At 39.8% G+C, this 288,358-nt stretch overlaps 2 protein-coding genes across 8 annotated transcripts; one reads left to right on the top strand and one right to left on the bottom strand.

The window, feature by feature from the left end:
* Positions 1-61,132: 61,132 nt before the first annotated feature.
* On the bottom strand, positions 61,133-72,892 carry PTHLH (parathyroid hormone like hormone). 4 transcript variants are annotated; one of them, XM_040062678.2, is made up of 4 exons: positions 72,860-72,892; positions 70,702-70,824; positions 64,711-65,133; positions 61,133-61,270 (listed from the first exon to the last, which is right to left on the bottom strand). In XM_040062678.2, the coding sequence occupies exons 2-4, from the start codon at positions 70,800-70,802 to the stop codon at positions 61,261-61,263; spliced, it is 534 nt and encodes a 177-aa protein (XP_039918612.1). In that variant the 5' UTR covers positions 70,803-70,824; positions 72,860-72,892; the 3' UTR covers positions 61,133-61,260. The 4 variants fall into 4 exon arrangements, with proteins under 4 accessions (XP_039918612.1, XP_039918611.1, XP_039918613.1 ...); XM_040062677.1 differs by lacking the exon at positions 72,860-72,892 and adding an exon at positions 71,983-72,029 and having other exon boundaries at positions 70,702-70,914; XM_040062679.1 differs by lacking the exon at positions 72,860-72,892 and adding an exon at positions 71,840-71,968.
* An 87,527-nt stretch (positions 72,893-160,419) lies between these two features.
* On the top strand, positions 160,420-274,982 carry CCDC91 (coiled-coil domain containing 91). Of its 4 annotated transcripts, XR_009207801.1 has the most exons (14): positions 160,420-160,535; positions 180,192-180,234; positions 180,324-180,402; positions 185,439-185,596; positions 188,658-188,825; positions 190,888-190,992; positions 209,741-209,818; positions 219,689-219,796; positions 232,970-233,062; positions 233,615-233,683; positions 235,418-235,594; positions 246,854-246,967; positions 270,577-272,823; positions 273,278-274,982. XR_009207801.1 is itself a non-coding variant. In XM_040063198.2 (13 exons), exons 2-13 carry the CDS (start codon positions 180,205-180,207, stop codon positions 270,694-270,696), a joined length of 1,299 nt encoding a protein of 432 aa, XP_039919132.1. In that variant the 5' UTR covers positions 160,420-160,535; positions 180,192-180,204; the 3' UTR covers positions 270,697-274,982. The 4 variants fall into 4 exon arrangements, 3 of the variants coding, with proteins under 3 accessions (XP_039919132.1, XP_058276394.1, XP_039919133.1); XM_040063198.2 differs by having other exon boundaries at positions 270,577-274,982; XM_040063199.2 differs by lacking the exon at positions 273,278-274,982 and having other exon boundaries at positions 160,489-160,584; positions 270,577-271,868.
* Positions 274,983-288,358: the final 13,376 nt, after the last annotated feature.

The following is a 288,358-nucleotide window of genomic DNA, read 5'->3' as shown; positions in this document are numbered from 1 at the left end:
CCTGATAAAAAATGCACAATAGCCTTGTAGAAAAACTTCTCTCTCTTTTTTTTTTTTTTTTTTTTTTTTTTTTTTTTTTTTTTTTTTTTTTTTTTTTTTTTTTTTTTTTTTTTAATAGAGAGCCTGATCCAAAGCCTTTTGATGTTAATAAAATGAACCAGCTTGGAATTAGGCACATGATTGAGCGAATTAGATAATTCTGAAAGAATCCAAAGGGATGTTAACTGTACAACTGGCTGATGAAAGAAGAGGCATAGGCTTGGAGAGCCTTGTTACATTGTGATCTCTGATATGCCTCATCTGTGGTTTTTGAACTTCACTGTGAAGTTGTCCATTGTGTTAACACAAGTTTATCAAATATACTGTCTCTGAAAAAATCAGGAGAATGATGATTTCCTAGGAGAAGGAAATCTCTCCTCTCTGGGGAGAAGGTGAACATCTCTACCATTCGCTGATGGGGATCACTGAGGAAACATTGCTCAACATTGCTTCTGATTCTGACCAGCAAAGCACTTTTATGTTTCCTTGTACCAAGAAATGTGGTGCAAGGTAGGGTTGAAAAGTTTTACTTTAAATCCTGTTGCTGTGAGATTTTTATTTGTTTGCTTGTTTGTTTGTTTTCTTGCAGAATAGGATCTCAAAAAGAAAAGGAAAGGAAAGAAAAGAAAAAAATAAGTCTTGTATCCAGGCATTGGATCCTTGTCTCACGGGCTGTGATAATGCCATAGCCAACAAAATTACCTGAGTATGGTCATGTGGGACTGACAGGCATCATCCCTGTTTTACTGTCAATATATACAATTACAGAAGATTTATTTGTACAGGGATTAGAACTTTGGCTGATATTCCATGCAAGGTGAAACAGCTCCAGGAACTTTTTGAGAACAAAACACCTCAAGGTGGTTTCCCTCTGTAGGAAACATAAGGGTGTGTCCCACATGGGGATTTGAAATCCTTGAGGAAGAGGAGAGACTTAAACCTAAATTGCCTGTGCCTTGGCAAATCTCCCAGTAAACATAGTCCCTTCTTTCTTCAGTTTGTGTGGGTAACTAGTTTTTGTTACTTGCTTAAAACTAAACAAAACAAAACAATAAAAACCAACCAAAACCCAAAACCATAAAACCCCAAAAATAAAACCAAAAGAAACAAAAAAAAAACCCAAACCAAAACCAACCAAACAAAACCATCGCAATTGTGAGGCTTTATGTGGGATAATTAAGTCATCTGTTTTTCAGAAAATGAAATATTTACCCCAAGCTCTCCAGACATCAAACATCTGTACAAAGCACCAAAATCAGGGTGTTCAGGCTTTCTTTTCCTGTATATTAATTCCCTTGCTTTAGCTTTAAGTCTGTTTAAGCTGCTGGAGTATTGAAATGAACATTGCTCCTGGTGCGTTTTCTGAGTATTGGTAAAGCAGCCCGTGAAACAGGAGTGTCTGTCTGTCCGTCAGCCTGCAATAATTGTACCTGTCTGAGGGGAACTGGGATGTCTGTCCATCAGCCTGCAGTAATGGTACCTGTCTGAGAAGAACTGGAGTGTCTGTCTGTCCGTCAGCCTGCAATAATTGTACCTGTCTGAGAAGAACTGGAGTGTCTGTCTGTCCATCGGCCTGCAGTAATGGTACCTGTCTGAGAAGAACTGGAGTGTCTGTCTGTCCATCAGCCTGCAGTAACTGTACCTGTCTGAGAAGAACTGGAGTGTCTGTCTGTCCATCAGCCTGCAGTAGCTGTACCTGTGTGAGGGGCACTGGAGTGTCTGTCTGTCCGTCAGCCTGCAGTAACTGTACCTGTGTGAGGGGAACTGGAGTGTCTGTCTGTCCATCGGCCTGCAGTAATGGTACCTGTCTGAGAAGAACTGGAGTGTCTGTCTGTCCATCGGCCTGCAGTAACTGTACCTGTCTGAGAAGAACTGGAGTGTCTGTCTGTCCATCAGCCTGCAGTAACTGTACCTGTGTGAGGGGAACTGGAGTGTCTGTCTGTCCATCAGCCTGCAGTAACTGTACCTGTGTGAGGGGAACTGGAGTGTCTGTCTGTCCATCAGCCTGCAGTAACTGTACCTGTCTGAGAAGAACTGGAGTGTCTGTCTGTCCATCAGCCTGCAGAAACTGTACCTGTGTGAGGGGAACTGGAGTGTCTGTCTGTCCATCAGCCTGCAGTAACTGTACCTGTGTGAGGGGAACTGGAGTGTCTGTCTGTCCATCAGCCTGCAGTAATGGTGCCTGTCTGAGAAGAACTGGAGTGTCTGTCTGTCCATCAGCCTGCAGTAACTGTACCTGTGTGAGGGGAACTGGAGTGTCTGTCTGTCCGTCAGCCTGCAGTAACTGTACCTGTGTGAGGGGCACTGGAGTGTCTGTCTGTCCATCAGCCTGCAGTAACTGTACCTGTGTGAAGGGAACTGGAGTGTCTGTCTGTCCATCAGCCTGCAGTAGCTGTACCTGTGTGAGGGGCACTGGAGTGTCTGTCTGTCCATCAGCCTGCAGTAACTGTACCTGTCTGAGAAGAACTGGAGTGTCTGTCTGTCCATCAGCCTGCAGTAACTGTACCTGTGTGAGGGGAACTGGAGTGTCTGTCTGTCCATCAGCCTGCAGTAATGGTGCCTGTCTGAGAAGAACTGGAGTGTCTGTCTGTCCATCGGCCTGCAGTAGCTGTACCTGTGTGAGGGGCACTGGAGTGTCTGTCTGTCCGTCAGCCTGCAGTAACTGTACCTGTGTGAGGGGAACTGGAGTGTCTGTCTGTCCATCAGCCTGCAGTAACTGTACCTGTCTGAGGGGAACTGGAGTGTCTGTCTGTCCATCAGCCTGCAGTAACTGTACCTGTCTGAGAAGAACTGGAGTGTCTGTCTGTCCATCAGCCTGCAGTAACTGTACCTGTCTGAGAAGAACTGGAGTGTCTGTCTGTCCATCAGCCTGCAGTAACTGTACCTGTCTGAGAAGAACTGGAGTGTCTGTCTGTCCATCGGCCTGCAGTAACTGTACCTGTGTGAGGGGAACTGGAGTGTCTGTCTGTCCATCAGCCTGCAGTAATGGTGCCTGTCTGAGAAGAACTGGAGTGTCTGTCTGTCCATCAGCCTGCAGTAATGGTACCTGTCTGAGAAGAACTGGAGTGTCTGTCTGTCCATCGGCCTGCAGTGACTGTACCTGTGTGAGGGGCACTGGAGTGTCTGTCTGTCCATCAGCCTGCAGTAGCTGTACCTGTGTGAGGGGAACTGGAGTGTCTGTCTGTCCATCGGCCTGCAGTAGCTGTACCTGTCTGAGAAGAACTGGAGTGTCTGTCTGTCCATCGGCCTGCAGTAGCTGTACCTGTGTGAGGGGAACTGGAGTGTCTGTCTGTCCATCGGCCTGCAGTAGCTGTACCTGTGTGAGGGGAACTGGGCTGGGCTCTCCTGGCAGGGTGGTTTCACTGGGAGCTTGGTCACGGTGGGCTGAGCCAGCTGTTCAAGACTGGCTGTGGAGGCTGACTGTCACTTTGAGGAGTGAGAATTGATCAGTGTGGCTCTAATGCCCAGAGAACATCCCCTTTCCCAGCAGCATAATTTAATAGTAACTCTGAAATTGTTTCCTTCTGAATTTTTGTTGATCCATCCACCCTCCAACGCCCTCAAATCAGAGAGATTTTCTTCTGCCAGCTGCGTTGCATAAAAAGTTCCACTCTCTCTATGGCCCCTCAAGTCCAAAGTAAACACACGGGAGCATAAACCCGTTCACCCCTTCTGGGCCCAGCACTCAGCAGCCTCCTCACCCCTCCAGTGGTCAATAAAAGTCAGAAAGGAAAAAAACAACGGCAAATCCTTCCACCCCACTTGGTATCAGAGACCCCCAAGTCACTGGCAGCAAGAAAAATCACCGCTTTTCTGCCAGGCTTTCTTTGCCAAAAGGCAGGCTTTGCTTGGGAACGGTCGTCCTTGGCTCCAGGCCCCTCAGTCAGTCTCCATAAATAGCTGGAAATTCAACCTGTCAAGCTGTTCCCTGCCAGTCTAACACCTACTTCCTTCAGGTGCCACAGGGTGGGATGTATTAGGAACTCAGCAGCCCATTAATTCTTTCCTGGTTTCTGTGGGAGGTCTTCACAGAAGTTCAAGATTTTCTTCAGAGGCAGAAAATTAGGGATTTGAATTCCACCCTCTGTAGCAAGCATGGATCATGTATATTAATGCTGAAATCTGACAGTCTTTTTGTCAGGATTCGAATGCACTTGTGCTTTAACAGTGAGTGAAGCAATGGTCAGGAAAATGTTGTGGTGCAATGAAAAAGTGAATTGAGGTGCAGAGTACCCTGTAATTTTAGTGTTCACAGAGAACTACAGCAATGGCAACATAGGAAAAAGGGGAAATTTTTTTTTGTCGTGGTCTCTAATGCCTTAAACATGGAGGCATTACATTTCAGGCTCTCCAGAATGGACCTAATTTGAAAGTTCATTGCTTAAGTGCCTTCTGAAGCGTTTCTAACTGGGCGTCTAGAAGGTCTAGTCAATCATTCTGAGCATTTTCTGTAAATTTTTCTAAGCAGCTTTCTGTATCTTCCTCTTTTGAAAGCTTTGCAACTTCGAAAGCACTGTTTGCTAGATGGAACAAATTAAATTGGGTTGGCTTCCCTCGAGCCGTGTTATCTGGACAGAAACAGTGCCTCACTTCCAGTGTGGAAGTGCAGCTCTTCCAGTTCCAATCTCCACAGTTTTTTGTGCAATGCATTCCAGATAAGAAATTGCAAATATATTTTATTTGCCCTGTCCGTTGAAAGCTGTTGAGCAGTGATCAGCAAACAGGAACCGAGTGACGCAGGAGAACCATGCAGTGGGGTTTGTTTAAGCATGAAGTGTAGCAACAGGGAAAGTGCATGTTCAAAGGAAGAGAGACAGAAACAAAAGTACTTGGAAATAAAGGGTCTATATCTGTACAACAAAGTGATAACCTGGGTTTGGATGCACAGCACTTTTGTGCAGGTGCCTGTCCACCACTTTTGTACTTCCTTTAAGCAGGGTTTGTTTTATCCACTGCTGAGAGACATCTTCTCACTTTGCACCTTTTCATTTCCTCTCCCATCTCCTGTGCTTCCCATGACTGGGGAATCCCTTGCATGTTGTAGATAATTTTGGGAATAGGGAGCAGCCGTGCACATCTCTCTGCCCCTTGTTCTCTGACAGCAGTAGCTGTTCAGGAATATTTAGGAGCCAGAGTTCTTTACTGCACCTTTTACATTATTCACTTAAAATTGTTTTCCTGTTGGAAGTAATGATCTATCAATTTGTGGCTCAAATCTGCAGAACAAATATCAGGTTTTTTGTCGTGTTGTGCTGCTGATGGAATCCTACAAGGGCCAACAACTGTGAAAATTATTTGGTGGATTGTTTCCTGCAAAGACCTGGGAGAATATTGCATAGTACTTTTTTAGTGATCTCAAAAAAAACCACTTCCCAGGCTTTGCCATCACAGGTCTCCATGGTTTGCAGGTGATCTCTATGAAAAAGGAGCCAGTGGGGAATACTCAGAGCAGAAGTCCTAGGCTAACTCCTACAGATTTGCACCAGAGAGTGGATTTTTTACAGAGGTAAGAGGGGGCTAGATAGGAGAGGGAAAGATGTGTAGCGCTTCCTAGAACCCTGCCAGTGTTTCACAGTGAACTTGTTCCAGGTGGTTGTTGGTTTAATCTGTTCTGGGTCAGGTGGGCTGTGTTGCATGCAGAGGTTTTTAGCATGAAGAAGTGTTCCTCAGCATCTCAGATCAGAATGAATCTGCCTTGGTGGAACTTCACAGCCCAGTGAAATCAGGAGTGAAGTCCCTTTTCTGTGTGTGTTTGAACCAGAACAACACAGAACCTGGTGCCTGTTTGGCCATGGCAGCAGGGTATCAGGGTACCTTTTGTGCTAGTCTGTGACACCTTCAGCTGCTCCTCTGGTGAGAACCTGCAGGCACCTTGTGGTTCCATGGCTTTTGGTCTGGGTATGTGTATAAAAGAGTCTGTGCACACATGTGTCTGATCATCCAGGTCCCTGCTCCAAAAATCTTCCTGTCACTGTTACCTCTGCAAAGCTTTCCTTCAACTTTAGGGGAAGCATTATCTAAAAGAAATTCATTTCCAGATGGTCCCTCTCACTTGAGATGATTTTGAGTGCCCAATTAAAAATTTTACACTTCCAGCACAAAAAAAAAAAAGCACAGAGTTAAAATAATCTTATAATTTGAAACATAAAAACTTATTAATTCTCAAGTTTTATATGGATCTACATCCTAGGTAAAACAGATTTAATAACTTCTTAATGATCTACACACTCTGTCCTAAACTTACAATTCCAGATATAATTTTAACATAAACTCCCATTTGTCACATGCTATAAAAGTGTCACACTTTGCACTGTTCAAGAACATTTCCAAAAGTAAACTCATATGCCCAAGATAAACCCAATGCACTTATTCCACAGCTATAGCTCACTGCTTTTGTGAAGTATACCATGCATTCTATAAATATTTAGCATATAATATAGTTCCCTTAGTAAATATTTAAGTAGCTGTCTAACCTATTCCAGCACAGATGCAGACTTCCCCACGATGAGGGGAAGAAAATGTTGCCAGGCGTTGCTGTACTAAATGCTATCCCAAGTGTACAGCCTGCTTTTCCAAGAGCAGTGCATCTGTTATCTAGAATAAATATATGGGTTTGACTCTGAAAGGATTATTTGTATGAAGTAAAAAAGCTTCCACGAGTGGAGGGTTATTATAATTGTATCTTTTTGCAGCCCTTGATCATGATGGAAATCTCTTTTCTTAGGCTTTTCGGTACCAGTGATGATTCCCTGTTTGAGGAGAGAGAGCTGACTAGAACACACCAGTGGCGTTGGAAAGGGTATGATCTCTCAAATCCATGTTCCCAGATTACTGGCATTTTTAGCATTTGTGTTAGGCATGTTTGGTTTAACTGGATGTCTCTTTTCCCTGTCCTATCCCTCCATTTCACCTTATGCATACAAATCTAAAACTCTTCCTCAACTCAGGATTCAAGTATTGCATGAAACGGGTTTATTGCTGCACTGTACAACCTTCAAAGGAAATTCAGAGAAGGTCAGCTCTTGTTAGCTGTGGAAGATGGGAGATCGACTTTGCTTTCTTCTTTAGTCAAAATATTCCAAAGCCTTGAGATCTCTTACAAAAATATGATGGGTTTGCCTGCAATTTTATCATGATGTCATCATGGGCTTGCAATAACAGCGCTCCAGCAAGACACAATAACACACACACACACACACACACACACACACACGATCACACTGTTCAACTTTCAGTTTATTCTGCTTTTTGCCTCCAGCACTACTCCTGTCTGATGCTCTGTGATTTGAAAGCATTCCCAACAGGCCAGGAGCAAAGCTGCGGGCTCTGGCATCTCTGACGTGCTCTGTTCCCTTGCTGGCAGAGCCTCTTTAATGTGAAGCTAATCACTTTCTTTTGAACTGTTTTATGGAAACAAATTGGATGTGAAATAATAAACACTGGCAGCTCTTCAATATTAAAGGTATCCCAGAGCTGGCATGTGGTCCTATCAGTTTCTTGAAGACAGACTTTTCTGTGTAACCTTTTAAAGCATTTTGTGTGGCAGTGAATACGCTGAGAAATTCTCCTGGCACCTTCCAGGACACCCAGGCTCTTTTTTTGCATTAGGGGCCATGAGAAGCTTTACTTTATTTTTTTTCAAATTTAGAAAGATTTTAAAAAACCTGATACCACCACTTTGACTAATTATTTGATGTCTAGTTAACTGGGGCAACACAGGAAAAGCATCTTCATTTTCTTGTTTCAAATTTGGAAGTGATTATTTCTCTCCGTTTCCTTTCCCAATGGTTACAGAAATTTGCTCTTCACCTACCCCCACACAAGCCCACTCTGATACAGTATGAGAGCAATATCAATGCCTAATGAATATACTTAAAACAAAGTTGGTGCTATTATTTTAAAGTAAAAAAATTGGACTTTTAAACAGCTCAAAGTTCTTGCCTACCCTAGAAAGCTCTGTGGTGGTTAAACAGCTGGAGAATGTGGTTGATTCCAGGCTGTTTCTTCTTTTCATCTCCTAACTCACATTTTCACAGTTTCCTCTTGAAAATGATAATTAAATTAAGTTGTAGTGAAGCTGTGACGTTGTTTGGCACAATTTTACTTTTGGTGTGCAAGTAAACGTTTTAAAGCATGCAAATACTGTCTCACACGGGGTTTGGGTTGGCTGAAGGTTATGTGAAATATCAGTTTGGGTATGTGCCCCAAATTCTGATCTCGTCCTTACTGCTTGGGAGATTTTTCTTTTCTTCACTATCATTTTTAACACATTTCAAGTCATTCCCAAATCCAGGTAATACAAGAGCATTTTTGTTAACTGCACGAACTGTACATCTAGCAATGACTGATTTAAGATTTTGACCTTGAGATATGAAGTGCTTGAGTGAGATTCTGTTTGGATGTGGATGGAAGGATAGGACTTCATTTTCATGGAAGCACAGGCTCCTCTCCATTTTGCTTGTGTCACACACAGAAGAAGATTGATGAGCAGATGAAAACAACGAGGAGCAGTGAATCCAAAAGTGAAAGGTGTCCCCAGCCAGCCAGTGCTGACTGGCAGGGTGTTCTGTTCCAGCTGTGCCATGGATTTGCAGTGATTAGCTGCAGACCAAACCACAGCAGCACTGTGACTCATGCCCTGAGTGGCCTTTTTGGGAGCCCTGTAGCTTTCGCAATGACTCTGGCTGTCCTGTCTAGCAACAGGGGTGATGTATGGCAAGAGGAGCAATGTGGAGAGGCAGAATGATCCGATCCTAGATCTCTGAGGATTTGCAATGATAACTGGGGTTGTGAGGAGTGGCATGACTTGTGCTACGTGATCCTGCCACAGAGAGGGAGAGCAGGAGGAGGCAAAAGCAGCTTCATGGGCTGAGATTACTCTTTCTGTGCTGTGGGAAGCAATAGCTGTAAACATGTAAACAATTACATGGCTGCTTCCAAGTCCTCCCTGAGCACAGCCTGTGGTCCAGCAGGGGTCAAGATGCTGGTGGCAATCCTGGGCTGTGGCACTCAGCAGTGCTCTGTGCCACTCAGTCGTGCCCAAAAATCTCTTATGTAGCCAGGCTATAAACCTAGCCAGAGAACCTGAAGAGTGACTGCCAAGAACAAGCACCATGTGAAGGGGCTGCTGATTGGAAAGGTGACTAGTTTTGTGTGAGACTGTAGCTCTCTGAGATAAAGTCTGTAAGCAAAACTGGCTCAAAGATTTTCCCTTGTCTCTCTTTTCACTTCACTCCCCTTCTACACCCATTCTCTGGTGTCCTGACCCCCTCAGTTGTGTGTCACTCATGAAGCCACGCCTGGCAGCCGGAGTGCAGGCTTTCTCAATGCTCTGCAGGTACAAAACCCCCCAAAAATGAAGTATGATAGGTGGCACTTGCTCATGGCTTCTCATTCAGTACCTAATGGGAGCCTGCAACAAAACTGAAGAGGAGCTTTTTGTAAGGACTGTAGTGATGGGAGAAAGAAGAATTCCTTTAAACCAAAAGAGATTTAGAAGTTTAGATTAGATATTGGAAGGAAATTCTTCATTGTGAGAGTGGTGAGGCCCTGGCACAGGTTGCCCAGAGAAGCTGTGGCTGCCCCATTCCTGGAAATGTTCCAGGCCAGGCTGGACAGGACTTGGAGGAACCTGGGATAGTGGAAGGTGTCCCTGCCCAAGGCAAGGGGTGGGAGCTGGATAATCTGTAATGGTCCCTTCCAACCCCAGCCATTCTCTGATACCCACACAGCTGGACATCTTGGCCCTACCTTGCATCTGCTCCTGTCCCACATCTCAGGATCCCTCCAGTCTCCTGGCAAGCCTTCTGCTGGCAAACCCCTCCTGTTTCTCACCCCACGCAGCAGAAGCAGGACGTGTTCCTGCTGTCTGGTACTGAGGGCTGGCATCCAGATTCCCAAACTGCCGTGTGGGCTCCAGCCCCAGCAGAGCCGGTGTGAGGGATGAGGAGGGATGGGTTGTGAATCAGGTACTGAGAGTACCATGGACTTTCCCAGGTAAAACTTCACTATTTACACAGTGAATGTCCTGCCTTGTCCCACCGGCTCGAGTGGGGCAGCTCCTGTGGGCTGCACTGGGGCAGGTGAGGGTCCTGCTCCATGTACCACCCACTGCTCGATTCACTTGCCTGGTTCACAGAATCCTGTTTTTCTCCCTCCAGCTTTCCACCTCCAGTTTTATGCTTTCTCTGAAGGCAGGACCGCAGTCTGCCCCACACATGTCCAGGTTTATTCCTGGTTGCAGTCGGTCTCACCAAGTAGGAAAGTATGAATTTGCAACCTTGTGGTTATTTTTATATAAGAATGTCTTAATACATGGTGGATGTTTGAGTCTAGCTTTCGATGTTTTTCAAACCGTGTCTGTATTTTGATTTTTAATTTGCCTCTGAGCAAGACTGTCTACAAACACTGGCCAAATCTGCCTATCTTGGACCTGGAAGGGGTCCCTGGAGAAAGTATTTCAAGTCATTTATTCAGCACTGGCTGCTTTTACATTTGGCTTGAAGTCTGACAACTTTCCACCAGACCTGCAGCATAGTAAAGCACATCCTCTCTGTGACAGCAGGAGAGCCAAGGAACTAGCAGGTTGCAGGAGTGAATGCTATAAAACAGATGCTATTAGTGGGCTTCACCAAGGGTGGGAGGCTGAGTACAGTAGCCCTATTACAGCCTCCAAGGTGGGCCACGAATTTGCTGTCTTATGAGCAAGCTGTGCCTGCAGTATTTGGCTCAGCATCGCATCCTGAAAATTCCAGTGCTGAGAAGCACTTTTGCGCTGTGAGTAAACTGTAAGCTAGATTTGAAAGGAAAGTTTTTTGATCAAAATCAGCATTTCAGAGCCTTGGGCTGGCAGCTGGTGTGGTGTTAAGGATGGACATCGTTGGAGGCTCCTGTGGTAAAGAGGCCCCATGTCTGAGTGTTTAAAACCGGGTTCCATCCAGTTGTGATGGTGGTTTTTAACAGTCAGAGGAAAAAAAATATTGCTGTATATTTACACATAGGGACAGATTCTGCTCCCCTTAAAACCCGTGGCAGAGTTCCCATTGATTTCCATGGGTGCCTGCCTCAAACTGTTTGAACAGTAAATATATTCTTCTGGGTGGGAAACCAGGATAGAAATCCCTCTCACAGCCTGCTCCCAGCACTGCAAATGTCAGGGTTTTTCAGCGCTAGGCTCAGAAATGCTACCTCTAATTTAAAAATCCTTTTAAACTTTAACAACCAGATGTGGCCATACTTCACAGCTGTCAATCAGAATCAACAGCCAGCATTATATGAGTCTATATTTCTTCTGCTCCCCATGTATGTAGAATTATTTCATTGATATGAATATCAAATATATCAGAGTAACTGAGAAATGTAATGTCAGGTACAAGCATTTGCTCTCTGAGTGCTTTTAATAATAAATGTTTTTAATAATAAACCTTGAATTCCATTCCATTCTAGATGAGCTGATCTGCTATGGTATGGATTTTTTAGTGCTATTGCTTATGCTATCTCTGCATTTCCCAAAGAGTGTGCATGGCTGTGAGCATGGGGTTTTTTGCCTTTCTCTCCATTTCTCTCCTTATTGAAAGTTTTAGAAGTTCAAAGTCATTGGAGATTTTTAGGGATATGGCATACAAAATTTATAAAAACCACTTATATAAAAAAATCCCTATCTTCTTCCCAGAAATCTGAGACAAAAAACCTTTCCTGAACGTCTCTGAAAGCTTATTTAATCCAGAGCATTCCCTCATAAACAGCTGGCTTTGTTTTAAACCTGTAAGCTGTATATAGATATCTGTTTCCAATAGTTTTCAGAGTCAAATCAAATTATGCAGAGCCAAAACTTCTGGCAAGTTGCTGTCAACCTGTATCAACATTTGCATCAATAACACTTGGTATCAGTGGATGCAGGATCTACATCCATGCTTTGGAAATCGTGGTTCAATGGGCTGTTCACTGTCCTCACCACTGAAGGCTGCTCCACTCCGGCACTCAGTTCTTCCCAAGGGCCCAACTGCATGATGGAGAACCTGCATATCCTAAAATTCTGGGTCTGAATAAGCTGTAATTCCATCTGTGTTCTGAAATAGGCAGGAAGAGGCCACAGCAACTGTCCAGAAAGGAAGGAGGAATAGATGAGCAACAACTCTTGATTACCACAATATCCAGAGGGGAAGGGAAAAAAAAAAAGAAGAAAAAAAAAAAAGAAGAAGAAAAAAAAAAAGGCAAAGAGAGAGAAGACTAAAAAAGACATTAAAAGAGACTTAAATAGCAGAGAGATAAAAGTAAAATATAAAAGGCAAGTAACCAGCTCAGCTGACGTATCTATGATTTTAATACCACTCAGATACCACTCAGGTGTCTTAAGCCACACACAGCTGGTGGTAAATGGCAGCGCCCTGGAATAGTTAACCTTGGAAATAGTTTTGAAAATGCTCCTCACTCCTTTTTCTTTTGTGTTAATGGAATATATATATAAAAAAAGTTTAATGCCTATGCAGGCATGCCTAAGTAGCCTATGACTATTACTTAGAGATTAAAAAAAAACCCCTCATCATCAGTTTCTCTGCAGTTCTTGTGTTTTTACAGTGGAATGGTGATGTAAAGAAAGAACTCACCTACTTTGCAGTGTATAAGGAATGACCTGCTATATATGCACTTGGTGTCAGAGAGGCTCTTGTCCCAATCCGGCTGTGAGAGCAGCATCCTCAAATGTTTCTCAATCATTTGCAGGGTCACACTCAAACTTTCTTCCATCAGTAACTGCATGCAGTCAGTAAAAATAACAAGATAACCTAGGAGCAAGAAAATCTCACATTTCTTTCCTTACTTTGGCACAAATTACTCACTAGTCAGAATTTTTGAATCTCTTCACCTTTCGGAGGTAAATAAATGGAGTGCCACGCATCTTAATATGTACGGGGCTTTCATATAAGATATTAAAAACTGCATTGTGTAGATAATAGATCCATTGATGAGGGACCAGGCTGGGAATTGGCTGAGCTGGGTTCTCTCTGTGAGTGGCTGAGTGGGGTTAAGGAAATCGCTGAGCTCGGAGCCCCCATTTGTGACAGTCCCTCTCCCAGGAAACACTTGAGGGTGGAGGATTGAAATCACCACGCAGGGAGGGTGCCCATGGCTGGGAGACCTCCTGTATCCCTGTACACGGAAAGGCAGGACTCTGAGGGGTTGTTTGGTTGCTTGTTTTTAACCTCAACCCTCCTTTCCTCTGCTGTGCAGTGTCTGGGCGTGTTGAACCTTCACCGTTTTCTAGTGATGTCTCACCAATGTGCTGGGCCAGTGTCCTTGTGTCCTTTTTACTCTGGGTGGTGGCAGCTTGGTGTGAAAACCCTGAGGTGGCAATAAGAATACCAGTATGGAACAGTCTGTTGCTGTTTTGTTACTGGTTGGCAATTTGATAGCTAAAAAGAAAAAAAGGTTTGTGTTAAGCTACACAAACCTGGGGGCTTGGGTTAGTTGTGATACTGAAAATTTGGCCCTGTTTTAAGTCTGCGTGAAATGTTTTACCTTTAACTTTTTTTTTCCTTTTCCTCCTCAAGCCCTGCTCTAAAAAAAACAAAACAAAAACAAAAACAAAACAAAAACAAAACAAAAAAAAAAAACCAAAACAAAACAAAAAAACCCAACAATTTTGAAGTGTTTCAACCAGCATCAGTGCAACACATTTCAACATTCCTACATTTTAATCTCTTTTGGTCAAAAGTGATTGCGAAATTCAGGAGAACTTGGTGAATGGTTTCAGCTTCCCAGGACCACATAGTTCTGTGGATAAACTACTTGACAAACAGGCAAAGAAATCAATTACTCGGTTCTATTTATAAACAAAAACTTTAGGAATTCAGCATTGTTTCACAAAGCTGATTTTGAGGACCTGTCTCTTACGGAATAAATTGGATTAATTTTCTGTCTTGCAGTGTGTCTGTCCAAAATAACAGCCTGGGGAATGGTGGCTGTTTCCCATAGTTTGGTGCTTGTTTTCAGCTGTGGTTGTGACACGTTGTGCTGTTTGTTGTCTGTGTTGACAGGGGCATTTTCCACGCTTCTGGATGGTCCTTCCTGAGTGAGAGTGAGGCTTCAGGCTTATATAACGTAGGTGGAGGCTTTTCTTCCTTGTGTTTCTTTCTCAAACATTTTGACTTCCCTGGCTGTGCCCACAAAATGGCCACAATGCTGCAAGGTCCCCAGAGAACACTAAATGAAACTCTCCTAAGGAAAGGCAATTGGATTAATACTATGGATTAGAATATATTTGTGCTTGAATGGTTTTCCAATATCTTCATTAACACTGTTGTTGATAACATGTCTTTTAATAGCTTTTATAACCACAAATGCAGCGAGGAATGAAGCAAATAGGTCATTAATCCCTTAAAAGTACAATTTAATGCAATGCTTCATGACAGGAAGTTAACAGGATAATAAAACCTTTACTGTTTTAAGCCACACTTAATATTTTTATGGCACAGTTGGCTTGACAAAATACTCTTTGTGAGTCATCGCTTCAAAGCAAGGTCCTGGGGACCAATTAAAGTTGTGTCTGCAAACCCCCATGCATAACTGCATGTAAGCGTGAGGTATTTCAAAATATCTCTTTCAAGTAACAGGAGTTGTACCAAGAAGAAGTAAAAGGGACCTTTTGCTTCAGACTTTTTGATTCAATACACCCGTGTGTGCAGACGCCCTTGGGGAACGAGAAATCGATTTTCATTCTTTGCACGGATCCTACAGTAATTTGCACTGTCAAAATAGTTCATGGAATTTGTATCCCAAAAATTATATCCTTGACAGACAAACAATAACAAGATAGATTGTCCTTTATTTCAAGCTTTTTTTTTTTTTGAAAGAGACCAAAATTCCCCTACTATGGCTGATTAAAAAGGAAAAAAAACCAACATAAAAGTAATTGCCTTGCATGCAGTTTGGAATTCCTGGGCCAGTGGAACTGAGTGGATTAAGGACAAAGAGAGGATCCTAGAATTTTCTGTTCTAGTTCAGTCCATGCCAATGTCTTGCTGTTTGACCAGGCAAGGTGTTTAACCTCCCACTGGCTGATTTACACTGGAATGAAAAATAGATGTTCTGGTGTTGCTGATACTGTCACATGCCTGTGGATGTTCCCATCTGAATGGCAAAGTGAGCATTTTTGTGTGAATTGTACAGATTTCTGGAAGCTCTTTCTAAGGAACATGATGGCTTTCATACTGAAGAAAGTGACATCCACTTTTTCTGTTGCTGTTGTTCAGGGATCATCTGGATAGAATCTCTTTAATTACTCTGCAAATAATGAGTCTACAGTGCTAATTTGTTGATGGAGGAATGGGAAAGTAAATCTATTATTTTCATGTAAGTAGAGAATAAATATGAGATGAGCTGTGTTTTATGACAGAGACCATGTGTTCTGTTTGTGAAAAAATTGCTCCCTGCTATAGTTGGATTAAATGTCTTCATTGTACTTATTCTGCAAGATGTAATTCATGCTTCAACAAGCTTACAATAAAATAATGATTGTTATTATAACAAATATTGCTGGCAGAAAAAATGGGGGGTCACCAGGCAGAAAGTGATGTAATGAATCATAAGTGAGAACTAGATCTGTGCTTCCTGGGTTGTAGCTTGCAGCTGTGTTTGCAGGACTGTAATATCTCAAGTCCTGTGGTTTCTTTTAAGGAAATGCTACACTACCAGAAAAAAATCCCCAAGCAAAAAAATGCTGAATTGTTTCAAGATCCATCCGCTTCTTCCCATCAGATAATAATTTCTTAGGCACTGACATCTCTTCCTTTTTCTTTCAGAATTTGCTTGGATTTTGATTGTGCAATTTGTTTGTGGGCTGGATTGGTGGGTGAATCAGGACTGACTTACTGCTGTAACAGATCATCACATTTTTATGTGTTAGGATCCTGACAAGTTCAGAAGAAGTGTTCTGTGGAGAAGGAATAGAGGTGCAAAGAAAAGGTACTGGCATGAGTGGTATAAATTTGGGATGTAGATGCACATGACAGAGATCGCATGAGAATATTTAGATTTTGTTTTCTGTGGGAAGCATTTTTGCAAGAGTGTTTCTGTGAACAACCAATAGCTTTTTTTCATCACCTTCTCCTTCTCACATTTCCTAATTATCTGTCACTTCCATCTCTTGTCCTGCATCTCCATTTAGTGCCCTAGGAACATCCTGGGAGCTGAAGAGTAGACAGCTTTGGTAAATGTTTAGCAATGGCTCATGCAGATTTCTGAATCCAGGGAGGCTCAAACTGTGGGAAAGTTTCAAGTCCCATCTTAGGACTAAGTTCCAAGTATTGTTAAATGGCTGAGGTTAGAAATAGCAGGGAAAGAGTAAACAGAAGCAGAGCAGCGAGTCAAACCTTTACACCCTTTCTTTCCCCCCTCTCCACAGCCTCATGCACGGGTGCTGTGAGTCAGCCTGTTCCTCCTCCCCCTGCAGCCCCCCTGCGAGCGGGCAAGTGGATCTATAAAAACTAATAGAAATGAGAGAGAGAGAAAAAAAACAACAACAACAACAACAAAAAAACCCCCCAACCAACCCAACCAACTCCTGATCTTGAGTCTCCGAGGCTTTGACTGAGAGCCAAGTGTTCCAGACAGCAGCCCTTTCATAGCGGGGGAGCCCGCGCTGGATCTGCTGGGCGCGCGGTGTGACCGCAGAGCGCCCGGCACATGTCAGCACAACTGATAACACCACCGTGCCCCCCACCCCACAGCCAGCACAGCCCTGGCAGGCTCTCAGCCCTAATTAACACGCTGCGACTGGGAGGTTAAAGCCACAGCTTTATTTACGGCACAATTAACGGGTAAACATGACTTAATCATAACATAAACATTCAGCATTTATGAGAACATTTCAAAATCCTTTTAGGAGCTCTTTTAACCTCGAGCCTCCAGGCAGACCTCTTGTGATGCTGAATTAACCCCCCATTCCAGCAAGGGACGTCGGGGCTCTCTGTGACACTGTAACTTTCCATCCCTGGACCAATTAAAACCAACATCAGCTTAACAGACATTCTTGTGTGCGGGTCCCGTCCCAGTGTCAGGGCTCTTCTGGGCTAAATCAGCATCTGATGGCACCTGGGCACTGGCTTTGATGAGAATCCCCGAGCAGCAGGATATCTCTCTATTGTTCTTGGATATCAGTAGCTCTGTTGTGGCCCACAGGGACCCCTCAGCTTTGGCTGCGGTGCAGCAGCTTGATCCTGGTCCTGCAGACACCTAGAAATGGGCTTCACACCTTGTGCACTTGTTAACTTTAACAAACTATCCACTCACACAGTTTAGCATCCACATGCTGCGTGTTCATCATGTTTGGAGCTGCAGATGATAACTGGCTTGCTAGTTTTAGTTTCAAAGGGCTGTAGGAAACCCACCCATGGAAACAGACTTTAGCAGATTTCTTTTTGCTGAAGAGAACTGGTGCTTCCATACTCAGTTTGTGGCTTGCCTCACATCCAAACAGATGTAATCCTTTCAGATAGACTGGATTTTATACGAAGGATGGGGACTCTCTCTGGAACCACCACAAGTACAAGGGGATTGTGTTGTAGCATAGAATCAGTGTATCATGGAATTATTTAGGTTGGAGAAGACCTTTAGTATCATCCACCCACTAAACCATGTTCAGTGCTAAGCCATGTCCCCAGGTGCCACATCTGGTGTTTTGAAGTCTTCCGGCCAGGGTGATTCCACCATTTCCCTGGGCAGCGTATTCACAATGTGACTACCTGTTGCGTGAAAAAACATTTCCCAAGATCCAAACTAAACCTCCCCTGGCACAGCTTGAGGCCGTTTCCTCTCATCCTGTCCCTTGTTCCCTGGGAGCAGAGCCCGACTCCCCGGCTGTCCCCTCATGTCAGGGAGTTGTGCAGAGCCAGAAGGTCCCTCCTAAGCCTTCCTTTCTCCAGGCTGAGCCCTCACAGCTCCCTCAGCTGCTCCTCATCAGATCTGTGCTCCAGCCCCTTGTCCAGCTCCATTCTATTCTCTGGACACATTCCAGCCCCTCAATGTCCATCTTGTAGTGACAGATCCAGAGCTGGACATGGGATCCGAGGTCTAACCCCAGCAACAGGCCCACCAGCTGCACCTGCTCCAGGATGGGTCACCCCTGTGCTTAGAGTTTGGCACCCATTCCTCATCTTCAGAATAAAGTGATTTGCACATAACCAGCTGCAGAGGCATTTTGATAACACCTCACAACAGCCACCTCGCTGGGACATGTGTTCCTGGATAGGATGGGAGGGGAAAAAGGCTTTCCCCTGCCAAAATCAGAGTGACTTCTTGCAGCTAAGTGCTACCTACTGAAATGAAATGATTTTCAATATCATGCAGATTAACACAAGGCAATTGTCCACTCTGAAAAACGGAGTCCCTCTTCCAGCTGAGCTCCTGCTCCTCCAGTGCATTCATGGCTCCCAGCACACCCTTCTTGCCTCAGCACTGAGTGCTGTGCTGGCAGTTTCCCCTCTCCCACCTGTGGTTCAGGCTGCAATGTGGAGAATCTTTGGCAGGAAAGGAGGTGAAGTAAAGAAGTAGCTGATATCAACTGAAGTGGATCAAGGAAGGACTTTAAACGCTCATTTAGATGTATTGCTGTGTTTTACAACCTGTAAACTGTAATACAGCATAAAACTGATCAAGAGGGAAAGAATTGTTCATAATTTGTTGGAGGAAGATGGCATTTTATAAGTGTCTTGGTGCAGCTGCTAATATCCAACTTTTTCTTAGTTTTACGTATTTCTCTGAGATACCAAAAATGCCACATCTTCTGCCAAGTAAGACTTATCTGAGGATGTGAGAAAAGAAAGATTAATGAATAGGAGCTGGTGCTTCCAGTGCTGGCTGAGGGAAGACAGCAGAGTACAGTGATTGTGAGCTGTCAGGAGGCTGAGCAGCTGAGATGGGCAGAATTGAGCCCTGTGCTTCTTCCCCTGCATTCCTTCCCCTCCCTGATCCCACGAGTGTCTCCCAACCCTTTGAGAGGCGTTTCCTTTTCCAATTCTAGCCCATGCTGGAAGCTGGTATAGAGTGGGAGGAACTGTGGGATAAAGGAAGCTTTGTGGATCTGGAACTGGCCAGGACATTGGCAAAATTCTTGTGCCCTCCTACTCACTGCTCCGGCAGCTGCCTGTGGCATTTGCCACCTGTTGGGGTGTGCTGTGACTCTGGGGTAACCACGGTGCTCTGCACTGCTCCAGATCTGCTTTCAGATTGTGCTGGGAGGTTGCCTTGCAGGGCTGAGAACCAATGAGTGAAGAATTAGGGGGTCTAAATCTTCTATCCCAGCTCTGCCATTGGCTTGCCTGAACTCAGAGGGAAACTAGTTCCTCTGACTTCCATGCTCCTCAGAGTTCCTGCCTGTACAATCGTGCTTATCAAGAAAACACTAATGGCATGAAATACTCCTTTTCAAGTTTCCTGGATTTTCTGTCCTGTTGGAAGGGTCAAGTAGTACTAATACAGGAGAGTATGGTGGTTTTTTTTGCTTCCTCTGAGTGTGTTATTCCCGTCTTGGCGTCGGGAGTCATGTGCACATCCTCCTGTGTGTCTGTGCCAGCGCTGAGTGCCGTGTGTGCCAAGACAGGCTATAGTGTCTGTACTCACTATGCACAGCCTACATACCACCCTTGTGAGTAAGGATGGCAGCAAAGGAAGAGGGGAAGGGGGGGAGTATCTGTGTGTCTGTGGATAAGATCATATATTTGTACAAAGTGTGTGTCTGTGGGCTTCAGAGACTGAAGGGAGTCTGTGGTTCAGACAGTCTGCCTGGTTTTTTCTCTCTCGCCTTTTTTTTTTTTTTTAATTCTCTCTGAAGGCAGCAAAATATGTTGATATGGATTATTTTTTTTTTTTTTTAATAGGGGCTTTTTGTGTTTTGAGTTAACACATTTGCCTCACATCAGACCTTGCCAAACATAATTTGCTTACTTGTTCTTGTGAATGCAAGTTACCCGAAGGCAGCACCATTCCCCGTTGTTTGCTTCCAAACTGCTCAGAGACAAACTGTAATAAGACTTCTGGTTAAAAACAACAGCATATCAGCGTGAGCAGAAAAGTGGAGAAAAAAATGCCTGTGCTTGTGCTTCATCTGTGCTTAAATATTTAGCTGAACCAGTGCCAAGGTTGTGAGTTTGACAGCAGAAATACTGCCACTGATGTGCTCTGTGGAACTGTGACCCAGTAACTTCAGCCGTGAATTATGTCCAGGGTGGTATTTTTGTTCAGTAGTCTCACTGGTGAAATGAGGCTTTAATCAGATGAGAGAAAAAGAGGAGCTTCAGACAAACTAATCTACAAGGGAGTATGGGATTTTCATTCATGAGAATAATGTTTGTGATTTTTTTTCTCCCAGAAATGAAAGGCCTGCAGAAGGAAAGTGCAATACAAAGGAAGTGAACTCTTCCTGACTGCTGGAGTCTGCAAGTAATGACCTGTTTTCTCTTTCTTTCTCATTCTTTTGTCTTTTTTTGTTGCTACCAACTAGCAAGATTTCTCAGTGGAAATAAGCTATTTTGTCTATGGAGAGATTGTTCATCAGAGGGATTGAAATACATTTTTCATAAGCATGCTGAACATACCCAGCCATTAATAACATTTTTAGTGGTGAATAAAACAAAGGATATTACAGATTGCCAGCGGGGAAATTGATTTATCTTGCTTTGGCTGGTTGTCTGTGTTAAGAAACGTCACACATATTCAAAATGTTTTGCATAGTTAGTGTCCTGGTTTTTTACCATATCAAAATCTCTGCTGAAGTCTGTTTTGGCACCTTTTTCTTGAACTCATGTCAGCAAGGAAACACTACTGTCCATGAGGCATGTTTAGCCAATTAACATATATACTTTTTATATGTATAGATGCGTACATTCCTGGAAGTATATATATAGTTATGCATATGTTTAGGTATTTTGATTAATTGGACCAAAAAAAATTTACTTACTTCCCCCCAAAGGACCACACTGCAATGTGCACACACTCATTTTGTGTGCAATCTTCAAGGATGAATTACTGACGCGGGGGAAGATTTGCTGCTGCTGGGCATGGCCCTCCAAAGAACTCGCACTGCTGAAATTTATCTTTTCCCCTCGGAATCACTGGCAATTAAAGTCGGCTTTATGGGCCTACAAGACAACGGGTGCAGCCAAGGCACGGCTGTGACAAGTGGAATTCAGCTTCTCTGTGTCCACAAGGCTGGTTGGCACCACCTCAGGTGGAATTAACTCAAAGTGGTCAAACCCAATGTGCAGCCCACGATATACCCACAAAGGCTATGATGATGCCACTCCAACTACTTATGAATCTTCCTATATTTCTTGAAAGACAGAAAGTGCCTGCATAACATTCTAAAATTGAAATTTGAAAGACTTTGAAGACTCAATTTGTCAATGTCCAGATTTGGCTTGAGGCTTTTGTGTTTGTTTGTTGTTGGGTTTTACCCTAAACTTCTTGTGGAAAAATGCAAGCAGAATTTGGAAAATCCTTACTGTGGCTGATTTTGAGTTCATTGAGCAGAAAATATCTGATCAGAATGTACATGGAAATATTTTTATGTGGCTTTTTTTTGTTTTCAGTGCTAACATAAATAAAATGTTTAACTGATTTTGTATAAACTTTCCAAAAAGAATCTCAAGCACGGAAAATTTCAGCCCAAAACGGAGTTTATTTGAGAAAATTACAAGCAACAGAAAAAGAGGGTTAGAATGGAAATCTGAACTCCTCATTAACTAGAGTTAAGCGCCAACTTAAATGCCAGGGGTCTTTTTCTGTTAATATTTAGTTTAAGGTTACATACAGGTTTGGAAGAGCTTAGCTCTTTTTAACCCCTTTTCTGTTGGTGTCACTGACTTGGTCTTGTTCCAAATCAGTGGCTTGGGTTCAGGACTCTGTAGCTGCAGGACTCCACCACAGCAGCAGACGTGGGGTTGAACTTTTTCTTTTCAGATCACTGCTCCTCACAGAGCCTTGAATTCCACACAAACCCCTCTCCCCAACCTTGTCTAGCCCGAAATACTCAGTGGCACAGGACAGTGGGGAGCACTGGGCAGAGGTGAGCCTGAGGATGTCAGGTTGTGGTTTCCAGGACAGGTGTGGGGCAGGGGGTCTGGCTCACACAGCAATAAGGGGTGCACAACCCTCAGTGGAACACCAGGCAGCTGAAACACCCGTGTGCTGTGTTCCCAGTCCTCGGCTGGGGCAGAAACTCTGCCCGGCTCCGTCCCCAAAAGCCAAGGCAAGCAGGGCTTTGAGCACGTCACGCTTTTCATCTGGAAGTCTCATCACCTTTAGGAGACTGAGGAGATGGATGCTGTTTGACTGGCTTTTCTCCTGGTCTAGCTAAATATGGAGATTGCTGTGGTCTAAGGATAGGACCTGCATCTTACTCCTTAGCAAGCAGCTAACTCCATTCCTGGCTCTGCAGCAAATTCCCTATGTAACCTCTGGCAAACTTTCTCTTCCTTTGCTCCTTCCTTTGGAAAATTCCTCTGAATTCAGGGGGGCATTTTGTTGAGGGAAGGCAGGATGAGGAGTTGCTTTACCAGATTTGGAGTCTTTTTTTTGCCTTTTGAAGTTAAGCCAGTTCAGTTCTGAGACCAACAGTGAATGTCTCCACTGCACTTCTTAAGAAAATTGTCTCTTTTCCCAGAGATGTAAATTTTGTTTACATTTTGTGCTTCCTACTTTTAAAAACCTCCCTGGTCTGTCTTTGTTCCCATTTTTTTTCGGTCCAAAGATCTGTATTAGATATACAAAAGAAGGGATCCAATTATGTATGAAAAGCAATTATAAGAACTCTTAATTTAAAAATTGCCTATTGCAAACATTCAGGAAGCATTTGAATTGTCAGTGATATTACATTGAGGGTGGGAGTACCCAAGTCTCTTAAGTTATGAAAATTATTAAGTTTTCTATAATTGTGAGGAAGCCACTGACAATCCACGCACCTGGAAGGGCAGGTCTACAACTCTGGAACTGCAGCTCCAAAACAAAGATCCCTGACACTTGAAAAAAGACACCTGAAAGAAAACTTCTGTTGAAAGTGTTTCTTTCAGTCAAACACTGGCAGTCTGCAAACCCTGCAGGCAAAACCAACCAGGCAAGGAGCCTGACACCGAGGCCATGGTCAGGCAGCCTGATTCCCACAATGCCAGCACCCAGTTTTTCCTATCAGCTGTTTTCCAGAATCTCCATTATTGGTGTTCTTCAGCCTTCTAAGCCGTCCTCTGAGCCTTCAGAGGTGCTTGGCTTTCTCCACTGAGTAAGCACGGGGACTGATTGAAGTGTTCAATTTTGGGCTCCTCTCTGTCAGAAAGACATTGAGGTGCTAGGGCGTGTCCAGAGAAGGGAACAGAGCTGGGGAAGGAGCACGGGTCTTACAGTCTGAGGGAGCTGGGGTTTTTTAGCCTGGAGAAAAGGAGGCTCAGGGGGACCTTCTGAAGGGGCAGCTGAGGGGCTTGGGCTCAGCTCCCAGGGAGCAAGGGACAGGACAAGAGGGAACGTACTCAAGTTGCGTTAGAGGTTGCTCAGGGTGGATATTAGGAAAAATTTCCTCACAGAAAAGGTTGTCAAGCATCGGAACAGGCCACCCAAGGAAAATGTGGGTCACCATCCCTGGAGGGATTTAAATGATGTATAGATGTAGCAGCTGGGGGCATGGTTTAGTGGTGACAGTGGTGTTAGGTTAATGGCCGGACTTGGTGGTCTTATGGGTCTTCTCTAATGTAAATAATTCTTTATTTCTATAACCTCCTGAATGTGGTCCTCGGGGTCTAGTGTTGTTCCCACTAAATTATATGAAATCTTACACTGTGGTCACTGAAAATTGAAGTAGACTTTGCTCTGTCCTTCGCAAGTTATTTATTAGTAAAAATTTACAAAATCTTAAGCTATTGATTCAGATTCAATAATAAATTCAGATTCTTTAGCCAGACAACTTCAAGACTGGTTAAACATAATTCTGGATTTCTGAAAATGCCCTGAAACTCTCAGCCATTTCTTCACTAACAAAATTCTCCTGCAAGAGAGTAATTATGCAGAAATCTTGAAAAGGTAACAAACTGAATTTTGCTATTTCCATTTTTCAGTATCATGGACAAAAACACGGTCTAATGAGCAAAACACTTATTTTGGTACTGTATTCTTCCTACTGCTTAATGCTCTTTCCTTCTGCTGTTTTTTCCTAGAGTGCATGGTTTTTCACGATGGCAGGATGTACGTTGACACGAGCTGAATATATGTTTAAGCTTAAATTTGGGAGCAAGCATTAAATTATTGAACAACAATGTCTCCATGAAGGCAAAATTACATCAACCCAGCTGTTTATTATGATAAGGGAGACCAGGCCCTGCTCTCAAACAAGCAGAGTGCAGCAACTTATGAAGTGGAAATACTGATAGAAACACTGAGTTTGTACAGGATCAACAATGCAGCCTGTAGCCTTTCTTGGGAAGCACGTGCATAACCCCCACAATTAAAATACTTTTTGGATGTATTTTCTTGCAAGTAATAGTAGCATCTTGAGCACGCTCGAGGCTGTCACGGTGTTTTGTGATCATCAAGGTAACCTGTGTTAGGAAATGAAGTGGCAACTCGGTGCTGCAAGACTTGTGCTTGGCAGATCTGGAATAAAAATAAAGCTACAAGCTCAGGCACTTGCATGGACAACAGCAGTTCTCTTCTGGATGCAGATACAAACCTTGTTCCTATTTTTTTTCCTCTTCAGGAAGCCCTCAGGTTAATATTTATTAGGAGAAAGCTGTTTGCAAGAGGGAGAAATTCTGTGTGTGTGGCTCTCCCAGAAATCCCCACAAATTCCAGCCAGCACAGCTTTGCTCTGTGATTGGCACTATGTAACGCCTGAATTTGAGATATTTCCGTACTTCGACCAGAAAACTCCCAAAGGAATCCAAGTCTTGATCTTCATGGAAGGGCCCCTTGCAAAGATAATCATCCACTTTGAGGCCCAGCTGGACCTGGTGGTGCTGATCACCCTGACGTGTCTACTCTGCTGCAGATATTTCCTCCTGGGGTTGAAAATCCCTTCTCAAAATTTCTGCCTTTTTGCCCTCTGGGAGATACAAATGTTGTCAGTCAGCTGGGAGCTCCATCCGCCCATCCGCTTGTTACCAATCCTGGCACTACTTGAATCCTGAGGGAACAGTGAGTCCTTGTGTCACAGGGACTGAAAGGGAGAAAAGAAGGAGGTGATCTTACAGAAGCTCAAGAATGAGGTGGGACCTGGCAGTGGAATTCTGCGGGTGGTTTCATGTTTGTAAGCTGGAGCTGGGCTCAAGGTCCCTGCTGTAGTCAAGGAGTGAGGAATGTCCAATTTTCTCTTATTTTTCCATCATTCCCACCCCTCTACCCCAAAGCTTTCCTGTTCTGAGAGGCTGAGAAATTGGTTCTGCTTTTGCAAATAGTGCTGTTCTCCACAACGAACACTCTTGGGTTTTGGTTTGGGAGGGTGGGGAGCTGTGGTCAAAGTGCTTTGACCTTCACAATGTTTTAGCAACCCCCTTTTTACTCCTTTCTTGGTTGCCCTTTCCCAAATGAATGCACATGCCCCAAATCACAATTACAGATGGATTTCAGAAGAGGATCTCAGTCAAACAGAAAACATAAAGTAACCAAGCCCTTAGGTTTATTTAGTGAGATCTTCCATTGCTCAAAGGGAATTAGATTTTTTTTTTTTTAACATTTAGATTATTGAAAATCTAGTGATTTAAAATCCTGCTTGGTCTCTGCCTGCTCATTCAAGTGCTTAATTACCATTCAAAATCTTGTTGTCAGACCTCTCTTTCCTTACAGATATTGGGGCAATTCTTCCTCTTTTGGAACTGTCACTATCCATCATTTTGCTGTCACCTGTAAGAGAAGGATATATCTGCTGCTCATAAATGCCAGATAACTTTTCAAAACCACGAGGAAAAATAATTATATATGGTCAAAACCTGGTTGCAGGGTTTCCGTGAATGTGGGTGACCAAATGCCTGAAACCAAGATGTAAGATGCCTGTGAGGCTCTGAAGCTGATACTCCATCCGTGTAGGAAGGAGGCCAAGTAAGATGACAAGTGAAATGTTGTGGTTCTGGGAATTTCTAGCAGGCTTGTGGTTCACATGTGTATTTCATGTGAAAGCATGTCATGTGCCTGTCCTGGCTGATCTTGTATACAGCTGTTGAACAAAAGAATGTGCAGGAAATCTTGCATGCAAATCTCCTCTATGGGTGCCAAACAGAGGTGTTTCAGTCCATGAGATGGTTATTACTGGGGCTGGGCAAGGAAGTACTTTCAGCAAAGGACTTTTGCTCTGAGGAATAGCAGGTTTTCCCACTTCAGTAAACTAATTTTTAATATGTCTTTTGTTTCTAGAGTTAATAGGGCAATTTGTAATGTAGGGCATTGCTAGCTAGTACAGAAAGGTAGGTGCCAACAAAGCAAACAGCAAACAGAAAAGGAAGGCTAAAAGGCTTCTAAGGTGCACTGGAGTTTTGCTTGCATATATCACTTTAGTAGGGTAGAAAGAAGTAATTACAGGATTGTCGCCAGAGTAAAAACAATTCCGCCTTTAATTCACAGAATCACAGAATCTCTGAGGTTGGAAAACACCTCCGAGGTCATCAAGCCCAACCTGTCCCCAGCTCCCAACTTGTCACTCAGCCCAGAGCACTGAGTGCCACACCCAGTCTTTCTTTGGACACCTCCAGGGATGGGGACTCCAAACCTCCCTGGGCAGCCCATTCCAATGCCTGACCATCCTTTCCAGGAAGAAATTCCTGCTGATGTCCAGCCTAAACCTCTCCTGGCACGGCTTGAGGCTGTTTCCTCTTGTCCTGTCCCTTGTTGCTTGGGAGAAGAGCCTGACCCCCACCTGGCTGCACCCTCCTGTCAGGTAGATGTGAATGTTCTTTTAATTGTTGCAGTGTGCTTTACTACCTGAAATTTAGCACACTTCTTATGATAATACACATTCTACTCCCTACCTGTAAACTTGTTATTTTGTCCGTCGTTAACGTTTCTCAGAAGTGAGTCACTGAAAACTGCAAAGACACTTTCAGACACTACAATTTGCTGCTTACTTTGCTTACAAGGAGTCTTTGATCCTTGATGTGTTATAGATTATATATAGAATTGTAAACGTAATATTCAAGAGACTGCCAGGATTCCTGTGTCTTCAGACCACCAGTGTGGTCTGAACCCTTGAACTCTAAATAGTGGAAGCATAAACCCTCTCAGATGGAAATAAAGTGCTAGACTTGTAACAAAGTGGATAATTTTTTAAGCTTCTGTGCTGATTGTTAAAAAATGATCTGAAATAATGGGAATAAAACACTCTCAAAATGGGGACCATGCTTTTTCTTTGAGTTTCTGCAAAAAACAGCTAGTACGTGGAGATGGGAACTGTTGCTCACCAATGGGAAGTTGATTTTAGAACTGCAGGTTTCACAAACATCTGTGTTTACACTGGCTTCACATGGTGACAAAAGAGTTGAGAAGCTGCTTTATGGGAAGTCTGAGGAGGGAAGCCAGGAATAACAGAAAGGAAAGAACAATAGCAGGAGATCTGGTAGTTTGGTGACCTTCCTTAACCAATACATGATCCATGTTGAGCTGTTATCTTAGTTAAAAACCAAAAGAACACTGCCTTGACAAGCTGGAAAGCTTGGTTCCTTATGTTAAACTATCCTATGACTTCTCAGCCGCAAAGTTTTCCCGTTTTCTGAAGTCAACAGACAAACACCATTCCCGAGTGGCTCAGCTGCACGGATCAGGGAGATGGATTAAGATGATGTTTCTCTCAGCTGCCAGATGTGACAACCTGTTTCTATATGGAGTCAGTTTTAAGAAGTCTTACTTGGGAAAGCAGAAAGAAGAACAGAAGGGGAGTTTCTTCCGTGACGCTTCCTTCCTCATCCCCCTGCATATGTGCTTGATAAATACTCCCTGAAATCCTTGCTTAGAGTGACCCTGAAGTGGTTCTCAACCTTTGATGAATTGCTTTCAGGTTTTATTTCTGGGGAATTTGCACAGTTAGAGAAAAAAGAATATCCCAGGGGGATTCCCTAGGAAGATCTGTATGTCTTGTTACGGGATACATTTCTTGTACTGTCACAAGATGAAATGAGGGACTCCCCTGACAAATATAAAAGTTATATGACAACCCATCTATTTTTAGATGATTTAAATCAGTCAAGAGGGAAAAACATTTGTTTCCAAGACTGTAATTTTCCAGATGACACCATTTTATTGCACGGTGCCATACCATGAGAAAGAGCATTCTTGTGGCTTTTGAACTGGAAATCCTGTAGGAATGCTATTTCTGGCATTTATTTGCTGTGAAGCCAGGCACACATGGAGAGCAGACAGACTGACCAGATACAGTTTGTGGTATTAAGGCATTCAGAAAAGTCCCTGCTTCACAGCCCTTTCCCAGTATCCAGAGTGTTGAGTGAAGTTGAAAAATGATCAATGAAGATAAAATCTGAACGCCATGATCTGATCAGACAGCCAGACTTCCACGCTATTAATGTGTTCCTTCCTCTTGCAAAAATGCTATTTTGAGAATTCAGCTCTTCTGTCTTCATACACCGATGATTCTAAAATAATTCTTGGTAATGAGCAAGGTTTTCATTGCAAAGTGGGAATGAGGGCTGAATTCACACGTTGAAAAAAAACCAAATGCTGTCACTCCATTTTAACTGGGAAGATATTTTTTTTTATTTCCCCAAGTACCACATGTGAACATGCAAAAAAGATGTTGATTGAGGATTGGAACAAGAGCTTAAACCCGTCCTTTGGTCACCTTCTGAAGCTGGCAGGGATAGTGAATTCAGTGTGACTACCCATGCAAGGAAAGTTTTTGCATGGGTAAGTGCTTATGCTTAAGACTTTGTAACATCAGATACTTCCTGTAGTCAGTTAAATAGGGTAGGTTGTTTTTTTTCCTTTTCATATTAAAAAAATTAAAAAAAAATAAAAAAAATTAAAAAATAAAAAATCACTCACTGGGCTCTGAAATTTTTTTTGAATATAGTTGTGTCTCTCCACAGCCTCTCTCATAGGAACTGCTCTGAAATGATAGTCTGCCTGAATGGAGCAAAAACTCTAATAAATATGGTGCATTCCTCTTTAAAAAGTGTATTTATTTAGTAAATTTAGAAACCACTCTGAGGTTAGGTTACAGCTATTGGGATTAGAGGGCGTCTCGTGGGCAGTTCAGACATCAAGCTATAGGTCCATGGAGTGAAGCTGAGCTGTTTCTAGCCTGATGTCTGAATTATGAATTAGGTTCATTCTAATTCCAATGGGGTAAACCTCAGAGCAGTTTATATACTTATGGCTAAGTGCTCCTAAAATACGGGCTATTTATTTAAAACATACATGTAAAATGTAATATCTAAAAAAGATGTCTGGCCTACTGATGCTGGAGCACAGCAACCCAGCCAAATAAATTCTGAATTCTGACTTTGGAGCCCTCGGAAAGGGATGGTACAGCTGGCTTTATGCCACCTTCTGATATTCCCAGCTAGGTCAGATCCCTGCTTGGCTCGGGATGAACTGGAACAGCCACAAGACTAAATTAATTTTCCTCAGCCCAAGGCATTTGCCTCTTCCTCAGTCATGCCTGCTGTGCCAAAGCTGGGAGAGCCTTGGGTCACGATGCCCTCCCTTGACCACTCAGGAAAGTTCTGGAGGCCAGGAACACCCTGCAGGGTTGGCTCCTTTCTCTTGGTCACTGGAGTTGTGCAAAGAAGCCCAAATCTACTTTTTAGTCTGGCGGGGTATTTGGGAAGTAGGATGGAAGCTGCAGGGTTGGACAGAAAGTCCGGGATTTATTAATAGCATTAATAGCATCAGCAACTGCTTCTATGTGGAGCCACCCTGGTCTCTGAGCTCATTCCAGCAGCAGTGCCAGCTGTGAACCTTCACCAGCACAGGCCTTTGACCCTGCTGCTGGTCATCAGTGACTATGCCAAGCTGCCTTTTCCACAGGGACTGCTCTCCTTGTGGGGCAGAGCACTCAGAGAGGTTCCTGCAGGAGCCTGAGCCATCCCTCCCTCTACTCCTTTTGCTCAGGCTACCCGAGAACCTAAAGGAGAGACAGCATCCAATGTTATTTTCCTGGGATGGGAGTGGAACAGAAACTACCTGCTATTTTAGGACATCTGAACTGGCTGCACCACCAGGAAAAAAAAAAAAAAAAATTAGTCAGTTTACACTCTGGTTCTCTCTTTCTCTCTTCCCTTCTCACCATGCTGCTTTAATTTCCATTCCAGGAAATAATTGGGACAAAATACCTCTCAAGTAATTAATTCTGCCTTGGCATTGAGTAAGATGTAGAGAAGTCTTCTGGAAACAACCATTCCCTGGTTTGGTCAGAAGGTTAAGATCTCTTGCAGACACAGGAGCAGCAAATGTGTAGTAGACACAGAGGGCAGATTTCCTTGGACACTGAAGGGTTGTCATAGGGCTGAAGGAGTGCATAATTAATTCATGTGGGGATACTGAGGCCAAGGATCCCTTCATACAAATTTCTAGGAGTTGGCAAAACTAAATGTCACAAGCAAGCTAGTGGGAGTTAAAAACTGGACATGGACAAAACCCACTGTTATTCTTTTCTGCTTCCAAAGGAGCTAGATCTCAACATTTATGGACAAAACCCACTGTTATTGTTTTCTGCTTTCAAAGGAGCTAAATCTCAACATTTTGTGTGGCAGCAGAGTACTTACTCATAGCTCTCGGATGCCTGAGGCTGACCATGCGGCACTAAATATGGGTGAGAGTAATGAGAATATTTAACTAATCCCTCTCCCCCAGCTGCCCAAATCCATTCAGAGGTGCTTGGGAGGCAATACTTCATCTAGCATCACTGAATTTTGGGTTGGGATCCACTTAGTACAGGAACAAGGAGTTGAGTGCTTTCTGGACTGTTGGGATAGCAGCAAACTTCCCATGACCTTAGGTAAGTAAGGAAGGATTTTGGACAGTGAGATAAAAGCAGTGACAAACCTGAATAGCAGATCCCTCTGTTTCACTCTGCTTTGATAGGCTGCTCATGTGTCCTCAGAGCCCTCTGGATTAGCATCCCGAGGTGGGACAGCAGGTCCTTGAGGTGCAATGGCCCCGCAGAGCAGACACGATGGCTGGGGAAGGGCTCAGATCGCCTGAAATATGTTAGAACCAGCTGCATGCCTGGAATGGCATTTTTTGGTGGTTTGTTGTTTTTGTTTTTTTTTTCCTTTTCCGTTGATGGCCAATACATATGGCCAGAGGAAAAATTCTCCAGGAAGGTGTCATAGGAGAATATGCATCAGTCAGAAAAAGGTGGAATTACAGTGAAAAAAAGAAATCCTGTTGTAACAGATGAAGTACCTATCAAGTGGCAACAGCAGTTTATTTTCCTTGAGCAGAAGTAATGGGTATACTTAGACATAATCCTACCCTCAAGTGTTTTAATTCTGATGGAACTTCTTATTAAGGAGAGACATCAAAATGGAAAAGTGCACACCCTAATGGAAACAATGTCATAAAGCTGACAGCATTTCTACAAGGTAGGTTGACACCTAAGTTAGCTAAGAAGGCTTGAAACGTGATGGGAAAAAAAATAAAATGGAAAGGAAAGAAAAAGGTTTGGTATAAGTCAGTATTTTTGTTATTTGTTGAGTGTTTTCAAGTCTGTGTTTTAACAGCTAATTAAGACACAAAGGGTAAGAGAATTAAGTTTGTTTTGTTCCACCTTCCCTGTGTGTTGACTGGGTAATCAAGAAATCTCCAGGCCCGGACGGGAGTTCATACCCACTTATGATTTCTCTTTGCCCCCATGTTTTACTGGAAAATGTATTTTCTAAACCTTGCAACTCATCCTGTACACTTGAAAATGAAAAAACAAATGCAGTGTGTTCAAGGTTCCATGTCTCTTGACCTCTTGATGTTGTTACTGCAGATACTGCTTATCTGCACAGAATACACCAATACACTTATTTATTCCATGCAATGACCAAAGTCACACTGTAGGTTGATCTATACACAATGCTGATATGACCAGACTTGCTTATATAACACCATAATTTCATTTGTAAGAAGGCAGTGTTTTTCCTCCTCAAATATTTGTGGGTTATTAAAATCACCCAGCAGGCTAATGAGCCCCACAGTGTGTGTCTATGTGATTCCCAGTAAATTTTCTCAACTTAAGTAAAGCCAAAATTGTGTAACTCCAGGAGCACCTGAGGGAAGGAGGGAAAAAAAAAAAAAAAAAAAAAAAAAAAAAAAAAAAAAAAAAAAAAAAAAAAAGCAAGCAGCATGATTTAATAAGGCACAGTTCCTTTTTTTGTTGCCTTTGTGCTCCTTCTGGAGACAGTCTCACATTTCTACTAGCTTACAGAATACATAGAAAATATAGAATATAGAATATATTGAGTTGTAGTATCACAGATGGTTTGGGTTGGAAAGGACCTTAAAGATCATTTAGTTCCACCCCCCTGCCCTGGGCAGGGACACCTTCCACTAGACCAGGTTACTCCAAAGCCTGTCCATCCTGGCTTTGGATACTTCCAGAGATGTGGCAAATAACTTTGCAATACTGCATGAGGAATATGGCATGCTGGGAAGAAAGCTGCTTATGTGCAAACTGAATTTCTGGTTCATGATAAGTCAGGCTGTGCTGTATTTCAAGCCTAGGGATTTTGGTTAAACAAGAGGCTTCAAGATGGGAGATGATTCTGGAGAGCTCAGCTTAAGTTTCTAGAATGTAGGTTTCCTTCTCTGTTCATACAAGAATTTCTTTGCCTGGTGCAGGGAGAATGATTTGATTCCCTCACTTCTAGGAAGGGGGAGGAAGAAATATAAAAGAGCTAGAGAAGAACATTCCTATATAGACACACACACACAAAAAAACACCAAAAAAAGGCATAACCGTGAGCATGTTGGTTGGAAGGACGTTCTTTCAGATTCACTCAGGACATTCAGACTTTCAGTCTCCTCCACTCAAAAACTCAACTTGACAGGTAAGCCAAGCTGTATAGTTTTGGGATGATGAATCTAGGATTGAAACCACCTCTCCGTAAGAAATAGTAGAAAACCTCTCTGGTGTCTCTGTCAGCATGTCTGATGGTTTGAGACAGTCCGGAAGACATTTCATAAAACAAGCTTCCATGGCTCATTGCTTTAGGTTGATTACTCATATTTTCCCTTTGTAATAATGTTTTCCTAAATGCATTTCATTCAACACAGTGTTTCTCTGGCAACAAATGGCAGCTCATTGTTGAATAGCAAGCATTTCTTTGATGATTTGAGTACTTCAGTGCCCCTTCACATAGCAGAATCCTCGGCAGATCTAACACAGCCAGTTCCTTGTGTCAAATTTTTTGGGAGGCTGAGCTTTAAAAGTGGACAGCTTTCAACAGCAGAAAGATGAGTGCTTCATCCCACAGAAGTGTTTGAGGTTCAAGAAAGGTTCTTGTGTCGTGACAAGGCCAATGAAAACTTAAAGGCCTTTTAAAATATCTTCACACGCATGTGCAAAGACACCTTGGGAGAGCTGAGAGCTGTCTGCTTAGGGCGCTTGTGTGGGTTGGCAGAGAATGCCTCAGCAGTGGTTTAAACCCAGCTTTTATATCCCAGCTGACAGCCCCAATCAGTAGGCTATCATCCACGCTGAGGTTATTTGGTCAGCCTCTCCTGTCTCATATCCTTGTGGTCCATGGGTTTCCTCCTTCCCTGGCAGTCTAATCTCTGATATGTGGTAAGAGGGCTTCCATGTTATTTTTGCATGAAAAAAAAGTTCTACCAAGATTTAAAACAGAGTAATCTTAACCTGTTTCATGGTCCCCCCAGATACTGAATATTCCTGCCTTTTTAAATATATGTATTTGGCTGGACCTAACACCCCACTGCATTTCTTTGTGCCGAGTCTTATCTACAGTTTATTTTGATGAAGGCTGGCTGTGAGTCTATTGGCAGATCTGGTAGCTTAGTCTTTTTGTCATTACAGAGGAGTCCCAATTATCAAAATGAATAAATACTTTTTTCAATGAAACAAGGGTTCCAGGTGAATGTCAAATCACCAAAACCAAATTTCACAGAAAAAATTCCATCCAAAATTTAGAAGCAATTTTGAGAATCAAGATTATGCTAAATTAAGATGCCCACATTAAGAACTCTGGTTTTATGGAACTGATAATTTTGAAATTAAATATATGGCCAGAAGGCAAGTCATGGGTGTTTGTGTTTTTCTGCAGACACATGTGGGGTGAACATCCCAACCTGAGCAAAGAAGGATTATTGTTTTGCCTCTGAGAGAAAATACATTGATGAGCCTAACTCGATTTGATAGAATAAACTTCAGGATTTCTGGTGTTGATTAAAATGAGGATTCTTCCAACAGATCACTGCTCTCTCACTAAACTATGTAATAAAATTTCTGTGGGAACAAAGACATGCCACTTCAGAAAAGCTGGCCACGCTGTCCTCGTTTCTAACATCCACCCAGGATGCTTGGATCCCAACCCTTACCTCCTTAGTTTAGCAACATCCTTGCCATTAGGAGCTCTTGGCTACCTGGCCGGCTCTTATCCCACCAGGACCAGAGCTGACGGGAGAGTAATTAACTGGACACTTCCATTTATCTCTTCATGCTGGATCAACATGGTAAAATGAAGGATGTGTGCTCAAAGCACTTGAAAGGCAGTAAACCTTAAAGTGGCACCTAATCAACCTGTGGAATTTTTTGCTGTGGGACATGGAGACAAACAGTTTGAGAGCCAGGGTAGGATTAAGCCCTTGAACAGGTATAATACCTGTAGGTAACTTGTGAGGTTAAAGTATTATGAGGTTTAGCAGTTCTTTTGCTTCTGGGCATAAACTGCCATCTCAGCTTGTGAAAGAACTCGTCTCTGCTCCTGCCTGTTGCTCGGGGCCGTTTGTGGGATGCTTTCCCAGGGTGTGGGGCACCTGGGTAAGTTGGTGCCTGAGGGCAGGACAGCAAACCCATGGTCAGTGAAACCTACAGTGGAGCATTGTGTCTGATCCCCCTGCTTCTGAGGGATTCCACAGCCCGTGTGGGAGGAAGGCACCACGGCCAGTGGGCTGCCTCATATTAAATCACGTTCTCAGAAAATTGTCAAGGCTGGGATGTGATTTATCATCCAGTTACTGCGCAGCCACTTTTCCATGCAGGATAGAAGCCCTCCATTATGTATATGTGTCTTCTTAAAAGGAAGACTCCATTTGTTATGAGATCACTCTTGTCTGCACATTCTCTCTGTCTTTTTGGTAAAGAGAATCTAGAAGAAAATGGCTTGAACATTCCTGCCTTTTTAAAACTTTCCGTACTGTCTCTTCACAGACAGATTATACGTATGCATGTTATGGCTAGAAGTAAATGCACAGGCATTAGCTACAGCAGCAGGTGTTTTGGGGATTTTTCACCTCTAGAATATTTGCACAACACCATTAAACAATTAGCTGTTTGCCCTCAAGGACTAGGGTTTATAAAATGGAACACTTTACAGCAAGGGTGGTTCTGACTCAAAACAGCACCACTTAGATGAGGGGTTTTGTTCTCAGACTTGTAGATTAAGATTAAAGTTTTAAGGTCCTGGTTGTATCAAAGTGAAACTTTGGATTTAGACTGCAAAACTGTGTTTAGGCTGCAGGAGAGCAGAGACAGTACTGTTGGTAAGGGTGTTACACTTGAAAACGGGGTAAAGGGTGGCTCACTCCAGGCAGACATACAGTGCCTTCAGATAGGCTTGCAGGAGCATCTGATGGTTTTATCTCACAGAGATAAAAAAAAGGGGAGAATGTTCTGGCTGCTTTGAGTGATTAATGTAATCACAGTGCTGCTGAGCAGTCTGGCTGAACCCAAACAAAAGCGAGTGATGCTTTTCCTCCAGCTGGCCTCAGGGAGCTGGTCAAGGTGTTAGATATGCTGATGTCGAAAACTATTATAAAGGGATGAGGAACCCGATCTAAATGCTTCTTTTATTCCTGTACTCCATTCACAGCTTTTATTCCTAAAAAGGGTTCTATCCACGGAGCCCCTGCCCGTCAGTCTGTCCATGAGCTCCACTGAGCTCAGTCCTGGGCTCCCAGGGTGCCTGAGGAGTGTTGCTTGTCTCTTGCTGTCCTGAGTTGCTGACTGGATTCCCAGGCTGTTCTCCAGCCCTGTTTGTGATCCTGTCTCTGGTCTGAGCTGCAATGCTGCTAGTCTTGTCTTTGACTCTGTCTCCCGTCTTGACCAGCTGCCTTGAGCTCCTGGATGGACCCCAGACAGTGTGGGTAGCCTTGTCTCCAGCTGTCTCCAGCCCTGTCTCCAAGGGCTGCTGTGTTATGCAGTAAACATGGAATAATCCAAGGTGCATTTGGCATTGTGCTGTAGCTGTGAGGATATTGCCTGGCAAAGGCAGAGGCAGAGGAAGGCAGGGAGAGCTGCAGCTGGGGCGATGTCCTGGTTAATACTCTGAGGGCTCATTTACTCCCTGTGAGCCACCCAATGGCATCCAATTGTGCCTGTTCCTCTAGTTCAGACACGTAGCTGAACAATGTCCTGATTCTAGCTCTGAGCCAGAAGGGCAGCTTATAAACCCTTCTCAGACAATGTACAACCTCCTTCTTCCTTCCCCTGACACCTCCCGGGACTTGACATGTGCAGTGGTGGTGGAAAAACGGAGGGAAAAGAGGAAGAAGGGTGAGAGGAGCAAATATCCATCACCAGCCGTTCCCCATGGAGAAAAAGGTTGTGATAGTAAATGATGCATTTTATGGCAGAGAGGAAATGCCTTCATCCCATGAGCTGTGGCCGCTTCCGAGCGCTCTGGCCGGGGGCTCTGGCTACCTGAGGAGGAGGGGGTGGGTCCCTGGCTGTACTGGCCAGCTGAGAAGCCTGCAAGCTGGGAGGTGTTGTCCCTGGTGGATGTAAAACTCTTACAGGTGCTTCCTGCCGCTGGCTCCACACCGGGAGGCGGGAGGGCGTGAGCAGATGATGTAGTCGTGTCTGGAAGTTCTCAGGTGGCAGATCACCCCTCAGAGACCACCACAGCGAGCATGGATCAGCATGGCGGGATGGGTCCGGAGCTGGGGGAGGCTGGGAACTGTAACAGCCTGTACTTTTCTGGCCTGGAAAAAGGACACAGGCAAGGAATGGCTGGTGGTTTTAATTTGTGGAATTTCTAGCCGTAGTTGTTTCATTTTATCTGAAATGCACTTTGACCTTTGCCTTGACATGAACTTTATTGACACTCATCTGCAGCACACCTAAGGGATGGGCAAAAAGTTCCACAGGAGAGGTCTGTGTCATGATATCTCTTATGAAGTCCAAAGAAAAAGAGGCTTATACCAGGTCTGACAAAGTTTGTAAGCAGAGCTTTAACCCTTTTGCCGGGAGGAGCCTTTTCTCTCAGTCACTAGAGAATTTTTTTTCCCCTCTGTTTTCTTCTTCATTCTATTTATAGCCTGCTCTGCTTTAATTTTCCTTGGCCATCAGACAAGTGAGAGAGTCTTTTCTCTGCTGATCTTACAGCAGAGTTTGTTTATACATATACACGATCTCTAATTACAGAGCAGTGTGATTCCCCACGAAACATCCCCTGGCCTCCACTCCCCAAATTCATATAGGACTTCTTTTCTGCAAGGCCAAACATACTTTTAGAGTTTATAGACAGAGCTGTTTTGGGTATATATGATTTTCTCTCCTGTTTCAACCCTTTCATTGCAAAAAGAAAAAGGAATGAGGGGAAAAAAAAAAAAAAAAAAAAAAAAAAGGAGACAGGGCAGCTGGGAAATCTTAGACTAAAGAGCAGATCATATTTCAAAACGTGATCTAAAAATAATAATTCTTTCCCCTTCTCTCTCTTTCTCTCCTCCTTGACTTTCTGTAAAATGTGATTCATTTTTTCTGAAGAAAAATTCCCATCCCGGGAATTTCTGAACCATATAACACTTCAGTGAGACCGATTTTACTTGCAAGACACAGTTCCGGTTCTGTGAATTGGATCTGGGCTGAGAGCAAGCCCGAGATCACTATTGTGATTACGTAACACTGCCCATGCATGCACAAACATCTCTGTGGGGCAACAGGGGAAATGAGGCCAGAAATCATGGCCATTTATGTTGGGAATCAGCTGATTTCATGGATTTCACATTAATTAATAAATGTCTGGGCTTTGTGGACCAACTTCTACCTCTCAAAGGACCCTTCCTGCTGATGTTTGTGGGTCTACCCTTCTTAAATGAAGATCAGAGGTTTTCAGCTGTGTGAATTGGACTGGGGAGGGGGGCTGGCTTGTCGGTTTGGTTTTGGTGTGTGGTTGGTTTTTTTGGTTTTTTTGGTTTTTTTTTTTTTTTTTTCACTTTCATTGGTGTTTTCAAAAGCAAAGAAGAATTTTGCACCTTTTCGAGCTCCACTCCGCTGCAGGTAAAGAATGTAACAGCTTGTGAGAGTGCTGCTAGAGCCAATAATAATTTGACTGACATGTCCTGGCATTGAAATGCCTATTAAACCTCACTCTGTCCTTTCAAGGTGGAGGTTTTAATGCTGGGCACTTGTTTGAGCTGAAAATTCCCTCTTTTTATAGACCCAAAGAGCCTCCATCCATGAAAGATTCTCAGAAGGATCTAATATTTCTATGGATGATAGAATAAATCCTTCAGTGCCGCAAATTTTCCAAGCCATGTAAGTTTCCAAGCCCAGTACATGTTTCCATATGTAGCACACACTTTTCCACACAGGATCTCAAAAGTTTCTTGGAAAACCGCGGTGGTTGATAACGTGGGAACAGTTTTAGGAAAATACGTATTTGCTTTTAAGAATTCATAGGAAATACAGCAAATTTCCCATTAGGGGTTAACTGTGGATTCTAGGAATTTCAAAGTTCATTACAGGAACAAATAAATTCAGATACTTGATGGGCATGATTTCAATGATGAATGAGCCATCTCTATTTAGAAAAGTTTGACAAGATATATACTCTTGTGTTGTAGAAAGGCAGCATCCTGATTTTATGTAAGATATGCACACTTTTAAAGCCAGCTCCAAAGTAAAATCACTGATATTCTTTCCAAGGATTTGAGAGAGTTCCAGTAGGTGGGAGGTTAGCTCTCCTACCTACACTGCCAGTAACCAAAAGAGGTTTTTTAAAGAGCTGTTTATTACATGGTATGGTAGGACAAAATTTTTCAATACCACCCCCTGTCTCCTGCAGCTTGCAGTGCTAGCACAGGTTTGTGGTGCCTGCTGGAAGCTGCCCGGGTTCTTAAGGCAGGATTTTAAAGAGAGCATCTGCTTGTTTCCTTCTTTACACACAATGCAATAAAAACTTGCATTAGCATCTAGAATATCCTGCAGGGTGAGAGACCGTGGCGTTGGTTTGACAGAGATTCCTGTGTTGATTTCACCAACATTAAGGATGCCCTGTTACAGAAGACACTGTACTTGTGTAGGTGTGTAGGCACAGAGATTATAGAGGTTGATAGCCCAAGTACACCTGATAGCCCAAGTACACCTTCTGCTTCCTTTCTGCTTTGTGGCTGAAGCTTTTTACCTCTGATCGAGTATCATCATCAGCTTAGTGGTGATTCATAAGGTTCCTACAAGTGCTTTCCAATCCAATATCAGCAGGGATTAATAAATAAATTAATCCTTGTATTTGCACCAATCCTGTGTTGGGTTTTGGTTTTTGTTTCGTTGTTTTTTGTTTGTTTGTTTGTTTTGTTTTTTTCCAAATCCAGAGATGAGTAAAAATTTGAGGTGAGATCTTACATTGATGGATCACTCTCTGCCACAAACCCACTGGAACAGGGATGAAACACCATAAGGATGAAACAACAAGGATCTGAACTATCAGACCCTTGTAGACTACAGGAAATTGGCACCTCGCAGGTGTGCAACAGCTTTTCTTCCCCTTTTTGCTGAGAAGTCAAATGGAATTATTTAGGAGGGTCCAGCTCTAGGAAATGAGCCAAGCCAGGCTGTGTCCCTGGATTCCTGTCATGGGCAGGAGTGACAGGATTCTCCTGAGGCTGGCACAAAGGAGGCATAATTACTCCAGCAGCACCTGCAGAAGCCCCTCAGGGGTACTGAGTTCCTGGAATTGGGCAGGACGACGACTGCCACAGGTATCAAACATTTATTTATGTAATCCCTTCTCACTGATCCTCTGTATGTGGACCCCACTGAGGACTTTGCATCTTGCAACAGGAGGTGTTGCTGGGTGTTTGTGACTCTGAATCATAAATGATCAGGCAGAAAGACAGCACAGACAAACCTCAGAGAACTTGGCTTTTCTACAGTCCCCCAGTTTGCAAAACCCTACATTTATGGAGCAGAGACGGGCAATTGTTCTCCCACAGCAGCAGCAGCAGTTCCACCTGAGGTACCTCACTGCTCTGCAATTTGCAGTGCTGTGGAGTATCAGCAGGAAGAACACTGAAATAGTCTTTCTGATGGCCATGAATTTGATTAATCGTTCACACAGTTGTAGTTCTAGTTGCATTCTGGCATTTCTATCTGTTTGTGCCACAAGCAAAATCATTCTTTCCTAAGGCAACAATAACTTTTGAAACTCACTGCACTTAAGCAAGCCTTTCTTGAGTAAAATATTATCTTACTTTTCCTTTCCAGTACACAGTTCAACAAGTATTTACAAAATAGTATGTAAACTGTAAACTGTAAAGATTTATTTGAGTTAAAAACATTTCTACTTTGGCTTGTAGTTTTAAAAATCCTTTTAATGAGCAAAAAGTGCATTTATATAAGAAAAGGAGGGAAATGCAATATAATAAAAACTAGGCTGAATTAGGGAAAAAAAAAAAAAAAAGTTTTAGGATGCCACAGGTAATACAAAGCTTATGATTTCTTCCAAAGAAGTCAGGCCAGATTGCTCCTACACCAACTTGAGGCTGTTTAGTCCTGGTGGAGGTCTGGGTGGTCTCAGATGTCCCAGTCCAGTCACCCCTTTCTGTTTATGGCTGCCCTTCTGACACCCCTTTGGCAGCTCCACAGGGCAGGTGAGAATATATCCTGATGGATGTTTTCAGGAAAGGTTCTGGATACCTCTCAGTATAATGTTCTCCTACTGCATGACACCTTTTTTTCCATTGGTGGTTGATCCATGGTTGTGCTGGGATCACAGCCAGTCTCTGAGGTTCAGCTGGTGGGAATGGGGTGCAAAACTTGAGCTTCATCACACGTGAAAACTCTTAATCAAGGGAACCCAGAGCTCATGCAGCTCTAGAATGAAATCTACTCTGTAAAGATGGAAAGTGAGGGGAGATGAGCCCCATCTGAGCTCTGCTCCCTCTGTGAATGTGAATCACAAAATTCAGCTTCTATGTCTCTCCCCAGTATAGAGCAGATGTGGGCAAAAATAGAGTTGATGGCATTTATTGTGACAGCTGATGCTGGTGATTTGACTCCTTTCATTAAAGAGATGACTAATCTGCAATTTGTTTTTAGATTGTCTAGATTATTTGTACTGAAAGTCCTTTGGGGATTTTAATTCTGCATTTCATCTGGGACGAGGAAAAGGGCGAGCATGTGGAAAATATGAATATAGGAACCTGCCGATTCCCTAGGCTCTGCGAAACAGAGTCAGACACCCTAAGTAATCCGGTGATACAGAAACTCCTCTTTGGCTTCAGGGACATGCTTCCTCAAGCAGCAGTAGGAATATGCAGGTGTGGTAGTGCTGTGCCAGGAGAAGCAGCTACATTCTGCCTTCCTGGGAAGAGAAAGAGCAGGTATGCTTTCACATAGGATTAGGTGGTAGAGGAAGACTTCCTCAAGACATCTCATTTCCAGCCTCAGAAGTCTGTAGTGAGACTCCAGCAAATGGCAGCCAGCAAGCAAACCTGCACCTTTGTTTAAACACCTGTTGGTTATTCACACATGAACTATATCCTGGGTGCAGAGCTCTCCCCAGTATTCTTTCTGTGGTTTCAAAAATTCCACCTTTCCTACAGCAGCGTGTACAAGCGATTGGAGCACATCTCTCCACTGTCTCTCCAGAGACGTACCTCTCTTCAGGGAAAATTAAAAAAAAAAAAAAAAGGAAGAAAAACACTGAACCTTCTTTCTTCCACACTAAAAGACCTTTGTCCCAAACCACACATGTAGATTTTAAACAGAAAATAATATGAAAGCACAGTGCTTCCTTTATAGCAGACCTTATGTGCCTTATGCAGCTTTCTGAGTTCCTGTGTCCATGGATTTATGATGTGCTCTACACTTTCCACATTCTCAGTGTTGTTTTCCCACATTTGAAGGAGAAATGATCAAGAGATTTGTGCTGGAGTGAAATTTATTCTGTCTTAAGCTGTGTAGAGGTTCCAAATTCACCACAGCATGGAAAATAGAAATGCTGTAAGCATCTTGGGCCCTTCCCAGGCATGCAGACACCGTGCCTTCTGTAGAAATGAACATTACATTCTTGTAATTACTGCTCTTGTCAGAACTGCTTTTGCCTCTAATAGATCAGGTAAATATGAACTGCGAATATGCTTTAATTCCCAAGGGGTCATTTCTGCATGGGAAAATAACCCCCAACCCAAGGAAAAATTGCACAGCTCTGCAGAGGATGGAGCTTGTGTGGCCTTTCCGGTTATTTAGAGTGACTTACAGGGACAAATCTCCAAGGGGATCTTTTGTTTAGGGGTAGGAAGCTGTAATTTATTGTTTTAAAAAAACACCTTGAAGCCCATTTTAGGGCTGTGGTAAACAGCATCGCACTGTCCAGTTTCCTCTGTGCGTGCTGGACGCTGAGTGACCATCGAGGCTCAGGTGCTGAAACCACTGCTCTGCCGTGAGGACGAGCTGGCCATGTCCCACTTCCACAGCAGTTCCTGAAGGGAGCACTGCCAGACTGGCCTCCAGGCTGGCCTCCATGCTGCCCAACAAGGAACCAGCTGGGTGACCTCGAGTATTCCTTGGAAATGTTGGTCATTACAGCCATGGTCCAGATCCCCATTGAGGAATACTCTAATTCTGCTGAAATTCTTCAGTGGTTTGCCAGCTGCCCTTTCCACGGAACAAAAAAAAGATCAATCATCAAACCAAGTGAGAGTAATGACTGAATTTCTTCTTCCTCCAAGATTAACAAAACAGACGCACCAAAATAAAATAAAACCACACTCACAATTACTCTTTCCTTAGATCACCTATTAACCAGCTAAGCAGCTCCCAAGGCACTTACGTAGTTGGGATCAGCCCTTACTCAGGATTCCTGGGCATTACTTACACAGAAAGGAATTGAGACTTGATGAGGAACCTCTCCTTATATATCTATCTGGTCCTTGAGCAAGTAGTTTCAACCTGACAAGCCTTTTGCAATTCATAACTTAATTAGGCTGCCAATTTTTAACGGTGCTATTAAAAGATTACTGACCTCCCCTGGCTAATTTTAGAAATATCGATGTCGTTTTGGCATGGCAAGGTAGAACTATTTTCTGATCAGAGAATACACATAACTCCTTAATGACTGTGCTAGTGCTTAACAGACTGCAGATCTATTTTTAGTAATGAAGGAAATCTTTCTGCCTGGAATTGTCGAACATGCAGTAATGTTCAAACTGTTGTATATGACCAGTGTACAGAAAAGTCTATGATTTAAGTAACCATATAGGCAGATAACCATATCTCATGCTCTTTTCTGTGTATCCATAATTCACTGTTAGCTCTCTAATCTGCTCAGAACACAGCAGCAATCAATCAAATCTGAGGTGAGAACCTCTGGGGGATAAAGATGCCTTGCTTTGGCTTGGAGGAATATTGTGATTTGCAGCCTAATATTTTCCCCATTCCATTCCATTGCTTTTCCTTTTAGTTATTCTATGGGGATTTGTAGACTCCAGTTGCTGGCAGCTGCAGTGAAATGTGTTTAGTTTAATTCAGTTTAGTCAGATTCTAGGCAAGCTCTAGGTTGTGCCTCGGTGGCTGCACACTCCATGGCCAAAGATGAAGTTCCCTTCTGCTTACCTATCAGGAATTCGTAGGATGGAATAATGGCCTTAGTGGAGTCTCATTATATCAAACACTCATATTTTTAAGATTGTTTTAATTCTAGAAGATATTAAAGCTAATAATCTGTGGAGACACTGAAGAAGCTTTTGTTCAAAACGTTGTTTTACATTGTCAGCTGGTGACGGTGTAACTGATGAACATTTCTCACTGTGTCTCACTGTGCACCGGAGTTTCACTAAAACAAAAAGCCTGAAAATTAGGGCTAAAAACCACAGTGTTAACCTTACAACCCCCTTACCTGCCACTCAAGCAATGGGCTTCCTAATTTTACCTTAGTGGAACAACTCAGGGCATCAAAGGGAAAAAAATGGCTCCTGTGAACCTTTGTTACTTGCTAAGCAATGGGCTGTGCTCAGCTGGTCAGTCAACACAAGCACTGCTCTTTTGCTCTCAGACCCGGCAGTGGTGGATTCCTCTCTCCCCATCTCCTGCTTCCAAGGTCAGCAGAAGCTGCAGAGGCAGCACATTCAGCTGCCTCCGGAAGGATGTCAGTGCTTTGCTTGGTTTGAAAGTCTCACCTCGCCCTATGGCCAACGATCTCTCAGCATGGGCAGGCTCCCAAGGGAATTTTCTCGAGCTCTTCGTGAAGGAAAGATGATGCTGGAGATCTGGCAAGGGGAGAGAGTCATACCTCGGAAACCAGCACGGCTTTACCACACCCACAAAAAAAATAATAACACGGATGGTAAAATTAGGGTTGGAAATAAGGAGCGCGGTGCTGTTACCACAAGCACAGCACAAAAGAGAGACAGAGAAACTGGCATGGGAACAAACTGTGCTGGGATCTGTGCAGAGGCAAAAGAGGCCTTGGAACTAGTGAGGAAGGTGAGATCCAGTGGAAAAGCCCTGCTGCACTCTCAGTTGTTCTGGTGCCTCGCAGTAGATGGCACTGCAGAATCCCCACGGGCCGCTGTGTTCTTGGGCTGACTCAGGAATAATGGAAAACTCTTCCTTTTCTTCTCCAAGGGTTGTGATCAAGGAGATTAGAACTAAAAATTAACCTAAAAAGAATTGGTAGCAAATAAGACAGAAAATGGGTACTTTTAATAAAACTCCATACAACCATATGGAAAACCATTAATGGGAAATTGCCTTAAAAGCAGAAAATTAGTGAGCAGGTTTTTTATTTATCACATCAGCACTAAAGATTCCATGTGAGTCTTAACTACTTGTAGAGGGAACAGAAAACTAATGCTGGTATCAAAAGGTAAATAATATATTCAGGAAGCAGCATAAAAAAAAAACAAACCAAAACCCATCCCAACCTTTCTTTACATTGACTAATGATTTTGTACTGGCAAAGGCAGGCAAAGCTGGGTAAAACCATTCCATGATGGGTTTCCAGCTGGACCACAGCTGCAGCCTCGGGCTCATGGAACTCTGGAGCCCAAGAAAACATCCTTTGGAGGGCAGTAGGACTTCCCAAAGCCTAGTATGAAAAGTGCAGTTTGGACAAGTAAGATGGAGCTGGCAGCATTACCTGTGGCTGTAAGACCACATCTGCAGAGGACTTTGAATATTGAATTGAAAAACCTAATTGACATCTTCCCCAAGGTCTGGCTCAATGCACATAATTATTTCTGAGTTGTACTGTGTCCACAGTGACTGTAGATAGATGGAATAAGGAGCTTGTGTTAGGTTGGGTTTTCATGACACCCAAAGCCCTTAAAGTGCCTTATACTTCTATCTCACTGCAATAATTCCTCTGACAAATATTCCTTTCAATGCATGAATGCTATCTATGACTGTACATGAAAATCAAGAAGACAGAATTGCCCTGACATTTTCAAGAACTGGATTGCAATGCAGAATTTTAATTTGCTCAGTTTAATCAGGCTGGTTTAAAAGTTTATGCAACAGATTTCCCTGCAGTCTTGGTACTGTAGCTTGTTGGTATGGTTGCTTTTGGTTGTCGCTTCTTGTTACCTGTGTTTATGAAAAGAAGATGTCAGCTTGAAAGGAAAAATTAAAAGAGCAATTTTATTTTGTTTCTAACTGGTTTGACACAAGGACTGATCTCTTTGCTAGTGGAGAACATAATGCATGAGCACAAGATTACACTTCTGATGGAAAGGGAGAGCTTGGCAAGGAGGATACGAGACCTCTTTAACCAGTCTGATGACAAATTCATGAGCTATTGTGGTAAGACTTTTCAGAGTGGGAGTTTTCAAAAGTCTCCAGCTCCTGCTATTCTGTTTAGAGCACAGAAGGTAAAGCAGGAACAGCAGGACTTTTGGCTGGATCGATTTAGCCTTGGGTGCCCCGGCTGAAGAAATCTCAGTGACCCTTTGCAAAACTCATCTTCTGTTTGAACAAGTGCAGTTGGAAAAGGATGAATAGCCTGATCATTGCTTTTTCAGGAAACCATCATCTGTCTGTCTGAAATGTCTCTCCATGCTGTCATAGCTATTAACAGCCTTTCTTACTGTAAACACTATTTTCCTATCTTTATTTCTCGTTCGTATATTTTGTATATATAGAAATTCTGGTGTATAATTAGCTTGAGTGTATCCTGAGACACTTGACCACTTTTTCGTCCTGGTTATGTGACCAGGCAATTGATGGAGCAACAGAAATGTTTCTTTCTCCCTGTTTTTTTTTTTTTTTTTTTTTTTTTTTTTTTTTTTTTTTTTTAAATAAGGAATGTTCACCACAGGACCAAGGGCAATTCCTTTGGCACATTTCCTGTGTTTTCTGAATATTTATTTAGTATCATTGTTTATTACTGAATTCTCTGATTAATCTTCAATGACAGTAACTCCAAGAAAAAAAATTACACAGCTTCAAAAAGTGTGTGGGCAAATTCATGGCAGAAAAATCTACTAAGGCTATTAAATACAAAACCAGAAAGTCCCTAAACTGCAAATTGCTGGAAGTTGGAAGAGTGTTCCAAGGAAGTATCACTGTATCTTTTGCTTATAATTTTCCCTGGGCATCTGCTTTTGGCCAGATTTGGAGACAGGGTCCTGAGCCAGACAGATTTTTGGGCTGACTCACTGCTTTTACAATTTTACGAAAGTGTCATGAGAGAGTTGTGACAGATGCAGGGATGCAGGTGAAGAAGTCTTGTGGGTTTGGCGTTTTTTGTTATAAATAACACATCTTTTTTTTCCCTTTTATTTCCTTTTTTCCTTTTCCCCCCACCTCCTTCCCTCAAGTAATTAATTTGCTGTGTTTTGCTGTGAGAAGCCATTTAGCTTCAGTCATTGTTTTGCCAGAGCTGGCCTTTGCAAATCCAACCTAACAGCAAATGTTGTGGGGAAAGAGAAATCTCTCTATCCCTGGAGGAATTAAAGCTCTCAGTGCGAATTCACTGCTCTGATCCTTTGTGTAACCACAGTGTTGTTGCTGAGCTCCTGCTCTCTATTAGCCTCCCGTGCAGTCTAGGGTTTGACTTGGCAGAACTCAAGGTTTTCAGAGAAATTGGTTCAGCTCTTTAACCATCACGTTTACCAGCCCACATGCAAAATCCCTAAATATCAAAAGTCACGGATACTTTGAAAGCACGTGAAAATCCATGACTCACATGACAGCTGTGACAAAAATGCAGTCCTTCTTATTACCTTTTTGTTTATGGTCTTTCAGCCACTTTCCAGTCTAGAAGCTCAAGTCAATTTTCAAATAAATGTATGAAGTTTAATAGCAATATCTTGAAATCTTTGCAAAAACTCAAATAGAGTTTTGTCTGTGTTCATCTATGGCTCTTTTGAACCACAGGATAATAATTAATAATAATAATAATAATAATAATAATAATAATAATAATAATTTGTTTTCTTCAGAAGTCTTTATTTTTATGTTTATTTCATTTATTCAGTTTTTAAGGAGGTTTTTTTTGCATGTCTGGTATGCAAAAATTTGAGTTTATATATTTTATCGCTCTTTCTTTTAATTAAACTAATATGAATGTCAGCCACTGCTAAAAGTGTAAAGTCTTCAATCAGTTGTGTGTCTTCAAGCATGTGTGATGGTGGATCAAAAGAAAATTGTGAGGTGCTGTCGACACAGATGTCAGTTCCGGAACAAATTCCACCATCACAGCTTTTGAGACCTCACTCATACAGTGATCACCTCACTCTGTACTAATGCCACCACCTAATGCTGACACCAGCAGACATTTAAGAACTTAAATGGCTGCCAAGAAGAATCATCTGGGCAATAATCTGAGCCTGACAAGGCCCATTGCAGCCCTTATCTGGGAAGGGAGCCTCCCAGTACATGCTGTTCTGGGATGTGTGAGCTGCGCCCTTCCCTTCCCTTCCCTTCCCTTCCCTTCCCTTCCCTTCCCTTCCCTTCCCTTCCCTTCCCTTCCCTTCCCTTCCCTTCCCTTCCCTTCCCTTCCCTTCCCTTCCCTTCCCTTCCCTTCCCTTCCCTTCCCTTCCCTTCCCTTCCCTTCCCTTCCCTTCCCTTCCCTTCCCTTCCCTTCCCTTCCCTTCCCTTCCCTTCCCTTCCCTTCCCTTCCCTTCCCTTCCCTTCCCTTCCCTTCCCTTCCCTTCCCTTCCCTTCCCTTCCCTCAGGAAAGCAAGCACTGTGAGGAAGAGGAGGCCCTTCCAGCCCCCCGTGCTGGCTCAGGATCCAGCAGGAGAAGAGCAGGACTGCTGCTTCTTTTGGGTCTTTGAACCAAAACCAAGCACTGTCTCTCCCAAAGGAAGGGCACATGGCTCCTGGTGGCAGCTCCTCATCGTTCCACCTGTGTCATGTCCAGGTTGGTCTGACAGCTTTTGTTTCACACTCCTCCTGTGGAAGCAGTGGCAGGATGAGATCTTACCCAGGAATGGCAGCTGGATGTGCTGGGCATTCCAATGCAGCCCAAGGCACCCCAAAAGCCACCCCAAGCTCAGACAAACACTTAAATTAAAAAAATTAAGAAATGGGTAGTCAGATGGAAGCCTACATGCTCCTGTTAAATAGACCTGCTGTAGGGGGAAGGAATCATCCAAGGATACAGAGGATCAAATTACTCTATGGAGCTCAGTCTTAAAAACAATAGTGGTGATCATGGCCTGGCCCTGAAAACAGGCCAGTCTGTCCTTCCTTCCTTCCTTCCTTCCTTCCTTCCTTCCTTCCTTCCTTCCTTCCTTCCTTCCTTCCTTCCTTCCTTCCTTCCTTCCTTCCTTCCTTCCTTCCTTCCTTCCTTCCTTCCTTCCTTCCTTCCTTCCTTCCTTCCTTCCTTCCTTCCTTTTCCTTCCTTCCCCTAATTACTTCAAAATATAGATGTTAGCAATTCAGCCTGTTCACTGCTGTGTGGTGCCTTCCAGGAATGCGTGCTGGGGGAGTTTTCTTGTCATTTCTATAGTTACACTTGCTTTTTGCCATGGTTTCCAACTTTGCTGTTTACTCGGTATATTCTTATTAAAAAGCTTGAAATGTCATTTTGGTTGCTTTACCTCCAACAGTAATGATTCTTAACTTTGAAGAATTTATTTACTTACTTTCTTAAAAAATTGATATCGTTTTCTTTCTCTCACAACTTCTTTTCCCCTCATTTTGTGCCTTGGTAAAACGTTCTTATCTGCAAGAGAAACAAGAAAATTTTCCTGTTTCTACTACTATATATTTTAGAATCACATCTTTGAGCAATTCCTTCTGAAGACCTGTTGGCTGCTTCCTGGCTTTGACTTCTTTTGGAGAAATTGTAACCTGTTGGGCCTTAATTATAATGACTCCAAGATTCTCCAGCTGCCTTGGACTTTACTGTTTCCTTTTGCTATATTTCTTCCACTACTCCACCTCTCCTTTGCCTCCAACTCTTCTGCTCTTCTTCTGATGACCGGAATTAAAACTTTCACTAGCAGAAATTATGGCGTGCAGCTGTGCACACCATTTGCTGATTCCAGATTCTTTCCCTCTGTTTATGCTTTCTGCACAGATTGTTGCTGCCACTGGAAAAACAAATTAAATGAAACTGGCACCCGGCTCACTGGTGAGACTGGCCGTAAACAAGCTGGGGAATGTTGGAGCGGGGAGATGGCCCTGAGAAACTGAAATCAAATAAAAAGCCCAGCTGCAAAGAGCCATTTAGCACAAATGCCTAGAAAGTATCCTGAAGGTGAGGCGTCCCAAAGGGGGATGACTGTGGGTTGGCTTTTATTGAGTTTAATAAGCTTTGGTGTCTTTCTCCAGGTTGGGGAGGTAGAAGGTTGACTTGGAGGCCTTGAGAAGGATTTTTAGTGAAGGACTAATTTCCATCCTCCTATTCTCTGCAAACTGTTTTGCTTGCTGATTAGTTAATGAGTTTGTAGAATAAGGGGAAACATTCCCTGCTTTGTGCTAACATCCACATGCGGGTCTGCTGAGATATTTCAAGTCTGGAACCTGACTGGCAAAACGTTGGGTCCCTTCCAACGTGTGTCGCCAGCTGCATGTGAATATGCATCCCTGAAACGCTAGCACTTGGCAGCCATCAGGATCTGCAAATATTAAAGTATTCATTCTTGGACCTACCTATATGTTTATAACTTGCCTTCCCCAACTGTGTGTGAGAGGCCAAAACCAAAGAATCCCCAAATACCCTTTATGTGCTCCCTGGCTCTCACTCCCACACATACTCGTACGTGCATGTGCATGTATGCATAGTTATTAGTCAAAAATACATGCAGACAGACCCAAAAAACAAGGCAGAAAGGAAAGCTGCCCTTGAAGGGACATCACCCACAAGATGCAGCATTTGCAGATTAAATTTTGCTCTTTTATTTGACAGCAGGTATTTCACTTTTCTTCTACTTTTGTAAGGTATTCTTAGCTGAATAAGAAGTCACCAGAAACTTGTGGAAGGCAACAGGGTGGATTAAGGGCACATCAAAAACTGAGAGAGAGTGTCTATGGGATGGGAAGGAAGATACAGGATAAAGAAGGGGGGACTTCTAAAGGGAAGAAAAAAGCAAACTTGTATCAGTTCTTGGGCTCTTATTCCAAATGAACTTGCAAACCTCTTCTCCTGTGGGTCCTGCCAAATGATTTCAGCCATTGCAAGTGATGATTGCTGCGCATTCCTCTGTCGCAGAGGCAGCAGGCACGGCTGGAGAAACGTGGGATTTAACAGCTGGCCAGGGGAAGGGTGGAAAAAGCAGAAAATGACCCCCTACATTTGAAAGGTGTGATGTTTCTTGCTTGCCCCCCTTGCCCCCACAGCGCTTCCTTTCCTCCCTCCTACACACACATTAATAAAGCGAACGAGGATTTCAAGCTATGCAGTTCTTGGAAATAGGCTGGAGCGCCGACGGCGCTGTAACCAGTGTGTGATTCTCCTTTTAGGAACGAGTCCCATGTGCTGTGTACAGTGTTGGGACGTCTCTGCCAGCTGGGGAAGAGGCAAAGTCTTAGCTAAAAGTTCCCTCAGTGCTGAGAATAACTATTTCTGAAGGCAGATTATTGTTGTATATGTAAGATATAAAGTGACTTTGTCTTTTGCAGAAGTTCCTATTCAGCAGGGCACGGAGCTGGGAGACCCTGAGCAGGGCAGGACACTTCACAGTCAGACTGAAGATGGTAAACGCTTACAGAAGATAAAAGTTTGATACTCTTTGGAGGAAAACCTGGTCAGAAGTCAAGCTTTTGATGTGGACACAAGCCTCATCTCCTGCCTTGCTTCTGCAGCCAGTGGCTCCAAATTCCCGTAAAGTCAGGCTGAAGATACAGTCCCTTCTCTCACCCTCCCAGTCCCACAGCCACCACCACCACCTCAAACTGGCTGGTGCATTGGAGGTCCTGCTTTCGTCTGACTCATTCTCCTTTTCTGTCACAGTGACCTCCAGTGGTTCTCTTCATTTATGTCCTTCATGCTGTGTCCCTCTAAAAAAACTGGGCTAACTTTTCCCCTCCTTTCTTTGCTTTTATTTTTGAACATCCACAGAGCAAAATGTGTTGAAGGGAAGAAATCAGAACGCATCAGTCTTTTAATCAGATTGTTATTGTTGCTTGCATGGGCACTGGAGTCCTCCCCACTGAACATGAAGGAAAGGCATGCATCTGTGAGACTGGTGAAATAATTAACTGGTGAAACAGAACCATTATTTGTGACTATTAAATGAATGAGTAAAACTGTTCTCAGATCTGCCAAAATGTTCACATAGAAAAATCAGACTACTGAAGGGGAGGGAGGGGGTGAGAGGCTTGGAAAAACTGATTTGCTGAAGTTTGAAGCAGGTCAAGGAAGACTGGGGGAGGGGAAGGCTCTAACTTCATCTCTGAGGTGGTCCCACTTTCAAGAACTTTGTGAGCCCTCTTTCTGGAAGTGGTTCTCTTTATACATTCAGACTTGGCTGGCAGCAGTCACCTTGCTTGGCCTTCCCTTATTTAAAGAAACAGCTGCATATGTCAGTGTTTTTGTTGCTCTTACTTTGTACCTTGTGCCAGGAGCTCTGAAGTTATAAGCCTGCTCACCTTATATGTACAGCTTATAAATCTGTACTCTACAGAGGGCTGATGGGACAGCCCTGGAGGACAGGGATGAAAGGGGAGGGCATCAAAGGCTAAGACTGAGACACTTCTGTAGGCAAAGAAAAGACAGATCACCGTAGACTGGAAGAGAAATTGTGCTGAAAATTAGTGAAATGCTGTCGAACTCAGAGGGGTCCTTGGGGGTATTTTTTATGGAGGCAATACTACCAGTGAACCCAAGAGAAGGTTTGCATGATAATTGCCCTAGAGCCTCCCTTGCCCTGCCTGTCCATGCCCCACAATACTATCAAAAATACAGAAGAAGTCTTGGTGTTTAAACAAGATCCTTACAAACAAATGTATTGTTTACTGTATCAGGGGAAATTTACACACAAATTTCCCAGCTTGGAAATGCCTGCAGTGTGCAATTTTGCTTGGACACAGCTTATGTGTCTCATCTGTTGTGACCTTCCTCATTCTTGATAGCCCTGTCTAGTGGCAGAAGGGTGAATATTGGTGAAATGAGGGATGAGTCCCAAGAATCCACTGTAAGATCTGGTTTCTGGGCTAACTACTGATATTTTTTTTATATTTTATGGGTGAAGAGCCTGCCCTGAGATGAGCTTCCCCAGAAAAATAGTCACAGCACCAAGCCTCACAGAGCTCAAGGAGCATTTGGACAACCCTCTTAGGTACAGGGTGTGACTCTTGGGGATGGTGCTCTGCAGGGCCAGGAGCTGGCTCAGTGATCCTTATGGCTCCACCCTTCCAGCTCAGGATATTCTGTCATTCTCTGATTCTGAGGTTCTGTGATTCTGTGATGGATTCTGTGGTTCTGTGACTCTGTGATTCTCTTGATGATCCTGCAGTACTGGGATTCTGACATTCCATGAATCTGCAGTGCTGTGATTCTGTAACTCTGGGATTCTGTGGTTCCGGGATTCTGTGGTTCCATTAATCTGTGATTCTGTGACTATGGTTCTGTGACTCTGTGATTCTGTGGTTCTGGGATTTTGTGATGATTTTGGGATTCTGTGTTTCTGTGACTCTGTTATTCTGTGACTCTGTGACTCAGTGACTGTGGTTCTGTGAGCCTCTTCGGCTCAGGAGGCAGCCAGTGTGCAGTGAGCACATCCAGCAGTGCCCGGGGATAGCTCCTGCTAACATCAACAAAAGCTCTGCAGGGTGTTTATAGTGCACCCAGAGCAGCATTCCTTTCTCGGTACCTAACAGACGCTCTGTGTTCCGCTGCAGATTGTTCCGTGTAATCCCACCTAGGCTCCCACAAATCAGACCACTGCTCCTTCAGGCAACTTGCCATTGTGCTCCCTTTCCTCTTCATCTGCTGAAATCACCTAGGATGAGCCAGGCATTCTCCTGAGCTCTTTTGTTCCCAGTATTTTCATTAGATCCTTGGGCATGGTTTTGATTATGCATGCATATGCTCTTACTACAATGCTGTTTAAATAATAACAAGCACAGCAAAATGTTCATGTGAGTGTGTTCTAAATTTACTGGCGATTTTCAACCGTAAGACTGCTACGTCTGTCTCTGTTGGTCTCTGGCTGCTGGCTTTTTTTATAAGTGTAACTATTAATGGTCCCAGTGGGTTGATCTTTGTCTGATAAAAATGTCTCTTAAATGGATTAAATATAAGTGACGAATCAACTGTTGTTAGAGCTGCTCTTAACTCCAAGTATTTACCCCATGTCATCTTATCATTATCTGAGCAACTCCAATGCAGTCATAGTGATTGTGATATATTTATTTAAAGTTTTCATTCTTGTGCCAATAATGAGCCTCTAAAACTGAAAAGCTGAGAGTTCTGGATCTGCTTACTTTATGGAGTCCTGATGTAAGAGCAAGTACAATACAAAAATAAAATTCAAAATCAGTGGATGTCAGCTGCATTTCATTAATGTGGATATCATTTTTCTGTATCTTATTTCATGATCTGATGTTTCAGATATAAACAAATCTACTCTGCCCTGTAAGGAACTTCCTGTAGCCATTGCACAACATCCAGGCTGTTTGAGAAGAGGCCTTTTGAGGAACAGCTTCTCTGTATCTTTCACACTCAAAAATCCCAAACTTTTGTCAAGTTTTCATACTGATGCCAATTCCTCCCAACAATCACTTGGAACTGAGTATCCTTCATGTGGCTGTCACTAACTCTGTCTTAGTTGTCCCAGGGGAAGAGCCCACACATCCTCCAGCCTCCAGCAGCAGCTCTGCCCCAGCTCTTGCCTTTTTCTTCCCCCCTTCTCTGCAGAGCCTGTGCATTGTCATGGTTTTGCTGTGCGTGACCGGCAGGTCCTGTATCAAACAAACACCAGAGCCTCCCTGTGATCAGGGCTTTGGAGACTGAGCATTTGTGCAGGTGAGAAACCCTTCTGTGGTCCAGGAGATCATGCAATCCTTGCTTATTTATGGGTAAGGAATGGTGTGGGATTCATATTGGTACATTAAACTCAAACTGCTTGAGGCTGTGCAGCAAGCCTGCCAACCCAAGGTGAATTTCTCAGGATATTTGAGGAGTCACAAGTAACCCTAACCCTAACCCTTGTCCTTCATCTCTGGTGATTTCATGTGTGTGAGTGGAATGTCATCACTACACAGGAAGAAGAAGATTCATCATTATCCCCAAAAGCATGATAAACCCATTTTATCTTATGAAAAATGCATTAAGTCTATGTGCTTTCCTGGTAAATCTCTCCTGGTTGTTATTGGAACAGGAACTGGAGCGATGCAAAAGGTAGAAAGGAAAAGAATCTATTTACAGACACTTCTTGCCTGCTGGCATTGGAAACTGTAGACATTTTAAAGTGGGTACAGCAAAGCCCTAAATCTTCCCTGTTTGGTCTCAGAATTCCAAAAGGAGACTGGCCTAAAAGCCTGACTAAGGAATTGTCTACTAAAGCCCCAGCTGTCACATGGATGGGCCACCACCCCTGTGCTCCCTGGCCTGGATGAGAGGAGCCACGGGGAAGTTCTCATTTCACACCAGGGGTTGATCAGATTGCTGGCCTGAACCTTTGACAGAACATTACACAGACACTTTTACTGGGAAAAAGTTTGGTCTTGTTTGGATCAGAGTTTAGCTGCACCCAGAGCTCGTGTGCTTCCATGGCCTTTCAGCTAGACAAGGCTGAGTGAGGGCAAGAACAGGTTTATGAAAACAGGCAAAGTGTCTAACAGTGTGACAACCTGAGCTCGATCAGAGCAGATCTTCACTCCTCCAGTGCAGTGACAAAATGGGAAAAACAGATACACACCACAAATCTCAGGTGACAAGGTGAGATTCTTTTGCCTTTTGTTGTGCCCTAGTTTTCTGCTTTAGAGGCCCAGACCTTGTAAAATGTGTCTCTAACAAACAGCAATCCACACAAATTCCTCCTGCCTCTAACATGCTTGTGCATGCACGGCCATGGCAAGAAAGCTGGTTCCAACACATAAGGAAGGATTTTCCTTAGTGAATATGTAGGGATTTCCTGGAAGTTCCACTGGAGGGGGAAAAAAAAAAAAAAAAAATCCCTTCAAATTTTCAGATGTTTTTCTTAAGGGAACTTGGTCCACAGAAAGCAGAGTGGCCTCAGACATGCTGCCTGAAGTCCAAGCCTGTACTTTAGCACAGCAGTGAGCCCATGAATGTGCAGAGGATGCTCACCTGCCCTGTCAGAGATCAGAATCCAGCTTGGAAAAGGAGAGGCCATGGCATATGCATTGCAAACCACTCTTTTGGATCACTCACACATCTGGAAAGAAAGGCATGGAGAAGGTTAGATCATAGACATTTTCCACAGCAAATTAGTTAACATTAACTGCAGGAAAAAATTATTTGTGATGAGAACAGTCCAGGAAAGCAATTAAAAAAGTGGACTCGAGGGGGTATGTATTGAGAGAAGTGTGTGGGAAGCTGTGTGCATAGCTTCCACTGAAGTCAGTGTCCAGAGGGGTGTCCTGGGGGATGGATGGACCATGAGAAAATATCTTTAAGCATTTTCACCTTTATCTGGGTGAATATGAAACCTATCACTTATTACCTGATGACTGTACTCATAGCCTGGTTAAAAAACTGGGATAAGCAACCAAGGGAAAAAATCAAATAAAACAAAATAAAACTAAACTAAACCAAACCCAACCCAACCAAACCAAAACTACCACCACCAAAATCAACCAACCAATCCAGTGAGGGGGAGAAATGCAAGCTTCAAATCAATACTTTATATTTCTGCCCCAAGCTTTCCACAGAGCTTACAAACCTTCAGAAAAGCAGGCAAATCTGACTCCACTTTGAATAATTACTAGGACAAAGCAACGAAATTACTTTGCCAAGAAGTTCCAGTGCTGTCCCCATTAAAACTGGGGATGAATGCATGTGCCTCTTTCCTTGCTTTGTTCTTGAATCTGTTAGCAGAAACCAGTGGTTGTTTCAGTAGGGGACAAAATGTACTTTTTAATGTGACCCAACTCCTCATGCTGATGGTTCCCATTTTGTTTTGGGAGGTATTGTGTTGTGGTGCTCAAAAGGTAGCTTGTGCTTCCTCTAGTAGTATCTCTTTTGTAAATAAATAAAGCCCCTCTGACTCCACAGAAACTACCATGGCACTTTTTCTCTGCAGTAAATTATGACCAAATAACAAAATGTTTCAAACTCTCAAAGACTCTAACTAAATACAGACAGCATTCCTCTACTTTCTGAATTCTGCAAGAAAGCCAAGTTCTCTGCGGTGGCTCAGCAGATCAAGGCACTTACCCATGAGTGAGCACGCATGATCACTGCGTGTGGCTGCATTGTGTTGGGATAGTGCTGTCCACAGGTTGGGGTGGGGAATGTTTTAAAGCAAGCCAAGCAGTTCCTGTGCCTGAAACGCTTTCCTTGAGAGCATAGAGCTGTTCCAGGGGACAGGCATAAAACACACTGGTTGTTTTTCATGTCTTGAAGGCCAGATAAACGCCTGTGTTTACAAAGGACCACGAAACCAACCCTGTGAGAGGAACTCTAGTGTTGGATGAGCTCCCTGTGCCAAGTGCACGGAGCCTGGAAAGGTCTGTGATGGAGGTCCAGCACAGGGGAGCTGCTGGGAAGAGCTGTCATCATTTGATGCCTCCTTAACCACTTTTAAGATCTGTAGTAAACACGGTGACTGCTGCAAAACCAGAGCAGCGGTGGGGTGCCAAATCTGTGCTCCCCTCGGAGGTCTTGGGCAGGAACAAAGTTTCTGACTGTGCTGGTTGGATCTGGGAGGCAGGACTGCTGCTCAGGGCACTCCTGAGGGAGGCCAGCATCTCCTGGTGGGACACTCTGGCCTCATTTCTTTGTAATTCTGGCTCGCATTTGACCTCTCAAGCTGAAACCTTGTAAACTGCCCCTCAGAAGATTTCAGCCAAAGTAGTTGTACCATGTTTAAATGTAAACCAATTGCACTGCCCACAGTAAAAGTCTTCTGGAATTTCTTCTGAGAAGCCCTAGCCCCTCTCTGGCTCACAGAGGAAAAGGCGGAAATTTGGAAGGGCATGCTCTGCATTGTGAATGTTCCTTTACCACCTCGAGGAACAGCTGGGCGTGTTGTAATGCTCTGAAAAATCACACTAATTTAATGGAATCTCCTTTCTCAGCAAAAGCCTTCCTTATGGTCCAGCTCCTGTGCATGAGTGGGCTTTCTGTGCACATCCTAGGAGTGCAGACCCTGCCATCTGAGCAGGCTCACGCTCAGAGACAATGAAAGCAAAGGACGATTTCCCCCCAGCTCCTGCTTATCCAGGGAAGGGGCACTGGATAGGGTGGTGTAAATCAAAGCGAGAAGGAAGCTGCCCCACTCTGTTCTGGCTGCTCTTCCTTCTGGGAAGTGGGCAGAGAGCAGGAGGAAGCTGGTGGGGATGCTGAGGGGAGAGCACAACCCACCAGTGCAAAACTTGGGATGAAGGGCTTGGAGAAGCAAGAGGTCAATGTCTGTGAGGCAGGATGTGGAGAAAGGGAAACACACCCTTGCTGAGACAGGAGACTGGTGAGGGAAGGTGCTGTGGGCGAGGTGAGGTCTGGGATTAGCTGGGAGAGCAACTAATAGGGAGAGCAAGAGAAACAGAGCTGAAAGGACATGAGTGCAAGAGTGCAGCCTTCCCAGAGGTCATACAGTAAAACATGAAATACTGAAGTTGGAGCATCATTTCTTTTCTCCTTCAGCACTTGGTGTCATGGACATCAGAAAATACCAGGATAAGTCCTGATTCTTAAGTCCTGACCCCCGCAGGGGTCTTTGAGACTAGTTAAGCTTTTAGGGTTGCACTGTCTGAGAAACTGACATCTCCGGGAGATTTTGCCCCCCACCACAAGCAAGGCAAAGCTGCTCTAGTTTGTCTCGGAAATGGGGATCTTCAGGATTCATCTTCCTGCAAAGCTGAGATCTTAAAAAAAATCTTGCATTCAGTTTTGTGAAGTCTGCAGCAGCGACTTTCAAACCAGAGTCTGTGAAGCACAAGATCCACAGACAGATTTTGTAAGCCCTGTGCAAAGGTCTTTCAGAAAAAAAGGACTTTTGCTTAAACTCTCTACAATTGAAGACTTTACCTACAGGAAACTAGGAAAAAAATTGCAAGTCCTTAATGGAGAGGAGAAGGCTACAGGGAGACCAGAGACACTCCAAAATCAGTTTTCCTCTTATGAGGAGGCCAGTTCTGCAGAGCCAAGGTTAAGCACTTGGGTTTTTGGTTTGGTTTTGTGCTCTTTGGGCCCCTGTCTGCCAAGGCTCATCCTTTCTGATGAATTGCCTCTGCCCAGAAGAGCCTGCAGTTTTAGTTCCAGCTGAGATATGCTGGTAGTCTTGAGATACAAAATTGTCTTTTGAATACATTGCAGTTAACTTTAGTTGTATGAATCCCAGCCTTAGCTGGATTCTATAAATAGGCAGGATGTGCAAGGAGGCCAAGTAGAAAATGTGCAGAAACGCTGCCTTTTTTCCTTAGTGCTATGCTTCATCATGTATAATATTTTTCATCTGAAAAGGAAGCAGCATGCACATGCTTTGTGGCTGTTGTAATTAACTGGACACAATGAAGCATTGAATTTCACACTTCAGAGAAGTAGATTGGGAAGGATGGGTCATTTTTTCTCAAGTTTTCCTGCTTTTAGTATTTTCTTGGAGGTAGTTTTCTGCAAGATTGGGCAGGGAGCAGAAATACATCTGGTTTGTATTACATGATGGCTGTACTTTGGCAATGGAAAAAGATGGCACTTAAAAAAAAGGAAAGAAGAATAAAAATGAAAAGTTTGGCAACTACAGAACAGAGCAACAATTACAAGAACTATCTTAAAATTCCCAGGATTTATAATTTATTTTTCCATGCTTGCATTTTTCTGATGTTGCTGGTGTTAAAGGATTGGGACACAGGAAATTCAGTTGGACTTTGCAAAGTTCAGATACCTCTGTGAAGCAATCCCCTTTATTCAGGTTGCCCCAACAGCAGCTGCTGGGATTTGCAAGCGAAAGGGATAAAAAGCAAGAAAAAGTGATAGACCATGATTTTTTTTGTTGTTGTTTTTCCCATGAGTTTTCTTCAGTCAGTGGACATGAATTCTTGAAGGGGGTCTCTCTCTTAGCTGGTCTCATCTATGGAAACAAGGCAGAAGCAGCATTAAGGTAGATGATTTTTGAAACAGATCAGTGTGAGGCATCTTTCTGGTGGGAGAGAGGAAAATTTATTTCAGCAACACAGGAGCACCTCGTGATGTGTCCCCCAGTGCAGTTTGCAGTTCTTCTACCCTTCATACATTCACCCTGGAAACAGGTTTTGCCCCCCTCACAGCAAAGCACGAAGAACTGAGGCTCTGCTGGTGTTGTGGCCATTGGGGTCTCGGGGCAGAGGCATCACTGACCGTCTTCCTGGGTTTGAGCAGGGCTATGGGTTCAACCTGCCAGCATCTTCCGAGAGCAGAGGAACTGATTCCTCCCCTGGGGCTGCTTTTCACACTCTCCAGTCTGCAGAGTGAAGGGTTTCAGCCCCTGGTTCAGCCCCTGCAGGGCTGGGGCCTGGGGAGGTTGGAAATCTCCTTCCCCTGCAGTGGGGTCTGAGCTCCAGGACATTTTTTACCCCCAGGTTGTTCAGCAACTGAACTAACTTGAAATAGAATGCTGGAACCAAAATACATTCTGAGTGATTTTTAAGTGAAAGCTAATGTGAAAATGCGGGAGTTTAGACCAATGTAAACACATTATATTTAAAACAATTTTCAATTGTAGTAAATAAAAAAAAAAATTGCTCCTGCTCTTGAAATTCCTAAAGAACACATTTTTCCTTCTGAGTCATTATTTAATTAGATTATATTTTATTAAACATTCTTTACAAAATTTAAAATACTGCTATTATACATGCTCAAAGGAAAATCAGTTTGAACAACTGTATGTAGGCATTTATTGAAATCAACCACAAAACAGGAACATTTTATGTCAGTTATCAATGTACTCAATATGTATATCTAAAGTGCATTATGTTACAAAAAATATAGAAAGTCAGCAGCACCAAGATACGTTCACAAAATAAATACACCAGTCAACAAAATAAATTATGGTAAATGTGACAATAATAATTGTCATAGCCTTAGCCAAAAAAAAAAAAAAAAAAAAAAAAAAAAAAAAAAAAAAAAAAAAAAGAAGAGGGAAATTTCACAATAACCAAATGTGCAGTTTCAGAGAGCAATGAGGGGAGGGAAGGTTTTATTCTGAGCATTTACAATATTTACAGGTAATAAATATTTTAATACTTCCCATATGTTCACTATTACAGAATACTGCAATATGTCTTCCAAATATCTCTTGCTGAAAATGTCAGCGCCTCCTGCAGAGAAAAGAAAGGACAGGAAAAACAGAAAAATTAATTAATTTTCACTTCAAATATGTGGACATAGAATCAATGGCAAGAGTGTCACAGACTGTAACAGGTGTGCCTCGCTAACAACCTTTTGAGATAACAGGGCCTGTTTGACTGTGTCACAGTTTTAGACATTTATTCAAGATCTCTGTTACGTTTTTCTCAGTGCAACCCCTCTAGAATTGTGATGACCTGCAGTTTGTCTCACACTGAGGCCATTGTACCCTCAGAGGAATGGAAAGGGGCTTTTTAAATTTATTATTATCATTATTATTATTATTATTATTTATTTATTTATTTATTTATTTATTTAGAGCTTTATGTGAGAAGATTCCTGAGTGCTACAGGCAGAAGAATTGCGTCACCCTATGATAAAAGTGTCAAGTGCTGGAAAAGAAAAAAATATAGTTGGAGAAAACCAAAAATTGTTTTGAAGATATGGAAAAGGAAGTCCTTGCTAACGCTGTGGCAATGCTGTGTTAACTGCTGGGGTGTGATACCATGTTCTGAATAAAACAGTGCCACGGGGCTCATTTGGTCTCTTTTCCCCACTGACAGGACACCCCTTAGGCAAGGGGCTGTGGTGTGTGTGAGTGAAGGCTGCTCAGGGCTTGCAGTGAGCAGACCCCTGGCAGCAACTCTTCGAGTGCTTGACTGAGTGAAAAGGCTCTAATCATGAAAACTTCCCTCTGGAAGCCAGAGAGCCTGGTCCTGAAAGAAAGCAACCATCCCATCCTCTTATCCTCCAGCTCCTGCTGCATTCAGCCCAGCTGAAACAATCCCAGTCCTGAGATCTGGGAGTTTTCTAAGGGTTGCTGCAGTCTGGTGTGAGTTCTCTCCCCATGAGAACAAAGCAGAACCTGCTCCCACCCTGTCAGTGTATTCCTTGTACTGCTACATGAAGCTGCCCAGAGGTGCTGCAGGAAATGCTGGAGGGTTGGGCTTCTTTTCCCTTCTGTCCCTGTGAATAGCCCTTTTTTTTTTTTTTTTTAAGTGGTTCCCTGGGAAACACCTAAAGGTGGAATGTGGAAATATAGGATAGAGTGGGATACTCTGCTGCAGGACTAATCACCAGAGCTGGGGATAGCATCCCAAGTAGCAGAAGTGTGTGGGTGTGAGGCACAACAAAACTCAGATCCTGGAGAGTTTAAAAGGGCTTTCTTAATGTGCACATTGAAAGGGAGGCTACATCTATCATTAGGGAGTTCGCACATTCAAAGGTTTTCTTAGGAAATTAAGAGCACCCTAACTGAGTTGAAATAGAATATAGCTGGAATGTCCATGAGAAATAACTTTTAAAGTGCCTGGAATGGAAATGCTAACATGAAGCACCTTAATAACTAGTTGGCAACAGTATTAGGGTCCATTCCTGGATATATTCCAACAGATATAACAATGGCAAATAATTCATACAGCATGGCTGTGTATGTGTGTTTGTCTGCACTCCTCAGGCCTGTTTCTAAGAGGCTGACATTTTCAATTTAGCCTGGATTTTAGGCTTGGTTTTAAAGTATAAGCTAACCCACATCTTGATGGTGGGCTCTGTACTAATGATAATTTGCAAGCTGAGTTCTGTGATTTGGACCTAGGTTTTGCAAGATTGGCTTCTTCCATGAGATACTCCTTGTAGTAAGCCAAGAGATCTAGAGATGATACTATTGTTGTCCATTTTTTTCTGACCTAAACCCAAAATTTTGTTTTCAAGACTGATCAGAGAGAATTGGTATGAAGATTTTAATCTGTGGTGTTCAACAGAAAAGAAGCACAGAGATACAGTGAAAATCACGCTTAAAGTTTACATCTTTTGCCAGCCTACCGAGACAACAAGAAACTCATGTATTAGAAGATTGTTCTGGTGTAAACCAACACGTTCTCTGTACTTGTGAAGGAGGAATTCCCTTTTCTTTTTTTTAACCGATTTTCCTTGTTTAATCATCTCTAATTAATTATCTGATATATAGGTTCTTTTTAAGAATCTGTGAGAAATGCTGCATTTGGATGCTGGACTCCACAGTAAAGCTGAGAGTGTTCGGCCCTCCAGACGCACTTCAAACAAAAAAAAGGCTGAACTGGGAAAATCAACAGGGTTGTACCTGTAGTTATTTTATACATCCCATTAGATGGCAAAAAAAGACAACACAGAAAAAAAAAAAAAAACAACCAAAAAAAAAACCACCCACAAAGAAATTCCCTAGGTTGTTTTTTTCCCTACATTTTAGATTTCTTTGTGCTTAGACAGGTGTCATTTACTGGCCAACACAGTCCCTTGACATCTGTTGAAACTGGTTTATGGTCTGGGACACCCTGGTCCATGGTCTGAGTGCCCAGCCCGAGGTGTTGGTACCTCCTGTAGATGCCAGCACCAGCTGAGGTGATGGAGCACATTGCAAACTCTGGCCTGTAAAGCTTAACTCCAGGCTGGGTTTTAGTAAATTCCACAGCTGGTGTCTCTTTCTGAGGGATTTACTGCAAGCAGGCGGCACTTCTCTTATGCCCCTGGTCTGCCAAGGTGAAGGGGAGGAGGAGAGAAAAGGGTGGGGTTTAGCTGCTGAAGTGCCAACATTCAAGGAGAATTGAAGAGTGGAATCCTTGGCTTTGCCTGCAAGTGTACAGATTTCCACTCAAGCTGAGATGACTACAAGGGGATGAGTCCCTTGGGACACCCAGGCTGATGTCTGCCCTAAAAACCCTTCTCTGTCATGCATGAGGGAAGCATGTTCCTCTCCAAGAGCAATGCTAAACATTGTTAAGCAGCAACGTAATTGTTTCACAAGCTGGCAAAGGGATGGAGCTGAATTAAAAAGCCCTTATGGCAGGGAAAATTTTATGGTGAAAGGCTGGTTTGCGTTGTTTGTAGATATTACTGAGAATTTTTCCGTGTTCTCCCCTAAGGTTAAACCGTAAAATGAAAAACTGTAAAGCAAGGGTAGGAAAGTTGCCAAAAAGGGGAGGTGTTGAGAGGAAGGAAAGAAAACTTGGCCATTTTATAGATACAAAGCCTTAAATAAAAGTCAAAACTTTCAATCTGCTGAGGCCCAAGTGTGGGACCAAGATATGATGTGATGCACTAAGGTTAAAGGAGGAAACAAAATTTTAGTGGCTGTGATGTGCTTCCTTTTTACAGAAATACCTTCACTTACTACTCAGCTTCAAAAGCAGATTTGGGCAATGGGTTGTTTAGGTGAATTGTCTCTCATGGGAAAGAAAGGATTTGTCCCCAGTGCAAAGGGAGGTACACTTACCTGCAGAGAGCACCTTGAGACCGGGCTTGCAAAGCCACTGCCTAGTCATGAGTACAAAAATCTGCCTTTACTCCCAGTTTGAGCAAGGCCTTGGCCTCTCACACCAAGGGATAACAATTTCAGTAAATACATGGGACACTCCCCAAGAGAATATAGCAGAATTACCTTAAAGTGTGATTATGTGTAGTCACAGAGATGTCCAAGGCTGGGCTCTCGGTCACGACGTCTCCGTACACACCAGAATTTAGCCAAGCTGAGCGGGTTCGCCTCTTCTTCTTCTCTTGTTCCTTACGTTTTCCAGGCTTCGCTTTCTTTTTCTTCCCTGGCGCCTTCAGGGGCTGCTCCTTGTAGGTCTGTGATTTGTTTGTCTCCTGAGTTAGGTATCTGCCCTCATCGTCGCTGCCAAACCGGATGGGGTAGTTCTTGGTGTTGGTGGAAGGTTTAGGGTTGGGTGACACCTCTGATGTTGCACGGATCTCTGCAGTGTTGACGCCTTCGATTAAATTTTGAAGGAATATTCTTCTTCGTAGGTCTTGGATTGACTTGCCCTTGTCATGCAATAGCTGGTGCTCCGAAACAGCCCGTTTGCTAAAGGAAGAGAAGAGAGTAGAGGGGAAAAAACGTTTAGGGTTTGGTTACTGCCCAGTGCTTGGCAGAGCTCCGCTCTTCTCTGGCTGTGGTGGCCACAGTGACCATGTACCAGGCTTGGAGACATCTAGTGAAGTCAGACTGCTGGAGCAAGTCCTGCTTCTTCCTCAGAGTAGCTGCTCTCAGCAGAGAAGGGAAAGACCTAAGCGGGTAATAATTCTCAGCTGACTGATCACATACCACTGGACCCGGAGCTGGATTAGTCACTGCTCTGTTCTAGGAAAGCATCATGACTCTTAATATATCACACTTGAGGCAGTAAAAGCAGGAAGGCAGTTGTCAGAGATAGGAAAACTAAAGAGTCAGATAATGCAGCAAGAGTGGGAAAACCCAGCACTTGTACTGGAGCCGGAAGTAGTGTGTGTATACAGCATCATGCTAGTGATCTTCTGCTCAGTCATTACTTCAGAAAACACAAACAAGCACATAAAAGTGCATTTAAATATGTGCAACTGCAGGAGCATAAAGGAAAAATATTTGTATCTGGGTGTCTGAAACACAGGCACTTCAGTCCATAATGAGCTATCCAAGGAGGCAGCCTGAGCATCAGCAGAGATGAGCCTCAGCCACGCCTGTGGATTTATTGCTTGGTCACTTGTGTCTAATTATGGTTTTAGCTGCCTTCCTAGTATTGTTTTAAGTGTGAACTTTTGGGGCCAAATTTCTTCTCTGCTGTGCTGTTTGAATTTTATGCTAACCCCCTTCACTGGATCTTCTTCAAGAGCATCCTGGTTTCTCAGAGTGGTTTTTCCAGAGTTCATGCTGACCTTTTGGTACAATGAGCTCTGTCTTGTTTTCGAGGCATGGTGGGATGAGTAGCTATCTGTCTTTTAGAGATGTTTTACTGGCAAGGAATGTATTAAACATCTGAGGAAAGAAGATATAAATGGCACCTGGATAATAAATAACCAGAGAAAATTGGAGAAAACACATGCCTTTTTCTTGAAGTGGAATAGATGCACAGCTGCACTGTGAACCACGGACAGAGCACAAGCAGGGATTTTAGCTGAGTTCCCATGAATGCAATAATACAGTTTATCCTTCCAATTGCTCTACTCCAGCATGCAGAGTTTGGCTATGGAATCTCTCCTCTTGCATCAGGGTATGGCATGTGACTGGATTCTCACTGGCCAAAGAAATTCCATTCACTGCCTTGCCTGTCCTATAATCATTTGGTCAATTAGCTGGGGAAGAAGTGGTTTCTGCACGTGGGTGAACTGAAAGAAGACACACCACTGTGAGTGAGTATTCCTTCCTTTCATCCCATCCCTCTTTTTCCTGCTACTTTACCAGATTTGAAAATGCAAAATATTTGCGAGTGTTCTGCAGGTTCTCTTTCTCAGTCCCCTCAGCCAAACTCTTTAGATTTATGACTTGATCAACAGTAGAGCTGTTGGAAGTTGAAAATTCCAAGTAACTCTGTTTTAAGAGCATGCCCTCTAATTTCTGTCATTTAGGGCCGCACTTTCTGAGTATTGGGTTCAAGTGACGGATTTAAGTGATATTACATCTCTATTGCTCAGTGCAAAATTCAAACAGCAAATTTCCCCTGTTCCACAATGAGACTGGAAGATGGCTGTCAAAATCTGCTCAAAATCAGCTCTGCATATACTGGGGTTTGTGAGTACACATGTCGTCAAATATTGTCTGTGTTTTAAATGTCCTCAAATCAGTTTTCGCTTACTTCAGCCTTTAGGGCAGGTATCTTATGCCCCTCTACTAAATGTCTCAAAGCAAAAATGCAATGTGATGATACTGAGCTGATCCCACATCATGTCTTTCTCTTCAGTGCAGCTGTGACCATCAACACAAGCTCATGATCTCCCCCAGAAGAATTTTTTTGACCAAGAGCCATCTCCAACACCCTTCTCATTAGGGTCAGTCTGATTGGCAAGTAGGCCAATAAAACCAGCACCCTGGGCTCCTCTGTGTGACTGTGCTGACTGACAGGCTGTCCAGTGTGACTTGGGTTACATTCCAAACTTCAGTAGTCTATTTTCTCAGGAGACCTGCATGTGAAATGCAGTTCTGCTTTCACTCTTCTAGTTCATAGAAAGTGTATGAAATCTCTGTGCTTTAGGGAGTCTAAACCAGCGTCTCATGTGATGAGCAAAGCTTTCCTACTGCCTCTTGTGAACTACCAAGGATAATTCCTTCTATCACAGACGACCGAAAGCTGCCTTAATCCTCTAATGTGTATTTGGTCAGCTTCCCCACTGTGACAAAATCTCGACTCCTCAAAGCCTGTCATTAAAGGCCTCTTGATTGAAAACCTATTCCATTTTACAGAACTGAAACCTAAACATTTAGTTCCAGTACACACAAGGCAGTCAAAGAGCATTACAGGATCTGCATCTTGAGTGAGTATGCATTTCCAAAATAATGCAGGGATTGACGTGTGAGGGGTTGGTGTGCCAAAGAGGGTGGGTTTCCCTTTAAATGTCTGTATGATATTTAGCATCAAGTCTGGCCCCAAATAACATTCTGCTATTCCAGATGATTGTATAACATTATGTAGTGTTACATTTCACATGACTTTTATTACTCAGCCAGACTTAAGGATTACATTTTGTCTACCAGCTTCCTTTGTGCGCTCTAAATCAAACAATCTCCTTGAAACAAAGATGTGGCAGATACACATCCCTTTGACCTTCTGCCTCCTTCTGCTTCAATTATTCAAACAGCTCCTGTGTTTGTAAATCATGGAGAAAGGCTTGCCCAAGAAGACTGATGTAAGTAAGAAGTGCTTCATAATGGAGATATCAACAATATCTCACCCACACACTTGGAGTAGGAAGGCAATGGAGGCTGGAATGATTGCATTCACATATTGCCTATGATATGGAAAAGAAATATTAGGCTGTTAGGGTTAAGATGACCCACTAGAGGTCCCTTCCATCCTTCTGTAAAATACACCTCTCATCCAAGGAAAAGGATCCTGTACCCAAAGCGAGAGCAGTAAATGCTGAGATTCCATGTGGCAGGCACTTTTGAGACAAGGATGTTGATGGTTTATATTTGACCAGAGCATCCAAACTAATTACTGGATCCAAGTACACTGTGTACATATGAGACTGAGTGTCTCATCATGGGGAGAGCAGAAGAAATCCATGACTTGTGACTATCCTGACTTCACGAACTTCCAGACAAGCCACCCTTCCCAGGCACATTTCTCCTCTTTCTTTTTTTTTTTTTTTTTTCCCCTTGAGATAGCTAGCATTTCTAAAAGGCAACATTCTTCAAGCTACCACTTTCTATCTCAGAGTGCTGCTCTTATTTAGCTGTCATTATCCTTGACTGTCCATGTTGGGTCTGATCCTAAATTCAGCAAAATAACTGAGAAGGATTCAGTCAGCTCTCTGGATTTTGCAAGACTGAGTGCCCTTGCCACTGACTCCAAAGGGAGGGAAATCTGCTCAAACTATCTCAGGCTTAGGAAAAATATTTTGAACATATCTAGGGACATGATGCTGCGATGTCTGGACATGATGATAAAAATATGTAATTTCATTTTGAGGCATTACAGGGTTTCTCAGAAGTTCTTTAGCAGCTAAAGCACTCCTATAACAAATAACATGTCTGGAAATCTTTTCTAGGGACAATTTGCTATTGCTTTCCATGGGAGATTTGCTTCAGCAAAGTCTGTAGAACCAGGCCTATGTAATTTTGATTATTTTTGCATGTCTATAATAATGTGCTTCAGTATTTTCATCTATTACTGGTTTAAGTTTCTGACTGTGAAAAAAAAAAAATCTCGAAGCCTAAGTGAGTTATTAACCATTAACTCGAGGAATGGTTTGTGGTGATATTAAAACAGGACACATGTTTGAGTGTGGTGTCTGTGTTTGTGCTGTGCCCACAAACAAAACTACGTGAATGCCACTAACTGACAGCTGACTGGTTTCTTGTGTGTGCTTTACATGCCAGAGCAAAGAGGGAGATGAGAAATGCGTTTTCACTGGTTAGCTTACACGTCTCCTCCCCGCTGTCAGGACAGAATGGGGATGTTGGGAGGATGTTGGGAAGACCTCTAATCCTGACCTTTAAAAACAAGTGTTAGAACTACACTAACTGCAAAAGAGAAAGAGTATTTCTCTGCAAATCTTTTTTTTTTTTTTTTTTTTTTTTTTTTTTTTTTTTTTTTTTTTTTTTAAGCAACCAAATTTGGCTTAGATCCAGTGCAGAGTTTCCTAGCCAAGAAAATAACAGCATCTAACTGCACTTCAGTTATTTTCTTTTTTTATTTATTTTTGAAACTGAAGTTTGATTCCGCTATATAATATGGTCCCAAAAGAAAGAAATAACCCAAGAACAGCTTTCAGGAGTACAAAACAGTTAAACGTTAATGGACTGAGAATAATAGACTGTAACATTATCAGCAATAACATGTTCTACACAATTTGCTGTAGGAGATTTGTAATAGCTCTCTGCCTGGTGCCAAACTTCAGGTGTGTCTGAAGTCACTTCACCTGGGGTATATGTATTTTTTTCTTTTGGGTGTTTAGTTTGTTGGGGGTTTTTTTTGTTGTTGTTGTTATTATTATTATTCTGTGTGTTGTTTAAATGGCAGAGGAAGTGCTATTTGGAGATCTTGTCCTTATGCATGTAATAAAACATTTAAAAGGAAACCCATCTGAAATTTTTTGCTGTGTCATGTTTCCCTGTAAGTTGTGATTGGATTTTCCAGCACTCTTTCGCCAGCTTGGCTTCCCTTGGAACTGAATAACAATACAGCCCTCCCCAGTACGACTGAGGTGTTTCTTCCTTAGAAAATCTGATGCAAGTCCAGGGAAAGCCAGCGAGTTAGATGTGTGAGACATCTGCTCCTGCACCAGTGCAGAGGCTTCTCCTGCACTTTGTGTACGGCTATTAGTATAAACCAGGCTGATTATTTTGGAAGAAGCAAAAAGGTCATTTCCTGAACAGACTGTCTTAAGTTACACTATCATTTATCAAAAAATATGCCTCTGCCTCTAAGTAAGATACTGGACTCAATTTGGATTTTTTTTCCCCCTGAAGTGGCAGAAGTCCAAAGAAATTGCTCAGTACTTCAGTGTCATGATGGCCCTCTCACTTCTGCTGTTTCCCCTACCCTTATCAATACTGGGTCCGCGCCAGAGCCCAGGAAGTGTCTGTTAGTGTAACACGCAGCGCTTGGATAAACCGGGATGCTCCCGCGAGGGTCTCGGGAAAGCCGCACAAAAATCACCCAATTGCGTCGGAAGGGAAGCCCCTCCGCTTTCACATCGCCTCCCCCAAAGCTTTGTAAGCTCACGCAACTGCAAAGCGCCCTGTCCCTGCCCCAAATGCCCCTTCCTGGCTCTCAGGCAGCGCCGATGAGCACCTGGGGCAGGTAACACGGAGCGGCCCCTGCAGAGCCGGCAGCGCTGCGGAGCCTCCCGGGCTCCTTCCCTCCCTCCTTCCCTCCTTCCCTCCCTCCCCACCGGCTCCGCCACCGCGGCGAGGGACAATAAAGAAAAAGGAAAAAAAAGAAAAAGAGAAACTCACAGTCTGCGGCTGATCCCCTCGACTGATCTCCCGTAGGAGGGCACGGAGTAACTCAGCAGGAACACTGCGAAACTCCACTGCTGGAAGAGTTTAGCGAACATTGTATCCTCCGGGGCTTAAAACCTGCAAGGAAAGGGAGGTCAGTCCCGAGGGACAGATGCGCCAGCGCCGTCCTCAAGGAGTCCCCGCTTCGGCTCTACCAGCTCCGAGGCTCTGAAGGAAAAACAAACTTTCTGAGATCTCGGCTCACTTCTTCCAAACTTCGCTCTGTCTCTCTCCCTTCCTTGCTGTCTGCCTCTCCCTCCCTCCCTCTTTCCCTCCCTCCCTCCTTCCTCCCTCCCTCCCTGTCTCTCGCTGCCCGCAGGCAAGATCTCTCTCGATATTAGTTCAAAAAGCATCTAGCTCTCGTTTGAACAGGGTTAGAGCGGGGTCCAGGGAGTTCCCTGAGCCCGGTTTAGTTCTAGTGCGCTCAGGGCTTTCTGTTACAGCAGAAGCCCTCTCTGCAGATAAGGAAAGATTCCCAAAAGTCAGCTCAGCTGCTCACTTCTCTGTAAACACGCACACACACACACAGAGGCTGAGGCGGAGGGGGGATGCCTCTCCACATCTGTCTTTCAGTGTACCTCTGCGAAAAAAAAACAAAAACCAAACAACCAAAACGGGTCAGGTTCACGCCTCCAGCTGCCGGAAAGTTTTGGTCCCCAGCAGGACAAGGAGAGAGACAAGCGGTGACAAGGAGAGACAAGCAAAGGTCGTTGCCTATCTGGAGAGCCCGAGAGGTCTGGGAGGAGCGGTAGCCCCGGGAGGCTCAGGGGCTGGGAAGCATGCTTGGCTCGGCAGGTTGGACTGGGCTGCAGCCTGCGATGTTCACACGCCCCGGAGCAGCCTCCGGGAGACCTGTGGGAGGACGGAGGGTTTTGCAAAGAGATGGCGCCCTAGGAACATGTGCGGAGAGAGCGAGAGCCCGAGCGGGATACCCGCAGCCAAAACGGAGACTGGGAATCAGCGCTTCCCGGGCCCGCAATCAAAAAGGAGCAAAGGAAGGGAAACACCCGGCAGCACACGCACTCAGCGGACCCCGAGGACTCCAGCCAAGCTCTCCGCATCTCCTGCATCCGCACTCCTCTCTCTCCCTCACCTTGCAGCTCTCCCTTTTTGCGTTTACCCCCGGGTCAGCGCCTCCCCTGCCGCGGGGATTCCTCCCATCGGTGGGAGCACTTTGGAGCTCAAGCCCCAGAGCGCTGCCCGGGACCGCCGCAGCCTTCTCTCGCACGCACCTACCGTAGCTGTTGGCCGCTCCCCTATTAGCCGGAGGGTCGGTTCCTAATGATGCTAATTGTACGCTAGTGAAGGGAGGGGGGAGCTAAGGAGGAGGGCTGGGGGAAGGACTCGCGGTCTATGAACACAAGCGCTCCTGGCCAAAAAAGTAAACTAGTGGAAAGTTTTCTCCTCCTCTCCCTTTTTCGCCTTCCACTTCGCCCTCCTTCAGCCTGGCCGGGGCTCTGCAAACCGCTGCGTCAAGTTGCGAGGCGAGCAGTGCCGCGGGGACAGCGGTGGCCGGAGAGGCGGGAGGTGGCCGGTCACCCCCGGTCACCCCCGGTCACACCCGGTCACCCCCGAATCCCGGCGGGCACCGACGGCCGGCAGCCCCGCACCCCCCGACGGAGGCACTGAACTTTTCCATGCCGGGACAGCACTCGTGTGGAACCCGAAGGTAACGCGGCCCGCCCGTCTCTCCAGCCTGGTGGCTCTACAAGGGGACAGCGGGACAGAGCCGGGGGGGGCAGCGCTCCCCTCGTCCCCACCGCCTCTCCCAGAGGGGATGCCCTGCACGCTGATCTCAGGTCACACGGCCTGCACACACCTGGGCACGCCGGCTCCTTCCCGGCAGCATCCCGCGAGCATCCCTGCAGCATCCCTCGCCCCTCCGCAGGGCTCCGCCGAGCCCCCCACCCCACCCCAGAGAGGGCGGCGGGGCGCCGGGGTTGCTGGTTGCGCCGCTGACAGCCTGATTTACAGGGAATGCTCTCCCAACACCCTCACAAGCCGCAACAAAGCACCGAGGCGTGCCGGCTGATTGCTCCTTCTCATCCTCAGCCCCCAAATTAAAGCAGGCTCTCTGGAGAAGGTTTAGGTGCAAAGCAAAGCGTTTTTCTACCTGCAGGTTATTTTGAGTTAAACGGCGCTTGCTGCCACAGTTTAAAAGCCCAGACTCCACACCACACAGGTAAATAAAACCGACAGCAGAAGAGCTGAAATAGAAATCGTGCTGAAGACATTAAATCGTTTACACTGTAAATAAATGCCCTGGACACCTGGTAGGCTATAAATTAAATCATATAGCCAATAGGCGCCTTTGATTTACATTGCCCTTTCGACTAATTAAAAATAATTGTGAGATCCCCTGAAAATAACCCCCACACAGGTGTATTGGTCATGTTAAAAGTAAAACGTCCATCAAATATTTTTAGAATTTCCTCTCCCACAGAAATTAATTAAAAAAAAAAAAAAAAAGAAAAAGGAGTAAAAAACCAACACACACCATCCCTTCCAGACTCAGGAAAAATAAATAGCCTCTATAAACTCAGAATCCTGAAGTTTCTTCACAATTTATCACTTCACCTTTTCCTTGAGTTACAGCTGTCTGTGCCTCTCAGAGATCACCCTGGCCAACAGTGGTTGCTCTTCTCAGCAGTCGCTTCCAAAACTATGTTCTGAGCTTAAGAAGAAGAAGAAGAGGGGAAAAAAGAAAAAAAAAAAAAAAAAAAAAAAGAAAAAAAAAAAAAGTGAGAAAAAAGAAAAAAAGGAAGTTAATTTAAAAAAAAATTAAAAGTCAATACTCTTCAAAAATCCAGCCTACAGAGCTTTGATTCTGCCTGTAACAGATTAGAGCTAAATAAAGGGGGTTAAAAGCAGGTGCTTTTCTCCCTTGCTGCTCTTTTTATTATGAAGAACATTAGCTTCCCCTGATATATATAGTGAGGGAGACCCTTCTCCATGGCTTTTATTGAAAAGACCAAACTTGTGACATCACTAACCACCTTCCTATGGCTGAGTTTGCCTCTTCTCTGCCTCAGTGGGCTTGGGAAAAAAAAAAAAAAAAAAAAACAAAAAAAAAACAAAAAAAAACCACCTAGCTATGGCTGTGCTAATACGGCAGGAACTGAGCAATGCCAAAGGCTTTTAGGAGACTCACTATCACCCCATGCCCCCCCTGCCCCCCTCGCCCCCGAGGGCTGTCATCTGCAACCACCGGCGCAGCGCTTTGTCACCTGCCACGTAACACAAATGAGCGAACTCGCGTACCCGTGAGCAAACTCCTGGTCCTAAGCCCCACCGTAAGCCTGAGCCTTCCTCCGTGGCAGGATGGGGAGAAAAAGGCCCCTCACTTGGGGGTTCAACCTTCCCTTTCCCGCAGGATGCCGCGGGAGATGCTCTCCCGGGAGGGACCCGCCGCCACCTGCAGCATCTCCCCGCTAGGCCCGGCCAGCTCCCGGTGTCCCCTGGCCCCGGAGGGGTGAGAAGGGATGAGGCTGGACTAGAGAACGGACCGGCGGAGCTTTAGGCGCGATTCCACCCCCCGCACCTGCGCCGGACACCGCTCCGCTCACGGAGCGCCCACGGGCACGGCTGGCCCGGAGTCTGGGAGAGGGGAAAACCCCACACCTTTGTGGGAGACGGGAAAACCCCACACCTCTGTGGGTCTTTCACCTGCCGGGGCTCGGTGAGGACGGGGCTCCCCGCCAAGGCAAGCAGCTTGCCGTCGGTATTTCCTCCTGCCGGGATGCGCGGAGGGAACCGGTGGGTTTGTGTGACCTGGGAAAGGCTTCGGCCGCCGGGAGGTGAGGCAAAACCCCGTGTTTGCCCTTCTGGCCGAGCCCTCCCTGCCGCGACAAGGCAGAACTTATAATTTTAGGTTTTCTGACTCCACTTTCTCCCGTCTTCCCGCCTCAAAGACAATGAGATTTTGGAGGGATGCCGCGCTTGGCTTCTGCCTCCTTTTTCCATACGTATAAACACGCATAAATCAGCTTTCCTACGAGGAAATTGACCTGGGAGCTTGGCTAGAAAGATAAGTCCCCTTTCCAGGTTTGGCACGTAATTCCCGAACGGGGAATAGGGCCAGGGGCTGCGGGCGGGTGTGTGACCGGGCTCCCCCCAGAAGCTTCTCAGGAGCGAAACAATAGCGAGCGAGCGGGACAGGTTCAGCTCTGTGGCGAGGAGATGCCCTGGCAGCCTCAGGGAGGCAGAGGGAAATAATGACTAAAGCCCGGCCCGGCGCTCGGAGACGGACTAAATCCGCAGCTCCGCAAGCTTCCCATCCTTCATCTCCGTGAAGTTCCGCCTCTCCCTCCTCCCTCTTGTTTTATTCACAATAAAGCATTTTCGTCATTTCCCCTCCCAGATTTCTATAACCTCAGTTGCACTCGTCCAGGGCTTCGGTTCAGACGGGGTGTTTAACCTCCCCACTCTTCCCAGGGTGGAAAAAAATGGTGTTCAGAAAAAAAAAAAAAAAACAAAACCAAAAACACAGGCGTGCTGAGTGCTGGAGAGTCTGGAGGGGAAGGGAAGGGAAAGGAAGGGAGCGGCACCACAGCGATTGCTGGACTCATCCTGCGAGGTCCAGAAATCCCCTGACTTGCTCAAACTCGCTGATCCAGCCAGGTTAAAAGCCAGCGAGGGCTGCTCTCTGCAGGCGAGGTGCGAAGCCCCAGAATATTTTTTCCAAAGCTCTCAGGGTGGGCTTGAGGACAAGGCTGCCATGTAATTGGCAGCAGACAGAGGCAGGCTTCCTAGCTCACACTCGTTCTTGCCCGGGACCTAGCCCTGCTGTGCTCTGCAGTGCCCCGCTCTCATGAAGGGTGCTTTCCTCTCTGGCTGCCCGCAGGCCGTCGGGGATGAGAAACTCCTTCTTCCACGGTGTCAGCATTGGGTGAAAGGATAGCTCGGGGAGAAAGAAAAACCCGCTTTTCCCCTCCCCATCAGCCAGCCCCAGACGTTCCGAGGCGCTCCACGTGAGCACGCTGATCTCCTTTATTAAACAGCGATAGAGCAGCTCAGCAGAGCCGCCTCTCGCCCCCGAGGGGCGGCCGGAGTCGCCCCAGCTCAGCTATTGACACGACCCGCCGTTCATTTAGACAATATGCATTTAATTCAATATGCATTTACTTTAACGCACTCGAGAAAGGGCGGGCGGGGCGGGGAGGCGGGGAGGGGGGTGAAGCAAAAATACAAAGAGCAGCGTGGAACTGAGGAGAGCTTTGCCAAATCTTATGTCTGGTTCCTAGAATCCAGCAGACAGCGGAAGGAGTAATTTTCAGATTTGAGGAGGCAGTGATGAATCCCCGGGGCTGCCGAGGCCCCGCAGCGCCCGGCGGTGCCGGTGCCGCGGCCGGCGGAGCGTGGCCGGGCTCCAGCCCCAGGGCGCTGTCCATGGTGGTGCGGCCATGGCCTTGAGCTCCTACATCGCCTCTCTGGCTCCGTCTGGTCTTGACTTCAGCTTGAAATATAGCTTAACATAGATGGAACTCTTTTTTTTTTTTTTTTTTTTTTTTTTTTTTTTTTTTTTTTTTTTTTTTTCCTTTTTTTTATTTTTCTTTCTTTTTTTTTTCTTTTCTTTTTTTTTTCTTTTCTTTTTTTTTCTTTTTTTTTTTTTTCCTTTTCTTTTTTTTTCCCCTTTTACTGAATATCTATCAAACACCAACAGAAAGAAACGTGTCTGGTCTGTTTAACTCACAAAAAACTAATACCAATCTGGGCTGGCTGGAGAACAAGAATTCAATTTAAAGAAGGGGGGGTGGTGAAGATTTGCAATTTGTTTTTGTGCTATGTTGGAACAAAATCCATCCCTTTAGACACTTTCCTGAGATGAGACAGACTCACCTCCTGCCTTGGAATAGTTTAGCGGTTAATGCACTCATCCGGGATGTGGGACACCAGAGGTCAAGTCCTCCCTTTCTCTGATTCAGAGTTCTAATCCCTGGACTCTCAGTTTCTCTTGGTTCCCTCCCATCCCAGACGTAAAGCCCTTTCTGATTACGTTTGTGATGAATTGATATTTTCCAATGGGTAAAAATTGAATGCTTAGTAAAGGAAAGATTCCCACCTAACAGTTATTCTGAGCAATTATTCCAGGATTTTTCAGTTAAACAAGGAGAAGTCCAGCCAGCCATCATACAACAATGGAAGGGGATTGAAAGCTCAGAAAAGGAGGGGGTGAGCTAGGAAAAAGAAACAAGTCTCCTTCTCTGCTGGCACACAGGACTGGTGTGATTAAGACATTCTTTATCTTTGCAGATTATTTGGGCAAGAAAGGAGGACTCTGTCCTTCCCCATAGCCACACAGGGTTGTGCTTTCCTTGAATATGATTTTACTTGATGATTTCTATTCCTTTAGCTTATGGAACACAAGAGAAAGTTGTAGTTTGGATCATCCAGTCTTGTTTGACTTCCCAGCTAAGAAGACAGGCTCCCTTTCCACACTGATGGAAAAAAATGGTTTGTGTGAAGCCTGAAGTCATACCTGTGATTCTGAGCAACAAGGAGCCATAAAAAGCTCCTTGAGCATAGCCTTTATCAGCTAACATTCCTGAAGTACATATCTGTTTTATGCATTTTGGTTTTGTTAATCTAATTATTTTTGTTAATCTCGAGTCTGCTTTCCAGGATTTTTTCTGCTTCTTGCTGTTTGTTTTAAAAAGTAGAGATGACTGCAACTGTTACGTGCATCCTCTGCTTTGACTCAGATGTGCTTTCTTCCTTCCTTTGCTCTTATGCAAGTAAAATGATCCCATATTCTCTTCTTTCACACCACATTAATTATCTGCTTTCATATCCCTAACTCCCACTGGACAAAATGCATCTTTAAACTCTCCCCAGAAGTCACAGGATCCGGTCCAGCTCTCACTGAAGCCAGACTGCTTCTCTTCGTTCACTTCATTCAGCATCTTATATGGCCATCCCTTCCCTAAATATGGAAGGTCCTTTAATCTCAGCGTGGTTTCTTTTCCAGACATGATGTCCCATAGGTTGTGAACCCAAGGCTGCAATAAGCAAAGCGGAATGACCACCTCACTTGCTCTAATCAGGCCTTGCATAGTGAAATGCAGGCTGGAGGGTTGCCCATGACACAATGCATAATAAGCAGGAGATGTGAGCAAGCATATTTTTTAGGAGTTTCAATTACCCCCTGCAGGTTAGGGTTCTAAATTTACTAGATTATCAAACTTGAAATTCAATTAACCTGAAGAAATAAATAAGGATAAACTATAAAACTTACTTGCTATTATTTGTTCATCTCAGGTAAGGAAAATGTTTCTTACAACAACTTGCCTTACACTGAGGTTAACTTAATTGCTCCTTCACCTCCAGATTTCATCTCTCTTAAAACCAGAAATATTACTCTGTGTGTTTGGTCTGACCTAGAAACAGTGCTCTCTAGAAGCTGTTTTCTGTTTGTTAGGAATTTAGACTACTTTATTTTTGCCAGATGCTCAAAGAAATTTCAGTGTCTGTGAGAGGTAGAAGTGTAAAGGTGACCAAAATATTTCTGGCTCTGGGCAGGACTGGGTGTTTACAGGCAGACTTCCTGGGTTCTGCTGTTCTTATTGATTTCCCAAGCCCTTGAGACACCTTGAGTCTAACCTGGGTTCTGGAGCTGGCAGGTGAGGGAGTGAGAGCTGGGAGTTTTTCCCGGATGACTCAGGATCGGCCCCACACAACGCGTGTGGAAACAAAGCAAGCTATACTTAGTGCAGCCCGAGGACAGCTCCAGCGGGGAGCTGTGCTGCCAGGAACTGAGATCCAACCTTGTAACACACACCTTGACATAAGCACGACGTACTCATCGCTTCAACCTGCAGATCAGATTGAGAGCAAAGGCTGGGACTCTGTTGCATTGGAAATAGTTGGGTTTCTCAACTGCTTTGTAGGTTACCAGGTTAGAAACGCCATCTTTAAGTGCCTTTCCTACCTCTGTCCTGTGGCAGTGTTGCTCTTGCTGTCTGACTAACTGGAATTGCCCTTTTGAATAAGCCTGGTCTCTGCAGCAGGGCAAGTAGGCCTAAAGGATCCAGAAGTCTCTTCTCCACGTTGGTTTTGGCAAAGGGCTGTAGCTGGGCATGGAAACGTGAGGAGCTCCTTGCTTCAGGTCTGGGTGATGTATCAGTTTTCAAATGATGTGTACACACGGGCACATCTTGGGCTTTCCACAGAGAGTTAATTCATTCAGGGTGTGTGGCTATTCCAGCCCTTTTCAGAGAATCTTTCAGACCCAAGGCATTTCAGAAATTCCTCACGTGAGCTCAGACCTAGCAGAGCTCCCCCTCACTTTTTTGTGTTCCATCTCTGAAAGCACGACACTGAAACTCCCACAAGAACCTTGTGCCGAGACCAGCAGACCAGAAAAAAATATCATTGAAGTGGAGGGATCCCATTTGTATAAAGAGCTTGCAGGGCTCAGGGAGAGGGATGTCAGATCTCATCGCATCTGTGTGTTTTTTCATTAACCATCCATGGAGTCATAGGAATGAATAGGGAAAAAATGTTCAACAGGTGATGAAGCTTCTCAAAGCATTGCTTATCACTGATTATCTCTGGGTTGCTTTTGTTCTCTTTTCACCAAATATCACTATTTTAGCAGTATCAGGCCAAAAGGTAATCAGTGATAAGAAAGGCCTGTCCTGCCACAAAGGCAGGGCTTGTTCGACTCATCCCTTCTGTCATTGCAGTCAGGTTGTGTCAGGCTCTTTGAGGGCACACTCATAAACTCCTTTCAGGAGGCCAACCAGCACAAAGGGCTGCGTGTGTGTGTGGGAGGAAGGGAAGCAAACTTTATTTCAGTGACTCCAGCTATCAGAAACATCAGAAAGCTGCACTGTGGAGGCCACCTGCACTCTGTGCAATCTGTCTTCCCAAGAGCTTCAGAGCAGGTGGTTTTTAATCAAGGTCTCCAGGTGCTTGTTTGTGAAATACTTTGTTTCGAGGGACGCGTGCGCAGTCTGAGGCGGAGGGTGATATCTGTGCAGACCTCTGGAATCCTGTACTCATTAGTAACTAGCGATGATGTACTTGTCAACACCCATAGGAAAGCCAATTTGTACTAAATTATTTAAACCTTACTCAAACAATGATGATCTTATTTGAGGTGCAGGTGCTCAGCTTCAGGCTCAGGCTTGTGTAAGTTGTTTACTTGTTATGTCTCAAAATACGTTTACTGACAAAAAAAAAAAAAAGAAAAAAAGAAAAAAAATGTGAGTGTAAGAATGCACAAAACAACACCCTTGTTAAACTTAAGGGCTTTTCCCCATAAACTCACAAAAACCAAACTAAGACAGTCTTGTTAGGTTTTGCCAAGCCTCTGAGATCCCCTGTGTATTCCATGGAGTTTTGCACAACAGAAAACATCTCCAGGCTGCCTGTGAGCCAAAGGACTCGGCTGCACTCAGTGCTGTGCGGAGTCCTGTGCTACAAAAATACATTCTGCTCAACAACCCGCTTTAAGGACAAGTTGCAACAGGGGAACAGAACAAGCAAAAAGGGATAACAATAATGCCAAATCCATTTCAGCTAGCTTTGTATCAGTCTAGCCTGCTGTCTGTAAATCAAGGCAGGTAAAGCTTCAGGTGAAATTTAAAGGTGTGCAAGGAAATGGTTCAATGGTATAAGGGATACAAGGATTGATGTGGATGACCAGACAGGGAAAGTGGGAAGTGCTATTAGTGTGAACGCATGAATATAGAAAAAACTGAACAGCCAGGTAGGGCCAAGTTCAGTTGTGAAAGGACCTGAAAGGGCATATTAAATGTAGATTGTTTTTTATTTGGATTTATTTGTTGCTTATTGGGGGTAGTTTATTTGTTTGTTTGTCATTTTAGAAAAAAAGGGGCAAGAAGCAGAAGGCCATGAATTATATAAATTGCAGGTCTGAAATATCTAGGAAAAAGGATGATTTGGACAATTCCTTTAACAGACCAGTTCATAAATAATTTGCAGTGGCTGAGGGTTAAGATTCAGGGGTGAAGCAACCTGGTGAAAGCTTTTGCATTCAAGGTATCTTCTGAAGAAGTCGAAAGAGGAAAATATGTGAGTATAGAGCAAGTGCTGGAAGAAAAAATATGCCTCAAACCCCCTTTCCCCACCACCAAAATGAAAGTCCAGAACCATCACCCAAGAGACTGCATGTTTGATAAAAGAAATGGGAAGAAAGAATAAAAGTAGCGTGTGGATTTGGAGCTCAGCTGAGATTTTAACAGTGTTAAGCTTAAGTTCAAGACCTTAAAAGTGAGAGCTGGAATGAAGGATGGAACTGGATGGAGGCAGTTTCATGTATCATCATTCTAAAGGCAGTTTGAGAGTGAATAAAGGTTCTGTGTTCTGTGCCTCGTACTCTGGGTCTCAGTCCATAGTAAAGTTTTATCTCTTATAGCAATGCAAACACGCAGCAATCACAAAGGAAGGGTTATCGACAGCACAGGGAAAAGAAAAGCCGAAGGAGAGGAAAGTGGGAAAGGAGGAAAGATCATCTGGATATGGTTCTAATTGGCCAGGTATAGGAATGCAATGAAACTCAGTGCAAAGTGAAATTTAAACAGGGTGTTGCTGAACAGAAGAAATGAGCAGTTTATGAGGATGTGGATCGAGGAGGAGATTTGGGACTTAGCCAAGAGAAAGAGGTTGGAAACTTATCTGAGAGCTGTATTAGCCAGAAGAAGAGGCTAGAAGTCAAACTAGAGACAGATGTGAATAGTATTAGTGAGAAGAACTTTAGGGCTTGTTCTCTTTTTTTCTTTGGTGTTGCAGAAGTCACACAACCTCCTTTGTGGGAGGAAAGAAATGGGAATGTTGTCAAGTATGGGTTACTTAAAGACAGGAAGAACTACAGCATGTTTAAAACAATATTGTGACTTTCTCTGTCTTGCTTTGTCCCATTGGTATAGGACAGAAATATTTCACCACGTGAAAAGTTCACAGGTAAGTTATTCTGCTGGAACCGTAACCCTTATATGAACCTCAATCAACTTCAGCTGGGTTACAACACAGCATATTTGAGTCTTCCTGTTCCTGAACTTTCACCTTAGTATGAAAAGTAGGTATTTTCTCTGCTTTATATTTATTTTTTTTTTAATCTTCAAGTCTGTCATTTCCCTTTGTGGATATCTCTCTTTTGTAACAAGTTTACCTCCTACAGTTGGTTTATACCCCAATTCCCAAGCTTTTCCATGCTGACTTTTTTTATTTTTGTGTACAGTTTGATCACACCCCTCTTGTTATCAGAGCTATTATAGAAACATCTCAAGTTTTACATTACCTGATGAAGTATTTCACACAGAAGGTACAAAGTCTTTCAGGTTTCTTCAAAGAACCTCATCAGCCAGTTCACTGACCTGAAACCACCCTCTCAAATCCCAGTTAAAGGTGATTGCTTAACCCACCCTCAGTTCTGGAAGGCTCCCCAATAATATTGGCATGGGGATATAGATGAAGTTTTTCTGAATTTCTCTCATTGTTTCCAGAGTCTTGCTGAAAGCACATTACAAATAATGTAATCACGCCTTTAAGTCCCAAAATTTCCATATACAAAGTTCTATGATACCAGTGCTGTGTGAAGGAATACTGGGATTTTTTCCCAGCTTCTTTCCCAGAAGTTTCACCATAGGTTTTTTGATCTTCTGATGAGTCGTGTAAATACAATGCTTGGTCATAAAGAAAATATGAATGCAATGTATTTATATTATGTTGTTAATATTGCTATCTTTTCCATGCTACTTTGTTTTTTATTCTACTTATACCACCACAGAACAGATAAGCTCCATCTTCAATGTTGTGAGAAAGACAATGAATGACTGTTTACTGAAATGAGCAGCAACAGTGGAGCTGGCTTTATTGGAACAAAAAATTAAATTATGTACTTTACATGGAAGATTAACAAAAGGAATCCAAATGTCAGTTTTTGCTTTACTTCAAAAGTTCTCAGTCTCCCCAAGTGTACTACAGCACAGACAGCATTATTGTAGCTCTGTGATTGGAAACAGTTTTCCCCAAGACTGGTTTTGACTTCAGCAGTTGAAATCTGGTTTTATTTATCATCTATAAAAGCTCATTTCTGTAACGGAGGCTGTTTTAAAGCATGAAGCTGTGTCTACTTAAGTCCTGAAAGATAAATAATTTAATTATTATTTATAGCATTGTCAACAAGTTGATTATTTAATCAAAACAGCTATTTAGTAATGATAGGAAATATAGCAAGGGTCACAGTAAGGTACAGCAAATTCTTAGCTATAAAGAAAGAAGTCTATTGAGATAGTTTCTTTGCTAATCAGAAACATGCCAAATTTTCAGGCTCAGGAAGTTCATTTAGGTTGCAACAACGCAACAGTATATGGATATATTGTTCAGTTTCATTTTTTTTTTCCACAAACAGTAAGAGAATCCTCAGTCACAGTATGACAGAATAAGAGGGAAGATGAGAGAAAAAGACTGTACAAATGCTTGGAACCAGAAATCTATTTATTATTAGAATTTATGAATTTAGAAGTTAAGAATATGTGTTTTTTCCTACGATTTCTATGTGACTACCCTTTTGCAAAGTAATGTAAAGTGTTTGGAGATGTATCGTTTGAGCTGCTGACATAATTAATGATTTCATTAAGAGCATGAAAGGAGGCTCTTGTATTTCCCTGGCATTAGCAAGCCAAGTTCGTGTCCGAACTCTAATAACCAAAGTTGCTTTTGCCGATCGAGACTGTTGGTCCTCTTGTTGCAAAATAAAAGTTTGAAAGCCAAATATTATACTGGGCTGAGATACTTCCCAACATGTCAGGAGTGTGACATGTTTTAAATATGAGCAGCTACTATGGATTACAGGCTGGCAGAAAACTTCCCAGCATTTCAAATAACAATGCAAATGGGAAGATCATAAACAAGGTCCGCTTCCAGGAATTCAAAGGAAACCAATTTAAAACCTACCACTTATCACTCCCAGTTTTCATATAGAAACCTTGCTTAGGTAGTCTGCACTCCAGAAATAATGTTGATCCTCGGAAATCTCTGGCAATCCTAAGAAAACTGCAGTAGGATTTGCTAGGAACGGGCCATGGGTTTGGGATGTTGGCATGCCCTTTCAGTTGTGCCCTGACTGGCTTCTCATCTCACGAGAGTCAGGCTAACGTCCTGTGCAAGATTACAGGAATTCCCTTTCTTCACCTTGATACACAATGAACAGCAAAGATACAGGTGCTACAAAATCCATACTTTGAAGGAAAGGGGAGAAGAGGAACAAAAACCGTGCTGGAAGCCAGATTTGTGCACTGGACCCATCGGAAGACAAAGCACCTTGGGAGTACAAACATCCCAGGAGACGGAGAGCCAGGTGCTCAAGGTAAGGGCAGGCTGATGACCGGTTCTGGTTCAGAACCAAGCACAGCGGGGTCTAAAGTACTAAAAGGGCTGGAACCTGCCTAAGGCTTGAAAGGCATTGCAGGACTACATGGAAAACTTTTGATGCTTGCCTGGTCTCAGACAGTGTTAGCTTCTTCAATTAACATGGAAATCACTGAGTCAGACTTCACCATATATTCTTCAATTTTACAAAAAATCCAATTCTTTCATGATGTTATGACTATGAAATCAATTCTAGAGATCATGCTGAGCATATGCCTGCAAGAACTCCTTTTAAAATGAGTATTCACACACTAAAACAGGAGCACAGGTCAAAAGCAAGCCAATTGTGAGACTGGGCAGAGATTAGGGGAAGAATGACCCTCTCTCATATTTTGCTGTTTTCATGTTAACATGTATGCTTCCTTCATCTCTGCACCAATGTGTGGGTATTACATGTCCATGAAAACAAAAGGCAAAATGTGGTAGTTCTCTGTGTTTGTGCATTATTTCGTAGGACATGCACCTACACCAAAGGTGACATTCGAAGTCTTCAGAGAGCCTGAAAATCACCGCATTAAATCAGAACCAGGGTGCAGCACCAAGGTGCAGCTAACCCTTTGGATTTCCTGTGGCAGAAGCCAACAGCAAACACAGGCATTAATACAAAGTGAGTAATCTCCCAATTAAATTCTTCTGTCTCTCAATAATTGCTGATTTAGAGGGGACTGGTAGATGCATTGCACCACCAATAAAACTTATTCTTTCTGACTTTCACTCAAATTTTTCTGGGCTTGGTTAAAGTGCTGGCCTCCACAACATCCTGTGGTTGACTTCCACAGTTTAATTATTGTGTGGTGCAAAAAAGTACTTCCTCTTTTTTTGTTTTTCATGCAGAGGGAACTGAATTCTCCCTCCTTTTTTATGTCATGAGAAAAAGGGAACAGTAATTTTCTTCTCATCTTCTCTTTGCCATTCAGAATTTTGTAGAAGCTATTATATTTCTCTTCTGTCATCTTTTTTTCCATCAGAGAAGTTGTAGTCCTTTCCTTTCTCTTCTTGTGCAAGGCTTTCTTTAACTTAAATTGTTTTTTCTCAGCAGAGTTATGCCCTGCATATTTTCCACTTCTACTCTGTCATAATTAACAAAGGACAATTGGAATTAGGAAACTGTTCAGAAGAGTGCAAATACACCTTGAAAGAATGTGCAGAACTCAGCTTGCTTGTCCTCACACTTTTACAGGGTTTCATTTCTGTGGCAATGTCACTGCTGTTCTGCAGGTTTTGTGTGCAGCTTTAGTGCTTCTGGTCCTGCTTGGTTTCTGCATACTCTGTCCTATGGGAGTATTTATAAAGAAAATCTCAAGTTGCTTTTCCCTTCTAAGCAATCCAAAGAGAATAAAAATATGGATTTTTAAAAATTATTTGGCTGTTAGATCCAAAGAAGCAAAGGCAAAGGAAATGGAAAAGTATAAAATATGCCTGCAAATTCCTCATGTAATTTTCAAAGCTCTCGAAGGACCATTGTCAGGCATTACCTTTACAAGGAACTTAGATTCCAGAATCTGTGTTTACTAACTTTTCCTTGGAAGTCCTGTTTTTAGAAGTCTGTATTTCAGTTTTTCTTGGGTGTGTGGTTGCATGTATATGTGTGTGTGTGTGAGCTCATTCGCTTTGTGCTGGGGTTAATAAAATATGAGGTCATTCTTCCTTGAGAAAGGGTTTTGTGGTCTGGCTAGAGGAAAAAAAAAGCCATGTTCAGCATTTTAATCTGTCTCTTGCTGGGGGAAAGCTCAGCTTTCTTCAGAAGCCCACTTATCACAGAGCGATCTGGGCATGGAATGGAATCCTCTTCTTCAGGGTGCTCAGTCCTAATCCTCTGCATTTATGGGACTGCTACACAGAAAAGAAAAAGTGATTCGTCATATATACGTGGGTATAGATGGGCTGTGCTTTAAATGTAATAGAAAAATATATGTTTATTTTGTATTTTACATGTGTATAGTATATATGGAGATATGTTTACATGTCCTTATTCTTGTTACATACATTATATGTATATTTATGCATAGATCTATCCATTTGCAAGCAGTAGTAAGTCTGGGATGTAACAGGAAACTCTTCTCTCTAGGAAGGCCCTCTTGGAGGTAAAAAAATCAAGATGTGCTGTTTATGCCCACTCCACTTTTGAGAATCTGACAGAATTTCACACACCGCTCAGTTCATGTTATGTTTTTATTCCCAGCTTCTGTCTCCTTAGGGTGAATTTCAGTGTCACCATCTCCGTGAGATGCCCTTTGACATCTGTAGCTACAACTGCAGCTATAATGCTATTATTTGATGCCATTATTCACTTCAGCAGGAGAGTCAGGAACCTTTCCACGTGTCCACATGCAAAAGGTACAGCTTGGGTTGTGATTTTGAGCTGTGTGAGACCTTCCGTGGTACAGGTGGAAGGTGTGTGAGTTCAGAGTGCAGATACACACAAATGAGATCTGCTCAGGTTGAAACCCAGCTAGGGAGGAAATTCTCTAGTGGTAGAAAGTGGGAATAGGGTGTTTCTTCCTGAAGTGGGCTGGTTTGGGAAAGCTTTAAGCAACTTGAAAATCAAAGATTAAAAATGTGTAGAGAAGGAGAGGGCCTAGGACTGATCTGGTTAGTGAGAAAGGGTTGGCAAAGTGTTATGAAACCTCATGTCTGGGACTGCATCTTGTGGTAAGGAAACATTTACCACAGCAACCAATGTGTATTGGAGGGAGCTGAAAGTCCTTTCTCTCAGTCAATCCACTTGAGATGAAATTTTACGATCCGAAATGCTAAACTGTACTTGTGTAAACTGCACGTCTGCACCTAGAAAGCATCCATTGTGAGGTTTTCCTGGTTTCTCCCAGGGTACCACACAGCTAGCAGTGCACAGCACTGGTGAGCGAGAAGATTAACAGGTGTGACTGTAACACGGGATTAAATAATAAAACCTTGAAACCAAATTGGCGTTTAAGGGCGAAGCAGACTGACAGAAAAATAAATCTATATTTACAATACTTTTCTCAGCACCATCAGGCCCTGACTACGTGCCTCTTTCCATTTGCTCTGACTTCAGAGCTGGGCTGCAGTTGCAGCAGGCTCCTTTTCAGTTGGCACATCCAGAAAGAAACACCTCATGCAACCACACGCTGAGTCAGTGCTAGTTTTAATGGGAAAATTGCAGTTGATGCCCTTTAGGTATTCAAACAATAGTTGGAGTATTAATCATCCTCCTTTTAATGCGGAGATGAACAAGCCCTTTCCTTAAAGTTAAATATATTTATTTGAGCATTATTTCCATGTCATTACTGATTCAGTTCTCCCGCTACGCTCTGACTGCTACATGGAAAGTAGGAAACTATTAATTTAAAGTCATAAAAATTACTGTCTTTTTAGGCTGTGAAACTGTGATGAATGTGTGTTTTAACAAAGTGTGAGCAGGTTTTTTAAAATTTTGTTGTAGACAGTTCTACAAGAATTACATTACATATTTTATTCTTGAAGAATAATTTAGCCTGTAGGAAAGTCTACACCTTACAATGATTTTTCTTCTTTATGGAACACCTTCCTTCTAGGGCCTTCCCAAATACCATTCAGACTTAAAATATAACTTGGAGATCTTAACATGAGTTTGCTTTAAAGCTCGCGGAATGACTTCCATTAACTTTGATGGCTCTACATTCCCCCCAGATACTATAACTTTATTCACTGTTAAAATAGGATGCTTTAAAGCATTAAAAGCATTTAAAAGTTAAAAGCATTTCAACACTGCATGTCAGTACTCAATAATATTTCATGAAAATGCACACAGGAAGAGAACATAACACCCTTCAAAAGCTGCAGCAAAACTAAATGCAGTACCTTGAGAGAAGTTCGAGTGGGACATGACCATTATTTTTGCCTAGTCTACTTATAGGAACTGTGGAATTTTAAGGCTAAAAAGAGCTTTCCTCTACCTCCTCAAATCTTTGTGTAGCCTTTTTTGGCATATTCTGACCAAAAGAGTAGTTAAGGAAGGTTAAATTAACAGGGCTTTTTGGAAAAAAGTTTGGAACATTGTCTTGAAATAATTAATCCATAAGCATTGCTGGAAAGCGAGTAAAGAATAATCCCAGAGGTAATCCTAATAGTTTCAACCAGAATGGGAATTGTTAATTTCCAGACCCTTCTTTGCAGAATTCTTCCCTTTTGTCAGATGGATCGTGGAATTTCAGAAGTCCTCCCAAGATGGCCTTTGAATATCTGCTGCTCCAACACGCTGAGTTGGAGATTTTTACACAAGAGTGTCTCAAGATGACAAAGAAACCATGGGCATTGTTTTTTCCTTTCCCCTGCCAAAGCAGGCCACTGTTACTCCTGCCTTGTGGGAATGTTTTTTTAAGCCCAGCTTCTGTTGAACACTGCAAAACCTTGCTGTAACCGTACTTAAGTGGCTTCGGCCCGGCTGGGTGTAGCACTCAATACTGCAACTTCTGTTATATCAACTCTGCTGGCACAAACACAGCTCACACAAACCTGCCGCTCCCCAGGTTTGAAGGGGGCAGGAGACAAGCACTGCGTGCCAGAGTGCTGGGAGCACTCCCAGCACAGCCACAGCGCTTGCTGGGATGCTGGGAACACAAAGGATACAGAGCTGCTCTTGGGCAGCAGGTGGGTGTGTGTCCCCAGGGCTGTGCTGGGATGCTCAGCCCAAAAGCAGCAGTTCTGCCTAAACCAGAGCAGACCAGATTGCCACGCTGATTCCCATTTCCCTAAGCACAGACCGTGATTCCTTGTGGGTCTGCCATTGATTCCACCTGCCAGCAGCAATAGGGCTTCAGTGCACTGATTTCTCAGAATCTCAGTTCATTGCTTTCTGGTAACCTTGTGCTGCTCACTTGCTTCCCATCACTCTCCGTTGCTGCTCTGAGGGTCTACTTCAGGCACTACTTCAAATGAAGGAAACTCTGACCACGTGCCTGACCTTAGGAGGTGTGCTGGTTTTCTTTTCCCCCCGATAATTTGGTGTATTTAGCTCAAGTTGTTACATCCTCAGGGGGACCAGGAGGTGCCTCGTTTTCCAGATCAACACAGGGCTCCTGTGACAAACAGTAATGTTTTCCTGCCATTTGAGGTCTGCAATACATTGACTTAGTGAAGGCAATTGTGGATTTGTTGGTTTTCTACATTTTACAGCCTTACAATGAAAACGAAAACAGCAGCATTCCCTCATTAGCTATATGCATGCAATTTCACATTATTTACTGGCATTTAATTCATAGATGTTACAAATAAAAGCTCTGCTCTAAGCAGTCATTTATCGTTTCCCGTTGATAACAATTGACCTCCAGGCCTAACAATGCAAGCAATTTTCAACGGAGTGTCATGAGACAGAAAGAGGTTGTTCAGTTCGGTACAAAACATCATTCCCTGTGTGGACTGGACATTTGAGGGAGATGCACAGTGACTTCTGGTTCTTAATTTTACTTTTAAGTGATGTCTTTATTACATATTTGCTTTTAACCCTTCTTCTTCCTTTTATTCAATTCTCTTTTCTTTGTCAACAGGTCCCACACTCCAGATACCTCATCCCAATGACTTGCTTCCTTGTTTCCTGCCACCATCCCATGACCCCACACTGGCTGTTCCATTCCTGTGCCCATTACACTGAGTCCCCTTTGTGGACTGGCAGAGGGGTTTCGCCTGTACCAGCCCAAGGCATTGCCATTCATGGAGATGTTCAGGGTGCAGCATGGAGGCAGACACACCAGATCTCTGGGGGCGTTTGCTACTTGCCAAAATAATTCTGGGTTCTAGAAAATACAGAGAAAAAAATTATGATTTTCAACACCTCTGTTACTTGTCCAAATTCGAATTTATTAACAGCACCAGTGAAAGGCATGACACTGGCCCTCGGGCAATCCCCACTTCTGCCAGATTTCAAACACAAACAATGGAGGTGTTAATGTTATTCAAAAATTGATTGAAAGAATCTTAGGATGGAAAGCATTAGGCAACTTCCATACAGGGGCTGGTGCCAGCTCCCACTACAATAACAGTCTCGTCTGTCTCACCATGCCCAGGCACTACAGCATCAGATTTGGTGCAAAGTGTCAACTGCAGCCTGGTTTTGATTGCTCTTTCAGCTTTTTTTCACTCTCTGCCTTTGTTTAACCAAATGGTTCCAATCTCACAGAAGGGAGTGGGGAGCCGGGTGTGGGGGACAGCTTCAGGTCAGCGCCTCAGAGGGATGGGCACGGATGGGGCATGGGGAATAGGATCCCCTGACAGAGAAAACAGCCTCAAGGGCTCTGTAGGCTGCTTGGGGCTTCTCTTCGTGAACGTTTTCTCCTCTCTGGCACTTTAGGGTCTGGTTGAAATGTCATTAATTACTCTCACTCCTGCTGTGGGGCTGGATTCTTTTCCCATTTACTTAAAAACCTGTCTGGTGTCTAGCAGTAGTTTCTGTCAGTCTGGGATGCCTACCTGGGACAAATTGGATTAAGAGAAGATATTATGAAAAGCAATCCCATTCTGCTTGAGCATCCCTAAAAGGCACAAGCAACGCCCCACAGCACATACAGTGAGTGACTGGTCTCCCTTCACAGCTTTGTTTGGAGATGAGTTTCACTGGAGGGCTGAATTTGGCCAACTGTCTTTCAGTTTCTATTTATTAAACTCATCCTATTTAATGACAGGAAATGAGTAATGAAATTCAGCAGTGACAGGCTGCTTATTTAGGCCAAGTGATTCGCATCTGAACTGAAAGGGCCCCAAACCATTACTTTACCATGAGGTTTGCTCTGCTGATGGATAATTCAAACAGAGAAAAATTAAAAACAACAAACCAAAAAAACCAAAACCAAAAATATAATGACAATTTTAGAGCATTAATAGGAAGCAATAATAGAAAGTGTTAGCTCTTTAGAATCTCCCACAGTGGGTTCTGATGGCCATGTCCACTGCCACCAGTGGCAATGGGATGGTGTTTATAAGCTGGCCACAGTTTGCAGCAAGATGGGCAGAGCTGAGTTAGCAATATTTACTACTTCTCACAAATTCCAAGAAAAACATGCACGCCTGCTGGGATAATGTCTAAAATGTTGATTTTCAGTTTGTTTCCATATTCCTTCATCTGTTGTATGTCATTTCCGAGCTACAATGAGGGGGAAGGAGGAACAGAAGAAGCCAGATGAAGTGAGATATTTTTTTTAATTTAAATGTGAAGGTATTGCCTGGAGGTACTTGCAGCTACAACCCGAGGTTTTGGAATAGAAGTTTAATTGATGTGATGTCATAAAATAAATAGAATAAATTTATGAATTGATGGTCTCTCAGTCTGGCTCTCAGTGGGTGGCAGGTATCTACATTAAAAAGACCATCAGGACTGGCACCTCTCTTGGCAGTGTCAGCCAGGAACCCAAGCATTAATTTGGCATGGGGATTACACTGTCCTTCAAGGTGGTCTCTCCAGGTGATGGCTTCAGCACCACGTTGTATTCATGAGGGGAGGTCTGGGGGTGGCACAGGAGGCAGAAAGGACTATCAGTGCCCCAGCAGCTGCTGTGCATGCACCACTGACAGCTGTCTTCTCCAGCGCTGTCAATCTGACATCTGTCACCACCGTTAAGTGAGCTATTAAAATTCCAAGGAAGTTGTTTGTTTGTTTGCTTTTAATGTTTGGGCTTTTTTTTTTTTCTTTTTTTTTTTTTTTTTCTTTTTTTTTTTTTCCTCCCTTCTTTTTGAATGCTGAAGGGCCCCTTGTTAAGAAAGTTCTGGTGAGATCAGAAGGGTTTGCTGGGCCATATTGAACACGGTCCCCAAGCTGCAGGACTGTGCTCTCTGCCCTTGCTGAGCACTGAGTTAGTGCTGGACGGGTGGGGTGTTCCAAGGACCTTGGGGCCACAGAGGAGCAGTGATGCCAAGGATCAGGGCTGGGTAGAAGGGGAACTGTCTGAGAACTGACAAGCAACTTGCTGAAGTTCCAGCTGAGCCTTGAAGGGGACAGGAATTCCTGAGAAAGACCATTGCCAGAACATAGTCTGGAAATGTAGGTCTTGCTGCAAATGTCTCCTGACACAAGGATACAGGTAACAGGGCTTATCCCCACTTTTGTAAGATGAAACTGGCCCTGTGTGGGTGGGGACAGATGTTGTGAAAGCTGAAGGGCTGTAACCAAACCCAAATAAGCATTTGCCTTTATGGTATTACATTATAACTCCAAATTAGGGTCTGCAATTCCAGCTGCTGTGAATGTAATAGCAGGCTACTTGAACTCTCCATCCCCATGATGTCTCTGCCAAGATCCTCAATCCAGATGCACAGGGTGAAGCTGATTTTTTAAAAATTATTATTTTTTAAATTTTATTTGGCAGTGGGTGAAATCTACACCTTGAAGCAGAGGGGAATTTTCCACATTTACTCCTCAGTCTCCTAGGGTTTAGGTGAAATACTTAGATAACAGATGGTGAGGAAGGGGATGGAAACAATTTCCAACTAACTCTTGGTGTCTTAATGAGGGTATGTTTGAAAAATAACTATCTACACATGCCATCTTTCCTATGCTGGGGAAAAAAAAGAAAAAAAGAAAAAAAGAAAAAAAGAAAAAAAAAAAAAAAAAAAAAAAAAAAAAAAAAAAAAGACTTTCAAGCAACACGTAGCACAAGAATTTCACGTAGCTCTATTGCATTAAGGTACTCTGCCCAGGCAAGCATGATTGTGGGGAAAACTGTCTGCCCGTGTTCATTCATGGATTCCTGTGACTATATACATTATTACTGCTAAATATAAACTGTGTCCTAACAGCAGTTTTGATTTAAAGAGGTGATGGAGACAGAGAAGTTGTATGGTCTGGGACATTACTCATTGTTAAAAAAAAAAGAAAAATAAAACACCACATACAAAAAAAGCCTCATGAGAAGCCTCAGAATTAATACTTGACTGAAGTAGCAATTGTCATAATTATGCCAGGTCTGCACTATTATTTTACACCTCCTCAATACAATGTGGAATTATAGGATTCCAGTGAATGCTGCCATGACCATTTCAACACGCATGTACATTCCAGTTGCTATTTATCTTTATTTTTGGTATGATCATTTCTTCCCACAGTTTGAAAAAGAGAAAATTAGTAGGAGTCAGAGAAAGTAAATCCTGGATTCAGTTGTAGAGTTCTCACTTCCCTGCCTCCTTCCCCTCATCTCATGTCTTTATATGGCTAATTTTTGAAGAATCCTCTTGAAATGCCAATTATAACATCTTTTAACATTTACACAATTTAAATAAAATCTATCAAACTTTATTAACAGGAAAAGAAAAGCAGCACGTGATAGTCTTGTTAAACCATGCTAATGAATACATGCTGAGTCTTGGTTTCTGTTAAGATATTTTTTTATTTCAGAAGAGATTTTGTGGTTTTGGGATTTTTGAGGAGGAGGAAGAGGAGATGGAAATGGGGGGCCTCTGGCCATGGTCCACCTACATGAAAGTCTGGGAGAATTGTTTTACTAATTCCTTTTTGCCACACCTCTCCTGAATTACATTTTTGTCTTCCCAAGTATTAATCTTTGCATCAAGTAATTGCTCTTGAAACTCTGCTTTGTGGCCACACTTGAGAATTAATCAATGAGTATTCCCTTAATGCTTGGCATTTGCTAAAGCTACAAATGTATGTGTATTTGCTTGCGTATATGAAGACGAATATATGAAGAAAACCATTTACTAAACAATATATTTGAATAGCAGTGAATGGAATTGCCAGCACTGAGAAAAGAATTCATATTTGTATTGAGAATGGGCTCATGCAACAGCCAAGGTTCAAAAAATAAACTTGAGGTAGAATTCTTGAGATTTAGCAATATAAATATATAATAAAAATCCACACAGATTTCCCCCATTGTAATAAGTTCTGCTGGGCTAATGAGAAAGATTCTAAATTCTCTGGAAGGTTATACAGCAGAATCTCTGCTCTTAAGATGATATCTTGTATTTGCAGCAGGAAGAATCCCTTGGTGACAGATAAGGATTTTGTTTCACTTTGACTCCCAGACAGTGCAGTGCCTTAGTGTGCTTTCTCATTTTGAAAGGATAAGAGACTGGTACACCACACAAAAGAGCAGCCAGGATCTCCAATTAGATAAACATAAACAGTAAAATAGGTGAGAGCTGAAACTGTACAGATCCACATTGTCTTGACTGGAATTCTTCTTGCATATTCACTTCCCCAGCCTTTCTCTCTCTTCCACTTTTCTTCCTTTTCTCTTTCTTGCTTCTCCCCCCCTCTCATTTTCTTTTTTCTCTTTTCCATTTCTGTCCTCTTCTCTCTTTTTCTCACTCTTCATCCCTTTCCTCACTATTCTTCTTTGCCCTTATTATTTTCCTTTAAAAACACCGTTTAAATGTCCCTTTTCACTTTTTTTTTTTTTTTTTTTTAAGTTAAGCATGACTTCAAACTAGTTTGGGTCTCTGAAGTCCTCAGGAACTGTGTCCAGTCTCCCCTTCTACTAATAGCACTCTACTGCATATACTGCAGAGCAGGGAATGTCAGAATTCAAAGGACAAGGACAGTGAATACATTCCTAATGTGATGGAACCCACTCCGATTTATATGGCAAACTTGGCAAAAGGAAGTATTTAACTCCCTGCCCCTGGGAAAGGGTGGAGCAGTTGTGTTACACTTAGTTCAGAGCATGTTCAAATACAAAACTGAGCATGTCGGAAAAGGGATGCTTCTCAGTTTTCATTGCTGTTTGTCTCTAGTGTTAAAAAACTGCCCAGGTACTTGTGGGTCCAAAACACCAAATTATGGAGCAGATCCTCCTGAGTGCCAGCACACAACACACACAGGACAACCAGGGGATTGTCCTGCTCTGTGACAAGACATCCCACTGAGTGGATGAGGGAAAGGCTGGGGATGTTGCTTACCTGGACTTTGGTCAAGCCTTTGACACTTTCTCTCACAGAACCCTCCTGGCTGTTCATGTCTGGGATGGGTGGACAGCTCGCTGGTGAAAAGGTGACTGGATGGTCAGGCCCAGAGGGTGGGAAATGGGGTCAGATCCACTTGGCGCCAGGAGCACCGCTGGTGCTCCCCAGGGCCCATTCTGTTTAATGTCCTCATCCATGATCTGGATCCTGGTTGGACTCTGATGATCTTAAAGGTCTTTTCCAACCCAAATGATTCTATTCCATTAGAAAGTAAAGGCCTTGGAGATTAAGAACATTTGATAGCCCCAGGACCTGTTGGATGGCTGGGAGCAGAGTAGCTGAGGGTGGGAAAGGAGCTGTCCACCACCCTTTAACGTCCTTATGCACAACAGGCCCATTGTAGGTGATACAGGGCAGAAATTAGGAATGACATTGAGCTGTCCTCCAGATAACATTTGCATTCATCTTGAAAGGGTTTTACTTTTAAAGGCAATTAAGAGGCATTACTGAAATGTATGTGAGGGAAAGTGCTGGAAGTCACCTTCAACTGCCTTTTGTTGTTTGCACTTCAAAAGGCCCTAGAAATTTCAATACATTGGTGACTAGTAACTGTAGTGAACTCTTAATGGACATTTTCCCATTCTTGAAGAGCATTATTAGTTGCCACTGAAGCAGTTTTGTTAATTTAATTCTCAAACATTTCAAACTAAGGATTTTTTCCTTCACTGTGATGGGGATACGAAAAGCAATCACATGGAGACGAGAGATTTCCCAGGGCAGAGGGTTCCTCCAAGACAGCCAAAGCTGAGCCAAGGCTGAGAGCCCCTCTGCCTGTTTATTTCTTACTTTTTATACATTTTTGGGTCTGGCTGTGGATTGGCTTCTGGAGTTTTCACCTCCCAGCCAAATGGCCAGACCAGCTGTCATTTACAATTGTTTTCAGGTTAGAAATATGCAAACAAATGACAGAGAATGAAAAACAAAGGATTTGTTTATGTTACATATGTGAGAAAAAATGAAAACTGCTCCTAATATTGTACAGTAGCTAAAAAGTCTGACTCCATTCTATGAACAATCAAAAGACTTTAAAAAACTCAGAAAAACCAGGGTGACATTTCACCTCCCTTGTTTTTCCTCCTAAGATTCCACAGACACATATGACTACACTGATCTAACTTAAATACTTGACCGAAAAATAACTCTTTTTCTTTTATCCTGCTATGACAATGGGAACAAGGACAATTATCCCCTCATGTAGGTACAGGATCTGTGTGTTGGCAAGTCCATGTGCATTTTCTCTTTCCTCTATTAAATTTTCTGGAAGGGTGTAAGCAGGCATGGCATTCCCTTTGTGACCCTAAAGTGGCACAGAGAACCTTGTGAAATACTTATTTTCTGAAGCTGAAAGAACCAATAGGATCAAGCAAATTAGAGATGGCAGTAATAAAGATAATGAAATCTGGTCCTTGCTGATCACACCAAAAATGTTTTGGAGAAAGAAGAGAAGGGGAACTCCTGAGCAAAAACCGTATCTGCTTGCCCCAGTCATGTTTATGTGTCCTCAAGTAAAGTTTTTTTTTCCTGTTTATACTGAATTTGAATATTTAATGGAGCTTAGATGCATTGTGTTGGTACATTGCACAAGCACACATTTCACCAAAGTATTGTTGGATAATTTTTACTAAACTGGAGTATAACTTGAAGGAGATTTACCAGATTTCTAGAGCCAGTGGGTATTAGTTTGGCTCTGTGACACAATAAACCATCATTGCTGTGTTACAGATGTATGGTCAGGTTTGGTCTCAGACATGTTTAGGGCCAAATAAAAATAACCAAAGCATCAGTCTGCTCCATGTGACTGAGAAGAGCTCTGCTCTCAGCAAGTATTCCAACAACAGCGAGCTGCAGTCAAGGCAGTGACACGAGCGTGGTCCTTTTGAACTCCAGAAGTTGGTGTCAAAACAAGTGGAACTTTGCAAAGAGGGTTTGGGTCGGTGCTGCTTCCATGTGAAAGCTCCGGTCACCCTTCCATTGCAGTTTCACTGGCTGAGCTGCACTGTCTATATAACAGACACTTTCCCAGGGATTAAATGTGTTTACATTTGTGGTTGCTTTGAAAGCACTGTGAAGCCTTTTTATTTAATTAAATTAACATCTATTCTCTTTAGTGAAACATAATGTGCATTCTCCCTTTATATTCATTCTTCACCTTAGACAATTTGGATGACATTGTTGGGTTGTTAGCAGAGATTAGCTTCACGTAGGATTGTGCTGGCTTTGCGAAATGTATTCTTTCAGATCTTTTCAGCTCTTGAGTTTGTTTGGTAGTGAATTAATAAAATGTATCATCCTGTAGGCTAGAATTCACCTAATTGCCATCTATCATATTTCAAGGGAGCTCACCCAAATAAGTTATTTCCTTACACATTAAATGCATTGTTTAATCTTTTAATTCCTTAAAACAAAAGAAGTATCCTGATTGTTCAGTGTGGTATGAAGTAGAAAGTTTATATTTCTTTCATGGCCACTATCTTTTATTTTCTCCCTTTTTAAAAGCAATAATAAGTGTTCAGACTTCATCAAGCTGACACACGGTGAATTCAAAAGACTACAAGGAATAGAAAAAAAAGTTCAATGGATATTTATAATAGGCAGAGTTCCTAACTGTCCTGATTTATTGCAGCTTTATTATCCTTTTCGTACTTTATGTGGCCCATTTCCCTCCATATAATATATAGACTTGCAATATGGGTTTGCTCTCACTGTTCTACTTCATCTCAGTCAGAGCAGATGGCTCTGTTGCCAGTTCCTTGAATGAATAAAAGGATATTAATCTATGCTTCACACAATGTTCCATTAAGAACACCTCTGTGCAGTATCAGGGGAGAAACAAGTTGGAGCCAAAAAAAACTTAGACCACCTCTTTTTTTTTCCCCTCCCCCTGTAGTACAGGAATTAGCAGGAAAAATAACTAAGAAACCAGTGTATGGGCATTTCCTAGGGACTGATAACTAGAAAAACACAACTAAAACTGTAGGACTTTATTTGAAAAATTAAGGCTTAAAAACTGCTTCTATTTTCCAGTTTGTCCAGTACTCAAGTGGCTGCCATACAGATTGAAGGGGTAGCATTTTTTGAAATAACCCAGTTTCCCTTTAAATTTGCCACAGTGAAAGTAGTTTTCAAAAACCTCTTGCCAATTTTTAAAACATCATGATAGCTATTTCTCAAGAAATGGTTGAAGTCATTGCTTTTCTGAGTGATTACAGGATGGTGGTATGGGAAATCTCACAACTGACTCAACGTCAATTTGGATACGCGTAGAAATGGGATTTCTAGGTAATACATTTCCGGTACTATTAGGTAAATCCTGCTCGGAACTGGATGAATATAATCCCAAGGATTTGGTGTCCTTCCCAGATTGCCTTCTATTCTTCCTGCTCTGACATTGTCACTGCCTCTTGCCAGCCTGTCCATCAAAAAACCCAAACATACCCACTTTTCTTCACCTGTATGTTCACCATTTGTTGCTACTTCTCTTTTCTGCATGACGTTTGCAGGAAGAAGAAACGAAGGAATGTTTCCTTGTGGCATTGTTTGAGGTTGAGAAGGAACAAGTGTGACCTGTTGGTTAATGGAGACACTTTATTCTAAGCTGTGGTTCATACTGTTCAAGAGAAGCAAGTACTTTGCTGCAGACTTCCTTTTCACTCAGCTGCTTGGCCCAAATTCTGCTCCCGCGCTCCAACTAATTTTGTGAACTAAACACAGAGCTTCTCCTCCTGGAGTCACAGGGATAGGATCTTTTATCCAAAAACAGATTTCAGGAGAAGCACTTACAGAGCTAGTGGAGAATTATCTGCCACCAGTTATTTCATTGTTTGTGGGAACTGCTGACCTGCTGAAGGGATTCTTTCTGCGGAGCTACATTTGTTGTGAGGAAATACGAATCAGGAACAAATTCTCAGAAACTGAAAAAATAATAGAAAAAGGGATTGAGGGAATGAGATGCCTACATGGCTCCTGCCAGACACAGATGCTGCAGGCTCAAGGGATTGATCAGAAGGAGGCAAAGCAAGGATCTGCCTGGGGATCTTGCAGTCTTTGTGTGAAAGTTACAGTTGCTGAGCAAAGCAGTTTTCCAAACATGTTGGAGCAGTCCCTAACTCAATCTTATTGAAACCTGGAAGAAGAAATTAAGCAAAGGAGAGAGGAAGGGCAAGAAGGCTGATTGGTTGATTTTCAGGACATATTAGATGTTTCCTATGCTACTTGTTTTCTGTGCAAGTATTGCTCAGTAAAGGTTTAAATTTGGAGTCACAACGTGTGCGACAGGTCTGTGTGCAAGTTAAGTTAATTAAACCCCATTTCTCTCTCCTTCCAAATCGTCTTCTGATGTCAGATCTCGCCTCTGGAAGTAAATGAAGGTAAACCTCAAACACAATATGTGCCAGGATCGACAGAAGTAAAGGTAGCACATTTCTATCCGACAGAAGTAAAGGTAGCACATTTCTATCCAACTTAAAGGCTTCTGGAGATGCCTTTGAGCAACTGTTGGTTACACTTCATCTACTGCAATGAATACTTTCTTTTACTGACCCTAAATGTCCTTTATACTTTATACTCATTTTGTAGTACTGTTTCAAAACACTGTTAAAGACAGAAGAGCTGATTTGCATCTCTGGCATTCATCAAGGTTCAGATGAATTTTTGTGATTTTCACATTGTTGTTTGTGATTTTCTATTTTCACTTTTCTCTAAAAGTAATCTCAAAAGAAAAGAGACAAACTAGGAGTTTTCCTAATCTTTGGAAGAGTGTAATGAACAGAAAGACTTCAATAACTTCAGTGCTACTGCTCAGGCTGAAGAAATGGACACCTCGGACCTTAGAAAAGTTACTACACGGATACTTTGATTTAGTCTGTGCTTCCAAAGGCTGAATCTGCACTGTTCTAAACAAATCTTTTGCTGTTTAGAGAGCTTTTTAGTATAATTTAATATCTCAAGCTAATTCAATTCATCTGGAAATTGTTAGTTCTACTGTACAAATCTCTAACATTACCTTGGAAGGAAAGGGAGGGAGAAAGTAAAGATCTAAAATGTCACAGAGGTAAAGATCAGATCCATACGAATCTGGAATGTTTCATGGTAATTGCTAATTACTTTTGAACTTGTATGAATAAGTAGTGCTGATGCAGAAGTGACCCTGACCACACTACAAGCAGTTGTGAAGATTGCGTATCGCAAAAACAGGAAAAACTTTATACCTAGTCTGGCATGAAACAGGTTAAAAAGCTGATACATTTGCTTGTAGGGCTTCAAGAAGAATCAGTCTATGAAGAAGTTCTACTTGAGCTTGCACATGTTGAAAATTATTGGATTACATTTTCAAAATTCTCAAAATTTCATGTTAAACAATTCAGAAATTTTTCACCCACAGCACAGCAGTTACCTGTGCATAAATTGTATATCTGAATATGTAAAATATTTGCAAATATGTGGTGATCAAGTACATAGGTAAATCTAAGGCTGGATCAGGGAGAATAAGCAATAGTAAATGTGGAGATAAACTTGGCTGAGTAATTTAAAAAAAAATTGTAAATATGTGCACAAATTACAAAAATTAATTTTTTGAAAGCTTTGAAGCATATTTTTTCCTTCTGTTTTGAGCATATAATATCTTATCTATTGTAAATACATGTGAAACTCAAGAGCAGGATAAAATAGCACAGATCTTCCAGGATAGGCTATTTTAGGCTATTTTTTAGAAGAATTTTATTTACACTGGTCTTTGTGTTTAATTAGTTTTATTTTGGGCTCTGACATAGCTAGAAGCAACCGTTGTGTGTTTCACTGGGAAGCTGGGAAATTTTCTCTTCCAAAAGATATAAAGTTCACTTATCTAACCCTGGAGGGCTTCAATTTATCAAACTTTAAGATAATTACCTGTTTATATATATATTTGTACATGTAGGTACAAAAGCTGTGGCCTGTGACAGAACCCTGCCCAAGCTGAACCTCCTGCAAGAATATCAGATTTTTTTTGTGATTTCCATCTTCTGTATTAAAGAAGATGGATTAGTGTGTTAGAGGCAAATTACGTGGCTGAAATTTAATTAGTGTATCTATTGCAACCCCTTCCAAAACAAAGGACAAAAAATTTCAGAATGTCTTCTGAAGAATGAGATAAAGTTGGCATTTGAAAGGATCACAGAGGCACTATAGATAAGAGGTTACAAACTGAAAAAAAGTCAATAATAATTTAATATAAAAAAGGTCAAAATCCCTACTAGGCTGTGAGAACCTTCTCCAACTCTGATTTTTCATAGGCTGAAAAAGTCAGCAGGACAGCAGCAGAAATGATTGGAGACTCAGGAAAAAGATAATGCAGAGAAAAATTGAATGCACTATGGATGAATAACCTACAGAAAAAATGAGGCAGCTCATCTTGATATATACAGAAGTTGCTATAAAGACAAAAGGAATAAGAGAATAACTTATTTTCTTATGTCTTTACTGGATAGGATTAAAAGTAATGGGGAAAACTGGACAGGAGAGTGTTTAACCTGGATACTAGGAAAAATCTTCCTAATGTTAGGAAGAGTTTCTTCTGGAGTTTACTGACTGTGAGAAGAGACTGGGGATTCCTCAGCTGAATTGAAGTTTATTCATCCTGTCTTGGGCAGCAGGATATTTTCCATAACCCACCCAGGCCTCTATTTTGTATGGCTTTTCTGACATTTTGACGTGTAATCCCCTGACAATTTTTCCATAAAGTGTTTTACAGTGATTTGGTCCCAGGTACTGAGATTCTGCAGAATCACTCTTTTATGACACATTTTTAATATTGCAGAGATATGCAAATTTCTACTCACAGGCCTGATGTATTTTCTTCACAGAAGGTTCTATCTCCATGAAGACAATAGAGAGTGGATTTAATATCTGTGCTTATGCAGCACAAAAACAGGAAGGGAAGTCAGTTAAGATGCTGTCTTAACAAAACTTTGGCTGAAGTGTAGTCAGATAGTTTATAGCTGTGACACAGAGTTCCAGTTCATCTAACCATATATAAGTGCTTCTACTGGCTTCACTGATGTTCCCTACGCCTAAGGTGAGTTAAGCTTTGTGATTTGACTATCCATAAATGCATCTCTATGTGTGCATGGTTTTCTTAGCTCTCGAGAATTTGATAGGAACATGCTCTCTTTTCCTTGCCTGTGGAACGTGGATATTGTCCCTACAGTCCAAGACATTGTCATACCTGCTTCTTGGCCCCAGTGAGACTCATGATTATGAGTTTCCTTGAGCTGGAATGACATGAAAATATAAATGAGAAATATTACCTTTTCATTTTATTTAATGGAAAACATCCAGAAGTGCTCCTCTGGGAGACAGCACTGAAATGGCTATTTTTACCCTAGTAAGTTCCTAGGACTGAAAAATGAGAGTGTATGGCTTAATCTCTCCTAACTTTGGGAGAAAGGAGAGGTGCTAAAACATCTTTCTTTCCTAATGTTTTAGCATGAGAAAGTCCTTCTGGTGTCATGTCTTAACAAGGTCCCACATTATTTTCAGTTATGAGGGTAGATAGGCTACATAACTGAGATGCAGACAGAAAAAAATTGTTACTGAATCACTGAGAGTGCTCAGGTCTGCACACTGGAGTGTTTTAAATGCAGTCAATACCAGGAAATTCATGACTGCTGGAGCAGAGCAGAGTTCAGATTGAGTGACTCGGCGTGCATCATACCTGCTAGATGCAGATCCAGGTGGCACGTGAAGACCCTGTTCAGCCCCTGAGCACACACATTTCTGGCCTCCTTTGAAAGCTACCCTGGGTTCATCTATGTGGTGTTTTCAGGCTGATGAGAGTCTGTTTGGGCTACTGAATGAGCCACCATGGAGCTTCCATGAGCTCAGCTGGGAGAGAAGTGTTGTTATCTTTGGCACAGCAACTGAGCTGGGCTCAGCACTGACCACGCTCCGGTCACTGGCTGCCTCTGCTCTGGGCAGCTGGGAGAGCCAGCAGGCTGGGCTGGCAGCTGCTCAAGGCACATGCAATCCTGGCTCTGGCCTGCAGACCAAATGGCATGCCGGCATTCCCACCACATTAGGTTAGAACACTGGGAAAAGCAAGAAAAAAAGGGTTGCTCAAAGGCTTAAAGAAGCAGCTGAGAGTATGTGAGACTGCTGTGAAAAGGCACAGGAGGTGAATGCGTGATTTCACAGGCTGAGTAATGGTTTACTGAAGTGTACGTAAAAGATAGGGTGGATTTGTGTAACTACAAGCTTACCTTTCAGATCTTGTCCTCCTTTACTTGAGAATATTTCCTCAACTCGTACAAATGCGATTGTTCATTGTGTGGTTTCTGTATTGTCTGTTGGCATGGAGCAGATCCAAGCTTCCTCAGGTTTGCTGGGCAACCAACCACGATTCTATTGTTCTTTCACCAGTCAAGGAGGATTTTCATAACCCTTGGTGTGCTAGATATCTATGTGTGAAATCTGATTTTAATCTGTCTCTATAAACACACCAACATATCTCTCACTAGCCCTCGGGGCGCTAATGCCTTAGGTAACGTCTGGATTCGGTGCTCCTCCCCTCCATTGCTTCCTCTTTCACACAAAAGCTTCTTGGCTCAGAGGGTTCAGTCCTTCATCCTCACCAGATTTTTTACGAAATTTCTCTTTGCTCTCACGTGGTGATCGCTGCCCATGCACCTGCGGATGGAGCAGAGGGGAATTTTTCTGATGTGCCCTTGTGGCTTCATGGCAGCACCTCTCCCAGAGAGAAAAGAGCCTTTAGGGTTCTTGGCAAGACTGGGGTGTGCTAAGTGCCAGTGCTCTGCCTAGACTGCCTGGTGACCAAAGCTGGTTTGGGATCAGTCATGAAAGAGTTCATCACCCTCCTGAAAACGGTACCAATGTGCTGATTCGCATTCAGGAGTCAGAGGTTCGGTAAAGCTAATCACGGTGTGAGAAAAAGAGCTTTACCACCTTAGGTCCTAGCCCTAAAACTTAACCATCCTAAAACCTAAAACTTTACCTGATGCTACCAATCACCTCTTGAATCCCTGGAACAGTAAGAAGCAACCAAGTTGCCTTGCTGGCCAACACATCTTATTTTAGCTGAAATACATTCCAGTTCATTTTTTGTCTCTTGTTGAAAACAAAAACAAGCACATAGAAAGATTGGCTCCACTTTTAGATGATAAAACAAAATGGATCTCTACTTTTGGTAGCTTTGTGCTACAAATTTCTTTTTTTGGCCAATATGCAGGTGGTATGGCTTTGTTACACTACCCAGCTTGCAAGCCTGGATCTTTAATTAGTGCTGTACCTGCACAAGCATCAGGGTCTGTAAATCTACAAGATGGTGACTGAAACTTGGGCCCATCGTGCTAATTAAGAACTCACTCCTCTGGTCGGGAGAGGTTAGATTGTTTCCAGTGAACCTAGCTAGTCCTTCTGTCGTAACAAGCAGTGCCCAGCCTTGCACACGTGTGTTGTAACACGTTATCATCACCCTCTCATTAGTGCAGGAAAAGCACAGAATGCAGAAAGGTTTATCGGGCGCCTGTTGTGTAACTCAGTGCCGACGTGAGTCCCATCATCATTCCTAGGGGAGGCCAGCAGAGAGGAGCTGCTGTTGGGATACTTGAATTTGGGCCATCTCTCCAGAAATAAAGTCCCCTCTGTTTCACATCAGGTAGAGTATGAAAGTCTGGCTCTTTCAGTGAATAACTCAGTGTTAGAGAAGAAATCAGGCAGCACGTAAGAACCAAGAGTTAGATGTTCCTGCTAACCCACAATAAAATACCTCAAGACTGCGTTATGGAGGGGTTCAAATTTGCTTCATGAGCTAAAATAGAGTGAATATAATTAACTAGGCATCTTTAAGGCCTCTGAGGAAGTGTTCCCTGCTTGGTTAAGGTTAAGAAAGCTACAAGTTTGCAGATGTGTACAGCTGAAAGGGATGGCTCTTGAAGAGTTACCCTACACAAAGAAGCTTTTGCAGCTGATGTAGGTTCTAGGCTCTTTCTCATGAACTTTCCAGAATTCCCCACTGATTTGAGTGGCAGCAAAGTTTGGCTCTAACTACTAAAGCAAGGCAGACATTTAAGAACCACAATGTCACTTGGTGCAAAGCTACACTTTATTATAATAATTACTGTGTTGCTTAATGGCAAATGAATAGTATTGACTCTTACAAAATGTGTTTTTCTTTGGAAATGTTTATATTGTCATCCAGAAGGGAGGTTGCAAGAAAGATCTGCCCTACAACTCTTGGTGTTTCTCAGGACCTTAGTGCCTAAAACTGAGCAGAGTTGTATACATTACGAGGCAATACACACAAACTTCATTGTATGATAGCAAAACACATTTAACGTGGCCACTTTCATCATACCTTGTTTCAAATAAATTTTAAGGAATGGTAACATGTTGATCTAACCACAGAATTGAAAATACATTGAAAATATTAATATATATCCCTTCGCTTTCAAATAAGAAGCAAAGTTAATTAATATGCAAATTCTCTGTGACTGAGAACAGGATGAGCGCATCCTCTGGAATGATTTTATTACCTGGCAGATACCTAATATTCTACCTGTCTTGTGGAATGTTAAACATGGAGGAGACCATGGCTTTTCCTTCCCCTATCCATGGTTATGGCTACCAGGAAGGGAGGTCTGAAGGAATTACGCTTGTGGGATAGCCAAATATTTTGGATGTCAATGTGACGTGTTGTCAAGCATATTCTCTGTGCTGGGGATGGCAGCGAGAAGCAGAATCTTTTTCTCCAGTTTAATTCAAGTGTTAAGAGTCCAGGCGGGGAGAAGTTTTTCAAACCATGAGTAATTTTGATGGAGGAAGCATGGAACTCTAGCACATGCAGGGCAAATATCCTGCTTCCCAACATTGTGGCAAGGGAGGATTGAGTTGGGAGAAGCTTAGGGAAGTTTGCAGGAGGGCAGGAGAAGGCAAAAAAGGACTCTGGTGGTGAGGCAGAACCAAGTCCCAGGGCCATGACACTAAGGTGGAGTCAATCCCACCAGACAGAAGATTCACTGCAAAACCCTGTTTTGAGCAGAACCACTACGTCTGGGCCAGAAAATAAAAATTTTATATTGAAAATCAGTTATTTCACAGAGGAGACAGGAGAATGATGGATGATAAATGGTAAACAGAAATAATCTCCTATTGCTCAGTTTAACAAAAAGAATTACATGGAAAGACTTGTTAGCAGATTACATGCGCCTAAATGGAAAGGAGAAATATGCTAATAGAAAGAACATGCTCCTGAAGACAGGATCTTAATGTGGTGAAGCTGAATATGAATGAATCCTGGAAATGGAGTGTGAATTTTGGAAACAGTGCATCGAAGATTTCCATGGATGGAATTGTGTAAATCATCAGATAACATTCAGTCAAAAATCCTTACAAAGACAGAGAGGTGTAGATTGCTGTCTCATTCCTCATTTCACAAGGCTGTTTTAAACACCAATATTACAGCATTTCTTCTTTATCAGCCTCTGAAGATTGATGCGAAGAAGTGGAAAATGCTTGCTAAACTTGTCTAAAGATTTACATCCTTACTAACTCTGCAGAATCAGTGCCACTAATAGGAAGAGAATGCCTTTTCCAGATATGCTTCCTTCAGCACACCCTGTGAAGGAAATGCAGGTCTCTACTCCAGAAAAAAGGGTAATTTATAGAAGAGGCTGATTGCTTTACAGTATGAAACTGAAAGCTACATTTCATTAAAACAAGTTGGCTGTTCTGGGAGTGGGACTGCTACAGTGATAAACCCTAAAGAGCTGTGGTAACATGGGTCTGCTCTAGCAGCTCTCAGGTTTTACAATGTTTACAGGTAGCCCTTTATGCTGCCAGCATTTTCACTGATCTGGTTGTTAACTCAAATTTTTTGATTTGTCGGAGCTATTTCAGAAGGCTGAAAACAGTGAGGGAATATGTCCCTAAACGAGGCATGAAAGGCTTTTCCACCAGAGTAACATTTATTAATCTTAAGAATGGTTCAAGTAGAATCAAGATATATTCTTCTCCATATCAGCGAGAGATGTCATGAAACCCATTGAAAAATTATCTTGCTTCTGAGAAGATTTGATCACATACTCGTATTCTTCAACAAATATTTTCTTTGTCTAGAGAGCCTTGTTACCTTGAATGGCAAAGCCACCTTTTTATTCTGCATTCTAGGAGCACTTGACCACCTGCAGAGATCTGACTGCAGGGATGGGATCTTGGTTCAGCTACTTGTGCTTACAAAAATGAAGGTTCATTATTTCACATTCCAGAGGTTTCAAATATAAAACCAGTTAATAGGGATGTCACCCTGTAATCACACAGGACCACTTACAAGAATCCTCCAGTTAAAGAAAAAAAAAGCTTTGGGTTGTTGGGAGTATTTTTTGGCAGGGAGGAAAGAAATATTTTCCTATCAAACTTCTGAGGAGTTATCATCTGGGACATAATCACAAATATTACTTTTCCCTTGAGAATCTAAGTTGGATACGTTGACAATGAAATTGTATGAATTGAGTATTGAGAGTGTTACTGTTTGTGTTGCCCTATATGCAGAGGATTATATATTATGTATTGCACATTGTATAGGATTCTAGTATGTATTTCTTTTGTCCCATATGTCCTCAAAGCAGAAGAAAGAACCGCAGCCTCTTCAGGTGGTTAATCAGTGCCAGGTAACCTGTTGATCTTTCAATCTATGCATTTCTTGTCCATCAGCAATATGCACATTTACTGGGCCAAGTTGTGGCTGATACAGATGGCAGTCATTACACACCCAGTTTAATAGAAAGGAAAAAAACCATACATATTGAAAGGAATGCCATAGCAATTAAATCTAAGAAATACACAAATAAATACTGCACAGCCTTTTCCCTTTGACCTATTATTGATTCAGATTGCCTCCCTATGCAAGACTGTATTTGTCCCAAATAAACAAAATCCATGCCATATGCAATAAACATGCTGAAGAAAACCTACCTCGACTGGAGGAAACTGAGAGTATAATATTCCACTAAATAAACAAAGTCCCAATTATGGCTATTAGCTTCAAAGGAGAAAGCCATTTCCAGAAAATTTAAAACAATCATAACACCTTCCCTTGCATTCGTTTGGAAGGAAAGCAAGGAAAGCAACCAGCACTTTTGCAAAAGAAGTTTAGTGTATAATTGGAGACAAAGAAATAATTTAAAGCAACTCTTAAAGACATTTTATCATATATCAGAAAAACTTTGTTTGTGATGAGTCTGGATCTATTTCTATTCTTTTTCAGGTAAAAATCAAGCACAGTGTCTCTTCATCCATTGTGGGTCACAGCAAGAATAAGACCTTTATAGGTATAGATACATTCCCTGAAGACCAGAGGCTTCATCATGTATTGTCACTAATGCTAAATAAAAATATTTCAGCATCTATGTTCTTTACAATATACAGTGTGAATTTCTGAATTACAAGTTCAGCTCCCTCCCTATTCTGTTCATCTTCATACTACTTTTCTATAACCCTGTCTTCTCTTTATCTTTCATTTTACCTCTGAGCTGTTCTCAAGGTCCACTGGAATTTAAATGGGGGAGAGAAAAATTGTTCCTCTTCACAATAGCTGAGTACATTCAAGCAAACTGAATGAGCCTTTCTTACCCCGAAGATATGGAACAAAGGGATTTAAAATTGCCCTGTGGTCAGGATTCCTAGCCAGGAGCTTTTGAAACGCTGGGCAAACAAATGCAATGTCTAGTGTCAGAGCTGATGTTGCATCACAAGTCATTGGGAAGAGGTTTGGTGCTCTTTTCTCCACTGTGTTTGTTGTTAGAAGAGTGGTATTTACTGTTGCACCTTCACGCCTGCAAGCACACATAAACTCATCCCTTTTTTATTATCCTGATCTTTCTATCACTCACAGCATGATTGAAAATTTCCTGGAAGGATAAATCCTGACTTAGGGAGGTGCCTTTTGTGGGTTCCAAAAATGTCAGTTTACATTTGGTTGATTCATAATTGTGGAACAGGCATTTCTCAGCCCACAATTTGAATAGTATAGGAGGGTTAGGGTTGGGTTGGTTTTTGGGTTTTTGTTTTTTTTTTTTTTTTTTTTTTAGGAAAGGCATTGGAAACAGGTCAAAACCCTACATTCAGTAGCACAAAGCATTGTGGTGTTTCACATCCACGACTTAGCAGAGTCCAGACTCTGTGGCTACATGAAAAGCAGCCCCTGCATTTCCTTCTGTGTGTGTGTGTGCTGGAGGGTGCTGACCATTACCCGGCAGCGGGGATGACTCTCAGATCCCATCTTGATGTGAGAGGGGAACGGTGATGAGAGACATGGGTTGTGCTGGCTCTGGGACTCAGGAACCACTGCAGAGGTTCCCAGTGCCACCTGCCTGCCCCACCTCAGCGAGCTGAGAGGCAGGAATCCCAATTTTGCAGACGGATCTTCTGAGGAAAAAAAAAAAAACAAACAAAAAAAAACCACCTCTTTGCTGTGGGTTTCCCAGAGAGAAGAGAACAGCTGTTGGAAGGTGCCGAGAAGTATGGAATGGTAGAAATAGCCCCAGAAGAGGGAGGTGAGTAGGGAGAGGCCAGAGGAGGTTTTCAGAAGCACATAATAAATTGTGAAGCCATGTCATAAATAACTATGTAGGGCATGGTTCTTCACTTTATCTTGCTGGGAGGATAACACCACCTATACATTTATGCATATGCTGTATATAATATTTATAAACAACTTCTGTAAATAGGACACTATTTATAGATATATGTCCTGCTGTGTTTTGAAGTACTCCTGGCTTTTTCTTTTTCTTATTAATTTGGTATTATATTTATTAGTATAAAAGTAGCAGTGGAATGAGTAAATGTTCCTCAGCACTGGAATAGCTTCATCCTTGGCTGTTTACAGCCTTCACACACTTGAATAAACCAACTGGTATCAAGTTCAAAAGGAATCATATCAGTGACTGAGAAAAATCAAAACAGATGCTCATTACATTTGCCTAAGATAAAATTAACTGAACCTGTCATATTTCACAGGCAATCCTTCTAACATCTGCAGAACAAAGCAAATACCGTTAATTCGCTACAGCCTTCAGTTTATAGGTCAGATATGGCCTCTCAGGGCTACTGTGTTTGTGTTTGAAAAGCTTAGAGTTAAGTTTGAAAACAATAAAGTTGGAAATGTTTATTTTTGTGGCCGGAGATAATCATCCTCCCTGAGTTTCAGTTATCTAATTCAAAGTTTACTCTTGGATGGAATAACCAGACTCAGCACAAATAATTCATATGAGGGAAGGGAACTCATGAAGGGTATTAATGAATTTAACTGTTACCTCCTCATACTGAAGAGGAACCTCTATCTCAATTGGATCTGTCCCAGAAGATATTCCCAATGTGTCTCCAGAAAAGGCGTCTCTCTCTGTTGCTGTTCAGTCTGACTTGATTGGAGAAATTGCTCTTTCTGCCCTGAAAGATAAAGGTTCTTCATGCCTTAAATTTTCCAAGCAATAGAACAACCCAAATGTTTATCTCTTATCAGTTATCTCACCATTGCCTGCCACCCCTATACCAAATTTTGGGGTGGTACCACTGTGGCTGAAGCCCTTGAGATGACGAAAGCCAAACACATCCAGGGATTTATGAGCAAGAGTGTTGCCTTCCCTTCTGCCCAGCCCTTGTGAGGTGGCTTCTGCAACATTGGGTCCAGTTTGGGGCTTCCCATGCAAGGAAAAAGTTGTCATACTGCAGTTAATCCATGGAGCACATGACATATGAAATTATTCTGTGAGAACTGGGGTTGCTCACCTTGAAGAAGAAAAGGCTGAGTTGAGGATGGGAGGACTTTTCCTTTTTGTCTTCAATTACCTAGAGAAGGATTATAGAGAACACAGAACTCTCCTCAAACTTGTACAGTGAAATGCAATAGATTTCAGGAGGTACTGCTTAGACACAAGGAAAATGTATTCACTTGGGAGAGGCACAACACTGGAAAAGGTACCCACAGAACCTATTGGTTTTCCTAAATCTAAAACTCAGTCAGACAAGTTCCTGAGCAACTGAATCTATCCTTAAAACAGAGAGCAGGAGGCTAGTCTAGAGACTTCCAGAGGCTGCTTCCTACCTCAGCTGTCCTGTGACTCTGTGGAAGTGGCCCTGGGTCACTGCCACGCAGTTCTTTGGGAATTTCCCATCTTCCTATTCTTTGTCCTCACTTCCTCCAAATCTGGGCTATTTCTCTCTCCAATGAAAGCAACCTCACATTTAAAGAGTTCAAGTGCCAGCCAAGAGATTAGAAACCAGGTATTTTGTGAACCATTCAGAGCCTAGAAACAGAAGCTACATCTTTGACCTTGTTCACAAATTTCTGACTGTTCGTAGACTGTTACTACATCGTTTTACCCAGTTCTATATTCTATACAGTTTTTTAACAGTTCAAAAAATATCTTTCAAGATTTTATTTTATTTTTTTTTATCTTTCAAAAATACACCAGATTGTGCTTTGTTGTTTTGAGCAATGGAAGGAGGTGGCTGTAAAAGATATCCTCAATGCAAGACTGTTTTGTAAGTATTTTGTATGCTTGGGGAAAAGCTAGAGAGGGTCAGAAGAGAGGTGGTTCTGACCTTTAAGTACTTGTATTTTGAAAGAAATACCAGGGATTTTTTTTAAAAAAATATTCTGCATAAACTGGATTCTTAATATGAAATCATTCTTTAAGTATGATCTATGCAAGGTATGGGATATTGTGCCATTTTTATGGCACTCAGTTTTAAAGTAGAATGGTTGGGGTTTATTAGACACACAGGCCTTCAGGGCTCTTTTCTGGTAATTAGACACATAAGTTAAATCCATAAAAGTGCTTTCTTGGAACCACTGCGGCTAAAAGGGTGACACAATTTACTTTTGTGCTTGGCATGAGTCCTTGAAGCAATATATACTATTTTATTTCAGGATGTGTAAACTACACATTATTGTCAACAGTAGAAACAATTTTAACTAGACTTGCTTATTCATGCTAACTCATAATATCATTATAGAACGATTTGAGGTTTAAGCTGAAAACACCAAAAAAAGGTGTTTTTTATTTTTATACAAAAATCCATAAAAAATACTGCCACAAAAATCTCTGCAGAAAACCAATAGGAAGATTTAATAGGGAGGGGAAAATTTCTATGTGCAACCAGAAATAAGAGGTTTGTCCTGTGATTTGGGAGGGAATGGAAGAATATGAGTTAGTTACGAGAGAGAAAAGACATCTTCTGTTCACAACACTGTAGTTAGTCCTACCAGTCAAAGCTTTCCCCACAGCTTCTAGAGATACACCTCAGCCCTGATTTTACCCTGTTGGAAAGAACACAAGCAATAATTTTTCAAGAGCGAGTGTGCCTCACTTCCCTGAGAGGCCATGTGACTACGAGATCACATTTCAAAATAAAGCAAGGAAAGATGTTGCCCTTTTGAACCAGCATCTTCATAAACTCTGAAGCGTTCCTTGTAAATAGCAACACTCACATTCATGTCACATCCATGTGCAGACAGATCTTGACTTCCACCCAGCTGCAGATCACTTAAACAAGTGCTTGACCATCAAGGTGTTGTAAACAACTTGACTGTTCTTCCTTAGGACACGTAAATACAGACAAGCACCATATTCAAGTCAATTTTCTAGAAGCTCATAAAACCATTGCAAAGATGCTGAGCACTGCATTCTTAAACAAGATAGCTGAAGCATTTCAGATTTAGACCATCCAATTAAAATGCCTATCCAATTTCCAGATTAGAAAAATGGTGGAGTATCATGTCTATCAAAAGACCAGAGTGCTTTCAGCTCTGTCTTGATACTTCCTTTCTCATACCAAACACTTCCCAACTGTTTGGAAAGCTGTAAGAATGTATTAAAGTTCTTGTAGGAGGCTGTCTGTGCCTTTAGTAAAATGATCCATGCTGAAATGGGCTAGTTTTTTCTCAGGCAGCTTCAGAGAAAATGATTTAATGAGCGAGGGGAATAAATTACTCTTTTACTCTTTGGATAAGGTTTGTCAGGGCAAATTTCAGCTGCACTGTCAAAACAAAGTTGAGGGAGTGTATGCTTCTGTTCCCAGTGTCACACAGCTCCTGTGAACATTGAGAGATGTTCACTCTTGGGACTTCTCAGATTGTCTTCTTTCACTGGGAATCAGATTCATTTTTCTCCAGCAAAAGCCAAAGGAATATCAGTGCTCAAATTGCCAATCTCTGTTCCCTAAAGTGTATAGTATTGCTGAAAAATTCTCCCTAAGACAATCTGAGTCCCACTGTTTCCCTGCTCAGGGAATATCTATTAGTCAATAAAAATAGAGCTTGAGCCTGCTGACACTGCTGTGCCAGAGTGATTTAATGAAGAGTCTTCTACATCTGCAAATAGAGTGCTTTTCCAAGGCCGCTGGCAAACACCAAAACCCTGATCTGAAATACTGAAACACACACATGAAAGGGTTACCTGAAAGGAAAACAGCAGAAATTAGTCATGAAAGGAAGAAGACCTTTTAATTCACAATATCTAGGGTTGGAGCCAAGACAGAAATAAAAAATCACGGTATCATAGAATCATAGACTTGTTTAGGTTAGGAAAAGACCTCCAAGTCCAGCTATTAATGTCACACTGCCAAGTCCACCACTAAACCATGTTCCCAAGACCCACATCTACATATCTTTTGAATCCCTTCAGAGTAGGTGACCCAACTGCTTCTCTGAGAAGCCTGTTCCAAAGCTTGACATCACTTTCTGTGAAGGAATTTTCCCTGATATCCAATCTAAACCTTTCCTTGTACAAACTTGGGCCATTTCCTCTTGTCCTGTCGCTTGTCACTTGGGAACAGAGATTGGCACCCACTTTGTTGCACCCTCTTGTCAGGGAGCTGTAGAGAGCAATAAGGCCACTCCTGAGCCTCCTTTTCTCCAGGCTGAGCCCCCACAGCTCCCTCAGCCACTCCTCAAAGGATTTGTGCTCCAAACCCTTCCCCAGGTCCATTGCTCTTCTTTGGAAGTGCAACAAACGAAGCAGGAATCAAAAAGCACCTGAGTATGGTGTCATAAGGCAAAGTCTGAACGTACAGGAGGAGCCAAAAGCTAAGGGTGAAGGCTTGGAGCACCAGCTAGCTGGGGAACAATGTGGTCTGCTTCAAAGTTTACCTGTGGTTAGGTTGTGGTTCCCAAAGCTCAGGCTGAAAAGAGCAGTTCTTTGATCCTTGCTAATGAACCCCAGATAGTGGGAAGTGAGGCCAAACTCAGAGACCTCAAAGCAAGCCACAGCAGAACAAGCTCCTGGTTTGTTTAAGGGCATATCTGAAAGCAGCAGCTGAGGTGAACTGCAGGGTTTGTGAGGCTGTCAGTGGCACACTTGCACTGTGCTTGGTGCAGTATTTTGTTCAAGTATTCTGCTGTTGTTCTGTTTCTCCAGTAAGAACCAGATATCAGAGAGAATGCAAATACGGGTACAGAACTCCCCGTCCAGTGAGTCATGGAAAGGATTTTGCTCCTCTCCATGGAGTTTGGATCAAGTTCCTGAGGTCTTTAGGAGCTCATTCAGTATGATCACGAATAATCTTCTTTTTTCTCCTACAGGTACTGACTACTTCTGTTTTTCAAAGACCTTGAGAAACAGAATGATAGGAAGTATTAGACAGGGTAATTTTCCTGTGATGAATTAGGGTGGGGCATTAATTTGTTCCTTTGAGAGATCTTTGATCTGGTTTTATATCTCCTCTGTCCTCAATGGGAAACAAACCGAGGCTCTGTCAGTTAGTTGTGAGTGGCGTGATGCCTGTGCCTTAAGTTCTTACCTCCTCCAGAAGGCTTGGTGATCATCTGGTTTCCTCATACTCTTGACAACTCCTATAACAAGTCATAAGGGGGCAAAAGCAGGGGGAAAGTAGTACAGGTCAGCATTTTAGGCCATGTTATAAACTGTGTAGTAATTTGGGCTGCTGCATTTGCAGCTAAGTTCTACCAGATGACACATAGAGAATGAATCACAACGTGCCTGGATCTGCACACCCTTCTCACTGCAGCAAGCTCAGGGCAAGAAGGGACAAAGGGATTAACTACTCTGTTGTCTCATTCTCCAGGATGCCAAATCAAAGACCTGCCTTCTGCTTTTTGGATCGGTTTTTTACCTTGCCACATCTCACTCCAGTCCAGAAGCCCATTATCAGTAGTTCAATGTATATTTACTCATATATTACATATATTTACACACACACACTGAGTCCAACAACATATACACACTAATTTCCATAGTTTCAACATGGTTTGCTTATGTCAGATGTGTGACTAGTGTTAGAAGGATCATCAGCCATGTGAGGCAGTGAGCTGCAATTGCTAACAAGCAGGTGAAAGCTGCTTCTTTGCCTGCCAAACACTTCTGGCCCAAAATATTGGAGAGAAAGACAAAGCCCAGGTGACTTTTCCATAGATTTTTCTGAAATGACACTGTTGCCCTTCTCTGACTTATGCTGTTCTTGAGGAATTGGCAATGCCTATAAGGAAATGGGGCATGCATGCATGCTGCACCCAAAAATCTCTCATAAACACCTGTCTATCATGGCTCCTTAGGAGGAAAATGTATTTTTGCCATTGCTCCTGGCATCTTGGAACAACAGCATACACTACTTGGTTCTCTGACCTTACCAGCTGGGCCTGGCTGCATGTAGAGCTCAGTGAAAACAGAACATGGTTCAGTCCAGAACATCTCCCATAAGATCTTTTTATTTTCTCTTTGTAAAATGTTACTCACATAGGTCTTCCATGAGTAAATGCTTCCAGCATTCCTACAGTCTCATTCAGCTTTTTTCTGTAGGTCTTGTCGAGACAGGAGGGTGAAAATAAACACACCTCTGGTGGATGAATGGGTGGCTTGGAAACATGTAGTAGGATGTAGGAGGTTTCTTTTTATCTCTTTCCTTGTTTTTAGTCCTGGCTAGATTTCTGATGCATTTGTAGCATTTGCCTTCTGCATAAGGAGATGGCATCAGCATTCAGGAGTAATTTTTTCCTTCACAGCCTAGAGAACACAATTCAAATATTATTTTGGAAACAAAAACTTTTGTCTTTGAATTATACCAAACCTAAGAGAGAGCCTGGGAACAATGAGGTTTGTTCTCTTCAGCTGAAAAAAAAATCCACTGGGATGAAAAGCTGAAGTTGTTATCTTGGCAAAAGCATCCAATGGACACTTTGAAGGAGCTCCTTCCCCATCTTGCTTTTCCCACAGCTCCCACCAGCATTCAGATGTTTATTATAATGGGCAACTTTTCTTGTGGAGAAGCTGAGGGAATTCAGAGAGCTCAGTTTATACCCTCATAATCTCCCAGTAAAGCCTGCCTGAGGCCATTTCAAAAGGAGTTGGTCTAGCCCAGTGACAGCTGTTTCTTTCCGCATCTGTTTTTTATGTTACATTTCTATTTAACATTGCTCTTCATTAGGTCTAATCACTCTTCTTTTGAGAGGCATCTTTCTGAAAGGGGCTAAAGAATTTATTTTTTTTTAAAAAATGCTGCATTGAAAAAGACCTAGAGAGAAGCACATTACCCTGAGAGAAAAGTTTTGGTTTGGCTTTAGTGTCTGGAAATGCGTTAGCAGAAATGGAGGTAAACACCTTATTGGAATTAGTCATTCACTACTTCTCTACTTCCCCTCTTACAAGAAGACAGGGAGCTCGGGGCAAGTCCCTGGCAGCAATTGCAAAGCTGGGTGGGGATTCCCTTCCACAGCAGAAAGAGTGATTGTTCTCTATCACTGCTTGGGCCTTTTTTAGCTGTCTTCAGACATCTATTTTACAGCTCATTTTCTCTCCAATGGCATGAAATAATCCTGCGGCTCTTTACCTCTTATCCACTCCTCTGAAAGCCACCGAGTCCCACACGTGGACGATCACCACTTAATAAGGACGGAACAATTCTAAAATAATAATTTAAAAAGCTAATTTGTACTAAATTCAAAGATAAAGACTTGATTCTGAGATTTCAAGCTAGTGCTTGAGTAGATTAGGTTCACAGAAGAGATTTTCCAGCCATTCAACACTGTTTAATTCTGCACCTACATGAATGATACTCGATTTCTGCACTGAGAGAAAACCAGAGAGGTTGAGGAGAAAAATAAGAGGCCAGAAAATCTTCTGAGGAGAGAATTCTGCAGGCGTGGAGGTAGTTAACAAGGAGATAAGAATCTAGGGCAACGTTTTGCTAAGGTTTGATATACTGGTTTTATTTGTAAAGGCAGGGTAATTTTGTGTCAGAATGACCCAGAATTAGAGAAACTTTTCCATCTGTGTACTAAGGGGCCATATTTCATGCAACTTTTATGTATTAGAATACTCACATCTCATTTTACTACCTCCTCCTGCACAGAATAAACTTAATGCAAATAAATGGTTGAGATTTCTGTATTGCTCTGCGTTTTCATAGGTCTGACAGTGCCCTAATCATTGAAAGAAGGTGATGATCTTTCCCCACAGTTTTTTGCACCATCATTCAGAAAGAATCTCATCAAACTTCACAGATCTGATCTAATTAAAACCAGCAACATGCACGCCTCTTCAGTATTGATTCAAAAACCAAATCAGATTCTGATTTCCGGATATAAACAAGAGGCTGATTCCATAGCTGTGCAGCATAAATACAGCAGGCTCCAGCCACCAAAAGTTTTCAATTTTTATTTAGGGCAAGCTAATAAATCAGGCTCTGACCTCATAGCATAACTGGAAACATCAAATGAAAGGTAGTTGTAAGGGTATTGCGGAGAAACGTGAAGAATTGGATAGGTAAACATAAATACTTTAAAAGTATCAGCATAAAATATTGCTGTGAACTGATGAAAGGTTTTCAGCTCCAGGGTGTTTTATTCCAAGACTTCTCCAGACTCTTTTTTTTTTGCTTTACAGCAAAGCAGCTGTGCTTATGCAATGTAGCATTGTGTCAGGAAATGAACTGAAGCTGTTTGCAGGGTACCAGCTGTGGGAGTGCTCTTAAACCAACCCACAAAGGTCTGGGATCTCGGCACTCCTGATTGTGCCTGTCCTGAGTGGTCCAAACTGCAACCAGATGCCTGTCCCAACAGTGTCAATATAAGGATTGCAGGGTGGTCCTTCATGGATGGCATCTTCTGTGATCTCCACACACCCTACGTCAGAAATAGGTTTTTAATCCACTGTTTAGGAATTCATTTCCAATCTTAGCTGAGGCAAGCAGAGTATCTTCAGGTGAAACTCCCTTATGGTCATTCTTGTATCTCAGGCATAGAATTCACCTTTGTTTTTCCATTGTTCTCTGACAATGCAAAAAGCTCTGCTCCCTAACTTACTTCATTTTTCCTTCACAGCTCTCCAAAGGGAAGACTGAGCTTCTTGCCAAACACTGCTGTCAGTCTGACATAACTGTGGGCTTGATCACATGAAAACTGAAAGTGTTTCCCTTTTCAATTGATTAAATGATTGAGTACAGACTTCTTTAATAGAGCAGTCAGCATAACTCACCCATAAACTCAGCATGGAGCCCTGTGTTCACCATGTTTTAAATTGCTGACAAACACTTTATGGTTTGTCACATTTGGCAATCTCTGTACAGGAAAAGGGCCAGTCTTCAGCTGAAATAAAAATAGGTGCCTTGACCAGAACTTGGAAACAACTAGTAGGAAGAGAGGTTTTGCAAATATATATAAAAATGTTCGGCTTTTTGTTTCCCACTTTACCAGCTTCAGCTTTATACATCATCATAACTGTCCTTTTCAGTCACCTTCCCATCTGTAAATAATGCAGTGTAAACAACAGTAAGATTTTGCATTTTGTAATTAGGTATTATTTCTAACATATTCGGTTAATGCTGGGTGTAGTGAAATAGAATGGCAGCTAAAGGAGCAAGGAAGGTGAACTTGAAACACATCTTGACTCCATTATTTTACTGACATAAATCTTGTAGCAGGTGACACAGACCTTAGGGGGTTTGGGGTGTTTTTTCCTGCTCTCTTCCTTTTGGCAATGTTTAAAAACTTTCCTTTTGGAAAGTTAAGAAATGTTTTTTAGTAATTTTTTTTAAGTGTTTTGTTTTGACTTTCTACAAACATCTAGTATTAGGAAAAAGAAGTCATGCCCAATAATTTTAACAGATTTTTGGAGAGGTAAATGGTTCAATTTCTGTAACACTATAACTCTGTCACAGCGGGGTACATGGAACCTTAGACTTAAAGTAGTTCATGGAACCACAATCCAAATGACAGCAAGCAGCAAAAACAAAGTGCAGGAAAATCTAGTAGTTATATGGGTAAGGTAGATATATTTTGGTATAAAGTGCATGGTTTTCCTTTATAATGTAAAAAAGAGCCATCTGAGAATCCACAGGTGGTATTGGCCTCTTCAGTGGCAGCTGATTTATTTGTTGGTTAAAATTACGATGCTTTAGCAGAGCCATTCGGGGATTAAAGATTAGAATAGCAGAAGTGTCACAGATCAGAATTCAGCAGCTTCTTTATATACTTGACATACCTTAAAAAGCCCAGATGTTCTTGACCTAATTTCATCTGATCTCTAAAAAGCACTCCGAGTCTGCACGGCCTGCAACTGCCCCAAGAATTATGTTCCTGCAAAGACTTGTCTCCACTTAAGTAGAATATAAATCCAGGGCAGGGTTGCTGATTTTATTTCTCTCCGTTTATTTAAAGCAATCACAGCAGAGGTTATGAAAAACAGTGACACTCAGTTCCTGTGGCCAGAGGACCTGGATGAAGAAGAGTTATCTCCCTAGAGCTTGGTTGGCACTGCATGTGTGGAGCCATCAGGTGTCACGAGGAGCTCACAGGCTGGATGAAGTTCTTCACCCACGTATTTACAGCTGGCTCAAGGATAAATTTGGCAGATGAGGAAGTCAGGAGCCAAGACAGGACAAGGAAAGGTTTTCACCAATTTCTGCTCTCCTCTCTTCTGCATTTACATCCAAAGAATCTCTTTTGCAGGCACCACTGCCCTCTCAGCATTTAGATCGTACCAGAAAGCTGTGGATTTCCAACAAGAAGAGGTCTTAAAAATCCATCTTTCTCTACCTTCTGCTTTACCTTTTATGTAGAAGTAGCCGTAGAATAGAAAGTTTTCTGTGTTGGGAATATACAACTGAACATGCAGAAGGCTGAAATACTTCAAGAAGCTCAATGGTACAGGAATATTTGCAAAATGCCTCATCTTTCAGAAGATCCTATCGTCCTGAAATGTGCCATAATGCCGAATCAAAAGTGGTAATTAATTTTGCTTTTTTTTTGGTAGTGAACCAGACCTTATTTATACTACTTATTGTAACTTGTCCATTCAGTCACAAAGCCACTTTTTGTACAGTAATCTCTGATTTGAGAATAGTACAACTCCTTTGCTTTTTAAAACTTTTGTTCCATCTACCCCTCACATATGCTAATATAATACTTCCCAACACAGGAATACATTCTTTGCTTCTGACACCAAGTATGAGAAGGAAAAACTCCAGAACTGACAATTTTCCTTACATCATTTGTTTTTAAAGCATTTTATAGATGCTAATAAAGTGTTATGGGTGTCATCCAAATTTCAGTGACATAAGTGAAAAAACTCCTACCACTTCAGTGAGGTCTGGATGTTACATGAGTAACTTTCATTGCGTAAATCTGGACAAATATCATGCAGACAAGATTCTTGGATTTCAAACTTTACTTTTTTTCCAATAATCTTTTTTTGTGGTTTGTTTCCATTTCACACAGAATTCTGGCATGTTTAGTTTCTGATCCAAATCAGAACGAAGTCAAAATGCCTTGATAATTTTATGATACTGGTAATTTTGTCAGTCTGATGTAAAGAACTACCACACATCAAGAAATCAAGGTCATCAAAGATGCAGACACTGAAGAGATTGAAATTATAACCCATTAAATAAATTACTGCACTAAAATGTAGAAAATACAATCACATTGACATGTGACCTACTAATATTAATTTAAATTTGTTTATTTTGTTAATTCCTTATTGAAGGGTCAATAGAGATTCAAAAAATGTCAAGCCCACAAATGACAAAAAGACTCTAGACTAATTTTGAAGTTAACCATTTTTATTTAAATGGAATAGCTGCTTGCTAAACAGTTTTCAAATTGTTTTCATGGTTAATCTAACAAACACTGTGCCTCATTTGCATATTCTCACTTGTTAAACTTTCATAGGTGTACTCCTGAATAACAGAGAGTGACAAGAAAAAGTATTTGGTTTAGAATGTGCCTGTGTCAGGCCAGCCTTTGGACAGTGAATTTAAAAGATTTCAGAAAGTGTTTGCAACATATGAGGAGAGCCTTCTACGAATAAAGAACCACAGGCATATTCTGTTTAATCAGTTTTTCAGCCATAAATCTTCAGGCAATCTAAGGAAATTAGTAGATAATATTACCCCTGAGAAATGGGAATGATTTTTGTAAATGGAGATATGAATTAATTTAATTCTCTAAATTTAGGATTCAGCATTCTCTAGTCACTGTCTAGAATACCTACAGAAATCTTAGAGAAGCAAATGACTTGCAAAAGAATTGCCAAGCAATTGTGAATAATTGCAAGTAGAAATAAAAATACATTTCTAATATCCTTTCATGGAAGTTGATGAGATCTCGGGTTTTTTCGTGGCAAGAACCTCACAATCAGTTAATTTGACACAAATACAGATTTCAAGGTAAAAGAAGCCTAACACAGTTGTAGGCACATCATGCTGTGAACTGAAGTTTTGAAGGAGTCATGGATCGCAATCATACAAGGGTATGTAGGAAAGACAGGAATGGTTGACAGTGGATAGGAATGGATGGGAATGGATGGGAACTAACAGCTGTTGAAGGCTGACACCAAAATTCAGATCTAAATGCCTTCAGTGTATTGGACCTCCAACAACATCTTCATATTCCACATCCAGAGGGTCTGAAAGGAGCAAATTTTGTGATTCCTTGCTCAGCACTACAAATGCTTTGGAGAGATTGGTCATAGAAAGGCTTCAGCATTGACAGCTGAAGCAGAGCTTCAGAAGGATCCAATTTAAATCCATATACTGGATTTCACATATAGTCTGCTCTTTTTTTTTTTTTTTTTAATAATTCTGAGGCAAAACTCTTCTTATTTGGCATTGCTGCTTCCATGTGTGATTTATGTAGCTGGCAGAATAGCACATGGAGGTGAAGGGTATTTCTACATCTCCTTCACCTGCTTTGCAAATGAGCATTCCCAAATAATGAGTACTTAGCTCTTGTCAGGTGACTGTTTAGTTGTGCCTTACTTGGAAAAAAGCCTTCCCTTTCATTCAACAACTGAAGCACAAGGAAACCAATCACAAAGGGGAAGTTTTATTCACACTTTGTAATTTTTCTGCTTTATGTGTTATTTTTGATAGTGTTCCTAGTCAAAATCTTCACCAGTTTTTACATATTGAGCTCTTTGTTCCAGGTTACCTTCTGCTTTGTGGGCACGACATCATTAAGTACCCCTATTTATTAGGATACAGTATTCCTAAAGAGGAAGGAAGCTAAAGGACATGAGATGAAGAAGGGAGGGGCAAAATAAGAATGTGCATCACTGTGGTGGGCTGACCTTGTCTGCCAGCCAGCTGCCACGCAAAGGCTCTCTCCCCACCCATTCCCAACGCGGAAAAGCTTAAGGGGTTAAGGTAAATACAGAGAGTGTTTCCCAGTTACTGACAATAGGCAAAACAGACTCAACAGAGAAAATTAATTCATTGCAGGAAATGGGCGAATAATGAAACACCACCACCCCCCTTTTCTCCCTCCCTTCAATCACAACTTCTGTCCTTCAGTCTCAGTTTCTCTATATCCTTCCCCTTACTCCTTGAGGTGGTGAAAGGGGGCATGGCATCCTCCATGAGCTGCAGCATGGAAATCTGCTCCAACACTGTCCTTTCCATCAGCTGCGAGGATTATCTGCTCCACTGTGGTCTCTTTCACAGTCCTCAGAAGAATCTCTTGTCTGCTGCCTAAGGCATCTCCTCCCTCTCCACCTGCTCCTCGTCTTCCTCCTCCTTCATCTCCAACATTGATTGCTCATTAATATATAGGAAAAAGAGAAAATTCTGTTGAAAATAATATAAAAATCAAAAATTCTGGTGAGAGGGACAGCATGAATTCACTCTCTGCTCACCTGACTTTCCTAATATATCTCCAAAGAAAAGAACAGTGCCACATGAGACCATGCTGGATGTTTCTGACTCTATTCAAGCAGAAACACACAGAACTGCTTTTTACAGACTGACCTTAATCTTCTGTGGCCATTTAAAACACCTAGGTAAGAACAGCTACTATCATCTTGCTTTCCTGAATGGAGATAAAGGCAGTGTGCAACAGCTGTGATAAGACTTTGTTGTGCATCCTCTTTCCTAATTTCTTCTCACCTTTCACATCTTCTCCTGCTTCACCTCTTCTCAGCTCTGGCTTCTCCAGGATGCTTTCCTCATCTTTTCACTTCACTCCCTGGTCCAGCTGTTTCCTTGTGTTGTCCTTGTTGTGTGTGCTGGCTCCTTCACAGGCATTACTCTTCCCTTGCTGCTATTTGATTGTTTTCTGGCATGTCTTTTGTCTTTTCTAGCTCTTATTGCTGTGCCTTCCAGCCTCCACTACCTGCTGGACTTGGCAGAGGCAGTGGCAGCAGCACAAGATGGAAAACAGGCATCAGGCATTCTTACCCCTATATGGCATCCCTGGAGTGATGGTCAGTATATTTATCCCACCCTTGCTGTGGACTGGTCAGCATATGTGTTTAGCCTGGCCCCTTGGTCTTAAAAATAAACCAAAAACAAACCCCAGGCACTGTAAATTAGATTAATACAATAGGAGTGTTTCTGACCTTGTTTATGTCAGTTGTACCAAGCTGACGTCAGTGTGGTCCCTCCTGGTTTACCTGGTTGTTTGTGCAATTTGAGCAAATTGCAGTCAAAATGGACTGTCATGGAAGAATAAGGTGAATTTTCGCTTAACTGCCAGCTCCAGTGTTACACCAATATAATGCCTCTGAAACCAGTGGCATTGCTCTAAAATAAAACTGCAATAAGCTGCAGGGAATGTTTTCCTGCCTCTGAGAATTTTCAGAGGCTGCCTGATATGGCATGAGTCAAAAATATTTTGTTATTCACTGCTTTTTCTAATTATCAGATTTGTCTCCAGTCCATTTTGTGGTGTTGGCCAGGCACTCAATCTGAGTCAAATTTTCCATACAATCCACACTGCTTTATGTTTTAGTGTTTTATTTTTTTCTTTTGCCCTAAAACCAGAACAGAAGAGCTGGCTAAGCATGTACAAACCTGTCTTAAGAAAAGACTTGTTTTTCCTTTTCCCTCACCCCTTCTTTTCTATTTAATGCTAGTACAAAGATGAAACACAGATGGAGTAGCACAATAGTTAGAATTTTGATTAGCAGATTTTCAATCTGTTCATTTGTCAGTGGACCACCTTATCCATATAATTCATCCCCATTAAAGAAGCTAACGTCTTGGAAGTAGCATTAATTTTTGTAAGGAGCTGTTTTGCAATAAGGAGCTGACACTGTTTTGAGAACACTTCTTCCAGCATTCCTTTACAGCTGGGGTTTGCCCATCAAGAGTTATTTAGTGTTGAAAACCACCTCTAGTTGCATAAAACCATATGAGAAACACAAAAAATTGAATAACCACAAATCCTCTCATTCCTCATCACTGAGGGGGTCTCATCGCCTGGCCCAAGATCCTGCTCTTCTTCTTCCCATTATGAACATGATGCTGGCATTGTTTTTCCCACCCATTTCTCCAGCTGGATGGAGGCTGTTCACTGCTGAAGTTTAGGTGAAAGTTCATGTGCAAGTTGCTTGGTGTCAGTTTTATGCACTACAGTCTGAACCTGTGACAGACAATTTGGTGGAAGGATTATTTTGTCTGGGTAACATGATAGTTCCACTCAATTTTTGGAGCACGGGGTAGACCTTAGAGGCATCATTGCAAATATTGATTCAGACAAACCTATTTCCTGCTGAAGAGCGCAGCCACAATGGCTCCCAGGCCTGCTATGTTGACTTGCTTAGTGAAAATATGCATAAAAACCTACTTTGGTTTACAAGTCATGGCTGAAGGAGCTCCACAGAAGAAACTGTAGCTTTTGGACAAAAAGAAAATATTTTCTTGTTTTTGTATTACACTAAAAAATTTCAGCGTTGTTGGCCTTGATGGAAAAATCCCACTGGCATTGGCTTTGGACATCAGAGATTATCAGAAGCCTGGCTTGAAAACCTTCTGTTCTAAACTAGCTTTTCCTGAAATTTCCAGCTCACCAGGAATGAAGGGGAAAAAAAAAAAAAAAAAAAAAAGCCAACAGCTTCTGTTGCATTTCAGTTCCTCTTATTTTTCTGAGTGTGTCTTTAGGTGTGTGCTGCCTTTGTCTAGTCCAGAGTCAAAGACATCCAAACAAAACAAATGTTTCTGAAGTTGAAAAAAAACATTAAGCTTCTGGTCCAGGTGGAACATCTTTATGGTCCAGGTGGAACATCCTTTTTTTTTTTTACAGCACCAAATAGATATGAGTGTTACATCCAGCCTTGAATCTCTGTTTTAGTTTTACACTTTTGAACTAATATCTTTTTCTTACTCTGACTGATGTCAGCTGAAGGAAGGTTCCAAGTAAAACGCCCTTTACAGTGCTATTTTAGGGCTGAGGCCATTCTTTCTCTCTTCTCTTCATCTTTCCATTTTCCTGATGCAATCCTCAGTCTGGCCTTGGGCTCACCTCACAGACATTAAAAATCAAAACCAAAAACAAGTAAAACCAGAGTGACCCCTCAAACCTCAAAATTTTTCTTTCAGAATGGGCTCAGAAGCTAGTGATTAACTTCCTCCGAAACAGCTTTTCTGATTCCCAAGTTTGGAAAACTGGGATCATCAAAAGGCCTGGTGGCAGACACGTATCTTTCCCTCTTTTTTTCATTGAGCCTATAACTCAATTTGGCAATGAAGAAGTCTAGAAAAGAAACAGTGCAGAGAGAGGAAGTAGCTCTGTAAGGCTTGGCAAATACTTTCAAAGAATAACTGTTTTTCCAAGTTTGATCACTACAGACACAAGCAAATACAAATTGATATATTACCTTATCTTGGGTTTCTCTGATGAGCAGGAAGGGTGCTTTGGGGGTACTGTCCTGCCATACTGACTCAGTTCTTTTTTGCAGCAATTAATCTTCCCTGTTTGGTTTTGCACCGCTTTACACTTGGCCTCACCACAGTGCCAAGAGGTCAGTTTGCTTGTCCAAGGTCACCAAATGACTCAGTAGATTAAGTGAAAACTGAACTCAGAGGACCACCCTGCCTTTTAGCTTTTGTTTTTGGGACTCAATCTACACAGCTCCTCTGCTATTTCATACATTCCATTAATCCCACTGGCTACCAGCCACAAAGATACAGCAGAAAGATTGAATACATGTAAATGTGCACAGTTGATATACAGCTTCAAGCTGATGGAAAATACATTGGACAAGCAGGGTTATGTTCCTCTGCATTAAAAATACCCTTTAGGCCCATGGCTCAAAAACAAAAGAACATGAGAATACTATTTGTGGCTTTCCCTGCATTTATTAAGATGAATAAGATGAACCTTTCATCTTATTTCACTCTTGCACTAACCACACATACTCAAAATCCCATGTTTTTGCATCCAGCTTCTCAACTTACTCCTATCTGAAAATGAAATTAGTAGCCTGACTGTTATGACTAGTCTCCTGTTGATGTTCTCTGGATGCAGAATAGATAAATTCCAAGTTTCAGGATAAGATATTTGTTTACAGTTTTTCCCATTTGTAAAAACTGAGAGCTGGAGATAACGATGAAGTTCTCTCTCCATCAGTAGAGTGAGGCAATTTTCACTTGAGAACTTGTTCCCTAGCCAATAGTGAAAATCTTATGAAAGTGAGAAATTGCCTTATTTTCAAGTCCATTGTACCCCGAAGACATTGGATCTGGAAACGGAAGAGTTAATGAGCAGCTATTTGTTGCTTCATTAAGGAGCAACAATAGCACCTAACCCTTAGTGAAACTGTGTGAGTTCACAAAGCCCTGTGCTGCTGTAGCAAGGGCTGCAAGGCTGTCCAAGATCTTTGCAAGGTGGATAACTATGAAGAAAAGGAACCCCTTATCATTTCCTTCTTTAGGACAGCATCCTTTGACTTCTTATCTTAAGCACTAAGTGCCTCCCTGACCCATCAGTTTGCATAAGCTTAAAAGAATCATTTGGATTAAAGAACTCTGTCAGCTGTCTGAGGTTCTCTGTGCGTCACTTCCCACATTCCTCTGCAAAACCAGGTCTGACATCATTGGTAAGAAGCCTCTCTCTTGGTGAGAGTCTCCCAAGACTGGGTTTTCTGCTGTCATTAGCAGTATTTTAAGCCTTTTTGCTTTGGGTTCTGTGGTAGTTCCTAGAAAAGGTACAGGTCACTTCAGGTGCTTTCTGATGCAGTTTGGTGTTTTGTTTCTTTCTGTAAAAATACCGCCATCAGCCAATGGTGGAAATCAGCTTTTGAAGACCTTTCAGTGAATTTTTCTTACCTTCAGGTGTCCTTGCTGCATGATGAGAGGGCAAGGAAAACAGTACAAAAAGCATTTCAAGTATTTTGAAGGGAGTGAAGGTGGTTACCTGTCAGTCAGAAAAGGAGGTCTCTACCTGTTGCATGACCAGCCTACGTCTATCAAATGGAATAGATATATTGCTACAGGACAGTGGTCAGGGCTGTAATCAGAGTTCCCGATTTCCACAGTACTCTCGAAACGTCTGTAAATTGTTTCCTTCGATTTATGTCAGCTATGCTTTTTTGGAAACCCCACTGCTTCCCACATCTCCATAAGGAAACATTGCCATTTTCTCTTCACTGAAAATCTCTTCATGTACTCCCCAGCCTCATCTGTAAGTCAGATGTGCCCGGGGGCCACAGGAATATCTCCTGGGAGGAACAGACTTGTATAAAGTTCTGCTGTGAAGTTGTGTGATTTTCCTTACTGATGGCTCAGAACATATGTGCAGAAGTGCAGCAGGAACATGGTGTGCAGTGAAAGTCATCCTGTCAAAAGTGCACAGGGACTTGTAGGATTCACCAGGCAACATCTCACCCTTCATAGCTCTTGTAAGAGTCAGGGAGTACAGCACTGTTCCGATGTGATGTCAGTCAGCTTAAGGGGGTGAATGCCAGCGTAGTTCCTTCCATGGAGCCCAGGAGCTTAAAAGTGGGGCAGAACCTCAATCTTCATTTCTAGGGATACTAATTCTCTGCTCCATCCATTCCCTCTGCCCATTTCTATCCCTTCTTTTATTTTGTTCTATCTGCTAGGTGTCTTGGAAAACACTTGCATGATTGTCTGCTTGGTAGAAGCATTTATTTTTAAATTGAGCCAGTTGCAAGATCAAAAGGTGAGTTACAGTGACTTTATTGAACAAATAACACTTGGTTAGAGATGGTTTTCCCATGAGAGCTAAGTAGAGCTTGTTAGAAACACCGTGACTAAAAAATAGCCGTGTTAGAAGAACTGGCCTCACCTGCACGTGGGGGTTTCAAGGTTTACTGTGAAAGAGTCCCATAGTATTTATCCATTCATGGCTTTACTGGACTTGTTTAGGTTTTATTTCTTGGTAGCTCTGGAAAAATGTTTTAGTAGCCAAAAAATCTGTACTTAATTAGACACACAAAACCAGCAGACAGGAAGTCTATTTCCTCACAGAGATACTGTGGTTTATACATTCTGCCCTAATATGAACAAGTCTACTATTATTTTCTGATGTTCCCCTTGTTTAAGGTGCTCTGAATAACATGGAAGCTCTATTTTTACACACCAATCATGAAAGATACTTGTCAAGATCCAGGCATGCCAGACATGGCAGTATTGGATGGTTCCTGATTCTGGTGTGTTGTTGTGGTGTTGTTTTTTTTTTTTTTTGGTGTGTGTGTGTGGTGTTTTGTTTTGTTTTGTTTGCTTGTTTTGTTTTGTTTTGTTTTGTTTTTAAAAAAGTTCCTGTCAGATTTAATTTTCTAGAAATTCATATAATTTAAGATTTTTAAAAATGTAACTGTGGATAAGTATGCAGGCTTGGGGCAAAATCTGATAATGACTCTGTACCAGCGCTCCCAACCTGAATTATAAGTGGTGGTTTTATTTCCTTGTTACTTGGGGTTAGTCCAAATACCAAGCGATTGGAAGTCGTTCAGGACAAGGGCTCTGTGTTCATGAAGTGTGTCTCACAGAAAGGGCCATCGGAAAACTGCTGTAACATAATAAGCAATGAAAAATATTAATATCTGCAGCCAAAAAAGGAGGTGAGGTCTTAGCAGGGATATTGATTATCCTCACTCAAATTTAGAAGTTGTGTGGGTAAAGTAAAGTTCGTACCCAAAGGAAGCGTTTCAGTTTACCTTAGAACTCTAAGCAAGTCAGAAAATCTATGAATTTCACTATTATTTTTTGATACTGTTAAAAAACAATTCAGATCTTAAGTGATGAGTGGACATACAACATCCATCCCCTCAAAGCAACGGAGAAAATTGTGGGTTAGAAACTAGCATTATTTCTTAAAAATTAAATTCAAACTAAGGTACACAGCATGACTAACACGACAGGACAGCTATAAATAACCTGCTCTCTCTGTGTTATTTGTCCTTGCTGTTTTCTCAGAGGGAGGGTGGGGTTGTTTTGGTATTGTTTGTTGGTTTGGGTTTTTTCCCCATTTGGGTTTGTTTTCCTTAGGACAATTATTAGAATATAATTTCTTATGTCTTTGAATATTCCAAACTTCTTTATTTTTGAAGTCCTTTCTTGTGAACACACAGACTTCCCACTCTACTGTGAAAGTTTCTTGGATTCAACATTTGCTCTGCTTCTCCTCCTCACTCTATAGATTCTATCTTTGTTTCTGTATCACTCCAGTCTTCATCGTTCTGATTTTATCTTCCTCCCATAGAGCGAGTAGTATATTCCATGATCATCATGAAGGCACAAAAAGGACTAAGGAAGACCTTGAAGGTGGTGACAAAGTTGACCATGCTGGAACAGGAACTCATGAAAATTTGGTCAAAGCCAGAAGACATGGAAACAAAAGGGAGTCTCCAAGTAAGATTTTACCCCACTCCATCACTATTATGAACATACCTGAACTAGAACAGGAGTAAAAAAAAAAATATATATATATAAAAAAAAAATGAGGTAACTAGTAAGATTAGAAAAATAGTGAAGCAGATACAGTCTTGTGTCTTTTCTCCTCTTCCATCTGCCTGATGTGGCCATCTGTGGTGAGATCCCCACCAGATACAGGATGGGAAGGATGTGCATGTGGAAGAGTTCAGGTGTCTCAGTGGTTCTGTTCAGACCCTTTTGGGGTAGGCACCAAAAGCTCCCAGAGACACTTCTTCTTCCTAATAATTTCTCCAGGTAGGAAAAAAATCATTAGGCCCATTTATTCAGCAACATTCCCATCCATGTGTAATGGTAACTGATGGCTTCAGAAGAAGGCCAAGCCCTCACTTATTGATGCTGAGACCTCTCTGCAAGGCAGTAAACAGGCTGGTAATGCTTGGGCTGTGTAATCCCCTTTCTTCATATGTTTTTTAGATCCAGCAAGTCTGAGGAGACTTTAAGTACTACAAAAGTATTCAAGTTTTCTTGACATCTCCAATATTCACCATCTCTCTTTTTCCAGAAAAAGACCCTAATGCTTATTGATGGCATATGAAAATATAACCACTTCCCTGCCTGACCACTTGTGATCCCCCAGCTCTCTTTTATCATAACTGAGGGAAAGGTGGGAGAAAGATGGAACTTTTAACCATGCTGTTTTGGACAAAGAATGAAAAAAAATACAGCCATCAAAACACCAGTAGGCTCTACAGTCCTTAACTTCGTCGAGGCAGCACAGAAGAGGGATGTTTTCCTCCAAAAAGAAGCATGCTCTGAAGTAGTCCCTCCAGATTATTTTGTGATTTAGTGCAGTGCAAGCTGCTCTGAGAGACCTACCTCTGTGGTATGTCTGAATTCTAGAGTATTCTTTGCTACAGGCGAAATAAGTGACGTGAAAAAAACAGACCCAGTGGTAACATTATTGGAAAGCAGATTCCTGTTCAAACAAGCTCCAGATTAATAAGATAGATTTCTAGTGATGAGACTCATCCCTGGCTTTTGTCCTCCTGCGGCATGAAATAGAAGAGAGATAGTTTGATAGAGAAAAGTCTGGCAAAGGTAAATGGCAATGATGGAGCAAAGGAATCATAACATTCTCCTGACAAAGCCTGGATGTCTGAATAGTGAAACACAGAGGGAAGATGATTGAGGGACTGCCAGGCTCCCCACAGGCTGCCTGCAGTAGCTATAGTGCTGCCCCAAAAGCACAACAAAGCCAGGTCAGATCTTCCATTTCTGCCCACAAACTTCTCTAAAATGCAATTACCCTCTCTCACAGGGGGCAGTATGAGCATCACTGATTCCTTGTATTTTGCAAAGCATATTACTTGTCGTAACTACTTCTTAAGGCTGAAGCTTTTGGTAGCAATTTCCACATCTCAGAGACCTATCTTTTAACAAAAATACCATTCCCTGTCTTTACAACTGCAAGTTTAATAATTCCAGCCTCTCTCTGACTGTGCTAAAAAAAAAAAAAAAAAAAAAAAACAACCAAGCACACAAATTGTGTAACATCTTTTTAAAATAAACATTAGATTGCTTCTTCGCAATTAGACATAATATTCAGTAATTGCAGGAATATAGACAGCAGAATTGTCTTTCCTAAGGATATCTTCAGGTACAGAGGTAAAGCCCTAAAAGATGCACAACATTTATTCACTGTTATACAAAGTCATGCTGTGTTAACTTTTACCACTAGAAGGGAAACAGATCTAAAATTTATAACTGCATTTTGCGGAGAAAACAAAATGTGCATCTTATATTGAGAGACTGCCAAAACAGCATAGGAAGAGATAATGACCCAATAACTCAGAATCCTTTTCCAACGGTAAAAATAATAAAAAAAAAATAATAAAAAAATCAATACACTTGGAACATTTTGACTTGATTTTCAAATGACAAATTAAGTAACCTTTTCTTTCTCTTTTTGGTAAACACTGGTAATGTGAGCAGGAGAATGTTTCCCTACCCAAGTCATTTACATAAGCATAAGGGACATCCTGTGCCATAGATTAGACTGAGCCAGGGCTAATACGGGTTTGAAAGGATGTCTCTTTCCAGGCCTATGGTAGCCATTTTCCTTCTAAAACTGGCAATTTTGTTATCATGTGGCAACTATTTTAATACATTCAAATAGCAAAAGAGACAAATATGGAGAATATTCCTTTTAGGCTGGGTCTTCCTCACGAAATGAGAATATAAATGAACACAATTAATTGCTTCCCATTAAGCAGAAGCACAGAATAGCAGAAGCTCTTATCTTTTCATTTAGAACTTCTGAGTTCAAATTTGAATCCTGCTTCTAAGAGCTACACCAAATGATGTTGCTTCCTTTGTGAATATTGATCACATCACAACTTAAGAAGGCATCCTCCAATATCCAACATCCTCCAATATGCCTTGAATGCTACTTGATTTTGGGAAAATTAAATTCCTGCCCTACAAGTATTTCTATTTTTACATAAAACCTCTGAGTTGCTGTATCTGGGACTAGGTAACATAAATTAATCCGTTCATGTCCTTAAAGCTGAGCATCTGCAGAAACATTTACAGCCCCAAAGTCTAATGGGTTAGTTCTTTTAAGTGGTTTAGCTACCCCAAATTTCTTGAGAGAGACTCTGGGTACCAGAAGGACTGCGGTGCCTAATTTCCACTGAATCAAAGTGCTGGGATGCCTTAAAAAAATGAGAACCTTCCTGGTGCCCTTTCACTAACACTGAGCAGGACCTAATTTTGCAATAGTTCCCCCAAGTTGTCAATATCAGGGTTAGAGAACACAGGCTAGGGATGTCATAGGTCCTTCTCTTTAGAACATCAGAAGAGGAAGAAAAAGGACTGAGATCTTCATGCCCCTTGACCTATACATTAACCTCTGCAAGAATATTCATTCTGGAAGTCTCTTATATTATTAAAACAATTCAGTATTGAGGGGTTTGCTAGTTTATGTGCAGGAGAGTACTTAAGCAAGTACATATTCCCCAGATTTTTTTGGGTATGCAGCTTTGAAATTTTAGGGTGGGGGGTGAAAAAATCAGCATGATCTTCTCCCTGTGCTGTTTCAGTGTGCATCACTATTTCTCCTTCTAATACCATGTGAAAACAGGAATTGCAAAACCAGGGATCAACAAGCAATATGTGGAAATAAATTGCTCAGAGCTCATAGGTGAACTGAGGCTGTGCTCAAACCCCAGGACAATTGGTTGGTATTTGAATCCCAAGTGTAACATACATATGGTTGTTGGGAATTCTTCCACTGGGGTAACAACAGTAGTGCATCCAAGGGGCAGTTGTAAACTTTGGTGCTGTTATTAAGAGAAAGCTCCTGACTTCAACAAAAATCAAGCAACTTTGTTTAAGCTATTCCTAGGAATTACACTGATTTCACAACAGGTTTATAATTTGCCCTTAGCCTGCAGTCACCAGCGTGGCTTCTCTTCAGACGTGCATCTTGTACTTCCCAAACACCTTCATTAAGGTAAGAGGCAAGCTAATCTGTGAAGAGAAGAGAAATAGAAAACTCTGCTTATAAAATAAAATTAAAACATCATTTGAAACAGATTTAAGTATATGCAAGTTGCAACAGATTCCCTTAGGCGCATAAAACCTGTGTGCTTGTAACAAGAGATAACTCAAACTGATGTTCAGTTTGCCAGTTTGTTGTGAGGGTGATATTTTGACTTGTATTAAAGAGTCTTGACTGATGACCTCTCTAATTTGTTCAGTGCAAACATTTTCTTTCAACATCAGACGCTATTTTTTTTTTAATTTTTTTTTAACCAACTACTTATTTGAGAGTAAAATCTATCGTGGCCTGTGCAGACAATCCAGCTTTTTAATTGTGTTAAGGGTTTTTGGAATCTGCTAGACAATGCGTGAGAGCATTCAGTGATTTGATCCATCGATTAACCTGGAAACATGCTTGTTTCCCAGGCTTGGTTCTAAAGAGTTTTTGGCTCCTCTTTCAAATAGAATTTGCCAAAAAGCAATTACTAGCGAGAGGCAGAAAATTTTGCCTTATGGATTTTAAATTCACTTTCTCCTTTAATGTACCAGGAATCTGAGCATGCTGCCTCCTGCTTCTTATCAGTTAAATATATGCAGTGACACCAGAAAAAGCAACTGTGAATTCTGCAATTCTAGTTCATTAGAAGTCGTCATATGGGGAGCATCTCTAAAAGCAAATGGTGCCAAACCAGCATTTAAAGCTGTTCATCAACTCTGGATTTAATAACTACCTTATTTATATCCCACATGCTAGGAAAAATATCGTAATTGGGATGGATTATATAAAACACGAAGAATGGAATAATTGATGGAATAATTAAAAAAGCCCCACCACTCTGCTTGGCTTCTAAGATACTCATTTGAGATTGGTTGATTCAGTGGTAAAAATGGAATACCATTAGTGTCCAATTCCCTCTGCTTTTGCAGGTGACATCAGCGTTCAGGAGAGTGCTTTTTAATGGAGGACAGTGCTGGAAGATATTTCCCTTTGTCCCACCCGTAGGTGACCGGGGGCCTGCCCAGCTTGCTCCAGGTTTATGCCCCTGAGTGCCCATCCCAGAGGCTGGTTTGAAGCTCAGAACACGTGAACCCCACCGCTTAAAACTCTCTGAGAGTATCTGTGCAGCAAGGAGGACAGGAGGGTGATGCCCTGACTTCTTTCCGCCCTGCCTGGGCTTCAACGGCTAAGGAAACACCGTGTCCCTGACTGCCAGTGAGCCATGTTCTGTCAGCACTAATCAGCCCCAAAACAAAGGCAAATTCAGTGTGTTAAGACTTGCACAGGTATCTGATGCAATCTGAAAGGGAGACAGATCTGCTGCATTACCTAACATGTCTAAAGGAATGTCCCACAACACATATTTTTGTGCTGGGGAGCTGCTGATTGCAGTAGCTGTTCATGACTTACACCTCTACTCCTCCAGGTGATAACCTAGCAAGTGAAGCCCTTTCTAACCTGACATATTTAATATACCTGTTTCTAATTAAAGGACATTAAGAACATTGAGAGGTGTTCCAGCAAACGGGGACTTGTCCTGAAGTTCAAAGGTTGAACTTCAGCCCTGTGGGGAGGAACCTTCCACCATCAGGATCCTTTGTCCTGCAAAATTTCTCACACAAGCTTTCAGTACAAACAAGAACCATACCTTCATTTTGAGTAGCAGCCGAGAAGGGCAAAAGATTGTTTTATAACATAAAATAAAACTAATTAAAATATGTTACACATTTTAATGATTTTCTCAGTATTTTTTTTATTATTATCTTAAGGAGAAGAATGGATATAGCAGATTAAAATAAATAAATAAATAAATAAATAAATAAATAAATAAATAAAGAAAAAGCCCATCTCCACCAAAAAACAAAAATCACCAACAAACCACAAAGAAACACACCAAAAAAACCCAAAACCCAATCAACCAACCAACCAACCAAAAAAAAAAAACAAAAAACAAACCAAAAACCAAAAAAAAAAAAAAAAAAAAACAAAACCAAGCAACCAAAAAAAAAAAAACCACCCCAAAAAAATCCAAACCAAAACCCCAATCTCACATGTGAAGATGCATGCAATGAAACACTTAAAACATTAACTGACCCCTTATTAACATGCCTGTCAAAACCCCACATTTTGTAATGTACCTATCTGGAGTCAAAGCTTCACTTTTTGTTGTAAGCAGAGTATTAAAAAAAAATTACCCAACAAATTAGATATTTGATCCTTGAGACAAAAAAAGCAGAGAAAGTAGTGTGTGTGCACATTACAATTATATTATCAAGGCTTTCTGTAATGTTATTATAGGCTGTTCCAAGTTACCATGTATGAAAACAAACCACACTGATTCCAAGCCCCAAAATGAGAGAAGTTAGAGAAATATAATCAGTGCAGCTGTGGCAACAATACTATTGTTAAAGTACAGGGAGAATTTATAAACAGTGAGTAAGATGTCAAGAAGGAAATAGTTGTAGACAAAATCATTGCTAGAAAACATGAAAGCAACTCTTTCTTTCCCATCCCATCCCATCCCCTCTCCACCCTGTGAAAAGATTATCCATGGAAGGGGAAAAAAGGGTGAGGTTGTGGGTGGTGTCCCACAGAAGGCCATAACACACAAAAAGTATGTGTGCTTTTTTTTCTCTTGGAAGAAGATGAGGGGAAAAAAAGAGCCTGGAATTTCTTTTGGAACACATACTGTACTTTCAGGTGCCATCTGTGGACTACAAAAAAAAAGCCCATGTTAAAACAAGAATAAAAGAGATAAAGGACAATCCATCACAGCCATTGCCTGCAGCATGACAGGGATGTTCCCAAGCAGGTTTGGAACAGCTCCATTGTGAGCACCAGTGGCACTTCAGCTTCTCTGCCAGTAATGTGCAACACAGGGCAGCAAATATTTCAACAAACACTAATTTATCTTGCCCCTTATTGACAAAACTGCAGATGCCTTAGCAAAGAAAACAAATGCCACTGAGTCAAGAGCTGTGCTTTGCTGTGGTTTCCATCCACTTTGCTTTGGCATTGTGTGAAGAACCTCAGTGGCATTGCTCCTGCTTTACATCACTGCACAAGAACCACTCAAAGCCTGATATTTTGATAAATCACATTTCAAAAGAAATTGATGGTGCAACTGCCCTCAGCATGACAGGCCAGGCTTCAACCCCCACATTTTTAACTGCTTCCATGAGACTTCAGTGGTGTTATAGAAGAACCCAAAGAGATGAAACTTGACCAGTGTACCATCTAAATATACATTTAAAAAAAAGATAACTTTCCCTCTGTAGGAAAATCTACTTACTAAGAACTGCAAATATATGAAACGCGAGAGCAATGTTTCCTGATTTCACCAAAACTACAGGTATACGGAAGGAACTCCCCAGTCTAGACAATTTTCACCTTCCAGTCTTTAACAGTGTTTGGATCATACACTCAGTTTAAAGCAGTTCTAGGCCGTAGCTGGGGAATATGGCAGTGCTGCCTTTCTTCTCTGCCAAGATAAAAGATTTTTGCAATTTCTTTTGAAGTTCAGAGTATATTAAGCAGCAATATAACATTCACATTTTGGAAAAATTGGGTTCTTGTGAACTGGCAGGAAGCATAACATGACTTCCTGGTAATTATTTCCATGATATTAAGTTATTCCCTTCTGAGGTTTGCTTCGAATATATGTATTTGGTGGAGCTAGGGAAGTTTATTGAGCAAATGTGCATACTGATGAGTGACAATGAAATTTTAAAAGAGCTCCGACTATTTCTTCAGACCACTTTGATGTGATGAAGATATTCCAGGCCAGATCTCTGAGGGAAGATGTGCAATGTCAACTCAACTCTGGAAATTGAAAGGGTCAGTGGAACTCCGTGCCATATACAATAGGAATTGTCCCTAACGATTACTGTATCTCTTAGCAATAAAGATGATACCATCATTCTTATCTCACATCTTATCCTTAGCAGAATGAGGTTACTTTCCCTTAGCTCCCTCCCCCCACGAGTTTAAAAACTCCCCAAAAATATTTTCAGCCCTTTTTGACTGCACTTTCTCTGTAGTACCTTCAGCAAGTTCTCTGTCTTTCCCTCGCCAAAAACACTTCCTGTCCCCCAGACATAGAGAGCTGGCAGTGAGGAGGTTGGGTCAGCTGTGCGAGGTTTCCATGGAAGAATCAAGGCTTCCTGGCAGCAGGAAGGCAGACAATGTGGGATGTGATGGGACTCACTTCACACAGAGTTTTGACCTCATCCAGTCTCTGTAAGTGCTCCTTGACCTCCAGCCCAGCATCTCCACTGCTGCTACTGCCCAGAACACAGAGTTCCCAGACAGACCAGGTGTGCAGTGAGAGTTCTGTGCCTCCCTCTGGTACCGGAAATTGTTTGGGATTCAGCGGAATCCCAGAGCAACAATTAATGCTACTAATTTTTCTGACAGGAATCTAAATGGCTTAGAGCCAGTCATAGCATCAATAGAGTTGCTGCCAACTACTAAAAACAAGCAAGTCAACCATAATTTACTACCATTCCTGACTCTTTTTTCTGAATTAGATTAGTGCATTTTGAGAGTTTTCAGAGAACATTTGAAAGAATTCAGCTGGATGAGGAACAGGAATTGTTTCACTGACATAATTTATTGGGATTTTTAAAGCACTTCTGACAATACACCTCACAGGAGGCTAGTAAGGAAACTGAGAGGTTGTGAGGTGGGAGTTGTAGTTGTGTGTTGCTCACAAGCTAGCTGGAAGGGAACAGAATGGAACAAAAAGCTCAGTTTTCAATATGGCAGTGGTTAGCAGCAGAACACTAACAGAACTTCACTCTATTCATGGCTGTCCTGCAAAAGGCCTTAATCAGCATGGTGGCATGGTTTGCCATGGAACTGTTTTTTTAACAAGGAACAATTATTTAACTGAGCAGTTATTTCAGTTAGTCAAGACAAACCTAGGCAATTAAGCAGCACAATGGCAGAGGAAGTTCATGATGGAAAATTCAAAATAAGGTGTGTTGGAAGGATATTACTAACACACATTGTTGAATTTTGAATTAACAGTAACCACCCAAGAAAATGACCTGTGTGTCACCTTGGAGAGCTTAATAAAAACATCTGCTTAATGTGGAAAGGCAATCAAAAGCAAATGAAACGTTACCACGAACAGAGAAAGGGGTGGGGTCCCACTGAACCTGCTCTGGCCAAGACTGCCCAGGATGTGCAGTAAATGGGGACATGTTCTCACTCTGCTGCGCAATTTCGGGGATGAGCTGGCCACTCCCCCGGGGGAGAGGAAAACATTGAGTACCTTTGACATTGCTTCCCCTTCTCTGCCCCCAGCTCTCTCCAAAAGGCCTTCCTGTGTCTGCAGAGCAGCTGTTCCCAGGCTTTTTGCTGTTGGGAAGAAGCTGAGTTCACCCAGCTGAAGAAGCCCACCGAAATGCAATCATTTAACAACCTAAAGGACTTCAAAACTTATGACTAATACCCCATTCACTTCAAAATAATAACAGAAAAATCAAATAAGGAGAGTTTTCCAATGTAGTTGTGTTGAAAATTGGTCTAAATGCAAGGGCTAATGCTCTGAAATATAGAGATCAAGAGATTTTTGGTTTTATTTCCATAACTCTGTGGTCTGTGGGCTCAAAAGCTGTGAATATTTACTATGCTGTGATGAAGAAAGATGTCCAGCACAGGGCGGCAGGGCTCATGAATTTCTGAAAGCCTAAATTAAAAACATCAAGCACCCACAATACCCAATTAATCATCAGGTTTTGTCTGTGGGAGTTCTTTGCACCACCTCATAAGCATAATCCCATAATGGCAAAACATTCCATTGCCTCGAACATACACACTATTATTCTGCATGTAAAATCTTATTCTCTTTGCAGGGAAGGTGGGGACTGATAGAACCAGTCCTGCTCAAACTTAGAGCAAGGCAGAAATCAAACTTTGATTATATCTAGTTGAGAATGCTTCTTTATTCCACTTCACAGCACATTAAGCGTTCCATACACATCCGAAAACAGATAAGCAAAAATAATACTGACTGGAGGTAGAGCAAGAAAGCAGCTGATCAAAATGCATAGAAGGAGGAAAAACAAAACAAAACAAAACAAAACCCCAAACAATCCAAACCCTAGAATTATTTATTTACAGAGACTGTGGGAAACAGGGACGTACTGGAATGTGAACCAGTGACCGCATTCATTTGCCAGGATTGCTTTGTGCTAGCCATATAGGTCAGGTTTAGGTAACCTGGAGGCACATTGCAAAATATTTTGTCCCTTTAGCCAGGAAAGGCAGGGAGAGGGAAGGAGGATGCTTGAATACATGGTGAAGAGAAGAAGATGAGTTAAGTTGTGAAAGACTGGAGGAGGCAGCAATATTGAACTGGCCTTTGACAGGAAGGAAAGACCCTGGGGGATATTGGTGAGGTCTGGGCACAGGAAAGGAAGGGATTGATAAGCAGTCATTCTCTTCAACCTGGAACTGGAACTGCCTGAAGTTTCAGCTAAAGGAAAGCTGGGCCTAGACATTCCCAGTGTGTTGGATGTAGACAAGCAAGAGTGGGAGGAGAAAGAAGAGCTGGTCAACTGTCCAACTGCTGGCTCTTCCAATAGCTGTACAAGGAAAGTCAATCTGGATCAAAATATCCCAGAGGGAGGCAAAAAGACTGGTCCTGAATGGAACCAGCATTTACCAGGCATCATATTCCTACTTTGGTAGAAAAAAAATTATATTATTTCTGTTTATGCTCGTTCACCTAGACAATGGTTAGTCATCCTGCAATCAATCACTCTGTCAGTTCATGTAGGGCAAAGCAGTACAGTGGATTTGGGTTCCAATCCTGCTGACATTTCACATGCTGCCAGAATACAGCATGTGAGTACTTTTTTCCAGTTCATTTCTTAAAAATTTAAGAAGAAATAAAACATTACATGGCAATTATGCACTACGGTCATAATGCCAACTGTTAACATTTATGAAAAGCCCAAACTAGAATTATTTATGCAACCTTCATTTGGCCACCACATACAGGGTAGCAACATCATTTAATTACATAGTTGAAGAGTTATTTATACACAAGATCCCAGATTTTTTTCAGTATAATGAAGGAAACTTTAGCTACAGCAGAAGTCCAAGGCAAGGGGAGTCATTAGGCAGAGAACGCAGTTTAGGAGGAAGTCTTAATGACTATCAGATACCAACCTGGAGGATTCTCTTCTAGACTTTGGTACTTCCCATGTAATATCAGACAGCTGACCTAAATTTGACTTTCCCAGATGATCTGTAAGTATGTTCTCCATTTTTTTAGGTGCTTGGCTTGGTTTTTAGAAATGCCAGCAGCTGAAGACCCCATTGGGTACGTATGGGACTTCTGCTTTGAGCACAAGTAGATCGTGGTAGATAGTGGTAGATAGTTCTGAAATGATCTATTTCTAGGCATGCAAGATCCAACCCACACAATCAGTGAAGATTTCTGACCTCAAGATCCTCGTGCTTCTCTTCTCTACCTGTAATACTTTGATTCCTGAGGCTGTATTGTGAAAATTATACCAGGAATATTTGTGAAGAATTCATATAGTGTAGGCATGAATATTAAACAGAATAGGCCAGGGAGAAATGAACAGTTCTGGGTTTATATCAGGGATCCAAGTTCTTGCAATAAAGAGGGCACTAAATCACATGCTGAAGAAAACCCTGTATTAAAGATGACTGCTCATTAACTGAAGTCTCTTCACTCTGTCCTCAACGAGGCAGAGATTCCCTGGAGAAAATAAAAACCAATATGTTCTTTAATCTCACTATCTCAATGGATATACAAAAGGTGACACAAAATTCTGACAGTCTAAGTATCTCATGATTTCACCAAACTATAAAAAACTTTTAAGGCTTTTAACTTAATTTTACCTGTGTGTGATAATATGCAGTAACTGTTTTTTTGTAACAAAGATGTTGAGTGACTTGATTAACTATCAACCTATTATTTACATTCTATTTTACATTAAAATTATATCAAAACCCATGGCAAATAAAGCTACTAAAGATCTCTATCTCAGAGACCCATCATCCTTCTCAGTCCCTTTATTTGTGTGGGTAGGGGTAGAAATTGCATTGGTTCCATCAGTTTGAGACTGAATTTTGACTTCACGGCTATAGTAACACTGCAAAGCTTCTCTTCCACATTTCACTAGCTTTCATAATACACAACAGTGGTAAATATTGCTTTTGAATTGCTGTTTTCTCTCCTAATTTGCTTTTCTCAGAACGTCTCATGCAAAATTCATTTCCTTTGCCTGAAGGCTGTATGAGGAAGGACTACATTGGAGATCTGCATTGTCATCTTTCCTGTCCAATGTGTATTTGTGATGGTTGGGTGAGAGGGATGTACGATCCAGGTATTATTTCTAGGATGTTATCACAGTTTTATCACTCCTCCAACCATCAGTGCAGCAGTGCTTTGCCAAAAGTGTGGGGAAACTGCAGAAGGATGAAATCTGCTGATTCATCCAGTGCAACAGGATTAAATTGATGGCATGGTTGGGCATTGCAGTCAGACTGTAAACCCCCTAAATCTTTCATTGTTTCATTATTTCTTACTGGTGTTTGCAAATCCACGGTTATGTTGGATACCAGCTGCTCTCTGATCATGGAGCAGAAGCTACCAAAAATGCCAATGCTTGAAACAGTACCTTTGACTGTGGAATTTCCTGTTAGGATCCTTCCTTTCATACTTCAGGACTGGATTACCTCAAATTAAATAACACTGGGTGCAATCCAAAATCCTACAAATCACAGCACAAGAAGATCAGCTGCTGATGACAGCAATATATGCCCCCGGTGCTCCTTGCTGTGGAATGATTCCTAGCTGGAATATAAGAAATGGACTTTGGCTGTAAGGTGTTGGTTGGGAGTTCTCGCATGTGGTTGTTGTTGTGGTTGTGAGGCGTTGGCCTGGATTCTCAGGGCCTCAGTAAACACACTGTGTATTTTAGGCACAAGTCACCAAAGGTTGTCTCAGTGGAAATACCCTTGGAAAATCTCTCTTGACTTGAAGGACAGCAGGTAACCCAGGGAGTATGCTCTGCTGACATGCCCCAGCTTTGGAATGACCCACTCTCCTCTCCTCCTGAACCTCCCCCGCATGCCAGAAGCACTCAGCTGACTGCCACAGGAGTGGGATTTTGAGGGAGGTTTGGGATAATATTCCTGTGATATATGGCAGGGATAGCCAGAGGTCTTACAGCCTTCCTCTTGTGCTTTCCTGTAAGTCTCATTACACACAAATGTTGGCGATGCCTGGGACACAAAAGATGCCTGGCCCGTGCCACTAAGTGAGCGTCCTCGTGCAACAGGAGATGAAAAAACAGTTTCAGATTGCAACCCCATCAATTAAAAAAAAAAAGTTAAGGAAATCCTTCTATGGGGAGAGAGCACAATCACAGAGATGTTTTTTATTTCTGTCATTCTTTCCTTTGGACGAATAAAACCCTGTGAACTTATGAGAATCTGCACTTGTTATTTCATCACTTATGAGCAATGTAGCAATTCCAAACTCATGTTTATAAAATTGTTACATCCTTTCAACATCTGTTTCCAATATATGTGACAGCTGGGCTTATCTTTGTTGTCTGCTGTAGTCTGGCAGTTTTATTTGGAATTAAATTCCCCTTTGAAAGCACAGTTCTGTTGATCTGGAATTTTGAACCAATCCAAAAAAACTCACCTGGAAAGGATAGATCCTCATGCAACATAAATGTGTTTCTGAACTTTTTTAAGTTCATTACTCTGATGGACCAGAATATTGAATTATTGTTCTTACGATCACTTTTTTTCTTCTGTTGTTCTCCTCTATTACAATTATTGAGTCAGAATCCATTTTATGATGGCTGAGTAAGTTGTCTTTGCTTTATTTCACACAACCATATGAACCATCTAGTTTAACCCTAAGTATGTCACTTCCTGTGGAATTATTTCAAAATAAATAATAATACGTGGTAAAAATTAATGTAGGGTGGATCATTTGAGGTAAATTGAACAGGTCTGATCATGTGAAATTTTATACTGGAAGTTAAAAGATAAAATGCAAATTTTTCTTCAAATACGGACGGTTTATATCATACTGATAGCTATTATTTCCAAAAATGTTCAAAAATTGCATTCATTTTGGCACTAGTTTTCCCTACCCCAAGTAAAGTTTTTATATAACATATCCATAATAGTACATTCTTCCTTTCCTATCCCCATCCTTTCTTTTTTTTCTTACTAGCCACACTATTACTGCGTTTGCCAGATTGACTGTGCTTATGATCTTTATGGGACAAATAAGGAGAAAGGAAATAGAGTTTGCTTCAACATAACTTGTGCCTGCCAGCACAAATATAGGCCTGAGACTGGAAAGACAATTTATTTCATTTCTTTTAAAATCAGTCAAAGACTGCCAACATATGAATTGATGAAAGTCGCATGAGAAGCTCCAAAATGAGGATGATCAGAGACAAAAGGAATAAGAGTGAATTTGATTTAAATTACTGTAAAACACTGACACAACTACTTTTGTAACCACCTGGGATGAGTTCTGACAGCTTTTCCTAGTTTTTATTCACTCATTATTCCGGCAAAACTCCCATTAACCTCTCTCCCACGGTCTAATTTCTGACTAATATTTATGTACATTATCTCTATGTCACCTTGCTATGGATCACACAGATCTTACTCATTTAGCTTCAGGAGACAAGTATTTCACACTCCAAGACAGGCAGAGCTGTTACAGCCTAAACATGAAAAAGGATTAGAAACATCATAACACTTATTACTGCTTCTCTTACATAAAAGCCATTCTTTTCAGATGCAGAACTGCTTTCATTGTACCATTCTTACAAATAAGTATGTAGCCATATGATGGCAGCAATATGCTTAAATATGTGGATTCCAACATTTAATATGTTTTACTTGTCCAAAAAAAGGAAGATAAAACTCAAACCAGTGTTCTGGAGAGCAAGACACAGCAGTCAAACATCACATTCAGACTGAAGCTGTCACAGTTTTTGACTATAAAATAAAGTTTGGCTACCATTTTTTGCTACTGAGTATAATTCTAATGATTCCAGTCATTCGTTTCAAGGCCATTTCAACCTTTTCAAATGCAGAAGGAGCATTTGACAAAGCAATTTTTCTTAGCACCGTACATGTACTGGATGATATGGAATTACCGATGCACTCATGGCTCCACAGTAACCAAAAGAAGATTAAAAAGTGCAACAGCATAAAAATGAGATCTAGAGGGAAGATGTTGGAAATTTTTCACTGGTTGATCTAAATTTCTCCAAAATGTATCTTTTAGCAGGTGATGAAATTGAATTAATATGAAACACTAGCCAAAATGGAAGAGATTTCATAAAAGTGCCATGGTTGATAAATCATTCAAATTATTTCCCAGAGAATTCTCAAATTCTCAAAAAGACAGTGTAAAAATAGCGGTATGTAAAAACTGCATGGACATATAATCATGCCTATAAGTCTTGGATAAATAATTACAGCATTGACAAAGAAAAACTTTCTTTGTCATTTCCTGGGTTTTTTCATCTTGTGATGATTGGCTTCCTCAGGAGATCATGCTATCTAGCCTGTACAAGAGAGCTCTTTTAAGATAAAAGTACGAAAAATAAAGGAGGTATGATCTGGAAGGATAGGGGGACACTGGAAATATATTCCCTTAACCCTCTGATAGTAATTTACACTAAGATTTTTCCCAGGGACAGTTTCACTGAAAATTTATTGAACACATATTTCTATCCAGTGAATTTGAACTCCTCTGATTCCAAGGGGAGAAATGTTTCATGGAAAGGAAGTGGCATGCCTACAGCTTGGACAGTAAGAGACTCTTTAGATAAATACAGATAAATTCAAACAAAACTTGAGCTGCCTCTGGACTTTAGTTCAGAATAAAGGTTAGAGCAAATGAGAAGTTGAGGGGTCACTCTCCTCTAGTACCTGCTGTGTAACTAAAAATAGACCTAAAGGGGCAAAACAGTGTTTGAACAACTTGAAGGAAATTGGGTTACACAACTTTACACCTCCTCTTCTTTGTTTATTTTAATTGCTCTCTCAGCCTTTTTCCCCTAATCTTTTACTAGTTTGTGTTGTTATCAAACAAAGAAGATCATTCAGAAACAAACCAAAACAAAATAAAATGTATTTTCACTGATTGTATTTCTTGATGGTGGAAAGAAGCATTTTTTTAATTCAACAGATTAAACACACTACAATATATTTTAATATTTTAAGAACGTCAAAGCACAATCTCTCATCAAGGGATCCAAATAATTTCTGGAAACAGCTTTATGGTAGGAGATGTTATATGGAGAAGATTAAAGTGTTTTTTAAAAAACAATAAATATCCATTTGGTTTGTGTGTATCTGTAATTAAGAATACAAAACATAATTCTTTCTTTTTAACAGATGATTTCTTACAGATCATTTTGAGGATCCACCTGCACTGTCTACTTTCATGGCCAAGAAAAGAAATGTAATTCATAAAGAAATGGAGAACAGGAAAGTTTTGTAGCTTAGTAGAAATAATTAAATTCCAAAAAGGTCCTGAAAACCACACTGTCCCTTGCTCTTGACAAACATGCTTTTCGGTATTTATCAGCAACTGAGCTCTGGTATCTACTCCGTGCTAAAGATATCAAGTTACTGACCGACAAATTCCACCAAATTAAAAATACTAAATTAATGTGATTTTCTTAAAGAAAAATTATTAGCAACCTTCAGAGAATATATTTTTTTTTCAGTGAACCTTTCAAAATTTAAGTATTTGTACAGGTTTTAGAAATTAATGTTTACTATCAATGTGAGTACACATGCAAACAGAAAATCAGTTAAGTCCAGTAAAAGTTCTTGTTCCATTAACCTCTACCACATTAATATTCTTTTATATAAGAAAGGCAGGTATGTCATATTTTTCATCTTGTACTGTTTACTGGTTTGATCCTGCAGGCTTCAGTTCCAAAGATCAGATCTTTCTGAATGAGCTACGCTTGTACAGAAAAAGTGTCTTGCAAGAAATGTGGCCTTGTAGATTCATTCCCCAGTTACCCCTAAACCTCACCTGTCAGAATCCTCACCATGTTTTCAGCTAAAAAAACAAACCAAACCAAACAAACTCTAATCTGCATTTAGGGAATTTCTTATAATTTTCACAGTCCTGTTTTATTCATAACTCAGAGAACAACTTGAACTAAAGCTGAAGAAGGCAGAGAACCTGCAGGGACCCCAGGTGTCTGTAGTCTGGACTGACTGCCAGTCATCCTTGATCTACAAATACTCTCAGCTTCTCCAAATCTTCACCTTTAGCCTCTAGAAATCACAGAAATGACCCATGGACATTGTTGGCCTTTGGATCACATCTCAAATGTAAGGGAAATTTGTTTAAACAGGTACCAGTAGTACTATGAGAACTGAAAAATACCTATATAACAAGGTATAGCAATTTCACTGATGTTACCAAACGTATAGCTCCACACTTAAGTAGGACTCAATGGGTGCTTCCACTATATTCAAATTTTCCCTGTGTGTTTTGACCTTTTCTCCTCAGAATATTGCTTCTAATTTTCGGCCATTTGCCATATGAGATGAAATCCACACACAGTTCATAGAAGACTCAAACAGAGTTTCTGCTGCTCCTGTTTTCATTTTATTTAGGTTTATTTTTCTAAACCACATGTTACCTTATACCTTGCCAATGTAACTGGTTTGGAAATAACGTATTAATTCAAACAATGTTTGTTTGGAGGAACTCTCTGATAGCTTTCAGCTGGCTAAACACACTTAGATAGCATCCTGTTGGTTTCTGAGACAGAAGTGAAAGGCTGATCTGCTTACTAAGCGACAGCTTTGATGCAATATCCTTACAATATATGAGTACTTACACTTCTATATTCCTGGTGGTAGCTTTTTCTCAGGAGTCCTTCAAGTGCCAAAGTTCATGCAGTTCATGTTTATATTCAATTAAAACCTCAACTAAAATATTTGCAGACAAATGCTGCATTCTCAAGATCTACGGAAGCCATTTAGACACATCTTCTACACAGATAACAGTGTGGGCTAAGTAGATAATTCCATGACAAATCACCTCTACTGCTGTTTATTTTGGTAGAAAGTAGTTGCTAAATTTGTTTTTATGCATCCAAAATGAAATGTAACTTGATAACGCTTTTACTGAAAATACAAAATGGGTTCAGTAAAGGAAACTGGAATTCAGATTTGTTTTAAAACATTTTGCAAACTGCCTTATTATGTTGCTTTCCAGGGGAAATAAAAATCTAAATGTGCCATGTGCAAAATTGAATGAAATTCAATGTGTTTCTAGAATGAACTTGAAATACTAGTAGTTAAATATAACGATTCATAACCATGTTTTGATAGTTTTTTTCTCTTTTACTGCTCTCTGAAAGCCTTGTAGGAGCAATCAAGGAAAGCAATTATAAAAAAAAAAAAAAAAAGTTAAATGCAGTATGAATAACAGTATACCTCTTTTTAGCATAAGAATATTTCCCTTCCAATTGAAAAAAATGAAGCTATTTTAATAGTGTTGTGGCAACATATTTTATTATCTACATTCATTAAGCTCAAAACCCCTGAAGTTTACTTAGAGAATGGTCCAACAATATCTTTTATTATGGCACACCCATAGCCACACATTAAATGTTTCCTTTTCTAGCTGTCTATGAGAATGGCATTGACTTAAAAGTAATTTGTAAGGGAAAGATACAGTAAATAAATGTTGTGAACTGTACGTAGATATAATCATTATTATTACAGCACCATGTTATTTACTGCTAAACAACTGATAGTTCAGGTTGATCAGGGCAGCACAATCAGGTGATCACTAATTAAACATAATTAATAATATCCGAGTTCCATGCTGGTAAGACAAACCAAGTATAGAAAAACAGCATCTGACACTTGCCTGTCTCACAAATGCCTTGCTCTATTTATCAGCTTTACATAGAAGAAGAGCATCTTTTGTGGGACTGTGGGCAGGATATTTGCTTTTCTATGAAGGGAAAGGCCTCTCTCAACTACCCAGTTTTAAAAAACAGAAACAAAACCAAAACCAACAAAATCCACCAAAAACAAAAACAGGAAAGAGGAAAAAAAAAAAAAAGAAAAAAAAAAAGGGGGGGGGGGGAAAAAGAAAAAAAAAAAGTAAAATTAAATATGAGTAAAAAGAGAGTACATGAATAATTTGAAGATTCTGCAGTTTCAGTAGAGTTAGATTATTACCCATTTCTGGAACCCACTTTCCCACTAAAACCCCTGCCTTTGAATGTTATCTGGCAATGTCCATGGTATGACTATCATAATTTGATAATTCTCTTCCTTTCAAATCCCTGATAAGAAGCCTGACTGCCACTGCCAGTCTGTCACAACCAGATACTGCCTACACATCATCCATGGGGGTTTTCTTCTCTCATTTAATATTTGCTGCACATAAGAATCATCACTGGCAGTGTTGATGTAAGTCTTAACATTTGTTTCAAAAGAATGTACTTAATGAATGTGCTTTTTTTTTTTTTAAAAAAAAAAGGTAAATTTTGACTTCAGTCGTACCTCAGGATATTTGTTGGAGTATAGCCAAAACCAACCCACCCTAAACAAAATGGAATCCCTGAGAATGAATCTCTTCCCAAAACTAAGAACAGGTTTGGTCCTGTGTTCCTGAAGCTGGATAGATTCTATCAGTACCACATAATTACCCTCATGGCTTCTTACAATGCCTGCTAGAACAAAGCAGTAGACCTGAAATGTGTCAGTGGACTTCAGAATGACAGCCATCTCCTGAATAAAGGATGTTTCCTGTCAGCAGGCCCCGTACCAGAGCATAAACTTTCCTGGTTCCTTGGGATACACCTGCACTGTCATATGTGCACAATCTCAAGCTTAAAATGTATTTTCTGCAACAGTTTTATTGTCTGTGTGTAAAAGCATGTTCAGACTGAGCTTCAGCATATATCACCATGTTCACTGGCAGGGAAACCCTGTGCTAGAGAAGGAACATGAACAGAGGATTGGGATCTGATTTATGATTCAGCTCTATTGTTACAGAAGGCAATGGGCATGGCTGAATTAATTTGTCCTGGCTCCAGTCCTTCAAAAACCGTATCAGCTTGCCATGTCCTTCCACCATGACTCAATAGCAACACAATCTCAGAGTTCTATTAAAAATCTGTTAGGCATGAAATACACTTGTGCCTCTTGAGGGAATCTTTATGGGATTACGTAGCTCTGACATGAAGCGGGTTAGGGAATTACAATATAGAAGAGAATTATATGAGCCTAGGAGAAAAATAAAATTTCTGGAAATGTTTAAAGGAAGGAAAAGTTTTCCTTTAACCACCAAACAAAGAAGGCCACAGAGGGAATATGATTCTGATCTGGATGCAACACGACAATACAAGATTAAAAAGTGAAGAATTTAATATTTGCTCATATGGATCCTAAACATCAACCAGCCCTGCAGGGACGCACAGGCTTTTTCCAGGGAAAGCAGGGTGGACATAACCTACATGGCGTAATTTTTGAGCCCCTGTAATTCACTGGCAGGACCACAAGTGAAACAGGTATGTTAGGCCATATCCTCCATGATGCACTCGAGGTGTGAGACCACAGGGCATTGGGCCCTAAAAAGAAGGTGGATTTTGGAAATCCCACAGCCACAGCTGTGGATCCTACACACACCTCAGTTGCAGACCATCACTGCAGCTCCTGTGGAGCAAACCCTGTTGACTGCACAGGTGTAATGCAGATGTTTGCAGTGGTGAGCACAGGTGTGGGGTCTGTCATGAAAGGTGCAGCACATATGGAAAAACTGGGAAATCCAAATTCTACTGTGAAATTTTTTTGTGTTGGAGCCCAGGATGAGTAAACATAAGCTATGGGGGCAGTCTGCGCACAGCTCCATGGGCTGCACATTTCAGGTCTTTCATATGTCCGTGAAACACAAAAATATGGATATACTAAAAGGGCAAAGCATCATACTATAGAAAACAGGTACTTAAACAATTATCTGGTGAAAATTCTTATTCGGCATACATTTCTTAATCTCCTTGGCATGACTGAACATAGAATACTGTGACAAATTGAAAACCATCACAAAGTAAACCTGAGTGAATAGAAAATGTACATCGCCTGGGATATCACATCTTGCTTTATAAATTGGTGTACAAGATATGTAGATGAACATTTCTAATGATGAATTTTTAAAAAGTACAGGCACTTTTATGAGCATGACCTTATCCCTGCAGTGTCTATGGAATGTGAAGGGTTAGGTGGTGGAAGGTCTACAGCCTGTGGGGTCAGTCTTGCCCCTAGACACACATGCAGGTGTCATTTACGCGCTGCAGTGCTCGCCAACACTTGCTGACTTCAGAAAGTATGCGCACAAAACCGTGGGCAAGACTGAACAGCCACTTTTCAAACTGAAGTTTGTTCACAGAAATGCAAACACTTTTTGCAATCTGATTCTAATTAACAATAGAGTCATTCATTCATTCTCTAACAAATGAGCAGAAATCCCCTTCCTTTAGCAATACACAGACATTTGATAGTAACAGTATTTGAGGTGATTATGTGTTACAAGATCTGATTCTCTTGTATTTAAAACTCAAGTCCTGTTTCCATCTCAGCTACAGGCCACAAAACCACTATGCTGGATTATTTGCTTAGGGGCATTGGAAGAAGAAGTCTTCCATACACAGCTGCAAATAAAGCAGTGTTTTGACACAATGAAGAGAACTTCAGGGTTGTCCTAATACTTAGATTATCATCAACAGGACAGAAAAGTACCTGATGAGTGTCAGCAAGAGCAGCTAGCACAGTCCTTTTTTATGATCTGAGATCTCTCAAGCACGAAACTTCCCAGTGATTCCATGGGTCACAACTAATAAAACCAGATCTGGGAGGAAGCATCCCTCAAGCTGCTGGCAATACCCAGTTGCTAGTAAGCAGTTGATGCAGCTATCAAGCTACTGCCACTTCAAAAAAATAAAGAAAAGAAAAAAACCCTGTTGACCATTAAGCAAGTATTTTAATTAGAAAGAAAAAAGTAAAGTGTTTGCTACACTAGAAACTAAGGTTCTTGCCACAAGACCCTACTGTTGGTTTATGTTCAATTTGTTGTCCACCAGAACTCCAAGGTCTTTCCTAGCACAACTGCTTCTCCAAGACTCTTGTTTAAATCATGAAATCTTCAAGTTTGGAAATACATTTTTGCTTTCTTCACTCATGCAAACAATATACTGGTGTGATATTCCATTACAATATTCTAATAAATAATGTTATTTCTATCATACATAGAGTACTAAAATGTGGATCAATGGATTAAGGTCAAAATTCTCCTGAGTAATTTTGCAAGCACTTATCTAATATTTTTAACATGTAGACACATATCTTAATACAGGTTTTCAAAAAGATAGATGTTTTCATTACTTTAAATGTTTAATAATCTTTTGTGCAATCAAAAAATGCAAATGTTGTCGACATGCATAAGTTGTCTCACAAATATCTTGCAAGTAAACTGAGAGATTGTAGCATTTCAGGCCATGCCAGGTGTTTAATACTTTCTCATAAATCCCTTGATTGCCCAAAGTAATGCTATGCAACTCATACTGCCCATGGCAGAAGGCTGGAAATAAATGATCTTTAAGGTCCCTTCCAACCCACACCATTCCATGATTCTATGATGTTAATGGATACAAAACCACAAAATATTGGGACCCAACTTTCTGGTGTCATGCATACATCTGCAGTGTTCCTAACAGGAATATTCCTTTGCTCATTATGAAATGTAAATGTTGGCTCATGAAAGCCACCAACAGTAGTGGCCATCACAATTTGCCTACTGAAATAACTCACCAGAAAGCTAACAATGCAATTTTTAATTGCTTGTTTTGGTAAAAATAGTTGCCAAGCATTCCAAGTACCACTGGCTGATCATGAGTAGAGGTTCATTTTCTAATGTTATAATGGCATTTTTTGAGGAATAGATGCAAGAATCTTAGCTTATAGCATAGCAAGTATTTTACTTTTTCTTCTGTAATTAAAATACTTGCTAAATAGTCAACAGGGTTTTATGATGGATGGGGTTTTTTTAAAGAGGCAATATCTTGAGAGCTGCATCAACAAAGATTTTCCCTCTGAAAACAGGAAGATTTTATAACTTATAAGCTGCTTAGCAATTTCCAGGTTTGCCCAATGAGCTTTTTTTTAAAAAAAGAATCATTAGGCATGTCTTTTTCTCTCTTTTTCCCTGTGTGACAATGTAATTTACGAGTATGAAAAGTCTCCAATTGTTCTTGTAATTCCTTGCTTGACAGGAGGTTTCTCTGATACACCTGCACATTAGCAAACCTTTACCTAATTTCAGTAAAAATATCTAGTCAAACTATCTTTTTACGTTTTTAATTAATTTTTTGCATAGAAGCTGGATTACTCAGAAGTATATTAACAAGTATATAAAAAAAAGCTCTAGTATATGAATGAACAATCAGGATCGGGATAGTAATCACCTATTTCCTTGACAATCATTACTATGATGTTATCCCCCCAAAAAGGACCGTGTGGTTAAATCATTCTCCCTAAAATTTGGTGTGAAGAGATGGCAAAAATACGTCTTCATTCAGGAAAGAGGAGTGGAACAGGAATATGTGTTCCTTTTAGGGCTGCAATTGCCTGCTCGATCTTTGACTATATGTAGACATGGATATGACATTCCTGGTGGTGCAATGGCCCAGCACTGCTGGATTACTGCTGGAGAAAGGAATGGTCAGTCCCCTCTGACTGCCAGTGGAAGGAATGCCATTCCCTGGCTAAGAGCTGTCCAACAGTGATGGCTGCAGCCACCGCTGCTGACAAAGTCCAGGTCTCACAAAAAGGTGCACGCTTTTTACAAGAACTAATTGAGGATTGTTTTCTTCCAGAACCTTTCTGGCTGTTTGTCTGTGCCTATGTCTCAAACATAACAAATTCATAGGTGGTTATAAATAACTCCAGGATTGTGTTCAGACACACAGTCTGAAGATTTTTAGGTCTTACCACAAGCTATTTTTAACAGTGGATATTAAGACACTCATAAGGAATTACATCCTGATATGCTGAACAGTCTGAGGCAGTACCTGGTTCCAGCAAGTTTGGTCAAAGAGGATACCAGGACTGAATAGTGTGGCACTGCATCTGGCTCAACTACTGTACCAGAGTCATGCTTTACACAGCAGGACACACAATTCCAAGCAGCTGTTCCAATAGTATTTGCCCTTCTTTGGGGCCACAGTTTGTCTCCTGACTAACCGGAGTAGGTGCTCAATGCAAGTTCTCTGAAAAATTTTACACCCACCTTTTCAGCTGTTGGATCATTTACCTGGCACTTCTGAGATTCTAGAAATTCTGAGATTCAGCTCTGGATTTCCATAGCTTGGAGGAAACTGGGCCAGTTCCTGCTTAGGGGAAGTTCAAGATGGACTGCATGACTTCCTAGATTACCTAATGTCCCTTTCAAGTAATTACTATTAGTACAGCAAACTTATTATTATAAATTTTCTCTGTAATTTTATCAAAATAATAATAAACAACCAAAATTCTTATGTTAAAGCTGTATCTTTCAAATATAGGTGCTCTGAGTAGAGGTACTAAATGTAAAGAAGTGGCATGATTAAACTCTCTCTTATTTCTTGAGTTAGTCTCCACAAAACCACATCAATGGGGTAAATCCAGTAGTGTTGCAAAGCATGTTATTTTCTTTTCAAGTATGTATTAAAAATTAAAATAAATGCAGAGAAACAACAACACAGCAAAAACTTAGAAAGGGGACAAAAAGCTTTAGGAAAACTTTTGGCTCTGCTACTGTACATTAACCCACAATATATGCTTAACTTCATATATTTCGGCAACACTGTGGAGAAGATATTGATGATGTTATAAATAAAGCTGTGTTTCAGTGCAATCCATAGAAGCCTGGAATACAGAAGCTTCAAGAAAGCCAAGTGTGAAAACAGAATTGCTTTCAAGTGGCAATACTTTTGTCCTCTGAAACTATTTCTTCTGGGTAAAGTTCAGAGTTCTTACCGTTGGTGTTGAGAGAATTTATGGACCTTGTTTGTCTACTCTTTCAAATGCCCACAAAACATGTGTACATTAGCTGCCAGCTAAAGAATCCAGCCCTAGTTCTTGGTGAGGTTTTGGCTGATTATAAGTGCCTGAGGTACGTTCATAATGGCTTTAAAAAGAACTACTTGGACATTTCCCTCACAGCTAAACCATTCTCCCTGCACTTGTGCAGTTTTCTGTGATTAACTAGGTGACTTCTTTGTGCAATATTGTTTACTCCAGAATTACTGTGAACTCAAATATTTATTTATTTTGACATTAAATAAGGGAAGTTAAAATGCTGTAGGAAAATACTACTTGAAGTAAGAGCACCATTCATAAATTGCTCTTGCAGATGTAAGCAAAAGCTGATTGAAAAACAGTTGTCCTTGTGAGTCAAAAATCTGTCTTAAACCTTTTAACATGACTTCATAAACATGTCTCCAGTGTAGCATTGCTGCTTATACAAATGCACTTAACATATAAATCAATTAAACCAGGGAAAATGGTAGCTGAAAAAACAGATCACTGATTACAAATTCAAAAGTACTTCCACAGGATTTAAAAAACAGCAGGATCCAATATTTAAAACACTCAACTCAGAAAAAATCCAAGCCAACTAGCACAGCGTTTATTTAGATGCACAAAAGCTTTGATAATTATAGAAGGTTAGTTAGGTACATGCTACTAATTGACTCCAAGGACTCGAGATGGCCAGTACAGTACAACATGTTACCAGAATGATTCTTGGTGAAGCTGCAGAACCTTGGCATTTCTGCCAATAAACACATTCTATAAACAGAAAACAACAAAACCACTTTAGAATATGGCCTCTGGGTTCTGCTACTGTCATCTAAAAGGAGAAACATATTATAATAGGTAGAGGAGAAATGTTACTCTGTTGTGGTTTTTGTTTTACAGCAGGAGTTTTAACTGCCTACTTTTAGTAAATTTTCTTAAAAGGAAATGACAATGATTTATGTATTATGCTTTTTCCTAAAACCCTGAAAGGCAAACAAGTATAGTATGCCTTGACTGTGGGTTTTTTAGCGGGTAGAAAAGGGTGGCAGAATTTTTTGAAGCTTGTTTGTGGTCTAGCAACAAATACACTTTTTGCTTCACGGCCAATTGTGAGGACTGAAGTAGGTGGGTACCTCAATAGGGTAAAAAATAGAGATTTAAGTTGAAACAGACCAAGTTATCCCACACATGATGTCTACTTTCACAGTTAACACAGCATTTTCTTCTCCTGCCATTTCAAACTGACTGGACCTTGCTCCTAATAGTGATCATGAGAATGAGAGAGGATGTTGGTTCTTGTCATGGAAATGGTAGTTTGGCTACAAGATGAACTTGGTCCATTCTTCCCTGCTGATCTACAAACAATTGATCATAAAGACTTTAAATTCCCTAAGTCTTGGCTGTGTTTGAAAAAAAAAAAAAATAGTGGTTACTTTTCATATAAAAAATATCAGTCTCATGCTCCATTGTCTCTATCTGCTTCGGGGTAAGAAAAAGATATACTTCATTTTGCTGTGTTCTATCACCAAGTCCCCTCACTAATGAAGTCAGCCCTGTAGGTTAATGATGGCATTTAATAGTGGTAAATCATCCATATCTACTTTATAAATCATGCTTGTTCAGCAGTTTTGCTTATCTCGCTACTAGAATTTTAAAAAAGCCTCCAGTCCAACAGCATTACAAACATTGTTTCCTTTGGAAGACCCACAAATATGACTGGCTTAATACCACACAAAAATGCTCAAATGAAGGGGGGTATTACCCACCTATTTTTAACCACCCAGTGTTACCATGTAAGGCTGAATGAATTATAAAAAAAATAAAAACCTACCAGAACTGACAGGAATCTCTATAAACTTTGCTCTCTAGGAGACGAAACAATAACATTCAGCCCAAATTAAAATGTTTTTTGGTCTTAGATTGGATCAAAGTATTTTGGGTGCAATTATACTGGACCTTCTGTTTTTCAGTATTATGAAAGGTCTTCTTCATATTTCATAAAGCTCTAGAGAGGAACATAGTTTAAAGCTGAGTACAGATAAAAACCAGAAACAATCAACCTTTTGCTATTTACTACATGCAACCCTAAGCCAAAAGACAAGCCTCCCATACAGCTTCTTCTTCCTAAGTCCTTTTAAAAGCTGTAATCCGTGTACAGTTCGCAATGTGTTTCCTCCTCTTGTTTTTTTTTTCTCTACTTGCTGAATTTGTGCTTATTAAATTGTCCACTCCAAGGAATGAGTCTGAGGCTGAAGCAAGTGGATTTTCTTGTTTCTGTTTTGCTTCTTTACCCTTCAGTTTCTCAAAACACAGTGGCAATGAGAATCAATACTGCTTTGGAAAAACTGCCAACAATTTATACCGGTAGTCTGACCAAATTGGGGTATTCAATGAAATGCAGTGCTGGACAGTAAGAAAATTTTAGCTATTTCCTTAGGGTGCGCTACAACAGGAAATACTCGTAAAATACATGGGGCACTACCTTGGGTGATTTTCAAAGTGAGTTATGGGTGCCTTGAGACAGGTCAGATGAAGTAAAAGTCAAAGGAGACTCACCAAGAGCACCTTATTTCAAGGATTACAGTGTGGAAACTCAGTAGGGAAGATGGGAAGATGATTATCAAAACAAAACCACATTAGACTCCAAGGAAACCAAAAATACAGAGATTTCAAAAATTATAACCTTAAAAAAACCCAACAAACAAATAATCAAAGAACCCGAACCAGAGATAGAGGCCTGTGTTACAAAGATCTAAATTGTGTGGAAGAGATGTTGAAATGGATTTTTGGACAGGCTAAACATAATCATACACAAAAAAACTTAATATTTGAATTCTTTTTTGGAACAGTTCTAGTATACTAGGCACATTTTCCTCTTGTGCTGCTGGTATATAAATTAAGGACAGAAGATACCAAATTACTGCAGCCACTTCAGCAGAAAATAGAAACAAAAGTATTTTCATTTTTCTCATCTACCAAATTCTGACATGGAAAAAAAGCAAGAGAAATCTAATAATGACCATTATAAAAGATTAACTAAACTCAGGAATAATACTACTAATAAGAGATTGTAACAAGGAACACATTTACTTCTACTAAATTTCAAAATGGAGAAAATGAGCTAGAGGAGTCTACATTTTGAGGGGACATTTTCCTTTAGATAAGAAGAAAAGTGTAAAGCTTTGTGTACTAAATACTAATTCTCACAACCCAAAACACATAGCTGTGCTTTAAAGACACAGTGAAATTGTAATTATCTAATCTGGCTTGGTAAGAGCTATTTTTTCTTGGCTTTTTGCCCAGAATACATTTATTGTTCTGCAAAAACAATACAGCAAATTCTAAAACAGAAAAGGAACACGCTACAGAGATGCAATACAAGAACACTCTGATGATGAACATAACATACTTAAGGATTACTGCCTTCAGTAATCCAAATTTACATTAATCTGTACAAAGAGAATAATATCTTGATAATGAGAAGAAGTGAAATCTTCAGTTTGTTGACAAAACAGGAGCAGGCACTCCAGGCCTCAGAGCAGGTTTGAACACCATCCTGAACAGAACCTCCTGAAGTTCTGAGAATCTGGACGTTCATGTTTAGCATTACAGAAACCAACAAAATAACTACTGACTAAAATTTTATAAAACCTATTGAATGTACCAGCATTAAGATTGAGAAGGTTTTTCAGGGAGATTTTTTTTCCCCTTTTACATCCAAGAAGAAATTCTACCATCTGACTTATATAATGGTCTTTAGCTGGGATAATACTGCAGTAGAAGATTAACTAATGCAGAAAACAAGCCCTTAATTGCTGTTTTTGTCTGCTGAGTATAATGTTTCAGAAACTTCCATCAAACTGTCATATTTTATAGTGCTCAGCCACACAGGCACAGGGTGGTGGGGTGTTTGTTTGTTTTTTTGTTGTTTTTTTTTTTTTTTCCCCCAAAGTATATCTTAGAAGATTGATAAAGGTGTATGCTATTTATCCCCCCCCCCAAAAAAAAAAAAAAAAAAAAATCATGTTCTATAGCTACCTTTGGGAATACTGCAATCAGGTATAACGGGACACAAAACCTACACCATAATCTCTCTTCATTTTTTCATAATATTTTGGTGAGGCCCTGGCACACGTTGCCCAGAGAAGCTGCGGCTACCCCATCCCTGGAAATGTCCAAGGTCAGGTTGGACAGGGCTTGGAGCAGTCTGGGGTAGCAGAAAGGTGTCTCTGCCCAGGGCAGGGGTGGAACTGGATGAGCTTTAAGGTCCTTTGGATGCCAAACCAGTCTGTATTTCTGTGATCTTATGTTTCTTCATGTAGTAGGGAACAGGAAAACTGCTGCAAGGTACAGTGGTATAATGTTACATCTTTTTCATCCTACACTCTTAATGCGAAGTTCATTAAGTATCTACCTACTAGATACTAACACTGTTCTGTTCACAAGAGGTTCGGTAGTGAAATTAACACGTTGTTTTCCCAGTTCATCGCAATGTGTCATTCACAACTCAGCTGCTCGCCCTTACTTTGGCCTCTTTATGCCATGTCCTCTCAGAGAAAGGCACAAAGGCTTATCTCCTCCCGCCCAGCCCAGGGCTGGCATGATCCTCACCGTCCTGTCAGTTCCTGATTCATTTCCGTACTTCTCAGCACAAGAAAGACAAGGAGCTAATGGAGAAGGGTCACAAAGGTGATGAGTGCGGAGCGGGTCTCTGATGAGGAGAGACTGCGGGAGCTGGGAGCTCATTCTGGAGAAGAGAGGGGACCTCGTTAATGCCAGTATATATCTCACAGGAGTGCCAAGAGGAGGGACCAGACTCTTTCCAGTGGTACCCACTGACAGTATAAGGAGCAGAGGCCATAAACTAAAACACAAGAAGTTTCATTTTAATATGTGGAAGAACTTCTTCCCATTGAGGATGGCAGAGCACTGGAACAGCTGCCCAGGGAGGGTGTGGATTCTCCCTCTCTAGAAACATTCCAAACCCATCTCTGTGCCACCAGCTCTGCGTGACCCTGTCCTGGCAGGGAGGTTGGACTGGCTGATCTCCAGAGGTCCTTTCCAACCCTCAGGATCCTGTGATTCTGGGATGACACTGAAGGGACGCCGCTGGTGCTCTGCCACGCTCCGAGCCTACGGTCGGGCCGGGTGGGCAAACACGGACCGGGAACCGAAGGGCAAGGGGCAGAGGCTCCACCGAGAGCCGGGTCTGCTCCGACACCGGCGCCGGGGTGATGCCAGCCGTGATTCCTGCCGTGATTCCAGCGGTGATTCCAGCGGCTGCCCGGCAGGGACAGCGAGCGGCGGGGGCGGCCCCGAGCCCGCCCGGGATGAGCAGCAGCGCACGGCGCTGCGGGGACTTTTCCCGACTTTCGGAGCCCCCTAAACACACCCAGAGCACTTTAGAAAGTTTACAGAATAAATACTGTTTATTCCCTAAAGGGCGCGCAGCGCGGCTTTCCACAAACCACGCTCAGGTGGGAACAGCTTGCATCTTTTATAAAGCAAAACTCACATGGACCCGCCTATCTAATCCAAGCTCTCCGCCTACCTAATGCATATTTATCCGGTGATGTAATCTTACGCAATGCTCCAAACACAAGGTAGTTTCCTTCATTAAGCAACACGTATTGTAGAAGTTATCTGACGCCATCAGTTGCGTTTGCACAAGGTGAGACAACCCAGCCTGGGGACAGACAATTCAGCTCGGAGGCATCAAGGTGACCTCGGCGGCGGGGAGCGGGGGGAGCGGCCGCATCCACATCCGGGTGAGGCCGCGCCGGCGGCGAGCGGGGACGGGCCGGGGCAGGCCGGCCGGAGCGGGCGCTGCTCCCGGCTGGATCACAGCCCTGCCAGCTCCGGTCACAGCCCTGCCCGCCCAGGTCACAGTCAGGAGCTGCCCCGGCCGAGCGGGCGGCAGAGCCCGGCCGGAGCGTGGCTGTGGGGATGGGCTCTTCGAGGTCCGGCTCCACCTGCCGCCATTCTCCTGCCTCCACCTGCTTGCAGCTTCGCCTGTTTCCTCCTGCCTCCACCTGCCTTCACTGACCCTCACCTGTCTCCTCCTGCCTTTTCCTGCCTGCACCTCCTGCATTCTCCCTCCTTCACCTGCCCCCTCGCCTGCCTGAGCCCTCCCCGCATGACTGACACTCGTGTGTGGCGCTGGTGATGCCCTTAATCATGAGGCGTAAGGGTCGCTACAAAAGGGGATTTTGGAATTAGTTTAGAGGGGCAGCAGGGGCCTGCCTTCTCTTCACTAGTAAATTGATGTCTCTGTCAATGGGAGAACCCTTGGAGTAGTTCTCCAGAGGTTTGGAAATCCTGGCTATGAGTTCTTTGGTCTTCTGCTTCCAAGGCCAAACTGTACATGGCCAAGTTTTCAAACATTGTCCAGAATATTTTAGCTGAGAAATATCCTGTGTAATTTTTTAGAGGTGTGTGGGTGCCTAGTGTCTGTTAGTGTAAACACAGGTGTTGAAGTATTCCTGAAAATCTCAGAATCTTCAGACCTCTAACCTACTTTCCATAAATCTGGTCTTTAAACTTTTTAGGGGTTTTGAGGCTCCTGATCTTTATAATAAGTTTGATTGTGTCCTCTTGGTGCCTTAGCGCCTGAGCCCACCCTTCTTCTCTGGGGTATTGTCATGATGAACTCTGCCTGCAGCTTTGGTTCTTGTCAGAAGACTCTAGTTTAGCTCATAAGCAATTTTTCTTTTCTACCTTAGCAGTTCTTTTTACCTATCAGTTGCACAACGTGAATGCATCTTTTGCCACCTTGCTGCTGCATTTTAACGGAACTTCGCGTAGTTTTTGTCACAGTGCTTGAAGACCTGTTTCAGTAGACCTGCTTAATAGGTTTTGTTCTCAGCACTTCCTGGCTGATTTCCTCTCTGTTCTTTGGATTTTGCTCTTCCACATATATTTTTTGAATATATGACCATGATCTCAGTGCCTCCAGATCCATGGCTTGACTGTCTAAAGTAACTGTTGATGCAAGTGTTGTAATTACTTCCTTGTTTTTCCTTCAGGGGCACTCAGTTTCTCACTCCCTAATACTGGAAGCAGGCTGCTGTCCATCCTCAATAACAGCATGCAGGGCATACAGTGTCTGAGTGCAGTAGTGATCCTCATGCTGGCAGGATCCGAAAGAAGAAAATCACAGTAGCGTTCAAACACGCGATGCTTGGATGCTCAGTGAAGGGTAGATAATCCCAGAGGCTTTTTTTCAGAGCATCTTAAAGAGATTCTTAAGAGTATTTGAAAGGAAAACAATTAAATACAGGAGATAAATTTATGTGTTCTGTGCCTCAATGTGTCTGTGTGAATAGTTCCATCAGTAGCACTTTCTGCTGTTGTTCTGGGTCATTGAAGTTGAGATGGTGTTTTACTGTAGCTGACCGAGGGGGTGGGTGGGTCGTGTGCATACCAGATTGAGACAGCTGGCATTAAAATAGGGTCTGCCGCCTTTGGATTTGTTTTTATCCAAATCTTTTTCTATAATTAAGTTTGAGGCTTCCTACCAGTTTGACCTGGAATGGTTGAAGACTGAGCATACCAGGTGACACGTTTGCTTCTGTCGCGTTCACACAGAAACCTCCACAAGGATTTGGAAACACAATAATCAGACCGTTCCTCACTAGGTGGCCCAGTACAGTTTCAGCCCTTTTGCAATTAATTAGGAGCTCCTTGACTGTTGTTTGCGTGTCCCACGGGCTGTTGGGCTAGCTCTTTCACATTTCTTTCCAAGTGACACAACTACTGCCAGAGCTTGGTGAAGGGTATCTGCTGTCTGGGCACTGTTAGCTGCCTCTGTGGTGTTGGGCTGAAGACAGCTACACAGATTTAGAGATGCCAAAATGCAGTTATGCTATGAAGCATATTTCTGGTCCAGAAGAACAATTGGATTGCAGTCTTAAGGGCAATAACTCCCCCTGTCTCTATAGAACTGCTGAGGCAGATATCTAAGTGTGGTGTGTCTGTGAGCACTTGGCTCAGTTCCTACTGAATACCCAGCTTCCAGGAAAGCTTGCAACACCAAATGGAAAAAAGTTTGTGGTATCATGGAAACACTTTCTGTGAGTTCTTAAATGTCAAATTCACAGTGTCTTCCTGCCCATGTTCAGGTACACGAGGTGTGGTTTGTGTGTGCAGGGCCCCATACCCTCATGTGTGGTGTTATCTGCTGCTGTCCATCTGTGCAGTGCTTCATACTCAGGTGCCCTTATAGGGAAGTTCTTTCTGCTCATGGAAAACTAATTTGGTCATAATAATGAAGGAGAAAAATTCTTGTTAAACCAGTCTTGATACTTAGAACTTTTTTAGCTGATTTTTGGTTGCTTTTTTGTTTGGGTCGTGGTTTCTTTTTTTTTTTTTTTTCATAGGGCTTTCCCCCCCAGTACACTCCAGTCTATAAATTTTAGGTCATGTGGACTTAAATCTACCTTTAGGTACAGTGTGAGTGACAGATAATCTAAAAAGTGTTTCCAGGTGACTTTCGGATGCTGTATTTTAACATCTGTTATGCTTCATTACTTCGTTACTTTGATCTTTATAAATGTAAGATTGCATCAGAAATTCAAAGTACAGGGCTTGTTTTTCTTTTTTCTACCTCATACTTCTAAAGACTTAAGATTTATGTAGAAATAACCCCTGCTGGTGTTAGTAAAAATAAATAGCTTAAATTTGAGGGTTGCATTTTTCTTTTCTGATAAGGCCTCTTGCAACCCTAATCTTCCCTCATCACTTTGCATCCTTTAAGCAAAATATCTGCTCTCTAGACCTGAGTCTCGAGAGGTAGTACTATTTTTACAGATAAAAATTAAGTGATTTGTAATTTTCTTAATGTGGAATTATCTAAACTTTCTTAGCATATGGTAGAATTTGTATTACTTTGTCCTGAAATGTTTGGGATTGACCAATGTGAAGAATTTTGCTTTTCTGACATAGCCGGCTTTTTTTCCTTTCCATTGTTCAGTTGGCAGATTTATTTTAGGTGTGACTGAAATGAATTCTGGGGGTTCTATCCACTCTTTCAATTAAACCATTAAAAATGTAAATTCCATTCTAGGGAGTGGTTGGAGAAAGAGAAATACATACCCATAAATTTCTTTCTAAGTAATCACAGAGGACTTTCTGAATTAAGAAAAGTGAGTTAAGTTTTTTATTTACACATACAAGTGGCAATGGATGTTCCGCAAGAGATTTTTAGGGATGTAAGTTTTGAAGAGTTCTTCTGCAGTTTTCCAGTGGCTTTATGTGACATCTGTGTCTGCCTTAAGTTTGTTAGCATACATGAGGCTAAAATTTCCAGTGATCACCTTGTTATAGACAATCTCTAGTAAACTTTCCCATCCTTTGAATCACAGCTACAGGAATGGGCATAATATTTATAAAGTAATTTTGGATTCTCAGAAAGAGAAATATTTATCATGCCTATATAATACCCATAAAAGAAAAGTAGGTTTTTCCATTTCTCATTGGAATGATTAAAATTCAGGTTTTGGATGTCTTTCAGAGAAGAATTTGGAAATGTATTTAGCTTAAAATATGTCTTGTGTTATATTTGCAAAAGTTCTAAGTTTTAGTTTCAAGAAAATCAAGCATATCAAGTACTAATTTAGTACCAAAAAAAAAAAAAAAAAAAAAAAGACTTAAAATCTCAATCAGTTTGTGGAGCTCTGAGGTCTTTAAAAACTTCCACTTAGTGAAAATGATATAGGGCTAAATCCTGGTTTTTTTAGGACTCCCAAGAACAACTGTGGTAAGTTTTAGAATGTAGAGTTTTCACCTATTCAGCACTTTCCTTGATTAAATAACCAAATTTGAACCTCCTTATCTGATAAACATATGACATCATAATACTCAAATATTAAGTAGTCAGGCAAGTTTTCACTTCCAGTGAAACATAAGTCAGGTTCAGACCCATTCTTCCATGGAACCATTCTTCCTTAGACTCCAGGAATATTCCTCTCATTTTAGTCCAGTCCTGGAAAAGATGGCAAATTTTTGTGCACATATAAAAATTTATTTTAGGTGACTGTTCAACAATGATGGATGGGGCCGTTTGTTTGCTTTTGGAAAAAGTAATTTAAAAAATGATGGTAGCAGAGGTGGCTCCGAATTGAGACTTTTGCTTCTCTTCATCTTTCCTCTGGATTATAAGGCCATAGCAGATGTGTACAGGGCAAAGCAATCTCTGCTGGAGGGTAGGTTACTTGTAGGAATATAGTTGGAATCTGGCACTGAGGGCTGACGGTATTTACAACTTGATATCTTTGGAAATTAAGGATTTAGGGTGTGCAAGCGCATCTTGAGATGCAAAACATCTAAACTCTAATTTTTCCAGTGCGAAAACTAGTAATTTCAAGGCTGTAGCCTTGGATTTGTTACTAGACCTGTTGCTTTTCCTTCAGCAAAGGACTTAAAAAGATATTTAATGTGCTGTGTTATTTATATAAAAGCAGTCCACAGGGCCATTGCTATCAGTGTTTGAACATGCTGGCCGCTCGTGTTTCAGTTTTTGTACATACTGGAGAATTGCACTCTGGCTACGAACCATTGCATTCATGAGAGCTGTCGTGTGGCAGCACAGCCACACCAAGGCTCTGCATCACTTGATCTGAGTAGAGGATGAAAAATTCACAAATGGCAGTCATCTCTTTCAAGTGATGGAGTGGAAATTCCATACTTCAGTATGGATACAATGGAAGGCATGACCTGTGAGGAGCAACCAAGGACTTTGGGCTTGTCCAGTCTGGAGAGAGGGATGCTGAGGGTGGCCAGGCGGGGCAGAGGCTCCCAGGTCAGCGGTCAGTGCCCCGGGTGTGTCCATGTCTCGGAGGCACTTGGACGGTGCCCTTCCTAATGAGCTCTGACTTTTGGTGAGGGCTCAGGCTGTTGGACCAGATGATTGTTGTAGGTCCATTGTAGCTGGAACTACTCTGGTATGTGAACTCTGTGGGGAGGGGATGCAGCTGTTGAAGAGGATATTGAATAGATGTGAGCTGAAAGGGATGACAGATGCTTGCTCTAAGCTGTGGACTTTTCAAGAAAATCGCTGCTGTAGACGTCCTTGCTGTCTCACGTGGGTTTTTGGGCACCTCAGCTGGAGGCAGAAGAAATCTGGAAGAATGTGAACAGGTTTAGAGGTGCTTCATCAGTTAATAACCATGCTCAAAAAAATAGAATATAATCTCCTGCAGTGAAACAAGTTGCATAACCTAGCCCTGGAAGCAGTTTGACATTTAAAAACCCAGCTGAACAAACCCCCCTTCGTCTGGGAAGCTGAAACTAACAATCCATTACATCAATTCATAAGCAATTTGATCTCAATATACAAGATTATGAAAGGATTCTTTGTAACAACCTTACAAGCCTTAAAATTAGAAGTTCATAAGTAATTTTTTTGTCTCCTCCCCAGGTCTTTATATTCAAGTGAAATTATTCTACATAAAATTTGAAGATTTGAAATACAAAACTTCCAAAGGTTTAGAAATTATTTTGTTTTCTAAACTTCCATTAAATTGTAAATAAATAAATGTACTGAATAATGTACTAAATATTATAAGTTCTTTCTGTGTTTCTTAAATGTTTATTCTGTGTCTGCTTAAGGTTTCTGAATAAAATGAATGCAGGTAAAAGCTATCCAATATTCTGTTTATTGTTGCCAGAACTTGGTCTTGTAGTTCTTTTTTCCTTATTAAATACTTTGCCAGAACCCACTGCTAGAATTTTTTATCTTGAGGTGGGTTTACAGAAAGATGGAATTGCTTTACTTTGAATTTGTTTTAGTATCCATTTATATTAAATACCTATGTTTTCATTTAAGTATCTTCTATTTATTGCAGAACACAGTGATGTTTTGGATTTTTCAAAATTTCTAAGGAAAAAGAGACCTACAGTCAAGTTCTTTGTGTTAGGTTTACTTTTTTCAAAACTTTAACAACACTTTACTATGTTACCGTTCTTGAGCTTAGTGTGTGTATATAGAGAGAAATAAAGTGGAAATCCTGTCTCTGAGGATTGGAATTTAGTGTAGATTTAGATGGAAACCAAAATATTTTAGCATGCATTTACCATTCAGCTTTTAAAAGGGCTTTCCATGGGTTGCAGCTTCTGAAATAGTGTTACAGTGAGTTTCTAAAGAGGTTTCCGCATGATGCACATGCCACATTCAGCTTGCTTTTAGTTCAGAGTTGCCACACTGAAAAGTCAGTATCTTGGCCTGACCAACTATAGAATGAAGAAAAGTTAGTTTGAAATCATGGAATTGTTAAGGTTGAAAAGGACCTTCAAGATGGTTGGGTCCAACCATTAACCTCACACTGCCAAATTCACCGCTAACTCACATCCCCAGGTGCCTCATCCACAGGTCTTTTAAATGCCTCCAGGGTTCGTGGCTCCACTACTGCCTTGGGCAGCCTTTTGCAGGGCTTGACTACCCTTTTGGGGAAGATTTTTTTTTTCCCTCAGTATTCCATCTAAACATCTCCTGGCCCAGCTTGAGGCTGTTTCCCCTTTTCCTGTCCCTTGTTCACTGGGAGCAGAGCCTGGGAGCCTGACCCCCACCTGGCTCCACTGTCCTGTCAGGGAGTTGTGGACAGCCGGAAGGTCCCCCGCCCCAAGCATCCTTTTCTGCTGACCAAACATTCCCACCTCCCTCAGCCACTCCATACTCTCTGTGCCTGTTCACCCAGCCGTTTGGTTTACCCACCAAACAATGCACATGTCAAAGCCAGAAGCACCCAGTTTCTCCAGGTGAAGACATTAGAAAAAGATAAGTTTTACTATAGTCCAGGTAGAAAACATGCCAAGCCTTTCCCTCATCCAAAACATGGGTCACCTTGTCACAGAGGATCAAGTCAGATCCTTCTTCCCTCTCTGTAGGTGAGAGGAATACTTGCTAATATCCAGTTGACTGGGACCTCCCTAAATAGCCAGGACTGCTGGTAAATGATCAGAAGTGGCTGTGTGGGCTCTCTCAGCAGCTTGCTCAGCACCCTCAGGTGGATCCCAGCTAGCTCTGTAGACCTGTGTGTGTCTGAGAGGCACAGCAGCATCTTCTTCTGGAATGGGGGGGTTTGTTCTGCTCACTCTCCCTCTCTTCCAGCTCAGGGCTGGGTACCCTGGGGACTGGCTGCTGAAGACTGAGGCAAGGAGCACTAAGTGCCTCAAGCCTTTTCCTCATTCTTTCTCACTGCTGTTTTCTGCTGCATCCAATGAGGATGGATGGAGATTTAGTCCTCCTTTTCTTGCTGTTGTATTTATAAAGTCATTTTTGTACTGTCTTTTATGGTGGTAGCCAGGATAAGTTTTAGCTGGACTTGGGCCCTCCTAAATTCCTCCCTGCAGAACCTCGTGACATCCTTGCAGTCCTGTTTCCCCTCTGCTGTGTATTTCCAGCAGACACTCAGTAGAAGGGCCAGCGATTGTAAAGGGCTTCTCCCAGTCCTTTAGAGAATATTTCATTTGTCTCTTCATCCTGGTTGGGTGGGCTGTAACATGCTCCCACCAGGATATCTGCCTTGTTCACCTTTCTAATGATTTCACCCAAAACACTTTCTGCCCCCTCTCCCATTTCCCATTTTTTCTTTTTCTTTTTTTTATTTTTTTTCTTTTTTTTTGGTTTGTTTGTTTTGTTTTTGTGTTTTTGTTTTCCCCTGGACAAGTTCCTGCACATTTGGTTAGCATTGATGGACAATAGCATTGTAAACTGTCTCTGGAAGGGTTCTCAGAAACTGAGTTTAAAACCACTTTTGTTTATTAACCCACTTAAAAATGATTCTTACAGAAATTTAGGATTAATCACATGTGATAAATAGTAAAATGAGATATTGATACTCCAGGACCAGATTAATTTTATTATTAGGAGTTAAAAAATAGGTTCTGCTTTCGGACTTCCTTAAATACTTTTTCTAGGTAAAGAGCACTTAAAAAGTGTGTGATGCAGCTGTTTAACTTCCATTGATATTGAACGTACCTGGGATTTAGTTAAATTATCCTTACAAATGCACTCAGGAACTGCCTTTAATGTTTAAATAAAGAGGCCTGACTTGACCTCTCGTTGGGGTTGAAAGAACAATATTGGTTTAAAAATCTTGAAGTGGAGAAGAGACAAGAACTAATGTGCTTGAAAATTTCAAAAACAGGCAAATTATACTTATGTTTGGAAACTTTTCATTTAAATTGACTGTGTGCCCTGAAGACTTTGCTATACGTAGATCCTTTGTGCTTTAGTATTTGAAAATAAGTGTGTTCTTTGTCTTTCCCTTTATATATATTTATATCGCTATCTCTGTTTATCTATCATCTATCTCTATATATCTGTCTGTATCTGTGTACACACAACTGTGTTGCCCCAGTGGTACTTTCACAGTTGAGCAAAGTTAGTAGTTGTTTTTTTCGGTTTTGTTTTGTGGGGTCTTTTTCCTTTTTCTATTATAGCAAGCAGAAATAATGTGGCATAAATCCCTATTACTTTCAGAGCATACCTTTAGAAGTTAACCGTCTATGTCATTCATTTATAAGGGACCAAGGTAATACTGTTAGAAAATTAACTTTTCAGTAAAAGGTTTCAAAACGTTTTTGCAGGATACTGGCTTGCTTGATTGCCTTAATGTATTCCAGAGTGTGTTTAGGAGAGATGGAAGAGGTTAATTTTTTGAGTTACTGTGATGTGAACTGTATTAAAGACATATTTTTAGTAAAGGGGATGAATACTGAGTAGCAAGAGTTCTCAGAAATAGTTACAAAAATGTAAATCACTTTTTACAAGTTATGATCTAGATGTATATGTGAAATACTTGGAAATGAAGTAATTCTCCTTCTAACGTACTTGAATATTTTTTCTTTTTAGAGAAAGAAAAAAGTTAACAAAGTTATTGCAAAAACATAATACATTTTGATTTTAAATGGTTGTATTCCAGTAGCATCTATGCTAAAATCTTTCCAGTTTCCTCTGGGTGTAAAATACACCATGATCTGATTACAGTCTCTAGTTAATAGGAGTTTTGGTGGGGGTGGGGGGTGGTTTAAATATTTTTTTATGTTAAATTGTATGTCAACATTGAATCCTGTGGAAGAACTATTGTACTTTAAAAATGACATGTATTTAACATGGTTTAGCTCTACATGACTGCAGAAGATGTGGAGTTGGTAAAGCTGACAAAGGATGGAACACTGACAGTGTCTTTGGTACAGCAGGGGCTAATAATTAGTTCCTGCTTATTAATCCAGTCCAGGTTCCTTCATAAGGTTTGAATTATAAACCCACACACAAAGTAAAAAAGTGAGGGAAGGCTAAAAGACCAATATTCTCAGAGCTGAGTTTAGTTCTAGTCTTAGGCAGACCAGAACAGGCAGGCTCCTGGTCAGAATTCTGGTGCCAGCCAGCCAGGCTCCCTCCTGAGCAGCTGCTCTCATGAATTGCACTGGGTTTGAATTTCTTAAAATTATTTTGGATTAAAAGTAAAAGGTTTTTTCTTTGTTCCTATTTAGTGAAATGTTTTATGTATTAATTTTCTGTGTAAGTTATGCAGCGTGTAAGTGTGTAAGTATTTGTCCTGGGGAAAGTAGTCAGTTGATTATTGGAATAGTCTAGCATACTATTCATTATAAATGAAGGAAGATAGTTGTGAGTTTTTCTGTATTTTTTTTACAATCATATTTTTTAGAAGATGACTGGATTAGCTTGAAGTTGCCCATTCACATACATTTGTTTTGTCAAATCCTCTACAGAAAATTATAGTTATCACCTGAAATTTTTAATTGCTAAATGCACTTTTTTAATTACTGTTGAGTATAAGTGTAGGTTATTTTTCTAATATTCAAGTTTTTTCTTGCTGACTTTAGTCAAGCAGAACTTGTTTTCATTGGGAATTCTGCTGACTGAAGACTATGTAATTGCCCAGTAATTAACATAGTTAGAAGATATCACTCTACGTGTAGTTTGCACTTTGGAACCTGAATGTTCTGCTGGTTTTCACAGCATTGCCAGAAGGGATACTTTTGCATAGTAATTTCTGGATAAATTTCAGTGGTTCTCTTTAAACAGTGCTGGTATCAAAAGCCATTAAGCTCTGTGAATATGTAAGGCCCTTGTTACCTTAAATAATTCCATGAATTCTCAAGTATATGATTTCTAATTTCAACATGTGCTTGTGTAACTAAGTGTCCACTACTATGTGCATGGAAGTTTTATACTTTAGGATGAGTATCTGTTAGGCATGCATTTATTTCCAGTTTAGCAAAGGTCTTAGAAGACTTACAAAACTGTGATTTAAAATAAATTGCATGGGAGAAGGAACAACTGGTTTCTTTTAAATCAAGAAGATGTGGAACATTTTGGTTTTGTCTGTTTATTTAAGGTTGGGGGGAAATTTAACTCTTCCTGAATGAGAAATAATTTTTGCTTAATTGTTAACTGACGTGATATTCTTGGTCCTTAAATGTCCTGGTAACTTGGCTGAGTATGGAACCTCTTAGGAAACGTCTCCTGAGAAGGGCCTGGTAGTTCTGGCAAATCTCTGTCAAAAGCTTTGGGTCTAGAGAAGAGCTGTATTCTAGAAAAGCATAGTAGGCATAACAAATCAACATGAAGTGATAAATTATTTTGAAGTATTGTGATCTGATTAAAGAAGAGCATTTAGTTGTTGAGCTTAAATCCTGCTTTCACTCTGGCCTGGTCTGGAATCTCTGTTTGCAGCTGCTTCAGCATATTACAATGGCATTGATGGCAATCAGCCTTTTCTGTGAGAATTTTTTTTTTAATTTTACTTTTTTATTGCAACAGAGAACATACAATTATGATAATATCCATTTGGTCAAAGGTCATGTGATGAAAAGTATTTGTTGCATGCTTAGGAGTAGACCAAAAATGAAGATGAAAAAAAAGAAAGATAATGTGCACGGACATTTTGGCAGCAGTGCTTTCTGTTGGAAAGCACATTAGCATTTTCATTTTACTTGTTTATGAATTGGGAGTTGGATGATGTGAAACCTCTCCGGTTTGCTTCCTAAGAGTCATATGAAAATGAATTTTAAGTCACATCATGAATTGCTTCTTCATGAAATGGACCATCTCTTTAGGAGAGTATGGGAAATCAAATTGATCTGCTTAATATGTGAACAAAAAGTCATCAAGTCTTCTTTTTTAAGCATTAGTAAAGGGAGAAAAAGAAGCAATGATCATGCATTCTTCTTTCTGTGTGAGAAGGAGAGTAATATTTGGCCTTTTCTGCTTCTAACAGTAAATCTAGAGCTTCCAAAATAAAGGATTAGAAGCGTTTTTTTAATGACCAGTTGTGTTGTATTTCAGTTTTTGCATTAAACATCCATAAAATCAGAATTTCTAATAGGTGATTTGGAGAAATGAATATTATTAGTGTTATTTAAGGTTTTCTTTTTCAAGACCAGCAACTGAATCATATTAAATCAGAAGAACTTGAAAATCTGAGGCATAGTTGTAACTCTTTTTGATAATGTCATGTCATGTCAGAGAAATAGCTTAATAGCTTTTTTCTTGCCTGAAAGGAGTCCCTTTCCCTGTGAGAAGTGCTGTACTTGTGGGGTTTGGAGGAAGCTGAGGGGAGTTGTTTTATGAGTTGGAAAAGTGAGTCTTCCAGTTCGTTAGGAGACACAGAGCAATGAGACACAGAGGAATGATAAAAGGATGCGGTGTATTTTTTATTTAGTACAACCCTATCTTACGTAATGTATTTGTTTAGTATAATCCTGTTTTGCCATGTGCTGCTGATTTTTTGGGCTTTTTTGGTTCTTTGGGGGGTTTTTTTTGAGGTATCCATGATCACGTGTCAGCTTTTCTAACATAAGATTAGAATGTTAACTTGTAAATGCTGACATTTCACAGTTTTTGTGAATATGTCTATATGTAAGCTAAAGAGTATCCTTTGCAAAGTATTTAACTAACAGGTCAACGGATTATCTTTTATATTTAGACCTTTGCTATCTTATTTTATTTTTAATGAAGAGAAAAAACTTCACTTTAAGTGCATAAAAAATGATCTACAGAATTTTTAAAGGTTTATTTTTTCTTTTTTTACTTTAAAGATTCTTCTGGTGAAGGAGTGTTGGTTTTTAGAATAAGTGATTCACTCAGCACCAGATTTTCCTAGGCAGTGCATCGTGCCAAAACCTGGTATTACCCTGGGTTTGTTTTTGTTTAGTTGGGTTTTATTGCTTTCTATTTTCCTGTAAAGCATGTATTCCTTGTTAATGTGAAAGGACTTGAGCACTCTTCATAACATTAATGACATTTATTAGTGCAAGTTACCACACATTCATTTGAACATGCACTCAAAGACTTAGATTTTTGTTTGACATGTTATATTAAATTGTGTTGCTGTGATGCTCTTGCTGTTACTAAGATTGTGTCAAACCTTCTATTTTCACATACCTATTCTGTGACAAAGTTCGCTTGAGGCAGAACTTGGTGTTTTTTTACTCTTGGGAAGCTTCTCCATTGTACAGACACCTCTTTTGAAGTTCTGTTAAAGCACATTGCTGTGATTTTCAGGTAAAAAGAATTGATTGCTTTTGCTAATACTGCTTATTAACAGTTGTCAGTCTGAGTTCTTGAAGCTCAATAATATTTTAAGTGGAAATACATTTGAAACACATGTGACCCTTGTATTTTGCTTGTTCTAGCATTCCCAAACCCCTAACAGGAGTTGTTTCTGTACCTTTTATTTGCTTCTAAGTAAAAAGGTTGTGTTCCTAAACCAGCGCTTTACAAAAATCAAGCATATGGTTGGAGTGCCCGATTGCACGAACTTCTTGGAACTGATATCAGCTCTTCCCTTGAGAGGAAAGCCCTGAATTACAAAGCACGGTGTCTGTTAAGGCTGAGAGGATGATAAAGGCTGAGACTACTGAAACTGGCTCAGAGCCACTGATTCATTATGAAGCCTTAGACTTTTCCTTTTGAGAAAAAGGGTTGTTATTTGTAAATGTTTTACCATGTTCATGATCAAATAGTACCATGTAATGGTTCCTAGGAAAGGTTTTGAATGAATTAATGAATTAACAAAGTAATTTATTACTTCCAAAGAAGCATCATCCCCATGCAGTTTTGCTTTGTTGTCAGGATTTTTTTCTTAATGCCAAAAGTTCACCTCAGCCTTTTTAAGAAACATTTCTTTTGACTACAAAGAATTATGTCAGACATTTTTTCTCTGAACTCGTGATGAAAATGTTTCATAGAAACATAGAATCATAGAATGGTTTGGGTTGGAAGTGACCTGAAAGCTCATTCACTTCCACCCCCCTGCCATGGGCAGAGACACCTTCCACAATCCCAGGTCGCTCAGAGCCCCATCCATCCTGGCCTTGAACAGTTCCAGGGATGAGGCAGCCACAGCTTCTTTGGGCAGCCTGTGCCAGGGCCTCACCACCCTCACAGGGAAGAATTTCTTCCTGATATCCAACCTAACCCTGCCCTCTGTCAGTGTGAATCCATTCCCCCTTGTCCTGTCACTCCAGGCCCTTGTCAAGAGTCTCTCTGCATCTTTGCTGTAGGCCCCCTTCAGGTACATTCCATTAGGCTTTTCACTCCTTTTATTCCTCCTATAGCAATGAAGATTCTAGAGCTGCTCTTTCCCTTTCACGCTTCTCTCTTGAGGTTGGTTCTTCTGTCGCCAGCAAACCCAGTCATAAATGATCTTGGACAGATGTTGGTAGTTATGAGTAGGGTTCAGCTAAGGAACAATGTCAAAAGTGGATTCACTTTTTCTTTTAATGATACTGTTGTGGATCAGACTGAATACATTGATACATGGACCATCCATGGAAGGGGAGTTTGGAAGTTTTCTAATCAAAACCTCTGCGTAAGACACATTCTGTGTTGTCTTCTCTTTCTCCATAACCTTGAAGTGTCTTAATTCGTCTGTTGGTGGGCAGACTCCTGTACCCTGTTAAAATGAAGGTGCTAACAGCCCTCCTGCTGTGCCTTTCGCTCTGGGAGCTGACCAGCACTCTGCTTCCTGGCAGGGGAGATTTCCCACATGTCCCTTTTTATGATGGAATCACACTGGAACGTGGTAGAGAACCACTGGTATTTTGGTGTTGCCCAGTTTCCAGTGTCTTACGATGGGGTAGGACACACAGCATGCAGAATTGTTAGGGTGATTTTTCTTCTTTAGAAAATTTTACAAATGCTCTAAATATATTTTAGTTTCCATTAGGCTGTATGTTCATATTCTGGTCATTCTTGAGCTGTGTATCTTTGGATATGTGTATTCTGTAATTAAATTTTTCCAATTAATGGCTTAGTAGCTATTATAAGTTTTTAAGATGCCAAATGCTTATCCTGCAGCTGTAATTGGTATAGATCAGGAGAAAAGTCTGTATCAGCTAGGTAAAAAGAAGGGAGTTTGTTCCTGTTTTAAAATTTTTAAGAGGTACTTGGAGTTTTGGTGAAAGAGCCATGGGGAAAAGTGCATGTGAGCTGGTTAGATCCTGGTGATACAGAAATTTGTCATCTGCCCTGCTCTTTATCAAAGAGCTATTGCTAATTCACATGCTTTCTAAATTACTACTTTTTAGTTTTGTTTTATTGGGTGTTTTGTCTTTTTTCTTTATTTTTTTTTAAAATCTCATATTTATCCTGGGTAGACTTTTTGGAGCCTGCAGTTTTGGCCAAAGATTTATTCTTCAAATGCTGTGGTCTGTGTTATGTCCAGTCAAGGAACAGCCAATAAGCCTGTCCTGGACTGAGCATATTGGATGAGGCATTTAGGAAACATTAAGAATGAAAGTAAAACTGATAGATTGTCATAGATAGGAGTTACTCACCCCTGGGATTTGCCAGAAATACAAATGCAGCAGCCCACCCTCAGACAGCTCCACACACACCGTTCTGACAAAACAAACAGCAATGTACTCTGTTACGTATTCTGTTTAAATCTATGAAATTCCACCTCAAACTTACAGGGCAGGTTATACAGAAGTCACTTGATTGTACCTGGCAGAATCAGTTCTCTATTACCTAGACAAATTTAGATTACCAAGCAATGGATTAGGACTTGATTAATTTGAATTCTCACTAACCAGAGGTGGATGTGAAGGAGGAATTCTTCCTAATTCACCTTTTGGTCTTTCCACCACTTTTGCCTTTTGGATAAAAAGAACACAAGTATTTCTGGTAGGATTACAACATTATTTCTCCGCCTAATTGTTGGAATGGAGAAGAGGGACTTTTTTTCCCCAGCTTACATTTTTCTGCCTTATTTCTTGGGAATGGCTCTTGCTCTTCCTGTGTACAGAAACATGCTTTTGGTGTGTCTGTTAGGTAAGCACATTTCACAAAGTTCTCCTGACCTGTTTTAAGCTACTGGCCAGGCTTTGTTGACTGTATTTGGCACAGGAAAGCTTGTGAGCTTCTCAGGTACACACATCATTCTGAGTAAATTCGTCATGCAGCCTTACCAGCCATGCAGGAGGAAGTCTTGGGCAACCTCATCTGAAATACAGTGTTGACCCTGCTTTGAGGTTGAGTTGGACGACCTGATGGTCTGAATTTTGGAAGAAGTTATTTATTCCATTTGGTGGATCCAAACTTGTTGATAAAACCTACTCAAAATTCAGTGGCTTGCGTATTCGTTGTCCATGGAAAGTTTCCTTCTTTTCACAGCGTGTAACTGGAGAGCTGCTCAAGCCTTTTAGGACATGACTGTCTGAGGACTGTAGTGTTTTGGAAATGACCTGGGCTGGATGACCTACTGTGTCTTTTCCAACCATAATTTCTGTGTCTCTGTAATTTTGAGGTTGACTTCTTGTTGCCCAATTTTACAGTTACTTAATTTCAGTATCGGGCATATTTCAAGAGACCACATTTAGTCATGGTAAGACTGTGTGGGTTGTTTTGTCTTTTTCTGTTACTTTTCAAATCCAGAAGATTGTCAGCACTTAATGTATTCTTTCCTATTCCGATCCACAAATAATGTTCCTATTCTGTGAGAAAAGAAAATGTTTGATTCCCCATTTTGGAATAGATGGTTTATTAAAAGAACTTGCTCCCAGATTTTTTACAGTTCTAAGGAGAGAGGTGTTAGGCTACTTCTGTTATTTATTTGTACCAGAAATGCATTTCCAATGTGAGAATAAGGGATAGAATTGAGAAATTATGTATTTGGTCATATTTTCAGCATTGTTCTCAGTTAAAATCATAGTAAATTATTATTACATTTTTAGAGGTAAATGCACATGTACTCTGAGGACTGTGAATGTCTCCTTTTTCTAAACAGTTCCTATAATGTTGGAATGGCTCTTTTCCCTACAGAAGGCACCCTTTCTATGCAAGAACAGATAGTATTTTCGGAAAGACATCTCCTAATAAGAACTCTTGCATGAACACTCTTTGAACCTGAGCCTTTGAATTTTTGAAGTGCCTTCTATCAGCATCCCTCAGGATTTATTCCAGGCTTTCTATCCTAATCTGCTGCCTGCATTTTTTTGACACACACTGAGTTTCCCAGTTTGTGGTATTTTTAGAATTTTTTTTGTCCACAGCAAAGCAAGCATAGAAATGGATCAGGATTTCATTTTGAAACAGCGGTGCATGTATTTGTATGAATATATATTATACACACCCAAAGAGCAAACAGAGCTAGAATTCTCTCACCTAGGGGAGAATCACTTCACCCGGAATTCCTGTGAGGTCTCTGAAGAATTGGAAATTGGAGGATTAACAGCTGTGTCTGAAAACACCATTGGTACTCTAGAGACTTGCTTGGAGCTTGTTTATCTTTTATTCCGTTGGAGTGATACATGGAATAATTCATAAATAAGTCACTCTCTCAGAGCCACAAAATTTCTGTGTTTAAAATTTGTGGGGTAAAGGTAATCTTAGGTCAGAATAGTCTTGGGATTGTTACCAGACTTAAAAAACTGTATATGAAATGCAATAAAAAGATGATGGATTCAATAACAGGTTGCTTTCCAGTTTTTCTTCTGCCCTACATTCTTTTTCTCTATCAAAAGTTCCATTTTATTTATGCATAGTTTCTTATAAATGTTCTTGAAGGAGAAATGGAAATCCTCACATGTTTTCCTTACAGGGCCTTCTGTCTTTACTGCCTCAGGTCAGTGTTGTATTTGAAGAGAAATCAAAGTAGTTAAATCACTTCTTAGAACATGATTTTTCATATTTTTGTTTGCCTTTTATTTTTTTAAGAGCCTCTCCATTTAGCATTCCTTTCCAAAATTGCTTTAATTCCTGTTGAACTCCTCTGAACTTGTTCCAGTTTATATTTTTAAAATACAGTGCTGAATGTACTTTCCCTGGTTGAGACATACCAGTTCTGAGATGATGGGAGTAACATCTCTTGCACTTTGTGGAGAAAATCTGCTTTGAAAGAACTTTGTGTAGAGCTTGTAAGACTTATTGATGTGATGCAGAGCGTGTAGATAAAATACATTTGTGTTTCTAAAGGCTCACTTTCTCCAGCTGTGTGCTGTGCCTGCTACATGAACACTGTGCTCTGCAGTGATTTGTGTCAATCACCAGTCTGGTTTGGGTGGTTTTTCCCAGAATGTGGCATAAATACAGTGACATTCTCAGTTTGGACTGTCTCCATCTGCAGTCCTGTGCTGTCCACATGATCTCCATCCATCATTTGTGCACACATGCTGTATTCTTGAGCCATGTATTAAAGCTCTGAATGTTGATGGAGTGCATGAAGTTTTGACCAATTGACCTTAACACTGATGGGGAAATTACCCAACTACCTTCTTTCTCTCTTGGAAGATGAACCAGCACAAAACCCAACCAGCACAAAGCAAACAAAACTCCTCGTGGTCCCTAAAAAGATACTTAGTTCTTATCCTACATGGGACTATTGAAAAATATTCAGTTTAATCAAATATTTCTACTTGCACTGTGATAGCGATCATTTATCCTTGGATCACAGAATGTTTTGGGTTGGAAGGGACCTTAAAGATCATCCAGTCCCATGGGCAGGGACACTTTCCACTATCCCAGGGTTCTCAGAGGCCCATCCAACCTGGCCTCAGACACTTGCAGGGATGGGGCAGCCACAGCTTCTCTGGGCAGCCTGTGCCAGGGCCTCAGCACCCTCACAGGGAACAATTTCTTCCTAACATCCAATCTAAACCTACTCTCTTGTAAAGAGTCACTTTCCATCTTTTCTGCAGTAATAGATTATCCAGCCTATAGACTGTTTTAACTGAAGTCAATTAGCTTTATAAACATTTTAACATCCTGTAAAGACCGTAAAGGTTTTTTTGATCATCCTTCATTTACATATCAGAATTATAGATATATACACGTTGTTCATACATAATACCTTTCTTTCAACAGCTTTGTATATCTTGAATTACTTTCATTAGCTGAGTAACGTAGCCTGCTTTTTTTTGAAAGGAACTGTAATTTAACTATAAATATATCCAAATGCCACAGAATTCAGGGCTACAAGTCAAAAATGCTGATCAGTTTGTAAAATCTTAATCAGCCCCTCCGTGAAACCTAGGGACGGACCTCTGTGGTAGCAGAAAAATTTCCAGAAATTCACCGCAGTCTTGTCCCAAGCTGCAGTTTGTTCTGATGTTGCCAGACAGCTAAGAAGAGCTGGGAAAAGCAGGAAATCTTTTTCAATTTAATCACAGTGCTGATTTGGAAAAGCAACTTAACAATGGAAAATATTTTTTATGCTTTAAATCATAAACAAAAAATTATACAAGATTCGTGGTAGATTATGACTGCATTAAGATAGATTGTTTTCCTTATGAGTGAAGATAACCCTTCAGTTTGGAATCTGGTGGTCAGAAATCCTATTTCCTGGCTATATTTATGTATTTATTAATATATATATATATATATATATATATATCTCCAGACTGGATTATTTGATGATTGTAGTACCATTTGTTGAAGTACTGGGGACCTGTTTGCTATACCTGAAATCTTTAGATACAACCTTTAGGTAACATCTTCCTATTTTCCTCTGTGTGAAAGCTTTTCCTGCATTTTTGCTTTCAAAAGATGTTGGACTATGTTGATGAGCAGTGCTTAGATTTTCCCCTGAAGTTATGCAAATTCTGTTTTGAAATACCCAATTTTTTGTTTCAACTCGATCAATAAAAAAGTGCTTCTTAAGTGAGATCATGAAGTTCTTGGTCTCGCCAACTGTGTGAAAAAGTTCTTGCTTAGGACCCTTGATCTGTTTTAGGACTTACAAATTACTTCACATAGGCTGTGGAGATGAGACTGGAGAGAAGGACTGAATGCTCATTTCTGAGTGAGTGGGGGATGAGGTTATGAAAATGTTGTAAAATCAAGATTTCTTTTGTGTTCTAGTGCCTGCTGAAAGATGGATGATGATGACTTTGGAGGATTTGAGGTATGCTGTTTGGATAGCTTTGCTTTGAAATTTAACTATTTTCAACTATTTTATGGACGTTTTGTAAAACAATTTCCTCTTCTTTCCAGGCAGCAGAGAGTTATGAATTTGGAAATGGTGAAAAGCAGACCACATCTCCTGCTATTGCTTGGGCAGCATTTCCTACAGGTATTGACAGAATCACTATAAAAAATCTTAATGTTATATTCCTGTCCTTATGTATTCACTGTAAAAATTAGTGCTTAGATGGGTGTATACCCAGTAATATAATGCAGAATAAAAGGTAGCCAGCAGTCAAAACTTGAGCATAACAATGTTCCTGAGCAATTATTTTGGGAAGCTGCACTTCTCGAAGTTAAACTTTGTTGAGGAATGTATGAGAAATTCAGTTTGTACAGTAGATAAGGAATGGAACTTCTTCATTCAAAGGGTATTCTTTACTTTTGAGTGTGGAAGATCTGTTGCAAATTGTGGTAAAACAAAAAAAATAAAGTTAAAAATAGGATTGTGGTGAAGTCTTTTACTTGCTTTGGGGAAGAGGGGAGGGATGAGAATGACCTTTTTTACTTGAGCCATTTATATAGTTTAAAAATATATTACATATTCTTTATCTCAAGCAGAAGCATAAACATTAGGGAACTATTTTATTAATTTATACAAGTGCCTGGTGCCTGTCTGGATTTTACGAAATTGATAAAAGTTTATCGATAAATGTATAGTATCAGTAGAACTCAAAGATTTTTGAGGTGTTACTGATTTTGTTGTGGTCTAGATTTCACTCTTTTCACAAGAAACATGAAACAGCACTTTTGTGGCATCGGGGAAAAAAAATAAGCAGCAACTCACGTTTTGTTGTTATGCAGAATAAATTATGTAAAATAAGGCAAGGATTTTTCTCAACATGAGCTCTCTGTAAATCATGTTCTTAAAATGTTTATATTTATTTATTTCTGGCTTTCCTCTATTACAGAATGATTAGTTTTATTTGTCATTGAAACAGAGGAAAACAAATACTAAGGAAATGTTATTTTTCCAAATAACTTTATTTTTCATCTTGTCATTTTGAGTGATAATTAAAATTACTGCTTAAATTCAATAGCATGTCTTAATGTGTTTAATAAATTAAATCCAATATAGCTGTGTAGTGTCTGTTAGTGAAGTCCAATTAAAATCCTTTGAGGTGTGTAGAATTCAAATTATTTATACATAACACTGAAGTTTTTTGTATGATTTTAAATTACACAGAAGTCCTAGGTTTAGTCATACCAAGATATTTTAAGCATTTCAAAATTAAAAGAAAACTCCTATATTCTGGATATTTTGCTACTGTAAGTTTTTTAAGTGACTTTTTCATGCAAATATAGCTGTGAATGAATTCGTTTATTGCAATAGGCAAGGTTTTAATATTATTGGTCAAGTGCTTCTTGGGAATTGACTTGTAGATCAATGTTTTTAGTAACAGAAATAACTGAATTGTCTGCCCAACATTATCAATATAGATAAGATGTTCTTGTCTTACCCTAGAAATTTCCCAGTAAGGCTTGCTGAAAAATTCAAACGTTATGGTGCTGTTGAGGTGATTTTGATAAATTCGGGGGGTGATAACCGTTGTATACATTCAAGATTTGATGAACGTTCCAGAGGAGGAGTTACTCATCTTGTGAATTTCCTACATATCTGATGTTTGGAAGTTATAAAACAAAACACTGAAGCCTGTGGCACAGTGTGCAGGCAGAATTCAGAAATTGTTTCTAAGACCTCAATGGTGATTTCAATGCAGTTTTGCCCTTTAAATTGGTCTTGAGTGTCGCTAGTTGACACAAGTAAATACTCAAAAATTTGACTCCACAAATGAAGGCTGAAGAAAAAAAGACTTTATTGTTTACGAAGACCTCGCTTTTATAACTTTTGAAGAACAACCAGGGATTGGAGAACAAGGCTGCCATCTCTCCATCCCACTAGCCAGGCTAGAAGTCCATCAGTTAACTATCATCAGAAAAGAATGTAGGAAAACAAGATGATTACATCAGGAAGCTGTGGAAAAATTCAGTCAGAGCTGTAAACATCTCACAAAAGCTCACACAATATGACAACACTTGAGTTTCTTACTATCTTTTTGATAGTATGGGCCATGTGGCTGTAGATTAAAAATGTTAAGATAGTAGATGTAATTAGCTTTCTTCTAGAGTACTTTGGCTTTGGAAGAATAAAATGTGGGGAAGAGCTTTGTGCTGTGAGTTATCAGAAATCACCTTGAGAGTGCATCAGAGTGGGTTTTACCACTGTGGACACAAAACCAGTTTTAAACTCAATCTTTCTACCTGAATGTTATTTTAAACTGAAAATGTTCAGAGATGGAGTTCAGTGTATACAGTATAATTGAAAGTGTCATTGAATTGTAATATCAAGACAAGGGGAGTCGAAGAAGGAAATTTAATTTTGTTTCTTGGGTTTTTTACTTTTAGCAGTTGAAGCCTACATGTAGGGGAACTGTGCTTACAATTGCAACATTCTACAAAAATATGTCAAATAATTATTATATGGTCTTTTGCTCAGAGCTCTGCTGACATATTACTTCTTAATTGCTAGATATAAGTAATATCCAATTAGTCAATATTGCCCATGTGGTATATTTGATGTCTTCATTCTGAAACTCAGCATGAAGGATAAGATTCAACTGAATGTTTACTTAACAGTTCATGTTCATCCACTTGGTTTTGTTTTCAGAATTTCTGACCCCCCGTGGAATTTTAATAATTGTTTGAGCTTCATTACCAGCATAAAGACACAGAATTTTCCTTGCATTAGCAAGATTGCAGGCTGTCCCTGATCTCTGCTTCTGTTAACAAACTGCATGGTTCTGGCAGTTGTCACATAAAAATGACAGAATATTCTTAATATTGGGAAGCCAGGGCTTCAGAAATTATTAGATACTTTTTAGGTACAATTCTGGAAATAACTTACATCTGCATCTTATTTCAGCCCTTTTGGGCCTATGACTTTTGATATGGACTGTATGACTATAATTGAGTGCGCGCTTCTTTTCTCTATAGTGCTGCGGCTTTGATCAGTGAACAATAAATTTATTTGGAAATTCATCAGGGCTATCAGACTTAGCCTGTTGGAGTCAGGTCAGGTAGTTCCAACAGAGGCAAATTTTTGTTTCAGGGGTTGTGAAACTGTTCCATTATGGTAACTAAGGCGTGGTGAGCAGGAGCGGTTTAGGGGTTCTCTTTATAAGCAAATTTTGAGCTGAGCTAAAGTGCAATTTCACCACTATATACACAAGAGGAATGAATTAAGAGAGCTTGAATTACAGACATAGCACATGTAATTCTAGGAATGTCTAATTTATGAATCTTTAGCATTGCTGAAAAGTGAAGAGAAGGTTTTGTAAAAAAAAGATGTTTGAATGATACCTTGGAGAGTTGCCACCTTTTCTTGTCTTCTGCAAGGTCATGTGTTTAGCTGAAAATTTTAAACCACAGTGTTCAGAAGTGCTCACCAGTTGTTGCTCTTCATTTCCTAGTTTTCATTTTTACAACTTAAGGAGTGAGGATTTTGTTTCTGCTTTGTTGGGTTTTTTTTTTCCCTTCAAGATGCTAAGCATTCATTACTATAATTAGAACTCCTAAAAGCTCCACCTGATTGTAGAAGATTGCATGTAAAACTCTACTACCTGAAAAATGAAATTTTATCTCTGGGATTGGACACCCCAAAAGATGTGAATGCCTAAAGCTCTAATCTCAGCAAGTCTACATTCCTCATATGTGCCCAGTCTCCGTGGCTGTTTTAACTTTTGTGATAAATTATTTATATGTGAATTATGCCAGTGCTATGGTAATCCTCACCAAAGATTGAACACTCTCATGACAAGGATCATGCTCAGTTTTTCCATGTGAGTTTACAGTTTTAGTAAGAGAACCACTTGCCTGCTCAGTCAGAAATTGCCTGGCACATACATTATTTTAGCAGTTTTTCCATCAGATGGAAATTGATTTAAAACAGGGAGTTGGGGCGTTAAAGGATAAGCTTTTTTAAAGCTGAGACTTCAATGATTGTTTAGATACAAAAAAATCATCTTCTATGTCACTTCACTGCCACTTGAACTAACAGAGCAGGTAAGTGTTATAGGAAACAGACATTTGGAATGGGAGAGGAGTTTTATCTTAAGGTACCTCAAAGAAAGCCAAAAAAAGTCCCGTTTCCAGTTCTGGAGAAGAGTTAACTGCATTAAAATGCAGTGTACCTAAATTGGTACCTGTTTTGTTTGCTGAAGTGCTCTCCTCTAGGCTTTTCAGCCAAGTTTCCGTCTTCGGCTGAGCTGCGATTTTTGGTTTTTTCCTATTTTTTTGGCCACGTCCAAAGCTACAAACATTGCAGTTAACCTACTGATACTTTTCTTCCTCATTGTCTATTTTCTTTCTTCTTTTCATTCTGTGAGGTTTTTTTGCCTATTGCAAAGATACACCTGGAGCTGACCTTGTCAGAGTTTGCAGGACTTTGCTGTTAAATAAAAAATGTAGGCAAAACTTTCTCTTTTTCTTTCTTTTTATTTAGTTTGTTTAGTTTATGTCTTTTTTACAAACAAGACGTTCTCATATGCTGGGTTGGTAATGCTGACCCACTGTTCAGGGTTTTTATGGCATAACTGGAATTTGGTCTGGAAGAGCTCTCAGTGCAATGTTAATTCCACTTAAGTTTTATTAGCTAGAGAGTTATTTACTTTGTTGTCTTTTTATCTCTTATAAAATATAAAGCTGCTTTATCATATGTCTTGGCAAGCTGTTTGTATGTGGATTCTAAGACAGTTACGGATTTTTTTTTTAACTTTTAATATAAAACATAGGAAATTGTGAGTATAGTTTTCCAGCTGACTGAAACTGGTTAAAGATCATGCTGAAGCTGAAGGGCTGTATGAATCAAAAGAGACAGAGTTAAAAGTGATCCTTTTGCGAGCTGTTATCTTGTAAATTAAAAGTCTAAATGTATTTTGACTACCATTTTGAACGTCCTTAAGTTGATACTACTGAAAAACGCAGGCACTTTGTGTGGAATTACTCTTCAGTGCAAGTGGATTATAAGAGGTATATAACCTTACATTGGTATGACTAGACTTGTGATAGATTTTACTAAGCATGGACTCCAGAAACAGAATAAAATTTTGAGTGGTTCTTCATATTGTGCATGTTTTCTGTTTCTAGTACCTGAAGTCCATAGATCTACTGATGTTCTCCTGGAGCACTCTGTGCCTTCTTCCTGCCTGGTTCCTTCTGACTCCTTCATTTTATCAAGTGATAATTTGGCAACAGCTATTCAAACAGGCAAGAGTGTGATAAATCCAGCTGCTCCTGAAGTACAGGTAAACCCACAATTTTTGGCCTTCAGTGCAGGAACTCATTGTGTTGAATATGAGCGTCTCATCTTTCCTGTGCACATTTAGGTTGAAATGCTTTTTAAGGGCAAAAGGTACTTGGATTTCTGTGATGCAGGCCTTGAAGTAAAATGATTTTAAAAGTATTTAGGAAAGCTGTAACTGAGAGAAACCATACTGCTTTGGTATGAACTGCAGGAGAGAGAACTGTGTTAGAGATGTGGAAGGCATGCTGATGGTTTTGAGCATGCATGAATGAAACATCAACAAAGAAGGTTCTCTCAAAAAAACTGGCTACTGCTAAAGCTGAAAATGTTACACCTGTAATTATATGTCATACTTACATGTTTTCCCAAGTGGTTTTGGGACTAGATTTTTAGGATTTTCAAGAATGGGGCTATTAGCAACCTGGTCTAGTGGAAGGTGTTCTGTCCCTGCCAGGGTGTTGGAATGAGATGATCTTGAAGGTACCTTCCAACCCAAACCATTCTATGATTTGAGAATTAACATGTAATCTTTACTTAATTATAATCAAATTAATTTGGGGGGGGGGGGGGGGCGGTGCATTTTATTTTGTTTAATTTTATTTTTTTCTCATTACTTTTAAAGTTGGGTTTGGGTTTTTTTGGTGGTCTGACACAGTCCTAGTTGTTTGATCGTAATCTCTCCCTATGGCTGCAGTGCTGCTGAGAACTGAACTTTGGTTTTTTTGGGATGTTAAAATGTTTAGTTTTTAACTAAATAACTAGGTGAGCAAGGAAGGGAAAAGCCTTTCTGCTTAGAGATGATTGCAAGAATTCTGTCAGAATCTCAGGAGCTGCTGCAGATGAGACTTTAATAGATTCACCCTTCCGAGTTTTTTATTGTCATTAGTTGCAGTGACCCCATTTGAATATGTTAATTCATTGTAAACTTTCTTGTTTCAACATGTGGGGTAGTATATACTTGAGTTGGAAAATGCTCTTGCCTCGCTGTGAACCGATCAGTGTTTTGGGCTAATTGTCAGCCTTCCTTGGTTTCTTACTCTTCAGGTAGGCTCATCAAGTCCTAAGGCTGCGCCTGGTGAAACCTGAATTTCATGAGTATGTCAGATTTTCATTTCCTGATAATTTAAAAGCATTTCTTTAGAGCTGTTTAAGCAACATGCACAAAATACTGGTTTCACTTTAACTGAGTCTTACTCTTTTTCTTTGAGGAGCATCTGTATGTTCACACTTCCAGAAAGACTGTGGCACCAATTGTGAATTAATTAATTAATTCATTACCATTTTGGGTTTGTTCCCAGGCTAGTGTTCTGGGGAAAGCCTATAAAAAGTGAAGAAGAGATGTGCCCAGATGCAAATGATATCAAAGAAATTTAAAAATCCAAAGGTTACGGGGTTTTTTTTTCTTGAGAGGGAGGAGTGTTTGTTTTCTTTTTTTGACTGGTGCCAGCGGGGTAATTTTCTGTGTTGAAGGCTCTTCATCTGGCTCTTTGACAAAGTTTTGATAAGTAAATTTCTTTTACTGGCAGGATGATCAAAAAGTGATTTTCTTCAGCCACCACAGATCCTGCCTTTTTAAAAATTTGGCTAGTAGTGAATAACCTTCAACCTTTCTTGTTTGAGCTAGGCCAGCAATTTTAGCTTTTGTGTTCTCTGGAAAGAGCACTTGGGTTATTCCAGAACACTAAGGCTTAAGGGTATTTTTTAAAACTCTAAAGTCATTTAGTTAAGTAATCTTACAGAAAATAAGAAATACACTTTGTTACTTCAGACTAAGTGTGTGTGCAGATTCTAGTTCTAGTCCGTGTTTCATTTTTTTCTCATCTTGTTCTGTTCAGCTACTGATAGACCCATCATTCCATAAATTCTCTGTAATGCAGGAAATAGTGCAAATCAAAAGACTTTATTAGCAAGTCCTGCTGAAAGGGGTTGGGAGCAGGTTCTTTAACATTATTTTGAAATGGAGATGACTTTGCACTAAATAGTAAACTAAAGGAAAATGGTGGGGAGAAAATTTAAAAAAAATTAAAATATTTATTTTAATAAATAGATTTAATAAATCTATTTATTAAAATAAAATAATATACACGTTATAGGGTAATGCTAGGAGAACTGTATTCTTTTGTAATTCTATGTCCAGAGCCTCCTGAGGTTTCATATTAAAAAATCCTTCTCTATTACAGGTTTCATACTCACAGATTTTGGTGGTGCCAGACTCTAATTTTGAATAGTACTCAGAAATGGAACTGGCACATATGGCTTCTCTTTGCCTCTTACAGGAGTATTCAGAGCTCAAACCAGTTTTCTCTCTTGTCTGTCTTGTCTGCTGCATCTTATATATTCATGTATAGTCAAGATCTCAGCTAGTTTTGTTTGTTACTTTATTTGAATTCTTTGAGAGATGTTTATTGGAAAGTCAATGCATTATCTGAGCGTATGTTTGGATTAAAAGGTCCTGGGTGGGGGGCGGGAGGGGAGGGGTGGATCAGGTCAGATCAGTCAAACCTCTCTTTAATGAAGACCCTGAGGTGTTATTTTCACCACCCAAATCTCAAGTGCACTTGGTTTTCAGATTGTTGAAAAAGTGGCAGCTGAATTAATTTTCCAGCTTTTTCCTTGGAGTTCTTTTGCTGCAAAATAAACAATTGTTTGCCCCCTCTATTTTTTAAGAGGGGAAAAATAAAGCTTTGACTTTTATTTTGAGCTTTTTGTCAGTTATACCACAAAATGTTTTAAACCTAATTTATTAAATGTTATCACCTAATTTATTTGTGATCTTGTCTGAAAGTGTGGGCTTATCATCAATGTTTCACCTGTTTTCTGTTCTACACTTTACTGAGATAGCAGTAACTAAATGTTGTAGAGATGTCTGAATTACTTTTATTCTGTTAGTCTACCCTAAGGATGAGAGCTTTATTTTAGCTCAAACCCTCTGTATTCCCTTTCTGTGACCACTGTTTGCAGTGTTCACTGAGTGAAAACATGGAATGACTAATCCAAGGAGAGTTTGTTTCCCTGATGCATTGAGAGAGGTGATTCAGTTCCACTTTTCTCCTGTGAATTAGACTCAAGCAGATATTCCAGTTGCCTCTACAAATATAATTGAAGACAAGACTTTAGCTGATGTTGAGACAAAGAGAACAAATGAACCCAAGAGCTGCCTTCAACAAGCTGTTGCAAACCTCGAAATCAAGCTTAGCAGTGCTGAAGAAGAAAAGCTAAAAATCAAAAAGGTATGAATAGTCTTTTTGAGTGAAAACATTTGGCATGTATATAGGAATTAAATATAGGTGGAGCTGGAAGAGGTTTAAAATTCATTTGAAATTCATTTTTTTTCATGGAAATTAGCCAAATTCCAGATAAACTGGTCAAATTTAGAATCATAGAATCACTAAGGTTGGAAAAGACTTCAAGTTCAAATTGTGAGTGATCCCCACCATGTCACCAGCCCAGAGCACTGAGTGCCACATCCAGGCATTTCTTGGACACCTCCAGGGATGGGGACTCCACCACCTCCCTGGGCAGCCCCTTCCAATGCCTGAGCACCCTTTCCAAGAAGAAATTCCTCCTGATGTCCAGCCTGACACAGCTGGAGGCCATTCCCTCTTGTCCTGTCCCTTGTTCCCTGGGAGCAGAGCCTGACCTCCACCTGTCTACAAGAGAGAAGGTCCCCTTGAACCTCTGCTTTTTCCAGGCTGAGCCTCCACTGCTCCCTCAGCCTCTTCTCATCAGATTTGTGCTCCAAACCCTACTCCATCTCTATTGTCCTTTTCTGGATGCTCTCCAGAGACTAGCCACAACTGGGCACACCACTCGATGTAGTGGAAATACTGGTTTTTTATGTCTGGTGTCTGTTTTAGGTTGAATTTTTATGAAGTGTCAGGCAAAAAGGTACTTTTTTTAACCTAACTGCTAAGGAGAAAACAAACAAACAAACAAAAACACAAACAAAAAATCAACCAAAAAACAAAACAAACAAACAAACAAAACTTTCTCAGCATGAGCTTTGTTTGGATTTATTTTGGGGGTGGGAGTTCTAGTAGCTAAATTCTTCATATTCCTTCTGACCTGAATACAGTAGGAGCACCAAGCAGGGCTGTGCCTGTAGTTACACATCTGAGTTATCAAAAGGTCACTGAGGCATGGGAGAGTGAGTTTAACTTCTGTTATTCTTAATACTGTTTCTTGGGAGGCCTCAAGGTTTGCTGGGGAAGGAGTAAATGGTTTGTTGGAAAGGAAAATGAGGGTGAATAACAGGAGCCAAGGATGAGGAGGTCTGCAATGGGCTGTTTTTGTTAAGTATATGAGGGAAAGATTGGGAGGGAAGTAGGAATACAGGCTGGAAGAGGAGGCAGCTTGAGAGAGAGGCTTTGGATTGGTGTTCCACAGTCTGTTTCTATCTCACCAGTGGAATCTCTCAAACTGTTTTGACTCTTCTGTCCAAAAGCAGGGTTGAACTAAGCAGACCTGCTCTTTCTGTCCTCTTCATGACCCTCTCAGTCGTGCCTTTGTTTGAATAGCTGTGCAGTGACCTGGCAGGTCATTTGTTTCTATACTGGCTTCCTGCATGGCTTGGAGAAATAGTTGCTCTTGAGCAACTGAAAGGGTGCCAGCAGGTCGTTTACAATAGCAATGGCTGCATTAAGGAAAAATAAAAATCTTTAGCTCTTTGTACAGAGAATAATTTGAAGCTTATTGTCAGGGATGTTATCCTCCTTCCTCTGTATTGGTTCATGTTGGGCAGTCTTCCAGGGTGGCTCTCTACAAGATCCCAGAATATTTTCCGATTTTATTCATTTTGGAGATCTAGGTAGGGATCATTGCATACATACATATATGTCATAGGATTCCTGCCTTTTCAGTGAAAACGTTTGCTGACATTTAATATGCTGCTTTTCAAGTGCTGAAAGGCAGAGCAAGATATTAAAAATATGAAAATAATTGGAATAGAATAGAATAGCTCCAGTTGGAAGGGACCTGTAACAAGAGGTTTAGCTGCCTGAACTCTTCAGGGTTCAGAAGAAGTTATTAAGGACACCTTGGCCACTTCACATAGGTCATTCTTTATACATGGTACATGCGCTGGGTTTTAAATGCCGCACACTCGAAAATACCATCTCAGTTTAAAGACTGCAGTCAGATTTTTCTTGCACAACCCTTTATCTCTATGATAATTAAGACAGGAGATATTACAGTTATCAGAAATTAAATTAGTGTGATTGGTTGAATGAATCTGTATTTTCACAATTTGCAAATGTTTGTAATTCCATGTGTTTTATTTTACAAACTTCATAGGAATTGGAATATTTACTGGAAAAACATAGTGTGCTAGAAATGGATTTCTTGAAGGAAAAACAAGAAAAAGTGCTTCCACATCAAGATCATTACAAGACACTCCAGGTAATTTCTTTCTTGTAGTATCCTTGTTTTTCAGGAGGGTTTTGTATAGAGTATATTTATGTCCAGCAAATATTCTTTTAGGCATCTGTGGGCCTACTCCAAATCCTTTTGAATTTAAAAGATTTCTAAGGTTTTTAGCTCAGTGCTTGATTTTTTACATTAGCAGGAATGTAAGTTTAATATCCCACTTGCCTAACTACATTTTTATAACTCAGATTACTCTTCCTTGTTAGGATCTATTTCATAAAACAAATGGAAAGAAAACCACTTTGCTCAGTAGCTGTGTTTAACAGCATGGCTTAGCATGTTCTAGAGTGCTGTGGCCAGTTGTTTGTGCTGTGGCCAATTGTTTGTGCTGTCTTACCTAACTTCAGTCTGGAATAATTCATGCTGCATAATAAATATCTGTGAAATGTAATTAGGTGATAGACAATGGAATTAGAATTGTTTCCATTGTAAAAGCCTCTTCCAATAAATACATCTGTAAAGTTTCACATCCCAGACAAAATTTTCATCAAAGTTTTCAGTCATCTTCCAGTGTTAGAGCAAAACAAGCAATGTTTCAGCGTTTCAGAAGTTTGTGTCTGTAACTCAGTTTCACTTAATTCTTTTTGCTGCTGTGGATGATTTTTAATAGCTGTTGCTTTTTTTCACATTTGTACTTAAAGGGTTGCTGCAATAATTGGTTTTGAATTCCTGACAGCAGTGCATTCTGGAATTTACAGCAGTATAATTATCTAACACTGGTTGTTTTGTTGTGTTTTTTTTTTTCCTTTTTTGTGTGTAACACTTTACTCAATGAAACAAATGTTTGCTTAACCATGTTATAAAAGGAAGTTTTACTAAAACCCCTTATGATTTATGGAGTACTGTAGTGGTTAAAGTTATTGGTTATCCTAAACAATAGAATGGGTGGATTTCATGGTGTTAATACTTACTTCTGCTTGAAGAGCACTGTGAATTTGAATAGTGAAAATGCTACTGAAGTTTCCAACCATCAGTCTGTATCATAACTCATTGAGTTAGGTACTGCAGTTTTCAAAAATGGCAATAAAAGGATCATAACCTTTAACTTACTTTGTAGAAATGCTCATGTGCTTCCTCCTGTTGTCTTCTGGGTACAGCCAGAATCAAACCAGAGAAGTAAAGCGAGTCATGCTTCTAAGAGCTGACTGTTAGTTACTTTCATGAGACTTGAATTGTGGATGCCTTCTGTTGCTACAGCTTTTTAGTTTCTTTTGTCTTTCTCCTGTAACACGAGGGTCACCACCTGTGGCCACACACTGAGCAGAGCTGGCAGCTCACAAGGACAGATGTCTGTCCCACTGGCTCTGCCTTTTCCAGTGGAAGCAGCTGGTTATTAGTGCTGTTGACCTGAGAAGTTTTAAAGCAGACTGCAGTGGTGCCTCTGGCACAGCTTTGGGAACTCTCAGGATGAGGTTTCCAATGGAACCAATGCCAGCATCCAAAGCTGTAGGTGTGCGTTGATTTAATTCCTTTTAAATGAAATTGCTGTGTTAATGGTTGAGTAAAAAGTATAAAACCAGTGCCTCAGGAGACTTTTCTAACTGCTTTTTACATGAACATGCACTGTTTCATGCATCTTAATATTTACTAATTAACTGGCTTCTGGCACTTGTGACAGGGAATTCTGAAAAGCTGCTCTAGATATAACAAAGCCACTCAGTTAATCAGATTTTTAACAAGGTGTTGTTTAGACAAGACCCTTTTCTATTTTGAAGAAGGTGCTGTGCTTAGTTCTGAGAGATTTCATTGGTCTTTGTCAACTAAGTCAGTAATCTGGTGGGGTTTTTTACATATTTTCCTGTTGGTTTCTGCCTCAGTCAAGGGGTGCAATTATATAATCACAGTTTTGATCTCCCAAAGTTGCATCAATGAAAGATGCTTTGAGTTTTTTGATACAGAAAATAAATAACTTTGAAAGTCAAGGTAGGAACATAAAAATATTTCTCTGAGCTGGGTTGCCATTCTAATGAAGCAAGTTTTGTACTGGGCTAGTCACAAACTTTCTTCATCACAGGTGTGAAAAAAGCCTTAAACTGAATTTGGTACTTCGGAAAATTGAAGAATTGAAGGATAGCGATAATCACTGTGCCTAAGTATGGGGGGCAGAATTCCAATTCTTTGGTACAGTGTTAACATTTAAGTAATGGATGACAATAGAGTGTTGCCATATTTATCATTGTGTAAAGCCAAAAGGTAAAAGGTTCTGTGTTTCTTCTAAATAAAATCAGGTTTAAAAAAAATCAAGATTGAACAGACCATGTACCATTTTCACATTCTTAACATTATTCCCATATGTAACTGCAGCAACCAGAGACAGTAAAGGGGCAACAGTGGGTTCATAAATAGAATAAACAAATTGTTATTAGCTAGTATTATAGAATTGTTTGGATATTTAATGTAGTGGTCTCTTTGAGGTCTTGAATTCATATAAGCTAATAAAATTAGAGTTATGATTCCCACATTCCTGCTTTAGTGTATGTACTATTTAAGAGGCAGAATTACATAGTATATTTCTAACTTCTTTACTTGCAAATTGGAACTGAGTTAAAATTGCTGTGGGAAGTGTAAATTTAGGAGTTTTGACTTGTGTGCAGTGTTACAACCATAAAGTTGCAATCTTAGCCTTATAATTCCTTACTTCGTTTAGACAGGAGAGAAACAGGTGCAAACATATGTCTGATTTTTATCTTTTCTTGGTTGGTATGTCAGTTTTATATTTTTCCCTTTTTTTTTTTTTTTTTTAATCAGAGTGTGTATATTCATCTCAACTTTTAATTCTTCAGCTCTTCCTTAGCTGTGAGTTGCTAGGTATTTTTAAGTCATTTGGGGCTGGTAAGTCATACAAGGTTTTGAAGATAATGCAGATTTTGTGGTAACTTAATCCTAGAAATCTAAAATTTTGTTGTAGCCACATTACAATATGTCCTAGAAATAAGCAAAGGCTGCATTTTAAAACTACCAAACTCCAATTTGTAATACAGTGAAAACCATCAATAGCAAAATTAACATTCCTGTACAGTAGGTGATGTTCTCCTGTTTGCAAATCAGTGAGGAAACATTTAATTTGAGAAGGGAAAGTAGGGCCTGGTTTCAACTGCTCTGAGCAGGAGCTTAATTCTTTGGACAGATTGTTTAGCTGATAAGGCCCCATATGTTTGGTCTATCTACAGACAACTGGTTTTGGTGATTCACTAAGAACTGGATCATACTTTTCTCTGCTATTTGTTTGATTTACCACACAGTCCCATTTGAAGAAGTGCTGTATTTGCCACTGGAAAATTCTAGTTGCGGTTATACACATTTTTTCCGATCATCATCCATTTCTGGAAGTTAAGCAGGCTGTTTTTCTAAAGAACAATATAGCTGCTGTGGTGTGACCCTTCTTTTTGAAATAAACTTCTTATCTTTTAACAATGGACTTCTGGTCTTCCAACTTAACAAATCTGTAGTTGTTATGAAAACACCAATAATTTTTTTTCTTTTGGAAATCATTGTTTCCATTCCCCCTTTCTTTAGGGAATATCTTAAAAATTTTTATTTAAAAAGGGACTTAAATATACTTATTTTATGCAGCAGTATTACTGATATTGCAGAGAATCTTGATTGGAAATGAGTTGGTTGGTAGTGTTACTTCACTTTGCGTAACATTTTTGTTTGTAAGAAAGTGGGTCAGATAGGCTCCTTGTTTGAGTGGCGTTTCAGAAAGGCAGGAGAGGAAGATTATCCTGAGGAAAACATTGACAGAACAGTACAGAGTGATCTGAAGGAAGTTCGCTAGGACATGCAGTAACACCTAGCTGGGATTAAAGATAACAATAACCTAAGTTCAGTCATTGCTGGTGTTAGATGCTGTTTCATTTAAGCATTTCCATGGCTGTTGATGCTTTGGGGATTTTTTCATTTGAATACCTGTACAAATGTCACATTCAAATTATACAGCTTCAAATGATGAGGAAAATTCTTTACATGCAGTTATGTAAAGATAGGAAATGGTAAACGTGAGATTTGGGCCAGTTTGTTCCCTCTTAACTCTGAAGGATGCCTTTATTTTTACTTTGATTAATATTGCCTGTTGTTCTGGGGGTTTTTATATATTAGACCCATATATCACACAAATTCATATAAACCAGGATGCATATTTGGTTGTGTCTGTCTCCTTGTTTTTGAAGTTAGTGTTTCCACTTCCCTTTTACATCAGAGTTTAGTGATGTTCATCCATGCAGTCCTCCTGCTGCCTGTGCTTGACTTCCCGCTTGTCCCTATGGACCATTCTTGAGTTTGGAGGAGATAATCCTGAGCAGGAACCAGCTCTTTTGGAGCCTTCACTCTAGGGTTGTGTCCCATATCCCAGGCAGATCCCAAAGAGGCCAAAGCCTTGTCCTTCAAGTCCAGTGTTGTGATCCTTGGTTTTGCCCTTCTCCTGAACTCGCCATCTCATGGTCACTGCAGTCAGGGCAGGTCTTCACATCCTCAGGGAGTCCTTCCATGTCCATGGACCACGTTTTCAAGGCTTGGGTCCAACAGAGCGCCTCATGAATTGTTCCTCAGCTGCCTGTGTTCCGATGTTTGTTATCCATGTGCCCCAGGAATCTCCTGGATCGCTGCATTGTCCCACTGGGGTTGGAAACGTTCCTTGTGAGGAATCACATGGGCGTCCCTCCTGTTCTCTTGAGAAGGTCTCACCTGCCTCATCCCTCTGGAGACTGTCTGGCACTGCAATTCCCGCTTTGCTGGCCTGCCTGGTCATCCGGACCCCCAAATCCTTCTCTCATCCCCTACTCCAAAACAGAGCTCCAAACACATTCCAACTCCTCCCTCACACACGAGGCGACACCCTGTCATCGCCTTCCTGGTCTTTCCTTCCAGGAGAGTGCATTTATGATCCTGGAAGAGGTGTTCTGCAGGAGGCTGGAAACAGGTCTTGGAGGTAGGTGGTTTTTATGGCTGGAGTACTAGAAAATGTATGTTTTCTTACAAAACTAATATATGACTTATATCCTGTTAAACACCATCTTCTAAGAAAATATTTAGGTTGGTTTTAGGTGCAGACATAGAGGAGACAGAATGTTAATAACAAAAAAAAAAAAAAAAAAAAAAAAAAAGGTGTGAAAAAAAAGTTTATGTACTGTACCGGCAAACAAATTTATAAATGAGATTCCAGGAAATTTCACGGGTCACAGCAGGGTTTAAAATTATGGAATATGGAAAAAGGGGGAATTTCAGAAAAGACACTTTAACAGATAGCAGTGCATCTTTTTGCTGAACTGCTAAAGGTATTTATGGATATGGCATCAATCCCTTGCCCACCTCTTTTTCAAGTGAGTGCCAGATACCTCACGTTTATTTATTCACCTTTAATTTTTTTAATGTAACTCTATGTACTCTTCTTTCAGACACTCATTTTTATTCAAAGTCTTTATTTATTAATAATTTCAGAGCTGTTTACATTTTGGCCTGTTTCCCCCTTACCCTTAACACCCCCCCCCTCCCCCCCCCAGTTTTGATGTCTTCTTTCCTCTAAATTATTTTTCCATCCATGAGGAAAAATAACTTTTTATTTCTATTATGGAAATATTCTGCTCTTTTGCCTTATGTTTTCCTTTTAAACTTCAATTCTTTTATTAATTATTTTGTTGTCTTGTTTCAGAATTATTAATTAGTAAGACTAAGCATTCTAATTTTGGTTTTAAAATACACTTCTCTTATGCTGTTGTGCTGTTATTTAATGGCTTTTAGATGCCTGACTTGCCTTATAATCTGATACTCAGTTACAGGTTTACAGCATGCTAAGCATTTTTTTTTTACACTTATGTGCCTCCTTCACCTCCCTGATTTTAAAAGTATTCAAAAATTGTGCTTAAATAACCTTCATTTTCTTAGTGTGCAAGTAGGTACTAGCAAAACAGGGTCTTTTAAAACAAATTTCGTGTCCTGACTGCTTTGTATGTCTCCTGATCTGTTTTATGCCGGTGCACCCTGGATTTATTTGAGCGCCTTTACTGATTTATATTCACTGTGTTACAAGTTGATCACAGCTCCTGCACATCTTCGTTTGCACATTCACAGCGAGTGCACCGAGAGGGATTAATATTTTACTTTTTCTCCTGCTTAATATGGAAATTCTACTTAAGAAGGCTGTGAAATGCCCAGATATATTTAGCACTGATTGGTTAGAGTCTTGTTACCACCAGTCTTGTCTCATCGAGATTTTCACATCCAGGTTTTTGTAGTTTTTGTAGGAGTAGCATCTTGTTGGATTTTTGAGGGGATAATGAAAATGTGCAAAATTTATCTGAAAAGAAACGTGTAGAAAGAAACTTAGGTAACTGCATTGCTAAGACAGTATTTCAGGCCAGTTATCTGTTACATAAATAAAATTTAATAAAGATTGAAAAAGTAAGTTTAAAGGTGTAGCAGGTTAATGAGCAATAAAATTTTCAGCAGTCTGCAGTCGTTTATAGTTTATTAATGAACTGTGAACCAGACAAGATGATTTAACAGTTAAAGGGAAATGTTGCAATGCTTGTAGGACAGTTATCTGTTACTTGGCATGCACCTCCTAAAAAATATGGGGAACAGCGCCAAAGCATCTCCATGTCTCTGGGTCCACTCCAGTCCTGTTTGTGTTGAGTATAAGGCATCTGAGACAGGGTAATTGTTGTGAGTACCTGAGCATTACTCACCCCAAAACAGTAAATCTTAGCCAATGTTAGCCAGAATTAGTCAATGCTTTTAAAAGAATTTGTACTTCCTATTTATACACTTGGAGGCATAAGATGCACATCAAATAGCAGGATGATGTTTTGGGGAGAAATTTGAAGGATTGTTCCTTCATTGCCCTTTACCTGTTAAATTGTCTTATTTGGTTTATAATTCATTAATAAACTATGAATGGAGCTGCAGAATGGAGCTTAATACATTAATGAAACTTCTATTGCTTGATTAACCTGCTACACCTTTAAATTTACTTTTTCAATCTGTATTAAATTTAATTTATATATAGTATACACTTGGTGTTGAAACACAGTTTACTTGTGTTTCTAAACCCAGCTGAAATGTATAATTTGCCAAGTATTAAGCAAATATATCTGTTTAAGTGTATTCTAATCTCACTAATTCACACCCTGGAAGTTATTACATGGCCAAGAAACTCTCGTGATTTACATATCAAAGTTGAATTTATTCATCCCTTCTCAGTTACCTTGGGAACTTCCTTATTAATTTTGCCTTTACTTTTTTTTAATTTGAGTGAACTGCCAAAATGTTAATATGTAGGCAAAGTGTCAACAAATATTTTAAACTACTGCAAAGGTGTATAACAGGTCACTTCAGTATAATTCCTGATATTGAGAAAGCAGTTCCAGAGATAAAGTATTGGTTACTTTACTGTGGCTGCTCTTACATACATACATACATACATACATAAATTTTTGCTGCTGAGACTTGTGCAAGTTTTTTTTTTTTTCTCATTAAAAGCTTAAAAGGTCCAGAAAAGCATGTGACATTTAAAATAATCATGTACTTAAACTACTAAGACCTTTTTTACTATTCTTGGTGAAAGTTTTATCACTGAAAGAAAGCTGATACTAATGAAAACTAGAACATCTCTTCTTAAACCTGGAGGATATTGAGGTAAAACAGATTTTCCCAGTTCTATGCAATTCCTTAAAAATAAACCTATTACTTGAATGTATTGATAAACACATGGAGTGTTTTGCTATTGGATATGCATTAGAAATGAAAGCAATCTCAGGCAAATAATTGGTTAGGATGATCAACATTAATTTCCAGAAGTGAGTACAATAATGATAAAATGAAATAATAGGTGTGAATAATGCTTAAAAAATAATCTAAGGCATTGCAATAAAGGACTGAGAGAAATTCTGAATTTCTTCAGTTATTATGATTTTTTTTATATTTTAAGAATAATTTCAGCCAGCAAGTCTGTGCTTAATGTACTTCTTGTTTATGTAGGGAGAATGTAGTTTCTGTGCTAGGTTTTCAAAGGGATGAGTTTGTCTGACTTGTGAGGTAAGTAAGAAGTGAGTGTGTCATTGAAAAGCAAATTTCCATTGACATGCTAGGCAGAGAAGTTGCAATAAATCTTGATAACTTCAGGGAAGCTGGGAAGGAAAACACAGTTTGAGCTCATAAGCAACAAAGAATGTTCTGAAGCTCCCTTATATTCAGACTTTAGAGCTGGAAAGGTACTTTTTATGGTTGAAGAGCGTTCTTGTTAGTGGTAAACAGAAAAGGAGATCCATTTCCATCTTTTTGAGCTAAAACCTAGTTCCAGACAGTGTGATTTCATGAAAATACTCTGTAAAATACTTCTGCGAAATACTTTGTCTAAAAGAGTAAGTAAAACAAAGAAACAAACCTGAGAAAGGTCGGTAGAGGGAACAACTCCGGGGTTTCATACGGAGTGTGATTACATCTCTGCCCCTTGGGAGTTCCATTACCTGCACAGAATTCCCAGTGGGGGAACAGCTGCGTTCAGCTGGCTCGTGAGGAGTTCTTTGAGTCCCTGGGACTTGGACTCATTGCTTATAAAGACACATTTCAACTCTGTCGCTTTAACACATTCAGTGGTGCTGTTTTTAGATAGATTAGTCTTAGATTTCCTATGCTATTATTTTCTAAAAATGTGGTGACAGTTGTCAACTGAAGAAAATTATTCAGGGCTTTATGTAATTCAGCCAAAAATACAGTGGACATCTCCCATGCAAGAAGAAAGGCGATATTTTAGCTAACAAAGACTACAGGAACAGTCTAAAGACATCTCATATTTTTCATATTTTCATTAGAGAGTTTACTCGTGAATGGAGGTCTAGGGGCACTTGCCCTCCTGCTTACATCAAATTTGTCTGTCTTTACTTTCACATTCTTTTGAGAAATGATTATTTGTTAAATAAAAATAGCAGCTCTTTGAGGTGTGTTGCAACTCCTGTGACAATATTTTATCAACTTTCAACACGGTCCCATTCTGTCACCACCAATTAAATTATCTTATCCTGTACCAATCACTCATGTAGCTGATGAATTTTCCATTGCACGTCAGAAACCAGAAGTATTTTTTAAGGAAAAACAAAAGTTTTATTAATTTTTATGATATTTTATATTTTTAACTGGTGCTGCACTACTTTACATTTTCAAATGTGGCCTCTAGTCCTTTAAATACCTTTACATATGCTTAGTAAATCTGCATACATCCAGTTGAGAAGGCTATATTCCAGCAGGATTTACTTTTCCCTTTTTGAAAACACTTTTAGCCAAGAGCCTTACTGTAAGCAATGTTTGTGCCCCTCTGAAGAGGGGAGCTGCTCAGAACAAGAACGTGTCTTAATCATGATTTTTCTCATCTGGGTAAGCCAATTTGTGGGAGGTCTGACGTAGTGTAAAATACCAAGAAGTTTCAAACCAAGCTAAAACACAGCTCAGGCTTTCTGTCAAATTCAGTCCTAAAGCTACTGCCTTTAAAAACTGTATTTACATTTTAATTTCTCACATACAACAAAGGAAGAGTGAGCTTGGTTTTGCCTCCTTGCCAGCTGGCTTGGAGAAAGGAACTGTGGGACTTTGAAAGGGGCGGCACTTGTATGGTCTGGGTTTGCAGAGTTAGAGGAAACAATATTTGTGTCCAAATTAGAATGCCTTCTCCCCCTCACTCTTTCAGCAGCAAAAAAGTTCTTACTAGGGAGGGAAAGTTTTGGCTGCTGTGGGATATTTGGTAGTTTTTTTTGGTTTTGAGTTTTTTTAGGGGGAAAGGGAGATTGCCTTTTTATTTTTAACTACAGCATATTGAATAGATTAAAGAGGGAGGTGTGGAATTGCTGTTGTTCAAAATAAAAAATTCAAATATTAAAATCATGGCTTTAGCATCGTTGGAGGGAAAGACAGAGCGAGGGGTGGAAGAAAGTGAGGAGTGTTCTAGAAACTATGAGAAGGCAACAAGGAAGATATATGGAGAATGAATGAGTGTCAGATACAGTAATGGGAAAGTCAGTCCCTGCCTCAAAGAATTTATTGAAAGAATCAAAGAATATTTATTTCAATTTTGTTTAAGTGTTCATATCATCAAGGTGAAGTAAATGGTGTATAAAACTGTCAAGTATCTTGAGTTGTCTTACTCTTAGACTATATTTTGAAAAGCACAGATATACATCTATTTTTGTTATTTTCACTGTAACTTTAGAATACTGAATAATTTTCTGTATGAATCCATTTGCTTTTTGTGGTCAATAGTAATACATTTTAAAAATAGATTAGGTGGCATAGCTTAAAGATCTGTAATTTTTAAAATTTAATAGGTCTGTGTTTCTCAAATCATAGTTTAATTAAAGGAAAAAAAAAAAAAACACACAAAAAAACCCCAACCTAACTTTTGAGTAACTTAAAGTGGCATCAATCATTGCTGACTCTTTCCGAGTGCTGCATCTTATGTTTTCTGGCTTAACTTAGTAAAAAAAGAAAAGATTTTGACTTTGGTTTTCGTGATTTTAGTGAGACTGCTTTACTTTGAGGAAGAGGTTAGGTTAAATTTTCTGGGTTTTTTAAGAGATTGGTTAGATTTTCCACGTATCCCACATCCTCAGGCATAACTTTTCTCCTCTGGAGTAACTAGTTTTTCTGTTACTTCAATTATCAGTGTTTCACAATCGAGAAATTAATAAATGTATGTTTAAATGTATAGGTTTATAGATATAGGCTTATATCTAGGCTCCAAAGTATAAGGGAGTTTTGTGAGGGAGGTCAGGGTGTTGTTTGTTTGTTTGTTTGTTTGTTACAAATACCGTAGAACTGCATTGATGTCAGACAATTTGATGTTGTCAGGATGTCATCATCATCTTTGCTAATCAAGCCCAAGTTCTTTAACATATTCTTGAGAATTAAATACTCACATCTTGATTTGTCCATTGTATGTGTTGCTTGTAAAAGAGCAAAGCAAGGCTTTCTTTCTCCTCCCACGTGTGAGTTTAACATCTGTTTGTAAGAGGTGGGGGTTTAGTTACCTCAGAGGTGGGAGGTGGTGAAAGAAATAACCTAAAGCAGGCTCTCATGCATCAACCAACACAACAATTGGCTGGATTCTGGGCACCCCTACCAAATGTGCAGATGCACAGTGTCTGAGAAGCAAGCAGAGCCAGAACTTCACCAGCTCAGCAAAAACGAGTGGGAGAGCTGTCGTTCGTAAAAACGAGAAGCTTCAGACCGCAGATGAGAGAGTTGGCTGTCGCTATGAGAGAGTTCTGCATAACTCAGAGACAGAGGGAAGCCGCTGATTATTGGAAAGAGACAAGACGGATGATGGATGGATGGATCCAGGCACGCCAGCCTCTTGGTCTTTGGGAATATCATGGCGTAGGCGCTCTTGGCAGCCGTTTCTGGGCACATGAATGAGGTGATTGGAAATGGCCAACATGGATTTACCAAAAGACAAATTATGCCTGGCCAACCTTATTGCCTTTTGTGATGAAACTCCTAGATTTTGGATGAGAGGAAGGATTGCAGTGTACACCGACTCAGTCTGAAGAAGAGAAGGATTAGAGGAAACCTAATAGCTGATGGCCAATACCTACAAAGTTGTCAGAAAAATGGAGCCAGGCAGGTTCTGCAGAGGTGTGTAGCAGGAAATGGTGGTTGATTGAAACATGGAAAGTTGCATCTTGTTATAAGGAAAAACGTATTTTATGATGAAGATAAGCACTGGGATGTCTTAGCCAGCGAGGTTGTGAAATCCCCATATTCAGAGTTTTTCAAGATCTCACTGGACAAGGATCTGAACAATCTGGTTTGAATTGTGTTGATCTTTCTTTCAGCAGGAGGTTAAGCTAGATGACCTCCAGAGGTTCCTTCCAACCTGAATGATTGTGTGATTTTGTGATTTAATACTTTGGTCATAAACTGAGAAAAATAAATAGTCTACTCCCAGTCACTAAAGTTATAACTCCAGTCCAGGGGATATTCCCCAGGCTGAATGATTTGGAATATTTTACTCCAATCTGGCCTACCTCATTGCCACTTAAGGGCAGGGTCAGGAATGCCTGGACCAAAAATCTGTTTAATGCAGTATTTGAAATTGTAAACTAGTCAAAATATCAGTTACTGTAAACTTAAATAATTGTTGTATGGAATATAACATTTTTGGTGGTTTTCACTATATCTGCCATGTTAGAATAGGAGCTTGTATTATGAAACCTATCCATGTTCAGTGTGAGGTTTTACAGGAAACAAAATAGAGTTCAGAATGTTCAGAACTGCATTACTAGTTCCCTGATATACACTGGAAGTGAGAAGGATTTCTTATAAAATCTGTGTATCTGTGATTTGGATACCTTTTTCTGGACTGTGGAAGATGCTTCCTTCCAGCTGGATTTTTTCTGAGGTTAGGCAAAAATCCCTTTCTTGCAGAATCCATGGCAGTATCATAAAATAAATGAGCTCTAGTTAGTTCTCCTGTTTTCTTTATATACTTCTTAATTTTCTCTGGCAAAGATGTAACTTTTATCTCTTTGGATATTTTTCCCCCTCTTCATGCTTAGAGTATTTATGACTTTTCAGGAAGTAAAAAAAATTACCAACAAGTAAATCTTGAAGTTTCCAGCTTGATAGCAGTTCTCTGATGGAGGAAAATGTTGGGTGTTCAGTTGCAGATGATGTTTACGTTCTGGTTTGGACGTTATGGTCTAACTGATGAGTGTTTGATTTTATTTCACATCCCTCTTTTCTCTGAAACAACAAGGTCAAGAGAAGCTTTTCCTGCAGATCTTCATCTAAGAAAGAATTTGAAAGGCTGTATTGTCGTCTTCTTCATTGCCTGTATTTCTTGGTATTTACTTTATCCCAAACTCTTTGATTTGATGCTCAATTTCCCAAGCTGGTTATTGGTTATTTTATTTTCTGATCTAAATTCTTGTCAATTTTTTAATGAAACAAATACAGAAACTTGATGCAAAGATGGATACTTGTGTCTCTGGTTGTCCAAAATTATCTGAGTTTTGTTCAACTTGCACATCATCACCTGTCTTCAGGAAACCAGCAAACAAAAATGCATTTGTAGCCTGGAATGAGCATGGCGACAGTTTGTGTTGAGGATGCTTTGCTTGTACTTTGAGGGGAAAATAACTGTTGATCAGCTGGTTTTCATATAATATGTCTTCTTTGGAATGCTTTTAGTGTTCCATAATATATTTACAAATCAGAAAAGGAGTTAAGATTGAAAGAAGAGGTAAGTGCATCACCATTGTTGGCTCACAGAGTTTTAATTAAAGAGCAGCCAAAGAAAATAGTTCACATACTGAAAATTAAAAGGAGATTCAAATGTAAAGATGTAACTTTTCTTTCTGTTGATTTTGTGCTGTGTGATTATGTTATAATTAAACTTATTTTCTATACTTCAAAATCAAGGAAGAAAACAATTAGGTTTTTTATTACATTGGAAAATTTTTAAAGATACATTAATCTTACAGCTTGATATAAAATTAATAGAGTATTTGTATATAATGATGCTATGAGTTTTTTTTTTATATCTTCTAGAAGTAAATCTTGGAAAGTTTTTATTCATGCGTAAGTGAAATTTATTCCTGCAGGCTTTTGAAGCCACTTGACTGAGTGTCAAGTTTCTTTGTAGTCGCCTTGAGTTTTTAAACATCCATTAAAAGACTGAAGGTATCCTCTAGGAATGTGCTGTGACCACCATTATGTGTTAAAATAGTACAACGCTATTAAATTTCAATATACATTCTTTCAATTAGTTATATTTCTAAAGCATATGTTGATTACTTCTCAAAGGTTAACAGAGCTGCAGATGAAATGTTACCAATTTTTGGCGCATAAGGTATCTCCAGTTAAAGTTTTGTTGATATAAATTGTAGGTTTGGTTACTATTAGTTTTGACATTTGACATTTCATGTGTTTGAAATTGGTAATAAAAGATTGTATCCAGAATAAATATTGGAAAACAACGTGTGTACTGTAACAAACTGTATGCAGTGGATCCTTTGGAAGGGCTCACCTGTGATAAATAATGCAGCACTCCACTGTTTGCTTTGTAAGATCTTTTTTAGTACTTTCTGTGGAAAAGTTTTGAGAAAAACCAAGTCACTTCAGGATTAATACCTAATGTATTAGGACTTGGAAAAAAAAAATTACAGAATCAACTAGGTTGGCGAAGTCCAGCCCATGACCTAACACCACGTTATCAACTCAATGGAGTGCCACATCCAGTCTTTCTTCAACCACCTCCAGGGACAGTGACTCCACCACCTCCCTGGGCAGCCCATTCCAGAACCTGACTGTTTTTGTATCATCCCTCCAGGTATTTATATACATTGATAAGATCCCTCTGAGCCTTCTCTTCTCCAGACTTAACAGTCCCAGCTCTCTCAGTCTCTTTTTGTGTGAAGGATGATCCAGACCTATCATCATCTCTGTGTCCCTTTCTTGGTCTCTCTCCAGGATATCCATGTGGTTTCTTTTCCTACTGAGGAGCCCAGAACTGGACACAGTACTCCAGGAATGGCCCTAACAGTGCTGAGTGGAGGAGTAGGGTCACCTCTCATGACCTGGGTCCAATATTTAGCCTAATGCGGTCCAGGATTGTTGGCCTCATCTTCAGCTGCTTGTCCACTGGCACGCCTTTTGGGTGTTCAGCCAGTTTTCAATCCACCTCACTTTCATCTTCTCCTGACCACACTTAGGTCACACCATAGACATTTTAGAGAAGTGTCAAAAGCCAGCAGTAACTAAAATATCCATGACTTACCAATACTTTTTCCAGCAGAAATCCAAAATATAGCCCCCTACTGTGAAAAACTTCACTCTGTCCCAGGAAAAACCAGCATGATTACCTTCCCAGGTACTGAGTTGGGACTGCCTAACCTGTAGCTCTTTGTGGTGTCTTGTCATTTCTTGAAGACAGGGATGACTTTTACTACCTCCAGTTCTCAGACACTTCTCGGGGTCATTGTGATCAGCCCACAGGTATTGAGCAGTGCCTCACAATTACAGCTGCCAACTCCCTCAGCACTTAGGGGTTCATCCTGTCAGGCATCACAGACTTAATTATATCCAGCTTGCTTAAGCATTTCCTAACATGATCCTCGTTCCCTAAACCGTCCTTTTTCGAGACCCTTGCAGTGTGCAGGTCAGTCTCCTATCTACAGAAAGAAGGAAAACTCTCCTAGTGTAGTTTTTTCATACATATCTGTATGTATCATAAAGTGTACTATAGTAAAGAACTACATAAATACTGATATATTTTTAAATATATGCACTGTGTAAAGTTGTGTTGGGTTTTATAATTGGTTTCAGTGTCAGTAGCCATTGATGACAGCTGGCAGCCCTTTCCAAATTAATATTTTGTTCTTTGTGGAAAATGGTAGAGTTTAATTTGATCTGAAGACTGATGCTTTTGAGATAAGAGACATGAAAATATCCTAATGAAGCTCAGAATTCCTTTCATGCTTACTGTGTTGCTTAATGGAAATGTTCTCTTGTCAGCTTCCCTGGCATTGTTCTCCTGTTCACTCCTTCCTTGCTTCCTCTTGCTATCCCGTCCCACCATTTAGATTATGTGGGGAAGTAGGAAAGTATCCAGGACATAAGTTGCCCTGGCACATTTTTAGCCTCATCCCAAAGAGGTAACTATCTCTGTAATACTTTAAAAACCTCAAGGCAGCCAGAGAAGGCTTCCTGAGCCAAGTGTAGGTGCTGTTTACCGCATCATGCAGTTTTGGTAGCAAAACGTGTATTGATACTAACAACACTTCAGCTTTAGCACTTTTTATTATTTAATGTCCTCTTCAGTGGAGGATCTCTGTATATACATCCTGTAGGAGGGGAAAAAAAAAAAAAAAAAAAAAAAAAAAAAAAAAGAGCAGATATAAACTATCATTGTTCTTCACAAAATATTAATGTCTTAAATGTGACAGGGTAGAGAAATCCTTGTTATACACTGCAAATACTCAGAGAGTGGTGTGGGAACTGTAATTATGTTTCAGTTTGGGGCATGTACAGGCTCTTCCATACTATTTCCTTTGCATAGTTTTTCACATTTAATCAGTCATAATATTCCCAGCAGGCTGCTCTGTTCACACTCACTCAACTCTGGCTCAACTCATTTCTAACTCAGCAGGAAATGTCCTCACCACCACGACGTTAGGCAGTTGCCTGTGAAAGTTTGTTTGCTACGTCACTTCATTATTCACCTCAAAGTCTTCCATTGTTATGTTCCAGGTACAAATGATATTTACTTGTATCAAATAAATCACAGTGTCTCCTCGCTTCCTGTGGTGAGCTTAAGGCTGTGCATAATGTGGGGGTTTTGGTTTCCTTGGGATATCTGAAATCTTTCTCTCCTCCCTATATTTTTTCCTTATCTTTAGGTTCTTTGCTGTAGCTTTCACTCGGATGTTGTTGATAGGTAGGACCAAAGTGAAAATACTTGCTTTGCTAGAAACCTGGAAGTGGTCCTGTGTCTTGGTTCTGTAGAGCTCACATTCTTATTTCACATGAGCAGAAATAGTGACCAATCTCTATTTTATACACAATAGCACACTCTAGTGTGTATATTAATTAGCCATTATGGACTGATTCACCTCATTTCTCATTGATTTTGATCCATTGTATTCAGTATTACTATTCTTTTCTCTGTACTTGGGTGAATTGAAGTAAATATTTATATTGCCAAATAAGAAGATATAGTTTCAGTTTCTTAACAGAATCATTATGATGCTAAATGTTATTTGTAGTTTTTTTAAATGTAAAGAAGAGTTGATTTTATGGAGAAAAAAATCTCAGTGCAATGGAATCCACTATGAAGAGTTTTAATGATGTAACTGTGTGAAGAAAAGCTGCGTTAAGATGGATTTGAAATTTGTCTTCTACTTAATTTACCTGCAGGGAGCTTTAGTATGCATTCTTGCGTGAGTACAGAAATGAAGAGCGAAGAGAGTGAATTACTTTCTGAGATCTGGCTGAGGTTGGTAGCTACCTCTGAAGGTGCCACAGCCTTACAGAAGACAGGCAGCCATCAGCAACTCAGATAACAGTCTTGAATGTTCCCTGCAGGAATAGAAGACTCTTTACAGGTGTTACAGGAACGCCTTGGTGTTGATGCTTCAACTTGTGTTACCAGTTCACATTTAGGACATGACCTTGAACAGGTCACTGGTTCTGAAAAACTTGAGGAATTTATTGTGAGAGTTCAAATGGCATTATTTGCTCTGTGTTTTGCTTTGCTTTGTAATGCGAGTGAGAAGCACTGTGCTTTCTACCAGAATGGGAAATTTTACTTCCTCAGTCAAAATAATTGGGTTTTTTAAATCTGTATAGTATCAGAGTTGAAATGATTTGTGTTGTCAGTGATGTATGATTGCATCACAGTGGGATTAAAATTATGTACCCACATGTTGTGTGGTGTTGTATGATGTAGTATTTAATGTACACAGCAAAATATTTCCATCTTCAATTCTTCTTCTGCTTAGCAGTTCTTGCTTGGCTTCAGGAAAGCCCTTGGTTTTATTAAAGAAAATCCAAATGTCTCATTATATTTGGGCCAGAGGTAAGAGGATTGTGTAGCTGTAGTTTCCTACTTTTTTCCTGAGATTACTCTTTCAGGAGAAAGGAATTAAGTGAGAGAGCAGAAATCTCCAGTTAAATACAGTTCCAGACTGATTAATTAATTTTTAATGTTCTTACATGCTTCATTAGTCACTAGGTTTTGCTTATTCCAAACATACAGGTCTTAGGAAGCATAGAATTGTATTAATTAATTTAAACTTTGTTATGGCCCAGAAAGCAAAAAATTATATAATGTAAGTTGTGTATGGTTTTGTCTTATGATCACTGCCAAGGAAAATTTGTGATTAGTGTGTTTCTGCACCAAGAAAATCCGATAATTTAAATCCAAGATGATTTAAAGCAACTACATCCTGCCATATGAGCTGATACAGGAACAGACCTTGAAGCAAAGAACAAGGAGGGAGGGAATGTTTTTCATCTTCTCACTAACTGGTGATTGGAAAAAGTGATGCTGCTCATTGATAAGTGGGAAATGCTGGTGAGAATCCAATGAGGTGTTCTCATTGCAGACTTTGCAGACTATTAGGTAAAGGAAAAAAATGCTAGAATGTTTCTCTCCAGGTTCCTTTTACATAACTGTGCAGAAAATAAAAAGTGAAAAATGCAGCTTTGTTTGAAAATTCTATTTAGTATTTCTTTTGCAAGAAGACTTTCCTGGGAATCCTAAGAATAAAACAAAAGATAAAAGAGGAGCCACGTAATGAGAAGAAGGGTGTGCATTTCTGAGGAAACTCAATCTGGTATTACTTCATCTCAACATTTTTATTGGTAGGGGCAGTAAGTAACATTTACTAAGGAGGAGATTTGGTAGTCCTGCCATCCACAGGTATACCAAGAAAGAAAAAAAAGATCTAAAAAGAAAAAAAAAGGGGAGAACCATTTAGAATTTTTGGGGGTCTATAAATTAAAATTAAGAAATAAAAATAAGTTTAATACTGGAACCTACTTGAATTCAGCATATATATATATATTAATAGACATTATATATAAAATATCTAAAGGATCAACAGTATGCATTTCTTCATAAAAGAGACCAAAACTGAGGAAAATAATCGCTATTTATTTATTTATTCTCCTAATTAAAATTGTTATGTCGGGTGCTTATGTTGTATATCATGTTTTCTGTATTTTGGTACAGGAAAAGCATAAGCAGGAATTAGAAGACATGAGAAAAGCTGGACATGAAGCCTTAACTATTATTGTTGAAGAATTCAAGGTAAATGAGTTGCCAAGCTAACACAATTTCCAAATGGTGTTATTGTAATAGTGAATAGGATGACTGCCTGCAATGCACAATTATTAGTACTGCTTGTGCTGATTGCTTGACCTCTCTCACTGTCTTTTCTGTTGCTTTCAATTTAAATTGTTTGGTCTGAAATTTTGCATGACATGTTTTCCCAGTCTTCAGTTTGGAAAACTTCAGATAAAGTTGGTTAGCCACTTTCAGTAAGGAAACTTAAAACCAGAACAAACCCAAAATTCTCAGTCAGTTGTGGTAAACTTTGGGTTGGATTGTTTATCACAAATCCACGTTTTGGACCTCTTCAGTCTCCAGAGCTGCACTTGCAGGGAAGCAGCATCACAGAGCAGTTCAGCAGGTTTTTATCTGCACAGCACTAAGGGAGGGAGTTATGGATGAAATAAAGCTGAATCTGTAGTTCTTTCATGCTGTTTTAGTTCCTGTCAGCTTGGAGGATGAAAGAACTGGATGTTACCATGGAGCATAAACCTGTGTCTTTTGTTCTGTTATGGAAACTGTTGAGTAAGAAACGGACAAAGATCAAAACCTGAATCAAGTTAGGAGGAGAAAGTAAAGCTAAAAATTCTAATTAGACTTAAAATGGATCTGGCAGGAGGAAAACTGATAATAAGAAATGGAAATGAAGGCTGGTTTTGAAAATGAAAAGGGAAACTTAAGACCTGGTAGGCAACTGTGTGCTGAGAACACAAATCTGATAATGTAGTTAGTGAAGGGGAATTTCAAATTTTAACTGTTTGGTAGCAGTAATTTGTAACCAAAGTATGATCTGGGATGGGGGCAGGAAGACTTAGTGGTGGGCTTGGCAGTCCTGGGTTAGGGGTTGGACTTGATGTTTTTTGAGATAATTTCCAATATTAATGATTTTATGGTAATAAGAATGCCTTTTAATAATTTTGACAGTAATTGTTAGTAGTGTTCTAGATAATATTGAAATTGGCTCTGTAGAAATACGTCTGTCTCCATCAATATGACTTACATTAATTTCATTCTGAACCTATCCAGAAAAAAAATTTAAATTTCTCCATTCCTGAGAAAACTTAAACATGGCCTCTGGTGGTGTCCCACTTCTCCATGCCTCCCTCATTTCACTCCTGGGGGACAATTATTGTGCTTCTCTTCCCTTACTTCTTTGAGGGCCCCTTTGCCTTAGATGTTCTCAAAAGGGAATTTTATTTAGAGTGTGCACCCTTGGATGTGCCACTGAACATCTTCAATGGCAGCATTTTTACTTTCAGTTCTAGATATGTGTAAAATATCTGGCTGTTCCCGTGGAACTTAGATTTTGAATAAGCTTGTGAGCTTTTGGTAATTGCTGCACTTATGTTTCCTTCTTTTTAATTCTGAAAATACAAGCAAATTGTGAAATCCAGCAATTTTATAGTATTGAATGAAGGTTTTTAATTTTTTCGAGGTGCACTTTTTCACCATTTTATTTGTTTTGTGTGAACTAAAGGAGAGCTCTGCATGGGTTATATTGGCCCTTTAAAGGAATAAATTCTTTCTGTGTACTTGGGTAAAGGGATACCTTTATGTGCCATCATTTCAAAAAATTATTATTTTTGAAAGCTATTTTGCCAGTCAGCAGCAGCTGGGTAGATCTGATATGCCTTCTGGAAAATAAGATTTATGTTTATCAGTTTCAGTGATTCGGCACAAAAGATTAGGGAGTTAATTGAACCCTGTGTTTCTAAACAATGTTTCTATTTAGTGTATTATTTCTCATAGAATGTTTATATTCAAGTTACATAAAGTCACTCTTTAATACCAGGGAACCATGACATGAATGTACCTCATACAAACCTTCCTGTTGCCTCATGTGCTTAGTTGAACACTCTGATGAGAAATAATATCAGATATGCCAAGCTCTGAGTGAATTACTGTAATCAACCCTGTGTGCAAACATGAGGTGACTTATTCATCAGGGTAGAAAGAAAAATCAAAAAGGATCGCTCGGTTTAATAAAACCCAAGCATGTTTTGGTTGGTTGTTTATATTTACTACCTTTTTTGTAGTACTTTAAATAAAAAAGTAACGCTGAATCATCAGGAAATTCAGCAAAAACTGTTCTGTAGTTTTGTTTGAGAAAATTATCTCATGGATTCTTTTAAAATGTTAATTCATTGTTAATATTTCAATATTGAATAGGGCTAAGATATATATTTTTTTTCTGGAGTAAATGAGTCATATGTGGGTTTGTAATTATAAAAGTAGTATCTTACATTCTTAGTGCTTTTTAACTGCTCGGATCCCTAGGAATTTATTCTATTTATGACATATGGTGGCAATTAGTTAGATAACCAAATAAGTACTGTAGCATTTGTTTAGGAATGTAAAATCTGATTAGTCCTTTTAGTTAAAGATAGAACATGAGATTCATTAACTCTTTTAATTTACTCATGGTTAGCCAGACTTAATTTTGTGCTGAAATAAGTCTTCTTTAGGATTTAGACTATGTTACTCTAATACATATTATTTATATGCACAACTTCCATTTTCAGTAGGTGTTTTGCAAGTACTATCTAATTAATCCCCAAATTACCTTGAGTGTGGAAATTCACCTGAACAAGTCCATGAGTTGTTTAAAAGGCATGGGAAGGAAAATCTTGCTTGTGATGAAAACAGGCTTATTTTGCATTCTTGGGGGCTTGATAAAGTGAACTGATGTGGGTTATTCCACTTAGGGAATTGCTCAGGCCCTAATTAGGTTCTGTTGTAGTCAAGAGTGTTGGAATTCTTGTGTGGACTGATCCTCTCTGAAACCAGTCCATTATCATTTTGTGGTGCTGCTTCAAGCACAGCTGTAGCACAACTTACAATACCCAACACTGGTTGTTTAAGGGTAGCTTGTAAAAATATGAGTAGTTCATCCTTAGCCCCAGGGAATAATCCCCAGAATGCCTCAAACCCCAAATCATGTCACTTAGGTACTAAAACCTTAAGTGGAACAACAGTGGAAGAAAGTTGACTGACTTGTCTTTTCTGTATTCCTGGCGTTGATAAGTGTTGTTGGTGGTGGATTTGTGAATGTGCCTTCCTTTTGGTCTACAAAGGAGAAGTGAGTTGCCATTTTGTGGCTTGTATGTACAAGGCTGCCAAGTTGGTAACCAGAAAAATCACAATTTTCTTCCATTCAGAGCTAATTCCAGCCCTTGCAGATGTACTGCAGCAGACCTCTCTTGCTGTTGATGTGTATTCCTGTGCCTCCAAATGGCTTAAACTTCCTTCTAGTCCCTTTCTTGTATTTTGGAGCCTTACTTGTAAAAGGGACAGTATTTCTCCACATGGACCTTTCACTAGTGTGGTATCCCAGGCGCAGACCAGGTACACAAGTTTGAAGAGAAACTCCCTCAATTCCTACTCCTGACTGGTCTTTCTTAATATGGCAGCAGCACTGAAAATGCAGCTCACACAAGAAGTCAAGTATTGAACAACCTATTTGCAAGGACCTGGATATACCAAAGCCCTGAGAATTAAATTCAGTTGTCTTTGGAATTTCACTTGTTGAATGTGTTGGGAAATCCATTAATAGAGACCATTAGATGCTTTGTAGCAAAAACCCTCAAAAGCCTTGGCCATTGTTAAGCATCTCACATTCTAATCTTCCTTACAACAAATAAACCATCCACAACACAGTCACGAAATTTGTATTAAAAAACCACAGGAAAGCAAATTAAAAATTAACTCAGTGTTCTGTGTAGGCCAAGTTTCCTCTTCTCATGTTTACCTAATTTTGTTTAATTTCTGTCTTTCATGTCATTGTTGTTTTAAACTTTTATGCCTGGTAATTAACCAAGGTAAAGAAAAGTAAATGTAGATCTTGGAAATTATGCTTGTGGGATCACATCGCATATTAAGATATTTACCACAAGTAACATAAGAATTTCTCCTGTGCATGTTTAGTCAAGCTTTTTGTTCTGAAATTGTCACAGTTCTGTAAATAGATGATTTAATAGTTTTATTCTGTTTTATTTATTATCATATAAAACATCCTCTAATGTGAGCTTTAAAAAATACAAGGTTACAGGTAGGTGTATTTATTTGATGGGTTTTGTTTCATTAGATTATTTTATAAAATTAATAGTGTTCTAAAAGACAGCCTGCATGAATCAGATGTGTGTTCCCTTTATAGAAATGAACTTCAAGGTGCAAAGTCCTTCCCAGCCCTTGCTGCAGTAAGAGTTTTGTTCATCAGGTTTCAGTGTAAGGTGGTGGGTTTTTTTCAGATTTTCAGAATGTAAAAACAGACAGATTATCAAAGCATGGGATATGTGGGGGCCATCAGATTTTCTTCCAAAAATATTTGTGTCAATAATACACCTCTGAACTGAAATATTACCCTGTAATAAACAAAGGAAATTTTAGAGGATTTCATTACAAAAGAAGTTAATCTAGAATCAGGATATCTTTTTTTAGACATAGTTTATCCCTAGTGAGAGAAAGCTCTGAAATGTGGCCAGTTCTCAGCTCTTTAAAACATCAACTTAGCTTATTAAGTTTCCAAGTTGACATCCTGGCTCAGAAAGGCCTGACACATGAATAAAAGGACAAATCCAAAAATTTTGCAAGGGCTTGTATTTCACTTCAGACTTCTCTGCTTGCTCATGTGCAAGTCACACTAGGATTCAAGTGATCTTTGAATATAAAACAACATTGTTTTTTCTCATGTAGAGCTGATGGCTGGAAAAGGAGAGATTCCTTGGGATTTTACAGTATAAGAATAGTTCTGTACAACAAGGATGCTACCATGGAAGCCTCTACAGAATTCCAAAAAAAGCAAGGTGCAATCACGTCTCATACTTTCAGAGATCTGGCTATCAAAAACATTTTATCATTGATTAAATGACCTTTAGATTTTGAAAGCAATTATAAAAATTTCAAGGAATCTCTCCCTTCCCTTCTAGTAAGGATGAATTGTGTATGTGCTTCTGACTATAGAATAATACATTAAATATTAAATTCTGTTAAATGTTATAAAAATAGGAAGGTTAATAGAAAACTAAGAGTGAGTTTGCAGTTTGTTTCTGGCAGGAGTCTGTGAGAACAGTAAAACTGAGCTGTCTAGATAAATGCAGCAGAGTATTCAAACTGTAAGTTGTTGATCCTTACAGGTATGGATCAAAACAGTTTCAACCACAAGCAGCTGAATATAAAACTGAATTTTTTTATATCACTGCAAAAATACATTACATCTTTGTTGTATTTAACCCCCCTTATTCCATAGCACCTAAATGGGCGTGTTTTTCACTAAAAACACAGGCTCACCTGGAAATAGCCCAGTCATGAAAATATGCAGTATTTTGGGCTGAAGTGGATAAGCTGAATTCTTTTGGAAAGATTTTCAGAAATCTTTTAAATCATTTTATTTGTATCATCTCTGTCTTAGCTGATAGCTGAATTAAAACACAACTAGTCAAATACTGCATTTTATTGAGTAAATGTATCTTTTCCACAGGTCAGGAAAGAATTTTCACTGTGTCCTTTGCTCTGTTTTATCATTCAGCGCTTGGTAAATTGCATTTCACCCTTAAATTAAGTAGTAGAAAGTAGTTGAATGGTGGAGACAGGATGCTGAATTAGATGAATCGTTGTCTAATGATATAAAGCATAAAAATTTGGAAGTACTATTGCTATATTTAATACAAGTTCACATGTTTGAAGCAATGTGGTAACTTCTCATTAGTAACTTTTATTTTTAAAGGTGACTTGTTTTGGTCATCCTGACTTAGCAATTTTGAAGTAAAGAAGAGTTTTGATGTGCTGGCTTCCATTTAGCTACTTAAACAAGCCAATGACACTTGAGCAAGATATTCTCTTGGCTTGAACAAGGCTTTTGATACAGTGTCCTTAACAAACATTCTAAAACATATACCCAGACAATTGTACACCATGATTTATATTTCATACTCATGTTATGTATGAGTAGGTTTAACATTTCCAAACAATGCTGTGCATCTGGGAAGCTTGTGTTTTCCATGGGTCGGAATTGCTTTTGAATTTTTTTTCAGAAGAGATAGGAGAGGATAATGACCTTTGTTTTGTTTTTCCTTTATTCTGACTAGCCTTTTCCTATAATAAAAAGAGGAAGTTGAAAGAAAGGGATTGAGAAATTTGTTACTCTTAGGGAATTTGGAAAGAATTGGGGGTAATAATCTGTATTTTGGCTATTTAATTCTGTTGGAGTCCAGGGCATTCCTTTGGCTGCCCTGGAGGGTCAGAGACCTGGACAGGGGGGTCTGGGACCCTGGCCCAGAGCCCAGAAGGACATTGGCTTTGATCTCAGTCCATGGGAAAGGAAACTAAAAACCGAGATAATTCAAGAGGGTTTCTCATAAATTCTGGGCCTTACTACAAATTCTGGCCTTACAACAAATTCTGTCTAGGCAAGTAGCTGTGGTTGTATTGCCAGTAGAATGAGCGCATTATGCATTAGGGCTCTGCAAGTAAGTTGGTATTAAAAATAGGCTGGCGTGTCTGTTACACTTTTGGCAAAGCCATAGTTATTGCACTTTTGCCTTTTTAAGTATGAGGAGAAATTTTAGAGATAATAGTACATAGCACACTGTAGAAATACAGGATGAAGTGTTGTGATCATTTGTGGTTTTAAGCTTCTCTTCTCATACTGAGCACAGTGCAGTTTTCAGTCCCTGGTCTGTATGCAGGAATGCCGTTCTCCAGGTAGTGTGCTGTCAATTCCAGGACTAAATACTCTGACCAGTGCTAAAACATGCAATAGATGTGTATTCCCTTAAGAACCACCCCCCCAGGGTGATCATTGATCTTATTATGATATTTGGATTTACTTTCAGCTCAAGATCTTCTGAAATTATTCCAATGTATGAAACTTAAGGTTAGTTCTTTATCTGAGCTCAAACAGGGGTTCAGACTAATGTACTTAGTTTGAGAATGTTTTATACAGTCATTTAGATGTGTGAAGATTTTTATAAGGGTTTGAGAAAATAATGTTTTTTCTGTGATTTTTATGATGCATCATATATTAAACTAAAATGAAGACTGTGGAGAACTTAGGGGGTTTCAGTCTCTTTGTTCTGTCAGAAGCCACCACGAAGTTTTGGTTATTGAAGGAAAAGCAGGGTCAATTCTCTGATTTTTTTTTTTTTTTTTTTTTTTTTTTTTTTTTTTTTTTAAGTAGAGAAATCAGAAAGTGAGGAAGAAGCCAGGTTGGATGAGGCTCTGGACCACCTGGTCTAGTGGAAGTTGTCCCTGCTTATAGCAGGGAGTTGGAACCATATAATCCTCGAGGTCCTTTCCAGTCCTTAAAATCCTGTGATTCTCTGATGACCCTTCCCAGCCAGTGTTCAAGGAAGTTCATTGCACAATACATAGAAGGCAAAATTAATTAACAAGAGCAGTCATATTGAAATCTTAACCTTGACTTCATGCAACAGATGCTATAGGCTGTATACATTTTGCTGTAACTTTACTTGAAATTACTCAGTTAAAAGGAGACTGTTTCAAGAATGCCAGCTTGCTGTTCTGGCCATAGGTTTGTGGAATGTCAGCCCAGCAGCATAATTAATAACTGCTGCTTAACTAATTAAGGAAGAAAGTGTTAAGGAAGCAGTGATAAGAGTATTTGCCCAGAATAGCAATTAATCAACAGACTTTTAGTGTCATTGTAGTTGTAACTGTAACATTAAGAGATACTGATCATGAAGTAGCCAAATGTGTATTTCAGTTTAGCAAATGGGCTAATTGGTAAATGAAATTTTTTAAAATTATTAAATTTGAGTAGCTGATGATGTTGAAATTTTCCAGAACTTTTGATGGGTATCACACCTCTGTGCTATATTTCCCATTGAGAAACCTGTAGTATACTGTGCTATATAGGGAGATTTTTCTCTCTTTCTCCTTACTTGGCCAACTAGTGGAGCAGTCAAATACAACATCAGCCCTGTGGTATTATTTAAACTGGGTTAGTAGTGTGTATGGCAGAAAAGGTAGACTTTTGTTTCTGAATGTGGAATTTTATGTCTTTTCTAAAGAAAATTCTTAGTAATAAATTAATTCTAAAAATTTAACAGCCTCTACATGCCATCCAATGAATTATAATTATTTCCTTGAAAACTGAAAGTTCTTTATACCATTTAATAGGATTTTAACAGTTGCCAGTGATGTTTGCACAGCAAAGTGCATAAGGTGACTCAACCTTTGGCATGAGCAAGAAACTGTCTGAGAAATGCCATGGCAGTCTAATGACCTTCTGTTACTGTGTTCCCTAAGAACATAATTATTTTATTTTATTTTGTACCTGGTACATGAAACATTTCTTGCTACAATAGTTTAGGGAAAAAAAAAAAAAAAAGAACCCAAACCCCAAGGTCCAGGCTTCATTTTTACCAGTGTATGTGGCTATTCTAATTTACGCAGAGTATAAAGATTCATGTAAAGAGGTTACACTTCTTTGAGAGTTCAGTTTTTCTGAGTGCTCGAATTTCTATAAATGAAATAATTTAATTTTGCTAGAAATAAACTGGCTTTTTTGACAGTAAAGTTGCAGTTTACTGTACCCCAGCAAACATCAGTAAATGTAATCTTACACTTTGATTAAGCACAAGTTTTAACCTTTTTAATCTCCTAACTTGTGCTGAGAACTGCTACCATGCTACAGCATTAGTGAAGAACAGATTTTTTGGCATAAGAGGATAGCTAGTGGAAAATTTGGAAAGGTAACTCAAAAACTATCAGAAGATTTTATCTTTCTTATACATTCTTGGGGTTTTTTAAAGGTATTCAAAACTTTATTTGATGTGTGTGTTATGTTCCATGAAGTAAATATATCTCTAAAATAAAGATTGTTTGAAAGATGGGGATTTTTTTCATTGTCTGCATTTGGGCCAAAGGTCTGTTTTCTGTAAAAGTCCTGAGTGTTTTAACTTACCCAGTCATTTTGACTATTTCAGTATATTGATAACTAGTTAAGAATAGTTTGGTACGTTGTGTATAAAAAGCCTGATGAATATTTGGAAAGTGGCATAAAGACTTTATACTATTAGGGGGAAAGGCTTAAATCACATGAGCCAAGTAAATGTTTAGCTACCATCATTGTTTAAGGAAACCTGAGCATAATTCTCCAAACAATAATTTGGTTTCTTAACGTATCTTTGAGTTTTTTATTTCTCTTTCTGCATGCACATGCTGGAGGTTCTGCAGGGCTTAGCCAAGCGTGCTTGAGTTCGGGCATTTGCACAAACACGTGCTCACACGCTTACAACTCCTACTCCTACTGCTTGTTACTGCCTTGGTACTTTGACTTTCCACACTTTGACTTCCACTGCTTCACATTCAAGTGTGAACATCCTGGGGGGGCATTCTTTTATGTTTTATGTTACTCAGAATTTCCATCTGCTTTTACTTGACTTGTGGTTATGAAGATCATGCTTGGCCCATGGGACCTTACACAGTGCCGAGAGGATGTGGAGTTTTGTCAGCCAGGGAAATATGTCTGGCTTTTTTTTTATTTTTTATTTTTTATTTTTTATTTTTTCTCTTCAGCAGCTTTCATATGCTCCTCTTCTTGTGTGGTCCCACTAAACTGAGTATATTTAACAGAAATACTCTCCTTCTCTATCTTCTGTATGCTGCTGTCTTTTAGGCAGACTGTTAAGAAATCTGAGATCCAAAAAATGTTAGTTCTGACTGAAAACAAGGTAGTGTTACATAGAAAGGTACTTTAATCATTGCACATTCCAAATTTATAACAGCATTCCACATTCTGGTTGTAGATGAGTCTTAGTGGATCTGCAGTTACCAATAAACATCCCAGTTATATCTTTGTTGGGTATTTTGTGCCTTTTTTTTTTTTAGGCACTGCTACAATCTACAGTTCAGCAGCAAGAAGCAGCTATTGAGAAGCAGTATATATTAACCATTGAAAAGCATTCTCACAAATGTGAAGAGCTCCTCGATGCTCAGGTATGGGTGTGCACATGCCAGAATTTCCATTATTTTCTTTCAGTTTCAATTTTTTCCTGTTTGAAAAAAATATTAACGTGTATGATCCCCAAAGAAAATGACCATCTCTCGCCTTGTTTCCTCAGCATGCCACTAAACACCAGTATTTAAAAATAAGAACTCTTCATCTGTTGGGTTCAAAAATGTTCTGTAACACTGGAGCCTGCCTAGAACAGATTCAAGGAGTGTGTAGAAAAAGTCTCAGAGCAACTTAATTCTTACTTCTTAACAGCTGCCATTTTCTGTGGTCTTGGAGTAACCATTTAATTATTTTTAATTTATGCAGTTAAATGCAGGATTTGATTGTGTGGGATTCGCATAAATATTTGGTCCAAGCTTTGAGATGGTTCTTAGATGGTAGACAAAAACATATGTTGCCCACACCTCTTTTAATTTCATAGAAATATTACCTAAAAATAAAAAGCTATGAGGAGTTACATAATATCTATATATTTTATATATATTTGTATTTATATTTATATTTATATTTATATTTATATTTATATTTATATTTATATTTATATTTATATTTATGATATAGACATAGATGTAGACATAGACATAGACATAGATATAGATATCTAGAAATAGATATATAGATATGGATATATTAGTGGCCTAAATTGGCTCATTTAGCATGACTTGAGTAAAAGCAGACTGCACAGCAAGTATTTGAGATCAGAGCAATTAGTGATGAGCATCTGAGCAGTGTCCACCTGCTTTGTTATCAGTAAGATCTAGGTTTGACGAAAGTACAGGTCTTGAATCAAAATAATTACGACCATGAGCATGGAAGTTTAAAAACCAAGAAGTTTATTTGTTAATAGCCCCCTGGAGTCATTCATATTGCAACTAAGTTACCTTTTAAGCACTGTTAGCAACAATTCTGCAAAAACTACAAAGGATTTTTTTTTTTTTTTTTTTTTTTTTTTTTTTTTTTTTTTTTTTTTTTTTTTTGTGTAGTAGCTTAGACCTAAATACATCAAAGTTCCCCTTGAAGGACTCCACCATTTCCAGAACTGTTTGATGATCATTTGACTGTTCTGACCATATCAATTAACACCTAGTGCAAATGTGTTTTAAATACATAAGCATCTGTGTAAACAGTATGAAGGAAAGATGTCATAATATGGAGAAATTGATTACATCATGAGTGAGGTTATTACACAGAATTGCAGTTATTTAATACTTGCTATAAAGCTCTGTCTAAGAGCAAGTAAAAAGGAGTTTTAAGAAAGTGTTTTGTTTTTGAAATTCACAAGTTTGCTAACTTGATACCACTTTCTGAAAGAACCTCGTGAAGTACAGAAATGTCATAGGAAGATTTTTTGAGATCATTCTTATAGACTGAGCAGTAACTTGCACCTGTGGTTAGTCAGATTTGCATCAAAACCCCCAAAATGGGACAGAAGTGTGGAAAGATGTTGAAGAGGTTCAGATTTACCTGGGGAGAACCCAGCAATGTAAAGAACTGTTCTTGGTCATAGGACAGGAGAGTGGTTACGACAAAACACAGTGCCCAGTTCACAACATGTCTGCATTTAACAGATCTTTGGATACCAGAAAAAGTGTAAATTTTATTCACTAACTTCCAAGTCATTTATCATTCAATACAATCAAGGTTTTTCACCTCTAATAGTATGTAAAACAAAAAATTGTTAATTAAAAACTGTGATTTTGAAGCCTAATCAAATAGACAAGTGTGGGTATTTGTGGTTGAGCTATCAGGTTTAATTAAATATGATTTATGCTGGCAGATTTTATTCACTCATAAAACATCGTTGAAAGATCTGAGAAATGGGTGGTATGGTTTGTATTCTTTTTGAACACATCTACTCTTAAATGTATGTTTTCATGTTTATTTTCAGACTTCTTTTTCTTCAAATGGTTTTGTTATGTGCTAACAGTTGAGTTTGATGAAATTACTGCTGATATTTATACACAGATTTCATTGCTGTTTTGTGTTATGGGATTGTATATGCATAGCCACCTTTACAGGGAGATTTATGAGTACTTGTATTACTGTAAAGTGGTTTTTTGGTGCAGCAGTAATCACACAGTGCAAGTATACACTCAATGCAAAAATCGCTTCCTTTTTTTTGTTCCCTTCAATATTATTACCTTACAAGCAGTATTTTGCCTTCAAAGATTTAAGCCTGTGTAAAACTGTCAAACCACATAGTTTTTTGTGCCCATTTGTCATTCCTTTTAAATTTTCTGGTTTATTTCCAGTTACAAACAATCAAGATTACTTCACAATAACTCCTTTCTCATGCTTTCTACTTGCTCCTGTCTCCCCCCTAAATTCCCGTGCCCCTCCCTCACAAAAGTGTCTCTGAGATGGAAGAAAGGCTGTTTTTCTCTGTTTGTCTTTAACCTTTTGTTGAAGTTTATTGAAGTTTCTGATTTTGAAACTTAATTTTATCCGGCAGAGATGCGGGTTAAAATCCTGTCCAGAGAGGTGCTATCCTGCCGAGTGTACAAGGCTGTGTTTTCCAGGATAGGAAAAGAAGCAAAATACGTCATTGCATTGTCCTATCCCAGTTTCCAGTTGGAAAAATACCTGCAGTTGATATTTGATCGTTATGTGTCAGGCTTGTCAGTAGACTGGCTCTCTGTAGGTGGTATCCTGGATGATGATCACTGGCATGGTTCTTTCCCAGGTGACAGCCTCTAGGGCTGCTGGTTTTTCCAAGGAAATGCATTCCCATACCCAGAGTGGTGTGGGAAGCAGAGGAGGGGGGGATTCTGCTCCTCTGCCCCTCTACTCAGGTGAGACCCCACCTGCAGAGCTGCCTGCAGCCCTGGGGTCCAGCACCCGAGGGACAGGGAGCTGCTGGAGCCAGGCCAGAGCCGGGACACCAAGGACAGCACAGGGATGGAGCAGCTCTGCTGGGAGGAAAGGCTGAGGGAATTGGAATGGTTCAGCCTGGAGAGGAGAAGGCTTTGGGGTGACCTCATTGTGGCCTTGCAGTGCCTGAAGGGAGCCCACAGGAAAGATGGAGAGAGATTTGGCAGAGCCCTGGAGTGACAGGAATGGCTTCAAACTGACAGACAGTAGGTTTAGATTGGCTATGAGGAAGAAATTGTTCCCTGTGAGGTGCTGAGGCCCTGGCACAGGTTTCCCAGAGAAGCTGTGGCTTCCCCATCCCTGGAAGTGTCCAAGGCCAGGCTGGATGGGGCTCTGAGCAACCTGTGATAGCAGAAGGTGTCCCTGCCCATGGATGGGGTTAGAACCAGATGACCTCCAAGGTCCCTTCCATTCTGTGATTCCATGATGTCAGCATTTCAAAAAGCAAACCAGGCATTCTTGTGGCACATTCAGGTGTCATGGTGTCCTCCATCAATGAACAGGACAAAGAAAACTCTTTTTATCTGTGCCAGACATCAGTCACATCATCTACTGAATATTTAGGAAAGCTGTACTTGTCAGTTTTACCTTTTTAGAATTTGATGATATGAGAAAATACCAGTAGAAAACATATATATGAATTCTTTACAAGTTGGAAAATCACAAATTTGATCTTCATCTTTTTCTGAGACACAAACCTTTGATGTTGCCTTCTGAAAATGAACACCAACTGTGATCTTGTGGTTTTGCTCATGTGCTGTGTGAAAATTCATGGTGAAAAACATAATCAACAAACTTTTGAATAGATTTTTTTTAATACTCAGAAATTTCTCTTACTATTCAATCAAAGAAGATGGTGTTGAAACGTGTCTATAGCGAGGTACATTTTTTTATTCTTCTTGAAATAGTCAATGATCTGTGTATTAAAGCAAAATAAAATCTTAAATACAGCAGTTATTTTTCATGGTGATTTTATGTGTGTGAAACATCTCTCATTTGTAGTTGCAGCAGCATTTAAGACATTACCCCCATTAAGTTACCCCCATGTCTTTAATGCTTTTTCCACTCTACTTTATGATGTTGGCTGTCATTTGTATGATAAATAGTAGTTAAATCAGTTGCATGAAATCTTCTGTCTCTTTGAGACTCACTCAGAGAAGTACTGGTTTATCTTCAACAGGAAAACAATTGCTGAAAGGTCAGTCAGAATAGAAGTTCTGTTGACTGGAGCACATCTTTTAAAGTTTATGATGCTTTCAAGAACATTCTGTGGACAAGCAGAAAACTGGTGTGACAATAGTCACAAACTGCTGGAATGTGATTGGTATCTTATCTTCTCTAGTGTTTGGGTTATTAATTTTGATGTGTTTTGCATAACCTTTTGTGAAAAGTACCAGTGTCTCCTGACAACCCCTAGAATGTCGAATGTAGGAAGTACTGTTCTTTTGCAGTGATTGTTTTTATGCCAGGGAAAATGTTTACTTCAATCAGAAGCTTAGTTTCACATGAGATATAATTTTCTTTGATTTCAAATCATTGCTTTTATATCTACTCAAAATGTGCCTCATGTTTCTCTAATAATGCTTATTTTATGAACTTTGGTTATGTTTTTCTCCTCTCGTAAACAAAAGAGGCTCTGTGTTTTTCCTATCTGATGATTGTAATTGTCAATTTTTTTTAATGCCTGATTTTGAAGGAGCCATATGCAAACTAGATTCTGAGAGTCTTGAGAATATTTGCATTTTTAGGAGACATTGGCCGAATTTTTACAGTGAGAGTAGTAATCCTGAAGCCTTGCAGACTGAAAATACGAATACTGCAGTGGGCATAGCCTTTCTGGTTCAATAATTCCAACTATGATAGGTTTGGAAATTATTTAGAATGCTTACCATGTCCCCTTTAGGCATTTCCTCTCAATTCCCAGAAATCTTGTAGTTTGCTGCTGTAGAAATATTTGTTTATTCATTCCCTTCAAAACCAGGTACTTCCAAACAGTCCTTCCTGTTACATTTTCATGTAATTCACCTTCACATAATTAATCTAGTTGTGTCTTTTCACAACTTTCTTCTAGTTGTGTCTGCTGCTCTTTTGCCAAGAGCGAAGTTACACTTTCTCAGAACTTAAAAGGAGCAAAACCACCAAGGATTGATTTAAATCCTGTGGCAAATTTGAGAAATTTATTCCTGATACCTCCTTGGTTTCCATGTATATAGAGAGGATCAGAAAGAGAAGAGCAAGAATCAGCCATTTCCTGCTGGGATGGCTTTTTGTTTGCTTGCTTGCTTTTTTTTCCTGAATTCTGAAAAATTTTTCAGGATTTATCCTGCTTGAGCAGAGAAGTGGGACCAGATCACCCACTGTGTGCCCTTCCAGCTTGACCCATTCTGTGATTCTGTCATGCCATGAAAAAAATCTGGTTTTTTTCAAGTAGTGTTTCTTTAAATATAAATGCTTGTCAGAGTTTTCTAGCCTGACTTCAATATGCCCACTCTCACATGCTAGTTGGAGATTGATTTTGCGGTCCCTTTGCACTGTCAATTCAGCCAGGATACTTCTTGCATCTCCACCAAAAATCTTTTTTGGAAATTACATTTGTTTCCTTGGATTTGTCAAGTGGCACTTGAAAGTAGCTCTTTAAAGTGACTTTTTTTCTTTCTCTCTTTTGCTTATATAACTTGTTATCTTCAAGCCTTCACTACTTGTTAGGAGTTACTGCCCTCAACTCCTGTCAATATTCTGAACAGCTAAATAATATAGAATTCTTTTTTTCCTCAGTTATTTTTCTGTCAGCTGTAGTTGAAAAAAAAAAAAAATTAGGTTTGTTCTGTTTTGCTCTCTTCCATTTTTGAATATTTTGCTGTGTACATTGGTCATATTTTAGGAGTTCATTTCTTTTATTTCTTCCTGATAAATGGAGCAATTTGTGGAGAACTCATATGGGCTGGGAAATTAATTACATCACAAAATAGAAGTAATTGACACTTTTATTATTGTCACATTTTTATAAATTTACTTATCTCTGTATCCCCAGGAGCTTGAAGTATGTTGGGTTTTCAGTGGTCTCTATTACTATATATGCTTTCCAAGAAAAGTATTTTCATTATTAGATGCCTTTATAGATCTTCCTGCTTTATTTGTAAAAACAGTAAGTACATATGCAGCAAAACATTTTAAACCTAATTTCATCCTCTGATGTGCCTCAAATGAAACAGTCTGTGCACTCTCTTTGTGCTGCTGAGTGGAACCCTGAGTCCAAGCCTATCCTTAGTTATTTTATTACCGCTATTACAATTTTTCTTTATATTTACATTGTTTTAGCTTTTCTCATGTAATAATGTTTTGCTGATTCCCGAGCTGTCTCTTGGAAAAGCTTTGCCGCTTTTTTGGACACTTGGACCTCAAACTGGCAAAAAGATACAGTTCAACCAAGCAGTAATAAGTTATAATTTGAGGAAGTGGAAATATGTACCAGATGTTGGAATTCTCCAGACAGATTTTCCACCTTGCACTGCCAAACACTGAGATGCCACAGATAGTGAGGACAGTGTAAGAAACCAGTTACAGTTACCACTTCTTGTCATTTGACTTAGGCAGAGCTTAGCAGTGCTGAAGAAAAAGTGCAGTATAAAAGAAAATGCTGTTAAATTTAGATAGCCCTGTTTAGAGGAGCAGAAAACCATAATTGGTATTTTAACAAGGTTGCCTTTTTCCTCAGGATAATATTTTGAATAGGATGTAGAAATAGGAATATTTTGATAACATTACAAAATCATGATGTATTTTTGTTACGTCACCTTCCCTTCACATAGATAATAATGTTTCCCATGACCTGTGTTATTTCTTCCTACTGTTAGATCTCTTCATGAGAGACAGAAATAAAAGTAGACCTTCATGAGTTAAGAAGGTTTCTTTTAAAATAAGTGAACAGATTTGAAGTGTTGAATTCTTAAAAAGCCCCATCCAGTGTTTTATTTTCTGTGCTGGTGAATGGAGTGCTGAAACATTTACTGAATGTTCCTGAAGATAATTTTCCCCAAGTCTTGAGGGAGGAGGATGGTTCTATGTCCATATTTTATGAAGGTACAAAAAAGCCCCAGTATTGTAGATGACATTATTGTGGTTTTTTGCTATTAAACAATTAACTAGAATGCAGTTTCATTAGATTAAAAATGTCACAAGTAGATGTTAAAAGGAAAAATGGTGTTTCACTGAGGGTGAATTACTTATATGAATGTCTCAGTGTACTGGTTTTGATAATGATGGCATTAAGAGAAGGTTCCAAGTAGCATCTCTTTAGTGTGTGACAGTTGTTTCCTCGGATGGAAGATCTGTGGAGGAGTAAAACACCAATAACTTGTTGCAATGATATGCCAGTTAAAGCAAGGCCTCTTTTTCCTGTTCATTGTTAGGATAGTCATACTAACTTTGGTTGTTCTGTGATGTTCTTTGGTCTTTTATTGTTATCTGACTATTTTTATATAAGCTGTGAGTAGCAGCTAACAAAATGAATTTATCCTTGACCAGTTTGGTGATCCATGCATGATGGTTTACTCAATATTGGGAACCAATCTACAGAAACATAAATTGGATGTCCATTACTAGAGCAAATACATTTTTATTTGTGGATGAAGTCCTGTACACATTTCTTTTTAAATGAAACAGTACAGGGCTCAGAAAGAAACTAATTTTTAAAAAGCATTTCAGTTCATGCAAGACACCCATTTTTTTGTTTGACTCTAAACTTGGAGTTTAGGATTAATAAGAATATGCAAGGAATTATAACTGCACTATGTAAGAATTAGGTATTGATAGCTTTAATGCATAATTTTAGCTGTAAAGGAGCTCATCTCATGCATTATTTCATTCACCCTGTAAGTTAAAGTAGTAACTTCTGTGCAATCCTTCAAATTATGCTTACCTGAAAGAAAAATTTCACGTTTCTTCAGAAATAACAGAAAAGACTTGACTAGTTGCTATTGTGATTAAATCTGTTTACAATGTCTTCTCTGACTCACATTCCAGGAAAAAAAGAAAGATTTTTTTTATTTCTTTTTTACAGGAATCAAGAAAAACCACAGGACCTCTGTATTTATATTTGAATCTACATCAAACGATTTTCATTTGGAACCATTGCCTAGAGAACTTCTTGCAGGGAGGAAAACATTATAACCTATTTTTGAATGCCTTTTGTTTTAAGCTAATTTTCACAAGACTCTTGACCCTCTCATGCTACTTTCCAGAGGGTAGGGTAGAAATACTAGTGTTTCTCTGCCCTGTGGAACACCACTTTTTAGAAAAGCTTGAGGTTTCCTTTTTTTTTTTTTTTCTTTTCTTTTTTTTTTTTTTTAATGTCTCTTTCCTATCTTTTACTGGGCCATCATGTCATGAGACAATTTGCTCTTCAGAATTTTTACAACTTAGAATTTTGCACTCTTAACCCTATACTCCCTTTCTAAGGAATAAGAGGAGGCAAGTTATAGCTTTATTGGAAGGAAGTCTTTGTGAGAGTACTAGGCTGTGGAAAGCAGGTGAAGTGATGTAGTAAAGAGCTGTCATTGTTTGTTGAACCTAAGCTAAAGGTTTTTAGATCTGAGTATCTCTGCATAGTGTTCAGCTCTTTGCTGTGGCTTACAGATAACACACACAGTGTGAATGTGCAGCCTAGGAAACTTACGCTGGGTGAAAACTTCCCTGGTGCTCCACAGCGCTGCTTTCACTGACATTTGTTTTTGTCCCTCACTGATTCATGCACCGTATTTCCAGTCCTGTAGCCATCACTTTTTATCAGTTTCCATCTTTGCTCTTCATTCCAGAAACTCAGTAAAGGTATATTTGTTTATTAACAGTTGGATAATTGGATTCAAAGTTCCAACTTACTTAGGTTGGTTTTCTATCTGTTTTCTGCTTCTTAGATAGTTGATTAATAAAAGAAACCATTACCTCAACTTCTGTTTAAAAGCTTCATAGGCCCTTGTAGGGGTCAATTGCTTTTTTCTAAATTTAAGGCTTCCTATGTAAGTCACCATCCTAACTTTCACAGGAAACCTGGAAGACACTTGGTTACTTTTCACAGGACTATTAGGTCTGATGAACTCATTGTCCTGCTTACTGGAGACAGATCACTCTGCCTTGAAAGCTTTTATTAGGTCTGCTTTTTGAAGCATGGACAGCGTGCTCTTGACACGTTCAATTACCAGGAGAAAGTGGCCTCTCCACTGCTTGGGAGTTAGAGTTCAGGGTACATATAGTTCAGAGTGGTACCTCAAGTCTCAAAGCTCTTCCATTATTCATTTAATAGTGTCTGAGAGAGAGAGGAACATGTTGATAATTCTTACTTGTGGAAAACAGCAAGTGCCAAATGAGATTCATTCAACTCCTGCCCTTTGTCTGGCTCTAATTCCTGGTGAGAAAGAGATTTGTGAGATAAAGCTGCTTAGCTGTAGCCATTTAACTCAAGAGTATGATCTTTAATTCTGCAGTGATCTCTTGTTCAGAGGCCTTTACTATAGCTGAATAAAAATCTACAAGCCAAGTAAATGAACCTAAAACTAATGTTATCCCGTTAGCTATCAATACAAGGACAGTTGAAAGCTCTCAAACGTGTAAGTTGTGAAGTTAAACTGTAACCTTCTGTTTGTTTTTAACCTTCAACTCCCTTTAATAAATTTTTCTGAAAGACCAACTGAGGAAGCACTGATTGTATGTGAAGTTCACCATGAGTATTTAGTACCAGACTGAAGCAGTTCTGCCTATCTAGAAAATTCAATTTATCAAATGCTTCTCTATAATAATTTTCAGTGAATAGGGTGTATGGATAATTTTGAAATCTGAAATACAAACCTAGCTGCCCAAACTATAGAATAGTTCCAAAAGGGTTAGAATAGCTTGTGATGCAGAGCCATTTAAACTAAAACCTTGGAATTCAGTTGATACAATGATTAATAACTTGCTTTGAATTACTGGGTTTTTTTGTTTGTTTGTTTTGTTTTGTTTTGTTTTTGCCAAAGTCCATCTGAATGCTGTCATTATACAGAAGTAGCTAAAATTCCTTTGTTGGCAGAAGCCTTTAATATCCATAACTTCCCAGATTTCCTGCTCAAGTGATATACATAACCAAGATCCCTGAATATGCCTTTGAAAGATGTGTGCTTCTGAAATAATGAATTCAGATGCATTCAGCTGCATTCTTTTCTAGACAATGGATTAATAATACCACCAAGATCACTCTTACATCACTTTAATAAGCACAGATTTCCAGACATTCTGTGCCTGTGTATGAGGACTAACTCTGCTGTGGGGCACAGTACTGTGGGAAAAAAACCATGACATTCTTGATTTGTAATTAAATTGCATGTTACTTACATTCAGAATGAACTTTCATGTTGTATCCATACTAATTATGTCATACGAGTTTTCTGGACTCAAGACTTGTTTGAGGGAGAAACAGTTCACATAATATTTTATTCTGTTTTCTCCATTTCTATTTACTTATTTTTTCAAATAATTTATGTAATGTAATAGCTTAAGTTATGTTTCTGTCTGAAAAAACAAGACTGACCTAATATAGATTCTGAAACTAAATAAACAGTTCTCCAAGGTATTTCTCTGAGACTAATACAAGAGAATTTGCTTTACTGGGTTGTATGGACAGCTGTTGCAACATTTGTGATGATAAATGATCTTTTGGAAGTTCAGATATGAAGGTAATCATCTATGGAAGAATTATTCCACGTGAATAAGCATTTATATTACAACAGGAAAGGACATACCAAGCTATTCACGAGAGACTTACAGTGTTGAAATTATAAATTTTGTATTTCCATGAGAAGTAGTGATATTATTTAATGTAAAATAAGTTGTATTGAATTATGACAGAAGTTATTACCTCCTATTTTGAAAGATAATAGGGTCTGTATTTGTATTTAGGGTTTTTATTTGTAAGGACATTTAGAAAGCATTCTAGTACTTACCTCTGGTATCTTGAAAAATATGAACTAACATGTTTTGTATAAACAGATGTAATTCTTCATGAAGTTCTTGCTGAATTTCTGTGAATGCAATAAAACTCAAAATGCAATACCATATAGATTTTCTAGTCTACCAAGGAAATAGGAGAGCCTAGCTCTATCAAAATAATTACACTGCAGTCCCTGCAGCCTTCAGGTTTTTTTGAATGGTTTACTTTCTAGGCAACTTTTGTAGTTAAGAGTCATTTTTCTAGTTAAAATTTGGTTGTGATATCTGTATTTTTAAGGATTGCAGGTCCCTGACAGGTTAATGAGAAGTTAACTCTGCACGGAGGTTTAGATTACAAGTGCTGTGGTTATCAAACTGTTTAATCATCGAGGAGCCTGACATTGATTTTCTCCACTGGCCATGTGTATGTGTTCTATGCTGCATTAATGCAAGTATCTGCATTCCTGGACTTCCAGGAAGGAATTGAATGCCTTGTTGTACGTACATGGAAAATAAAATTTTAAAACTCTTCTGGAATTTAGAAGCTGAAAATTTTGGTCCCATTGAGGATGCTGTGAAATAGATCTGGTAGCCGGCCTGTTGTGGCAACTTGAAATGTGGATGCAGGCAACTCAAAAATCTGATGGACAGTCTTCATACAAAACCTGGAAATCTGATGGTCAGAGTCAAGCTGGAATTCCCTGCCTACCAGGCTTAAACTAGAAGGTCTCATCTCACTGAACAAACTGACTACCAGTTTATTGCAGCCGCTTTCAAGATAGAGGTGATTTTCTCTGAGGAGCTCTCCTCAGAATCTGCTGTGCTGATTCTTGACAGGCAAAATAAAGATTCAGTATTCTGCTTGACATGATTAGTAAGCTTGGATTTATGGCATATATCTGCAAAAATATTTGCATGTGTTTGTTTTATTGTGTCATTGTGAAATAAGACATTTGTAACCTGTGCAGTTCATCAAGTGAAGAGTTATGGGGAGCATTTAACTAATAAAATCCATTGATTGTTTCACCTTTGAGTTACTGGGAAAATGTAATTTCTGTAAGTGCCCTGATAGTTAATGTCTGAAAACACAAGAAAAGTGAGTTACACATCATTAAGTATAAACATGATGTGAATTTTGCTACTCCTTCCACAGGTGTTTTCCATTAGAATATGTCTGCCACATTCAGACCTATTTTAAGTAAATTCACAAGGAAATGCCTCTTTACGTGTTTATACTGGAAGGGCAGATAGGTGTTTTACTTTATAAAGCAGTCTGAAAGTTTTCTATTCTTCAAATGAAAAAATATTTTTCAGAACATAGTATTGCAGTTTGGTAATGTATTTCTAGCTGCCATTAGAGACACTTTAAATTAAAACATAATAACATTTGTGAAACAGAAATTAATTTTTCTTAGATATGCGGGTGAAAGGGGGGATTTGCCTGCTTAAGTGTTTGTGTAAAAAATTTATGCTTGTTATATACACTTTTATATTAATACAAAACTCTACTGTAACACATTCCTCTTGGTGATCTTGTGAAATTTTATTGCATCGCTACTGTACGTTCGGGTTATAATAGAACATCTCTTAAATAACTTTAAAAAAATGTACTGACTTGCTAGCAATTATATAATGGCAAATACGTAGCATCAATAAATTCCAGCAATAATTTTTGGGTTTAGGAAACAGTTTAGCTCTTACAGACAAATCCCACATCCTGCAAATTCTTTACTTGTTACAGAGACAAAAAATGGATTGTGACTATGAACAGTTCTATGTCTGCATGTAGAATACATGGTCACTTCAGAGTTTTCTCCCTGAAAAAAATGTTTAGGATGACAGGAAATTAACAAGAAAGCAGGATTTTCATCTGTTCACATTTCCTGGCTCTCAAGGGTCATGATATCACAAATGGATGAAAGAAATACATTGGCCTTCTACTCTCTGTACATAAAATTGAGGTAGTGGAAGACTAATTTAAATTCTGCAACTGTTTAAATGAAATGAAGCGTGGTGTTGCTTAGACCATCTTTATCAATTGTATAAGTGTTGCTTTTACATAGTGATTCATTTTTCAAGTTTTTCCCAATACTTTTCAGACTGGAAGGAAATATTAACTATTCAGGAAACTAAATATTTCTTATTATTGTAAACTTTTCCAGGGCATGAAATCACTTAAAGGAGGGCTGTGAATGTAATTTAACTGAATCTACATTTTAAGTAATTTTTTGATTAACTGACAAGTCTAAGTGTCTTGGAGGAATTTTTTTGTCTGTTTTACTCATTGGCTGTGGTTACCAAAAATATGAATGTTTTTTTCCCAATAGCATCAGCGACTTCTTGACATTTTGGAAGCAGAAAAGGAGGTGTTATCGGAAAAGATAGAAGAAGCTATGATGCAGCAGTCAAAAAAGCACAAGGTATTGCTTTTGTTTACAAAAAAAAAAAAAAAGAGATCAGCATCGTGGAGTTTGTTGGGAATGATCCTGTCACAATTGCTGACAGGAAGAGGAAGCTTTCTTTCGCACCTTGACTGTTTGAAATGATTTTTAGCCACTCCTTTGTTCCTGGTTTTTCTGAGCCTTTTGATTTTCTTAAATAGAATCAGATCTTTTTAGTTATTGTACAATATTAAGAGCAGTTTTCTACCTTTCCCACAGATGCAACATAAACAAATCCTTTGTTTTTCATTCTCTGTCCTTTGTTTGCATATTTCTAACCTGAAAATAATTGTAACTGACAATTCGTCTGGCCACTGAGGCTGAGGGGTAGAAACCCCAATCTTCTGCTAGACCCACAAATGTATAAAAAGTAAGAAATAAACAAAGGGTCTCTCTTCTCTCCGCTCTTTCAGCTGAGAGCTGGATCAGAAGAACCTCTGCGAAAATGTCTTGTCTGCGTGTGATTGCTTTGTGTGTCTCGGTGACACTCCTTTATTGCCTATTCAGTTTAATTTTTCATGACATTTGCAGGAAGTGCTGGACAAATGTTTGGATGAAGAAAGACAGAGAAGCAAGGAGTCTCTGGCAGCTGCTGCAAAGGTATCTCTCACTGCAGCAGACATGCAATGTGGATTCCATGTGTGTAATTAGAAATACCAAGTTCAGACACTCAATTTTGTTTCATAACTATATTTATCAAGCTCTGCCTTCTCATCTGTGTTTAGAAGAAGCTGTGTTCAGAAGACCTGAAAATGAGCATTTCTGCCGAATCTCATGCCTTGATACAGAGATGTAGCTTCCTTCTCTTGGACGATCGCCTTGGAATTGTTTATAACAAGAAGTCACAATATTGCAGTTCAGTTATTGCTGTTACTTAAATATCTGGTTTTGTGGTCTTTTGACACCATTCTCTTTGATGTGAAGAGCTGGGTAGCAGAGTCAACTCATAATCTTAATTAGCATCATCTCTTACTTAACTTTAATTGAATATGGTCATCTTCAATGAGGAGAGAACTATTCTTAAAATTATTTAAAAACAGGAACAGTTTAACAGGTTTTGAATTATTTTATGTAAGTTGATGTTTGGCTAAAAGTGACTATTCAGTTTTTAAATATGATTTCTCTTGTCTATTTTATTAATAAGTTCATTGGTGTTGGGACAATAATTTTGTAAATGTCAAGCTAGAATTAATTTCTAATACTGGTGTAGAATCCAGTACAAAAGTTTAGTTGCATGTAATGATCTGGGGAAGCTAGAGATGTGTATTACCTAGCACAGTTCATCAGGCTATATTGTAATTGTATGTCTTTTTCTGTAGTATGTGAACATTGGCTGAGCACTTCACTGAATAACATTCAGTAGTACCACAGACATTTCTTACATGGTTGATATCTACAGGAAAATGTGTGCATAAAAAAATCATCCTAATTTAATTATCGTATTTTTAATATCTAAGTAGGAAGTCAAGTCCCAGTGAATTGAAAGAAGCAGCTTTAGTTGGAAGTGTAGGCATCTGATGAATACAGTATTTTTAGCTTTTTATGACTCGATTTGACCAGTTCCATATCACCTCCAAGGGGCATAGGAATGACCTGTGAGCATATTAAAACGGAGGGATTTGTGATTAAGTTTTGTTAGCTCGTATTTACTTATTTTGAACTTCAGTTTGCCATTATTTATTTGTAAATATTATGCAGTGGTTGTCCTGGTGATAAATACATTTGTGTGGCAACACGTGTGGAGCTGCTGACTTCAAATTCTCAGTGATTTCAGATAATGGTTGAATATAATGTTTGGGGGAGAAAATAAAACAGTATTTCTTGTAGCACAACTAAGGAGCTTTGGGAGGGAAGACGCATTTGTTTTAACTGTATGTTGGCTAATTTTCTACAGAAAATGCTCGGACAGTTTTTGCACTTCAGATATTTGTGGATAAGAGCAGGAATGTCACTTACATGGGAATATCAAGGGAGGCCCATGATGTGCCTACTCTTGTATGGGTTTTACTTGCTTTTTGTTGTTGTTGGTTTGGTTTGGTTTTTTTTTTGTGTTACACAAGCTGGTTATGGATTCCTGTGTTTTCAGTAGGTGGGAATTTAAGATCCTAACTTGTAACTTCCTTCTCCTTTCTATAATCACACAAGTTGTTGCCCATAGGTAATATCTGCTTGGTAGCACTGTCAGATAAATTGAACCTTGTAGTTCAGAAGTGAAAATATTCACATCCCATATCTTTTCAGCTCATAGACCTCATTAGAAGAAGGTGATCTATATGAGTTAGTCATTCAGGTTGGGTGTGTTGCTCATCTAATTGTGCCTGATCTGTTTCAAAGGCTGAAAAAGAGGAAGTGCAGAAAGCTGTCCTGAAAGCAGTAGAGGAGGAGAGGAGAAATATGGAGAAGATTCATGCAGAAGAGAGAAAACTTTGGGAAGCAGAACGTGATAGTCATAGAGAGAAAATTGCCCAAGCTGTTTCAGAAGCCATGCAAGAGCAAAGAAAGCAGAACCAGGTTAGTATGTTTTACCCTTCCATGCACCTGCTTTGTGTATTTTTGTTTACTTTTGAATGTCTTCTGTTGTTGTGGTAGATTTTCCTGTGGTATCTGTCACTCAGTTGATATTTGCAATGCACCGCAAGAATTTTATCTTTACCTATACTGTATGGAGAAAGGCTGGCACATACAGAGCAAAATTCCTGTGACATTTTCAGGTACATATATTGAAATTATACAAATCATGCTTGGTTTTGTCCTCTGACTTCAAAAGGAGCCCAGGACAAGCAGCTCAGAGAGTGGCTGTAAACATTTTAGATGATTTCCATACCTGTGGAAGACTAAAGGTGTAACATTTGTTCCTTAGAGAACAGGTACAAAATAAAGAGGGGCTTACAAAAAGTGGAAACTTAAACCAGTAATGAACCAAAAATGTTTCTAGAGTTAATCATTGGAGAGGTGCTTCTATGACAATAATTGTATGTCACTTTACACAAATTGAGAGGAACATTCCCAGCAGTGCTTTTAGCATTTCTACAAATTTCAAATATGTTATAATAGCAATTAAATTACTCTTCCAAAAGTTGAATTTTGTGGTCGGTGATGCTCTGAATATTGGAGGAACAGCCTGTGAATTCACTGATTTCTTGGTGACATTCAAATGTTATAGTCTTCAGGAATTTAAGGATTATATATTTCATTGGTGTGTTGGAATTTGATATTGCTGAATTCTTTTATTTGCTGCATTAAAAAAAAAAAGCACCTTAATTATTTGAAGTAAAATAAAAGTACTCTTTGGAAACAGACACCATTTCCCTTTCCAGTGTTAAACAAAATTCATAAACTCATATACCTAATCAGCTACCAAAAAGAAAAGTTTTGATGCTATGCCATTATCATACTTTGTATTGCCTCAATTCCTAATGTAAATAGAATTATTTAATTTTTTTATCTTCTTTACTTCTTTTGAGTGTAAAGTATTGAATGGTGAAATGTTGATTCTCAAGACTTTCAGTGAGCCTTCAGGCAGTCAAACTTCTTCAGAACTGAAGGATAAACAGCTGAGTTCAAAGCTGAATTCAAGCTGAGAACAATTGCTTGGGCTTTAGAGGTACAAATCATTTGGACTGACCAGCGTGAGAACTGGTACCAGTAGCGTAGAGAATCTGTTCCTGGAAGGAAGAGCGATAAAGTGTTTATTTACTGGGGAAAAGACAGCAATTTATGGAACCTGAAGAGATTTGTGGGAGCAGGACTATGGTAACCAAGTTTGAGAAGGGTTTTATTGAATCCTGAAGATTTTTGGTGGAAGAGTCCAATGGCTGGGTGCTAGAATTCATCCAGGATTCTGTATTTATGGATTTATGGATTTGGGGGGCACTGAATGTCCCAGGTGTGGGAGAGGTGTGGACTAAGCTGGGGTGGTGACTTGGGACAGGTTTGCCTTCCCTCTGCAGGCTACTGCAGACTCTCTGAAGGTTGATGTTGCCTTTGTAGTTGTCACAAGACAGGATGACATTAGAAGTAGTTTAATATTGATGGATATATTATTTGATAAAGTCCTAAATACACTGCCAATGTCAGCATTTCCCTGAGGAAGCAATTCAGGCCTTCCCAAGGGACAGATTTTTCCACTCAAGCTTCTTTTAGATCAAGTAGTTCCTAGTGTGGAAGTACTTGGCAATGTACTTGTGATGTACTTGTGATGTATTGGAGGCTCTTGTGATTAATTCTACTGTAAATATCTTGCACTTTATGTAGTCCTTTAGGAGTGTCATTCATTAATTCCATTTCTTTTAATACCAAACAACTCTGACAACTTTTATTTTAACAGGAATAATTTCTCTTACTTGGTTATAACATTATTATTTCACCTTCATGTCAGGTTCATTTTTCAAATATCTATTTTTCATTAAAGAAAAATGCATATTTTTCTTGAGATTTCCAAAATTCTGTTACATATATCTGTGGTATATATGAGGTTACACTCTTTATTCTCTAATTAATGAGTACAGATTCCCTGAGGAAGATGGACTTGCGTGGAGAAATTGCTTTCTTGGAGAAATTTTCCCTTCTTCCTATGCCAAGAACTTGCGTATCTCCTTTAGGCCGTTGCAATTATAACGATACACCAAGTACTAAAATTTTCTGTCAGCAAAAGAAGTCCTACAGAGCTGATGTGCTAAATGTTAACTTATATGTGATATATATGTCAAATACAACTTTGGTTTAACAATTGAAAAACACTTGGGCCTACAGGGCACTTAGTGTGTGGGCATTAATTTTTTCCTGTGTATAGCCTTCCACGCTGAGTTGTCTCTTATTTATGTTCTGTTTTCTGTAAGATTTGTCTTAGAAAAGCTGTAACTGCACTCTTGACTCTCTTAGAGTTGTTATTTAGGCAGTATATTAAGTGGGCTCTGTAGCAGCCAAAATGAAAACACAGAGTCTAACATTTTAGACAATGAAATGCAAAAAAATCCTAGAATAAAATTTTTATTTTGCTGTAAATTATTTCAGAGAGATTTACTTTATTGATTTGAACTAAAAAAGAAATTAAGCCTGTTTTTAAAGAGGAGTTTTCCTTCATTGATGTGGTAAGTCTGTGAAATGGGAGGATCACAAAGGGTCAGTCTAGTCTTCTGCAAATAGGTGAGACAGAATGGCTTACAGTCAAAGTGCCCACAAATAACTCTAGGAATAATTAATGGAAAAACTCAAAAAAAACATTGAAAATTTTATTATTTTCTTTGATATGCAAACCCGTAGGGAAAAAAGCATTTTCATCTGCATGGGGCAAGGGTTGATTAAAGATATGTTTCAAAAACTGTAGCACCATTGTGTATCCATAAAACACTTAAGTTATGAAAATGAAGGAAGAAAAATTTCCATGGCACAGTGGAATGAATTCGTCTGCTTCTCCTTTACCTTCTAGACCAGAGAAACACGATTAGGAGTTTTGATTCGTCAGTTCAAAAGGGTAATTTGCCATCCATTAATTTTCTTTATTAAAATAAAATATGCAGGTTTTTTCCACCAGTTTTTAAACACATGCACTGGAAGTTATATGGCTGTATATGAGAAAGCAAATGGAAAGGAAACATTAAAGTATGGGTTGTTTACATTTCATTGGTTAGGCAGTTTAAGCAGAAGAATAACAAAGGTTTGAAGATCACACTTGTCCTGAATTAGGTGGTGAAATTTCCCTTCATCACCTAAATAATTTGTTTAAAGAAGAAAAGATGAGTGTTTCCTTTGCAGGGATGATGCAGGTATTGTTTTAGACTCTTTTGGTGGTGGTGTTGCAGAGTGGCCAGGAAGGAGACCAATAGGGGATGCGGGTCTGGGAGGTTTATGCCAATGCCTTCTACTTGTGAGATATTCATGCTTGACAAATCTTTGTCTGAAAAAAAAAAGTTTGTCCTCAGTCAAATCGTTGTCAAGTCTGCAGATAAGGAAATACTACTTCCATGTAAGATTTATTATACTAATTTAACATTGCCAGAGAAAAACTGGAGACTTAGAGACAGTTTAATAAATAAATCATATTTAATATATTTTTTTTCCAAAACAAACAGCAGAGTAAAGGTAAACTTACAGGGCAAGTAGGAACTAAGATATACTGAGTTAATATTTCAGCTTGATGGAGCAACTTTGATGTACCCCTTTCTTTGTTTTTTTTCTTTAAGAAATCGAAGGATTACAGTAAGGTGAATATTATTTTGTTTTTCTCTTTAATGAAAGCTTTTCATGAAAGCTTTTACTGTTCCAGTGACTTGAGGTCTTTACTTAGAGATATAGTATTTGCACTTAAAATAAAGGTATTATTTTTTGAAGCCTTATAACTCTGAAGGGATAAATGAGATATTTTACATCACCAGGATAATGGAAAAATGGTTTTTTAGAGCGCTCTCTCGAGGCTGTGAAGTAGTAAAACTCCAGATGACTTTTGGTTGAGACTGGCAGCATCTTCAGATTTTATAACTGTGTTATTCAGGTGCTTCATGCTTTTATAAGAGGGGTTTTTTTTGTGGTTTTGTTTGTTGTTTTGATTTTTTTTTAAAATTTAGGGGAGATTTCTCAGTTTGGGGGAAGAGCAGTCTTGCATTTTAAGTCAAGAAGAACAAGCTCTCCTTGAAAAAAACAAGTAGTCTTTTGATTAAAGATAATGTTCATTTGCACAGGAACCTTGTGATCCTTTTACAACACATTGAAAAGTCATCATAGATTAGGAACTCATCTGTTCAGCAGACTAGATGTAGCTTGGCATGTCTCCAGTATTTTCTTTTCTGTTTTTCTTGCATTGCCTAGTGTTTTTTACAGTGGCATTATCCCTGCGAGGAGAGTTAATGTCTGGTCATTGTCAGTGTTGAGAGGAATACCTGGTGGAATTCCTCCACTAGAATTTTTTTTTTCTAGAACACCTATTTAAATAAAAAGTGAATATCCTCTAGATAAGGAGAAAGTATAACAGGTAGTGTGGCTGAGGCAGGAGGTTTTTACACCAGAATTCAAAATTGCAGCAGAGCTCCTGGGGTATAACACTAAACTGAAAAAACAATGGAAAATTTCCCACTATCCTTCTTTATTTTTACTCACTGAAAAAACTGAAGTCCAGAAATTCTTTGGGGGATATAGGATGGTGTTATCCATACAATTCTGAATAAAGGCTGCTATTTAAATTCATAATTAGTGGGGAATGCAGAGTACCTCACATAGTTAAAATGAACAGAGCTCTCTGTGATGTTATAATTTTATGGAGCCGAATACTCAGCTAAATAAAGGAGGTGAAACCCATGGTGGTGTGGGAGAGAATTAGCAAAAGAAACTGAAGAGAATTTATGCACCACTATTTTTGATTTAAAATAAATTCATTAAAAATAAAATGAAAGCAGGCAATTGCAGGGTGAGCCCTGGAAATTTAAGTCCATATCATAGCTTGAAATAAATAATTCTGCTAAGGCATTTGAAGCAAAGAATCACCTTTGTCATTTCCTGAAGGCTTAGATTTAAAATACTGTATATAGTCTAGTGTAGTTTAATTCTCCACGGGAAAAAAGCTTGAGTTCATCTCTGCCATAATCCACACAGCAGATCCATTAGAGACTCAAGTGTTCTGAAGGTTGCAAATATTTAGGAAAGGAAAAAAAAAAAAGAGGAAGAACCTTTAATTTATTAAAAGAACTAACATAAACTCTGCTTCCTCTTGGACATGAGGAAAAGCACTAAAGCAAAATTATCTTACCAGTGGGAAAGTATTTCAGGAAAACTGAGGCTGTGGTGTCTCATTCAGCCAAGCCACAACTGAGATACACTGTGATATACAAAGAAAATATATCTTGCAAGAAAAGTTAACTAAAATGCTTATTTAAAAAAAAAAAAAAAAAAAAAAAAAAAAAAAAAAAAAGGGGGAACTTTCCAGTGGTCTTTGCTGAGTAAACCTTTAAGAATTAAAGGTGAAATGTGAATATGTTCACGTTTCTGAAGGTTCACGTGGTGGTGTTCTTTGCAGAACAATAAATTTGTAAGCTATGGTCCCAGAAAGCATTAATACAATTTTACTGGCAAACATCTAGATAGTTGAAAAATAATTTATTATTTAAACAGTTTTTTTATTAATTTCTATGGATTTATGAATATCAGCATATGTCATTGCTTGGGAGGTAAAAGAAAAATGTCTAGGACACCTGGTCCTACATCGTGAAGAGTGAATGGCTCCTTTTCTGCTACATTATCAAAACTTGTTTGGTTCTCATCTACTTGAGGGAGGGCTTCTGTTGGTAGCCTGAATGAGTTTGGTATTGAAATTCTCAAGGATTTCAAAACTCAGTTATGTGTAAGGGAATAAAAGATATGTAAATGAAAACACGAAGCCATTGCCTTTATACCCAAGGAACTGGCTTTTGTTTCTTTTCTACAAGTGCTAAAATTAGCTGTTAAATTTTTGTTTGAAAAATACTGTTTGTCTAAATATTTTTTCTCACTGCCCTGCATTTGAGAAGGTTGTAAGGACTAAGTAGGAAAAAAAGTTTTCTAAAAAGTTATTTCCCAGTCTAGCTTTCAGTCAGATTTATTAGCTATTAAAAGGCCCTTTCTTAGCCCTATAATCTGTAAAAAACCACTTTTTCTCATGCATTAAATGAGTATGTATTTAAGGAATTTTCTGGTGGACAATATAAGGGAAAAGAAGAAATATATTATTTCCTTATTATACATTTGTCATGTCTTTTCATTGTCCAGTAAATTTAGTCTGTGCCAGACTGCCTCTTGGTTCATACCAAATTTGGAAGCCTAACTGACTTTTTCCTCCATGGCCGCTTTGTGAACTATTTCTGTATACAATGAAAATCCTGATAAATCTCTGTGATACCTCTTTATAAATGCACCACTATCACTCATAGGTTTCTTAGTCTTTCTTTTTTGCTTTCCCACTTCCCAAATACTTTCTGCACCCTCGAGACTAATCTGTTGCTTGTTGCTCTGGACTGTATCATGGTTTTGTTTCAGATCTCATTGTAAATATAATTTTTTGTTTACAGCATGCATTTGGCATCATATCTGTAGGAAATAAAATATGATATCTAAAAACAAAGGTTCAATCTTCATACAAGCTCTCACTTTTCCTTTATTTTTATTAAAGCATTTTTTTCTCTCCTTTGAAAATATTGCCGTAATTACTGTTGCAACTTTCCAGCCCTTTACTCCATCACTCTTTCTCTGTTAAATAGGCTATAAACTGCTTTTTGCAGCTGTTCCTCTCTTTTGAGGTTTGCTTTTGTCTCTTTTTCATATTTAATCACTCTGTTTATAATATTTGTTACCAGGAGATCTACTTCTACCTATATTGACATTGCTTACCCATCTTCCCATCTTCTATGATTTTTTTTTTTTTACTGGGGAGGATTTTACATGACACAATATTAATTTAGTTTTCTTAAAATTTAATTTCATTATCCTCAAAGCTCTTTGTGTCTATAGAGCTTTAAGGGCATTTTCAGTTAAGGCAATACAAACTATTATGTTTATCTGTCTCTCTTTGCCCACTTGCCCACAAACTATTCTTTTCATTTTTTACAGAGGGTTACAGAGTCCTGTGGAGGAGTCAGAGTTTGAAATATTCCATTTGTTCTCTTTCTGAAATATTTAGCAAAGTGGCATCTTTTTTAATGTAATTTCAGAAATAACTTTTTACGACTCCATAGGATTTTGATGGGGTGGGTCAATGCTAATCTTTGGAAGAAAAAATGCTTTTTCAGTAACAGGCTTGGACTCTTGTAACATTGCTCCTTGTGTTCAGTATTTTGTGGATTCATACAAGAAGTTATTTCCTCTGTATCCCAATTCCTTCCTAAATAGTCTATTGATAATATGGTATCACACAATGTGCTGGAGAAGAACTCGCTCTTCAAAGAACCTCTTCTCCTATTTCTATTGCCTTTATTGTTCAGCTTTCAGTGGGAGTGTGTGCTTCCATTTCTCTCAATAAGGTAGCAAACCGTTATTTTCAGTTTTACTTTCTTCTTGTTTTCCCACTGTCTTGCAGAAACATTTGTGTGGCCAGTATTTGTAGAGACACATTAAAAGAAAATGTTGTGTAATCTTGAATGTGTGAGGAGGAACACAGCTCAGTAGCACTGAGTGGAAAGAGATCCCTGCCATTAGATGAGTTTATTTTTAATATGCCTGCAAAGTCTGGAAAAGGAATGGTTCACTGCATACAGACTTTAACCATGTCTGACTTCAGAAGTAGATTGTAGTAGTTTATAACCACAGACATTATAATTTGAGGGTTACTATTTTCTGAAAAAACACTAACATTGCAGTCTGTGGTTGCATTTCCTAGATAAAGTTTAGTGCTGCCACCTGATCCTTGTGTGGAAACAAAAGAATTTTCCTATGAAATTGCAAAGCAACATATGGCTTGTTTTATTCTTTAAATACTGTCTGGAGTTCTCTGGTGTATCAAGTACACTGCTTTTTCTTTCTGTCTTCCTACAGATTTATGTGTTCTGATTGTGTGGTTGTCATTTCTAATACACGGTTGACTGTGATTTGTCAATTGAGTATTTGAATAACTGTATTTATTTTTGATTAGGTATTCTTAATCTTCTAACTAGTGTCATGTCAAGCACATGCATAGAGAATCAGGTAAAGAAGCCAACTTTGTGGCTATAATTTGGTACTCCAGCCACTGATCAAATGTGTAAAAAAAAAAAATGAGGACCAAGAAGAATTGCACCTCAAGTGCCATTTTGTGGAGTGTTCTTCCTTAGCTTCTCACAGGAAACTGGGTTTATCCATTTTTCTTGAGTCTATTAAAATAGCACTAAGAGGCTCAAATAACGCTCTACCCTTCATAGTTGAAGATGAAATAAAGGCCGATTTTTACCTCTGCAACTAAAATGTAAGGATGGAATCTAAATGTATGATTCATCCTAGGGTACGGTTGGTGAATAATTACAGAAAAACCCCAACAAATCAAAAACGTTGTGGACAACTGCCAGCAGTCTGGCAAATCCAAACATTGGGATGAAGCCCACTAAAGCAGGAGTCTTTTTGTGCAGTCACATGAGATTGTCCAGTCTGGTGGCTCCAGGATCTGTCTGGTGACACTAACTGTTGATATGATGAGACGATTTTCAGGTGGTAACAGGAGGTGATCAGTGTCCGAAACAGAAAACTTTATAAATTGGGAAGACACATCAGCTCCTAATTTGGTTAGAATGTGGTAGATGAATCACAGAATCACTTAGGTTGTAAAAGACCTTAAAGATCATTGAGTCCCTCTGTTAACCTCACACTGCCAAGGCCACACTAACCCATGACCCCAGGTGCCACACCTACACATTTTTTAAATTCCTCCAGGGCTGGTGCTTTAACCACATCCCTGGGGACTGGTGCCAATACCAGTAGAAATTAAAGAGAATTCTTTCCAATTTTACTTTTTCTGTTTTAATGGTATTTAATGTTCTAAGGGTATTGCTAGAGATTTCTGTTTTCTTGCATTTTATGAATAGACTTGTAGAATTTAATTGTGGTTTTATTTGGACTTTATAGTCCAGATATTTATTTGGACTATATAGTGTTTCAAGTATTGTGTCAAGGATATTTAACATACTTTAATTATTAGTAACTATTTTATGGGTGTAAAATTTTCTACATATTAAGTTACAGCAGTTTATCAGCTTTGTAATTTGCTTTGAAGAGTTTAATGGGATAGATTATGGGATTTTTTTTTCCATTCTAACACAAGACAGCATTTTGGGACCTTGTGACATATTAAACTAGCATGAGAGTATAATTATAAGAGCAACATATTTCTGTAATATGTAATTTTCTGCTACTTTTTCTGTTAGTCTTGCCAGAGTTCTGTAGTGAAAGAGACCTTTTTTTTGTGTTTTTTTTCTTTGGTAGGCTTAATTAAAATAGAAAAAAATCATAATCACTTTTCATAACTATGATTTTCATGTATACTGCATTCCAGAACAGTGGGGACTACATAGTTACACATTTTAAATTTGGGATTTTAGACTTTTTCTGCTATAAAAATAGCAAAAGTGTAGTTTTGCAGAAGCTATTCCATTTTGGCTGAAATAGAGCAAACAACTAAAGGTAAGAAATAGAGCTTTCTTTTTCAGTTGAATAACTTCCACTGAAGGGACTTCTTTAAAAAAAAAAAAATTAAAAAAAAAGAGTTTGATCCAATTCGGTGGATAATTAATTTTGTACACTAATAGCATATTGTAAAACGCCACTTTAAAATATACAGATGAATCGTGCAACTTCATAAATATCTTCTACTTCCAAAACCTTAGAACTCCACCTGTCCTCCAGCCAACCTTCCCCACTCCCCCAAATCCATAAAGTGTCTGTATTGCTCTGCAGTCAAGCAAACCTGTAAACAAATCTGTGGCTAATGCAGTGTTATGTCTAACCAGTGAAGAGTAATAAGGAATCCAAGGAATCCATTTATATTTACCTTTGATTTTCTAAAAGATTTTATTAAAAAAAACCAAAAAAACACATAAATCATATATGTGAATAAACACACTAGAAGTCATGTTGAGTTCCTGTTTGAACCACTGGGGGTTTTTTCCATTATTTACTGCTTAATTCTTCAGGCGCACCACTTAGCGTTTCTGTTTCTTCCAATTTGGAATGTCTTAGAACAAATAGGAATTGCCAATTTCTGCCTGATTTCTGAGGCACTCTCCAGCTTCCTCTTGATCTCCCTGACAAATCATTTAAGATCTTGTGATTAATTTTACTGTTTTTTGTGCCTTTTTTTTTTTTTTTCCTTTCTGAAAATGTTACATTTTTAGGATTTATAAGAATTTGAGGCTTGTCGTTTTGTTCTCCTGAATCTTGGAAACAGAACACACGGATTAATGTCATTGCTTATTCCATGAGTGACTTTGGGAAGCTGGGACTTCAGTTTTGGGACAGTGACTTTAGCCCAGCAATTTATTTCCTCAGCCAAATACTGCAGGTGATAGAGATGTTTTAAGAAGTGGTTCCTGGCTTTCTCTACCGTAATGCATTTGATGTAGGATAATGCTAATTTAGGGGAGTGGGTAGGTGAGTATCTTTTGCTTCTGTGTACAGAATGTCCCTGGCAATTTCCAAAGTTTGGAAGCAAATTCATGATTTTGACAAGTTTGATAATTGGTATCACAGTTTAGAAACTGACTTTGGTGGTGTGGGGATGGCTCAAAACTCCGCATCAGGGGAGGTTCGGACTGGACATTGTGAAGCTCTTCTTTAAAAGAGGGTGGTCAGACACTTGGAGAGGCTTCCAGAAAGGTGGTCTATGCCCTAAGACATTCTGTTTCAGAGGCTTTTGGAGAATCCCTTATTAATGTGCTTAAATTTTTGGGCAGCCCTGGAGGGCTTAGGCAGCTGGAGCGGATGATCTTGTAGGTCTCTTCCAACTGAAGTGGTCTGGCCTGGTAGCAGCAACTGGTAAATCCCTGCCATCCCTGCCCCTGATGGGAAGTAAAACCTGAATTGCTTTATTATTTTCTGCTCTCAGGGAACATTGTGATTCTGTTAATGCAGCTTTAAAGTTATTATTTCTCTCCTTTTTTTCCTCTCTTATTTACAGTTTAGTACTGAATGTATCAATGTTTTTAAAGATACTGCATACATTTAGGATAACTGTTATCTGAGAAAAGAGCATAGAGGTGATAAAATTTAGCAGGAGGAAAAGGGATGATCTTTTATCACATTTCTGACTTTTTTTTTTCACATACACTTACATGCTTTTCTTTTTGAAAGGAAATTGTCAAGGAAGCATTAATGGAGGAGCAGAAACGAAGTGAAAAGGCAATCGAGGAAGCAGTAAAAAGGACAAGAGAGGAACTGATGGAATATATTCAAGAGCAGAAGAGGGTGAGTTACCAGTGGATAATGGGTTTCATCATGGAGTGAGAAATTACTAAAGTTTGCTAAACTAAAGTTTGCTAAACCTCAAACCTCTCTTTAAAACATTAATTTTTCATGAATCAGGAGTTAGGTTTTCAGATATTTCACTTGCTTTTTCAAACAGTTTGTTATTATGATACATTTCTTCATATATATTTGTAGACTTTTAAGTCCATCACAAGCTGAAAAGCAGACATTAATAGTTGAGTTAAATAGTTTAATTAATTTCTTATTGCATGAAGTAACATAAAGGTGGGGCATAAACGCAGTCTGTCAGATTTAAATTGTGATCTGAGCTCGGATCATAGAAAACATTTCAGTGTAAATAACAGGTGCTATTTTACGTTCACTAATGAGCTTTATTGTGCAGTTTGTATGCACATGAAGGCCATTATTTTTTTCCTCTCAACCCATATTATCTGAGAACCTGAAAAAGTACTGGTATTCTCCTAAGCCTGATTTATAGTTAGTGCATCGGTCTTGTTATGAAATGTTGCAATGTTCTGAAAGTTGTTTTCAGTTGTTCTATTAATGCTATATCCTGGCAGTTTAATGCTTGGGTATAAACAGAAAAATGTAGCTTAAGGGACTTTGATTTGCTTTTAGTAGGAGGAGAAAAAAATAACACACTTCTCCCCTTTGAAGCTCTTTATAAAAACATAAGCAAAAAAAAAAAAAAAAAAAAAAAAAAAAAAAAAAAAAAATTAAAAAAAACCTCTTTCATATGGCAGTAGCAGCCTGAGATCAAATTTCAGTATTCTCAATAAACAAAATCACTCAGCTTGAATCTAGTGGGGAATGTTGTCCTCAGAAGGAAGTAGAAATAATGAGTTTGGCCTCTGCTTCTATATTCCCTGCTTTTAAGGTTAAATAATAGCATGGGAAATAGGATTACCTTCAGAAGTTTCACTTTGTTACTAGTTAAGATTGCCGTTGGGTGAGCTCCCTCCATTATGCTGTGTGTGGAGACATTTCCTTTTAGCAAGATTTGTTTGATTTGGAAAGACAATTTAAACAGAATCCAGTGCAAAACATGATCCATACGGATGTTTGAGCATATCTGAAGTCACTTGTTTATGAAGGATAAGCTGTGGGGAAGGTGAAAGTAGGTCTACTATTAAAATAACTTATCATAACTTATCATAAGTGTCATAAATAAATGGGTCAATAAGGCCTCCAGTGCAGATATAAATGAAAATATCACCTTCAAAGAAACCAAATCTTCTTTGGTTTATCTGGTAGGAGCATAAATTCCTTTTTGTTTTTATTGAGTATATTCAAATATTTCAGCCAACCTTTTTCTCTTTTTGATCAGTTGACACACATCCATTAATTAAAACAAAAATCATACATAAGGAGAACTAGATTTTTCTGGCATAAGATTTATAAAGACTGCCTGTACTCAAATTGGAAGTGGAAGACTTGTTTAACTCTAAATCATGTAGCATAATAGCTTTTATATGATTACATAACAGGCAGAGGAAATGGTCAAAGCTCATACACCTGTAAGAGTAATAAATATACTTTATGGACTGTGCTAAAAAGTAGCAGCTTATGTAAGGAATTCCTAGAAAGAACTCACGGAAAATGCCTTGTCTGGGATTTGGAGAGGGTTTTTTGTTTTGTTTTTTTGAGCGACAGGGATATCCCTGATACAAACTTGCAAAGGTAGAGGACACTCTGTGTCATCTTTTTGTAAATCTGTTTGTAGATTTTCAAACCAAGGGCACAGCAGTATTTGTAGTTGGTTAGCAGGGGATTATTTGAATCAGTAGAAAGTTGCTTAACAAAAAGTAAAAATATCATTGTTCTAAAATGCTGACAAGAATAAATGTAACTAGCTCTGTATTGAAGCCAAAAAATCACCAAAGCTAGGAGAGAATTTGTTGGCATGTTTTTTCACTTTCAAAAAAGAACACTAAAACTAAAAAAAAAGCAAACAAACAAACATGCAAAACACAAAAAAAGTGTGATGGAAACAGGTATTTTCCTACAATAAACTAAGATGTGGCATCCGTTGTAATTATGTCATATGAACCCAGGTTTTTACAGATATATAGCACTATATTGGCAACATTTCTGGTTATATACTGTAATCCTAGTTTTATTTTCTCTCTTCTATATTAAATGAAGATTTTTATACTAGAAAAATGTTGTTGTTGTTTTTTTTTTAATCTTGCCACAGCTAATACCTTAAGAATATGGATCTCTAAGACGTAAAGGAGATTTCTATCAGGCATTTAACTCTTTGTTATGTCATGATTATTTCATAACCACCATCATTCCGAAGCAGGCATCAAAACCGAACTACAGTCAGGCTGTCCTGTCTGTTCAAAGACATCTTCCATATCTACCAAACTCGTAGAGGTTTAATTAAGCATTTGTAACACCTTTAAGAATCTGTCTGTGTCAAACTGAAATACACGTGCTTTAGCTGTTAGCCAGAATTGTTTTCCCCAGCAAAGGTCCATCCACATTATGTCCAGAAAGTTATCTTTATTAATTGCCTAAAGGTATTTTGTGCAGTTGTACTTTGCCTGCATTTCCAGTAAATATCAGGAAGGGAAAAAAATGCTTCACCTTGTTGCTGGTAGGGTAGGAAATGAGGGGACAGGGGTGAGGGGTAGCACACAGATAAAAAGGCACTGAAGTAGGGCTAAGTGGTAAGCCACTGCTTTCACTTGTCATACAAACAAATGTTGTTTTTGGTTTGGATTCAATGCATATCATGTGCCATAGAGCTCAACCTGAGAGACAGATGTAGAGGGAAGCAAAATCTTTCACTTCGGTTCGAATTAAGTAAAAAGTAAGAAAGCGCTTGTCCTTGAGTATCCCAAGTCCATCTGTTTTGATGTAAGCTCAAGATTCACCTATTTGTCTTTCGTTGCCTGATGTTCACCATTCTATAACCTCTGGCCCTGCATTGTGGTTTCTGGGAGCACCCAGCTCTGTGAGGAGCCCCAGCAAATTAATTGCCCCAAGATGCACTAATTGACACCTTCCAGCCCCAGAGGCTGTGCCTGCGTTAGTGAGCGCCAGGAAGTGTTTGCCAGCTTTTTGCATTAATTGTTTAAAAATTCTAGTGTTCACTTTTATACTGAATGCTTGTGAAGGTATTCCCTCTTATGAGGTAGAGCAGCTCGAGGGATTTTAAAAGGGTTAATAGTTTTATATGGCTCAAACATCTTGCTGATGCGGTAGAATATATGTACCTGTCTGTACATAGGGTCTCACATGTAGGTGTATAAATCCACGTTTGTGTTTGTTACCCGGGGATCAGAGCAAGGAGTAGAGCCCAGTGTCCTGTAAACTCTGGCTTAGGATTGGAGCTCCCAAACCCTGACCCCTGGGTTACAAGACAGCGGCATAGCAGTGCTCTTCACTGCCCTGTAGAACTGCATTGCTTCTGTAATATTTTTGGTTCAAATCTGATGAATGGGTACATGCTGCTCTGTTAGGAGTATAAAGACAGACTGGGCTGCTCCACTTTTTATGGACTTCACGTGGGGCTTTGGCTGATTTACTGAACAGTTTTCTTCAGTTGGCTGACGCTGAATTAAGTGGATATAAACAAAGCTTTTTCCCAAAGTGCGGTTTGTAAGAGTTCCAAAGATCTTTCACGTTTGTTGTTTGCTCCTGAAGGCGATGCAGTTCCAAGGTTGACTGAAATTTTGGAGATGTGTTGCAAGTATTCCAGAGCAAAGGGGAAGTGTGATAATTCCCTGTGGGGTCCAGTTCACAGCTTTTCCTTTGTTCTTTGCTTGCACTTTTTCTCCTCCCACTGGTCCAAGATGAGAAGAAAAGAAGGTGCTGCCTGCACCTGATGGTCCATGAAGCTGAAGAGTGAAAGACGAGAATTGCTTTAAGGTAGTAAGGTGAATTTGCAGAATCCACTGGTCTGAGAAAGGCCAAGACAACTGGAATAAGGGAGTAATGCTTCATTTCTGAACTGAAAGTAGGCTTGAAAATAAATAATAAAATAGCAGATAAGCAATATCTGAATAAAATAATATCAGTATTACTGTATATTAATCTCCTTCTTAATCTCATTTTGAGGCTGTGTGTTGGCCTTTTCTTTGCATTCATAATGTGAACCCACAGATGTTTTGCAGTTGAGCGTAGCTCCTGCTGCTCTATGAAGACAATTCCTGAAATATATTTACATTTTATATGACTGGATGAGATGATTTTTTTAAATTAATTTGCAGATATGAAGTAAAAGAACGAGCCAAACTTTTTAAAAATAGTTTTTTAATAACGGAATTAAAATATTGAAAGCTGTGTAATGCTGACTTAAGCAAGTAAGTCTGCTTGTCAGGGGACATCTGTACAGACCAGAATGTCACCCAGAGAATTCTGGTGGAGTTTTATATTTCCAGGTGTCTCATAAAAATTCTGATAAACAAGGCAATTGATTGATTACTACTGTACTTCAAACAAAGTTCAGTATCCAATTATTTGTTGATAGAAAGGTCAGGAAATTCTTTGCTCTGCTTCTTATTTTTTCATACTTGGAAAGGGTTTTGGTTCTTGAACATAATCTGCAAATGTTAGAAACTTTCAACAGAACCTTTTGTTAAAAACTTAAGCCTTGTTAGTTCTAAAATCACACAAACGTTAGGAAATCTTGTAGAATAGAGGTTTACAGAAGTATTCTGTTATAATATTCAGGTATTTTGCTTGTGCTACATGTTGCAAGTTGTTTGTAAATGTCATAATTCAGTAGTTTACTGCCTATTCATTCCAAATGAATGCTTAAAATATTAATCACAATATTTTATTTATTATGTTTTTATAGCAGACAACCAGTGATCTAGTATTACTGTGCCTGCTGTTTATGTACCTTTTTAATTTTTGTGACCATTAGCTGTACAGAGATAAAAAATAATTCTTGAAGTTGGTATACAAAGGACAGAGTAAGTCACAAGAGGAAAAACTTTATACCAAATAAATCTTGTGGCGAATAGGTTATTTAAAGAACTTTTCTAAATTACAAAGATTCACTTCATGAGGTGAGTAGCTAGCCAACAAGCAAATTTTAATTTTTCCTATTTACATTGACATTCATCTCCCCTCAGGAAAATCTACTGCTTGTTTCCTGACAGCAAAGCTGAGGGTATTAATCAGTCACCTTTTGTCTGCTGATTGCACACAGTTCTCGTTGGCTTTAAAGGGCATATTTTGGCCTGTCAGGGAAAAACTACGTGTTAGGGCTTGAGTAGTCACTGGAGTGACTGATTGGCTTTTAATGCAGCCCCTGTTTCCCTGAAGGTCAGGCACTTGTCATAAATGTACTCCCATCCTGATTTAAGGGTCAGATTCTGAGAGCAGAGATGTCACCATCATAACGAAACTCACTGTACTACTGTGTGCTCCCATATGATTTGTGCAGCTGTGCCTCATAACCTTTAGAAGAAAACAGAACTTAACATTTCTCTGACTAATGTTTACCAAAATACTGTGGAATTGAGAAGAGCCAAAGAGATACTTTTGGGGGTTTTGAATTTAATAGATAATTTTTTTGGATATTACGAAAGCTAAGGGCCTGTTTCAACAACAGTATTTATATTTAAGAATCACTGGTGAGCTTATATAAGCCGCATCTGTCTTACAGGAAAGCGAAAAAAAAAGGCAACAAGTTTCTCTTCTGATTTTGCAAAGAGGAATTGCCCGTTTGATTTGGTAATACAGGTGCTCTTGGAAAACAGAATTCCAGGCTCATCCCAGCAATGTGTGGGATGCGCCAGGACAGGCAGCTTGGCTCTTTGCTGTGTAACCAGAAGAACCAGAGTTATTTTTGTTTTGGTTTTTTTTTTTCTGAAAAAGACTTGGAATATTTGGAAAATTCTGGTTTACCCTGATAAAACACCTTTATAGAAGGTCAGCTCATTGCAGGCAAGAGCAAGTCATCCCTTTTCCCACTTTCAGTGACATTATTCTGCAGTACAAGAAAGGGGGATTGTGCATTTCATTCGGAGCACAGATGTAGTGTAGTCACAATGCTTTTTAAGGGAAGAAAAATACTGATCAAGTAATATGCAAGACGGCAGGAAAAATCTGACAGTAAATCAGATTACAATTGCTAATTTCCCCCATGGTTATCCTTGGTTTTCAGGGTTATTTTTAATAATATGCTGTATTTATGGAGTGTATTTTGTATGTTTATCTTGTCTGAAGGAAACAAGTAGACCTTTGTTTTCACCTTTTGAGTAGGTTTCTAACTGATACACTGACTTTTGGGGTGGGTTATGTACAAAATCCCATTTCAGGGTTTTTTTAAGTGGCATGTGCTATGTTTCATAATTAAATATATTCATACAGATCTGATTTATCATGAATGCACTATCAGAACTTTTTGGGGGGTTTTTGTTCGATTTTGTAGTTTAGCAGCAAAGCCTATATAAATCTATCTTGAGGGCACCTTTACCAATACAGATTGTAGAAGGTGATCTATTTTACAATTGCTATAACCCCTGTTATCTATGTAGATTTTTTTTTTTTCTTAAAATGTGAATTATTTTCTGTGCAAGTTCCTCTTTCTTTTATATTTTAAGAGAGGGTTTTATAATGAAAAGTAATATCTTACATTTAGTTATTTAAGGTAAAGACTGAAAAAGAATGCATGAAGCTCAAGTTTAATTAGATTTATCCACCTTGTTGAGGAGAGGCTTCTGCAAATTCCTTTGGGTTTTCAAATGTCTGAGGAATTGTCTGTAATTCACTCCTGAAATCTGACCTTATGAGAAGATACGTGCACCTCTGCATAGTTACTCTGTTATTCATTCATCAAAACCATTACAGAAAATGGACAATTTTCTTAAGGTTTTCTTGAACAAACCTAACTAAAAGTTCTCCCTTTACATATCAAGTGCTGCAGTTGAAATAACATTTTAGTTCTTTACAGTATTGGCATAAATGCCTTAGTTGTTGTATAGGTCATATAGTCTTTATAAAGACCTTGTCATTTATAACCCTTTTTATAGTAAGAATTAGATCAAACTAATGAGGAAGGTCAGTACAGTGGAAGAGAAATTAGATGTTTGACTGGTGGCTGAAACTGGCTATGATTGTAAAAGAGGATTTGAAAACAATACTACTACCAGAAAACACCCTCAAACATCAGTTTAATTGGAAATAACTATGGCTTATTGGCTCCTCTTATCAGACAGAAAAAAACCCACGTTTTTTTCTTGCTATAGATTTTTAATTTTCTACTTGCAAAGGCAACTTTATCATTGTAGAAAAATCTCTGTATGTAGTTGGTGTTTCTGCCACTGAGGAAGTGTGATGAGGCTGGATCCATTTTCATCTTACCCGTACACCAGCTTTCATGCTTATTGTCCTAACTGCAATCAAAGCAAAATTTTGTAATTAAAGTGTGATTTTAAAAAGCAGTTTGGCTTTCTGCCCAACTAAGAATTGACATAAAGTTCAACTACTGGTTATCTATATTTTTAACTTTCCTGAAATCATTGAATGGGATGCTTTTTAGACTTTCATTTTATGGGTAACATCTCTGTTTAGCTGAGAAGTCCTTGACCTTCTGTTGTTGACTGCACCTTTGCTTTCCTCTCTGTGCTTCCAGACATGCATGATGGTAACTCCTTTTATGATACATCTACTGGCAGTAACCATTGCAACTCTGCAAAATCTCCTCTTGAAACGTGATCCTAATGTATCTTTAAACCTAAAAACTCTGATTCTTCAGGTGCTAATTGCATTTAGATTAGAAATTACTGCTTTCGCTTTTCTTATATTGCCTATTTTTTTTCAACTGTGCACACCCAGTATTTATTTTCTTTTAAGTAAATTTGCTCAATTATTTTATTTCTAATAAAGTAGATAGTTACACAACTGACATGATGATGAATGGAAATAAAATAAGAAACCTCCATACCTGCCTTTCAGAAATGTACTCCATATGAATGTGAAATCATATTCTTTGAAAGGCTTCTAAATTACCTACTAATGTCTTGAACAGAAAAGAACTATTCCCGTATAGTACCACATTAACTTCAGTAACTAGACTGGTATTCTAATTACTGCAGGTTATTACATCTAATATTCAGGTTTTTTAAATTTATGGTTGACTTTATGGTTCCAGCAGGAGTGCTGATGTGATTCATGGTGAGGAATGATGTGCTTGCATGGTTAAAAAGTGTTTGCTGCAGCCATTCTTGGCTCTAGCTTAGAACAATAATAGGGATCCAGCGCTCTGCCCTCCTTCTGATTCCTTGCTCCAGGAGAGGCACAACAAACAGAGAAATCTGCTGCTTTCAGACCTGAATCATAGAACCACAATGGTTTGGTTTGGAAGGGACCTGGAAGATCATGTTGGGTTCCAAGCCTCACCATGGGCAGGGACACCTCCTGCTAGATGACCCATCGAACCCTGCCTTGAGCAATTCCAGGCATGGAGCATCGACAGCTTCTTTGGACAACTCGCTCCAGTGTCTCATTACCCTCTGATTAAAGAAATCCATTAAATCTGCAAATAAAAGTGCAGGGTTTCTACACAGTGATATTGGTTAGGCCATGGATTGGTGCCTACTTGGCCTCACTTTGTTATTCACATTGAGGGGCTGATTTTAAAGACAAAGCTTGGAATTCACTCAGTTTATTGGGTAGCATAGTCTGTTATATCTCATATTCTTCAAGATAACGTTGTGTGTTACTGGTGGAACAAGTCCTGTATGAATTCCTGGTGCTCCTTTTTCTCTGTTTCCTTGGTAAATTGGCAGCTTCTTCAAATTTCCTACCCATGGCAGGTAAATTATTGTTAATCCCTGGTTTGAATCATGGGTACAGTCTACTCTCTGAGTCAGATGAGTTTTCAACCCAGATTCACGTCAGGGATTGAGTGTCTTAGAGCAGTGTTTATATAAGAAATTCTGTGCATCCCATGTAGATCCAGACTGCAATTTTTCCCATATAGGGGATAGTTTCCATGCATCAGGAGACATCACGGAGGGTGGGATTAGGATAGAGAGATCCCAATTCCCAAGGGATCCCAATTCCTTACCTGGAACAGGGGCTGTATCTTACATTGCATCCCTTACTCTAGATCCATCTACATGGAGAGGTTACAGATGGCTGGAGATTTGGGAGACAGAGAGAGGGAAAAATTAATAGCTGGAGCAACATGTTCTCACCTTGAACACAGTGTTTAGGAAAAGAATGTGCGAGTTCAAGAGAGAACTTAAAGAGATGCTGGTAGGAGGTGTTCCAGTAGCAGAGTTCTGATATTACTATATCATATTCCTGTGAATAGGAAGAATCCCACCTGAGAAACTTAGGTTACAAATTAGTAGCTTCCATTTATTGATCCATTCCTGTTAAGTCACTTGCGAAATTGTGTATCAAAACCAGGGAATTTTGTTTTGAACACTTGTAGGTAAAGCTTATGCCCTTAGGCAGTTTTTATCAGAACTAACTTTGATATGTGTTAGTTTTTTGCAAGTGTTCTTGATTTCAAGAGTCAAGCACAGCTTTCTTCTGAAAGTTTATTATTAGAAGACAAGTGCAAGTGGAGAGGTTATGAAAATCAGTTTCTTTTAAGTTATTAATCTCAAATGGGTGATCTCTTTTTTTTTTTTTTTTTTTTTTTAATAATACTCGCTATATTTTAATGTGCCTTAGAACAAAATAGGGTGTCATTACCATTCTTGTTCCTGAATGTTTGGCTTGGCATTTGATGCAAGGCCTCAATTGCAGGCTGACGTGCCAGCAGCTGAAGCTGAAAACAAGACTGCGGTGGGCAAACTCAAGATTTAATTTCAGAAAGAGTGTTTATATTTTCCCTGGGGCCCCATTAATGGGAGTCCAAACCCTAAATGTTACCACCAACACATTTTAACAGACCAGTTTCCCAGTTTTTGAAGTGTGGTGTCACCTTGAGTATTTTTCTTTCAACTTTTCCCCCCTTCTTCTCACTTTTAAAGAAAAGCAATGAAGTTGTATCATTTTTGGCTGAATTCAGTGTCATGTTTGGGGAACATAAAGTTCTGTGTAGTGTAACAAAGTGACATTCAAAAATATTTAATTCTATCTTCTATTTCTGCATCAGCTATTTTAATAACTCAGCTTCTGCAAGTTACCAGTGCAAAACTTTGTGTTGCTACAGAACACAGCAGCACCCAGTGTGTCCTAGGGGTCCCCACGGTGATATCCTGAATCCACCTGACCTTGGGATATCTGTGCCATGCCCAGGGTGAACTTGTGACCAACAGGTCAGTGCCAAGAGAGACAGTAGTGATGGGGGTCACTGAGAGTTCCTCAGCTCGGTTTCCTGCTCCTTCAGCTGGGCCTGTTTTGTGGCTTTAACGGGATTAAAGAAACATTTACACTGAGGCTTTAGGAGCATTTTCACACTGTTCCTCTACCCGACTCAAAGAGCAATATAAATCCAAATGGTTAAGCCAGGGATTTATGGGAAGTTGTAGTGTAAGATGAGTTTGGTGCACCTGGCTCTCCTCTCCTCTGTGGATAAGGATCCTGAGGCAGTGTGATGTATCTGCATGGGATACACAAGTGAGCCTGGCATTTCTTCCGGAACTTTTAGATCTCTGTAAGCTTTGAAATTATTGTTTCTAAGTGTTAAAAGGTAATTATAGTCTCCTGTGGAGGAATATAGTATTTCTATTGATTGATCCTATCAGGCATTTTTGTTCAGAGGACATTTTGGCCTTTTTCTGCCACTTTTCAATAGCGAACATGGTGCATTCAAGAGAATTTTTAATTTCCTGGAAATTACAGTGCTCTGTCTTTAACAAATGGAAAGGGGGGGGGAAATACAATTCTCTGCCACTTAAAAAGGAAATTTTTAAATAACCAAAATTATAATTTTCAAACTCCTTGAGTGATCATTTATGCTGATGAAAGCGATTTAGTTGAAACTACATACATAGCCTATTGCAGGGTATTCTGCAATTACTTTAGCGTAAAATTGCCAGTTTGAAATTCTTTACTTAAGTTAAAACTGTTTCATGTATCCTTTTGTGCCACAGTGGATAAATCTACAAAGACTGAGATTATGCCTGTACTCTTTAGTCAGGCAAGATTCCAGTTGAAACTGAAATCAAGTGGTATTATTACTGAGAAAATATTGTGCTATCAAAGCCAAAAAGGGAAAAAAATAACAGGATGAATTATAATGTTCAGTAATGAGATGACTGGATACTACACTATTTCAAAGCTACTCTTGTGATTGAGATGTATTGTGTTTTTAATCCAATGCATATCATCTTAATTACTGTAAGAGTAACTTTGTATTTGCTCTGCAAACACGTAATTATTCAGCTGGCTCTGTGGATATAGACTATTCACGGGAATAAAGACTTGCAGTGTGCACTGTACTAATGTCACCCAGATCTATCTCTGAGCAGAGAGTGGTGTGGTTTTCTCCTCATCAGGTGATTAGGCAACACCTGAGCTCCAGGGAAAAGCAAGATCTGTCATGCAGGGTCCCTCTGTTCTGCAAGTATTGTTAAGAAGGCAGAGGAGGCTCCCAGAAGTTTCTGTTATCCTTTAGGAAGGTTGTGTTTGATGGGAGGAAGCAGGGCATCCTTGCACACCTCTGGCTCCGTGTAAGTGAGGCTCTCCTGTGCTACTCCGGATTTATCCCTCTGTGTTAGGATTTCATGCTGTACTCGTGGGAATGTGAGAATTGTAACCGGATCATCTGTTTGAAGATTGGTTGTTTTGTGTTCTGTTCAACTTTCTCAAAACATGTTTTGATATTGACTAGGGAAAAAAATTCAAAGTTCTTGATCAGATGTGTGGGATTAAGCATTTTTAGTGCAACTTGGGGCTCTTGTCCATATGCATTTTCAAGAGACCTTTTGATTAACCAAGAGTAGCTAATTGAAGAAAAAAAAACCAAAGAGCATGAACAACAAACTCTGGAAAAATCTGTATATCCATGTGTGCAAATGAACATGAATACCCTTATCTTGCCATCCTAGTGGGAGAGTTAGGTCAGCTAAATTTTAAAGGTTAAACATTTAATATTCTATTAGACTAAATAACTGAATGTTTTGAGGAGGAGGAGGACTTTGGGGATTTTTTTGTCTTTCCTATTAAAATAAAACCTTAATTATTTGCTGTCTTTGTCTTTCAGATTTATCTATATGCTTGTAACTGGATTTGTATTTCACTGTCACTTCTTAATTCAGAATTTATGAGTATGTACAACTAAGTATTTTGTAACATAGCAGTTATGAATTTGATCTTTAAGTTAGTGTAATCCACATTGCTTTGTACTAGATGGAAAGTTTAATCAGTTCAATATGATCACTTGGATTAATTAAAGCTAAGAATATCATCTGCAGTTTTATTTTCTTAGTCATAGGTCAACTTCTTGGCTTTTTCCAAGTTCCTGCTGTACCATTCTCTTAGCACCAAGGGGATCCTAAGGACTTAGAAACTTAATGATGGCCATGCTCAGCAAAGGCATTTTGGCATGCACCTGCAAGGCTGTCATTGCAAAAGAGAAGAGGCAATTGTTCCACCCTGATTGACTTCATTATGAGTTCTCAGTGCAAAGATCAGAAGTTGGGTCACTGTCTTCTTCCATCCCTAGACTTTTGTGATACCATTTTAATGACACTGGAATTGAGCCCCAAGGAGACAAGGACAGAATACAGAAGGCCCTTTTTTCCATTGTTTCCATTACATGCAAGGGGCAGTTTCGTGGTCTCTGTGTTCTGCGAAGGTGCAGAAATCACAGTCATTTTAATGAGGTTCTCTATAGAATTTCTCTGTCCAGGCACCAGGATAAGATAAGCCCAGAGTAATTGTAGAGCCACCACAAAGTCACATTACTTGGCAGATTGTCCTGGCTGTAGAGTGTGAGGGCAAATTACTTTTTTCCTCTTGTTCACTGCACAAATAAAATGAATAGATAACTCTGTATAAGGATGGTTTATGCTGTTCTGAGCTGTGTTTTCCTACAGCGGAGGAAGATTCGTGGTTCAGGGTTTGTTTGGGTTTTTGGGGTTGCTTTTCATTTACACCCAGCTCCTTTTATGTGGAGATACTTGAGCCTCAGTAGTTTTGTCTGCTTACTCTTTCAGCTGGGGAATTATTTGAGACTTTTCATAGTCGGTTATATGCAGGAAAATTCAAGGTATTTTTACCCCAAATCTTGCAGCTTCTTTGATCATTTTTTCAGGTATGACTTTTGCTGTTTTTATCCTCCTGCTGAACTCTGATTTTAAAAAAGTAAATGGGAAAGTTTGCTTTACCCATATGTGTTTTGATGAATCTTTCCTATGATTATTTCCTGCAATTGGATTCCTGCAGCAAAGCCAGTGGGATCAAAACTTGAGACTCAACCGAGTTGTCTGTGAAGCTAGAGAAAAGTGTAAAGAAATAAATTTTCTCACCTACAGCAATAGCAAGATAAGATAGATGAAGCAAAGAGATGTGGTTTCCTGTTTGCTTTTTGCATTCAAATCATTATCCGTGTGTTAGAAATTCAGCAAGATGCTTCAATGACTAATGGTTAATAAGTATATATGTTATTTTTTCTGCTTTGGCTGCTGGCTACTGACTCAAATAATTTGGTCAAGTCTATTTTTCCCTCCCTTGCCCTTTCCCCTCACCCCACCCTGCTAAGCAACAGTTTCTTCTGGGTTTTTGTTGGGTTTTTTTTTGGTTTTTTTTAAGTAATGTGAAGCAAGGAATTGCCGATGTGGAAAACTGCTGTTCTCTTTGTGGTTGTATGCTCTGGGGGTAATTTCTCAGCAAAGCCTTGACACAAATTTGCGTCTGGAAAAGCAGCAGAATAGCCAGGCAGGTACCCAAAGGAAACTGCTTTGGGGAATACACTTTTTTGGGGGGGATTCACTCTATCCCTGCTGCTGAGGAGTCTCCGCTGGCTGGCATTTGCAGGACGGATTTGGAGTTGTGTGGAACAGAAAGCCTGCAGATTTATTGCGTCCTGCTGGTGATTTCTCCCTCCTCCTTTAGAATCTTCCTGCCTGCCTGTGATGTTGTAAGTGATGACCTGCTGAGAGCCGTGGGTCCTCAATCTGTGTGAGTTTTGAAACAGGCAGGTCTTGTCTTTGATGACATTGTTGCAGCTGCAGCTTTATGAACTGCTTCGCTGGCAGCTGCCCTGAATTTTGCTGCAGTAGCTTGGCTTCAAACTCCAAACTGAGTTTTTCCAGTAAAATGTTACTGTAGGTAAAAAACATTATCTTCAGTCTTCTCAATACTGAAGAAGTCCAGTAGTAAATGTGGGCTCAAAAAATTCTGTCTGAATAGTTGGACATTAATTTTGTATTCCCTAAACCTTAATGTGTAATTACTTAACCTAATGCATGTAGAGTGCCACAGATTTAATGCTAAATTTATCACAGATTTGCTGCAGGCTGTTTTTCCTTGTTTAATTTCTTTGTGTGAATCCATCAACTGTAATCTACAGTGGTAATTTGAGAAAGATACCTGTATTTCATGTGATACCATCTTTGCCCATGACTTCTAGAATGTACTGTTTCATCCTGTCTCAAAGTTTCATTTAAATGAAAACCTGGCTGTTAAATCAAGTGTTCCTCAAAACCAAGAAGTGGGATTTTTTTTCCTGCTGCTTCTATTTACCAAACTCCAGTGCGTTGTTAGGGGACACTTTGCTTTAGAGATTGTGGCGGATAGTGTCAAAGTTTCACAGGAACCTTCAGATAATCATGATGCAGCTCCAGTCTCCTTGATATCTAGGTAGATTAATTGCAGTCTGACTCATTGTGTTATTTGTAGCTTCAGCTTTCCATATAGCACAGTTTTTTCACCTCCCAGCCTAAAGCAGTGATCCTCTCTCATGTGTTATCAACCACCTGTTACCCTTCCTAGAGGCAAGGAGGTTGTGCTCCTGCTGAGCCTTCTGTTCATGAAGGATCACATTAGATACAGATGTTTAGAAAGCACCCATGGCAATGGAAGAGCAGTTATACAACTGTGGTTTCACCGTCTTGCACATTATTAGGTTTTGGGGTTTTTTTCAGTTTGTATACAAACTGAATTATGCAAACACTTATGATGCAGTGATTATTTCTATTTTACATACTTACTCACAGATAATGCAAAATACATGTTCACAGTAACAAAAAAGATTGTTCTTATTAATGCCTTTATCTCCTGTTTGCTTTTCAGTTAGGCTTAATTAATCCAGTTCTGTAGATAACATGTTCTGTGAGCATGACTCAACATGAGCCCATTAGATAGCATTTTTTTATTTGGTTTGATAACAATAGACATTTTTATGTGTAGGAAAATTGTTGCTGCTTTTAACCAAGTGTGGTTAGTGTGGATTAATTTGGAGCACGTTTGCATACTGATAAATGAAGCAGATCTTTGATACCAGATCTATCACCCAGCCCTGCACTGAGGGCTTTTCAGGAAGTATAGTCTAATAGTCTTCAGGCATTTTCCTGGAGAGGTGGCAATTTGGGTTTATGAAGCTCCATAGAAGGCCTGTGTAATTTCTGCCAAGTCATTTGTATCTGTATTAAATCAGGATGTGATAGTGCCTAAGACTGACTTGGTTTCTTAAAACAGTTGGAGAGAAAACTGTTAAGGGCTTCTACATTCTATGAGTACTCAGGGTCTGAAAAGCCTGGATAGAAACTAGTCTGAGTCACTTATAAATCCTTTATTTAGGTGCTGTTGTAAATTTCTAGTTCTCTTTTTTCATATCAGAGGAAGTGATCGGATGTATTTGGCCACATTGTGGTTAGTCTTCTGCTTGTGCCTGCCTCGTTGAGACTGTAATCCATTGTGTTTCAGAAGCTGTGCAGGCATTTGCCAGGGCCAAATACTAACCATTTGTCAGTAAGAGATTTTGAAGACACTGTTTGCATGTGTTTCTGTATATTTGTTTTAAGAATCTTGCATCTGAGACTTAAAACCACAGCAATCAGATTGCTGGAGCAATCAGCAATTATGGTAACTCCTTTTTTTGGTGTATGGTGACAGTCTATAAATAATTTGGTCAAGAAATCCCATGTGTGTAACCTGTTAGGTATGTAGCTCACTGCAGGGATTTCTCATGTGCTAATGCACATGAATACTCGTTATGATTTTTGTGGGCTTAGAAAATGCCTATTTTTCACGTTCTACAGTAGTCTGAGCAGGTGTTGCAACCTTTGTTAGTTCATTTTGCACTCAATATAATTTCCTTGATTGAAAGCAAATTTCCTTTCTTGTATTTGTATGAAGATCTGGGTCCAGCTGGGAGACAGTGGAGATTCTGAGAGGTTTGACAGGGTGTTTTCCCACCACCTTCAGCAAACTAGGCAAATCTGTTTTAAAGATGTGACCCACATATGGTATTATTTTAATGATCAAATTCAGAGCATAAAATCCTTAAGGTTTAGAAGTTGCAGCATTATTTATTTAAAGGGGAAAAAAAACCCAAAAAACAACCATTTTCACATGGCAATATAATTTATTAAACATCACTCTTTCCTAGAGGTTGTATTGAACACTGATGACTTTCTGATGTGTAGCAGATACTGTATAAATTACAGCCATGAAGAACCTTGTTCTTATATACTTAGTGTTATCAATAGTAGAAATTCACAGGTGGACAGACAAAAATGTCCTATCCTGGGATTAATTCTAAAATAAGCTCTGCTGCACATATGTACCATATGGATCTGTTTTCCTTCTCATCCATTTTAGAAATGAGGGGAAGTAGTTCATTGTTTCCTCATCCAACTTGCAGATTTGCAGGTTCCTCAAGGTAATAATTTTTCTATATGTTCTATTTAATGTGCTAGGGAATTTTTTTAAAAGCCTTCTGTTGAATCTGAGGGGAGAAGTTCATGTTAGTGCGCTGAGAAAGATTTCTGGACCCATAGTTTTTCTAGAAAATATTAGCATGTAGCTGAACTTCTGCAGCTACAGAACCTTTCAGGAGCGTGTCAGGCTCATTCATTGGAGTGGGTTAATTGTGTGGGGAAAAAAAAGCCCAAACAAACTTGCCTATATATCTTAAAACTTTTCCTCAAAGAGGAGTATTGACCAATCAAGCAGTGAGAAGACATTGATGAGTGTTTAGTTATACTGCAGGGGTGGGTTGGACTGAGTTTGTTGGCCTCAATTCAGTACAGTGGAATCCTAGCAGTAAGTTGCAGTAGTGCAACTTTGCACCATCAATTGGGCCAGGAGGAACCTGCAGTAGTTAAGGTTTTGATTGTACATGAAAAGCCATTATTTTTCCAAAATGCTTTGTCTCTAAAAATATATAGAAAATATCACAGATTTAAAATGCAATTATTCCCTTAGAATTGAAGTTCAGATCATTGTTCAGAAAGACCGTAACCGTAATTTATAGCTCAGACTGATGCCAAAATTACCTATTGTTAAGTAATTATTGTTACGTACAGATGTACATGTAATTAGGATAAACAGAAATACCTAAAGGCGAATTCAGTTGCAACATCACTGGTTGACTCTAAGCAAGAAGTTGCATTACATCTGGGTTCCTTGCTCTGGGGCAACCCACTATATTTTTAACATGTTGTCATTGTTAAGCAAGTCCCTGCACAGAGGAGGGAGTGCCACTGACAGAATTTTTTAGTGAATTATTTACATTATATATGAACAAATCAAGCATCACTGTAATTTCTTCCTTATACTTAAGTAATGTATGTTCCTGATTCAACTGATTTCAAAGGGACTTAAATTTGTTCCTCTAGTCCTTAATAATTAAGTACAGAAGTATTTAGAAAAGCAATCTGTCACATCAGGACTTTTGACTGGTGTTCTGCTCTCCATGGGCACATCCATCGACATATTGATCAAATGGTGCTAATTTAGAACTATAGAATAAAATGAAAAATTGTACCAGAGTCTTTTCAAGTAAAAATGGGAATTGTTTTTTTATTCCTATATTAATCTTCTTCAGAAAAGATGTTTAACTAAGTTGTAAAAAATATAGTCTGAAGTATGCCTGTCATTATTCTTCAATTTACATTTACTTTCTTTTCTATAAAAGTTTTTAGTTAGTAATTTATATAATACAGAACCATACAGAAAAATAGAAATTTGAAATCAATTAGTTTTCAAACAGCAAAGTTTTAGACAAAAGTTTAGTATATTTATCAGTAATAAAAATACATAGAGAAATTAAGACTAAAGAAACTAGGGTAAACTGCTTTACCAATTATCAGAACAAAGCTTCAATCATTTTTACTTCAGTGTCAAAATGTCCCCTTTCTATTGAACATTCCTCAGAAAGGGAACAGGAAATAACAAAAGAATGCTCATACTGCAAGTCCTCTGAAAAATATGAAATTATGCCAGGCTGATGTCTATGAATAATTACCTGTGGCTAATCAATATTTAGCTTCAAAGAAATGCCTTGGTGATTAATCCTATTCGACAGCCAACCAGCAGCTACTTGTAAACACTAGATAAATGGAAAGCCTTGTTACCGGCTGCTTAAATCCACCTTCAGAACCCATTCTCTTCACTCATCCATCTCTGTGTTTTCAATTCCCCAAAACATTCATTTTGCATTTGAAATTTTCCTGTCTTTGCATGAACATTATTTTCTTTGGGTAACAAGGATACTTTTAAGGATTTTATGTCTTCCCCCACTGGCTCTTCCTCCTGTATGGATGAATATAAGCGTAAATATCACTGCTGGCATATTTTCTTTATGAACTTTCTGGTTTTCCTGGAAAAAACGGGACTCAAAAACTTAATTCTGGTTCTATGATCTTTGGGAAACTGCTCTGCTTCATTACAATATAATGGCATTGGGTTTTTTTATTTATTTTATGTGTGATCAACTACAAAAACACCAGTAATAAAAGTACAATTAAAAGCTTTCTTCCACAATATCTTTGCTCTTTTTTGATCTCTGGTCGTTGTATTTGTTGAATTTCATGATAAAAAGAAGACTGCCGTTTTTACTCCTGTCAGTATCACAGAGCCAGAGTAGTGAGCTGAACTGCTGCTGAATACATTAATCCTCTAATTATCATTTGAAATGCAGGTAAATTTTTCAATATGTATTTGAATAAATGTAGCTACTATTTCAACAGCTGCAAATACATTTGGTATTGGGAAGTTTTATTATCTGAGAAATAATCTTGAAAAATACCATTTTAAACAGTTTTATATTTATACAGACAGTAAAAATTGGAAAGCCGTATATAACATTAATTTTGTTTTCTTCACTTTCCTGAGTGAACTTCCGGCCACAGTGAGATTAATAACAAAATACACCTTTACTGTGGTGAGATCAGGATTTCATCTTATATCCTTCAGTCCTTAACCTAAAATTATATTTTCTATGTGCTATTTTATTAGTTACTAGAAAAGGAGAGTGTAATTCTGACACACAGCAGTTATTTATAGACTTCTGATTGGCTTTCTACTCTAGTAAAATGAAGTATTTAAAAAAGTTGGTGAATATTTAATAGAGGAAGATAAGCATGGTTGCCTTGAAAACAAACCTATTTGCAGGTAGATATTGCAAGGAGAAGATAGGGAGGATGTGCACGCTCAGTTGTTTGTTTAAGAAACTGATTTCTACTTTAGGCATCACTCATGTAGACTTTCTTTCCATTTCACAGAAAAATTGAAAGGTAAGATAAATCTAGGAAAATGTAGAGCTGAGAATAGAGGTTGAATTTTGGTTTGGTTTGAGCTATGGGTGGCTGAAGTGATGCAGGGGAAAATGCGTTGACTTAAAATGAAATAGAGCAGCCTGGGATGGAAGCACTGTCCTGTGGTAATACAGTGCCTTTTTTTTTTTTTTGCTTCCCAAGTCCAGTTCTTGCATCCACTCAGGAGTTCTGCTGGGGCTTGTCACTTCAGGTCATGCCTTGCATGGTTCAGAGGCACATCATCCTGGGTGGCCTATGGATATGGCTGAGGTGAGACCCCACAGGGAGTCTCATCCAGACATCTTTGGCCAGAAGCAGTGTGGAAATGCGCTTAGATCTGGGAAGTGGACTGAAGCTTTAAAGAGAGGGGAACAAACAGCACTGAATGTGTTGAACGGTCCTGCAACACTCTGCTCATTCTTGGTAAATGAAATGTCTGAAGGGTAGTGGGAATTTAAGGAGTGGAATTCAAGAAGTGTTTTTTCCAAGTCTCATATATCCAGTTTCTCAGTAGGATCCATGCAAGTGCCGAGAGAGGCAACCTCTGGCTCTTAAGGAGAAAAAGAAAAAAAATCTGTTCAGTGTTAAAACATACTGTTGAGTAACTTAAAATTATGAAGTTCTGGAATACTTAAGCTTTGAGCAAAATAAAGCTCCACCAACTGGACACAGTCTAAAGAATTCCAGAACTTTGAACTAATAGATTTCATAGAGTAAAAGAGAAATACTGACTAGCAATGACAACAGTAACAATATGGTGTAGGAAAATGCCCTTTCTTAGCAGATCTGAACCAACATGATGCATTTTTCAACATGTATTGAATCAGAACAGTTGGGTTGGTTTAGTTGTGTGAATGTCCAGCCCAGATATGTTATTCATGCTGATTACATTTGCGTATGAGTCACATTCAGTTTTGAATTTGCCAGATGTCCCTTTATGTTTGTTTAAATAATGAGATCATTCCATGAAATGAACAGGACCTAAAAATATAGAGAGAAGACTCTTTGGAAAAGTGAGATTTAAAATATCTTACAAATTCCCCATTTTGTGGTATAACATGCAAGCAAGAGCACAGCAGTGTGGAGGCACTCTTCAAAAAAGTGTGTCCATTGCTAACAGTTCATTAAACATTATACTGTATAACAAAGCTTCACTTGTTTCTATTTCCCAGCCAAGTAAATTTTCTCATTAACAAGCATGTTCTCCTGAATGTAGTCAAATGCACCATTTTCAAAGCCAGCATCCTTTGTTGCTTCTCTTTTTGTGTAAAGTGAAGATCCCAAGTGTTTCTAAATTATTTTGTGATTTACTATAGCATTGAAGATTTTTAGAATGTCCTGCTCAAGGCAATGCATATTCATAAACTGAGCAAACAAGGGGCAACTGAATTCTCAAGTTTTATATTATTGCATTGACATAAACTTTTAATAAGCAATAAACTTCCCTTACGCACAAATGGAGACTACCAACTAACCACTTGAGTTCAACAAAGGCTCCTCAAATGTGTACTTAATTCATTTGAGACTTTTAACATCTTGTTCAAGCCTGAAGAAATTCTGGTTTTTCGTGCTGCAGCCAATCACGACACATATTAAACATTTACTTTAGTACTTGGTGAAATAAATTTAATCCTATACAATTTGAAATTGCAGCCTTGGTAAAGAAACTTGAGAGCAGCGTATCAGAACTCACATCTGGTGAGCTGCTCTGGTCTCTTTAAAGCAGAATTTGCAAGGAAAGACTGCAAGAAAGGAAAATAGAGAGTTTAGCCAAAGCTCGTGGTCAAAGCTCAGTAAAGAACTGTCTAGGTGTATAATGATATAATGATGCAATAAAAGGAAACCACTAAAATTCATTTTCATGCTGAGCTTCTCCAATTGATATACCTACCAGAAGAAAGAGAATCCAATGACATAATGTAAGAATTATATTAATTAGAGAAAGAGGTATCTGATGTTCTTTCTTAACATGGAACAGATGATATTATGTGAACTGTCCTATATCTGTCCATTCATTCCCCAAAGAAATATGGATTACAAGCACAAAAAAAGCCTGCAAGCTTCCCCAAGCAAAATTTTTTGGTCCAGAAGATACAAAGAAGGCAAGGTACTTTTCAAATCAGAGAAAATGCACCAACACAACAGAGTAAGAGGTTTTTGTTCATTTCTTCCAGACTCTTCCAGCTTCTTTAGAGATTAGTTTGCTGTTTCTTCCATTTTCTTGTCAGTAGTAGCTGTTACTTGAATATATTAAGAACAGACTTTTCTGACCTTTATTTGAATTAGATCTGCTTAAAAATATGCTGTAAATCAGTGGGCTAGGTTCTCATCAGGCTGTGTATGGAGCCCTGCTTTTGCAGAGAGATGCAAAATTTTGGACAGCTGAAAATTTGCAGAGCTAGAAACTCACTCAGATGGGGTTGGATGGGGCTCTGAGCAACCTAGTCCAGTGGAAGTTATCCCTGCCCATGACAGGGGGTTGGAACTGGGTGGTCTTTAAAGTCCCTTCCAGCCCAAACCATCCTGTGATTCTATCCTTCTATTACTGAAGAAGAGTTTTATGATTGTGTGGTGTTTAGAAGATACCTATGTGTTCTGCTGGTAACTAGATTTGATATATTCCTCTCTGTTGAAACAAATTGCCAAAATATTCTAACTACCTGGCTTTGCATAAATTAGAGGAATTTACGGAGCAGAAAAGCACAGGGTCATAAAAATGTGTCCCTTTGTGTATTAAATCACAGTGCTGCAACTATCCTGAGTGTATTTTCAAAATGAAGTGGGAAGCTGTCACTATCCTTGCCTTGCATTCTTTGTTGATATTTTTAAAAATAGTCTATCTGTTATAAAACAAAATGAGCATTCAAGTGACTGTTAGAGCAATTAACTGGACTGCTGATTGATAAACAGATCAGCTTTTGCTGAAAGCTGTAATTAAAGCTGTGAGTCCGAGATACATGAGTCAGGATATATTTTTTTAAAAACCTACCATTTTCCATTGCATATGAACTTGTGCACAATAGTCTGACAGAAATGCCAACTTCTTCAAAATTCCATTACTTCCTTTCCCTTGAGTGCCATAACTTTTATGCCACATTAGCCTTGTACCACTGCCTTTCTGTCTCACCCTGTGTCATCCTTATATGGGTATTTAGTTGAATTTGGGCTGATTGAAGGATAGTCAGATTGAAAATGTCTCTCAGTTCTGATAATATTTGTTTGACATCTGAACTTCGACATTAAAATGGAAGGAATTTTACAGTGCATTTTATTTATTAATTTATGTTTAAAAAGTTCAAATGCTTTTCAGTAAATGATTATCGTTGATGTTATCAAATATGGTTTCAGTAAATCATATTTTTGTCATTTATATGACATAACCTGCCAAATCTTTCTATAGTGTTCTTACCTTTTTCAGTGGGGAAGGTTGTCTATACTGCAAGGGTATATATATATGTATGTTTCAGATTATTTGGCATTAGGGGATAAAATGTAGGAAGAAGCTAAGTAAGTAGCAAATATATTGACTTTTCTCTGAGTATTACTTAAGCATGCTGCCATTTAAATTACCAGTAGGCTTTGAATTTTTGAATATGCAGTCATAGGTAGTGATCACTTTAAAGCTGAAGAAGTATTTTTTATAAAAGCAACAGTTGTAATTTCTGTGGGGATTTACCTAGCATGGCAGCTAGGCTGTTTAGCATTCTCAAATAGATTGTGTATAATTTGACAGCTTTAAAGTTACTTTTAGCTTTGTGTGCATTTTATTCTGGAGAAACTCAAATACTCCATTGAAAAGTTGTTATTAAATTATATATGCACATTGAAATTACTTAGGCTCTTTAGTTGTTAAATTTTTGTTGTTGAATATGGTTGGATTTTTGCTGACAAACCCTGGCATTTGTTTTCAGGTTTTCTTGAAGTTGATTGATTTTTTTTTTTCTTTTATTTCAACAGCTTGATGAAGTTGTTCGTCAGAGAAATCTGCATAGTTTGGAACTTTTCCTTTCATGTGCACAGAAACAGTTAAAGGTTTTATTAAAAGAAGAGCCAACCTCAGAGGAAAACAGAGACTGACGTTCTCAGTGCTGATGATACAGTGTGATTTGTGAAGCTGCAAACCTCCATCTAGCAAATAATGAATATATTCCAGTCTTTTTGGATTGTATCATTGAGTCAAGATTGATCTGAAATGCTTGATAGAAATGTTTGTGGATGATGTTCTACTATTTATTTATTTATTTTGTTACTATTATCAGATGGCAAATATGAGAGGGAAAAAAAATCCTTGGGGAAAAAAAAATTGGTTTATTTAGGATTTGTTTTATTTGGAATTTTGCTTTCATTATATTTTCTAGTAGCCTATAGTTGAAGTCCTAGATAACTGCAGCAATGATGAAAACATTTCCCTCTTATGTCTCTTATAAATTTAGTGCCATGTCTTAATGTGATTCATCATTACTTTTGATATTTTAAAAAATGGAGACAAATATTTAGTTGTTTATAGATACAAATCCATCTCTATTTCCAAAGTATCTGCCCAAGTCGATTTCTTCAGGTGAGCCTGAGAAGCTTGTATATCTTGTATGGCTCTCCTGTATAACAGAAGAATCAGTACTGAAACATGAGAGTGTTGTCAGGCATTTATAAACAAATACAGCTCTAGGAACAGAAAAATCTAAAAACTAAACAGTGCATCTGTTTAGGGTAGCGCAAAACATTGCCGTGACCGATGTATAGTATGTATTTTATTTCCATTTTACAGCACTAGTTCAATTCCAAAAGTCATTTTCTCATGAAATTACGATTAATGTGACTGACCTCAGTTTCAGGAAGAAGATGTATGTAATTATGTGGAGACTGATACTGCACTGCCTCAGTGGAATTTCTGACAGAATAAGGAGTGCAGCTTGCTGACCTCACATGCCCTTTCTAAGTACATCGAAGGAAGTAAAAAAACTCCCCACTGACATTACTGGACTTTGGATCACTTGTAGGTCTTTCTAGTCTTGCTAGCAGCAGATGGAGTGGAATTTCTGTGCCTACACTCTGTTGATTGTAGAACTGAGGCCTTAGTTGTAGAGAAGCTCTGAATGAAATGAGGGAAAATAAGTGTTTATGCTTAGGTATATATAAATAAACTAAGAATTATCTCTCTTATGGTGAGCTTATGGGCATTTTTTAATTGTGGTTCTTGTTATTTGGATGTGCTTTGGGTTTTTTTATTTAACTGATTTTTTTTTTCATCGGCACTTTTAATAAATTGCTTTCTTATAGTAATAAGGAACACCAAATGCTTGTATATGTATTTGGCAGTATGAAACAAGTATTGCAGAAATTTAAGGTTTTTTATTTAAATCTTTTTCCTTGCTTCATTTTTGTAATCAAACCCAAAGGTTTTGTCTATTGTATACACAAAGGTACACTGAAGAAATGAACAGTGCTGGTTTTACTAGATGATGACATTACCCTGCAAATGGATTAAAATCCAGTCTTCCCTTTCATACTTGATTGACTGAACAGTTTCCATTTTTTCTGGCAGACAAGAAACTCCTTAAGTGTTAACGAGTTGCCTACTCTTTTTCTGTTCCTAAACTAGTGAAATGTTTTGTCTCTGTAACTGCACCAAAGATGACATATATGTCCCCCATGGGGTTTTTTTAATGTCGAGGTACTGTAAAAGGAAATTATTTGCCTAGTGCTTTGTCACAATGTGTGTTTAATTGTGGAAATGTGGTGTGAGCAGATTCCTCAATGAACTTCTTGATGTTGTTCTAGGTCTGTACATGAAACAATATTCCTTTTTTACTAAAGACATCCAAATGTTCCCCTTCAAAGCTAGAGCCTTAAGTGTCCATCAGCCTTCTTCTAATAAATTTGTATTCTGACTTGCAACACTATGCAAAAACAGTTTTTGGAGTTTATGATTGGAGTCAGTAAGATTTCACTGGCAGCTGTGATATATTTTTTCCCATTAGATCATATGTTATTTAACTTCAGCTCTTGAATATTGTGATGTTCACAGAGAACTGTACATATTTTTTTTTTCTTACCTCTGACAGTTTCTTCCTCTCTACCCTGCAAGCAAAATTACAGACTAGACCACAGAAGGGCAAGACCAGATTGGGAGCTGGGGTTACATTCAAAACTCTAAGTCTCAGAGAAGAAATTAACTTATACAGCAAAACTAGACCTATTGAGTAGGTGAGCTTTGCAGCATACAATATCTACCACCATCTCCATACTTTATCCGAAGCTTTAAATCTTAGGGATATTTTTCGTTTCTATCTAACCATAAGAGAATGCAGTTTGTGGAAATCTGGGAGAAGGGAATCGCAGATTTATAGAATGGCCTGAATTGAAAGAGGCCTTAAAGTTCACCCAGTTCCATGGGCAGGGACACCTTCCACTATCCCAGGTCGCTCCAAGCCCTGTCCAACCTGGCTTTGGACACTTCCAGGGATGGGGCAGCCTCAGCTTCTCTGGGCAACTTGTGTCAGGACCTCACCACCCTTACACAAAGGAATTCTTTCCTAATATCCAATCTGAGCCCACTCTCTTTCAGTTTAAAGCCAGGGACAAGTTTGCAAAATTCAGTCTGTCTTCCCAGAAGTTGACATCACATTTTTTTAAATTCTTTTTTTATTCCTACGTGCAGGCTGGTGAATGACATAGAAGAGAAAATGGCATGTTGTATATCTGCTGGGTAGAACTTGATCTGCCTCGGAGGCCTGGCTGGTAGTGTTAAATTTTGGCAAGACTGTAATGAGAGGAACAAGAAACCCTGGAAATAATCCTCAGAAACAAAATGCAGGAACTAGAACATCAACAAAGCTCATATAATAAACATTTTATCTATATCTTCATAATAATTCATATTAGGAATCAACCATAAATCCTGTTATGTAATAAAAGACATGGGTTGGACAGTTTGTTGCGTGTATTAGAAGTGACTTTAAAAGTATGGCAGCCGGTAGACCCAGTGTTTAAAATGCTGTCTTTCTGTGCTGTTAGTCAGGCCCGCTCTATTTTACCCCTTCTACTTCATGTGAGTTGTGTGATTTGCAGCAAGTAGTTTGCACAGAATTGATACTGGATATTGTGGCATCATACGGTCTGACACATTTGTGTTGTATTTCTGTAGATTTATGTTGGCTCCTTATCTGCTTCCACTACAGGATTCTAGATTGGGTCGGAGACCAGGTATGTGCAAGTCATGCACAAAAAGGAATAATGGGCAACATATTCTTTGTGTACTGTCAATACTTAAGATATGGGAATATTTGAATTTTTTCCTTGCTGTAAGAATCTCATTGACAAATTACCCTTGAATTCCTTGAAACATTGAATTCCTTCACTTCCATCATTAGGTGGCAAAACAAAGAAAAAGCAGTAATCATTCCAGAGGCTGAGATCACTTCAGTATTTTGAATTTTTTGTGCGTCTTTACATTGGCTTCTGATCAGAAGTGTGTCATGTCCTGCCAGCTCAGTAAATGGTGAGGTTAATTCCTGACTGTCTGAAATCATCCATGCAGACATGACCTTAGAGAGCCTAATTCCTTTTCACACCAAAACTTCCTTACAACACTTGAGACCAACTCTGCTCTTCCTCAATTTCCCATGCCCACGTTTGAGCTCACAGATTTTTCCCTACCCCTGGGATGAAGGGAACATGTGATAAGATTTTGTCTTTCTTCCTGGAAGGAATTGGCCACCAATATAAATTATTTATCGGGGAGACTCATATAATTTATGCTCGCTTTCAGATGACATACATTGTCATTGCAGTTGTCAAATGGACTTAGTTTAGGTGCTGTAAACTCCATTGCAGGAGTGATTTAATGGGTGGATGAGATTGTCTTAATTTTTTTCTTTTTTCACGTGGACATCCTGAATGCTGTAAAGAAAGATTTTATATCATCTGTGGCATTCTTTTTTCATCAATGGTCCATAAGTGTGCCAAAAAGACACTGGACTGGAAAACGCTTTTTACATGGGTACATTTCATGCCTTCTATTCAATTCAATGTTCTTGCAGGAACTGACAAAAAATGTTTTCTATGCTCTGTCCAAGAATATTGTTCTTCTGAGGCTTCAAGAAGATTCATCTGCTACCATTGTTTTCATTGTTTATTAATTTTAAAGCCCACATAAAACTAATAGTCCTGCTGCTGAATTAGAGTCATATTTGAACAGCAGAACATCACAGAAAAACCACCCAAGTTGAAATATCAAGTTTTGTGTTTGTTGAGTTGCTCAGGTTTTGTATTTGTTTCTCCTTTCAGTGATACATCATTCTTGTGATAATAATTATAGTTATTATCCTATGACAGCAATAATAGTAACAATATTTTTCTGTGATAGATGTGGTATTGATATTTTATCCATACCTTAAATGCTGTGTAATTATAACCATTTTGATATGCATCAGAGACTCACATTTGCTTATACTGCCTGTGATTCCTCACATTTCAGACTTACACAACCAGCATTTTTTTGATGCTTTCCTTTGTCTGGAATGAATAATAAAATGCACAAACTATTACTGAATAAACACTCAAACTAGTCTTCTTTTTTCAGATGACGATTTTAAACAGTGTAGCAGGGAGCACTAGAAAAACAATGAGATGTTTATTAATACACATATCCTAAAAATATGATTCCCAACAAAATGCCACAAAATTATCTTTTTTTTTTTTTTCCAATTTGATAATGAGTCTGTAGCAATAGGTACAGAACACTATCAGAAGTCAAATCATTAGCATTTGTTCCCGTCCTTCAAGTTAAAATATTTTGTCTTCTTTCAAAAGCCAAAGTGAATGGCGTGTTTTTTTCATCAATGGTCCATTGATGGTCATCAAATGCCTCTCTGCATTTAAAAAGAAACTTGTCCTAGCTGACCCCCTCTACACAAAGCCGTAGGAGGCTCTTTAAGACAGGGAGAAACAGAACTGTTTTTGCTGAATGAACTTGGAAGGATGTTCCAGTTCTTGTACTACTACCAAATTAGGGCACTGGTTAAGTGTTCACATCAATGTTGCTGCATAAATTTTCCAGAAGATGACTGGTCATGGTGATACATGGTCAGTCTATTTTTGTGGCAATAATTTAAAAAATTCCATTACTTGACCATCCCCGTCTTTTGTTATGATCATAGGTTACATATTTAGAGCATGATTGGGAAGCACTGGCTCCCAGGAAGTCAGCAGGAATTCTGCTGTTGGTTCTTTGCAGCTCAAAATGTCTTCCACGTTTCTTGCAATTTTGACCACAATGAATATAACGCACACAGATCTGTCTTTATATGGTTTTGGAAATATACCAAGAAATCAAGAGCAGTTTTTGTGATCAGTTCTTTGAAGGATGTGTCAGCACTTTTTCTATTGGTGGTGCCCTGGAGAAGGGAGATGAGTTGTTAGCTGGAGACACTGGTGAGGGAAAAACTTGTGTCTCATTATTACTATACTGCTGCTAAGAAGGTCTCATCTCAGAAAATAACATGACATGAGAATTTGTCCTTCAAAGTTACATCCAAAGCCCCCAAATAAAATTAAAATTAATTAAAATTAAATCAAATTTTAAAATAGAAGTTTATGCTTTTTAAAACTTGGAAGCATTGCAAGGTTGACGTGTTGACACCCAAATACATTAGTCTGACAAATGCCAATGTTTCCTGAGCATCCTGAGCAGAATGTTGTAGGAGCTTCCCTGGAGCTTGCTGGGGATACCACTGAATCAGGATGATGAACTTACTCTTGCTTGATTGCCTCACTAGTATTAAAAACAAGTTAGATACACAATGCAGAATTCTTTATGTGTCTGCCAAATAAAATGGAAGAGGATCCAGAGGTTGTGTGCAAAGATAATGTATCATCTAATCATCTTCCTGAGAATCAGAAATGTTTTTGCTTCTCAGATTAAATAATTTTTCGTTTGCAGAGATTGAAACAAAAATTCCTGTAAGCTCCAGACACTGATGGTGCACAGGGATGACAAGACTACTCAGAAGAATACAGATTATCACACGCAGGGTGAGCACCAAGTTGCACTCATTTTGGTTTTAACAATATGGAATATAAATGTCATGGTCACAATGTGTGTGCACATTTTCAACCTGTTTTTTCTTCAACAAATATTGCAAAGAACGGGTGGCCTGAAAGCAGGGATGACACGGTCACTCTCCACAATATTTAAGAAATATTCAAATGGATGATCAATTGATCGATCGATTGTCTGATTGTGTGTTGAGACCAATAGTTGATATTTATTTTGAAGCATAAGCATGCAGAAGTTCGTGCTGGTATTCAGAGGAATAACTCAGTTGTCTGTAGCAATTATATGTTTTGGTCAAATTTTTCCTCTTGGTTAAACTGCTAAGTGGGTTAAAGTCTTTACTCAAAATTTAATCACGACCATCTCCAGGACAAAGCTTAGAAATGTCAGTTAACAACTTTTAAAAATATTTTCTACATTACAGCAAGAGCTGATCCACTGTTTGTAGACGTTCTGTTGTTGAGCTCCATGAAATGAATGCATTTTTCCTTTAAAGAAGGCAAAACTGGAGTGCCAACTGGTTTGGGTTTGTTAATCAAGAAAGCCTGTTGGTCAGTCATGTTTCTCACAGTGCTCTGAAAAGAATACATACTGTTATGAAAGCATCCAGAAATCAACCAGAACAGATGTGTTTGCTGACTTTGCAAGTCAAAGTTTGCTAGTGGATTTTACTCCTGCTGTTAAATAGCAAGGCTGGGACTTTGCTTATTGTTTCTAGTTAATGTCTTGCCTTCTTCACAATGGAGCTTAGAGGGAAAGTCAGCTATACCACCCTCAGAAAGGCCTCTCTGATCAAGAAAAACGCTGAAAAGTATTACAGCCTGGAGTCCAGTTAGGAACATGGTGCTTCCATCTCAGACGCCATCCTGCCAACTTCTCTAGCCAAATCTATCATTTTACTCCAGATTTGCAGGGTGACCTCCCCCACTTTACATATATTATGATGTTCTGAGTCTTGGAGAGAAGTGTTTTAGCGCACTTGCGCAGTGAGGACACATCTGGCACTCAGCCGTGCTTCCTGAGATGCTGTGCTACTGTCTTGGCCTTTTATTGTTGAATTTTCTGTAGCTGCCTCTTGCGCATCGTGTTAAACTCACTTCAGATGCTATACTGAAAGAACACTTGGAAAGATCTTAAGTTTTCTTGGTTTTTTATTAGTGAAAATTTCTGATATGTCTTTGCACAGAGAAGGAGGAGGTTGTCAGTGCTGCAAAACTTTTGCCGTTCTTTTAGTGACGGTTATGGTGTGGATCTTACTGCACATCTTCAAACACGAGTCCTGTGTCCTTAATGCTCAAAATTGGCTGATGGAACAGAATACTTCCTCCACAATTTAGGAACTTGGGGGTTTTTTGCAGAAATGGTATCACATGTCATTCAACTTTAGGTTCAGATTTGGTAACAATGTGGTGTGTGGAGTTCCTTTGACAGGTTTGAGGAATTTCCCCCTTTCTACCCTTGGGTTTTCCCCTCATTAAATGGCCCATAGACTGGTGCCCCAATATATACATGCTTGACAATGCTAGAAAATCCTAGCCAGACATTATCATCAAATATGCCAAGATCTTCATGCATTTTTAAAAGTCACAGGGTGGCTTTAGTCATTTTAATAATAAGTAATCATGCTTTCTTACTGTGCTTTATAGGATCTGAGATGTCCAGGATCACAAGAGGTATGGTATTAAAGAAAACATCAAATATTGTAAATTCAGTGATAAAATCACCAGGGGAGTAGCCATGGCTGGAATGTGGCTCTCCAGAATGAAGGTGTCACTGCTTCTCCTGTCCTGCTGTTAACTTCAGTTATGTGGTCATAACTTCCCTTGCCCCTCAGGGTGAGGGCTTGGGGTTAATTTGCACAGTGGCGTTCCACTAACGATATCTTTGTTTGGGATCCTACAGTTCTCTGGTACTAGTGTGACAACATAAGCATTGTGCCACTCTGTCAAGTTGTCCTGCATCATATAACCTCAAAACTCATGGCAAACACTTTTTATTAAGATTATACAGAAGAAAATGTCACAAATGTCACTGCTGTAGGATACACTAGAAAACAGAGGTATTTAACTTGGCAAATTTTTAACTTTGTGTAAAAAATTGAACAACTGCCTCTGCTGCAGCTCCCAGAGCAGTAGCCTCTGTGTTTCGAGTGTGGAGTCCTCTTTAGTTCCTGTTGACAGTCAGCCACAAATGTGAATAAAATCATGCAGGTCCTGAATTAATCACTCATACATTATTTGGCTCATTCCATGCAAAGCTGACAGGCTGCCAGGCAGCTTGGATGCAGATAAGGCAAAAAACGTGGGAGCTGATGTGTGCTCCATGTGTCAGAGGTCTGTCGATGGTCCTGTTTACGGGAGGGTTTCTTCACATTAGAAATTCCAAGTCTTACCTCATTCCAGTACACAATAAAACAAGATAAAATGTGCAGAGATAGAGTGGTCAAAACAGGCATTTGCAGGATCTAGGACTTAAATCTCAGCAATTGTATTTCAAATATGATTGCCAATGAATAGAAGGAAATCTTGGTTCTAAACTAAGGTTAAAAACAAAGAGTGTAAATAAAAGTGTCTAATCAAAAATTCTCAGCAGACATAGACAGAAATTTTCAAAGCTTACTGTATCCTTGTAAAGTTCATTAAGGAAAGACAATGCAATGGACTTTGACCCATTGGAGCACACAAAGTGCACAATTCACACCCTGAATTGACTGGAAAAATAGTAGAAAATTACTGGTTCTCATTGCACAAATCACTATCAAGAGGCAGCTTGTGTCTTTCAATAGAAGAAATGGAAAACTTGTGGAAGAATAATGATCCGTCAGCAGCGTAAGATTTAATTTAGTACTGTAAGGAAATAATGATTTAATATTGGACTAAGACTGAGTTAATAATGTGAAATATGAATATTATTTTTCCAATGCTGCAATATCTGACATGTAAGATAATGAATGGAAAATAATAAATGGCCATGCTGTAGAGTCATCTTTATTGTCCTTTGAAGGTCTGCTGCTATGCGTTTCCCCAGGAGAGCGGCACTGCAGGGAGCAAAAGGGAGGCAGAGCAAATGGCTTACCATCATTAGCTTAGAGGAAAATTTAAAAAAAAAAAAAACCTAGGTAAACTTGCTCTGAATAATCAGGGGTTTAGTGTTCCCTGGGAAAGGTGTTTTCACCACTTCCAGATCAGACCATGGATTGCTTTGGTAATTCTGAGCCATATGGATTCTACTCATTTCAAAGTGAATTCAGTATCTGAGAGTTAGTTACCTGTCAAGAAAGGGAAAGGAAAGGAAAAAAAAAAACCAAACCAAACCAAACCAAAAACAAACCAACAAACAAACAAACAAACAAACAAACAAACAAAAAAACACACACACACACACACAAAAAAAAAAAACAAAAAACCACCACCCAAAACCACAGGCCAGGGAGAGTAGTTTTCTAAATTTTTAATTTGTTTCTCACCATCCAACTCAATTTTAATTGGCATCAAATTAAATTCATTTTCCCTGACATGAACCTATTTTGTTGACAGTAAGATGAGCTCCCTGTACCTCACCCCTATGAGCTTTTTCTTCTTGTTTTTCTCCCTCTGTTCTGTTGAGGAAGGACAGTGAGCAAGCAGTGTCTGGGTGGGCATCCAGAGCCAGCCAAGGACAACCCACCAGACGTGCACTGACACTGGAGCCTCAGTGACAGCTCCTTTAAGTGGATCCCCGCTCCAGTGGTGTCAACGGGGCTGGAAAACCAATGCAAGTCTCCCACAGCTCTTTCCTCATCTCACACTATTCTTCTATTGCCATCAGAAGCTGGGAGAATAAGAACAGGGGAAGGAGGGAGAAAGGACATAGTCTGGAGGAAGAGGTTGGCACACAGTGCCAATGCCAGTGCCAGAGGAGAGGCTGCTTCTTCTTCCCAAGTCCTTCCTTCTTCAGCTCACATTTTCTGATGAGAGCTGAGAGAGCACAAGAAAACAGCAAACAGAATGTTGGGTGAACTCAGCCAACATTCTGTCCTGAAGTCAGAAGACTGGATGAGAGAAGACAAAATAAGAGAACAACAAAGCAGCTCACAAGAAAGGAGCACGCAGCACTGGGAGCTGGCACCAGAGAAGTCAGCAAAGCAGGGAATGGACTGAACACAAGAGTGCAAGGGTGCGATACTGAAGACCACAGAAGTCTTGGAGTGAGCAGTACAAAAAAGAATAAAAATGGTGGTTAGTGAGAGAAAGGCTTGACAAGGCTAATCAGAAAGAAATAACAAATAGTGACCATTGGGATGCAGAATTTGGGTTGGGGTGGGGAGATGGAGGCAGGAGACCAGAATGAACCCCTGTGAAATGCTTGCTTCCACACACACACACTATTAAAGCTGGAGAGTGAAAGGGATTTAAATAGAGTTGATTTCCTGATCTTGTAATGAGTCCATGCACTTTGGGTTTGGCTGAATTATTTTCCATTTTTATTATTTTTTTTAATTCTTCTTTTTTTTTTTTTTCCCCCCACAGGAAGAAGTAATAATATTTGCAAACTGACTATAGTTCTGGTCCAAATCAGTTTTAAGATTCTAGTTTGGGAATGACAGGATCAAATTCTCACAAGCCTTCTCAGGAGATTATGGCCCAGCAAAGATTAAGATATTTCTGCTGTCTTGATCTGGATCCAGAAATTCTTTCCACTTCTGAGTCTGCTTTCCACGGAGTGCTGCTAAGGTGTGTTTGAATCAGAAAAGCCAACTCTGAGCAGTTGTTTTTCTCTCTCCTTTGTCCTCTTCTCTCCTCCCATGTCCTAACCCCCAACACTCACAAAAGTTTCAGTCCCTCCTGTTTTTACCTGGCTGACAAAAAAAAAGGAAAACAAAAACGTCACAGCTTACGCTTCTATTTCTTTAACAAGTTCAGATCTTGAGGCTTTGGTTTTGACTCATGTCTATATGAGGTAAAAAACACTCAGCTTTTTTTATTTTTTTTCTCCAGCCTTAAAACCTGATGTTGCTTTGGGTTTGTGGTAAAAAGGAGATGAATGTCCTCATGTATTCTCAGCAACAAATATTCTCTTTTCTTTTGCATTCATTCTGTAGAGTCACACGACCTACTGGGCTGGATTCATAGCCAGTCTTAAGCCAATATGTTTTTTTCCTGCGCTGTTAAAAGTTGCTGCTGACTTCTCTGTTCTCATATGTTTTTGGCTTGCCATGGTGTGATGCTGTCAAGACAAATATAATTGTTTGATTTTGTTTATTTGTTTTGCATACTGTCAAAATACTGGAAAAGGTGGTCTTCAACTTTCCTGGCAGAAAGCACCAATATTCACACACACACGGAGATCCACACTTACCACCACGGATGTTGTCACACTGAGATCATCATTCAGCCTTCTTCAAGAAGCTGAAGTTGAAGGCAGAGAAGGAGTTTTGCAAATCAAAGCTTGACTACAGAGTTGCTTGAGCAATGACTCACTGAGTAGTCACTGTAAATAAAATAATTTGTACCTCAGTTTACTGCACTGTAAAAACTAAGTGTCATTCAAGTGTCTAGAAGCTGAAATGCTATTCTGAGAACATGCTGAGGTGCTTTCTAATTCAGGTGACCACTGGTGAGTGATGTCCTGACTGTATCTCCCCTGAGAAATAAACAAATTTGTACTTGGAAAGCTGCCTTTCCCAGCAACCATGCACTAAGAACATTCCTCCTTCTCCACCTTCTCACTTTGTTTGTAAGGGACTCTTCAGTTGTTTTCTTTACACTGGAAAATGTGAAACACAAAATAAGCTTGAAGCAAAAAAATTGCTAATGAGTGCTAAGGAAGGTAAAACTGTTGGGATTTATTTTTTAGGAACTACTTCCCCCATAAAATATGTGTACCTTCTTTTTATGGGAGTAGCTGAAAAGCAAGGAGTTGGGAGTGAGGGTGGGGGGAAGGTTGCATGTGGCTCTAATGATTAAATGTTAGCTTTGTGCCTGTTTTTTGGCCTGCTAGGAGCTGTGTACCATGGTGATATATAAACAAGAAGTGACCAACTATTCATGTGAAAAGAGGCTTCATGAATCACAGGGAAACAGTAAATTATGTGGAAAAGCATATTTCACACTCTTTTCAGGATCTAATTGTGACGACATGGAATCGGTATAATAACCATGCACATTCCTTTTAGTAAGACATGGGGCTGGGTAGGAAAACGGGGTTCTGATAGCACTGGAATGATTTGCAACAATCCCTTTCTTCTCCTTTTGAGGAGAAAAGGCCTGTTTCAGCTGCCTGCTCCAGTGTGGCTCATTGAAGTATGTGCCACACGCATAAACGAAGCCCTGGCAGGACTGGCCAGCCTGGAGAAGGTCAGGCCCTGAGGAGCGTGTTGTTTGTTAGCAGAACACCAAGGGGAATGTGTGTGTAGTGCCACCAGTTAGCTGGAGATGAAATAACTATTTTAGCAAGGCAGCATCTCTGTCAACTGGCGTGCAGTTTTGCTTCCTTGGTGGCGCGCTGAAAAGGGAGGGGATTTTCCAAACTCTCCTCCTGTAGTGAACTTGCCCTCCGTGAGTTGTTCCTTGCTTGAGGGACTGGAGTTCCAGCCTCCCACACTGAGAGTCCAGTGGCACAAAAAGCCTCCCACGCTTGCGGGCTGATCTTGCAGTCAGATCTACCTGAGGGCAGCCGTGCTGAGTTGAGTCCCTTTGACTTCACCCAGTCTCACTTTTATCCACTCCCCCCCAGATGAGGCCGTGTGGCAGGGGAGCTAATTCTGGAAAACAGCTATTAGGTAGCAAGCAACTGTTTTTCCTTCTGCTTCTAATGAAATCACGTCAGCCAAAGTTCATCCTTGCCTTCACTGCCCGGGGCTGCTTGGCTTCACGACCAGCTACAGAAATCCATCACCTCTTTCATTCCACGTACACATCTGGCTGGTTCCAACAGGCAGCCTCCTGCAACATCTCCAAACAACATCTCCAGCAGTGTCAGAGCTGTTTGGTTCTCAGGTGCTCTGCTGGTGTAGGACTGTGTTAGCAAACACTGAGATTGCCATGCCTGCACAAAACCCTTTGTCACAGAATGCAGTGTCTGAGGAGCATCTGCCACTTGGAAAAGCACGCAGCAAATCTAACATGACCGAGGTTGTGGTTCTGAAAGGTCACTCCACTGACTTGTTGAGAAAAAACAGATACCCCTTAGCAAGGGCCTTAACAGTACCTTTCCATTCGCGCCTAGAATCCAAGGAATGAGGTCAGAATGGACATGGAGTATGTAGGACTTGAACCCCATAACTTGACTATAAAGTGGTGAAGAGAAAAGAATTTATTTTAACTTACAATGCCAAGAGTTAGAAACACGGTTAGTTTCTGCATGTGGGAGCCCCTCCCATTGAAAAATTCATGCGCAGAGGTGCAGGCATAGAGAACTTCATGTTGACAGGATAATCAGAAAGGGTAAAAAGTACACAGGTCCTACTTTCAGCCTGTCTTCAGAGACTGCACTTCTCCCTCAATCTCTGTGCATCGGATGGCCAGCCATGGTTTTGAAAAGCACGGTGAAGTTCCAGCTATCAAAGGACATTAACTGAGAGTTCACACTGATTTTAGTTTTTAGTGGCTTTGTTTGTGATGAAAGGATTGCACAGAGTGACGGCGACAGCACCAGACAATCAGTCCCATGACATCCTTTGAGCTTAGAGTGGCTGATGAGAAGGAATGAGAGGAGGAGCTGGTTTGTGCTGCGAGGGAAGAGTCCTGCTGCTGAAACACTCCTCATATCAGAGGTGTGGGCCAGTGTGTCATGCCACAAGTAGGGTAAAAAAGAGCCAAGGTGCCCACAGTCCCTACTTTACCTTTTGTTCTTTATCACCGTTCATCAGGTGCCATGTCACATTTAATATTTTCCATTTGCTTTTGGCCAATATGGTCTGGTACAGCTCAACAGCAGAAACCTGTTGATTCTGGACTGCTAACTACTACTGGCTGGCACACCAAACTGTAGGGTGACTGAACTGTGGTGGAAGACAGACAGAATTGTTTCCAATGTACACCTAAGGAGGCCCTCAGTAAAGCAAACATTGATCTTGGAGGAGGGCTTTTTTTTTTTTTTTTTTTTCCTTACCTATCTGCTGCCAGCAGGCTGTAAATAGGATCCCTATATTTTTCCCTGTTGATACTAACCCACATTGGAGCTCATCAGCAGCCTGCAAGCCAATAGAAGTTGCTGAGCCCTGCTAGAAGCCACACACACCTCAGAGCAGATGAGGTCTGTCCCAGCTGTCACAGACTGGTTGCGAGGAGCGAAGGCTCTGCGGGCAGCCCTGCAGCCCACGGGTGGCCTGTGACTGCTGGTTCACTGGGTTCATCCTGCCTTCATGGCCCAACTCCTGCTATTATAAATCATATAGGTACAAGTTTGTTCCTGGAGCAACTTGTTTGCTTTATTTATTTGGAAAATTTCAGTAACTGCGCTCACCACAGCCTCTTTTTCTGCTGCTGAATTTGCCATAACTGGGGCTCACTCAAGAATGCTCCGTCTTAACAGTGTGTGATTTCCCCTCATGATTTCAGAACCACATTCTGAATAGATGTGCTGGTAAAGCGTGGTGAATACATTTCCAGATAAAGTGATGGTATCTCAGAAACGACCCACTTCTCTAGAGAAAGATTGCCAGAGACTTGAGGCACCCTCAGACTAAAAGAGAGTTGGACATCCTGTCCTGTTTCCCTCCTCCCCCAATTTTAAGATCAGTGAAACATTTAGAACAGAAAACAATTTATTTTTAGTACAATCACACAGTCACTTCTGGTTTTATTTATATTTAAATTAAAACCAGCTTTTAGCCCTTCAGCTAACCCAGAATGCTAATGTTATTTAAGAAAGGGGAAAAAGAAAGAAAAGAAACAAAATAAGAAAAAGTTTAAAATAGCTAAATAATTACTTTTGACCTGGCATCCCACACTTAGAGGAAACAACAGCACCTTGTGATGGCTACAGGCCTTAGAATGTTGGTGGAAAAACTAGTCCGATGTGCTGTGCATATGTAGAAGGGCATGGGTAGGAGGCACATGTATGCTGCGTGGCAAAGAAATAGTTAAAACACTGCTTGGGCTGAGTCAAATGCCCAGTGGTGCCTCTTTGGAACATTTTCCTTTGAGTCATTTTGTTTGAAATGTAATAAATGGCTGGTCAATCTGTTGTTAGAACCTCTGTAGTTGTTGCCTGGAATATTATTCCAAAATGTTTACTCCACAGAGGTGTCTCATGAGCGGTACCTCTTACTCACATCTGTCACTTTTTTTAGGAGGAGTAACTTGAACTTCTTTTTCTTCTCATTCCCATCTCACAGATGTTCAGACCAGCAGGGCTGTTTCCTTCAGACACCCTGTCACTGCATACGCATTTCCAAGGGGAATGCAGTGACAGATTTAAAAGTGATTGAGGTGAGCAGAAAGACAACTTTAAGTCAAGTATATTCATAATCAAAAAATATTTCCAGAACAACCAAAGTGCTTGGGAAAAAGTGAAAATATCAGTGACTGATCATAGGGAGGTTTCAGTTAGAGATCCAGATCATTTCCCTGAGATGTTGTGGAAGTCAGTGAAGAGCATTAACATAATAATCCCCGATACTCCTGAAATCCTGAATTCATGATGTGTGAGTATGTTTTAGTGGATTTTTTGAAAAGCCTGGTATGTATGTAAGACAAATGAAGCTCTATGTGATTTATCTTTATGCAGCTATCCACTGTGGTCCATAAACAGCTGATGTACTCCTGCCACAAACTCCACACAGCCTGGAACCAAAGGGGAGCTGCACGGAATGTGGGAATTGTGTGTTTGACCTAAAACTTCAGGGTGTGCACACAGCCAAATCCTTTTGGTGGGGAACAGTGAAATGGGGCTTGTGCTGGTGCACGATGCTGGTTTGAACTGAGAAGAGCTTCAGCAGCATGGCAAGCATCAAAACATGGGATGTGGTTTGGGATACACAGAGGTGAGTATTGTATTCTGTGATTCTGTCATTCTGTGATTCTATAGTGAGTTCACAGTATCAGAACTGTAGAGTGTCCTGTGTTGGAAGGCACAGACAAGCATCATCCAGTTCAGCTCCTGGCCCTGCACAGACACCCCAACAATCCCACCATGTGCATCCATGAGATGATGAGATGAGATGAGATGAGATGAGATGAGATGAGATGAGATGAGATGAGATGAGATGAGAGTATTGTCCAAATGCTCCTGGAGCTCTGGCAGCCTTGGTGGCTATGACCATTCCCTGGGGAGCCTGTTCAGTGCCCCACCACCCTCTGATATCCACCCTGACCCTCTCCTGGTGCAGCTCCGGCCATTCCCTCGGGTCCTGTCCCTGGTCACACAGAGCGGAGCTCAGGGCCTGCCCCTCCTCCATGTTAGGAAACTGCAAAACTGCTGTGAGCTCTGGTCTCAGTCTCCTCCATTTGAATAAGCAAAGTGACCTCAGATACTCCTCATATGTCTTCTCCTCTAGGCCCTTCACCATCTTCATAAGCCTCCTTTGGATGCTGGAATTAGCTGTCAGCTTCTGAGAGTCCGACTCCACCTATGAGGACTAACACTCCTCACAGTTGCTGCAATCCCTCCAAATCTCCCTCCTCTCTGCCCTCAGTGAGGTTGGATTCATGATCTCCTCTTCAATGCATGAACTTGGGTCTGATAGCTTTTTTGGGGGAAAGGTGAATTGTCTGCAAAAGTGTGCAAGGGACTCTGAAGGAAAGTACTGCAGTGCTATCCCTCATGGCATAAATAGCACTTTACTCTTGATTTCTTGAAAACTCCTATTCTTCATTCCTGCAGAGACCACTCTTGTGGAAGGAGTGAAGAACGATGCCATCTAAGCTCTCCTGCTCAAAGACACATGCTTAGCAATGACACTAAAAAGGTTTTTTCAAGATTACATACTCTCCAAAGAGACTGGATAGAAAACCCTCTGTCTTCACTGCAGCATCCCACAAAATCTCATCTGGATGAGTTGACTGGAGTCAGGTGGTTACCAAACTAGTTTGTACTATTTCCATTCACTTGCTGTCTTAAACCATTCTCATTGAGAATTTATTTTGTGTATAGAATCAATCTGGTAATGGTTGCTTCTGAGAAGCTTTGATTTGCACTTAATACCAAGAGTCGTGTTTGATTAACTGTCTTTTTCAGATGATAAAGTATTGGGGGAAAACTTTCCCTTTCCCAGTTAACAGAATGTAATTTGTTGAGGAATTAATTTTTCTTGTGTTTTTTAAAAACGCTAGTTTTTTCATGCTTTCAACTAGGGTCTCATCTTGGTGTCTCAGGTAATTTAAAACACTGTCAGCCTGTACAGATGTAGTGGATGCCAATATCACACTTAACCTGGTCTGTCAGAGTTCTAGAGTGGGTGTGACAGGGGATATCATCTGGTTCAGCTGGCAGATGTTCCCACAGCTTTCACTGAGGCCTGTGAGAGTTATGGGCTGCCTGTACCACAGGGGATTAAGAGTTAGTGTTAGTTTACACAGGGACTCTGGGGGATAAACAGAAGGTCCTCACAGGAACAGACCATGGAAAGTATGAGTGGGAAAACGCTAGGATGTCTCCTGACACCCATCTCGAGAGTGATGGGGTGCTACAGTCTTGCCGGGATGGGGAGAAGTGACCTCCCTGGAAGGATCCCAGGGTCACATCATCAGGCTGTACTTGCAG

This window comes from Hirundo rustica, chromosome 4 (genome assembly GCF_015227805.2).
Source record: "Hirundo rustica isolate bHirRus1 chromosome 4, bHirRus1.pri.v3, whole genome shotgun sequence".
NCBI lineage: Eukaryota > Metazoa > Chordata > Aves > Passeriformes > Hirundinidae > Hirundo > Hirundo rustica.
The sequence above is the reverse complement of the archived record's forward strand: the minus strand, read 5'-3'. Positions and strand labels throughout refer to the sequence as shown.

Coding starts and splice junctions, on each gene's coding strand:
- PTHLH (XM_040062678.2), bottom strand. CDS start 70,802: ATGTTCGCTAAACTCTTCCAGCAGTGGAGTTTCGCAGTGTTCCTGCTG. Junction 65,134..70,701: donor GAGGGGATCAGCCGCAGACT/GTGAGTTTCTCT, acceptor CTCTTCCTTTAG/CAAACGGGCTGTTTCGGAGC.
- CCDC91 (XM_040063198.2), top strand. CDS start 180,205: ATGGATGATGATGACTTTGGAGGATTTGAG. Junction 180,403..185,438: donor TTGGGCAGCATTTCCTACAG/GTATTGACAGAA, acceptor TTCTGTTTCTAG/TACCTGAAGTCCATAGATCT. Junction 188,826..190,887: donor AAAAGCTAAAAATCAAAAAG/GTATGAATAGTC, acceptor CAAACTTCATAG/GAATTGGAATATTTACTGGA.